General features: G+C 43.0%; 3 protein-coding genes and 1 non-coding gene across 8 annotated transcripts; 2 read left to right on the forward strand and 2 right to left on the reverse strand.

The window, feature by feature from the left end:
* The first annotated feature begins 13923 nt into the window (after positions 1 to 13923).
* On the forward strand, positions 13924 to 165083 carry Plekhm3 (pleckstrin homology domain containing M3). 3 transcript variants are annotated; one of them, XM_013113798.3, is made up of 8 exons: positions 13924 to 14031; positions 34578 to 35421; positions 48553 to 49470; positions 76164 to 76309; positions 86019 to 86212; positions 107787 to 107850; positions 146591 to 146748; positions 163822 to 165083. In XM_013113798.3, the coding sequence occupies exons 2-8, from the start codon at positions 34815 to 34817 to the stop codon at positions 163997 to 163999; spliced, it is 2265 nt and encodes a 754-aa protein (XP_012969252.1). In that variant the 5' UTR covers positions 13924 to 14031; positions 34578 to 34814; the 3' UTR covers positions 164000 to 165083. The 3 variants fall into 3 exon arrangements, with proteins under 3 accessions (XP_012969252.1, XP_005070622.1, XP_040609381.1); XM_005070565.4 differs by having other exon boundaries at positions 13960 to 14111; XM_040753447.1 differs by lacking the exons at positions 146591 to 146748; positions 163822 to 165083 and adding an exon at positions 125535 to 125681 and having other exon boundaries at positions 13960 to 14111.
* LOC121142996 lies at positions 65843 to 65973 on the reverse strand. Its single transcript, XR_005880139.1, has one exon. It is a non-coding gene; the product is annotated as a small nucleolar RNA SNORA54 (small nucleolar RNA).
* A 53576-nt stretch (positions 165084 to 218659) lies between the features above and the next one.
* On the forward strand, positions 218660 to 225725 carry Fzd5 (frizzled class receptor 5). Its single transcript, XM_005070567.4, has 2 exons — positions 218660 to 219291; positions 219575 to 225725. The coding sequence occupies exon 2, from the start codon at positions 219825 to 219827 to the stop codon at positions 221583 to 221585; it is 1761 nt and encodes a 586-aa protein (XP_005070624.1). The 5' UTR covers positions 218660 to 219291; positions 219575 to 219824; the 3' UTR covers positions 221586 to 225725.
* Positions 225726 to 231200: 5475 nt separating this feature from the next.
* On the reverse strand, positions 231201 to 267250 carry Ccnyl1 (cyclin Y like 1). Of its 3 annotated transcripts, none has more exons than XM_040753450.1 (11): positions 267072 to 267250; positions 266342 to 266529; positions 255885 to 255959; positions 254447 to 254481; positions 248299 to 248399; positions 245549 to 245584; positions 244104 to 244155; positions 242313 to 242432; positions 238620 to 238786; positions 235080 to 235242; positions 231201 to 233414 (listed from the first exon to the last, which is right to left on the reverse strand). In XM_040753450.1, exons 1-11 carry the CDS (start codon positions 267119 to 267121, stop codon positions 233298 to 233300), a joined length of 1104 nt encoding a protein of 367 aa, XP_040609384.1. In that variant the 5' UTR covers positions 267122 to 267250; the 3' UTR covers positions 231201 to 233297. The 3 variants fall into 3 exon arrangements, with proteins under 3 accessions (XP_040609384.1, XP_040609383.1, XP_040609385.1); XM_040753449.1 differs by having other exon boundaries at positions 267000 to 267085; XM_040753451.1 differs by lacking the exons at positions 244104 to 244155; positions 248299 to 248399; positions 267072 to 267250 and having other exon boundaries at positions 266342 to 266641.
* Between the last annotated feature and the right edge of the window lie 21108 nt (positions 267251 to 288358).

Below are 288358 nucleotides of genomic sequence, written 5' to 3' on the forward strand. Positions count from 1 at the left end.
TCTTCTTCTTCTTCTTCTTCTTCTTCTTCTTCTTCTTCTTCTTCTTCTTCTTCTTCTTCTTCTTCTTCTTCTTCTTCTTCTTCTTCTTCTTCTTCTTCTTCTTCTTCTTCTTCTTCTTCTTCTTCTTCTTCTTCTTCTTCTTCTTCTTCTTCTTCTTCTTCTTCCTCTTCTTCTTCTTCTTTTGGTTTCTAGATGAAATCAGTTCCCTCTAAATTAGAATTCTGAGCTTGGCTCATGCTCTTGGTAATAATAGGTATTCTAAATCTGTACATCCATGAAACCTCAAATCTGCAACTGATGTCTGATTTTCTTTTTTAGATGGAGTTATGGTATACAAGCATTAAGATTGTCCCCATAAGTATGCCTGGTCACACTGATGTGGGGACACTGAGTGCTCAGTGACTGCAAGCAGCCTGGCTTGATGGTGGTCACTCTAGGGTATCTAGTGGCAAGAGAACACACACCCAGACAAGTTGCTCCTTTGCACCTATTGGGGCTTAGCTGTCTCTCTCCAACCAGTAGAGAAGTCTCTGTTTCCTTTGGGAACCACAGACTATGGTTCTGGATCTCATACATCATCTCTATAAACATGACTAGAGTACAGGAGCACTTCAGCTATCCTATTGGCCAAGGAGGACAGTCTCTTTCCTCATGTGTCTTTAGAAGGCAGGTGGCATCACTGAAGTTCCTGAGTGTGTGTGTGTGTGGGGGGGCATGTGTACATTTGTTTGTATGCAGTCCAGAATTCCAAGTCAGGTATCTTCCTTGGTCTTTCTTTTAAAATATGTTTTTAGGGACAGAGTCTATTCACTGTGGCTGGCCTAGAATCTGCTTTTTAAACCAGGCTGGACTCAAACTCACAGACACCTTCCTATCTCTGCCTTCTAAGAGATGAGATTAGAGATATGTTCTACCATTCCCTGCCCCTTTTTGAGACCGGCCCTGACTCTGTAGCCCTAGCTAACATGAAACTCAGAGACAAACTTGCCTCTGCCTCAAGGATGAGATTAATAGTGTGTGCTACCCGACCTGGTTTGACACCTTATGTTTTGAGATGGAGTTTCTCACTGCACTAGAGCTTATAGATTCAAGCTAGGATGGATGGTCAATGAGCTCTGGAGATCCACCTTCTGTGGCCTGACTCTCAAGCACTTGAATTGCAGATACTTGCCACCGGGCATCTGAACTCAGGTCCTTGTACTTGCACAGTAGAGATGACCAATTAAACCATTTGCCCATCCCATGAAGTGTGTGTTTATTGGGACTGAAGGAATCCGCATTACAAAAGGGGTGAACAAAAGTTCAGCCACCAGGAAGTGTGGAAACACCAGACCTTGAGCAGAGACCCACTTCCCCTTCTGCCTGGGAGTAGGCAGCTGTAAGACAATGTTTACTAAAAACATGTTTACTAAAAACAATACAATGCCTGGGGGCATTAAGTTCCTGGAAAAGGCCTGCCCGCAGAAACCACCCTGACCTCGACCTTGTCCAAAGACTAACCACCTCTTCTGCGACGCCCAGATCAGTTTCTGGGGTCAGAGCAGAACCAGCCAGGGGAGAAGAGAGAGCAGAAGCTTCTCTGGTGGGGGCCTTTCTTGGGAAGTTTTCTTGAACCTTTTTGGAGCCTGCTTAAAGTTTTCTTTACATCGTTGAACGAGTCTCTGTGTTGTCAATCCCCGACACCCTCCGCACGTTCTCGGACACAGGCCGCGCAGCAGACGCGACAAGGAAGAGGAAAAATGTGTTTCTAATTCTAGCTCCCAAACTAGAAAATTCCTTAGTCTCATAGGGTGTACTGAGTCCCTGCATTGAGTGGGAAAATAGGGATGTAAGTGTTCCCATACAAAACAGTCATCAGAGCTTCTCAGATAGTCAGCTTTACTGATAAATTAAAAATGGACTCAAAAACCAGGACAGGGTACTTCAAATCACTGTCTACAACACCACAAACATTTATCTATTTACTTGCTTACTTATTTATTTTAAGACCAGTTCTTGCTATACCAGAATCTTGTAGGCTGGTCTTAAATGAACATGCTATGCAGCCCAGGCTGTTGTTGGACTTGCAGTCAGCCTGTCTCAGCTTCCCAAGCACTGATGTCATAGGTATGAGTCACTCTGCCCAGCTCTTAAGTATTTATTAAACACTTGGGTCATGAATACTGTCTTAGGCATATGATATAATAGTCCATAAGCCAGACCAAATTGCAACTGAGCACATGACACATTGCTCAGGAGATTGGGAGTCCAAGGCCAGCCTTGAATACATAGCAAATCCAAGGCTACCTCAAGACCACAAAGCAGAAATATGGCAAACAAAACAAGATGCAATTATTTATCTGTGAAACCTTGGGTTATTATCATGGTATTTGTAGTCTCATAGGAAGGTACATATTAATGTAAAAGCATTCTGGTAGTTGTAAAGACATAATTACTGTAGGTGCCATGCTTTAACTCAGCCTAGAGAGAGTATTAAAGGACACTCTTGAAGGTCACGACTGAGTGTATGGACCAAAGGACACGTGGATGTTACCAGGGCAGAGTCTACGACTAAAGCTGTGCAAAGGTCCTGTGCCAGAAATGGATGGGTATGTTAACGGCTTTGTACAGGACATCAGTGGATGGAGCAGACAGTTAAAGGGAGCAGGTCTAAGTCGTTTCTAGTGAGGAAGAAAAGAACAGACCTTGTGTGGGTCTCATAACTGGTGCTCAGAAATCGCAGGGACAGTAGGAAGCTTTGAAATGCTTAATAAGGTTTCTACTTGGAATGAACTGCTGTGGTGCCATAGGAGAATGGATAGGGATGGGGCTTGGGGTTTCGGGGTGCACTCTGATGGTACTTTGCTTGCCATTACAGGACTCTTCAGAGGGGAGCTGATGGACGTTTGAGCCAGGACAGGATAGGGGAAAGAAAAGAAGTAATAACTTTGTCCAAACTAAGAAAACATGAGTTCCCTTGGTGTGATGCGATCTTCCGGGAGGGAGGAACACTTGTGGTTTTTGGTTCACAGTCAGCTGGTATAGCACAGGAGTTTGAATAGAGACTAAACGCCTTATTGACTTCCGGCTTCCTACTTCTAAAAGAATGATGGAACAGGCAAGTTTTCTAGACTAGAGTTCTGGAAAATGAGCCGAAGCAGCAAGTGGGACACACTCTGCAGGAGTGCTGTGCTTCCTGATGACCACTGGAGAGCTGTTGTTTCCAGGGATTAATTCCCAAGAACCCAATGACCAAGGACCGAAGAGAGGGGCCCAGGGGAAAATGGCCCTGGAATCAGAGAGAGCAACGAAGACAAACATGTTTTCTAATTCTGAAAACCAGAGTCCTAAGCAAGCAGGGGTCCACACCAAGTTTTTGTGGAAGTCGCTTTGCAGAATGGTAACTTCTGGCTTTGGCCACAGCATCTCTAAAGACAGTCTTTGGGACAAAAGGGCCGAGAAGGGGCTGTTTTAGGACCATTAGCGTTCTCCCTCCCCCACAGTCCCATTAGCGGGCCTTATTAAACCAACTCAGACAAAGCAAAGACGCCCTAGTTAATGGAGGGTCTCCCGTAATTACTCTGCTCAGCCGCTTCTTTTCGAGTCTGAATGGTCTTTAAATAATGTTTCTCTTGCTGTGGTCGTAGACAATGACCTAGCAGTCTGCTTTAAGCGGTGCCAATCCCATTAGCTAAAGAATAGCAGAGCTCTGTGTGTGTCTGCGTGCCAAGGAGGGAGTGTGTGTGTGTGTGTGTGTGTGTGTGTGTGTGTGTGTGTGTGTGTGTGGGTAGGTAGAAAAAATTTTGTCTTCTCTGTCTCTTTCCTCCCTTCTACCATGCAGAAGGGAGGGAAATACTCTCTTGTGTCTCTTGGTCCATGTGTCTATCCTAAAAGCAGCAAAGGCCTCCTTCCTTACTACCCATTTCTCTGTAGGGTATCATTTTAGTTTTTAAGTTTTTCACTTAGTGTACAAAATAATGGGCTTCATTATCACATTTTCTTCCATAGCACTTTGCTTGCAATTGCCTACTCCCCAGCCACCTTCCTACAAGTAGTTCTTCCCAGTTTTGTTTTCCTTTGTGTGTGTGTGTGTGTGTGTGTGTTCATGCACATGTATGTGTGTATTTCTGAGTCTATGTTCCATTTATAAGAGGAAACATGAGATATTTGCCCTTCTGAATTTAGCTCATTTTTACTTGGCAGGATGATTTCCAGTACTGTCTATTTTCTGTAGGATATGATTTTAAACATGCCCCTGCCTCATGAGAGTATTAAGACCCAAACCACTGTGAATATAAAGTCACTCCAATAAATTTCTGCCACTTAGAAGAAATGGACAATGGTGGGAAGCAAATGTCACAGGCAAGAGTCCCAAGATCCTCAAACCTTCCGCTCTCCCCCCGCCCTTTTGATAACTCGAGTACTTGATTGTGTTTAAAGACAAGTTTTACCCTTGGCAGAGAGTATGAGAAGAGGACAGCCACAACCCATCCAGAAAAGTCCTGTGTGAAAGTAAGTTCAGTCATCAGCTTCTCTGTGGTAAAGATGTGTAAAATGACAGAGATGCAGCTGAAAATGTAGCTTATTGGAACCTGATTTTGCCTGCCTTTGTCTAAGAGATATTTTTTTCAGGATGATATAACTAAGCCCATTCTCCCAAAAAATACATCACATGACCACCACACGGGAAGAAAGATACAATGTAGCTAACTGAGTACAAGGGACAGTTTCTGGTTCTTCGTTCCAGAAACACATGATGGCAACAGAATGTTCTACCAGGAAAACTGAGACCTCCACTTTGGGTCTCCAAGCTTTGACTTTAAGCTGCCTTCCTCTTTCCTGACCCCCTGAGGCTGTGCTTGTGGATCTCTCTGTGTGACTTAACTTAAATTTAAGGCCTAGTTTACCAAGGGTATGAATTTACAAAGTTATTTGAGAGGTGTCAGTTTCTGGTCCACAGGTCACTGACACCTGAAAACGTGTGTGATAAGACATCTTCCTGCAGGAAGGGAACTCCAGGTTTGAAGAGCTGGCTTCCTTTGTATCTGTGAGTCCAAATCTGATAAAAAACTGAATAAGGTAAAGCATCACTTAGGTTTTAGAGTGGGGGCCTGGCGGAGGGTTAGGTCACATGAAAAAAAAAGGAGGGGTTTATTTAGAGATAGGATTGGACAATGGTCTTTACAATGACAAAAGAAACTAACCACCTTTAAACATTTTGGAACTAAAATGGAATTTTGGAATCATGATTAAACATGGAAATTCCTCACTAGATCTTACTAAGGGCCACCTGGGAGCTTGGTGTTATAAAGGGGAAAAAGCATCTGCATTCATTGGTTCAGATCATAATTCAGAAGTTGTGAGTCTTACTCTAGTGCATTTTCTAGACCAGATGCACCTACACTGTAACATAATTTCCTTACCTCAGGTCTATTGGTACTAATGATGCTATGTTCCCTTTAAAGGTTTGATCCTGTGTTAATGAGATGCTAATCTGGTAAGGGTGTTTGCCCAGACTGTCTGACAACCTGAGTTCAGGCTCCAGAACCCAAGGAAACAGTATGAGAGAGTTTGCATGATACATTGCGTGTGCGTGCACACACGCCCAGACACACATGAAATTTAAACATTAAAAGTGTTGGTTATTAGTAGAACCTCCAAATGTCCTTGGATCTGAGCACCCAACCCACGGACCTGGAACTATACTTACGGCACCCACTCTGGTTTCCTCTGGTTACATCTTTCCTAGGCCAGGTTACACACACACACACACACACACACACACACACACACACACACACACACACAGAATCCAAGGCCTCATAATTCCCTACCTTAGAGCTTTGTGGGCATGCTCTAAGAGCCTTTTCTTCTAGGACTTATCATCCTGGGGGATTGACCATGATATCAGTGTGCCCCCATATGGTTTGAATGTGTTCCCTGGTAGCTTACTTGTTAGAAACTTATAAAAAGAAGCTTTTTCTTGAGAGAAGCCTTCCCGCCAGCCTGGTTCTAGAGCCGCATCAGTCCCAAATAAACACATAAGAGGCTATATTAATTATGAAGCTGTTGGCCTTGCTTGTTTCTTACTGGCTAGCTCTGACTTAAGTAATTACCCCATAATTGTTAATCTAAGTATGTTTCTTACCGGAGAATAGTTCCGGGCTCCTACCCCCATGGCGTTACATCTTGAATCTCCTGTGTTTCTCTTACCCAGAGTCCTTCTGGTCACCTAGTCCCTCCTATCTTGATTCCCTATTGGCCAGACAGTGCTTTATTGACAAATGCACAGGACCTCCCCAACAGAAACTTAATTCACAAATTTGTATATTAACAACATTGGAAGGAAAGCCTCTCTGGGAAGTAATGAGGGTCAGGTGGGGTCACATGGATGGTTTTATTTTTAAAAAAAAGACTAAAATAGGAAGATTGCTCTGTCTCCCCAAGGCCAGATCTGGATGCCAAGACCTCCAGAACCAGCATCAAAAGAAACATTTAAAAAAAACCTCTAATCTTATCAATTATCTGTTCTCTAGAATTTTGTTACAGCAACAGAAAATGAGTTAGGATAATCTTCTAAGGCTGGTGGAGTGGATGTTGCCAGCAACCTGTTCCTGCGGTCCCAAAGAGGATGTGTGGAGCACTGGGCTGTGGAGGCAGAATTCCATGGACAACAGGACTGGCACAATCTGGGGGCGAATTGGGATGGCTGCGTGCACATTTATTGAAAAATAATGCACCCTTTATACTCTGTAGTTGCACATAGGATTAAATGGGAGAAAGGGGGCATGTGAGTTGGGGGTGTGGCTTGTGATCAGGGACTGACTGACCTTGACAAGTTATTAGGCAGCAGTCATATCTTAATAAAAGGGCCACAAGTTCCTCTTGCCAGAGATAAGAATGTCTCTTTTTAGCAAACAGGAACTTTCTTCAAGCCTCTGAGGAATGGGGACTTCTGTCTAAATAACCTTGGGAAAAGGACTTTCTTGGAGGATCAGACACTCCACTATAGAATACTGTAGTTTCTTGTATGGCTTAGTTTATCTAAATAGCTAAAGCTTAAAAGTGAGCAAAGATGTAACCAGACAAATATTACTGTGACCTGAGCAGACCTTAGAAATTAATAAATCTTTATTATCAAATATACTTTATTTATCAAATATATGTTTCTTATCTAAATTTTCTAGCAGCTTGTATGGGAGTAGGCAGAGTTATCATGATATATGGTTTCATGGTATTGGGGATTTTTTTTCCAAAGAATTATTTTATGTATAGAGGCTGCCATTTTGTTCATTTTTATCCTTCAAAGCCCTCACAAAATTTCCCAAAGGAAAAAGGGAACTCTCATAACACACAGTGAGAATCATTAAAAATGCAAGTAAAAGGCTGTTGGAGGATTGTAATTTGCAAATCAAAATGCTGGAGATTTGCCTAGCAGCAATGGTCACCACATGGTCCACAACAGAATGTGGTTGGGGACATAGTAGATAGGCTAGCACCTGGTAGCTAAGGTGTTGACAAATGTCCTGTTGATGGGCTTAGGCTGGGAAACTGAAGTCACCCATCTGTTTTCTCATATTCTGCCTGCTGTGGAGAACCGGGCTGATGAGCAGTTTTCAATAGTTTCCTGGCAAATTAGTTCTGACCATGTAACAAAGTTTTGTTACTTTCTTGCCACTATAGCATGTTGTGGAATAATGTTTTTGTACACTGTAAAGGTGTGCCTTTGCCAAGGCACTTTATGATTGGTTTAATAAAGAGTTGAATGACCAATGGCTAGGCAGAAAGAGGTTAGGCAGGACTTCCAGGCAGAGAGAGAAGTAGGGGAGATGAATAGAGGTTTGGGAGAGATGCCAGCAGATGGGGAGAGGGAACAGGAGGTTCAAGATGGAAGAGAGGTAAATAGACACCAGGCAGAATGTACATTAATATAAATGGGTTAATTTAAGTTATAAGAGCTAGAAATACAAGCCTAAGCTATAAGCTGAGCTTTCATAGTTAGTGATAAGTCTGTCTCTGTCTATTTTTCTGTGAGCTGGTGGCCCAAAGAAAAATCTATTTATAACAGCAAGGCAAAGCAAAACCTCTTTCTTATAATCCCCATTTAAATTTAAAAGTAACCTTCTGTTGTGTTCAGTTTTAATTACTTATACCAAAGAGATCCATGACACAAAATTGCCTCTGATCTGCAAGCCTCTTGTCCAAGGATGGATAGTTTCTGAAATGTTGGAGGCTGTCATTTATGGGAGATAACAAGTTACATATTTCTTATTCCACTAAAAAAGTTTGTTTGACCTATCTGAACCAGATGTGCCTGATCACATGTTGGCAGGAGATTCACAGGCTGGAAGTATGTCAGGATGTATGCTTGTCCCTGATTGGACCTGATGGAAATGCAACAAATTATGGGTTTTCCTTCTTACACCACTGCAAACTGTGATTCTGGGCCATTTCCTGAGAACCTGGGTATGGACCTGGCCAGAGCCTATCCATATGGACAGCATTTAATTAAAGCTTGCTTCAAATTTGGCTTTAAACTGTGACAGTGGTCTTATTCTTCACTGGTGGCATTACCAGAGGCACTGCTTTTACATTAATGCAATACTGTTTCTATTCAATCTTCAGTGTTTTTCTACCTCAATTCTACTTAGTCTTTAGGGCAGGCTCAAAGACTTGCTTTGAGACGGGGTCTCACGGTAGACCAGGCTGGCCTAGAACTCACTAGGAAGCTGAGGCTAGCACCTGTTCCTTCTCCCACGTGCCATGTGTGACAGTCTTGCCCCTTTAGAGGTTCTGTCTGATTTTTCAGAACTTCTGTAGTTCCTTTTTCATTGCCACTTGCTGAATATTACTGTTGGGGCTGCTGAAGATCTTCTCATAGGTTTGTACTTTAGCTCTACTGAGGGTATCAGAAAGGACTGTTTCCCTAGCAAGCACAATAGACTGTAGTGTGCTCTATAGATGCAGAGAGGCCCCTTTGCTTCTTCTGCTAGGAACACAGTCAGCAGATTTCTGTCAACAGGCAGCCTCTTCAGCTGCAGAGAGTTGTGTTGTCCGAGGCTACGCACCTCCTATCATAGAGGCCCACTTCCAGTGACCAATGGGTGTGGGAGAATAATGTCCTGGCTGTCTTGGGCAGTGCCATGCTGGCACCATCTTCTACTGACTCTCAAGGCCTGACTGTGAAGAACAACTTGATGTCCTGTGATGTGTATCTGGAGGTCGCATTGCTGGTGACATTTCACTAACCAAAAGCATTTTTCCTTATTCAGAGAGTCAGTTTGCCAGTGTACTACTGTCCTTTGCTTACTCAGAATCTTCATCATATGTCTGAAGGACCCTTGGCTAGACAATGCTTTATTAAATAAGGGCTAAAGTAAAAAAAAATATCTCCTTACACATCAGTTGGTATTTCACTTTATTTTAGTTTGCTTTGGGGGGTGGATTCTGGGGATCAAATTCAGGGCCTTACACACGCTAGGCAATCACTCTACCACTGAACAACACCCCAATTCCACTATTTCATCTTAACAATCTTTGTTTTGGGGGTAGAAAGCTGCACAAGAGACAGAATCCAAGGCCTTTTGTGTACTAAGCAAGGGCGCGACCATTGAGCCACATGGCTAGCCTTTAACAAACGTTTATTGGGATAGTTTACTAGATACCACAGCGAATGGTATGGAAAAGAAAAACATAAATATGACAAAGCCTCTGCCCTTTGGGGGACATGGAGGGGATACAGCGAAACTGTCAATTGTACTCCAAACTTGGAATAAATGAATAGTAAACGGGTAGCAATCTAGAATGGATTTTTTTTGTTTTTTTGTTTTTGTTTTTTTTTTTGAGACAGGGTGTCTCTGTATTGTTTTGGAGCTTCTCCTGGAACTCACTCGGTAGACCAGGCTTGGTCTCGAACTCACAGAGATCCACCTGTCTCTGCCTCCCGAGTGTTGGGATTAAAGACGTGCGCCACCAATGCCCGGCGTAGAATGGATTTTTAAAAGTCTATCTGAAGTATGTGAAGAAAAGGTGGTCTGCCAATTACACTCCTAGATGTAAATGAGCAAACAGGATTTAATCAGTGATGTAATCAGAGGGGGGTAGTTCAAACCTAAGGAGATTGTGGGGGCTCAGATAAAGTTATTAGCTCTTTTTCTTAGCTTCCCACTTTCTTCAACCCCGAATTTCCATTGAGCCCTCGATGTTCACCTACTTCCACCCTATCCAACTTTCTCCAGAAAGATGTTCTCTATGTGACAGGAGAGTCAGCCACTGGAAGCCTCCAGACTGCATCTTTCCAGCTTTGTGACCCAAATTTCACAGAGCAAATCTTCAGGAACTGGCTCTGTTTGTGCCACCTGCTATTGTGGTTTGAATGTGAAATGAAACCCCCCACAAGTTCTGTAGCTGAGGGAAGGCTGTGGGTAGAGCCCAGTTTGAGGAAGTTCATCACTGGGGGTGGGTCTTGAGGTTTCTTAGCCTAGTCCTATTTGCTGTCCTCTCTCTGCTTCCTAAATGCGTATGCAATGTGATTGACCATCCACTTTTCCCTGCCAAGCTGGGCTCTAGCCCCTGTGACTGTCCTTCTGTCTTCCCCTGCCATGCTAGTCTCTAGACCCTGTGACTGGCCTTCTCTGTCTTCCTCTACTGTGTTATAGCATGAACTCTAATTGGTCTTAATAATAAAAACTTGGAGTCAGGTATCAGGGGGTGAAAGCTGAAGCATCAGAGAAATAGAATGGCCAGCCACTAGAGTTCTTACCTCTACCAGTGCTCAGACCAAAGGGGCGATCCTGTCCCTATGAATACTCAGACTGCATCTCAGACTGAATCCTCAGACTGCATCCGTCTCTATGGATCCTCAGGCTGCCCTGTTCCTCAGACTACTTAGACTGCATTTCTCTCTCTCGTCTCCTTCTGCCTTACATTCCTCTCTCCACCCAGCCATGTCACTCCTGTCTCCACCTCCCTAGTGCTGGGATTAAAGGCATGTGATCCCAAGTGCTGGGATAAACTTTGTACAAGCTCTGTTTCTCTTTTAGACAGATTCAGTCTTGTGTAACCCAGAGTAGCCCTGAACTCCATCTACCTCTGTCTCTCTAGTGCTTGGATTAAAGGTATGTACCACCACTGCATGACCTCTATGAGAGACTAACTAGTGTGGCTTCTGGGATTAAAGGTGTGTACCACCACTGCCTGGCCTCTATGGCTGACTAGTGTGGTTAGCTTTGCACTCTGATCTTCAGGTAAACTTTATTTGTTAGATCATAAACATAATAACACCATACTGTGCTGGTCTCCAGCCTCTAGCCCCTAAACTATAAGACAAAATAAACCCCCTCTAAGGTTTCTTTTTGTCATGTATTTGCCTTTAGCAAAGTAACTTATACAAATGCCCATCCTCGAATCTACCACCATGACCAAGATGAAGGTATCATAGACAGTTGGATGGGTTTAGCAGTGATTACATACTTACCTTATGACTTAAAGGTAGGTACAGATTTACCAAATAAGTATGAGTGTTGTGGTGGTTTGAATAGGAATGATCGCCATAGACTCATGTGTTTGAATACTTGGTCCACAGGGAGTGGCACTATTAGGAGGTGGCCTTGTTGAAGTAGTTGTGGCTTTGTTGGAGGCAGAGTGTCATTAGGGGGTGGATGTTGAGGTCTCAGAAGCTCAAGTCAATTCTTTGCCTGCTGCCTAAGGATCAAAATGTAGAACCCTCAGCTCCTTTTCCAGCACCACATCTGCCTGCACACCACCATGATGATAATGAACTAAACCTCTGATTTGTAAGCCAGCCCCAATTAAATGCTTCCTTTAATAAGAGTTGCCACTGTCTCTTCACAGTGAAGTGCTAAGTAGAGAAAAACAAAGAGCTATCCCCAACAAATAAATGCCGATGGGGTAGAGAGGGATGCAGTCTGAACTCTTCCTGCTAGAGTAAGGCCACTGCAAGTCCTGAAGTAAGAAAGTAGCTGTGGACAATGCTTGGACGAGATGAACTTTGGCGATTCTTTTCTGTATTAAACTTGCTCTGATTGATCAACAGAGACCTTCCTGGGTGTCAGTGTACAATGTAGGTAGAGAATGATGGTTCTGATGCAAACGATAGACTGATAATGTACCCGTGGAGGTTCATCCTATTGTGATTCAGGATGCTCAGAGTCAGGGACATTGTCCATGCCCATTGACAAGAAGTATGTGAGGCCGGGCGTTGGTGGCGCACGCCTTTAATCCCAGCACTTGGGAGGCAGAGGCAGGTGGATCTCTGTGAGTTCGAGGCCAGCCTGGTCTACAAGAGCTAGTTCCAGGACAGCCTCCAAAGCCACAGAGAAACCCTGTCTCAAAAAACCAAAAAAAAAAAAAAAAAAAGAAGTATGTGAGAACTCTTCCTCAACTCTTCTGTGAGTCTAAAATGTCTCTTAAAATCACAGTCTAAAGCTGGGCGTTGGTGGCACATGCCTTTAATCCCAGCACTCAGGAGGCAAAGGAAGGCAGATCTCTGTGAGTTCAAGGCCAGCCTGGTCTATTGAGCGAGTGCCAGGACAGGCTCCAAAACAATACAGAGAAACCCTGTCTCGAAAAACCAAAAACCAAAAACCAAACCAAACCAACAAAACCCCCACAGTCTATTAAAAAATAGTGAGGGTGATGGTAGCTGGCAGCCTTTTGAATAGCGACATGAATTTAACTATTTTGAATTTAGAGGAACATAATATTCCCAGATGACAACCAGTCAGCAGCTTCTCAGATGAGGTCATCATTGGCACCCTGTCTTAGTGACAGGAAGCAAATTTAGTCGTTTTACAAGCATAGGTTTAAAAAAAGAAGAGTGTTTGAATTTGTTTTCTTCATTGTAAGGTTTTATACTCTGAATTTGCTTTCAATAATTCAAGCACAGAGGATGCTGGAATCTTTTTTTTTTTTAAACTAGGAGAAACATTGTTACTGCTTGTATTGTGCTGCTTCTTTCAGAGCCTTTTAGTCTCCCGGCTACAGACTATATTTTGGACATTAGTCCTAAATTTGAAAATTTTAAATATAATTACCATATAGGAAATATTACGTTTGGGAGATACAGCATACTTTTATTTTTTGTTTTGTTTTGTTCTTTTCTTTTTTATTTTTGAGACGGGGTTTCTCTGTGTACCCCTGACAGTCCTGGAACTCGATCTGTGGACCAGGCTGGCCTCAAATTCACAGAGATCTGCCTGCCTTTGACTCTCAAGTGTTGAGATTAATTAAAGTCGAGAACAACTACTGCCTGGCTTGGTTTTGCTTTTGAGACAGGGTCCATTTTACTTTGTAGCTCTGGTTGACCTGGAACTCCCTGGGTAGACCAGGTGGCCTTTAGCTCACAGAGCTTCACCTGCCTCGGCCTCCTGATTGCCAGTGCTGGGGTTAAAGGCTTGTAGCCGTCTCTTATTAATTTTAAATGAGAAATCGACTAAGACATATGTTGTGATAGACATTGAGACTGGAAACTGAAAGGAAGACAACTGTCCAACTGGGACAGCACAACCTTGCAAAAGTGGCTAGTCACTGTGAGACTTCACGAGAGGTGACACTCCCCCCCCCCCGGAATGCCCTGTCTGCTAAACTGGGAATCCACACCCGGGTTAGAGACCACACCCTCCCAACTCGTGCACCTAACTAGAGATGTAAAGCACTTCTTTTCTACTTTTGGAAAGCATTGAATTTGAGAGATTCCCTTAGCTCTGACAACTGCTGACAGCTGGCCCTGTCCCAGTAGGTTCCAAGTGACAACTTTAAGTGCAAACACCCCTTTCTGCGTTGGGAGGAGCGGGGAGGGGACAGAGCCTTTGATAAAGATTGTGTAGCAAACAATGAGATAAGAAGGTCAGGCCACGCCCGGCCGCCTTGCTCCTCCCGCAAGAGGGGCCGGTCCTCGCGAGCAGGAACCCTGTGTGTCAGGGTCTGGCTGCCGGGCTGCCGCGGGGAAGCATTTGAGAGTGGGACCGCCAGAAGCCGCTTGTAAACAGAGCCGGGCCGGGATGGTCGGCGGCTGGAGCGGAGTGGCTGGCGGTGAGGAGGGCGGGCTGCCTGGGTCGGGGCCCTGCGGGGAGTCGGCGGCAGGCCGCGGGGGTGACCGGACCAAAGCCACGGTGAGCATCCGCCTGGCTGCGGCCTCGGGCGGGCGGGTCGGGAGAGGGACGGGATGACACATCCCGGGAGCATCCCGGGGTCGCAGGGATGCTTCCCACGCACCGCTTTCTGCTGTGTTTCGGGCTGGAGATAGCGCGTCATTTGTGGGTGATGAGTGAGGGGATGACACAATCCGCTGGGTTTTTTTTTTTTTTTTTTGTGAATCACGTAAACGCAGAAATTAGAAACTAGTTGCATAAGGTGATCTGTTTCCTGTGTTTTTTGTTTGTTTGTTTTGTTTTTGTTTTTTTTAAGGAACCTCTCCCCGGTGATCATAGAAACCAATCCCCAGCCGAGCTTTTAGCCCCCAGAGAAACGCGACGATCGTTTTCTGTTGACTCTGCCCATTTTGAATGTATAGTAAATGACGCCACAGGACTGATGACAAATTGGTGTTTACGAAAAGCTTACCAAGCTAAAACAAAAACAAAAAAATAAGGAGTTCTGAGGCCCATCCCTTAAGCTGAAACAATTCTGCTGAGTCTGAATGACAAATAGAGACTGGCCTATATATGTAGTTTGCTTTTTAATTTGACAGGTTAAGCAGACTGACCTATGTTGTTGTAAATGTATTTAGTTCTTGCTTTTTTTTTTTCTTTGATCCACGCAAGTAGAGAGAACTATCTTGGTTTTTCCTTTAAAATATTTTGAATAATCCTAACAAATTGTGATTTGTACTTATACAGCACTATAGAGTAGTACCATTATAAGTGATTTGCTTAAAATAAAATACCAAATATTTTTTGTTTCATTTACTGCAAGAAAATACCTTGGCAAAAAAAAATAGGTCTTTAAAAGGTTAATAAACATGTGTTATCTTGGTAACATAATCTAATTTTTAGCTAGGAATCAAATATTAGGTTAAATTGACAAGAAGTATGTAAGTAAATGTCATACACCAAGAAATAATATCAAGGTCTGATGTGTTTGTCTTTATAGTAAATGCTTTCACAATGCCATGTTCTAGCAAGACCTTTGAAGTCACATTGCCTCAGCTTAAGTTCTTGTTTGGTCATTTTGTCATTGTGTCATCCTTGGAAGTTTACTCAGTTTTGCTGTTTCCTAATCTGTAGAATGGGAATAATAGCCACCTCATCAAGGATTTAATGAGGATTACTCTCTATGTAACCCTGCCTAGCCTGGAAATTCCTGTGTAGACCAGGCTGGCCCCAAACTCACAGAGATCCGCCTGCCTCTCCTGGGATGCACCACCATGTGTGTCATGTAATAGAACATAGTCCGGTAGTAATGTCCTATATGCATAGGTTCTGGGGATTAGCAAAAATGTTGGAAGAGGGACAGTTTGGAACTACAACTGTCCTAGAGTCTTAGGTGTCAATGGATGTACCACCATGCCTGGCAAGTTGATATTTTTAAGTGCCTGGAACAGCCACTAGACTGGGCATTTGATGACTATCAAATATTCCAGTATTGAAAAGCAGATAGGTAATTATCAAGTGCCTGGGGAGGGATGGAAGAGGAAGTTCTTATTGAATGGGTCGAGACATGGAAAGACCTGGGGAGATTGCACTGCACGATAATGATGGACTTAGTACACTTAATAATAGTTACTTTGGTAAATTTTATGTTTTGAGTATTTTACTACAATTAAAATGTTCCAGCACTAGTATTCTTTTTTTTCCCACAAATAAAAATATTTCATTATAGAAAAAGCATCCCATACACAGGATTCTGTACACACTGGTAGGTGAACAAGTGTATCTTCAAATGTAAATACAAAGTAAGAGGCAAAACCTCAAGCATTTTGTCTTTAGGAGAAAATGTAATTTTCCAGAAATGATCCCATCCAGACATAAAAGTGGCTCTGCCTCTTGGGAAGGGGGCAGCATCCTGCTGTGCTCCCTGCACCCACCTCAGAAATTGCAGATGGCAACAAGTGTGCCACTGAAACTTCTAGCATAAAACGAACTGAGCCAGCACCAGTATTCTATATACAGAATTTTTATTACCACACATCAGCCTTTATTGCTGTAAAAGTATAGCTTATGGCATTTCATTTGTTAGGTTCATGCACTGAAGATTTATCATAAATCATACAAATTATAAAAATTGACACCTAAGACAATGGATCAGTTGTAGTTCCAAACTATCCTTCCAACATTTTTGCTCCTCCCCAGAACCTGTGCATATAAGATGTTACTACCTGACTGTGTTATATTACATGACACACGTGAAAGCGGAATGGTGAAATCATCAAGGTGGGTCTAATTACAAGTGCCCATAAAACAGTGTAGAGTTTTCTGTTGCTGGGAAGTCATAGGAAGACACAACATACTGTAGCTGGTTTAGAGATGGATGATACCTGTGAGTGGGAATTCAGGCAGTCTTGAGGAATTTGGAAGGCCTAAAACTACCAAGACCAGCACGAAGCTACAAAAACCTGGATTTTTGTCAACAATCCAGCTAAGTTTAAAACAGAATTTCGAGATAGGAGCCAGCCCAGTTGAGCTGATGAGAAATATTGTTTAAAGCAATCCAGAGTGTGAAGATCTGTTGTGTTATGATAGGAAAGTAATACAGGATCTAGCAGAAAAATGAACATAAGAAACTAACAGACAGACGTAAATGGAGTTTTCCTGTCCCAACTGGTCCCAAATAACTGACATATAGGCTGAATATATGAATATAAATGCTCTGCCAATAGCTCAGGCTTACTACTAACTAGCTCTTACGTTTAAATTAACCCATTTTCGAGTATTCTATGTTTTACCATGTGGCTCTGTCCTCTAGCATCTTGCTTCTTCTTAGTCTCCTAGCAACTCCTGACTCCATCCTTCTTCCCTCTCCCCCGCCCAGCATTTTCAGTTTGACTTTCTGATCTAACCTTATTCTGCCTTATTCAGTCAGCTTTTTTTTTTTATTAACCAGTGCAAGTAATAAGTATGCACAGCATACAAAAGGATTATTTCACAGCAGACTGTTATAATGTGGATTTGGGATGTACCTCAAGGCCTGTGTGCTAAAAACTTAGTCCTTGTAGAGGCATTTAAAAAAGGGGTGGGGTTTACTAGAGGTAGGAAGTCTTTAGGACATTGAGGGAATGCCAGCAAAGGGAGTCGTGGGGCTCTGGATCTTCCCTGTTCTGTCTTTTTGTTCAGTGCTCTGTCATGCACTGTGACCCTGATGTGCTGCCTTGCCACAGTCCCAAATGTAACGAGATCGACGACTCATAACTGAAAACTGTGAGTCAAAATAAACCCTTTGCAAGTTGATTATTGTGGGAATTTAATTTTGGCAGTAGTAAGTTAACATACTATCATGGGAATTAGAATTAAATAGCTAATATGTTAAATTGAACTTTTTCTATTAATCAAAGAAATGAAAATGGAAACAATAATAAGGTAATTACTATAGACTTCCAAAGAGTTTTAATTCTCATGTCAAGTAGTATGTCATGGAGCAGACACTCTCAGATGCCGTGAGAGGCAAACAGTTAGTACAGCCTTTCTGAAAATCACTTTGACTGAATATATAAAAAGCCTCAACAGTGCTCCTCCCCATTGACTTAGAAATTCCTATTTTAGAAGTCCAAAGGAACTTATGAGAGTAGTTAAATTCAACGTGATGCTGAATATGCTTTTATGTAGAAAAGAATTGGCAATGGTACCCAGTAACAGGGAAGTAGTCAAATTATGGTTCCATCAAAAGATATACCATAACACAAATCTTACAAGATATTTATGAAGAATTTTAAGAATGGGATAGGGTTCAGTCCTTGCTAAGTGGGAGAAAAACAATAGAGAACTATACGTACAGTATGTCTCAACTAACATCTCTCTTTTCCTTCCTCTCTCTTTTTCTCTTTTGTTCTTTATTATACAGTGCTTTCTCCCCAGCTAGACAGTGAATAAGAGTTGTTTATTTTGCCTTTATTCTTTTCAAAACACTGACAGTGTACTTGTACTTTTTGATAACCACAAAGATCAATAAATGTTTCAAAGTTGCCTATGTTATGGAGAATACATTTTGAATCTAAACACTGCACAAACAATGTGAACAGTAAAGCTCATAAATAACTTAGAAAAATAGCAGAAAGTTAATTTTCAGAAAACAACGAGGTAGAAAATAGTAATACTGTAAGGATTGCATGGTGTTCCTCAGTAGGGCAATAAATTCAAACTTCTGTGGAAAGAACACTAAATGTGTTACTGCAGTACTAGAAAAGAACGCTTATCAATGAAACTTTGCTAAACACCCCTGCTCCTTTGTTTCTTTTTCTTTCCTTTTATTATTAATTTATTTTTTCTAAGACAGGATCTCATGATATAGCCTAGGTAGGCCTGAAACTTGTGTAGCCCAGGCTAGCTTTGAACTAGCCATCTTGTTCATAGCTAAACCATCCCGAATGTTCCTCATCTGAACTGAGCTAGTTATCCTTTTGCCTTTGCCTCTGGAGTTCTGGGATTATAGGCATGTATTGCCACACCTAGCTAAAAGCCCTTGTTTTCTTTAAAATGAATGGATTTAGGTGTTCGGTTACACCTCCAGTTGATGTATACAACCAGCTAATAAAGGATTGAGGGATATGTAATCATTTGACAGAAAAGAAAGAAGAGCTTGGGGCTGGAGAGATGGCTCAGAGGTTAAGAGCACTGACTGCTCTTCCAGAGGTCCTGAGTTCAATTCCCTGCAACCACATGGTGACTCATAACCATCTGTAATGAGATCTGGTTCCCTCTTCTGGCCTGCAGGCATAATGCAGGCAGAACACAGTATATATAATAAATAAATCTAAAAAAATGTTAAAAAAAAGAAAGAAGGAAGAGCTTGTCATTAGGACCTAGACAACCAAGCTAGATGGAAACCAGTACAACACTCGCTACAAGCATCCAAAGCTTGTATGTATTTGTCAGACAGCAGACATTCTGTGATGAGGTCATGCATTTACATATTTACAAGGCAAACTGAGAAATTGGTAATATTCTACCAGTTTCAGAAGGTCTGATTTGTTATGCAGGCTGGTTTTTAGGGTCCTCCCTCTCTAGACGGTTCCCAGGGACACCAGACTGTAGCTGCTCCTTCTCTTTTCCCAGTGACTGGCCCTCTTCTATTTCACATCACCCTCTCCCACACCCTCAGAGCAGGAACAAAAGTGTCTGTTGCCACTGTACTCCTGTGCTCCTGGCCACTGCCAGCTTCCTTACTGGGGAATGTTTACTCCTTGAAAGAAAAGGTATGGAGGAATACCTGGCAAGGAATTGCTTTCTTCATTTTTCTTTTTCTTTCAGAACTGACTTGGTATGTGTTCCAGCTTCAAGTGCAAACCAAATAATTCAGAGAATTTAGCAATAAGTGTGATGAAAGTCTGCTCCTATCTCATTGGCAACTGTAGCCATAAACAAATGCTAAAAAGCCTTCATAGCTTTTCCTGGAGACTATGCAGTAAAAATATGATTTGGTTGATGAGTGTCACTAATCTTGATGGCAGATGAGTTATGAGCAAAAATCAAAGTGAAAATAGAGAGGCAGCTAATTATTTACTTTTGTTTAGTTGAGGTAGGTTCTCTTTAATGTAGTCCTGGCTTTCCTAGAACTCTTTGTGTAGTACAGGCTGGTCTTGAACTCACAGAGATTTTCCTGTGTCTGCCTCGCATGTTCTGGAATTAAAGATGTGGACCACCTTGGTCTGGTGAGAGGCCATTTCATTAAGATGCCAAGAATACTGTTTATATTACTTTTTTTTGTTTGTTAATTTGAGCTTGCTTTCAAATTGGATTCCCCAGTTATATGCAACATTCATGAGACAGGTAGAGGTTTATTTATATCCAGCTATCTTAAGTTGAGTAACTAGTTTATAATTCAGTACAAAGTAAAGCTGCCGTCTTCTATATTTGTCCAGTTTACTTGTAGGTAATTAGCTAATTGGGAAATTGGTGAACACACACATCACTGTGTGGTCTGTAGGTGTGATAATAACCTCGAACATGACACACACAATCCTTGGCTTCATGAAACTTACAGTTCAATAGGGGAGACAGAGAGGAGAACAGGCCCCGTTAAGGATTATGTGATCTCATAATGGAGACAATCAGTATATTATTGGGGAGTATAGGGGCAGGTCCAGATGGGCCTGGGAAGCCAGGGGAAAGTGATTACTCAGCACAGATGTGAAGGCTGGATGAGCTGCAGACACCCTGGGCTGGGGCACTTGGGGAGGAACAGTGCTGGCACTGAGAGGTTAAGGGTGCTGGTGGCGGGAAGGGGGCTTAAAGCCAGTAAAACAGGGAGATTCCAAATTCTTTGCAACTGGAGACAGAATGGGATTGTGGTAGGAATGTAGAGGGAAATTATGAGCTAAGGGCTGGGAGGAAAGTGACATAGGTTCCCCTGAGTAATAGTTTTGCAGAAGACAACAGGGTTTTGATTTCTGAAAGCCTACTTGGGTGGCAGTGTTGTGAATGAGTTGGGAGACTGCCTGGAAGATGACTTGGTGGTAGAGAGACAGGGCGGTGGGTAGATTTGGCAGCTACCACAGAGGTAGGTAGGTAGTTGGTCATTGGTGAGTCAGCTAGAAATACCAGAGGGGATATTCATCTTTTAGGGGGTATGGTCTTTTCTCTGTAGTGAATGTTCGGAGGAGGCAGGCTGGAGGGTAAGTTGAGTAGTTGGTTGTGCATTGTAGGTATTAGGGCATATATAAGAAGCTGTCTTAAATGCTGCCTAGAATATTCTGTTCTCCATCTTCCTCGTGAATTGTAGCTAAAGTCACAGACAAAGAGTAGATCATTAGGGAGAATAGAAGAGATGCTAGACAAAAGACCGATGGGGTATTTGTCACCTGAGCATAGGGACAGCAGAGTAGGGCATCCATGGGCAAGGAGAAAGGGCAGAGGTGGCTGTGCCAGTGGATTCATGAGGGTAGTGTGCAGTGGGTCTTCATAGGTCACACTGCTGAGTGCTCCATCAGATTCGGTGTATGAAGGCTCCTAGATTTGGCCATCTAGAAACTGCCAGAGACCTTTGCATGTAAAGTTTCGCCTGGAGCAGAACCAGACTGCTTCTTGTGGGAGAGTGAATGGAGTAGTAAAGTGTAGAGCCTGGAAGTATAAAGATCAAAAGTTTTCCAGAAACTTAGATGGTAGAGAAAAGAGGGAATGTATTCTACATGTCAAGAAGCTTAAGACGCCCGAGACCTTGATTATAGTTCTTGTTGAGGAGAACTCTTCTTTGTTTTTGTTTAAAAAGTTTTATATACAATATATTTTTGATCATATTCTTTTCTTTTCTCTAACTCTCCCAGATCTTTCTTATCTCCTTACCACCTAACTTCATGCTTGTTCCCTCTGAAAAAACCCATAAATCAGAAAACAAAAAACCTAATAAGATTAAAATACCCAAACAAAACAAGCAGTGTGCAAATAGCAAACACGGAGTCATTTTGTTAGCCAGCAACTCCAGGTCGTGGGGCCTGCCCTAGAGTGTAGTTGGTATTCCCAGTGACCCTCCATTGGAGAAAACAGATTTCCCTTTCCCAGCAGGCGTCAACTACACATAGCTTCTTGTTTAGGAGTGAGACTTGGTATTCACTTCCTCATCTCTGTGCTGGGATTTTTGCCTGGTTTGAGCCTGTGTAATCTTGTGTACCTGTCACAGTCTCTGAGTCCATATATACATCAGTCCTGTTATGCCTGGAAATACTGTTCCCTTGGGGTCATTCACCACCTCTGGTTCTTAGAGTCTTTCTGCATCCTCTTCCGTAGATCCCTGAGCCTGTGGGGGAGGGATTTGATGAAGACATCTCATCTAGGGATGAGTGCTGCAGAGTCTCTCTTGCTGTTGTCCAGTTATGGTCTCTTCCTACCTACTGCAAGAGCTCCCTGCTGCAGGCTGAGTAATACACTGATCTGAATCTGTAGGGCTCTCCTTTACATCATGCAGGGTGTGCATCACTGAACCCCTCCACTTCAAGGCCCCTGAAAAGCAGGTGCAGAGAAGCCCCTGCTGCCTTTAACTCTGCAGAAGGATTTTCTACCAGAGTGTCCTAAGCAGGTCACCATCACTTCCGTTTCCCCATTAGTGTAAAAAGATCAAAAAATGTGCTAATCTTTTCCTTGGTAGCAGATTCCCAGGGGCATCCTGTACCCTGCTTTGGGGGCTCATAAAGCTTAGCATTCTGGTGTTTGGTTAGCACTCCAAAGCCACCTTTGAAAGTACGACATGGATCTTTATTTGCCCCATATTTTGACAAAGTTGCTGAAGTTCAGGTTCAAGAAGTTTGCCCCAGATCACACTCCAGTAGCAGTGCATAGAAAACTGAGACACAAGTCTTCAACTCTCGATCTTGTAGTCCAATTCGACACCTTTCACTGGAGGGTTACGTGTGGTGTCTGCCTTTCTGTTTTGTTTTTGGTGAGTGGAAGTATTAAACTGGCATATTTTTAGTAGATTTAAAATAAGACAAATGTTATCAGTCAATTTTGTTGTTTGAACTTCATATATCCATAAAGGTAGCTTCAAGTTAGCTTTAAAAAGGAATTGTTTATTTGAACATGCTTTAATGTTAAAATATGCTTGGGTTATCTATAGTAGCATCCAGTCTGAAAATTTCTTTTAATTCTTTTGACAGAAACACTTGTTTGCAAGTTCCTTTAAGCAAACAGTTTTACAACTATTTCTATTTGTTTGCTGAATGAAAATAATTTCTTAGGGAAACAGTAAGAGGTTTGGGCAGTTGGGACTATGTAAACATTTCTAAAAGCATTTGTTTAAGTGAAGTCACAGTTATTGTACCCTTACAGACATTCCCAGTAATGTGTCCAAGGTCATAATGAGAACTGAGACTTAGCTCTTTAGAGAAGTCTAGAAACTTCTCATATACTATTCCTTTGAAGAATTTACAATGACACAGAAAGATTATAGAAGTGATATCTATCTATCTATCTATCTATCTATCTATCTATCTATCTATCTATCTATCTATCTAGTTGGTATCAACTATTTCCCTGGGTAGAAGAATGACAGTTATCAGTTAAGTACCAGGGTCATGGGATTAACAAATAAAACAATACAAAATAAATATTAGTTATAGTTGCTGGTGTTTGACACTGAAATTTGAAGCACCAAGTACATGAAATGTCCGTGTATTATTTTAGGGTCATTAATTGACTTTGAATTGCATATGGGACTATGCATTTAGTGTTGATTTTACTCAGGCTATATTACCCAAAACAATCTGACTTCTTTAAATTTCTGTTTCCTTGTAAAGTGGTAGCAATAATGATATCAGCTCCTAAGTGACTTGCTGGAAGGATTTAATAGCTCAGTATACACAAGTAGTTTATAGTAATGAGAGTAATGCCAGCCCCTTAGTAAGTTTGAAGTAAATATTAGTTGTTTATTATTTGTCATTGATCTTAGGCATTATAAGAACTGTATTTTATCTATCCATCCATCTATCCACCCATCCATTTAGTTTTTCGAGACAGGATTTCTCTGTGTAGCTTTGGAGCCTGTCTTGGAACTCACTCTGTAGACCAGACTGGCCTTGAACTCACAGAGATCTGCCTGCCTCTGCCTCCCGAGTCCTGGGATTAAAGGCGTGTGCCACCAACGCCCGGCCACACAGCTTTATTTATTTATTTATTTATTTATTTATTTATTTATTTTTAATGTTTATTTATTATGTATACGGTTTTCTGCCTCCATGTATCCCTGCAGGCCAGAAGAGGGTGCCAGATCTTATTACAGATGGTTGTGAGCCACCATGTGGTTGCTGGGAATTGAATTTAGGTTCTCTGCAAGAGCAACCAGTGCTCTTAACTGCTGAGCCATCTCTCCAGCCCCACACAGCTTTATTTTTAAGCATTTGTTAAACCCATTATTCCACCCTTGACATAAGTCCATCCATATTGAAAGGGACCTCTGCAAGACATCTGTCTCTCTGTAAAGGGTTCAGTACAATGGTGGGCAGGACTCCCTGATAAAGGGTAGCTATTTAAGTGTTAGCTCTCACAAACTTATTATCTAAATACCAGCTCAGATCATTCAACTATCAGTCAGTCAGATCCCAAGAATTTATACATTGCACAATTGGGATTTTTTGTTTCTTTGTTGGGATCAGGTTTTGTGTATGCAGGCTGGTCTCAGACTTACTATGTATGTTGCAGAGGCTGGCCTTAAACTTCTGACTCTCCTGTATCACTGTGCCCATGCTGCAGAATTGTTTTGGAAAACCTATTTAACATTAATGGTAATGGTCCATAGTGAAAATAATTTAAGGAGCTAGAGAGATGGCTCAGTGGTTAGAAGCAGATACAGCTCCTCTGAGTTGGTCCCATTACCCATGTCAGGCAGCTCAACCTCTGCCACTCTAGCTGCAGGGGATCCTATGACTCTAACCACCACAGGCACCTGCACTCACATATATGTACCCACACAGAAAACAAACAAAAATGATCTTTAAAACATTTAAGGCCAATCAGAGGGATGAAAAGATAGCCTCTACTATTCTTAGTGTTTTAAAACTTTTCCTCTGCCCTGAATGACAGGCGGAGGATTTTCTGGCCTTCACATTGTCCTTATCTTTTCTTATCTTTGAAGTCCAAGAGAGTGTTTTGTCTGCCCTTGCCTGCTGTGTTTGCTTCCTGACTGAAGCGGTTGGAGGCTGATTGGTCATCAAGGTCAGTGTCACACATTGAGTCCTAAAAGGAGAAAGGGGGTTCATGGATGTGGCCTGCCACCATTGAATATGTCTGTCATTTCAGATAGCTGTCTAGGCACCTTTTGCTTAGAGCTGGTCACTGGCCTGGAACCCCTAGGAAACAGTAACAAAGACCCAGCCTCACTTTTTAGCACATTCAAATAAGACAGAAAGAGCAAACAGTTAAGTACTTCTCATGAAGTCCTTTTTAAGCACACCGAAGCTGATAGCTAGGTAACTTTAAAATTCTGCTTTTGTTCATATGTGTGTATTTATGTGTTTGTTTCTTTTGCCTTTGGTTTCTGTTAATCCTGAGTTTTGCCAGAGAAAAATCAATTCCACCATTTTGGCTAAATTAAGCAAGCATTTTATTAAAAATTTAAATACTGACAAGATGGAATTTGGTTAGGACCACTCCTGGAAACTTCAGCAGAGTCACCCCAAGACACGAGTTGTCAGGGCTTATATGGACAAAACTCGTACTTTCCCATGAGGCTTTGCTGTGTTTTTGAAGAACTACAACTCCCAGAATCCCAGGAAGTTACCTGGTCTTTGGGCAGGTGGGGCTTACAGGTTAATTTAGGGTATAATATTTCCTCCTGGGAGGATCCCTGTGTACATATTGTCATTTGACCATGATCTGTTCCTAGTTATTAATGACACTTTCATGTGTTCTCAAACATCCTGTTTAGTTTTGTGTCTGTTTTCCGCAGTTGTTCAACTCTTTGAGTGTAGTTTCTGTGTCTTATGTCTCCACATCTAGAGTAGTGCTTGAGTGCTTGGTCATAGTTTTCGATTCTCTGGGGAAGTACACACATATAATCCGTGCCTCGATTCTTTACTATAAGGTAGCTGGGGGCAGACATAGCTAGGCTGCTCCTTTACAGAGGGTGGCCCACATGCCTTGCATCAGCCTGAATTGCTGCATGCCAGTCAGTTGGGAAGATAGTGCTAGAACAGTAGCTTATGCCTGGGCTCCACAGTTTGTGTTGTGCTCATTGCTTTACTGGTCCCACTGAACAAGCTGGGCAGCTCGGGGCTTGGCTTCAGTCTACTTATTTATGGCTCTACCACTGCGGCACCAGCGAGCTTTAAGGTGATTTGAAAGGTTGCACTTGGGTGGCCCACAGGATTTGGTAATTAGATGGGGATTTCAGAACTTCTTTGTCTTCCCCATGGGACCTTCAGCTGACAATAGATGAGTCATTTTGGTCTCTTTCATCATGGGTGAAACAGTCCCATCCTCCTTCCACCTCTCTCTGTTGAGACCGCTCTAAGTATCTATTAAAGGGTTCAGCAAGCACGTTTTTTATAAACTGTAGTCTAAACTGTGCGTGTGGAAAATGAGTATTTTCAGTAAAACCATGTAATTTTCCCCACAGGTTAACTGAGTTTGTGGCATTATTTGAGAAAAAAGTGAAACTCCAGTTTATATTTGGAAATACCCCAACCCCATTTGCCTCCAGAAAATTCCCAATAGTTATATGAACCAATGATAATCTTTAGGTCCAGGCACTTCCCTAGCCTTTCTGGGCTGTGATGCATATTTGGGGTTCAACACACTCCCTCTTTGTTATGTTTGGTGTTGCCCTTAGTGCCTGTGGTCCGTCCCCGGGTGCACCTGGCTATTATTCCCTGCTGTAGTTAGAGGCTGACTCCAGCAACAAGGACTGGGCTTTTGTGGGGCTGGGGATTAGACCTAGGGCCCGGTGCATGTGAGGCAATTGCTGTCCCACTGAGGTTTGTCACTGGTTCAACGCTCACTGGCTTCCTGCCTCAGCCTCTGTATAGCTAGGTTTACAGTCCTGCACCAGCAGGCTGGGCTAACATGTGGTTCCTGATGGAAGTTGTCACTTCCTACCTCAGTCTCAGGAGAAAGGTGACTGGAGTGATTCATTTGCTTGACCTTTAACCCCTGTTCCCTGCAGGGGAGGCAAGGGGAGATGGGAAGCATCAAGTCGGCAGCATTAGACATTTGCAGAACTGAAATCCGCCTGCCTGTTTTGTTTCTAGGTGTTGGGCATATTAGGATACTGGCAACTTTATGAAAATAGACTTTCCAGTCCAGTGGCTGACTTAGAAGGGTAATAATATTGCTGCCTTTGATAATAGAGCAATCTGAGATTTGAAGTGCTGTGTGCTTATTATATTTAGCTGGATTTCTGGAAAACCATCTTGGGACATCAAATGTCGCAAGAGTTTGCAAGTGGAAAATAATAAACAAGTGCAGAGATGATCTGAAAAGTTTTTTTTTTGAGACAGGGTTTCTCTGTGGTTTTGGAGGCTGACCTGGAATTAGCTCTTGTAGACCAGGCTGGCCTCGAACTCACTGAGATCCACCTGCCTCTGCCTCCCAAGTGCTGGGATTAAAGGCGTGCGCCACCAACTCCCAGCCTGAAAAGTATTTTTGATTGATTTGAAGTATTTCAAAGGGGGACATCTGAGTGCTGGCATTAAAGAGGGCCTGACCTCCAAGTCACTAGAAAATGAGACCATCCAAGTTGCTGAGTGGGTTGCATGCATGTCTACATGTGGGTGGGTCATCACAAAACCTCCCTGTATCCTGCAGTTGTGTTTTTATTTATTTTTATTTTTTTGGTTTTTCGAGACAGGGTTTCTCTGTGGCTTTGGAGGCTGTCCTGGAACTAGCTCTTGTAGACCAGGCTGGCCTCGAACTCACAGAGATCCACCTGCCTCTGCCTCCCGAGTGCTGGGATTAAAGGCGTGCGCCACCAACGCCTGGCGTGTTTTTATTTCTATACAAGGTCTCAGTGAGGTCTTTGGTACCTGAAATTGCCATGTTTTGGTGGTGAGGAAGCTTTCTCTGCTCAGGTAAAATTTAAAAACTTGGATCAACATGAGGTTTTAGAAAGTCAAAGTTTACTAAAGTAAGTTTATATTCAAATATGCTTTTGCCAGAAAAAATATGTATACACTGCTAAGATAAAATTTAAGTGTTTAAAAAATATAGTGTTTTAGAAAGTAAGTAAAATTTTACTAAAGTATGCTTATAAAGAATTCAAATATCTTGGCTGGAGAAGATGGCTCAGAGGTTAAGAGCACTAGCTGTTCTTCCAGAAGTCCTGAGTTCATTCCCAGTAACCACATGGTGGCTCACAACCATCTATAATGGGATCTGGTGCCCTCTATGCAGGCTGAGCACTGTATACATAATAAATAAATCTTTTTTTTTTTTTTTTCGAGACAGGGTTTCTCTGTGGCTTTGGAGGCTGTCCTGGAACTCACTTTGTAGACCAGGCTGGCCTCGAACTCACAGAGATCCGCCTGCCTCTGCCTCCCGAGTCCTGGGATTAAAGGCGTGTGCCACCAACGCCCGGCAATGAATAAATCTTTTAAAAAAAAGAATTCAAATATCCTTTTCCAGAATAGGTATATATATGTGTATATATATATATATATATACACATTCACATATACATATATATGCAAATGTCAGTGTTTTGAAAATGTGCTGTTTGACTGGGCGTGGTGGCACATGCCTTCAATCCCAGAAATGGAGAGGCAGGGCAGATGGATCTTTGTAAGTTTTAGGCCAGCCTGGTCTACAGAGTGAATCCCAGTACAGCCAGGGCTACACAGAGAAACCCTATCTTGAAAAACAAAACAAAAAAGTGCTGTTTGTTTAGTTATTCACTCAACAAATATTTGCTGAGCTCACCAGCTTCTAGATGGAGTTTTAGGTCCAGCGAGCTCTGTAAATGTAGAGCAGTGCAGACTGAGACTCCCAGGTCTAGTAGGTAGCTATGGGCCCCAGGCAGGCACTTGATACTGCTGAGTCTGCGTCCTCACTTGAGAACGAGGATTTTAGTACCCACAGTATACATTGTGAGATTTAGAGAACTAGCATAAAGTAAACTGATACATTCTCCTTCTCTGCAAAGTAGGAGAGGTACCAGAGATACACTGTTGCAGTTTAAAGAAAGATACATTTAGGGATCAAAGGGGGTGTTCAGAACACATGGCAGTGAGTGGCACTTGAAGAGTCCATAGGGATTTAATGGGTAGAAGTGGGCAGAAGGTAGCTTAGTAATGACTACCAGCAAAGTCTTAGAGTTCAAAAAGCATAAGATTTGATCAGTAGTATCTTTGTTCAGAGCAAAAGAGCTGTATACAGAAGGGAAGTGCAAAGTTGGAAAAGCAAATGGAGCCAAGGATACAGAAGGCCTAGACCATCAGGTTAAAGAAGGCCTAGACCATCAGGTTACAGAAGGCCTGGACCATCAGGTTAAAGAAGGCCTAGACCATCAGGTTACAGAAGGCCTGGACCATCAGGTTAAAGAAGGCCTGGACCATCAGGTTAAAGGCTTGGGTCTTTTCAACAGGAGCTTCAGTGAAGGGTTCACTGCTGTTTCCCCATTGTCAATCAGTGCCCAGTCCACAGTGGACACTCGGATAACAGTACAGGTTAACAGTGTAGCTTAGATACATTGAGTATAGTTTTGCCATGAAGTAGGCCAGGTAGAAATTTCCTATACTTAGCTGGAAACATAGGCCCAGAAGTCAGGTCTGAGTTTGAGAATGAAGGCAGAAGTATAAAATTGAAAGCATATTTAAACTGCTTATGTATCTGCAGTCAGTGAAGACGACTCAGGTAGTGCCTGGATTTGGTGAGGAGACCTGTAAGGGAAAGAGGACCGTGTAGCCTGAGACTAAGTGAGTAGACATAAGAGTAGAGTCCCCAAGTGTTAGTGTATTGCTGTGACCAAATACCATTAGGCAACACAGAAAGAAGGAAGGAGGAGGGAGGGAGGAAAGAAGGGAGGGAGGGAAGGAGAGAAGGAAGGGAGGAAGGAAGGATGGACAATTTTGGTTCATTTGAGAGTATAGTCCATCATGGTGTGGGAAAGTCATCTCAGTAAGAGGTGAAAAGTCTGGTCCCATTGCATTCATCCAGGAATAGAGATGAGTTCTGGCATTCCTTTCACCTTCTCTGTTTAATTCTCTCTGGGACCCCTGTGCATAGGATGGTTCAGCTTCCCACCTCTCTGCAAATGATGTCAGATGGAGAAGGAGGTTTGTCTCCTAAATTCAGTTAAGTTGACAATCAAGGTTAACCAAACCAGGGACTGAAGTGACATCTCAGTGAGTAAAGGTGCTTGCTGCCAAACCCTATGACCTGAATGTCACTCCCAGAGCCTGCGTGGTAGAAGAGAACTGACTTAAGTTGTCCTCTGACTTCTACATGTCCTGAAGAGGCCTATGTGGCATTTGTATACATGCATCCACATGTACACACACACACACACACACACACACACACACACACACACACTAGATTTGAAAAGAATTAGTAACACCAGGAAAGTTTGGGCAAAGCTTCCATGAGGGATTGACTAATACCAACAGGGAGGGTGTGGGCTTTGAAAAATAGTAGCAGCTATGTAAGGAGGAGATCACTAATGGCTGTAGAAGTTCCATGGCATGTGGACTTGTGCCAGGTTGTAAGGAATAAATAACAGACCCTTTCCCTTCTCCTCTTCTTCCTCCTCTCCCTTCATCTTCCTTTTTGTGTTCTACTTCACTAATATTTATTGGTATTTATTTCTAGAGAATACATTCAAAGAGACATTAGTACTGAAACTGAATGTACAGTCTTGATTTCTATTGAATATGGGACAAAACCACCCTTTACTACTCATTTTCTTTCACTGAGTTATGATAGTTCATATCTACCAGTATGTCCCAGAATTTCTATGAGCATTTGCTACTATGCAAATACCTGAGTGTTCATCTCACAGCATAGTGGAGTCTGGATACAAATGAGGCCATTTCCTGCTCATTTCAAGCCTGTAAAATGGGGTTCCACATGAGTCCCAAGCTGTGTGTCTCATCTGAAAGTCCCTGAGTGCTGCTGCCGGCACATCTGTGCTCCGTCAGCACATTGACAGTCTGTGCAAGAGAACTGTAAAAAGCATCATACTTTGTGTTGCTGGTCAGGTTTTCTGCTGGCTCTGTTACATTGTGTAACTCAGAAAATTCCCCATGAGCTCCAACTTTAACCAAAGTAGAGAGCATGTGAGAGCCCTGAGTACTGACCATCCATGTGGTCACCTTGGCTCCCATTTTGAAAAAAGATTGACAGAGCAGGTGATCTGAAGTCTCTGGCAGTGACTTTTTCTTCCCAACCCAGTCGTTTCTGAAAATTGTGCGGTCCCAGATACCTCATTACATTCTGACAAGTCACTTGGAGGAAGGTAGTACCTTTGCCAGCCAGCTCAGGTAGCAGGCATCTGTCTTTGTGTAAGCCAGCCTAGTGTTATTACTCATACCTGCTTCCACCTCTGTATCACAGGACTGCAGTATTCAGCCAGTTCATTATTAGTCTTGCCTAGTGAGCATGCAAACAGGAGATTTCCTTGTTAGAAAATAGCAATACACTGATTCTCCATCCTGTTACATCTCAATACATGCCTGGGATTCTTTGGTTTGAGCTTTTGATTGCCACATTGACAAGTGGACCCCGGTTTTTCTTCCTATATTAAATGGAAAAAAATACTTCCTTGTACAGCAAGAATATTCTGTAATTGGGGCTGGAGAGATGCCTCAGTTATTTAGAGTACTTGCTGGTCTTTCAGAGGTCTGGTTCCCAACACCTACATGAGGCTGACAACCATCTTTAACTCCAGCACCCTCTTCTGGCCTCCATAGGTATCAGACATGCATGAGGTGCACATACATACATACATGCAGGCAACACACACACACACACACACACACAGATCTTAAAAATCTAAAAGAAAATCCTATAGAATCACTGGGTTTGAAAGAAAAATAGTATTAAGTAGTTGATTTTGGTTTCTGACTTTGCCTGTGTTGACCTGATGAATCTTTCTAGGGAGGGATGAGGGGCCTCTGCTTGATGGGGTGAGGTCCAGTGGAAGCTCCTTAATTGTATGGCAGTTTGTATTGTTAATGGCATGCTGGAACAGCTACCTAGTGAACAATCTACATGCAAAGCGATTTGATACCAGCGAGTTTATTGGCTCCAGGTAGCTGAGTAAGGCACCCAGAGGTTAAACGGTTTGCCGCAGGCCACCCAGCAAGTGTGTGGTTGAACCAGATTTAGAACAGAGGTCTAATTAGCTTTTGACTTCCAGCTTGGTGCTAAGGATCACCACTCTGTACCCACACACTGGAGTTCACTTGTCAGGGGAAGGAACACTTCATATTTTGACTTGTCTGCATATGGTACTATTATTATTATTATTTATTATTTAATTTGAAACCAAGTGAGGCAACCTGTAAGAGGTATTAATTGTAGACAGTGAAGTATACTCAAAGACAGTAGAGTACAAGGAAAGATAAAATTCCAAAAAAAGTAAGTGTAGAAAAGGGATTCCTCAAAAGATGCTGAAATAGTGATTGTATGGGAAGGTAAAGGTACTTCCGCTGGCCATCAGATTCCTGACTTTACACTGGGATTTGAGAGACTGACTGGTTGGTCACTGGAGCACAAGTAAACCAAGGGTGTGGTGAGAGCCTGGGGCTATATAAAAAGTTCTTTCTAGCTTTGACAGACATAGGGAGGAGTAAAGAAGTAGGTGGTGTAGGTCACACACACACACACACACACACACACACACACAAGCACATATGTACAACCCCACTGGGTTTGAAATGGTAGGTAAGAAAAGGAATACTGGTAATCCTAGGAGATTAATTTACTGATCTATGTGATGATATCTCTTCTATAAAATGGGAATCTTGTACTTTATGTTCACATGAATGTATTCATTTTTCTTATACAAGATGAAATTGGAAAAACATCCTATTTCACACTTCAGAATTACAAAAACGCATTACATAATTCAAGAAGCTGAAGCTTAACTTAAGACTCAGAAAGAATAAATTCAAACCCTGTTTGCAGCTCAAAACATTGGAAACATTGTGTGACTTTTTTTTTTTTAAAGATTTATTTATTACATATACAGTGCTCTGTCAACACGCCAGAAGAGGGCACCAGATTGAATTGTAGATGGTTGTGAGCCACCATGTGGTTGCTGGGAATTGAACTCAGAACCTCTGGGGGAGCAGCCAGTGCTCTTAACCTCTGAGCCATCTCTCCAGCCCCCATTGTGTGACTTTTTAACAAAATAAATATTAAAACACACAAAGAGTCAAGTTCATAGTCACCACCTCTGTATAAGGGAAGAAGCTGACCACATTCCCATGATCTGCATATGTCATTGACATATCTAAAGGGATAGGGTCCCCTTGGTGGAGTGCTTGCCTGGCATGCTTGAATACCCGTGCTTGATCCCCAGCGTTACTTACAATCAAGTGTGGTAGGGAACATCTAAAACCCCAGAGCTTGGAAGCTGGAGGCTGGGGAATCAGGAGTCAGGGTCATGTGCAGTTTTGTAGTAGATTTGAGGAGCTTGGTAAATAAATAGACAAATACAAGTTTGTGTATACTGGTCTAATTTACATATATTAAATAGTATAGTTTGGTGCTGTTGGTTTAAATATACTTGTTTACTGGCTAAGAGCTAAAAATGAATTGATTAACCATAGTTTTTGAAAAAAAATCACGTCTCTCGACCTTTTCAGCAATGTATAATGGTATGAATTGATAGTTTTACCTATTTATAAGTAGTAAAGAGATGTTGCCTATTTTTATTTGTTCTTTTACTAACGACATATAGGTATATATATATATGTGGCTCCTGGGCTCTTGAAATGCAGCCAGTATGACTGAGGAACTTAGATTTACTGAATCAAATAGCTATATATGATCTCTGTCTACTGTATTGGATTATATCATAATCAAGGTCTATTCTAATTATACCCAACCATTGAGGTCTAGCACACCTCATGTAGTACTCTTTCTGCTCAGGTTGAGCTATGAGGTTTGGAACCTCAGGCCCAGAGAGAAGAGATGATGAACTTTAGAGCCTGCCACTTGGGCCATAATTTTGCCATAGGCTTTTTGCCCCACTTCCAACTCTGTCATGGGCTCATAGACCCTTGATCTTTAATCTCAGGCCAGACCTGTACTCTGAGGCCAGTTTGGAAGCCAGGGAGTTAGGCACTTGAAGTTTTTTTCCAGGAAAACAGGAGAAGTCTGAGGGTCAGAGTCATCATTAGACTTTATAACCTTAGGAAGCACAAGCATAGTGATTTGAACATTCAGGTTTAGTCAAAGAACAGCCTCCTTATCCACTTCTCCCTGTACCTTCTCACCCAACAGACCATGAGAGATTTTCAGTGTTGTGCAAGCATTCATGACTTTTGGACTGATTGTGGTAGCCCAGCCTCAGAATCCCTCCCGTCTTTTGCTTACTACTTTCAGTCAACAGATCAGAGATTATATTTGCTCTCAAAGGCCTCTCTGTGTGAAGAAAAGCAGTTGACCTTGTTTCCCATTATCAAGGAGTTCCACACTGCTCTATTAAGTCCTCATACAAAGTAGAGAGTCATGTGTATTCTTTTTTTTTTTTTTTTGGTTTTTCGAGACAGGGTTTCTCTGTGGCTTTGGAGGCTGTCCTGGAACTCGCTTGGTAGTTCAGGCTGGTCTCGAACTTACAGAGATCCGCCTGCCTCTGCCTCCCGAGTGCTGGGATTAAAGGCGTGTGCCACCAACGCCTGGCAAGTCATGTGTATTCTTGACAATAGAAAGTTTGTTGTCATACCCCTGTGTGCTGCCATGGAAGAGGTATAAAAATGGGAAAGTGATCGGACAGACTTTTGTACTCCAGAATGCAGTAAACTGTGTGCCAATGTTATCTTGATTGTTTTCTTCCAGAAACTCAAGGATTGGTGCTGCTTTGCTTTGACAAATACTGCCCTGCTGTCTTCACAGACATCTCTAAGAGTAAGCTTACGTATGACTGTGCATGGCCGTCTCTAGGCAGCCGGATGAAGGTTACTGCCACTTGTTCCCACAGCCGCTTTGCTGGACCACTGTACTCTGTTGGCTGAATGTTCGTGACACCCTTTCCTAAGGCAGTTTACGAGGCTTAGACCTGTTGGACCCCGAGTCATGGAAGCTTTGGAAGTAGATGACATCAGCCCTGCCTTAGAGGTGACTGAGGACTTCTTTAGTACTTTTGATAGTAAGCTGGAAAAGGTCGTGCAGCAAGCAGAGGTTTATGGAATTCAGGAAGTCCCTGAACTGGTGGGGCATGAGGTATTCAGTAACATAACAGACAATGGTGCTTTGAGAAATGTTGCCACCCTGGGCAAGGGGACCATGATTTGGGACCACTGTAAGAGCAGGCTCCTAGAAACCAAAGCTCAAAATGTCTTCCCTGCCAAAGAACAGCTTATGGTCCAGAGAGGGACAGCCCCAGATAACCTTTCCTGGATGGAGCAGAAAGAAGCGTCAACCTTCAACCTTTTCAACATCTGTCAGCGTCGGAGGGACAGACCTCGTTCTGTGAATGATTTATTGGACGAGACCACGACTTTCAAGCCAGGACATGCTCGATCAAGGTCCGATGTTACCCATGTAGACTGGCGGGTAGTCCTCGGCACCATGCCTTTGCAGCAGCAGCAACAGCAGCTGTCCCTTCAAGGCCCTCACTTTGGCAGGCCATCTTTTCTGTTGCCTACGCCCAGTAAGGGTGAAGACGCTCAAGGAAATACAGGTATGCTTTATATTCAATTTGCTGAACAGCTGTTCATTTCTCCTTTGTCTCTCTTATATCTGCCGACTCTCCAGAAGCCACACCTGGCTTCTCTCTCAAGACTTTGTTCTTTGTTTCCAATCAGCTATCTTTATCTTCAGAAGAGATAGTTAGTGAAATTATGGCTCTCTTTCTAATCTTCTGTGTTAGAATATTACACCAGATGCAGTACTTTCCTCTGAACAATGTGTGGTACTGCACACTCATATCAGATGTCTACTGGGTCACATACTGGACTCTATAAACCTTACTCCTTGGTGGGCTTAAGATGTGTGGAGATCCTGGGCAGTGGTGACATGTGCCTTTAATCCCAGCACCTGGGAGGAAGAGGCAGGTGGATCTCTGAGTTTGAGGCCAGCACAGTCCACAAAGCGAGTTCTAGGGCAGGCTCCAAAGCTACACAGAGAAACCCTGTCTTGAAAAAAAAATATGTGGAAACACTGTCCTACAAAATTTCTCATCCAGCTGAAGGGGTCAGGCACGAGTGACATTTCAGGAAGTTACTCAGAATGGGAGACAGAGACGACTGACTGAAGTGATTGCTTTACTCCACGTACAAGTGAGTGGCAGCGGCTCTAGGACAGAAGAAGCAGAAAACACAGTGAGCTGGGCTGCTCCGAGAGCGCTCATAGGGGACACGGAATGAAGGGCATGGAAATTCAGAAACGTTTATGGAAGATGCTAGTCAGAATCACAGTGTGGACAAAGTGAGAAAGGGCAGGTGTGGCTCAATTATAGAACCCTTGCCTAACATGAGAAAGGCCACGGGTTCAGTACCCAGCCCCAGAGGTGGTGGGGGTGGGGGTGGGGAGGAGGTGGGAATGCAGTGGAGAATAAGCAGACCTTTGTGTGCAGAGGAGGAAGGGCCAGTGACAGTTGGAAAGATGGCTAGAGTCTCGTGGTATAGGGCCTTTCATTTTCCTCCAGCGTGGACACAGATGAGTGTGTCTATGTGTATCCGACTATGTGCTCTCCTGTGTGGCATAAAAAGCCATCTTTCCATTTACCACAGCATTTTCCTTCAAGATTAAAAAAAGAAAAACTTTATGACTACCAATTTTTATTACTGATGATTCTCTATTTACTCTACTCAACTATTAAATTTAAATGCTTCTCCTCAACTCACTGGTGTGTGTGTGTGTGTGTGTGTGTGTGTGTGTTCATGCTCTTCAGTACTCTGAACTGAACCTGGGACCTTGAATATTTAGGCAAGTGCTATGCTACTAGTTTCCTCCCCACTCCTCCAGCCCCTGGTTGGTTTTCTGTGTGTATGTGCATGTATTTGTATAATTGTTTTTGTTGTTGCTTGTTTTGTTTCTTAGAAGTTCTAAGCATTGAATCTTGGCTTGCTAGGTAACATTCTACCATGGAGCTACCTCACAGCCTTTATTATCTTCTATGGCCAACTGCTAATTAAAAAGAAATAAATTTTATGTGCATGAGTGTTTTGCCTGCATGTATGTATGAGCGATGTATGAGTGCAGTGCCCCTACTGGTCACCGAGGTGGATCCCCAGGAGTATAGACAGTTGTGAGTCACCATGTGGGTGCTGGGAATAAAACCCAGGTCGTCTGTAAGAGCAACAATGCTCTTAACCACTGAGGAATCTCTCCAGTCCCATTACTACTATTTTTAAGTTAGCTTCAATGTGTCAATTGATACATTGAGCAGTTTAAGAAGTAAGGTTAATTTGTAAGTGTGATCCGAGACAAGATATCATTTGGAATATAGATAAGGTGATGCAAGGTTTCTGTCCATGACATGCCACATTTCCACATTCAATACCAAGTCACCCTTTAAGACTCTTTCCTTCCCTGTCAGATTCACAACTTACCATTTCTTATCTTTCCTTCCAGAGCAGTGGTTCTCAGCCTTTCTAATGCTCGACTCTTTAATACGGCTCCTCATGTTGTGGTGACCCTCCACACATAAAATTATTTCGCTGCTACTTCATAACTGTAATTTTGCTACTGTTATGACTTGTGTAAATAGCTGAAATGCAACCCCCAATGGAGTCATGACCCACAGGTTGAGAACCACTGTTCCAGATTCATAATCTTCCAAGAACAGCTAGCAGAGTTACAAGTATAGGACCCGAAGGAAAGGGACATTGTAAAGTGAGGAATGTGGTGACTGTTTTAGAGAATAAAGAGACAACCCATTGCTGGACCCCTGTGCCTAGAGGACCCGATAGCTTTGCATTTGATCTGTTACTCCTATGAAATAGGTAAACTCTTCAACAAGCAAATAACCTCAGTAGATTGTTAGAATTCACATGGCATTTTGTCATTAAGTCACCTTAACCATTTGTAGGTCTTCAGCAGGTCCCAGATGAAGAGGTTATCACATTTCCAACTTTATTTTTCCAGTTTGTTTTGATTGTAAATCCAAGAATTGGGCATCATTGGTATCTTTAATGCCCTGGTCTTTCCCCTTTAAGTATCTGACAAATGTGATCATTACTTTTTTTGATTTTGCTTATTTTTTTTTTCAAGGCAGGGTTTCTTTGTGTAACCCTGGCTATCCTGGAACTCTCTCTATAGACCAGACTAGCTTGAACTTAGAGAGAGCGGCCTAAGTGCCGAGTTTAGAGGTTGTGATTGTTATTCTTTTGTTCTTGAGTTTTAAAATTCCAAATACTAATTTATAGTGAAATATAGGTAATGATTTCTGAAAAGGAAATTATAACACAGGGACTTTGCAGGTTTAGAATAACACATCTTTTTTTGTTGTTGTTGTTGTTTTTTTTTTTTTTTTTTTGAGACAGGGTTTCTCTGTGGCTTTGGAGGCTGTCCTGGAACTCACTCTGTAGTCCAGGCTGGTCTTGAACTTACAGAGATCCACCTGCCTCTGCCTCCCGAGTGCTGGGATTAAAGGCGTGCGCCACCAATGCCCGGCTTAGAATAGCGCATCTTAACCAGTGCTTGGTCATTACAATAAGAATAGACAGACTTGAGCAAAAGGCATGGCAGGTGTGTGGAACATTATTTTAAGATATGTTACATTTGTTTATGCTGTGGAACATTTGTTTAATGCCTCAAAGATGTGTTGCATTTGTTTAACTCTGTGAAGATGTGTTACTTTGGCTGTCTAAAACACCTTTTGGTCTAATAAAGAGCTGAAGGGGTGATAGCTGGGCAGAGAAACGATAGGCAGGACTGGCAGGCAGAGGGAATAAATAGGAGAAATCAAAGAGCAAGCAGCAAGAAAAGAAGGAGAGAGGACACCAGGGGTCAGCCACCCAGCCACATAGCCAGCCAGAGTAAGAGTGAAAGTAAGATAAAGGAAGTAGGTGAAGGAAAAAGCTCAGAGGCAAAAGACAGGTGGGTTAATTTAAGAAAAGCTGGCTAGATATAAGCCAGACTAAGTCGGGCATTTATAAGTAATAATAAGTCTCCATATGATTTATTTGGGAGCTGGGTGGCGGGTCCTCAAAGGAGCCAAAGAGTAAATACAACAACAGGCAGGCTTCTTACATCTTTTCTTTCTGATAAGCTCTGCAGAACAGACAACATGTGTCATGTTTTATTGCCTACCAGGTAAAGAGCAGGGGCCAGCAGGGGCCTCCAGTACTTGGGCTGGGAGAAAAAAGCATTCTGGATTGTGGCTGATCACCCATTTTGAGGCGTACACAGTTCTCATCTAGGTGTCTGCAGAGAACTGATGTGAACTGACCCTGTGGATTTGGAGGCACTGAAATCAGCCAGTCTCCTGGGGTCAAGGCTGTCCCACAGGGTGAGTTCTCAGTGACAGAGCCATCAGGGCACAGCAGACACTGGGAAGGCAGTAAGGTATGAGCTGACATTTGGGGTCTTGTGACATTATTTGTCTGTCTTATTTTAGAAGCTTGTGAATGCATTCTTGAGACTGCATTGCTTCAGACATAGGTAGACCAGGGCTGACTCTTTCAAAAGGAATGTTGACTGAACTAGTGGAGAAAGGATGCTTCAGGGGATCCAGCCATGGGATATGGCTCGAATCCAGTCTCATTATTACAGTGTGCAATATGTGAAAATGACTGGCTAATAAATGTCAGGGGGTTAGGTCATAAAATGATAAAAAGGAACAGACCTAAGACAAAGTGGCAGCAGTTATTATAAAGGATTTCAAAGTATGTGTTGGAGCCAACGCTTCCTTAGGCCCTTAACATCCTAGGCATCTTAACATCCTAGTGTCCACTGAACCCAGAAGCTGTACCATTCTGAGGGCTTTGACTCCATCATAAGAATGTCTGATTTCCAGCCCTAGCAGTAACCTTAGTTGTATAAAGACATGCTCTTAAGGAATATAGATGAGTGTCCGTCCTTAATGTTCCTCCACTCTGTGTCACTGTCTTGTTATTCACTGAGGAACAGAATACTCACAGGCATGAAGGAATTCCTCAGAGGATAAAGAAGGTAGAGTCCTGCCGTCACACGATGAAGTCCAAATACACACACACCTTAAGGTAAAAAGTTCAATGAGCATGTGACTGTTAGGTCTGTTGTTGTATTTTCAAGACAGGGTTTTTCTCTGTAGCCCAGGATGGCCTCAAACTCAGAGATCCATTTGCCTTTGCCTCCTAAGTGCTGAGTTTACAGGCATGGTCCACCACCTCCTGGCTAGGAATGTTTTTATATATGAATAATAGGTTGTATGCACACACATGCACACCTATTAAGTGAAGACACGTGGTAGATGAAGATAAGACTGTCTAGAAAGAATATTCAGCTAAGACTCAGGAGTCTTACCCCAACTCTACCCCTGACTCACCATGTAAAAAACCTCTTATTGTCTCTTTATAAACCTACTGAGAGATTAAATTATCTCTGAAGTCCTTCCCAGCCCTAAAACTGCATCATTCTAGGATGTTTGAACGGATTCTGACTCGTGGTCGTGTGGGAGCTAATTGCTATATTGAGATCAATAATTAAAGATGATTTTCTGAAACAAAAGTTTGGTTAGACATTTTTGACAAGTGAGAGATTTCTATGTGACTTGCAAGTCTACTGCTGCACGAACTGCAGTGGTAGCTTTTTAAATGAAAAAAAAAATTAAAGGAATCTTTTGTATTCGCTATAGAGCCCTGAAACTCAACAAACTGCCAGAATGGAACTCACTTTTCCTCCCCATGTTCACATTTTCATCTGCTTCGCGAGGGCAGTGGTCAGCCGAGCTTTTGTTTCGGTAGGTGCCGCTCTGGTGACCCGGCCCGCTCCTGGGCTTGTGTTTTCTTGTTCTGAGTACTTGAGGAGAAGGTGTCAAGCAGAGATGTTCTTTCTGCCCAGACAGACCGCTGCAGTCTAGTCCTTCATCCCGAGCTTTGTGCCCCGGCTTCAGTCCTCTTCCCCATCTTTCACAAAGAAAGAGACAGATTTGGGACTTGGACTAAAATGACTGCTTTTTCAATTATGCTGTTTCTCAAAAGCCCCGGAGCCAGGAGAGATGGAAATATTCATGCAGGCTTAGAATAAGTGAGGTCACCAAGACACAGTCTCTTGCTGAATTTGTGATTCACCCTCCAACAGATTAGTCAGTACAAAGAAGTTGCTAAAATAGGTCACAGGAAGTTGATGTGTATGGTCATCCAGTTTCTACTGGTTAATGATCCCATGTTGGCCACCGCAGCCATAGGAGACCCAGTGTGCTTCCCGACAGCCTGTGTTCTAATTGCTAACACTGCTGCTGTAAGGGACCCGGGAAAGTGGAGTGTTTGATGGCCTTTGTGGGTGTTCTTTAATGCATTCTATTTTCTTTTGACTGGAAAAACTGTGGTTGTTAATTGTTCAAACTGCTGCAGTTGTCTTTCTAAAACACAGATCTTTTGTAATACTATGTTCATAGAAATGAAATATACAGGGCTGGAGAGATGATGGTTCAGAGGTTAAGAGTACTAGCTGCTTTTGCAGAGGAGCTGGGTTTGATTCCCAGCACCCATACAGTGGTTCATAACTGCCTGTAGCTCCTGTTCACAGAGATCTGATGCCCTCCCTGACCTCCAGACACACACATGGTGAACAGACATACATGGAGGCAAAAGATTCATACAATAAAACTATAAAATTGAACAAAAAGAAAGGGACAAACAAACCATGCATGGCTCACCATTACTTGTGAAGTCGTGTGAATTTTAATGAAGCATTCCAGTATCTCTCCAGCCTTATGCTGTCCTCTGCTCTGCCTTTTTGCCAGTTTTGAATGGACCATGTGCTTTCTGGATCCTCTTTTGCCCCAGCTGTGTCTTCACATCAGGAGGTTCTCCTTGTCCTTTTTGCTTTCCATAAATCCTCCATTATCTGTCAAGGACTAATTCAAATGCCACATTGTCCCTCAGACCATGCCAGCCTTTTTTCTTCTTCAGCATCCCATTTTTTCTTCAAAGCACATTTTATTCTGTGGTGTATTATAGTTAGTCGCTTCCTCATCAGTCTCCTACCTTAGAAGCCCTTTAAAGATGTGACCATATTGTAGAAAACTTACTGGGCCAAGTATGAGCATGCAGAGAGTTGAAATCTGTGTGTGTGTGTGTGTGTGTGTGTGTGTGTGTGTGTGTGTGTGTGCGCACGCGTGTGCCTGTGCCTGTGCCTGTGTGAGGCCAGAGAACCCCATCAAATATCTGTCTCTATTACTGTCAATCTTACTTTCTGAGATAGGGTTTCTTACTTAACCTGACTCTTGCTGATTGTGCTAGACCATTTAATGAGTTAATTTTGTATCCAGCCCCCAGCTAAGAAGTATTTATTCATTATCTTAAATATTTACAATACGTTAATATAATAGGTAATATTGACCTAATTCTCCAAATGAGCAGATGGAAACTTAGATAGATGACCTGACTCACAGCCATGTGGGTGAGACTGGGATCTAACACTGAATTAGTATATCTGACCCATGCGTAGAACCTATGCAGGTGACCTGCCTTTCTTCTAGGTTTATGAGGAAGAACAAATAAGATATCCTCTCTTTGCCCATAAGGAAATTTCTCCAGGGTAACTGTAAAAAGAATATTTGATGCTGGTATGAAATAATCTTTTCTGACAGTATGTTCATTAAGCTGAGTCTGTGGGATAGTGTCTCTGTATTGTGCCATCCAGAACTGTACTGGCACCATGGAGCATACTCAGAATGGTTCTCATAGTATCCCAGCTTCACAGGCCTCATAGACTTCATGGACTTCATGGGCAGTGCCTGATTAATGTGATCTTGTTAGTTTCACTTCTCTCCTGTGCCTGAAATGAGGAGAAACAAAGGCTTAAATTAATCCAAAGTGTTTTCCCTAGCTTCTGCCTTGAACACATTGAAAGCCCTAACATGAAGCAAACTAGCTGGCAAAGTACTGCAAAGAAGAGGGTATTGTTAGTGATCTAGGATGCCAGAGAAGTCTTCAGTGAGGAAGGAGTATTTCAACTGAGGTTGAGGGCTGTCTGCAAACCCAAGGTGGTGAGAACACCCCACATAGAGTGGGGTGGCAGGGGAATGACCTGCAGCCGGAGAGTAGGGGGCTCAGGTTATGGAGGGTATTCAGACCAGACACACTGACTTAATGTGGAATGTTTCAGATGTCTTTCAGAGCCCTCGAGAGTATCCTGAGAGTCAAGATTAAGATGCTTTACAGGCGAGTTGGCAGGGATGAAGGCTGGGAGTAGGATAGCCACCTTTCTAGTAACCATTTGTGTCTGTGGAAGAGCCCCAGTTAGAATAGCCATTGGCTTTCATTTGCCTGTTCCGCCCTGGGAAGGAGGGGTGGCCTCTTGGCAAGTATCGAGAGGAACTAGTGACAGCCTCTCTCATAAGAAGCACCAGTACTTCTCATTGCTGCTGATCCACCACCCGTCTTCCATGGGTACCTCAGAAGGGAGGGCTGTGGCTATTGAGGACCACTGTGACGCAACCCTATAACCCCAGGGTTGTGTTTGCTACAAATGTAAGTTGCATTCTCTAACCAGCTGATTTTTTTTCCTCTGGGGAAGGAGGAAGGGAGGGAGGAAGGGAGGGAGGGAGGGAGGGAGGAAGGGAGGGAGGGAGGGGAGAGAACCAGTTAGGCAGCTCTGCTAGTCTTTATCCAGTGACTTAAATGAAAAGAAAGTGGGCCGAGTGAGGATAGATGGAGTAAAAACCAGTACGGAAAGACGGGACCACCATTAGGAATGCCATGTCCTGCCTTCTGTCTTCTCTCAATAACCAACTCTGTTTTCTTCAGTGTCTATTGCCGACACTACCTCCTCGCCAAGATGTACCAGAACTTCTTAGATGCCCATCTCTTCTGAGGTTCTGAACCTTAGCTGTATTTGTTGAAAGGCTTTCAGTACTTCGTGCTTCATAGTGTGGACACTTCGAGACCCATTTTATTTCCTTCCTGTGGGAGATTCTAGCCAAGTCTCCTGTTGATACATTGCACAGATATTGGTAGAGACAGCCACCCGTGTACAGGAGAAAGAGATAAAGACGTCTGCCCTTGGAGGAGTGAGCTCTTTGCAGAAAATACAGCAAAGTGGTGCGGTAGAGGAGGACAGAGGATGTCCCTTGCATTTGAGTGATAAAGGATAGTCTCACTGGGGAGGTGGAAATGGAATAGGCAGGTAAATACATAAGGCATTGGAACTAGAGTTACAAATTCCAGGAAATATTGCAACTTCAGAGGCCTTTTGGCTTATATAAGAGACATAGGGAGGATTGTGGATAGAGTACGAGAAAGGGTGAGAGATATTAAAGAGAAGTATCATATGTTAAATAGTACCCCGCAGAATATGGATTATTGATGTGGGATTGTGAAAATAATATAATAAAATTTGAATATTCTGATTTTTTAGATTAGAGATACATCCTGAAGCATTTATAGTGAAATGATATAATGCTTATAATTTGCTTACAAACATTCTAGGAGCTAAAAATGAAGAGTTGGAGAGAGTTACAGGTGATAAAGCATGTAGAAACTTGATCGGTGTGTGTTTGTGTCTGTGTGTGTAGTGTATGCATATGTATGCATCTGTGTTTGTGGATACACTTTGTGTGTGGTGTATGAATATGTGTGCATCTGTGCTTGTAGATGCACTTTTCTCTGTGTGTGTGTGTGTGGTGTATATATGTATACATATGTGCATGTGTGTATGCATATATACACATGCATATACATGTTTGTGTGAATGCACTCGTGTATGTGTGTATGTGTGGTGTATGCATATGTACATATGTGCATGTGTGTATGCATATGTACATATGCATATACATGTTTGTGTGAATGCACTCTCGTGTGTGTGTGTGTGTGTATGTGTGTGTGTGTGTGAGTGTGTGTAGATCAGAGATGAACAACATCACATGCTTCCCTCTGTCTCCCTCCACCTTGTATTTTGAGACAGGCTTCTCACTGAATCTAGAGTTCACAGTTTTGGCTAGATTGGCTAGTGTGCAAGTCCTTATCCCCTAAGTACAGGAATTACTGATCTGCACCCCTACCTGACTGTTTACATGAGTGCTTGGGATCCAAACTCAAGTCCTCATTTGCACTTTACCTATTGAGTCATCAACCCATGCCAATGCGTTTTGAAACTAAATAGTGGTCACTTCCTCTGTCTTCGAGGGTGTTTGAAATTTTCCATAATGGAGTATACTGAAGGTCAAGCTTGGGAGCTTGGACTAAGTAAGTATGGCATTTAGGATGTGTGAAGGGTTTTGGCCTGACAAGAGAGACCCAGGAAAATTAGCTTGGGATACTGTGGGATAGCCAGGAAGGAGGAGGCAACTTGGATCCTGATGAAGGTGACGCCATGAAAAAGAAACTTTTTGGGGAACTGATGAGGAAGTAATGACAAAAGAGGAACTCTGGTGGGCGGGGCGTACAGAAGTTAATCAGGCTGCCTGCTGGGAACATTTTCCCTTCCCCTTTAGTCAGTAGCAAACCTGCATCTCTGGGGATGACCAGGAGGGGGGAAAGGATCTTCCCCAAGGAGGAACTGAAGCTGCATGCTGGGCAGCAGGGAGTGGAGGTGAGATGGCCGGCTGCCGGGGTTGTTATGAAGAATTTCTGGGTAGTAGTTTCATTGTGAAAGTTCCAGGTCATGGTGATTTATTTAGAGCAGGTTTCGCATTTTTTGTTTGGTTTGGTTTTTGCTCTAGAAATGGTGTAAATCTTATTAGTGATCCTATCTGAATCACTTATAGTCATTAAGATTGAAATTCCCTTGTGAAATTGAGCACTTTAAAATGTATATGTAGGCCGGGCGTTGGTGGCGCACACCTTTAATCCCAGCACTCGGGAGGCAGAGGCAGGCGGATCTCTGTGAGTTCGAGGCCAACCTGGTCTACAGAGCAAGTTCCAGGACAGCCTCCAAAAGCCACAGAGAAACCCTGTCTCGAAAAACCAAAAAAAAAAAAAAAAAAAAAAAAGTATATGTAAACTAAATGAGTTAAAATAAAAAGATCTGGGTGAAACTACAACTGAGGCTATATGTGTTTGTGTGTGTATATATACATATATATATGTATATATATCTTCTGATTTGTCAGTAGTAAAAAAGAATTAAAAATATACTCCAGATCCAATATAAGATAATAGTTGCCAGAAATTAAAGAGACAGGGTAATTCCCCAGGCCCCTATAATTAAAGATGTTAATCCTAGAAGCACAAAATCTAAGACAGGACTAGGTGCCAGCTTCTTGGCCCCTCTCCTATCCTCATGACTTTTGTTTGTTTGTTTGGAGTAAGGGCTTTTCACTGTAGCCCAGGCTGGCCTCACACTCAGGTGGTCTTCCTGACCAAGCTTCCTGAGTGTTGAAGCCTAGAGAACAAAGATAGAAGGTCTTATTGGGTGGGAACCAGTGTTGGAGCACAGGTTAGCTTTAGTACCCTGGAGATTTCCTAGTGAGACCTCTTGTCCATTCATTCTACCTAACCTGTCATCTCCATTTGAGCTTTACCTCAGACAGGAGTGAGAACTCTGGTTTGCTTTGCTGCTGCGCCAAGCACAGTTATAGGCAAGCTGGGAATTCATTCCCAGTAGCTGCAGTAAAAAGCTCTCAGGCAAGTAAGGAGAGGAGGTGGCAATCTCTGTCTAAAAGCAAGAGAGGCGGTTTGTTTTACTCAAGGACTCAGAGCTGAGCCACCAGGTCACCTGAGAAAGAAGAGTGGGGCGCACAGCCTAGGTCTGATTATGCAGCAGGCAGCCTGATGGAGATGAGAGGGGAGAGGTGGCAGCGGTGCCTCCGACAGCCCTGCCTCGCTCCTGATTGTCAGGAGAGAAAGATGCCCAGAGAGTAGGCATCCATTATCTCTTCCCACAAAGGGATTAGTGTGGGTTGTGAGAAATTAACGGCTTTTTAGTTACCACAGAAATAGTAATGAATTAGCATTAGGACCAGAGATGTAAGGCAGCTAAAATAGGCCTTTCTCCACCTCTTTTCTCTCCTGTCTTCTGTTGGCTTGCTATTTTAAAATGAGAGCTAGCTAGCCCACTGTCCCCACCCCCTTTCCCCTTTCTTTACCCTGAGCAGAAATCATCCGTCCCCTTTGCTAGTGGAGTCCATCTTCAGGGAGTGACTCAGTCTGTAGCTGTCTGTAGAATGTGTCAGCAGAGGGATTGAGAAACGATTTAGATTTTAAATGTTCTACCAGGTCACTTCTTTGTGACCATTCCCATGCATAGACATACTTTCATGGCAGGCCAAGGTCTCAGGAGACTAGGTGTGGTAGTCCCACCTGTTGTAAGTACCCAGGAAGCTGTGGCAGAAGGATCTAGAGTTTGAGGCCAGTCTTGGCTACAAAAATGAGAGCCTGTCTCAAGAAACAAGGTCTCAGGAGTCTCTCTACTGACAGTGCCTTTTATCCAAGTATACTGCCATGGTGTTCAGTATCAGTTATCATGGGTTAAAGATGCTGTGACTAGATAAACATGTGTAAGTGTGGGAAGGGAGAAAGGTCAGGAAAGGAATTACACCTACATTTGTCAGATGCTGTGTTAGAAGCTTTATTTCTGATTTAACAAGTACTTTTCTTTTGTTTTTCAGTTTTTATTTATTTGAGACAAATACTTGCTTTGTAGTACAGGCTGGTATGGCAGTCAGTGTGTAGCAGGCTAGTGTTAGACTCAAGATTTCTGTGATCCTCCTGTCTCAGTTTTCCTAGTGCTAAGATACAAATATATATATATATATATATATATATATATATATATATATATATATATATGTTTATATCTGTACCCACCTAACAAATGTTATACTTACTAAGGACCCACTGTTGTATCGATAAGGCATTGTCCTGTGTGCCGTGCTATAGAAAGGAAAAGAGAGCATACTCCATTAGTGAAGACAGACATTAAAAAACAAATAAAATATTTGTTTGTTTGGACATTAAATAACTTATGATAATATAATCTGATTGTAGCCTGTGGTAGAGGAATAATGTAGTAGGGCTGCCTGATGCTGACCCAGGGACATGTCTCTACCGAGGAGATGGGGGAAGGCAAGAGAAGCCAGGAGAAAGTTAAGTATGTGGTCACAGCCGTAGGATGCAATCTTGTAAGCCAAGGGCACAGCATAGCACAGTCAGACTCAGAGAAAACTCACACCTGAGGTGAGAGACCCAGGGTTGAGATGGTGCTGCCTAGAAGGGCTGGGTTCTGCCTTGAGGGATGGTGGGCTTGCCTGACAAAACAATTTATAAGCGCATAGTTAACACTCTGTGTTTCTGTTCTCCCCTTCTGGCTTCACCAGTCCAGGAAAAGACAAAAGTCTGAGCAGGGAATTAGCTTGTGTGACAGGAGTACTCTCTTGTATGTTGGAACTGCATAATTTACCTAGAAAAGGAGGAGCCTGGCGACTGTGACTGTGTGTACAGGGCATACCTGTTCTGTTCACAGCTTTCCCAGCATTTCTGGGTTGCACACAGGCCTCTGTGTCACATTGACGTTCTATACTCTGTATGTACTCATGCACACCTTTATCACCTCAGGGTGGGAAATTTCCCCAGAGACATCTTGCCAGTTATGTACCACCCTGGAATTTTACTATTCTGCTTTGTTTAATCCGAATTAGAAAGATGCCAGCTGCCAGTGTGGTTGGTTTCATGTACCTGCCTTCTCATAATGATTACTTTGGCTTTTCTTTTCTTCTTTCTAGAACACAAGCAGACGTTCCCAAACATACTGAAGAAGGGTTACCTGGAGATCAGGAAAAACCACGACAGTTACTGGCAAAGCTGTTATGCCGAGCTCTCACCCTACAACCTACACTTCTACAGCCTCGACAGTAGTGGGAATCAAAGCCTGTATGCCACGTACCAGCTTTCACAGTTCCAGAGCATATCTGTTCTAGGCAATCTTGAGGCCAGGATGGTAGACACTGTTCTCTATGACAATTCTCAGCTGCAACTAAAGGCAGAGTCCCCGTGGGAGGCATTGGACTGGGGGCAGAAGCTCTGGGAAGTTGTACATGCTACAGTGCCCAATTACATAGGCCGGCAGGAGGAGCCAGCAAACTCACCAGGACTTGGTACACAGAACCACTGTTTACAGAAGAAATCCAGTGGGCTGCTGTCCTCCCCTGTTCTGGATAGCCCCAAACAGTACCAAAACATCCTCAAATCAGGGACACTGTACAGACTGACCGTCCAAAACAACTGGAAGGCATTTACATTTGTGCTGAGCAAGGCCTATCTTATGGCCTTTCACCCTGGCAAGCTGGACGAAGATCCCCTGTTGAGCTACAATGTGGACGTGTGTCTGGCTGTGCAGATAGACAACCTGGATGGTTGTGACTCTTGCTTTCAAGTCATTTTTCCCCAAGATGTCCTCCGCCTCCGGGCTGAGACCCGACAGAGGGCTCAGGAATGGATGGAGGCTCTGAAGACAGCAGCCAATGCAGCGAGGAGTTCCGAACAAAACCTGCAAGTCACACTGAGGAACAAACCCAAGGACCAGGTCGGTGGCCATGAGCTACGGAAGAACAAACGCCAGTCCGTGACCACCAGCTTCTTGAGCATCCTGACAACGCTGTCTTTGGAGCGAGGACTTACCGCTCAGAGTTTCAAATGTGCAGGTATGGAGTGCGTGTACAGCCTTGGCTTATTTGTGAACTTTTTCAGAATCCTGCAATGGGAATTCAGTTAAAAACCTTCTCATGTGACAGTTAAAGATGTTTGTTAAAATCATTGCTTATAAAAAGTATCTCTCCTCCAACAAGTATACTTCACTAACACTTGCTGAGTTCCAGTTCAGCTAGGACTACAGAATGAGACGCTGTCTAATTAAAAAAAATAAAAAATTTAAAAAATTCTAAGCAACCCACAGGAGGCTAAGTTGGGATTGCCATGGGTTGAAAGCTGGTGTGGTCTATATTTCAAGTGTCAGGTCTGTCAGAACTATAGTGTTACAGTACCAGATCTTGTCTCAAAAATAGCTCAAACCAAACCAAACCAAATCTATCCATTCTAATACTCATTGGAAAGCAAACAGAAGCCATGATGTATCTCAGCGAATCCAAATGACTTGGCCAAAGCTTGACCAGACTGGAATTTAGGCTTCCTGAGTCAGCCGTCATCCTGCTTCCTCTACCTTCTTGAATACAGATCACTGTGATTGTCTAGGTCACAGATTGTTTCATGACAGAATTTTTTTTTTTTTTTTCGAGACAGGGTTTCTCTGTGGCTTTGGAGGCTGTCCTGGAACTAGCTCTTGTAGACCAGGCTGGCCTCGAACTCACAGAGATCCGCCTGCCTCTGCCTCCCAAGTGCTGGGATTAAAGGCATGTGCCACCAACGCCCGGCTTCATGACAGAATTTTAAGTTCTAGTAACTACTGGCACTCCTTAGGCAAGGCAAATGTTTCTACCTGGTGGCTGAGAGTGACCATGACTTTGTCAGCTCCTGTTTAGGGTAGAATCTATAGAAAGTCATCATTGAAGGCAGTGTGGAGATGGCTGAGAGGTAAACAAGTATTCAGCAGGTGACTCCTGAGGCATGAGGGGAAGCCCTAGTTCCTGGAGCCACTGTGTGAGGGTGACACAGAGGGGCCTCAGGCCCAGTGTTCTCTTCTGTCCATCTACTGTAAGCTAAATTAAAATTGCCCCCCTTTCACTAAACTCCCAAGTTTGTGACTGTAATTTACCGTAAAGACAGACTGATCAAGAAGTTTTAAAGTCAAGCTTTTTAGACTTAAGTATGCTGTTTAAAAACGAACAAGAAGCTCGAGCAGGGTTTATATTCTCTTCTAGCTCCTGCATTGAAAACAGCAAATGGTGGTGGACAGAATGAAACCCCACACTTTAAATTCAGTGTAGGCACAATGGCCACCTTTCTATTGGAAAATAGCCAACTTTAAGGAGGGTCTTGATGACTGTGCAGTAGGAACTTGAAGGTGGGGTTGGCAGAAGGAGAAACACTGAGCCAGAAATACTAGGAAACCCAGATATGGCAATGCATACTCATATTTCCAGCACTTGGAAGGCTGAAGCAGGAGAACTGCTAGTCTGGGATATACAGTGAAAACCTGTCTCAGAAAAGAAAACCGCATTGGGAGAAGCACTGAGCCAGTGCAGAAGCCCCAGGTGGTAGCGCGCGTGCGCGCACGTGTGTGTGTGTGTGTGTGTGTGTGTGTGTGTGTGTGTGTGTGTGTACGTATATACGTGTATATATACATATGACAGAGCAGAGAGACTTTGTGCTGAATCAGCCAGCTACTTTTGAAAGTGGTTTTGAAATAAAAAAGACAATAATTTTAGTATATTTAGCCTTATTTTTATTTATTTTAGAAATTGTTAGTGTTTCAGGGCCTCATTGGTGCATACATTATTATATTTCAGAATTCAGACATACAACAATACTAATTGCTTACAAGATAAGCATCCTGAGCTCTTAATATACTTGTGTGACTGTGTGACATTGGATTGCCGGTAGGGTCAGTAATCTCTTTTATTGAAAGATGAGAGAATAGCCTAATCTTGTTCCTAAGGTTGTCCCCAGAGCATCTGCTTTAAGAAACTGTGCAGTAAGAGAATGAGGAGGGTTGTCATTTAGTTAGCACTTCCTAATGGAGTGTGCATTTCCCATGTTTTGCATTGAGGAAAGGGGATGTTTGAGAACAAACTCATCTGGAAATTGGAGACTTTAAAAACAGGAGAAGGCAAAGAGAGGAGAAGCAGAAATAGGGAAGCTAAGTAGAAGAGGGAAAGCATTATATAATGGGCAAGAATAGTACTCTCTGGCAGCGTCCCTGTGATAGAATGCCTCCCTTGGCTGTCTAAATTTGGTGTTCGATAGATTAATCTGGCTTGCTGGAAGATAGGCGAGTAGTGGAGGAGGGAAGCCATGGGATAAGAAGTCTAACGTTCATCGCTCTGCTCAGCTGGTAGCACATGCTTTGGCTTGGCACTCCAGCGGGATGCGGGTGCGTTTCTAGTTTAGGGTGGAAAGAATGCTAATTTACATATGTAATGTATAATATAGCAGATTCCAAAGTAAGATCAAGTCTGTTTCATTCCCCCTTTTCAGTGTTCAGCCCCTTCATGATCTGTGTGCTTTACAGGCCTTTGCATTTCCAGTGGGAGGACTATTGGTTTCCTGCCTCAGGTTGAGAATTACTCTGTGTGTCCTGTAGGGGGCAGAGTCTCAAAAGAAAAACTAAAAACAAACTTGATAAACAAACGTGAAATTTTTTTAAAGGACTGGGAGACAGTTTGTTTTATCATAGATTGTTATAGCAGATGGACCTTTGAGGATCTGTGTTTCTTACAAGCACTGTTAATTTAAACTACTTGCTCTGCTTTTTGTAACTCTGTCATTCTCCTTATGACTACAGTCCCTGAAAAGGCAGCTGCACAGCGTGTCTGCCTTCCCGACTGTCAATCGGCCCAGCACATTGGGCTTTATGTATTTCTAAGAAGCAAATTCACACAATTTCATGACTTTAGAGTACCTCTTTAGATTGTTGAGTTTTTAATGTCTGCCTAGTCCTTCCCCCTAGAAATATTTTGGATGCGTGTTGCACTGAGTAGGCTCTTTATTCTGATGTCATTTGATTACTATTCAGAGGAGTCACAAATACTGGCATTTACATATATAAAATAGGACAGTTGGCCCTATTTCACTAAATTCTCTAAGTAAAGAATTCTCTAGATCCCTTAACATTTTTAAAGAGTCCCTATGAAGAAAATAGACCATCCCAGGATGCCTGAGGTTAAAGTTTTGAAGCTATATGCGGGTCTCTGAGTGCATATTTCTTGGCTTGTGTGTAGACTTGGGATAGTTGCATTTTGTTATGTGTGATAGCCAAATGGCTTCCTTCCCAGTTCCATGCTGCTTAGCAAGCTCTTGCTATAGAAACCTGACCGTGTTCATGCCTGTCTCTCGGGGAACCCTGAGCTTGCCAGTTCCACTTCCTGACATCTGAAAACCCACTCACATGCTCATTCGATCATTTAGCGCTTGCCTAGTACTTGGGTGTGCCTGGGGTCCGGGTTTCAGAAATGTGGATGCAGAAATCACATTGGTAACTGCCAAATAGCAGCCATGACAAGATCCACAGGTCTTTGGAGGTGGTGCCCGGTAGGTCTGTATGAAACTGCTGTTCCTCGTTTCTGGCCTATAAATAAGGCACTCAATAAGATTGAATCTCAGAGAAAGTTCCTGTGCTGGACTTGGTGGGGTGGGGGGCGAGTGTGTGTGTGTGTGTGTGTGTGTGTGTGTGTGTGTGTGTGCGCGTGCTTTAATATGGCCTTTATGGGAGGCATCTGTAATTGAAAATGAGGTGTGCTTCTGTGAAATTATGGACTGGAATTCAAAATTGTAGTTGACAATGAGGAATCTGTGATGCTAAAATATTAATGCTTAAAAGATGATTGTGCAGTTTACTGAAGTATTTATGAAGTGCATACCTATGAGAGGTCCTAAATTGGGTTATTCATAACTGCTTTATAAAGTAGACTATGAGACAACATGCCTGTTTTCTTTAGGGGTTTGACATGTGCATCTGCTTATTTGTACTCAGCAGATACACAGTAATTTTCCAGCAGTCAAGAGATCTAGCAATTGAGTACAAGCATTTGAAAAGCCTGGAACGTTAGAGGTGTGACAGAGATGCCACACTCACCTTCAGAAGTGTTCCTTGTGCGAGTTTTGTAATGTGGAATCTGGAGGTGGTTTGGCTGCCCACTCAGGGCCGTGCTCACGAGTGGAACTGAAGTGGGCTGTGGGACTGGGAGGAGAGTGGGCCTAGGCCTCCACCGTTTTCCCGCTGTTGTTTTTATGGTTTGCTCCCTGGCTGCTGTTTAACCTCTGGGGACTACTGTTGGTGATTGTGCATCTCTGGCATTAAGAGCTGTTGCTTTCCTTTTTCTTCCTCTCCAGCCCTGGGGGGGGGGGGGACTTACGGGGAAGGGGGGTTGCTGTGAATTCTTCGGCCATTTAGTGCAAATTCCTGTAATTACCGGCATTGTGTCTCCTCTGAATGGCACATAATACAGCAGAAGCCATTCCTAATTGAGACCTTACAGGAGGTACAAATCCCCTCTTTGTTCAGCCTGACAAATTAGTGCCAGAAAGTGGCAGGGTCCGAGTGGGAATCAAAGGCAAGAAACACAAAGATGGAACTTAAGGCTGCAGTAATAACCCTCTCTGTCCTGAAGGGAAAAAGTAATGACCAATGAAAAAATGAGGGGTTGTTTTTAGTTGTTGTTGTTGTTGTTATAAATTCCCTTGACATGACAGCGCCTCAGGGCTGCTCTATTTATTTAGTAAAAGTGATTAAATAGTAATACTACAGGACAGCCCATTGTTTCCCTGGGCGCCCCCATCTCACAGACCCCTGTTGCCTTGGCTAATTGATTGACAATGAACCTCTGGAAAAGAAGTCTGTTGTTAGGACCTGGGATGTGGGAGCATCCCTGCACCCTGGTGTGTCTCCTGCGTGTGTGTTTCATTTTGTGAACCTTTGCCTCACCTTACTTACCCCTTCTCTCTCCCTCACCTTACTTTCCTGCTCCCTCTTTCTCTCTGACACCAAGAAACAGATAGCGGAGAGTGTAGTGCAGCCTTTGGAGAGATTGATCTTTGGGGTCAGCTCTGCAGCCTTGCTTCGGGGAAGGCAGAAAACAGTAGTCTGAGATGAGGACTGGGAAGAAGGATTGCTGGCACTTTATGTCAGAAAAAAGGTGGTTTTTAACATGTGGGGATGGCTGTCTGGAACTAGTCTTTAAGATTTTCTTTTCCTTCTGAAATTCCTTGCTCAATTCCTTGAAGGAAAAAAAAAATCCTCATAACAATAGCATTTACATGTTGGGGGAGGGGGAAGTTTGGAGCCAGAAACAAAACCTCCTCCCCTCCCCCCAGTGGCCCTCAGTTCCTGAGAAACCAGATTTGATTACTTGAGGATCAAATCTGGCTGTTGGTGGTGAAACTCAGTACCTCAAGGATGCTGTAAGCGGTGGGAAGATGACCAAAGGCCTCTGGGCAGATAATTAATAGCCCCTGGTTATATATGCTCAACTAGCTAAACTGAAGATAAATCCCTAATTTAACTCTGTTACAGCTGTAAAAACAAATCATTTCAAGCCCCCAGGAAAGCAAAATATATTAAACAAACAGTATCGACCTCACTAATACCACATGGCATTTCATGTGATAAATGAAGGCATATTTCTGGCAAGTGCCTGTTTTATGGCATCCTTTAGACATAAAGGATACCTGTACCCTAGCAATACAAGCATCCCTGGTAGAAAGTATAGAGAGGTTAATTATTCATTCGGCAGCTACCAGTTCGGAAGTAAGCAACATTTGTGTGTTGGGCCTCGTTAGTTACTTATTGGCCTTGAAGAAAATCCTGCAAAGTGGCAAAGGAGAAAATGGATCTGGCAACTTATTGTGTGTGACTATTTACAGGAAGATCTCTTGGTTCCCAGGAGCCAAGAGGAGCAGTGTGTACAAAAGTGTTAGGGGAGATTGTTTTTTGTCCCTTGTAAAAATTGGAAGGTAATTTGGTGTACCAAAGTGACAGGTCTTCTAAGGAAATGAACTTAGAAACCAAAAGAAAGAGAGTTTCCTTCGTGTTTCCAGTTCTGCTCACATACTGCTTCAGGTTTGCCTCCCTACTGGTAGGAATAGTACTAAGGCGAAGATTTCTTTGACTAGCATATAGGCAGGTGGAGAATTAGGGGACGAACAACAAGGGGAAGATGTAGACATGTCTTCAAGGCATAGAATCAGCTTGCATAAATAAGAAGCACTTAGTCTATTGCTGCCTTGCTGTTTTGTCTAAGTCATCTTGTCACTGTTTTCGGTTGTAGTTTCTTACTGAAAGGAGAGATCATCAGGGGTGTGTGTGTGTGTGTGTGTGTGTGTGTATGTGTGTGTGTGTGTGTGTGACGCAGGAGTGTGCACCAAATGGCTAAATTTTATTTCTCTAACCCTGAATATGACCACAAAGGTTGCTGGTAGTAAAAATCATCAAATAATTTAATTTGAATGCTCATGTCAATAAATATTTAGAAAGGTGAAAACTTATTTGTTTGTTAAATTTATCAAATATTTTTCAATCACCTTATATGTATCACACATAGTCTCCCAGGATCCTTGGGATATGTAAACAGGAGTGAGGCACAGGCTGTGCCCTCCAAAGCCTTGCAGAAAGTTCCTTCCCTCAAAAAGCTGGAAAAGGTATTCCAGGGAAGGCGAGAAAGAGAGGGGCTCGGGGTCACTGATGTGAGGCCATTGCTCCCACTCTTGTTTATACAAGAGAATCCCCGTGGGGCTTGAAAGCTGAGGACTTAAAGTGGCTTCCACATTCTTCCTCATTCTAGACTTTGGTTTTTTTTTTGTTGTTGTTTTGTTTTGTTTTTTTGATAGGGTTTCTCTGTGTAACAACCCTGGCTGTCCTGGAACTTGCTTTGTAGACCAGGCTGGCCTCAGAGATCCACCTGCCTCTGCCTCCCAAGTGCTGAAATTAAAGGTGTTTTCTTCCTGTCCATGTCCCTCCCCCCCCAGACTTTGCTTTTTTTTTTTTTTTTTTTTTTTTTTGGTTTTTCAAGACAGGGTTTCTCTGTATTGTTTTGGAGACTGTCCTGGAACTCACTCTGTAGACCAGGCTGGCCTCGAACTCACAGAGATCCACCTGCCTCTGCCTCCCAAGTGCTGGGATTAAAGGCGTGGGCCACCAATGCCCGGCCAGACTTTGCTTTTAACCTCCTTGGCCTTCCCACATCTAGCAGAGATGATATTGTCTGCCCCTCCTTGGCTTTTACCTCATCCAGCAGAGATAACATGAAGTAGATGCGTGTAAGGCACAAGAGAAGAGTACTAGGTATGGCCTGTGACCCTGAGGACTTTGTTGTTGGCTGAGGATGCACACAGGAAAATGAGCCAAGATTCTAGGTCATCGAAGTGCCCTGCTTTAGAAAAACATCTCATATAATCCCCAAGACAGTGAAACTTGGGTTATCAGAGGTCACAGTTGTGTTGTTTTATGAATGACTAACAGTTTCACCCAGGCATTGCTGATGGGTAGGTACATGTCAGTCTAAAAGGCTGTCTGTCTGTCAGTGAAGTGCAGAGCTTAGTAAGACAAAGACTGGAGCCCTGCCTGCGTATCCAGTTCTTCTGCTTGGAAATCCTGTTACCGTGGATACATGGCTTCATTTCTCTGCACCTTCATTTTCCCCATCTCAAATGTGAGAACAATCACATTCACCTTATTATATGACCTCAAGGGCTTAGGACAGGGTTTGGCACAAAGTAAGGCTAGCTATTATTAATATTTGCTTACCTTTGACAGCAATTGCCTGGATAAAGATTACATAAGTGTACACACCAAAGTTCCAGCTATTACAAAACCAAGTTGGACCACTAAGATGTAGAAAGATAGAACTGAGCAAGTCAAGCTAGAAGAATGACTGAAAACCAATGAGGTGAGGATTAGAGTGGGGGGTACTTAGTCTTGTATTCATATTCAGAAGAGTGACCGCAAAGATGGAGGGCAGAGGAAGCTTGACCAACAGCGGTCCACACAGGCATACAAATGTGGCATCTGGAAGCCAGCATTGGGTCTGCTTTGGCTCCATCAAAAGTGTTTTCAAACAGGTCCCCAAAGAAGAGAGCTATAGCTGCTGAGACCACCCAGCTGTTCAAGGCACCTGTTGCCTCACCTGTCCACCTGAGCTGGATGTCGTGAGGCGTATGGTGAAAGGAAGGAGAGAACAGATTTCTGACCTCCACGTGTTCATCATAGCTCACAGCCCTCCCCTAAAGTCCTCCCACACATGAGGACACATACAAAAAAAACTTGTTTTTTATTTTCAGGATTTTATTTCTCTGTGTAATAGTCCTGGCTGTCCTGGAGCTTGCTCTGTAATTCAGGTTGGCCTCACAGAGATCCGTCTGCCTCTGCCTCCTGAGTGCTGGGATTAAAGGAGCATTTTTTCCATGGTGTACACGGGACTAGAAGAGGGAGGACATAACGAGAGTGTCACATATTTGAAAGCTGCCACATGCGCACTTATGTAACAGAACTACCTTAAGTGGCTTGGGAGAAAATGAGCAGAGCCCTGCCCAATGGAACTAGAAAACCACAAATTTCAGATGTCAAGATACTCCGATTGAAGTCTGGAGAGATGGCTCAGAGGGTAAGAACATTGACTGCTCTTCCACAGGATTTGGATTAAATTCCCAGCACCCACATAGCAAGCAACTCATAGTAGTCTGTAATTCCACATATGAACTCTGTGGGTACCAGGCACACAAGTGGTATGCAGACGTACATGCACCAAAACACCATTAACATGAAATAAAATTAAAATATTTTTTAAAAAAGATACTTAGATTGTCTGAAAGTATTCTCATCTGCAAGGCAGAGAGACAAATTCAAGTCTCCTGCAAGTGCTTATTGAACCCCTACTAACTTCTGAGCACTGTACTCGGTGTACAGAGAACAAGACAGCCCTATTCTGTGTAACTAAAACACAGTTAATTTGAGGTCTTTAGTTCTCTTTCCACCTACCTGGAATGTTCTTGTTCTATACAGTCCCTCTTTTCTCTCATCCTGTAAATTTTTGAATGTCTCTGGTTTAAAGAAAATGAGATTAACGTCTTCCGATTAAATCTCCTTCAATAATTCCGTTTTCCCTTTGGCAAAGAGAACCTGTGCCAGTAGGAATATCAATTGACTGAAAAGACAGACGATGGGAATCCTTTTCCTAGCTCTGATGTCTATCATTGTATAAATTACTCTACCTTCTATACTTTTTAGAGTCTAAGTTTTTAGGTCTGGAAAAAAATCTTAAATAAAAGTATATGGGTAACAAGAATCAGGACACACACTGACATAGTAATGTGAGTCTGTGAAGAACAATGTTATGTAATTTGTATTTTAAACTTTCATATCCTGAAATTCAAAGAGATTTGATCACTTTATGTAAGTAGGCCGTTTGATTTTATAGGCTATAAATTTGCTTTTTTGATTTATTCCTAGTATTTTCATCGTAGATGTCACATGTATCTCTTTGATATGTTTCAGAAGAAAAGGATCATTTTGAATTTCAGAAGACAGGGATCTTTTGATAGACCTTCCTGAACTTCATAGGCATCACTGTGCTTTTTTTTTAAGCCGTTCATTTCTCCGAGTCTTTGTTGCTATACTTTGGTCTGGAAAGTTCTTGTCCCTTTTTGTAGCTTCTTTTTTGGCTAACATTGTTCTCATCACGTGTTCATTTCTGGTTAAACTTCTGAAGGAAGTGTTATTGCACAATTGGACTCCACATTGAGTTAGAAGTTTCTATTTACTGATCTTTCCCTGGGAGAGAAATTGGTGTGAGTGTGGTTTTAGGATAGATTGGATAGGTCAAGATCCTTCTTAATTCCTACCTAAGATCTTTAAACTTCTCAGGGACCCCTAGGAGTAATAATATTTACTTAAGAGGCTTTCTAAAACCTGTCTAAGGCAGAAATACGCTTATGTGAAAATTTGTCATCTTCTTTATGTTTTGAACTTACGATCTTTTTATGTAGCCCAGGCTAACCTTGAACTTGTGATCCTCCTTCCTTGGGCCTCCCAAGTACCCAAGGATTACCCCCAAACTTGATGTTTTATATATCTATAGATAAGGTAAACTAATATAGCAATACCATTTTTTTCTTGTATCATTTTTAAAAGCTAATTATTCACTTATTTGAGAAATATGGACTATATACAGTCCTACAAATTGTTATAGGGGGAACATAAAAATTAATTTATATAGGAAATAAGGCTTTATGCTTATGTCTTTCCACATTGATAAATGCTAACACTGAAAATGTTTTTTTTTTTTAAGATTTATTTATTATGTATACAGTATTCTGGCATTCATATTTACACACCAGAAGAGGGCACCAGATCTCATTATGAATGGTTGTGAGCCACCATGTGTTTACTGGGAATTGAACTCAGGACCTCTGGAAGAGCAGACAGTGCTCTTAACCACTGAGCCATCTCTCCAGCCCGAAAATGTTCTAATTAAATTAAATCAATAAGAAACCCAAAGAACACCAAGTTCCTCCTCTTGTTTTAGATGAAAACTTGGGCATGTTTACAAAACAATGAACCCCTAAGGTAGTGGCAGCTGTGGGAGTCTATTGGTTATGGTCATGGATGTAATTCTAGATTGTATATTCTGTTGAAACCCTCTATATCTTTAATGTTGACTTTCTCAAGTCCTTCTTGACTGTCTCTACCTCTTCTCCTTCCTCATTCTAATGTTCCAGGTAGAGTTCTCACAAGCCTACCTTGTCTGCTCATGTGAACCTCTGCCATGGGCCTGTGAATTTGTGTTTCACTTTTTGGAAGGGAAGACCTCAATGCCCCAAGGTGTCTATCAAAGATCTACCTACCCAAGATCTATCAAAGGATGCCTTAGTACCCACATTAGAATCATGTGTGTGATGTGGGAAGGAATGGCTGGACCCAGCCTGTTGAAGTCAGAACCCCTGAGGCTTTTTAAAGGAATTTCCAAATTAACTGAGAAAGTTAGAGAAAATGCTGGCCTAGCTATATAATGTTCTTAATAGAGAAATCAAACCATCTTTTAGTTTTTCCTATGTTAAATGAGCATATTGCTTTAAAGCGTTTCTTCTATATATGCTAAGCATTTCAACCATGAAGGTAATAATTTTCTTCTAGGTTTTTATGTTGTCCTTATACAACAGGGTTCTGGTAGTGAAAAGTTTAAAGGAAGTAAGGAGATAGGTAGTTCTAACACTTTGCCTACATTCTGGCATTGTTTTGTCTGACAAGCATAGTTAAATTTTCAGACAGCCTTTTTCTCCCTTCAGTTATTTGCTACCAACTATAACATCTATCATATAGGTGGCCACATGAGCTCCCGACTGGCCTTGTATTCTAACTTTCCCATGTGATGTATCAATTGCAATGAGTATGAGCTTGGAAAAGTTTGGATTGGCACTGGTGGTCTTATTTACAACTTGCAATTTCTTCCCAGCTATTTTGGCTTGAGTTTCAGCATCCCTATAGGATCTTGGCCTACTCCCTAGGTTTCAACCCTTGCCCTTTTGCGCGTTGCCCCAGTTCTAGCACTGGATTTACTCTTCCTCAGAATTTGTACTCTCTCTCAAATTTTCAAATGTCCAGTTGCTCCTCTCTGAAAGATTGCTACCCCCAGCACCACCCTGACTCATATTTCCCGTCAGTATTTAGATGTCACTTCCAAGACTTTTGGCAACCCCCCAAACTGACTGCTTAGGATTTATTAAATTCCCTCACAGTAATGGAAGCTTAGTGCCTCTTGCTCTCCTGCTATCACAGTTGAGATCGTAAGATTTTTGTGTGTATTCTTTTGCTTAGTGTGTGTCTCCCCTGTGTGGCTGCAGATGCTGCTCTGGCGGTTGCTGTATTCATCCTGTTCATTGCCATCTGTCAAGCTCTGCATCTGGTACCCATAGTTACATACCAAATAGTTGTGAGACTCTGTCCTGACCATCCTTCTGCACTCCCATCATTGGCTTTACTGCTCTCACATCTTTTCTAGGGATCTCAGGTAGGAGTCATCTGCATAGCAAATTGATATGCTCACTGAGAGGAAAAGTGTGGGCTCAGGACCCCCAAGACCAAACTCTCAGCACAAAGGAGATTTATTTGCCCCAGAAGAGCAGAGGGCAGGAAAAAGTAACAAAGATGGGAGAAGGGGAAGGGAACAAGGGAAAGGGGGCAGAGGTATTTGTTGGAGGGGAGGGCAATGGTCTGCCTCTGGATAGAGAGGAAATAGACATGTCACAGAGGAAAATGGCAGTTTATAAAGATACAAGGACAAACCCTGTGCTAGGATGAGGTGTTTAATTTTAATTGGGCATGTTAATTAGGGAGCCAAAGGGGACTTTTGATTGCTGGACTTCAGTACTTTGATTGCTGGACCTTGGCAGCCACTGTCAGGAGGAGGAAGTAGCTAAATAAGGGAATAGACCTTGATGGCTAGCTTTTGGAATGTAATCTAATGGTTTTTAGCAAGACAGAAGGTATATGGGGGAGAAGGACCAGGCCTGCCAGACCCATCCTTGCCATACCAAGCTGTCCAGAAAACCTTCATTCACTACTAAACTGTCTTAAGTTGTTTAAAATTAGTATTAATAGATGTTGAGTGTAAAGCTTACTCATATCAAACTGGTGATGATGCCGTATCTTGCAGTTTCTAGACACTTCTGGGTTTTTGCTACATGACATCTCAGAGCCTTTTGCTATACTAATATACGGGATAAGCATGCAACATTTGCACATGTCCTTAGCCTGTCTTAGTGGACTAGGAATCTTAGACTTGGGTTGCGTTTGAGAATTTCTGGGAACTGCATCATCAGAGTTTATTTGACACATTTGTACATATTCTGTTTCAACCCAGTTGTTTACTGCAGCTCAAGCATGACACTCGGTTCTTTGTAAGACTACTCCATGTCACATGCCAGCTAGTTTTCCAGGGCTACGAGGCCACATTCACTCTGACTGACTGTAAATGCTCAGGGGTTCCCATGGCCCACTCAGGTCGGATAATTTGCTAAAACAACTCATGAAACTCAGAAAAGAGCTACACTAACTATTTCTATCTAAGGAAAGAGATTTTGGGGGGTATTTTCCTGGGTGCTCCTGGGACCAAAAGGCTTCAGTGGCAGGCCAGAACCTATCAGCTCTAGACCATGGGCCTCCTGCAACCCTCCAGAGCACCAACTACTCTAAAGCAGTCACTACTCTCAAGTTTTACCTTAGAATATAGTGCTTACTTTTTAAATATATACAAAATAACAAGCTCAGCTGGGCGATGGTGGCGCATGCCTTTAATCCCAGCACTCCGGAGGCAGAGGCAGGTGGATCTCTGTGAGTTCGAGGACAGCCTCCAAAACAATACAGAGAAACCCTGTCTTGAAAAAACAAAAACAAAACAAAAAAACAAAAAACAAAATAACAAGCTCAGTGTTCTCTATTACTTTTAGTTGAGGAAAAATATCTAGTTTGCTGTGTATATATCACTTCTAGATAGGAACTAGGATTCCAAGGGCATAGATGTGGGCTTGAAGCAATTCCCACCAAGATTAGAAATCACATACACCAAAGCTCATTGAGGCTCCCTCATTAGAAATTGTATGGGGGCTGAATCAGAGGCCTTGCTGAAAATGACTGTCCTTCAAATCACCAGGCCTGTGCCTCTGACTAAAATGACTGTCCTTCAAATCACCAGGCCTGTGCCTCTGACTAAAATGACTGTCCTTCAAATCACCAGGCCTGTGCCTCTGACTCAGAGGAACAGACTTAGCTTGAAAGTCTTGATCTCGGTCTTCATTTTCATCAATAAAGAGGTTCTTCTCAAGCCCCAGACTCTTAGAGACCACACAGAGGAGTACGCACACCTGATATGGTGGCTGGCGGGATGGGCATTCAGACTCAGTGGGTAAGTAATAAATTAGGAGCACAAAGGCATGGTCTCCTGCTGGTAATCCTGCCACTGACTTACAACCTCAAGCCAGCCTTTCCAGTCTTATGAGTCAGCACCTTCAATGCTCTGTCCTGGGGGAAGGGTTAATTGCTTTGTCTGTATACAATTCATATACTGAAGAATTCTAGCCCAGCCAGAGTTACATATATTAATTCAGCAATATTGTAGATCACTGTATTTTTGCCCAGAAAATATGAGGAGGTTCCCCAGTGATGTTTTAGATTGGCCTAACAATGGATGGGCCACCTTTGGGAAAGTAATGTTTCTCATCCATTGTTAGGATGAGGGATTTTAGCTTGAATAAAAGGTGCCTGATAATGCCAAAGGTTTCTTGGCATCCCCTGAAGCCTGGCTCTACCAGTAATCTTACCAACATACGTGTGCCAGTTGCCCTGCCCTTTCGTCCACTACCTGTAGATGCTGTCTGAGCTATCATTCTTAAGGAGTTTTGCAAGGCTAATAAGTAATATCTCTTCTTTTTCCTTTCAGATACCATAAAGATGAGATCAAATTATTGTATTGTCCAGAGATCACATTTCTTATTCTGTAAAGGACCCCTAAATTAGATCCACTTATGCATCTGGCCACAACTGGAATCCCTGAGGCAATACCCTCTTACTGCAATAGGCAGAAAATCTGTTCTCTGAGGTCAGGCTGAGCATGCCAGTTTCCTTCTTTAAAACTCACTTGTTAGGAAGATGGCTCAGAGGGAATGGCATTTGTCACACAAGTCTGGTGATCTCAGTTTGATCCCCAGAACCCATCTAAAGGTGGAAGGAGAGAACCAGTTCCCCAAAGTTGTCTTTTGTACACCTCCATCACACAATAACATAAAAATTTTAAAACTAAACTCACTAGTTAGATACCTCATTTCTCCATCTGTGAAGCGGTCTGATAAGAGAGAATCAGGTACTATTATGCTAAGAAATTCCTTTCAGATGGCAAGGTGAGGATCAGAAAATAGGAATTTCTACTGGTAGGCAGTTCTTAATTTGGCCTACTTTGTCTAAGTAAAAGGATGCAAACAGACTGCCTTCAAATACCAAACATTTAGTTAAAAGATTAGCTTTGGGCATGGTCACAGGTATGTTTTAAGATAATCAGAAAAACACAGAAGCCATAAAACAAAGGAATAAAGGAAAGAAGTAAGGCAGGGCAGTGTCTGACTCTCATAGGGCAAATGGAATTTAGTGTGGGATGGAAATGAAATCCAAGCATGGATTTATAGGAACCTGATGAAAGTCATCTTTTTCCATTTTGAGACTGTCCCTACTACTCCTTGGGTCCACTCTCATGACTTTAATTTTATCAAATTGTTGTCATTACTGAAATAGCCCAAGTAGGCATTACTCTAAGAGATGCTGTCAGGAAAGAAGAAGGAAGATTGTGTTTTAAAGATACCGTAAAGTTCAAAGAGACGAGACCTCGTGCAACATAAGGAGAGAGAAGCATGTGTTAAGAACAGGGAGTGATGTGAGGGGAAGTCAGAGGCGACCATGGTGCAGTGCTGTGTGTGATTAAGCTACAGGCTGAGGCTAATGCAAGTAGAGACTTATATATCCAATCTGGGAGAAAAGATAGGGCCCAGAAACAGAGTAAGGAGAGACCCTTTGTTTCTCAGATGGACCAAAAAGATACTATCAACTTCTAAGCTACTGAGAGGTTGTTGACCTTTGAGACCAATCAGAGTAGAGATGGAACTAGAGAGTCACACAGAGAACTAGTGGTGATTTCACAGGATGTTAAATGCCAGCCGAAGGTGCTGTAGATAGGACATTGGATGCTTTGCAAGACAAAGTGCTTGGAGCAGGGCTGGGACTGAGGTAAGGTGAGCCAGGCACTTGTTTTAGCACAGGATCTTTTAGGAGACCTGAGTAAGATAGAAAATACTTTAATAATATTCTCAAAATGAAACATAATGCCAAATGATCTGAGTTTAGAGACAGTGTCAGCATTACTGTTATTCTTGCCTCAGACTCAGCTCTATTTCAGAGTAACATTCCGGTAAGATAGTGTATCTAATACACACCTTTCCCCAGCTCTAAATAGCCCATCCTAGCATTTTTGCCTTTTTATATGAGGAGGCTGACCTATTCTGATCGCAGGACTTCAGGCACAGTGTTCAGACACAACCAATCGATGGAAGGAGGTGAGCTGAAAGAGGGTTAGTCCCTGTGGCCAGTAGCCTTCAAGTAAGAGTTCTTAGTGGGTGACTGAGTCATCAAAAGAATTCCTTTATGGAGGGGAAAAAAAAAACCTGAAGTTACAAGCGGGCTCTGTAGAAGACAGTGCAGCATGGACAAGACCTCCTTTCCATGGCACTTCTTTTACCAAGCAGCTTGAATAATTTACAGCTGTTGCTGGCACGGACAGTGATTAAGTTGGGTCAGTATAGAAATCTCTGATGTTATTACTCTCCTGTCTTTGCACTGGCACAGGTTTTCTTTTGTTTGTTTGTTGCATGTGTTGTCTCCAAGACCTGAAACTGAAAGCCACCAGCCAGCCAGTCAATCAGTCATATGTCACTGGAAATCCTGTTGTACTAAAATGGAACCCACCAAGTACAACAAGGCTGACAGGTTGCGAACAGTGCTCAGTGTAGGTTTTAACCGTGATGTGTCTGTCATTTGGGTCCAGGAATGCTTTGTTGTGGAGGCCTATCCTGAGCAGCATCCTTTGCTCCCTAAACTGCCTGTTGTTCTGACTCTAGGGGCTTCTACAGCGGTTGTGGGCATTTTGACAGACCCTTGGCCGTACTTTCACATCAGGCTGTAATCCCTCCTATTTCTGTTCCCAAGCCAAGACCCAGTCAAGTCAGAATCCAGTCATTCTCTCCCCTTCCGCTTTCCTCTTAGCAGCGAATCCTCTCAAAGCTCAGACTGCCACCCTGCTTGAGACAACTCTAGTTCCTCTGCCCTATTAGATTGCCGAGTCTCGAGCACATCCTTTTGCTCCAAGCTCTTGTCCAAGCCACTTTTACACCTTACTGTGTCCCTCAGATAACTGGAATACAGGGATTTCCAAACATGCTCTGGTTTTTCTGACTTAAATCTTTACTGACATGACTTTTTCTAAAGTCTTTTTTTCTCCTCAAAAATCCAACTAACAAGTAAATGAGAAGGTCAAGTCATTGGCATTCAAAGGAAAACAAGAATGGAAAAATTACTAATTTGCACTGATTTAAATATACAAGAAGCTGAGATTATAACATTTCATTATGAAACTTTTTATCTTACACTAATATAAACACTGCTATTGAAGTGTCTTGGAAGAAAAATTAAAAGTAACTTTACAACTCAAATCATGTCTTTTAGAAGTGAAAATCTCCTGTAGATCATTCTATTTGCAACTCAAGGTGGATATTTAGTAGATGAAAAGCAGTCAGTATCTCTAGAATGGTACACATTATTTGCTTATTCGCTTTAGCAAAAATCAAGATTTATTGCCTTTCAAGATAAATTTTGACTAAATATTGACTTTAGGTTCTCAATCATTATTTACCTGAAAGACCAATAAATCTTGACACTTCTCATGAGTCAGAATCGACCTAGTATGTATTAATTTATTTCATATAATTCAATTTTAATTAGATTAAAATTTTTATATGTTAGTGTTATTGCATGTATGTTTGTGCAGCACATGTGTTCCTGGTGTCTTTTGTGGTTAGAAGAGGCATCAGCGCCCTATAACTGGAGTTATGAATGGTTGTGAATCATCATCATGGGTGCTAGAATCAAACCCAAGCCCCCTCCCTGCAAGAGCAACAAGTGCTCTTAACTACTGAGCTATCTTTTCAGCCCATGATTTGTAGCCTTAATAACAACATTCCACAAGACTGGTGAAATACTGTAGCATTTAATGAGCTTATATTTCAGTCAGCAGATGCTCCATTCATTTCCTAGTTAAATACAGTACCTTTAGTACTATTAATGCAACCAGCATAATGCTGTCTTAGATTTTAAAATATTCAGTATAAATAACTCCCACACACAACTAGAAAGCCCAAACCAAACAAAAGCCTCACCGACAGTTTACAGTACATTTGAAATTTTTAATCCTATTCAGGTTAGAAAGGATTGCCTTTCTTTGGTTGCCTTGAATTCTGCAAGTAGAATCAAGTAATACTCAATGATGATTGGTAGGTAGCCTCTGTCTTGACATTGCTATCTGCTGGTTCCAGTCCTCTCATCTGTCATTGTTCTGTCTCTGGATACAACGGGCACCAAACTCTCACTGCATTAAGGCACAGTGCTAGTCCTTCAGAGGCACATTGGCCACATTGCTGTATTGAAAGGACCTTGGTTCAGTACACTCATTTTTCCCCAGGAGAGTTACTCACTTCTGTTATATTTTTAAGGACATAGCCGTGCTAGCAGCAGCTGCAGTCAACTCTGCAAGTGCCAACTCAGGTTAACCTAAGTGTTTCAACTGTGGTAGGGGCAGTTTCCTTCTAGCCTAATTTATGATTCTCAACATGTGTCAGCACTCAGGCTGCATAGCAGAACTTTATGAGCCAAGTTCTGGCCAACAGGTAGTGACGTTTTCACATGAGTAATCTCTCAGCACTGTAAAATTTGTAGATGTACATAAAATGAAACTCACCAGGAGAAAATGATTTTGTAATAAACAGGTGACTTCAGGATAGGTTTGGAAACAACTAGTATAATTCAGGATTATAGTTAAGCATGTAGAGCCCCTTCCAGGTTTAAAGGTCATTTTTTTCTTTTTAAAATGTTTTTTCAATTATTATTGACAATTTCATATGTACATACAAGGTATCTTGATTATAGCCACCCACACTCTCCTTTTCCTTCCTCCCTGGGCTCTGTCCCAACATAGCCCCCTCCTCCCTTTATATTCTCTCTTCCCCCCTCCCTCCCTCTCTTCTCCCCTCCCTCACTTTTGTACCTCTCCGAGTCTGGTTCATTAATGCTGCCTGTGCATGGGTACAGGGTCACGTACTAGAGCCAGACCCATGAAGAAAATTGACCCCCTTTTCCCCAAGCAACCATCAGCTGCCGAAACATGTGTCAGTAATGGTTAGGGCTTTGTGAGTTCCCCCCAACCCATACTGGAGCATTGACTGACTTGATGCTGTGCAGGTCTTATTTATGTAAAGCCAGCTGTTTGAGTGCGATGGCCATATCATGTCCAGAAGACAGCGTTCACAGCACTCCTCCCTAGCCTCTGGCTTTGTGTGCTTTCCATCCCATTTTCCATAACGTTTCCTGTACCTTGGGGGTGAGGAGTTTGATATAGATGTCCCATTTAGGGCTGAACACTCAGTAGCACTTATCATTAGCTTTTTGACCAGTTTATGAGTCTTTGCACTAACTGTTGTCCATTGCAAAAAGAAGTTTCCCTGACCAAGGTTGACAGCAACACTAGTTTGTGGGTAGAAACACAAAACTTTAGAAGGCAGATTGACAACATGAGCTATTAGCAAAAACAAAAATAGTAAGTTTCCCAGTAAGGTCTATGGCCTCCCTAACCATAGATTTTTTGGGACAGGTATTTGGTGCCAGCATGAATTCCCTCCTGTGGTCTGAGTCTGAAATCCAATCAGAAAGTAGTAGTTGCCATTGTCATAATAGCCACTATGGCACCAGTGTGTGTATCTTGCCTTCCAGGTCAGTATTGTCGCCTGCAGCATCCAGCACCGGTAAGACCATGATATTCCCCAGCGCCCCCTCCCCTCCCCCTGTAGTCCGCATAGTACATTGCGACACTGTGAAAGCTAGCCAGAAGGAAGGAATTTCCTAGTCTGCTCCAGGTTGATTTTTCTATGTCTAGCAACCAAAGTACATGGTATCTTTAGCTATAGGATCTTACCATCTAGTTAATTATAGTGAGCAACCAAGGGCATTGGCTGTAGCCTATGTTGTCTTGGAGGTATCTGGGACTTTTGGTTAATAACCTGAAATGAGATATCCATGTCAGGCACTGAGATTTTTGTTTAATAGCCCCCCTTTATTTTTCTGGGAGCAACCTGCTATGAAGTTTTTATTCCCTGGGAAGAGAATTTACTATCAAAGTATTTAAAATCTTAGAGAGAATGTAATTTTGAACTTCTGCAGTCTAAAATGGGTATGTAATTTTAACAAAATCTCTGCCAACCCATACCATTTCTTTGTATTAGTAACTGTAGTGGCACAAGATTGAGTTCTTCTCTTCTTCCTCAGTTTTGAGATGTCCATAAATACTGTTTGTCTTACAACAGACAAAACGTACATACTCAATGATATATGCTATAGTCTTCATCTGAATATTCAGTGTCGTAAGTTCTTTTATGAGTAAGTAGATCCCTTCTGTTTTGTGGGTTACTGTCATGTTCCAAAGACCCAGAGGTAATTTGGATGTTTGAGATAGGAAAGGAGTTGGGTCAATGATTTGTAAGTGTTTTCAGATTCCTTTATTTTCTGCACCTTTCCATTTTGCAAGTAGAATTCCATAGTCTCATTTCTACCATGCTAATTGAAGTGTGGTGTAGCCACTCTTATATCTAAGCTCTGTCTCTTCTGCTGTGCAGGGTACAAGGCTAAGTCCCATGTTTGTTTTGCCTCAACTTCATTAAATACCAACCCTATATTGAAAAGATAGCTTGTGCCTTATATTGGACAGTCCTTCACTTAAACACTGACTATATTTGGGCTAATCCCAGGCCAGAGATAAGTAGAACATTTGGCTTATGCCAAAACTTGACATTTGTTTTTTAAAGTGTGTATTCAATACTAACTCCTTTTTGTTGTTGGGTCTTACTATGTAGCTCTGGCTATTCTAGAACTCACTATATACACCAGGCTGGCCTTGAACGCAGAGAGATCTGCTTGCCTTTGTCTGCCAAGTGCTGAAATTAAAGGTGGCAGTGCATGCTTTTAATCCCAGCACTCGGGAGGCAGAGGCAGGTGGATCTCTGTGAATTCGAGACCAAGCCTGGTCTACCGAACGAGTTCCAGAACAGGCTCCAAAACAATACAGAGAAACCCTGTCTCAAAAAAAAAAAAAAAAAAAAAAAAAAACAACCAACCAACAAACAAACAAAAAAACTAGTAGGTGGCTATAGACAATAAGCTAGGAAAACTAAACTGTTTATGATCTTACTCCCAGTTCTTGATTTTTTTTTCAGACTTGGGTGGCATGGGAGCTCAAACCTAGGGCCTTCACACATTCTAATCAAATGTTCAACCACAGAACCATACCACTGGTCTTCACCACCCCTAATTCTTGCAAAATACCAAGTCATTGGGCCTCTGATTACTTTGGAAAAAATACAGTCTCAAGACTCTAAATCTGTTTAAAGTCCAGGCCTTAAAGTAGCATAGAGCAGCATTTACAGAATGCTTGTTTGTGGCAACCCACTGCTCTCTGCCAGGACACTGGAAGGAAGCAAGAAAGGAGGGAGGGAGGGAGGGAAGAAAGGAAGGAAGGAAAGAAGGAAGGAAGGAAGGGAGGGAGGAAGGAAGGACTGGGAGATCCCACTCCTCAGCTTCGCTGTGGACACTTCATTTTGTCTGGTGCCTATGGCAAAAGAGGCTGTGAAACGCATCAGATTTCCCTTCTGCTTTTCCCTTTGCCTTCCCACCCCTTTTAAAGACTGGGTCTTCCTATGTACACCCACATTTGCTTTGAAGTCGTGATCCTCTCGGTTCATCCACTAGAGTTTTGGGGTTATAGACAACATGATGTCTTAGCTAGGCTTTATTTTTTTTTTTATGTTTTTACAGAGCAAATGAAAATGTGTTCCCTCAAATTCTTTGTCTCACACCTTCCCTCCTGTTTTTAGAAGATAGGATCTCTAAAAGATAGCCTAGGTTAACCTTGAACTCCTGATCCTCCTGTCTCTACTTCCCGAGTACTGGAATCACAATGTATACCACCACCATCTAACTTTTTCTCTTCCCTGTTTTATAAAAGCACTTTCTTCTCTTCTTCCATAGTTTTGTTTTGTTTATTTATTTTATTTATTTTTTATTTTTTAGAGCATCTCTCCCTGCCAAATACAAAGCAAAATACTGCTTGACCTCATGGAGGTTTCTGAAAGCTCAAGTGATGAAAAGCAGCTTGGAGTAGGTAGCACTTCCACAGTGAGATAGACTTCCCTAGGGATGGATGCATCCTCAGCTCTTGCCTTTCCCTGCTGGGCCTCTGGATTCCCTGGTTTGGGATAGGCAGCAGAAGTTGGCAGCTAGTAAGCAAGAAGAAGGCTGTTGGCCCCTACTCAAGACCGCAGCCTCAATGCCACCACACTGCCACCGCCAAACTAACTAGGTACATTGGTGAGAAGAAAACTCGCGCTTTGTGAAGAATTATGCCCGAATGTCTGTCCCAAGCCTTCGAGTCTTTTGGATTCCTAGTGAAAGGCCGCTTGGGAAATAGACTGTATGCCACAAACAGGGTTCTGGTTAAATGGTGACATTTGTTTGCAAAAGTGTATCAGAGGGGAAGCTAAGCTCTTCAGAGCTTGTGTTCATTAAAGCCGTGAAGTGGGGTGGGAGGCAATAAAAAAGGCCAGTGAGTTCTCTTGTGAGATAGTTTTTTGTTCTTATGAATTGAATACTCTGAAAAGTTTCACAAAGAACCTAGGAGAATGCATTTGCTTTCATCTAACATGTAGAGTGTCTCCTTCCACAAATGCCCTTGAATTTAGAAATGTTGTTGAAAACCTGTTTGAAAGTACATAAAAATATATGTAAATAAGCCCTAATTAGTTATTTCAATTAATTATTGTCTGTCTACTTTGCAACTCTATTTTCCCCCATAATGTTGCTTTTCAGAGCCCACTTTTGGCACTCTTGAAAAAAAGTTTCTTAACAGTCATTTTTAAGAAAGCACACTTTCCCCTGTTGAAAACCTCACAATGATAAATTAAAATCCCAGATTGTGCCTCTTCATGGAAAATTGCTTCAGACACTTTCAGTCCGTGACCTGCAGTATGATAGTAAAGGCAATCTCGCTGTCAATCAGCAGAGCTGGGCTTCCTTCTTAGAGACAGATGATATGTGCTGTTTGGAAGATAGTGAGTCTGTATCAGGTCCGTAGCCTCCTGTCTTCCTCCCAGCCTCAAAGACAAGGACGTTGGATTGGGCCTAAAAAGCTTTAGTTCTTCCTCAGCTGAATAGGAGGCTTCCCAGCAGGAATGAAGATGGTCCGCGTGTAGCTGCTGGTGGAGCTCTTGCAGAGCTGTGTAGATGCTCAGTTCCATCTGCAGTGTGGGCACTAAACACTTCTAGACGGAGCTCAGTGCTTTTCCATAGCTGATGTCTAGACAGTGACTGAGTAATCTACATGTCTTCTGCACTGTCATTTAGAGCTTGGAGGAGGTTGGTCTCAGAGAAAACAGGGAATCAGTCCTAGCCTTTACACATCAGAGTCCCTGGTGAGGGATAGGGGAAGATGATCATGAGAAATATGGATTTCTGGTTGCTACCCCAATTCTACAGAACCAGCATCGTCTTGGGAAACGCTCTGCATTTGTCACAAACATTGTTAGAAAATTTGGATGCTTACTGCATTTGACCATCCACCAGTCTCAGCTGTCCAGTTTATCTTATTATGAAGAAGCAGGCCTAGGGAGTTGGTTGGGTCAGGTTCACAGTGTACACTGGACAAGAGTGGCCCAGGCTTCTGGTTCTGGATTAGCACTTCTCTGTACTTCACATGTTAGAGTAGTCCTAGGCATACAGACAGGTTCAAAATGACTTAACTGAGTGGACACCATGATTCCACATAAAGCAGTAAAGACACTCAAGGACCAGAGGTAGCAGTCTGCACAGCGTTACCCATGTCTAAACTAAAACCCCAAAGAGCCTTAGCTGTGTTCTCCCATCTCTCCTCTTATAAGCCCAGAAACCTGTGCAAAGTTCTGAGCATGTTTAGTTTGTCTCCGTGGTACATGTAGTTGAACACCCACTTGAGATCTGTGTGCCCAGTTGAAATAATAATTTTTTTTCTCTGTATAATCCTGACTGTTCTGGAAGTTTCTCTGTAAACCAGGCTGGCCTCAAACTCAAAGAGATCCACCTGCCTCTGCCTCCCAAGTGCTGGGATTAAAGGTGTGTTCATGCCACCACCACCCAGTGAAATAATAAACATTTTTAGGTTATATGTTTTCTATGTGTATTTGTATTTTTTAAATGTTGCCTATATTTGTTATAGAACATTAGAGTAAAGTCATTAAAATTACAGACTGGTAAGCCCATTAGTACCCATAGTATCCAGGAGATGCCTACTGATATAAATTCCAACAATTGAAAAACTAAACTGACCTAGTTCATTTTTTCAGTGTTTTTTGGTGGCAGTCTTTTATATGCATGTGCGCATGTGCCAGAGGGTACCTAGTTTAACATTTGTTGATTGTCTACTATGTGTTAAAGTCTGTGTTACGTGCTGAGGATAAAAAGTATATCTGAGAAGTTTACTGTTTGTTTGGTTGGAGAAACGACATTTCAAGAAGGCATGCAGTCAAGTGCAGCAAACAGCATTCCAGCATTAACCACCCAGAGTTGTGACAGCATCTCGTCTTTGGTCAAACAGAGGCTCATGTGGTCCTCATCTTTTGCACATTGTTTCTCATTCCTGAGCTAGCCTCAAGAATAGGCTCATAATGATTTTGTTGCTACTCAGTAGTTAAGAAAGAATAATAATGTTAAGAACCATGGGAAGATCTAGTTATTAGAATGTACCACTAGCATATGCAGTCCCCTCTGTTTTTAAATACAAGAGGATCTAATTCTCCCTGCAGAGGATATACTGTGAAATGGCATGGTTACTAATGCTATTTTATTTGTGATGGAAACTTCGTTAGATTTTGTGTTATTTCCTTTCTTTCTTTCTTCTTTTCTTTCTTTTTTTTGGGGGTGAGGGGGAGGGTTGAGACAGGGTTTCTCTGTGGCTTTGGGGGCTGTCCTGGAACTAGCTCTTGTAGACCAGGCTGGTGTACAAGATAACAGTGTGTTTTTTAATGCTGATGTGAACTCCCCAGGAGAAAGGAGAAAGGCTGGAATAATGAAGAGATGGAGAATGGCATCCTGCAGACAGCAGGGGAGTTGGCCAGGGGCTGAACCATGGAATGAGAGAAAAGGAGCCTGGCATGTATTGGAAGCTCATGGGAGTCTTTTCATTTACAGAGATCCACCTGCCTCTGCCTCTCCAGATTAAAGGCTTGTGCCACCACTGCCTGACTAAGGTCTTGTGGTATTTTCAGAGTTTATATGCGTCTTTTTGTAGGTACCCAGTTTGTATTAAATAAGCATTTGTTTTTGTTTTTTGTTTTTGAGCTCCCATATGTATGAATAGAACATAGTTCCTCCTATGGAAACATGGTCTCTTTGGGGTCAGGGCCATGATTATTGCCAGGTTCCTTGACAGTCCCTAGACAGTGTTCACAGAGTCATGAAACTCCTGGGATAGGACAAGGGCATGAAAAATTACCGACCAGCAGTTAGTGGTCTTGATAGCATGCAAGATTTGTTGTGGTTCCAAGCACTCAAGGCATTGGGTAGAAACTGATGTGTTTGCTGTGCTGAGTGTGTTTACCTGGAGATGATGTGGAGAGTTCTTGGGCTGGAATAAAGACGTTGTGTATCCAAAGGAGAGACATAGGAAGGAAAGCTGCAGAGGTGAGATGGGACCAGCCAATGCCAGATTCTTTTGTTTGTTTGTTTTTGTTTCTCTGTGGCTTTGGATGCTGTCCTGGAACTAGCTCTTGTAGACCAGGCTGGTCTCGAACTCACAGAGATCCACCTGCCTCTGCCTCCCGAGTGCTGGGATTAAAGGTGTGCACCACCACTGCCGGGCAAATGCCAGATTCTTTACATTGAGTTTTTTTCAAGTGAAGAAATGCTGTGCGTCTGATTTGGGGATCATTTCATCACCAGACCAGCTTACAGCCAAATTCAAACTCTACCTTTTATTTGTCGTGTAATCACACATAGCACATTTGACATTGCAAAATCCTTCCTTTCTTCCCCTCTCCATCTCCACAACTTTCTTCCTTTTATTGGTTTATGTTTTGGCTTAGTTTTGATTTTCTTTTTGTGGACAAGTCATGTCACCCAGGCTAGTCTCAAACTTGATATATAGCAAAAATGACCTTTAATTTCTGATCCCTTCCCTTTGTCTTTGAAATGCCTCCAGATGCAAGTGCCACCATATCACAGTTGTATGCAGTGCTGGGGGTTGAACTCAGACCTTCTTTTGCTAGACAAGTACTCCAGTAACTGAGCTAGATTGATAGCTCTTGGTTTTGTTTCTCTGAGACAGGGGCTCACTAAGTTGCCCAGGGTACTTGGGACTCAGGGACTTACTGTGTAACCTAGACTGTCCTTGAATCCAAGATCCTTGCTTCAAGTTCTGCAGATACAGGGGTGGACCACCATGCTGCCTTCATTTTTTCATTAGTAAAATAGGGTCTCTTTTCTCACAGATGTTGTGTAAGCCAAACAGTCCCGTGTTAGAAGCTCTAGCCAAGTATGTGATATAAATTATTCTGAGAAGGAAAGTGGGGAAAGAAAGACAGTGTAGAGAAACTGATCTCTGTAGCTATGTGCAGAAGAAGTAGAATCAGGGAAGGCCAGAGACAAGGGTCTAGTGAGGACAGTGTCTGCCCTCAGGAGGAGGGAGTCTGGACTCTTAGGCTGGGAAGGAGAGCACACATAGGTCCATGTGTTGTCTGCAGCTTCTCTTCAGCTACAGACTTCATCTAACCCAAGGGCTGTTCTGTGCAGCCTTTTTCTATGGTGTTCAAAGTCCAGCAGCAATCATAGTCTATCTTTTGCCTTGAACAGGATGCCAACGGTCTATCGGTCTTTCTAATGGCAAGGCCAAGGTGTGCAATTACAGTGGGTGGTACTACTGCAGCAGCTGCCACGTGGACGACAGCTTTCTCATCCCAGCACGAGTAGTTCACAACTGGGACACTTCAAAATATAAGGTAGGTGCCAACCTCGGGTACACGTGATGGTGGCAATTCAGGCGTTCATATATGTGAGGTGAACGATAAAGATAACTATAAACCTACTGAGGCAAGCTTGATTGGGTAGTCTCATTAAAAAACAAACAAACAAAAAAAACAGCAACAACAACAAAAAAACCTGGGTCTCACTTTGTAATTCAGCCTGACCCCAAACTAACAATCCCCGTCTCCAGCTGCCAAGAGTGGACTGACAGACGACACATTCCCATCATGTCCTATTGTACCACCAGATTTTATTTAATACTTCTCACACATGGCTCACTATTTCAAAGCTTTTGATTGTGATTCTTATTAATTTCCTAATTTTAAAATTTATTTAAATCTTTTGATCTATCTTTTTGTCTATACATTTTTACCTATAGGCCTTGGTAATGAACTATGGGTGCTAAGAGAATTCTATTTGATGGGAGGCCTCTCTTATGATTTTTATTAGGAGAAATAGAGACTTTCCATGAGCATGCCTATGGTCTCTGGAGAAGGCTTATGTGACCCAAAGTGTTTCTTGTGATGAAATAGCACTCTGATCCAGGTGAAGGCCAGTCTTCAAGCATGTTCAGCCCCTGGAACTGGAATCCTAGGAGAAGCCATGAGGACTTCTGGGTAACATCCTACAGAAGGAACAGTGTGGTTCATCATCTTCAGACCTTAATGAGAACCCCTGTTTATTAAAGAATGGGAGCTAATGAGAAGTTCTGGGATATGCTAAGAGCTTTGCACAGTAATGACTAGCAGACAAGAAAGACAACCAGGGAGTATGAATAGCACATATATGTAGCTATTAAAGTGCGAGTCAACAGGGGAAGAGGAAGACTCAAGACATGTTGGGTCATCCCAACATAAGAATGTAGGGAGAAGAGGGACACCAAAGAGCGTCTGGGGACCAGGAATGAGCGAGTGAGCAGTGAGGTAGAAGGAGCCCAGGCTGCCTGACAAGCCATGTGAAGAAAGTGCTGCCAGATGAACTGTGACAGATGCTGATAGGTCAAATAAGATGAGCCCCAGAACTGACCATTGGCTCCAGTCATGTGGACGTAATTAGTGACCCTAATGAGAGCAGTCTGAATGGAGAGGCAGGCACATAGAATGGGAAGAAAGAAAGAAGTGACAAGAATAGGAGAAGTTTTACTCAAAAGGGAAGAGACAGGTAGGGGAGTGGGGTCAAGCTAGGTTTGACTTTTGTTTAAATAGAAAAATAGATAACAGTGTGTTTTTTAATGCTGATGTGAACTCCCCAGGAGACAGGAGAAAGGCTGGAATAATGAAGTTGAGAGAGATGGAGAATGGCATCCTGCAGACAGCAGGGGAGTTGGCCAGGGGCTGAGCCATGGAATGAGAGAAAAGGAGCCTGGCATGTATTGGAAGCTCATGGGAGCCTTTTCATTTACCAGTAATTTAGATCAGATTTTTTTGGTTTCTATATCTGTGATCTTACAGGGGTTAAGATCCTATCTGGAAACTCCTGCTAATAGGGAAAAGTGGATTATTAGGAAATAATACCATTTATCCACCTGAGGGCTTCTCTGTAGTCATATAGTCTTCACTGTCCTCTTACAGAGGGTGCATTCCTCTGCCCCTGCTGTCAACCTTAGCTCTTCCTTTGCTTATTGTGGTCTTACCAACTCTGGTGGGTTGGTGTTAGTTAGACATCAGTCCAAAGCATATTTTAGCCCCTTCTTGTGTGTTTGGTTAGTGGGAGACAGACTCTTGAGCTTCCCCAAGTCTCAGTTTTCTTATATGTTAGATGAGCCCAGCCTGCCTGGGTTCAAATCTCGGCTTTGTTACCTGCTGATGTGTGGCCTGGGTCTGTTATTTAGACTCTGAGTGTTTTATAGTTTTCTTGTTTATGAGGTGAGGATAGTATTACTTCTAAGGAGTTACCACTGGTTGAATGGCTAAAATACGTAACGCAAGCAGAACGGTGCCCATCACACAGTGCATGCCAAATAAGCATCACAAGCATCAATGCTTTTGGTAACTCACACACTTACAGTTGAGAATTGTATGGAGTAGGTTATTAAAAGAAAAACACAAAAAGGTTGGTGGTTTGAGCTTTCTCAGCAGTTCTATGCTCTGAATTGAGGACTAGATAGATGACTCAGTGGTTAAAAGAGCATGTATTACTCTTGCAGAGGACCTGAGTTCAGTTCCCAGCACCTAAGTCAGACAATTTACAGCTGCCTGCAACTCTAGCTCCAGGGGATATGACACCCTTTTCTGGACTCCTTGGGCACCCACATTCATATATGTACATTCTTACACACACACACACACACACACACACACACACACACACACACACACACACGCACACACACACACACACACACACAAAACATAATTAATTTTTTTAACTTTAAAAAGAAAAGCACCAGAAATGGTGTGATAAGGGCTAGAGAAATGGCTTAGCCTTTAAAGATTAGGCTTATAACCAAAAGTATAAGGAATGGTGTGACAAGTACTTACTGAGTGGAAGTCATTATTCTCATCACCACCACGTTTATATAATTAATTGCTGGGTGTGTGTTTTCTCTGTGAAGGTGAGCTCAGGAGGTGTGGCTTACCACAGCCCATGTCACACAGTTGGTAAGCAGGAGTGACTGCTGAGTGGCTGAGCGTGAAACCCATCCCATGAGCACCTCAAACTCAACATACTCACCAAGTGCATGCTACCTGCACTTACAGATGCAAATACTCAGAGTCATATGAAAGTTCCCACGCTCTCCACCGCCAGACATAGGCAACGTCGTAGATTATTCCTTCCACCACACATGTCCTGGCCGCACAGGAACCAAGACTTCATTGTAACACGAGGTCACGTTCTCAGTCCCAGTACACTCAGGCCTCAGCGGCGGTCACGCAGCAGGAGTCAGTAGCCTTCTTTAATGGTGCTTCTTGCCTTCCAGCTCACTTCTCTTGGTCCCGATGTCACCTCAGATGAATTTCTTCCTCAGTCCTTATCTTAGTTTCTTCATCTTACCATAGAGGTAATAATAGTACCTGTGCCATAAGGATCCCATTTTCTTAACCTAGCATAGCATCAGTGCATGGTAAGTGCCCACTGCAGAATAGATACAGTTCCTTCTGTGATCTCTAGGTCCTGCCCACCTCTCTGGCTCCTTCATCCACATCCATCCCCACTAGTCTCTTCATTAAAATCACATCTACCCTTCTAATCCCTATCCTGCCAGTCTCTTTCACACCTCTTGGCTTTCGCTTGTTCTTACCTAGGCCCAGCAAATCCTAAAATCTGATCTGAGCCTTATTTCCTCCCCTAATTCCTTCCTTCCTTTTCTAGACAGTTATCATGGTCTCCCTGTGCATCTTGTACTTGACACTTCCAATACAGACTATAAATATACTCATGTGTGTATGAGATGAAAGCATATCTAGGGAGGCAGACTGGTTGGATTCACTTTATTAATGTGACATCTAACACCAAGCAAGTGGGTGTGTGAGGCAGTCCCAGCTCCATGGTCTGGTGAACTGGGGCTGGTGACACTTGCCAGCAGGATGGGATGCTCATCAGTCATGGAGAAAAAGCAAAGAGGAGGCACTGCCAGCAAGTGGCCAAGGCAGGCCTGGCTATTCAGAGAGCTTTGAAGATACAGAAACCACCATTCTAACTGGTATTGAGCCCTGCAATCTTCCCGTAAGATGGGCCATGCTGTGGTGGCCCTTCAACTAACTAGACCTGAGTTGAGGGAATAGATAGCTCACTGAAGATGTTTCCTAGGTACACTCACTTCATTCACGCACATGAGGAGTCAGACCTCTGCCTCCCACATTCTCAGTGGACCAGGGACAGTTTTCCGGCAGGAACACGGCCAGCTGATTTTATCTGGATCATCTGTCCCTGGCACTGAGGAACTATATTCCATTTAGTCCAGCATCTGTCTGTCTTTGCTCAGATACCAGGAATTAACTTAATGCTCCTAATTGTAAGGATCAATTTAGACCTATCAGTTTCTAAATCCAGACATCATTCTGTTAGATCTGCCTACCGCCTTTAATAGCAAGTACGTGACTGCTTGACTACCCATTGAAAAAAATGGGTTTGCAGAACAGAATGAAATTGTCATCTTAAGCATTTCCTGGCTGCCCTCTGGAGTATTAATAATCCTAATTACTTCCAAAAGCAAGATTGCATCCATTTCTGGTGCCTCTGCTACCGACTCAACTGGGCTCTGTGACTGAGAGGGAGTTAAACCCTGTCCTTAAATTCTGTAGCCATTTTCTCATGGAATTCTCTTCGGAGGAACCTCCCTGCCCCCTATTCAAACTGATCAGACACCACCAAAGCACTCAACTTTCTTACCATTTCCCCATAGCTGTGCTTTTAAAAAAATGTTTTGTGTGTCCTAGCCTGAATATTCACATTCCATTTAGCTAGGGGTTTTCCACGTTACACAAGCCTATCTCTCCATCTTGAGAGGCATTCAAGACAAGCTCTATTGGCTCTAGCTGCCTTTCCCACTTTATTCATTATTGACTCAAAATGTGTTATGAACTTAGAAATAAAACCAAACTGTTAAAACTGTGTCTGAATTAAGAGTGTGTAGCTCAAAGGGAATGTAATCCCTGCCCTCCATGAATGCTTTTATTTCAGTGGAGGGGGCAAAACATTAAATACATAAATACAAAAATGACTTTGGAAATGAAATACTTCTGCATGTTTGTCATTGTTTTAGAGTCAAGCTCAAATGTAAGCCTACATGCCAGTGCTGCCTAATTGCATTCTAGTCTGTCTCTGTTTTCAGCCTACCTATCTTCTGACAGGAAAGATGGATGGAGGAGAGACAGGGAGCACTGATTTTAAAGTACAGCGAGCAAATAAGTTAGGACAGAGTCCTTAAGAACTGAAGGAGCTGTGGCTGCAGACTCCTGAGCCCGCACAGAGCAAGGTGTCCAGAGTTCTAAGTCCTGGCTCCACTCTGCCATTTCATGACCATAAAGAAGTCATTTGGAGTCTCTGGACTTGATTAATCACAGAAAATGGGTTAATCCACCATTTTTCAAAGTAGATTCTGTGGAACACTTACAAGTTCAGCACTTGCTACCACCAGGCAATCCTGGTGAGGATCAAAAAGAGCCAATGGGTTTAGAGCTTGGTAGGAGGGGAAGTGAAGTTGGAGAAGACGCTCTGCTTCCGGTGGAGGAGTGGGGCATAGATAGATCATCCTTTCTCACGTCCTTCTGCCATCTGTGTGGCTGGAACCGCACACAACTGCCCTGTCTAGATGCAAATAGATTTGAGAAGTAGATAGGTTAAGCAGGTGATCCCCTTCCTCCTCTTCTTCCTCCCCTTCATCTTCCTTCTCCCTCTCTTCCTCCTGTCCTTCCTCCTCCTCCCTGTCATCACTACTGAGCTACATCCTAACCCAATCCAAGCAGTTTTTCTTTACTACCAAGTGTCTCAGCGTTTGAATATGAGACCGTGTTTCACTATGAATCAAGACAAGAAAATGCTATGCAGCATATTTATTTTCCTAACACTTGAACTTGTGGGACTAGTAATCCTGGGAGTACAGATTGAGAGAGTGACTAGATTGTCATTGCCTTTCCTTACTGTGCTGAGGTCGTGTCCTCCTGTGTTTTCTTCAGTCTTTTCCTCCTTTAATAGAAACGGGGCCCTCGCCACCACCGCATCATTTTCAGAGCGTGTCTGTGGTTGACCATTTATCCCCTTTACCCACTACTTCTTTACCCGGGGCTGGTCTGTGTGTGAACATGCCAGAATGTGCATGCTTCCAGAAACCTCTCCCAGGATTGTGCAAACCTAAACAAGATCCAATAATTCTGCAATTAATAGGTAGTTACCATTGTGACAAAACATGTGCTGTGTTCAAATCTGCAATGATTACCCTTAGTGTTCAGATCACATGTGCTCATTTGTAAATGCATGTGTGTGATCGCAGATTTGGTCATCACTAGTTTGTAATTAATTTCAGTGTGATTGTGCCATCTTTTCTAACTCTCCTTATTGTGAGGTGGAGGGGACATGTTTCTACTTGGACTCCTTCCCTCATAAGTCATTCAGACTGCAGGGCTGTGAAGACAGAATCAGCTCACACACTGAAACACAAGCACAGTTACGACATTGAGTTCCTATGGCATAAACCATTCTGTTTGTTCACTACAAGAGTAATAAAGCCAGGCATAGTGGTGCATATCTGTAATCCCCATGCTTTAGGCCAGTCTAAGCTAGCACATAGTACAGTCCCCAGAACCAACATTGAAAGAAGAGAATCCAGTCCTGAAAGTTGTCTTCTGACCTTCACAGGCAAAATATGGCATGAAAATTGCCAACCTAGCAATTGTCTGAATTTGCACACATTTGCACAATAATAGTAAATAAAAATAAGAATAACATTTTGGCATTTTTCCTTTCACAATTTGGTTTGCCTCAAGGACACTAAGTAGCTCAGCTATTTATTGGGACATGCTTGATGTTAACATGTGATTCATGTCATGTTTAGACTAACAAGAAAGAAACTTTCACCTAGGAATACCGTTGGTTTCTTCTCCTAGGTTTACAAGAGTGTAGTTTCTTCCTTAGGCTAGTAGTCATTTAAAAGTTTTTCTTCTTGGAAAATGCTTTGTTTTTGTTTGTTTGTTTGTTTGTTTTCCTTCGAGACAGGGTTTCTCTATATTGCTTTGGAGCCTGTCCTGGAACTCCCTCTGTAGACCAGGCTGTTCTCAAACTCACAGAGATCTGCCTGCCTCTGCCTCCCGAGTGTTGGGATTAGGAAAATGCTTTGTAATGATAGTGGAGCTTTGAGTGTTAAATCATCTTGCCAATTGAGGGAGGAAAACTTTGAGAAGGAGATAAAGCTCTGTTTTGCAAAACTAGCATTTATTCCATGCCAGATTGCAAACTTTTATAAAAACTACCTCACCAGTCTTTGTGAATGGAGTGGAATCAACAGAATCTGGGCTCTGAAGACCTAGACCATGAGCTCAGCCTTGTTGCCAAAAATGGCTGCAGCAGCAGGGATGAGCTTGCACACCCTGGCAGCCGCGTCAGTGGTGCGCTTCACTTCGCCGGAGAAGGGCTAGTGAGTAAACTGGGAAGGCAGAGCCTTGGACGTCCCTGAAGCCAGCTCTGTCTCTCTTTCGTCATTTCAGTTTGTGAGCACTGCTGTCAGTAGCTGCTGTCCTGTTAGTCCCCTGCTTTCGCTGCCGCTGTAAAAGGTTCTTTCCTCCTTTGCTTTTGGGCTTGAGCAGCACCTGAAGAGAGAAGCCTTTTAAGGCCTGGGAGACTGGCCAGTGCCCTTTGTCCTTCTGTTCACCTACTAAAAGGTAGCATTGTTAACCTAATTCAGCGGGGCCCTGGCTCAGTATAAACACTGTTCTGTACACCCGGGAAGACTAATTGAATTGTACAATACATCATTTTTCAGCAACAGTTTCAAGTGGATTGTACTTCGCTTCCCTGAACACCATCAGGCTTTTTTCCTCATCGAAGATATTTAAGTGCAGGAGATATTTAAACACAGTAAATACAACGTGTAATTCAGAAACAACTCAATTTTGTCTTTCTGCGTGGAGCCGCAGCTGGGAGTTGCCTGAGGACAGGGCCATGACTGCTTTGTTCTTCACTGAAGGCCTGGCCCACTATGCTGTCTGCCTTCTGCTCGTATCTTTGCCTCACAGATGAGAGACTAGAGGCTACTGCACTCTGGTACCTTGTTGTTTCTGACCTGATAAAGCAGTTAAAGGTCCAGGCTAATTCTGGGGGCTGTTTGGTAACCTGGATTTTTAGTCTATTAAGTTCCTTTAACTTTGTTACCCTCTGCAGGATATCATAGGGTCAGACTGCACAAAAGATATCCCAGAAATAATGACTTATAAACACACACACACAATTTAAGAAATGGTGCACTTTTTTTGTTTGTTTGTTTTTGGTTTTTTTTGAGGCAGGGTTTCTCTGTGGTTTTGGAAGCTGTCCTGGAGTTAGCTTTTGTAGACCAGGCTGGTCTTGAACTCACAGAGATCCGCCTGCCTCTGCCTCCCAAGTGCTTGCTGGGATTAAAAGTGTGTTCCACCACCACCTGGCAAAATGGTACTACTTTTATAGCCCTGCCAGAAATGAAAACTTCAATGTGAACTTTCCACTTTAAGAAGGTGGTAATGCTGAACCTTGTGTTTGTGTTTAAGAAGCATGCTTTTATTAGTGCATAATAGCCTCACATCTAGTAATCACGCTTCCACATTATACACTGGGGGACCTGGTGATTTTGTCAGCCTGTTGTCCCCTCCTCATACTTCCCTGTTCACTTTGTCCATCAAATGAATTTCCACCTGTAATCCCAGAGCTAGATCCAGCGTAGCTTGCTTCATCGGGCCTACCTAGCTCTCAATTCCCCTTTAAGGTGATTCTTCTCCTTTAAGCTACCTCTGTGGCTCTAGTGACCACAGGCTCATGTGTTTTGTTGTGAGTGTTTATCTTTTGTCCTAGTAGCCCCTTGAGGGTAGGGCTTGAATTCTTTTTCTTCATTAGCAAGCTTTTGCTGTGGAATGTAAGGCACAGTGGATTTTCAGTTTTCTTTTTAATGAACAAAGTCGTTTATTTTAGTGCTTCTGGAGAGGGTTAGTGGGAACTTCTGGAAGGTTTACTTTCCATAAATAGAGGCTCAGCCAACTCTGTATGCCATTAGGCAGTATCAGCAAATGGGCATAGAGAGAGTCCAGTTACACCTATGTAATGGTTTGCTGCACAATGTACGTTTCTTTCTCATTCTCTGGCCCATTGTTTTTCCAATGCACCATTTACTTCTACTTAGAGCAATGCTGTTTAACAATAACTCAAAGATTAAGGAGTTGCCTCGATATATTGACAACAGTCAGCCTATATTCACAGGCTTTCTATTAAGGGCTGCTCCTTTTTTAGCCATTTCTATTTAGTCAGTTTACTTTCCACATAGTTTTTCTCCCTCCCTCCTTCGTTTTTTCCTTTTATTTATTTGTTTTAATATTCCTATTAATTAATATTTCACAATTTGTGCAGCTTTTCGGTTTAAAAAACTTTTTTTCTTTTTTGTTTTTTTGCTTTTTTCGAGACAGGGTTTCTCTATATGTTTTTGGAGGCTGTCCTGGAACTCGCTCTGTAGACCAGGCTGGCCTCGAACTCACAGAGGTCCGCCTGCCTCTGCCTCCTGAGTGCTGGGATTAAAGGTGGGCCCCACCAACGCCCAGCTAAAAAAACTTTTTTTATATATATTATGGAATATATGTGTAGTTTTTAAAGACTATGAGTTCTTTTCCCACATTACTTGAAGTAAGTACAGATTCACAGGAAATTGAACATACAGACAGGAAGCATTTAAGTACCTTTCACCTGGTTTCCTCCTGTGGTCCCATCTTAGGTCACCACAGTAGGATGTATAAAACCAAACAAAGCAGAACCATGACATTGGTGAAATGGATCTGTGTAGTTCTGTGCCATGACAGGTATGGGCTCATAATAAATCCTTCCAAATTTGCCAGTTGAGCTCTGGAAGGGGAAAGAGAAACTACAGTGTGTTTAGTTCCTTTGTGGGTGGGACTTCACTTAGCAGGGTACAGAAATACTACTACTCTGTCACCAAGGTGTGGTTCCCAGGCAGAGAAGACAGGTTTGGAAAGCTGGGTGATTCACCAGCACTGATGGCCAAAGCTTGTTTTGCAGGTGTCCAAGCAGGCCAAGGAGTTTCTGGAGTATGTGTATGAAGAGCCCCTGATCGACATCCAGCAGGAGAACCCCATGCTGTACCTCCACGCAGAGCCACTGGCCACTGTTGTGCGGCTTCGACAACAGTTGAAATCACTCCGAGCCTATTTGTTCAGCTGCCGGGCGGCAGTGGCAGAGGATCTGCGCCGCAGGTAAGTCATCAATGCCATTTTACTCCAGTTTGTTTTTGCTGTCTGCCCAGGGTGGTGGTCAGACACCGTGAGCACCTTTCCCAGGCTGTGCGTCCACCACCTCCTGCCCCTGGCTCATTTCACTCTCTCCTTTGACTACCTAGTCTATTGAGTCAAGCGCAAATGAACATTACTCAGGCTAACTCAAGGCTTTGAGCCCATGAATGAGTGTTCAGAGCAGTAAGGCCTTCCTGTCGGGTCGCTAAGGTCAGGTCTTACTCTAGGGACTTTCCATGGGTCATAGAGGCAGATCTTGGAGAATTTCTAGGCTCTACTTACTGCTTACCATCTGTTAGCACAAGCAGATTTGAAATATTTCACAGCTAAAAGCATTTTAATAGGAAACATGTAAAATAATTAAGAAATGTGGTTATTCCAATCTTTTTTTCTGTACAAAACCAAATATACAAACTTTGTAGCTACTGCCGGCAGGAAAGCTCGGCATTAAAATGCACATCCTAGGCTTCTGCCCTTCACCTCGAACTTGGCACAGGCCGCTCTTCTTTCTGTAACTAAGTCAGTTCATGGTTCGTAGAACAAAAAGGCCAAGCCAAACTCACATCCTTAAAATGAAGTTAAAATATGCTTGATCTCATAAAATTCCTTCTTTTACAGTTGTGTTTTATGAGCAGTTAAATTCTCACCCTTGGCATATATGAACCAGTTTATACTTGAAATAATTGTTGATGGCATGTATAAGTCCCTAAAATACCTTTTGATTTTTTTTTTATTTTAATAGAAATGACAAGCCTCATACATTAGTCATAGTAAATGTTTTTGGAAGTCAACCTACATGCATAAGAGCCTTTGGATAGAATCAAAATGAGTTTGCAATTTGAGATTCAATTAGATCCAAAGAAACTGCCATGACCCCAGGCATCTGAAGAAGACATTTCAGAAAGAACTAAATGTAGGTAGTTAAAGGGACATGCTCTCTTGCTGGGCTCTGATGAAGTAATAACGCAAAGGCAGCCACGATGGAGTGAGACACTCCTCGTTCAGTTACATAGTTCTTTTCCAGAGAGTAATAGAGACATTTTCATATAATCTGGCAGATCTTAATTTTAAAAGCTCAGAGCTCTTTTCGGGGGCTGGAGAGATGACTCAGTCAAAATCACTTGCTTGTATTCCAGAGGGTTTGACTCCCAGCAGCCTGCCAATATGGTAGCTGACAACTGCCAGTGACCCCAGTTCTGGGGGTCCTACACCCTCTTCTGGTGGGCAGTGCATACACCCACAGTCATGAAATAAAAATAAATACACCTAAAAAAATCTCAGGACTTTCTTTGGAAGATGGTAGGATTCTGTGTCTTCAATTCACTTAGCAACTGAATTAGAATTAATATATATATTTTTAATTTTTAGCTCTTAAAATATTCTTATTTTCTACTTCAGTACTTTTTGGCTTTGCTCAGAGCTTATGTTTCTTGCGCCTATGCTTGTGGATGATATGAACATATGCACATGGGAGTCCTACTAGAGACGTTTCTAGCATAATGTTTAGCTTTGGTTAAAGTACTCCAAATAAGGCATGCATTTGCGAATTAAATAGAAGGCCTCTTCTCTTACGGATGACTGACAGCCTCCACTCCAGCAGTCCAATGGTTTGCCACAGGGAGCTATGCCTTATAGCCAGACCACCAAGAGAAAAGTGGGGGTTTAGGACAGAGGCCTTGAGAGGCTGTTCCCAAAACCATGAGAATGAAGACAGCAGTCCTCCTTTCCTTTCCTTCATTTCTTTCTCTGGGCTTGCTCATGGCCATCACATAAAGCAACGTGTGTGGTTTTGAGTGGCTGGAGGACAGGCAGGGGAGGAAGAGAAGCACCCATGGGCATTAAGTGTCACTTGAGGCCACTCAACAGCGAGTGAGACCAGTCACCTACTAAGCGTGAGGCAGATGTCATCCAGTTAGTTTCTCCTTTCTTCTCTGTTGGTCTCTTATCATGATGTCTAACCAACCTGACCACCCAGACCTAGAGTTTGAATGAATAAGCTAGAGAAATAACTGATCAAATCAGATAAAATATTTAGTCAGGCATCTCTCTTGGAAAGGCCAGGCTACTCTAGGGCATATAGTACAGTTTACTTAAATAAGTCTTTTTTCTTCCCTTCCTACTTAAATCTATTTTGAAGCCTTTTCTTGATAAACTTCAATTTTGCCACATTAAAAAATGTCTACTTCAGTTTCTGAGATAACTATTAAATCTTTCCTTTCCCAGAATGATTACAATACCTTTATAACTAGCTAATATCATTTTCCCTCTCCAGTCAAACCTTTATATTAGATGCATTATTAAAGTTCACATATAGGCTTCAAAGTCTGCCCAAATGTAGCCAAGTATATTGTTCTACTTTCTCTCATACGCTGTCCTTCAAACAAAGACTATTGTTCCACTGAATACAGTCGCAGTTATGAGAATGAAACATGTTTGCATTACTGAAGTGTTTACAACAATGCTGGCACATAGTTGGCACTCAGTATATAGTAGTATTGTTATTACTAGTGCTTCATATCAGATTGTTCTTACATCTGACTTCAATGTTACACTTAAAAGCCACTCCTGATGTCCTCTCTGCTAGGACTAATGCAGTTCTGTGGCTGTGTGAGGAGAGAAGCACACAGGGAAGGGGCTAGAAAGCTCCCTGGTGTCTGAGTGTGGCAGACTCACCCTGAGTGCAAGCAATGCGATACTGTTTCCTAGAGACCCTTACAGGAAGTTCGTTCTTTTTTCAGTTTTCATTTTTTAGTTTTCCTATACTTAGGTACTATTAAGATGAAGTTGGGAATAATGCATACCTGAATCCCAGGATTTAGGTATGTAGAGGTAAGAGGATCAGGAGTTTAAGGTTATCTTTGACCATATAGTATATTCAAGGCTGATTTGGGCTACAAGAGATCCTGTCACAATAAAATAAAGTGCAGTAAAATACATTTGGTGACTGGATGTGGTGGCACACACTGTATTCCCTGTGAGGCTAAGGCAGGCGGCGTGCAGAGTCAAAGCCATTCTGTGCTACACAGAGAGGATGAGTTCAGCCAGGCTATATTGCAAGACCCTGTCTAAACAAACAAGCAAACAGAAAAGGAAGGGTGGCCAAGTGGGTAAAGGCATTTGCTTCCAAGTCTGGTAACCTGAGTTCAATCCCCAGAACCCCCATGGTAAAGGAAAGATCCAACACCTACAAACTTGTCCTTAGGCATGCACATGCATCCTGTAGCATGAACATGTGTGTGCACAAACACACATACACACAAAGTAAATACAAATGGAAAGGAAGAAAAGATCAGCATATTAGTGATAATAGTACTCTTATAGCTTTCTTTTTATAAGGGGAAGTATGTGGACAGGGTAGATCTTTTTATATCAAATCTTTTGACCTCTTTTGAAATATGACTGTTTGATGCAGTAATCTCTCAGACTTTCTGTGACAGGACTTCCTACAGCAACCAGTTTATAATTTCCCCTCTGCTGTCTTCTTTGTCTGTAAACATAGCTGTAAACATGAAAGGGGATTATTACCTACTTAATAAGCTAAGTTTCCCATTTGCAGAGCCACTCTACACCTGTTCTTTGATTTCTATAGAAATGAAATTTTTAAGAACAAAATGAGCCAACAGCACCTTCTGAGATGCCAGGTTCATTCACAGCATACATTTTAGGGCCCCTGTTTGAGCAGAGGACAGAGCATCTCAGAGCAGGGAAAGGAAGACGAGCCAGTTAGGGGAGAATGAATATTCTCACATGCATAAAGAGGGTAATAGAGGGAGGTGCTGATGGGTAACAGGGAAACAACAACAAAAATTTCAGAGAATGTGGCTCCTAACTAGTTATAAAAGGCATTTTCTTCCTGCCTGGTTTTACTTCAGAATGAGAGTGGTCATTAATCACCAGCAAGTAGGCCCAACATGCCGAAGACCTGTCAGCACCGTATAAACAGAGTAAAACAAACTGTTAATATTGCTGTCGCGAGAAAACTGGAAACAGACTGATTAATCGTATTGGCGCTTGACCGCCAGGGAGCCAACTTGGGTCTCTGCCTTATTAGGGAAGTCACAGTTTGCTTTTAGTCCCTTGTTATTATGACTGTACGGTTTTCGTCCTCACTGTTTTTGTTATTGTTGTTAAATGGATGTCTCGGTCTCAAATCTCTGCTGCAAATCTTGACTGGCAGCACTGATTAGTTTAGAAAGAGTCAGTGTCTTCTATGAAGCCTCAAATGTTTACGGCGCTGACAGTTCTGTTTCTGATGACTCCCAGATGGTGACCCTGCTGAATTAGCTCAAGGCCTTGTTAGCTTTTTGTTGTTAGAAGAGTTATTTATCGTGTCCACACATGAAGGTGTGTGAAGAACTATGGGAAATTTCGGCAGTGTCAGGAAGCATGGGATCAGTAGCCATTAAGGGACGTGTTCTGGAGGGACACAAGGAAGAACTGCCTATATATTCAATTCAACTCAGGGCTAGAAGGATATGTCTAAATCAGAGGTACGAAACAAGAGGTACCTCAAGGCCAACAGACCTATTTTCTATTTTGTTTGACCTTACAGGAGTCTTACAGGAATGGCTTCCACTAAGCTCTAAAATGACATGTTAAAAAGTAGGAGTTACCCATATAATGCTTGCACTGTGTGTGTGTGTGTGGTGTGTGTGTGTGTGTGTGTGTGTTGAACTTGTTAATATGCTTCTGTACTCCAGGAATTCCTAGGGCAGATGGGAGGCAAAAGAATGAGAAGCCTTAGAGCTCACAGGCTAGCCAGCCTGGCATATGGCAGAGGAGAACAACAAAAACGGAGGCCTTGTCTCAAAAAAAAAAAAAAAAAAAAGCAGAGGGTGTGGGTGTGGTGAGGACTGACACCTAAGATTGTCCCATGACCTTTACATGTGCTTCATGGTGCACACTTATATCCGTACTCACACACATTAATTCATTGTATTGGCATTTGACCGCCAGGAAGCTAATTTCATCTCTGCCTTATTAGGAAAGTCACTTATGCACACATATCATACACAGTCACACCACATACCCAGAATAAAGAAAAAGCAAGAATTTCAACACGACACAACACACACACACACACACACACACACACACACACACACACAGCTTCCCGCTTCTCTTTGCTTTGAAATTCGGAAGCTCTCATTGCGCAGGGCTTCCCTCATTTTTATGTAGCAGGAATCTGCTTTACTGTAGTTCTGCTACTCCTATTGTCCCTTCAAGCCCAGCATCTCCTGGAAGACATAATAATGCCTGTCCTGTTTCTTAGTCCCAGCCTGTCTCATTCATTCCCAGTAGCTCCTGGGTTTGCAGGCATTTGAGATTTTTAGCCCTGGATTCATAAGCTTAAATGATAAGAACAATGTGTCTTGGAGACTGGAGCCCAACAAAGAGCCTGGGTCTTTCTGTGTAAAGAGTACATCATCAGGAGGAGTCCCCAGATGTGGACTCTGGCCCTGCAGTGGTGGCACAGAACCCTGCAGAGAACACATCCTAATTGGTCTAGCGCATTTAACTAATACCTTCCCCTTCAGTTTTCTTCACCTGGATAATTGAAAACAAAGCAGAGCAGCCTTCTCTCCCACCACCGCCTAAGCTGCTACCTCAGGTGTTCCTTCGATTGTTAAAGCTTGTAGGAAATCTCCGTTTTTCCCTTTGCCTGCTTTCTTACTTGACCCTGGTGGGGACTGCATTCTTTGAAGACATTGTGGCTTCTGCACATTCCTGTTTCAATGGCCTTCTGACCATGTGGCTACTTTCTCCTGGGTCTCTCGTCTCCATGCCCTTCTTTGTTCTCCAACTGTTCTGAGTTTCCATTCTCTGCATCTTTGCTGCCTCCATGCCTCCCTCCAGCTCTCTAGCAGGAGGAGTGAGAGACAAAGCCTCCACCGCCTTTCTTCATGTTCCTAATTCCCAACTGGAGTTTGTCTGGCAGCTCCATGCATGTCGGAAGGTGGCCTTTCCTCAGGACCCTTCATGGTCAGCTGCAGGAGGGAGTCATGTCCCATCTGCAAATAAATCTACAGTGACTGGGAAGAGATCGTCACCAGCTTGTGCCTCTAGCTGCCTATTGGCTGTTTCCACTCATGTGTCTGCCGAAGTCATTGAAGCCTGAGAAGCATACATCTTTGTAGCCTAGGCTGTTTCAATTAATTTCACACCATTTTCTTACTTTGCACTGTTTTAAGGTTCACTAAGAGCTAGTCATATGCTTCTTTCTGTTCCTGTGGTCCCCCTTGTCTGGCCTCTCATCCCTATTTCTCTAGTTTGCTAATTGGCAACCCTGTCTCTGCTGGATCCCCTGGCTAGTCTAGGCAGCAGCCATCCAGCCATAGAACCAACTGTGTTGTTCAGCTTCCTGCAAGATATGACAGCATTCCTGGTTGGTCATCGATCCCTGCCCGCAACTGCATTTATGGTTTCATCTCCACATGGCCCTTGGCAGATCCTCGACGCCCTACCCAGCCAAAGTAAAATACTCATTCCCTTGACCCACCACTTGCCTCTCCCACCTACAGGCCACTCTCGCTGCAGGCCAACTCAGATGCCGCCACTTCCTGTGACTGTCCAGTGGTCTCTTCCAACAGTGATCCTCCAAACCTCTCAGTTGATGCTTAAGTGCCTGGTATTTTACATCTCTTCAGGGCCATATCCCAAAAGGCTCTGAGAGGACAAGGTTGTTCTGCTCCTTCTTAGGGCTAAAATAGAAGCCTGCGTCAGTTAGCTGTATACCAAGAGCTTACTAGTCACTAAAATGCCATTTAACATTTTTCAGAATTACTTACAGTTATTAGGATTTGTAGCAACAAGAGGGACTTCCCCAAGAATCTGTAATTTTCTTTATAGCAGTCCTTTTAGGCACATAGGACCAAGGATGCTTAGAAAAGAAGGAAAGGACTGCAACTGAGAGCTCTGCCTTGCCCACAGAGAAAGGCTGATGAGCTGCAGAGTCCAGTTAGAGCTGGTTTTCTTGTGCTTAGATCACTATACCTCCCCAGTAAATGTTGGTGACATCCGAGGTCTCCATACTCTTTAAAATCATGCTTTAGACAAGGTCTTCCTGTGAGACTTGCTCTCACTATGTAGAACAAACTGACCTGGAACTTTCAGTGACCCACCTGTCACTGCCTCACAGATATGCATCACCGATCCTGGCTCATGCTGAGAGGACCATCTTTCATTCCTCCTGAAGACTCGACTGAGACCTTTAGGACCATGAAGAAAGGCAGGGCAGTGGATACACAGTGGGGAGCTAAGATGGCTGACTGGTATGTGTCTGGGCTCAACAGCAGGCTCTGTCATCCATGGGGAGCCAGGAAGGACAACTGGCTTAGTGCCAGCAAGTGCATTTTGCATAGGTCACCATTTGCCAGACCTTTCCATTTCCCAGACCTGGAAACTTAAAAAAACAAAAAAAAAAAACAAAGCAGTATCTGCAGGGTTGCTCTGTGTATGTCTCTAGCCAAAACAGATACTAAAAACAAACAAAACATTATTATTTCTCACTATCATTTCATATAAGAACATATAGTAACACTAAAAAAAACCAAAGGCAAACAGCCTCAGAAATCAAATAACTTTACAAAAGAAAATGAATTTTAAAAACTTTCTAGCTACCCACCCCACCCCATTTTACCTTAGGCCACATCACCAAGACTGACACCATCTGCTTAATAGGCTTGCCTGCCTACCTGCCTCCTTCCCTCCCTCCCTCCCTCCACTTGTTTTTCCAAGACAGGTCTTCTCTGTGTAGCTTTAGAGCCTATCCTGGAACTCACTCTGTAGACCAGGCTGGTCTCGAACTCACAGAGATCTGCCTGCCTCTGTCTCCCAAGAGCTGGGAATAAAGGCGCGCACCATCAACACCCGGCCTGGACAAGCTTTTCTTAAATCCCATGTTTCTCTTCTGATGACTTGAATCATTCGGTTCTGCTCAGGTAGTTCTCATTCTCTGTCATTAAAAGTGTGAGTTGGCCTTATGTGGCTGGTAAATCTAAACTCTTTCTTCTCAATGCTGGTCCAGGGCAATCACTACTTTCAAGCCTGGGTTCCTGGTGATCAGAGCAGGGTCACGTTAGTGTTGGGAAAGGAAAATGTGGGCCTGTTGTTTGTCAATTAATTTCGTCTTTGGCTGGTTGCTCTGAAGAAGACCCTGACTTGACTTTCTCCTTCCTCCTAAGTCTCTTTTTTCTCATTTCATGTTTTTTTTAATGGTGTTTATATCTAGTATGAGTTCCCACCAACATGTTAGATTCACTAAGCAATGGGCGCTTTCTGTTGTGCAGATTGCCATTTTTATTAACATTATCCTGCCAAGTTCGTGTTGGGTCCCCCTCTACCCAGTTACACGGGTTTTCTAGTGAGCACCCTAGAAGTGTGAGGCTAAGTCCAGCAGATGAAATGGTGTTTGCACAGTTAATATTATCAAGTTTACTATGTCCAAACCAGGCTCAAAATTCTTGTCCCACTTCCCATGGCAAACCACTTTTCCCTATGTCACTTAAGGACACCATCCATTTTTCCAGGTCAAACTCCTTCTTCTTGGCAAACCCCAATAGCTTCAGCTTCAAACTGTGTCTTCTCTTTTCCATATTCAGTGCTGTCACCTGGTCCCAGGCACCATTGTGCTGTCCTGGATTACTGCAGTCACTGCCCCCCTTGCTTCAGTGTATTCTTAAGATTCTAGCTGCAGCTAATGTGCAGATTGGATGATGTCACTTCTGGCCCAACTAATCTAATAGCTTTACCCTTCACTCCAAGTGAAGGCCAAAACTGTGCAGAGTCATGTCCCCATGCATCCTCTGTCTCACCTCCCACCACTTCCTGCCTCTGCTCCAGTCAAGCTGGCCTTTCTGTTGCTCCTGCTAAGGAGCTCCTACCCGTGTTTCTGTATCACTGCTTGCTCACTTCTTCTAGGACTTTATGTACCATCACTTTATTTTTTATTTTATTTTATTTTTTTGGTTTTTACGAGACAGGGCTTCCCTGTATTGTTTTGGAGGCTGCTGGTCCAGCCTGGCCTCGAACTCACAGAGATCCGCCTGCCTCTGCCTCCCGAGTGCTGGGATTAAAGGCGTGTGTCACCACCGCCCGGCGTACCATCACTTTAAAGAAGCATCTTTGACTGTATTTTGAATTCCCACCAGTGTGCAACCTAACATCCCTGCCCCCATCCCTCCTGGCGTCTTCCATTGCCTATTCACAACTGGCATGGCATGGTATTTTGTCTGTCAACCTGTCTTAATGAACAAAAAATAGTTCTTTGTTCAACATATGCTTATACTCTTTCCCCAAGAGGTAAGCTATACCAGGTCATGGCTTTTGGTCTGTATTGCTCACTGCTGTATCCCCAAGGCCCGGAACAGCACCTGATATGGAATGGAGACTAATAAATGTTTGTTGAATAAGTTCACTAAGTAGATAAAATTCTGTTACCAAGATTCTGGCATCTTTATGTGGTCAAACTGGGTTTTGCTTATTGTCATAGATATAATTCATTATAGAAAACAAAAAAATAAAGCAACCACTGCTCTTCACTTCTGAGCATTGTTTTCTAGAATTTTTCTCTATAAATGCTTCTTTCCCATTAAAATGGCTTCATTGTATACTATTTTCATGTAATCATGTCACTTAGTTGCACACTTTTGAGACAGAGTCTCAATCTGTACTCAGGTTAGCCTTAAAGTCATGACAATCCTCCTGTTTCAGCCTCGTAAATTCTGGGATTACAGGTCTGAGGCAATATGCCTGACAAAACATCCTTAATTTCAGTAAAGGTTTAAAAAATCATGAATTACTTTTTGTTGTGATCTTAAGCATAAAAGAATTATTATTGAGCAGTACGCTCAACAAGAGTCCCAGCAAATAGTGAGATAGTAAAGTATCTGCAGGGGCTGGGGAGATGGCTTACAGGGCAAAGTGTTTGTCATGCACCATGGGAACCTGAGTTTGAATCCCCAGTGCTCATGTAAAAGCTGGGCATGATAGTACATGTCTGTAACCCTAGTGCTGCTGGGGTGGAGATAGGAAGATCCCTAAGGCTCACTGGTCAGCCAACTTAGCAGAAAGGGTGACATCACATCCAGGTTCAGTGAGAAACCTTGTCTCAAACTAAGATAGAGAGCAACAGAGGACAATAGCCAGTGCCAACCTCTGGTGCCTGATCTCTCTCTCTCTCTCTCTCTCTCTCTCTCTCTCTCTCTCTCTCTCTCTCTCTCTCTCTCTCTCTCTCTCTCTCTCTCTCTCTCTCTCTCTCTCTCCCCCTCTCTCTCTCTCCTCTCTCCTCTCTCTGTCTCTCTCTCTCTCACACACAATGGGGAATTAGAGAAAAATATGCTTACTTTATTATGAGCACACAGATCTTAAAATCTACCGATTATGTTTTGTGTCTCTTTGATTTTAGGAATATTTTGTTACAAAAATGTAAGATCTAAGTGTGCAAAATATGGTTAATTCTGAGCTTTAGAAGAATAAGCCCATTCAGCAACAGTACTATCATAAGTGTGTATGAAATGCCTTGTAGGATCTGGGAACCAGGGCTCCAACTTCATCATCAGGCCTGTACACTAGCACCTCCACCGGCTAGGCCATTTTACTGGCCTAGTATGCTCCCTAAAATAATATCACTAAAGACCAGTACTTTATTAATACTTCAAGCAAATTAATAGTACTTCTTTATGCTTGGTAAATGAACATGACTTTTTTTTTTATTCTCTAGAATTGGCCAGGCTTTTATGGCTAGTTTTAGCTTAGTTAATTTAAACTGTCATTAGCTAAAGTTGGGTTACAGTCTTAACAGACCAGCTGCATGAATCTACCAGAGCTCAGAATCCATAAAATATAGATGCCATTTTGAAAATGTTTGAAAGCAACTAACCGTAGTTTGCATCGTAATTGATTTTTCTTTTCCAACTCTAGAAATGTTGTCTGCAAGCCTTCCTGCTCTCTTGTGCTACCTCCCTTCTTTGTCTTTCTCCAGAGGTCTCAATCAGCCAAAAATATATATTCGATATTTTATATGTAAACATACATATCAATATCATAAATCTAAAATGGAACTACAGACTGCCTGCAGGACAGGGCCAAGCTACAGTAAACAGATTAATAAACTTTGAGGAGGGTGTGCTGGGAAGGTGTATATTAAATATACTAAACTGTATACATACATAGCTCTTTACTGGAAAATTCTTCAAAAAATATGGAGTAGTTTTGTCTTATTCCAAATTAAATGATATATATATATATAATTACCTAAAATCGTTTTCTGGGATACTATAAGAAAAATATGATATTCTTGTTCCTATTAAAACTACTTTAAGAATTTGAGCTAGGATATATAAAAGTGATGTGATCTGTCACTTTTACACCTAAGCCCCAGAATAATCACAGCCCAAATTACTTCCAAGCATTGCTACTCCAGTCCTTAGATTGTTGCTAAGTAGCTTACATATACTTTCTGAATGACCAGGTAAAAGAAACCCTTATTTCTTGTAACTATCTACTCAGATATAATACCGTGTGCAATCTTGCCACTTTTTCCACCAATGAGATTAGCAAAATGAGGTATCTAGAGAAATGATTGAAGCTTATTTCTTCAATGTGGGTTCTCATCGAAATACCTGCCTTTGATTTCAAATTGTTTTTCCATTAGCTCGGAGCATGACTGGACACATGAGTCCTCTCCACATCCAGCCTAATGTAACTATTTCAAGAGAGTTTGCAGCTCATATCTCGAACACCAAATTGCTTCATCCTGGGATGCCTCACAGTGCTTTTTACAGATTCCGATGTGGGTATATGTGCCCTCTAAAGCAAAGGCAAAATGGCTCTTGCAACTCAATACAAATTACCTGCCCTGGATCACATATTCTTGAAAAACAGAGTAGTAATATGTGAATAAATGGTTTTCTTTGTAAATTATCTCTTATTCATCTCTATTCTTCTTTGAGACCCTTATTATTCGGAATCAAATTCTGGAGGTTTGCATTTGGTATTATCTTCTTGATTGTGTATGTGAATATGCATGCTGTGAGTTTTTTCTTTAAAGACTGTTTGATTTGAGATATTTCCATTACAACACCCCCTTCACTTTAGTCGTGTGCGCATGCATGTAGAGATCAGAAGACAGCCTAGGGTCAGGAGCCATGTACCTTGTTATTTGAGACACAATGTGTTATTGGCCTGGGGCTCACTAATTTGGCTAGGCTGGTTGGCCAGAGAACCCCACCCCTCCCCCACCAGACTGGAAGTACTTGCAACCACATCTGGCTTTTTAAAAAAAAAATGTATCTTAATTCTTTTGGCAGTTTCATGCATGTGTATACTGGATTTAAGTCATTTTTACCCTATGACCTTCTTTGATTGAAAGCTCCCTTCTTCCCCAGCAGCTTCTCCTCCACTTTCATGTCTGTGTGTGACGCCCTGAGTTTAGTCAGGGTTGCTTGAAGGAGCATGGGCAGGAGGTTATTTAGTGGAGCATGACAACTTATGGGTGGCTATGCTACTAAAGAAAGGGACACCCCTCCCCAGCTACTATTGACCATCTACTCCTGCAGGGCCTAGAGAGATGGCTTAGAACTAAGAGCCTGTAGTGCTCCTCTGTAGGACCTCAGATTAACAATGGCATGGGATGGCTCACAATTGCCTGTAACTGTAACTCCGGCTCCAGGAGGGTTCAACTTCTTTGGCCTCTTTTCTGTGGGCACCCACACTCATGTACACACACCTACACGTAATTAAAAATAATCTTAAAAACTTTAAAAATAAAAGAAAAAGAACACTCAAAATCCAATAAAAAAAACAAAAGGACCCCTTTGGAAGGGATGACCCCATTTCCTACTTTGATGAAATGCTGAGTGTAGCCACCACATGATGTCCAGAAGATATCTTTTTGCAACTCACTTCCCTGTCCTCCACTTCTTCTATTCTTTTTATCCCCACTTCTAAGATTTCCTAAGCCTTGGAGAGGGTGATGCAGATGTCACACTTAGGGCTGAGGACTTCACCATCCCTTATTCCCAGCACTTTGACTAGTACCAGTTTCTGTGTCAACCACTTCCCATGCAATAAGAAACTTCTCTGACAAAGGCTGAGTCGCATTAGTCTATGGAAATAACCATGAGGATTTAGAAGGCAGCTTGATCACATGTTTGTTTAGCAAAACAACAGTAGTGAGTTTCCCCCAGGGCCTATGGTCTTCCCTGGTTTACTCAGCTTATATAGAGTTCCATCCTGTGGATCAGGCCTCGAAGCCAATCAGGAATAGGTTGGTTACCCATAATGCTTAGTAGCATTTTATGTTTTTATGTATGTTCTGGGGATTGAACTCAAGTTTCTTCTGCTTAGACAGCAGGAACCTTGCCAACTAAACCCTCTTTCCACCCCTAGTCTTGAGTTTTTAAGTGCCTCTGAGAACTGAGCTTCCTGGACATATCATATATATTAATAATTCTATCAGACTCTGTGAAGAGCCCAGTTCCCTGGGTCCCTTTACTGTTGTGAGTATTGGGGCTGGTGGGAGTCGAAGTCCTCGGAAATTAGTCCAGTTAAATGAGTCTTAATATCATAGAACAAAATAAAATGAGGTTCCCCCTAGCTTTTTTTGTTAAAGACGATTGTCCTTGAATTCATAGGCAATTATCTCTGAATGTTTAACCCCGAGTGTCAGCTAATACAAGGGCTCTAAATCATACATGACCTTTCCCTTTTAGTTTTCATCTTTCTCTCACTTTTCTCATTAGAGCAAGCTATAAACGAAGTCTACGTTGCCTTCCCAGTGTGTCAGGAAATTCCCAAGATGATAAAATAGAACTGTTGGTACTGACCTGGATGTGCTAGCCGGTGGCTGTGGTCCTTTAACAGGCTTCTTCAGTATTTGTTCAAGAGAACTAGATATGCTACTGTCGGTGATGTGATTCCCTCTGATGGATGAAATAGATGTGGAGTTGACTCTCCTTATCTCTTTAGTCTTTGGCTTGAGCATCCGGACTAGCTAGATGAATTTGCATCGCTGTGAGCAGGGCCATGCATGTGGTTGCCTGCTGTAGAAATGCTTCTGGGCCTGATGATTAATACTGTTATAGTGCAGAGAAGTCACTTAATGCATGGAAAGTCCAAATGTAGCTGCCTCATCTGAAAACAACTGCTAAGTCAGATAATCTTCACTTAGTCTGTAGCTTTCAGTTCCTAATATGATGAAGTCTGGAGGTTACATCAGCAAAATTAGTAAATAATACCTTTTACATAAAATTTTGGAAAAATTGGAAGCATTCCAATTGAGAAATAGTGTACGTGTGCATGTGTGTGTACGCACACAAGCCTGTGTATACTATGTTTTGGAAAGAACTTCCTGTTGTCTCCACATCCCCTTTCCTGTAGGTCTCTTTTGGGCCAGACTCTGTTACTTGCAGCAATTTCTGTGTTCCTGCTGCTGTGTTAACTTCTTTATTTTAGCATATAAGTATGCCCAACTCTCTCCCATTCTTTTCTCAATCCTATATCCTTCTTTAGCAATGGCCCACTTTCTCCCCTTCCATTTTAAGCTAAGTTCTAAGAGTCTCCTGCCATCCTTATCCCTCTGCAGTCTTCTGCCTTCCTCCTCCCCACAATCACTCATTGTCTGAGGTCACTGATGAATTCCTGTTTGCAGGGTGCACAGTTGTTGACCTCCTCACCAGCTCTTGTGCTGTGGATTCCATCTTGCTCCTTGAGAGGCTGCCTCCATTGGCCTCCCTGTCAAAGTACTCCTTCCCAGGCTTCTGCAAAAATCCTTTCTGGCACAGTTTCTCAGGGGTCTTTTCTGTTTCCCAGCTGTGCCGTCCTGGACTCCCTTTTAATCCTATCTCCTGAAACCCACAGTCTGAGACAGGAATCTTCTGTACACGCTTGGAGGCTCCATTTGGCCATACCCACAGCTCCTATCTCCTCAGCAAAAGCACTTCTCTCCTTCCTCCCTCAGCAAAACAGCTTCCAGTTACACATTTGACTTAGTGGGGAAACTGAGTAATGCAGGCTTCTGTGTGATTCACCTTGACCTGAAGATTGAGGTGAAGATCTTTCTGGTAGAAGGTCCCTCTTTCTAACCCTTACATTCTTCTTAGACCTCTTTATTTCTATTCTAGTCTTTTAAACAAAAAGATTGCTCCCTTCAATCCTTTTCTGCTCACTGTGATCCTTTAAAGTCCCAGCCCTCACCATGTCATTGTCTTTCTTAGGGCATTTCTGTGGCACCCTACTTCTTAAGTAGATTCAGCTTGACAATCAAGGCACACACATCCTGATGGCTGGCTACATCCAAACTCTCTAAGCTCACACTCTGTGGTGTACACTCCCAGACAGAGAAACAGCAAAAGCTCCCTGCCCTGGAGAAGCTGGCTAGGGCACTGTGCATGTTTCAACCTTTGAGAGCCTCCTGCCGCTTCTCCTTCCGCCTGGAATGCCGTCATTCCACCCATTTCCACTTCTTCCCATTAACCTCTGACTTCCCATTCTTGGAGGCCTTTCCTGCCCAGGGGTCCTGCCAGGATCCTCACCCTGCATGTATATCCGTATGTTACTACTATGTCTTTCCAAATCTTCAGGGGCAGGAACACTGACTGCAACATACCGTGAGCCCAACAACTGCTTAATGCAATGAAGTATGTGCTGATTTTAGGTTCTTAACTACAGTGACAAGTTGCAAAGGTATCTGTTAAATTCATAGGACATAAAATAATCAGAAGTATTTTCTGATGAATGAATGCAAGAAATCATCCATGCTTTATTGAATCTATTAGTAGTAAAATCAATGCTAGCATAAGTATTTTTAAGGGACACCAGATTTGCTTTTCAGACATCAGTGGCTCTACCAGCATAGTCCCTTAAGTGATGGCATCCCCTGAGGTACCTTTCGCTGGACAGAGCTATCTCAGGCATCTTACTGCTGCCAGAGCAGGCCCTGCACATCGAGGTCCTCTGTAACCCATCTCCTTCCTATTCAGACTTTAAGGAGGAATGACCTCAGGCACCCCCGCAAGTTCAGTCCATTTTCTCAAGAGCCTATCTCTGATGGGTCAACTGGTGTGATCCAAGCCACAGTAGAACAGCCCTGGCTGCCTGTCCTGATCTTGGTGTTTGTGTCCTTACACTGTGTTTCCTCTGTGGTCAGTATGCCCAAAGGAAACCATTTCAGAGAATGTATTCCCACTTCAGTTTGCTTCCAGGGAGAGGATTAGCAAGCCCTATCTGTCCTGTTGCCCTGTTGCCATGCCTCTTCTAGGTACAAGAGCACAGCCCAGTCTCTAAATGTCTGTAGGAAAATCTCTTCTCTTTCATTTACATTAAAAAGCATCTCTACAGGAGATGCATTTTAATAGGTCCCACTTGCCCCTCTTGGGAAATTTATTTTCCCACTTGGCGTCAGTATGTTTATGTCACAACTTCCTTCCTCTTGGAGAGAAAGGCTGATTGACGTTATCGCTCTTAAAAGTCTGTATTTTAACAGCCACCACTAAATCTTTTGGACATACATGTTCTCCAGATACAGTAGGCTCAGTCCCTTTAGCTTTTCCACATATATTGCATTTTCCAGTTTTTATGGCTGTCTAGATTGACCTCATATAAATTATGGTGTTCAGCACTGGAGCGTGATGCAGGGAGACAGTAGATGACATGCTTCTGGAGGAACAGAGTCTCTTTTCTAGGGAGGGGGAAAGTAAATCATGCAAAATTCATTGACATAGTTAGCAACACTAAGTAGACACAGAACTACCTTTAGCTGTGCACTAATGCTGAAGAAGTAGTGGAGGTGACAGACGCCAGAGCTGCTGAGATGCTGTGAAAAGAATAGCAGGGCTCAGGAGGAAGACACTGGAAATGCCCTTCATTGCTCATCAGTTGTGTTCATTAAAGCAGCAAACTCAGCACTTACATAAAACCTGCCTTCTCGCAGGTAAAGCACAAGCCTAAGGACTCTGGCTGCCTAGTGGAATTCAAGGGCATGCCAGGATGATTTAGTTTATGAATAATTATTGCATCCTACTAATTCTAACCATATACATCATAGGATTTTAGACCAGAAAGAGTTTTAAGTATCAAAACATAACAGGTTGCAGCTGCTGTAGATTATGTCAGTCAGCTTCCTTCAGTCCTAAACTGACTGAAGCTTCTCTACAATAATGCAAGAGGTCAGATGGAATGGCGAGACCACTGTCTAGCACACCACACACTGTGTCACTGTTCTGGCACTGCTGCCTCTTTGCTTTTATTTAAGAGACTTCATTATCAAGCATTTACCTTTCAAAATGATGGTTCCTTCCTTCCATCTACTCCCACCATCCTCTTTCTTCCCTATTAGAATATGATATTGCATGTCGCTACCCATAAAATCCCACTAAAAACCATGTCCTAGATTTTTCTTTTCTGCATGTGTTTGGGTCTCAAGTGGCCTGCAAATACTTAAGAATGTCCAACAACAAGACCCCAATCCATAAATACAGTGTTATATTCTGGAAAGGATCCTAGAATGAATGAGAAGCACAAGTGAAATAATTGGAATTTGAATAAATACTGTAACTTCCATAGTCATTAATTGCTTGGTTTTGACCACTATCCTATGGGTATGTGAGCTGTAAATATTTGGGGAGGCTGGATCAATGCTACAAGGATATGAGCTTTTTTTTCCTTTATCCTTTTGGTTTTTATAGACATGGTTTCTCTGTGTAGCCCTGGCTGTCCTGGAACTCAGAGATCTGCCTGCTTCTAGGTGCCACCACCACCCTGTAAGGCTATGAGCATTTTACAAACAACAAGGAAACATAGACACCAACTTATGTATGAATGTCCTTTTCAAAACATCAATTTTCCTGCATGAGAAAAATTGTAGACCACCAAAGTATACATTTTGATAGCTCTAGACATTGTAACATAAAGAATTAGCCCTTATCTATTTTCATCTCCCTTTCCCTTCGGTTTCTGTTCCATCTATTCCATCAATCCTCACAGCTCCAGCAATCTCCACTCTGTGCTGATGTAAGACGTCCCTTACCCCTGTCTGTCTCTGGGTGTTGAGCACATAGAGGTATAACATGGTTATCCTCCCTCTTGATAGCCTAATCCCATGCTTGCCAGTGGCATCACCATCCAGTCCCCTACACCAGACTTCAGAGTCATCTTCGACTCCTTCCTCACTTTCACTTATTTTAAACGTCAGAATTTAGAAAAAGACCCTTATATGTGTACACCTGCCCCTTTCTTTATCCCATTGTCATTATCCTAGAAAGAGCTAGTATCCTGTCAGGAATACCTGCCCTGGCTGAATTTAGGAGGTTTACAAGTGGAGAACAGCCTAATGAAGCAAAACTAGACCAGACTAGAAGATGCCCTACCTGTCTGTCTGTCTGTCTGTATGTATGTATGAGACTTGAGATTGGGTCCCCAGCACCCATGTAAAAAGTTGGTAGAAGCCAGGCATACTTGTGATCTCTGCCCTGGGGAGGCAGAGACTGGAGTATCTCTGAGGTGTACTGGCCAGCCAGCTCAACCAAGTTGGTAAGCCCAAGGCCAGTGAGAGACCCTGCCTAAAAAATTAGGGGAGAGCAATCAATTTCTGGCCTCCACATGCACATGCGTGCACATGCTTGCACGTGCCCGTGCATGTGTGCACAAAGATCAGTGATTATTTTGCTGCTGCCCTAAAAAGATAATACACAATTATACCAAAGAACACAAATACAATAGCTAAATTAGATGGTCAACTCGAATCCACTTCACTCCTTCCTGTGCCCAACTCCAAGAATCTGGAAAGAGCACAGTCCTTTGTCCTTATAGATTCTTGATCTTGAATCCCAGCTTCATGATCCTGAGCACATTAGTGTTTACCTCTGAGCCCATTTCTTGTTCTGTAAAATGGATACTTAATGCTCAGAATAGCTGTCAGGGCAGGGTGAACTTACGTGTGCTGAGCTAAAAGTGGGCTCCTCTTACTGTTTGTTATTGGTGCTTTACACTGAGGAATGGTCCCCTGCTCACCTCTGTCCTGTGTGTGTTAATGAAGTGGATGTTGGCTGTATGTACCCCTTGATCCCTGAAACTATGGCCCTTCTCTAGTGAGGAATGGTCCCCTGCTCACCTCTGTCCTGTGTGTGTTAATGAAGTGGATGTTGGCTGTATGTATCCCTTGATCCCTGAAACTATGGCCCACTTTGTAAAACGGGCCTTTCTCTAGGAAAGCTGCTGCACCATGGCAGCACTTTCCCTGTCTACTGCCAGCTGCACAGGGCCTGTGCTCTGCTTCCTGCCACAGAGCAGCCCTGGACCATTGGACATGAAGGGAGCCTGGCCTCAGAGCCCAAGTTCTATTTCCCTTGTCACTTGGTCTATGGATGGAGCTGTGTTTTGAAGAAGAACTCTTCCATTCCTACTCTACTTTCCTACAGTTCCAACCTAGAATGTAGCTATTTGGTCCTCTGTGAGCCAAGTTTTTGTCCAGCTGATTCATTACCCAGTTTTTCAATATTGTACAGTGCCAGATAGATAGATAGATAGATAGATAGATAGATAGATAGATAGATAGATAGATAGATAGATAGCATGTGCTTGATCAGCATTAGATGGACAGAGAACTAAGTATGTTCATCTCTAGAGTTTGGCAACTAACCTGTCCTTAACTGGAAGACTCAATAATGAATTTCCCAGCAAGTTATATATTAGGCCAGGGCTTCTAAACCTTGGCTGTGCTAGTAATAGAATTTTTGCTTTGCAATCACTTCTGTTCTCTCCCCATGTATGTGTTTCTTCACTTCCTAAAACTGCCCAGTGATTCTGATGGGTAGCTAAAGTTGGAATTTGCATTCTAAAAGGCTATGTCCTATGCTTCAGTTCTAACATTTTCTGTTTCCAGGCTGTTGTCTAATTACCAGTTCGATTATATCCTGTAGCCTTACTTGGCTCCTTGCTTCTTGAACTCAGATACAGAGACCTGCTGGTGCTTGGCATCTAATGGGTAGTCATACATGTTAGTTGAATAAATTGGTGGTTTAATTTTGAATACAAGATAGGGCTGGAAGAAGAGTGCAGTCACTAAAGGCTAAGGCTCACAAGCAAACCACAAGAATATTGTATAGCACCAAGTAAGACAGAGAGAAAATGGTAGCAATTGTGAGTTTGAGTTTGGATTTTATTTGTATGTATAGCTTACTTTTTATTGTTTCTTTTGTTTTTTTTTTTCTTTTGAGTCAGGGTCTCACTATAGAGTCCAGGTTGACATCCAACTTAAGATTCCCTTTCCTTAACCTCCAAATACTGAGATTATAGGTGTGTGTGTGTGTGTGCGCGTGTGTGTGTGTGCGTGTGTGTGTGTGTGTGTGTGTGTGTGTGTGTGTGTGTGTGTTGTTTCTAATTACTTTGCTCCCTTTCCTGGGGCTGCTTATATACAATTATTGTTTCTTATTCACTCACTGCCGTCTATCTAGATCCTAGAAATTGACAACAGCTAATGAAATTTATTGTAGAGTCTCGGTTTACAGTTTTATGCTGTTGTTACTATCTGTGTCCAAAATCTAAGGGTAATTTCAATATGCCCTTTAGAGAATATATCATTAATGTGGCATCAGTAGGACTGTCTCCCTGCCCAAGGGGTTTAAAGAGAAACACACAGGTTGCCACTCTAATATTTAACTCCAAAATTTGTTAGATTAGATATACAGTTGTATTGACTACTTTTCTATTGCTGTAACAATAAGGCAACCTAAAAAGAAAGCATTTAATTGGCCCTGCATTTTCAGAGGGTTGGGGTCCATGATGGCAAAGCAGAGGCATGACAGCAGGGACAGCTGAGAGCTCACATCTTGATCCATAAGCAAAATATCAAGAGAGAGGCATGATTCTTTTAAAACTTCAAAATCCACCCCTAATGACAATACCTCCTTTAACAAGACTATACCCACTAATCCTTCCCAAACAGTTCTACCAAAAGGTGACCAATCTCCAAACATGTGAGCCTATTGGTGCCATTTTTATCCAAACATTATTGTAACAGCTACAAAGATGTTAGAGATTGCAAATTCAGTTGTCCTTGTTACAGCATAGTGGCTGGCTAGCATAGAAGCTGGGTTTGAGATGTATGTAAAACACACAATTTGTTAAGAGTCATAACTACTACAGGAAACCAGACGTAGGTCCAGGCATAGTGGTGCACTCCTGTAATCCCAGCATCTGCCAAGGCTAAAGTAGGAGGATTTTAAGTTCAAGGCCACAGTGGGCTACATATCAAAAACTTATCTCCAAAAACAAAAAGATCAAAAACAAAACAAAAAAATCGTCTGTGTCCTAGAACACTACATAATAGTATAGCATTTCAGATAAAATCATAAATGAAAATTCATATTTTCATAGTATTTATTTAAAAAGAAATATATCCAAGTGTTAAAGGGATTGGGAACGTAAACAGAGGTGACAGAAAAGGACTGAGGGCAGAGGAAAAGGATTCTGAGTGAGGTTTAGCGTGGAAAAGTGTGTCTTGTAGGACCATTAGTCACTTGTGTATCTGCTTTGTCTCCAGAATTTTCCCCAGAGAATACCTCCTGCAACAGATCCACCTGTACTCTCTTGCTGACCTGCAGCAGGTAAGTGCGCAGAGGCCTTTTCATTATTGTTTTCTGTCAGAAGTCACTTTGTAGATTATGACTTTAGCTTGGAATTAATGTGTCATTGTGGTAGTTTCTTCACATTCAATTAAACTTCTTCATGATAGGAGGGAGATTTAGTATAAAAAGGTACTAGGAGACGAGGACAAACACCGACAAGAATGGAGTCACTGGAGCTCTCATGCACCGCTTGTGGGGTATTGGGACAGCCATTTGGAGAGCAGGTTAGCAGCTCTCAGAAGGTTTGAGTTACCATATAATCCAGAGATTCCACTCCCAAGTATATGCCCAAGACAATGAAAAACGTATGTCCTTATGAAAACTTGTACAGGAATTCAGGGTAGGGTGATATGCCCTCACAGTTCCAGCTATGTAGGAGACTGAGGCAGCACAGCTCCATAGCAAACATAACAAAACCCTGTCCCAAAAACAAACGAAGCAAAACCTTTGCAAGAATGCCCAGTGCAACATGATTCACAATTAAAAATTTAAAAAGTGGGGAACAGGTTGGGTGATAGTGGCACACACCTTTATTGCCTGCACTCAGAAGGCAGATTCAGGTGGATCTCTGTGAGTTCAAGACCAGCCTGATCTAGAGAGCAAGTTTACAGGACAGGATCCAAAGCTACAGAGAAACTCTTTTTCGGGGGGGGGGGGGATTGGGGAACAACCCAGATGTTCATCAACTGATCTGATAGGTGTTGTTTATCGTTATTATATAACATTAATGAGCCAAAATGAGTGAAATCGTGATACACACTACAACATGGATGAGCCTTTGAAACATCATGCTAAGAATCCAGAGAGGGAAAAATATGTATCATTGTAACATTGGCATGTCCACAATGAGCAAATTCATAGTGACAGGAAGCAGATTAGTGGGGAAAGAATGGAGGTGAGGATAGACTGCCAATAGATGTGGATTTCTTCCAGGACTGAACTAGACAGTGATGAGGCCTTGTGACTATACCAAAGATAAATGGATTGTTTTTTAATCATGAATCTAATGTGATATGAATTTTTGAACTGTAAATTATGTGAAGAATAAAAAGATATGGAAAGGGCAGTGAGTGAATGCACAAAGCCTTCAGATGTGCTGAAATCTAACAGCTGAGTGACTTTTAAAGTTTAATAAAGCATAACAGAGCACAGAAGAGAGTCAAAACCAGCCTTTACGATTTTGTTAGTGTGTGTACTTTTAATGATTGACCAGGTTAGATCCAGGAAGAAACCAAGGTTTTGTGTGCTCAGCCCTAAGTTCTGAGTATGCTTAGCTTTGGTTAATCATTTAAATCAACACCCCCTCCCTAAGAAGCTGCTAGACACTGAATGGAAGCATTGCTTTACTCTCTAAACAAATACGGAATCTGGAAGAGTCAATCAAAAAATAATTGTGAAAACTTTCAGGAATCTGAAACAACTTTGAGTCTGTCCTTGTTTCCCTCTGGTTATTTTACCCAAAAGAAATGAGCGCAGCTTAAAAACTCACCCATGTCCTTCAGTCATTTTTCAGACTTTATGTTACTTTTCAAGGTTTCTGGTTTATGTCTTTTTTGAGTTTAAAATTAAGGCTTTTTTGTTCCTTTTCATTTGGAGATAAGACAGCTATTTTAAATGGAAGAAATAACGTAGCATTTAGTTGGGCAGACCTGAGAGAAGTCTTGTGTGAGTCTCTACTTCTTGTCAAATTTAGACCTACTTGCTCCTTCAGTCCTGTGCACCTTTCCCATAGGCAAGTACCCACAGAATTGCTGGCCAGGGCCTGGAGGGGTGTGCTCCAACTACAGTCACATAGTGATATTCTAGGGGCAACTGATTGAATTTTCTGATACATATTTATTTATCTTAGCAGTCTGTGTGGTCATGGTAGCTGAGGACCCAGACACTGTCATTGAGAAGTGTGTTTAAAGGCACCAGACATTCTTTTAAAGGAAGTATAAAACAGAGCGTCTCCCCCTTTAAGGAGGCCCTTCAAACTGAGCTATGGTGTCAGAGGAGAGAGAATTGGCAGTAATTCCATATTCATTTTAGGGTGTCAGTGTCGTGTATCCATTTGGACTAATAACGCCTGCTTCTTATAGCTTCCCAATACCCTGCTGTCTCCTCACACGGCCCTGTCTTTTTCCTTCTTATGATAATCAAACCATACAAGCCAAGCAGCTTACTTAAGTCAGTGACAGCGGTGTTCTTGGTGGGCCAGGCCATTAGCCCCCAGAGCCCCATAAGTAGCTTAATCAGTTTTCAGCTGGGCAGTGGAGTGATAGAAGCAATCCCAGCTTATCAAACTCACCGTGGGCGGGGTGGGGGGATGGGAGCTCAATGCATCCATTTATGTAGCAGCTCACTCTACCCTGGTTCTTTGTGCCTGGCTTTAAGAGCCCCAAACTTACCATTTTAGAGGAAGTTTAATTCAATTACTGCTTCTGCCTGAGGTGGACTAAATAGCATTTGGTTTTTGATCTGTCTGTATCTTGGCTGTCAGCCCTGCTCATCTCCCTTTGGTTTCTGGGCAAATAACAAGTATGTTTTCTAGGGTTGAACTGTTCTCAGATATAGGGAAAGGAAAGGACCTGTAGCAAGAAAAAAATAATACTAGCGTCTTTTGTTAAAGAGTGTATCAGGATAGCAGGACTCCTTTCTGTCTGGCCAGCCATAGGCTTCCATGGAGCTGAGACTTCCCTGTCTCTCCTTTCCAGTCTTTTGTACCCTTCAAGACTGCTGAAGTCAGCAGTTTTCTCCCGTGTGATTCCATTCCTTACTCATAAGGGCTTCTATAAAAGCAAACTATCCCTTCCTTCCTTCCTTCCTTTCCATCCTTCCTCACTCTTTTCTTTTTTTGATTTTTTGAGACAAGGCTTCTCTGTGTAACAGCTTTGGCTGTCCTGGAACTTGCTTCATAGACCAGTCTGGCCTTGAACTCACGGAGATCCTCTTATCTCTGCCTCCCAAGTGCTGGGATTAAAGGCATGCGCTGCCACCTCCCAGCTCATGTTACATTTTTATAACACCTCTCAAAGTTTTAGCAAATGTACCCAATCAACAATGGCTGGAGATTTTTAGCTACCTAATAGATCTTTTGTTGCAGTCAATAAATTATTTTTTAATTTTCTGCACCCTTGGGATATATCCATTCTTACTATGGTATACTTGACTATGTGGGAATAAATTGCAAGCACTGACAATTGCTTTCCTGTTGTGCTGAGAGCTAACCACCTGCAGCTATTGGCCATGTGTGTGCTGGTACTAAGTCCTCAATGGCCCATGTTTCTCCAGTACTAAACTGCTCTCTGAATATCACATGCATGGAAGGTAGCAGTTGAACAGCACATTATGTGACTAGCTAGTTGGCAGCATTTTCTGGAGCATAAAATAGAGCCAAGGATCACTCTGACCTAGTTAATGGCAGGGCCAAGGAAGTAGCATATTAGGGAAGGCAAAGGTTCTTCAATTCCTGAGAGATATAGGACACACCAGCTTGATACACTCATTTCTTAAAACTGGATTCCAGATGAATTCTGTTCAGCGAAAAGGGGATTTGAAAATGGTATTCAGGCTGAAGTGGTGTTGGACGCCTTTAATTCCAGCATTCAGGAAGCAGAGGCAGGTGGGTTATTCAAGCCCAGCCTGGTCTACAGTGTGAGTTCCAGGACAGCCTGGGCTACAGAATGAGACAATGGCTCTAAGAAGGAAAGAAAGTTTAGTTTTTTAAAGACATTTTTATTCCTGTGTATCTGTGTTTGCCTGTGTGTGTGCATGTGTGTGTGTATCCACAGAAGCCAGAGAAGAGCATCACATCCCCTGAGGCTGAGGTCATAGGCAGTCATGAGCCATCCAGCATCAGTGCTGGGAGCAACTCATGTCCTCCGTAGCAAGAGTTCTTAGCTGTTGAGCATCTTTCCAGCCCCTATTATTGATTTTTTTTTTTGTGGGGAGTTTGTTTTGTTTGGGGTGTTTTTTTGTTGTTAATTTCTTACAAAAAGAATTATAGAGACTTTCCTTTAGTAAAAATGCATACTGTTCTTCAGACTCTCAAAGCAGTTTCTAAAAGGCTAAGCAAGCAACTACTAAGCATTTGTGAACACATGGACATGTAAAAGTGAAAATTTTTTGGTTTTGTTTCATTTTTCGAGACGGGGTTTCTCTGTGTAGCCGTCCTGGCCATTGGGCTCGATATATTACTTTTAATGAAGAAAAGAGATGGAAAAGTTGAGGATTTTAAGTAGTGGAGTGAGTGGGAGGGATGCCAACGAGGAGAGCTTGAAGACCTGGAGAGCCATGAAAATGTTGAGCTGTAACCAAATGGTGGCAACTGTTTGTCTGATGTTGAAGCAATGAGCATTCGGCTGAGCAACTGATGTCTCACAAAACAATGTGCATACTCGACAAATCTGTGGTTGGATAGACACATGGAAGAAGGAGGGTGTGTGTGTGTGTGTGTGTGTGTGTGTGTGTGTGTGTTATCCTGAACTCACTAACTTCTCCCCTAAAATAAAAACAAATGAATTAGCATTATAGTCTTGAAATAAAACAAAGGTAGAAAGGTTCATCTGTGAAACAACAAATAAATGACCTCTGATTTTTTATTTGATTTTGTGTGTGTGTGTGCGCACACCCATGCACATGTATGCATAAAGCAGAGGAGTATGCCATGTATTGTCTTAGTTAGGGTTTTATTGCTGTGAAGAAACACCATGACCAAAGCAACTCTTATAAAGAAAAACATTTAATTGGGGCAGGCTTGCAGTTCAAAGGGTTAGTCTATTGTCAGCATGGCAGCACACAGACAGACATAGTGCTGGAGAGGAGCTGAGAGGCCCACACTGGATCTTTAGGCAGCAGGAAGAGACTGAGACACACTAAGTTTGGTTTGAGCTTCTGAGACTGCAAAGCTCACCCCTGGTGACACACTTCCTCCAATAATATCACACCTACTCCAACAAGGCCATGCCTCCTAATAGTACCACTTCCTATGGGCCAAGCATTCCAACACATGAGTCTTATGGGGGCCATTCCTATTTAGACCTCCACAGGTGTCTTCCTCTATCCATTTCCATCTTATTTTTTGATTCAGAATTTCTCACTAAACCTGAAGCTAGCCATTCAGGCTTGGCTGGCTAACCAGCAAGCTACTGGGAGCCAGGACTTGCTTTTACATAAGTGCATGGGATTTGAACCCAGGCCCACTTGCTTTCACAGCAAGTTCTCTTACTCACTGAGCCATCTCTCCAGTCCCCTGATCTCTAGTTCAGATTGTCAAAATAATTGTGAGTTGTTTAATGTTGCCCAGTTTTTGTTTTTGAGACAGGGTCTTGCTACGCCTCCCAGGCTGACTTCAATTTCAGTCCTCCTACATCAGCCTCCAGAGTGCTGGGATTGCAGGAATGCACTACCAAGCCCAGCTAATGTTGCCGTCTTTCTGAATACTCACTAAATGTCCCTGGATGGCTAACTTCTCAGCAAAAGTTTTAGCTAGTCCCCCTATTCATAGAGCTTTTGTCATCAGTGTGACATAAATGTCTGTCAGAAGTGTTTCGCATGGGAACAATGTGTCTGTGGCCCACTTCAGAGGCTTCCTGGCGTTGTAGCTAGTGAGTAAGTTCACAAAAAGGCCATGCCCAAGGCAGTTCAAGGCCAGTCTTTGAAGACATGTTTTGCTGAATTCTTCAAGGATGCTGGTGAATCACTTTGTATGCCCTGCCCCCACCAAGCAAACAGAATCACAGAGTGTTGTTCTCTGTGGGCACTCTTCACAGAGTCAGTAGACAAAGGCAAGGCCTAAGTGGGCACTCAGGGCAGCTGCCCTTCTGCCAAAGCACTAACAGGTGATGACCTTTATTCACATGTGGGTTGATGTCATTGAGTCCACAGCCAGCAGGAACACAGCGCCTCAGTGCCCACAACCAAGTCACCAATCCCCAAGCCTCAGGAGGCTAAGGAACTTGTATTCATAGCCTCAGCAGCCCCGACCCCTGCACCATTGTCCACCCAGGCATTATTGGGCAGAATAACTAATTAGGAGCATTCGGATTTAACAAGCAGAGACACAAAGAGTGACAGCTCGTCTAGTCTGCTATAGCTACTACGCCTTCAGAAACCCCTGGACACACTCTGGGATGAGGCAGGAACAAGCTGCCAGTAAGACATCACTAAATCTGTTAGCTGCTCTAGCCAGGGCTGTTCTATACAATTTATGAACTAGGAAAAAAGACCACAGGTATTTGGGAAAGTGCTTTTTAAGCAAATGAAGTTTTATAAAGTGAATATGCATACTTTCCTCAAAGGTTTTTTCCCCCCTAGGTGGTGGGAAGTGGTTGAATGTTAATCTTTGAAGGCCTGATTAGTAACAGTCTCAAAGGAGCCCGTGTTTCTTGAGTAGGTGCTGAGCAGTTCATACCTCTTGCTCAGACTCTAGGCTGTTACTGATCTTGTGTTGAGGGGCGAGGGGCAGAGTGATAAGTACCACCAAGTACAAGTACTAGATCCAGAACAGAAGTCTTTGGTCTTGGGCATCTGTGCCTCCCACTGACCATAATGACTGGGATTTTGGATTTAGGTTTGGTTTAGTTTAGTTTAGTTGTTGATTTATTTTTTATGACTTGTTGATGGAGATAGTTAGCTGAGGAGGATAAACAGATAAAGAACAAGGTGATGGTGAAGATAGTGCTTTATGCTAGCTGGGTAATCTTAGCTCAATGCCCATCTATAGTGTGGTTCACAGATGCTTTACAGGCTGTGGGAAGAGATGGCCAGGGACTGTAGCAGAAAAATGTTGACATCCAAGTACAGAGTTAATGGAAGGCTTTCAAAACCAGGTCAGAATGGTGACTTTTTTATGAATATTGGATAGAAAGTCCCATTGTCCAGGTGAAAAAGATCTCAGTTGAGGTTCCAGAAGCTACCCATAAACCCCTCAGGTACAACACTGTATAATAGCTGAGGATGCAGCCACAGAATTGGAAGGTGGCCAGTTAGTGTTGAAGTCACCTTCCTGGGGTCCAAGTCACTTGGTTCCTAATTATGCTTTGGATTTCAATCATCTGTGTGTTGGTGGTGATTTTTGCATTGCTTCCCATTTATATAAAATCAGTCATAATATGGCCTCATTAAGGAGTTGTTTCTAAAGAACACTTACTGCCAGTGGCAGGCACCTCACACAGAAGTGCTACCTGTCACTAGGAACATGGCCAGAGAGGCTGCAAAGTCTGCCATGCTATATTTGGTTAGTAGGGCATATTTCTATTCAGCATCTATTGCTATACAACAGATTACCCCAAAGCATATAATTTAACACAAGAGTGAATAATAATTGTGTCTCATGATTGTTATAGGTCAGGAATTCCTGAGCAGTTCAGCTGAGCTGAGGCTGCAAGGAGTATGCTGGGTGGGGCCTGTGGTCACCAGCTGAAGCAGTGTCAGCTACTCCCACAGCTGGCAGATGGGGGCCTGTTAGTGGGAGGCCTCTTGTCTTAGCCCACATGGGCCACACTATGGGATATCCGCCCAAGGAGTCCTCATGGTGTGTATAGCTGGCTTGAAAATGGTTTGAGAGAATAAGAGGTAAATGATGCTATTCTTTCCGTGATGTTATTCTTGCAAGTCTAGTTGTTGTCATTTCCCCCATATGCTGATCCTCCAGACGAATTGCTGTAGCTGCTTCAGTGGCACAGCTTGTTAGCAAGTGCAGAAAGAAGAAGAAAAGACTCCTTTTCCCCTTCACTTTTTTCACTTTTGTTCTTGTGTGTATGTTCATGTGCATGTGTGTGTCTGTTGGTGTATCATTTCTTAGGTACTCTCTACCTTCTGCCTTTGGTGTTTTGTGTGTTTCCTTTTCTTTTTTTTTTTTTTGGTCTCTCACTGGTGGCCTGGAGTTCACCATGTAGGCTAGGCTGGCTTGTCGGCAAGCCCAGGAATCTTTAGGAATCTGCCTCACTGCTCTCCCAGAGCTTGTGCTATAAGTGCATGTCCCCACATCCAGCTTTTTTATGAGGGCTCTGGGGATGGAGCAATCTCCCCAACCCTCACTTTTCACATTTTAAAGAATGTGTAAATATAGCTGGGCATGGTGGCACACACCCTTAATCTCAGGAGTCAAAGGTGGGTGGACCTCTGTGAGTCTGAGACTAGACTGGTCTACAGAGCGATTTTCAGGATAGGCAGGGCTGCATAGAGAGACCCTGCCTCAAAACAACACAAAGAGTATAAACATATTATAAAACCACCCTACCCTATAATAATACCACCTCACACCTGCACGTTTATATTTTATCCCTTAAACAACTATGTGTGGCTACCTTTAATTTGAAATGTATTTATTTCCTTACATAGCCCATATGCCACGGTGTGTGTGGAGGTCAAGGGGTAACCTGTGGAAGTTAGCCTTCTCTTTTCACCATGTGGGCTCTAGGGTCAAAATGAGATCACCAGGCTTCAGGAAAGTCCCTAAGCACTGAGCCATCTTGCCAGTTCTGGCCTTTTTTAAAATGATTTATTTTTACTTTTTAAAATCTATGTGTTTGTTGGAGTGTATGCCATATAGGTAGGTATCTGTCGGTAGGCCAAAAGAGTTGGGTAGGTTTTTCTTCTTTTGAGTCAATGTGTTGGACGATTGTCTCAATAAAACATTCATGAATGAGTTCGATGGTGGAGCTCTTCTCAGAACTGAAGGGTTCCAGTGTGCCCAGAATTGTAAAGAATGGAGTTTGTGATTTTCACTTTCTACTTGTGCACCAGAAGCATGAGGCCAGTTCTCTGTTGCCAGACCCCTAGCTGGCTATTTTCTCCATATCCATTCATTCCTAAGCATTCAGAAACTATAGGAGTCCTGGAACTGAGAGGTTCATTTCTCAGGAAAGGACTAGTGTTGCTTCCTGACATGGATATACTCCTGATCTCTTAGAGGTACCTGCGATTCTGCACTACTTGGTGATGTCAGTAGGATTTCACCCCTTCGTGCCAGATGCCAACTCCTTCCACGTTTCCAGCTGGTCTGCAGGGCCACCAGAAGGATAGTAAGAAGACATTCTTCAGTCAGGTGCTGAAGGCCTAAGGAGGTCTGGCACTTTCCAAAGTTCACATACTTGTAGCGCCCTGAGGTGGAACCAGGAAGTACAGCAGCCCTATAGGACAGCTTAGCCCCTGTCCTAGCTGACACCACTGTCTGTCTGTGATCCCGGCTTATAATTCCGTCTGTACTCACAGCTTGCTGTTTTATTTAGGCAGTATCTCCTCTGTCTCCTGAGAAAAAGTTAGAAGGTTGATGGGGCCAGCATTTCACATTGCAGTTTGGTTTGTAACTTCTCATTAAATCTCAGTAAAGCATGAGTGCATTTGCTTCTGGGATGTTAGTTAATATCAGGAATCAATTGTGACAGCAGGGTACCACAAGAGAAGGTATAGGTGGCAGCAATGGTACTTCAGAAACTGTCCAAACATTCTTAAGCCAGGACCTCAGCTGGTGAAATGGGTTTCTTGTCATAGAATTCTGTATTCCAGAGAGTTAGTCATTCATATACTCACACACATAAGAAGAAAGTGGCAAGCAATTTATATTTACCAGGAACTCTTAACAAATGCCAGCAAAGGGGTGGGAAGCTCCCCCAGCCCCCACTGCCACAAACTACCCGTGTGCTAACATGACAGCAGTTAGGAGTGGCAGCCTCGCCCGTCTGTTGGACATTGTAAAGGAGAGAAATACAGATTCAGAGCAGAGCTACACTGGCTGGCATTGCTGTGGAGACCAGGCAAGTGGAATGTGGTTGCAGTGACCAGAAGTGAAACTTCAGGTTGGGACAGTGAACTTGAGAACATCTCCCTCTGAGGGGACCTCTGTTACTCATAGCCCCAGAGTCACCAACTCTGTCCATTTTCTGAGAGAAGCCGGAAATCCGTATTTTATGTGAAATTTCTCAATATTTAAACACTCTGTAGGCCAAACAAAACACAGCCACCGATTTTGACCTCCGCTTTATAATAGAGAATGCCTGCTTTTGTTCCTGCAAACTAATGAATGCTCAATTAAGAGAAGGAATTTGGAGGTTAGTGTTAGATTGTGCTCTTCAATGGGCTGCAGACTCTATCCCAAACCCTTGAGATACTAATTGACAGGCTTGTCCAGGCTGACAGCCAGGCTCTGAAAGTGGACACACACAAGGAAATAGGAAAGCTATTCCAGGTCACTTTGCAAGGTCACAGCAGCAATGCAAACATTAGGAAGGCCGAAAACACAGGTCAGGTGGCAGCAAGAAAGCCCCACAGTCCTGATAGCTGTAGTTTATAAATCACTTTGGAAAGGCATCATCAGCCTCCCTCTCCCTGGCATTGCTTTGTGAAGTGGAAAATTGAATAGAAATCAAACTGCAGATGGCTGTCAGGAGCTTTTAGGAGACCAGCACGCTAGTGTGAGGCCAACACGGGATGAAGTTTCTGCCCAGAGCAAAGGTCTCCAGAAGGGTAATGATACACACTGGTGGGCATCTCAGAGGGGCTGAGTACACAGTGCTTCCACCCTGGGGTTTTGGAGTTCACCTGCCCATGTTCAAATGCCAGTTTACCCAGGTGTACCTTGGTCAAATGGCCTTGGTCAGGTAACTGCCTTTGTGCGGAAGGAATTTTATCTCTGAAGTAGGAATATTATTACTCGCCCTAAAAGGGTGTTGGGAGGCTCAGTGTTAGTACAATAAAACTCTTACAAGTCTGTCTAACACTCAAGGCCCTGGAAGATGTGCACTTGAGCTGTGGTGTATATAATGGCATCGGTGTGCTGGGAGAGCCCAGCCTCTTCTCAGTGGCTCTCTGGAACTTCCTTCAGTGTCCATAGACTCTGGCTTGCAGCCATCACTGCAGAAGTAGTGCTGCTGCGTTGTACTTTTGCCCATCTGCATCTGCAGGGGGATATCAGGTGTGGTCTCAACTGCCTCACGATCACCACATGGAGTGGCACATTGATAGAAAACCCTGGCACCCACCGCCCCCCTGCTTTTAGCATGGCCCTCGACCACACTTCCCTGTGGTTCCCAAGGGAAGGAACATGGAGAGTGCCCGCCCTTCAAGGTGTGGTACACTTCCTTTGCCCTTCACCACGGTGACTGCTGTTACAGGAAGGCCTGCAGAGCTTGTGCCCAGGTGAGTTTGTGTTTGCTAAGAAAGGAGAGCGTCCTCCACACCCACTCCTCTGAAGAAGAACACCCTTTGGTAGGTCACATACAGGTATCCTTTCCATCTTCACAAAAAGCAGCCTTCTTTGGAATTATAGAGGACACATTTTTGTACTTAAGGAAAACCACTGAGACCAGACTGTTTCCACTGCTGTAAGAGAAGCTCCCCAGCCTGAGAGGCTGGCAGAGACAAAAAGCAGCCCTGTTTCTTCCCACCTGCAATCCTAGTTTTACTAGCTTGTAAAGTGCACACAGAATTTGTGGTACATTCTTCCCTTGCAGTAGGGGAGCAGCCCTGCTGTGAATGTAATTGGCTTTCTAGCGTCCTTTAACACCGAGGTGGAAGGGAGCTGGCCTGAAGGCCTTCATGCTTAGAGTTTCTCCATGCTGAATTGTGTTTAAATCCCATACATCTCCCTGAATGCATGGTTCCATTAAGTCTTAGTTAGAAGTAGAAACAAGGCTCACCTCTGCATGTACCCCCTTCCCTGCCTTTTCTTGTCACTTTGTAAAAGCTGAGACTCCCACCACCACCCCCCCCCCATGGATTTTTAACTTAACCTACTGGTAGGGATTATTTTGACCCCTGTTAACCCCTGTTAAAGGTATATGGCATCTTTATGTGACAACTTAATTCAGTACATCCCATTTGGGTCACCTTCTCCCTTTTCCAGCTTCAGTTTTGCACAGAATCTCTTCTCGAGCTAAGGACCACAAGACACTTGTCTTTGGACAGAACTTGTCGTTCTTATTTTACCTCCTGGTTCCTGAGTGTCCTCATTTACAAAGCCAAAGGTTGAGTTATGCAATCTTTGGAGCCTCTTCCGGCTCTCGGGGGCCTGGTTTTAAGCTCCTGGAGAAGTTCTTGAAGTGAGGAAGCCATTCCACATGTATCTGTTCTCCAGGGCTTTGAAGACAGATTGCACAAAACAGCCAGCTACAGCAAAGATCCAAAGGAGCCAGACCCCTGAATGTCAGGAAACACCATCTACTCTAAGGAATAAGTGGCAAAATTTTCCTGTGCCAGAAATCAACTGTTTTAGTTTTTTGTACTAAGTAGCAGTTGAAGTATTTTCACAAATACAATCTGAAGGACATCACAAAAACACATTCAATAGATAATCTTGCATCCTGTAGCTATCAATCAGGCTCTGAGAAATGCATTGTTAAGCAGTCCATTGTTGTGAACATCATAGAGGGCACCAGAATAACCTGTTTGGTACAGGTCAACCAGCATATAACTTTGCAGCACCATCAAAAGATACCGAGGGTGACATAGCACAGCATACTCCTGAAGGAAACCTTTTCTTCCCCCCAAGTAAAAACACTATATTCTAATTACTAAAAATAATAGAGGAATGTATAAATCATTAACAACGTTCACTATCAATATCATCTATTATGGACTGAATGAAAGTATGTATACTATCCTGTCCTCTATTGCATAATATTGGAGATATCTGTGTAGCTGTGGTGATGTGTTCTGAGAAATGTACAATTTTTCTCATAAAAATGTAGAGTCCTTCTACAAACTAAGATGGCTGGCCCATCACTGGAAGCTAGGATCTTATAGAACTGCCATCATACATTCTGTGCATCAGTGATTGAAATGTTTAAATGACACAAGACTGTGACAACTTTAGATGTTCCTTAAACATAAGTCCTCATCTTTATACCTCAAAATCCAATGGCAATCAAATAATGTCTGACACACAAACAGGCCGTTCAAATCATATTCTATCTGTGGGCTTCCTCTTGAGCCGGCACTAATACAGTTAACGAGTGAACTAGGAGCGGGTGTTTGCCTTGGGGTTAAAAGCAGGGAACCAGAGGCCATTTGCAGCTCTGGTGTGTAAGAGATGGGCTGCTTAGGAACTTGTACTACAAGGGACATTAAAGCAATGGAGTAAGATTAAAAGCTGGAGGAGAGCAAGAAGGCTGAGGGAGGATTCCTGGCTGCAACAGAGGTCTGGAGGACAGGGAGAAAGTAGGTCAGGCAGAAGAGCTACTACAACTACTGAGCTTATCCTCCCCTGCCTGCTGCCTTGAGGGACAGACGGTCAGTGCTCACACGGCCAAAGGGGAGGAGCCAAAGACACCAGGATCCTCAGCTTTCTCATTCCATCCCTGAGTTGCTAAGATACAGTCCCACTGAAGACTAGGGGCCTGTTCACTTTACTTTCCTTCCATAGTTGGTCACAGGGAACAGAAAGAGACAGCCCCAAACTCCATGACCTAAGTAAGAGGACAGTAACAGTTTATCCTTTACCAAGTCACGTAATATCTCTGGTGCTTAAAATCTTTGTGTGTAAAACGAGAAGGTTGTACTAAATAATTAGATTAATAGCAGCTCCTCTTTATTATATGATCTCCAAATGCCGTTTACTTTTATGTTAGAGGACTGACTTTAGGCCAGTCCCTGTTCTAAATCTCCATGGATTATCTCATTGAATCCTCAGAACAGCCCACTGAGGCAGGTACTATTATTATCCATGTTTTACCAATGAGAAGAACTTACTCAGAGCCATACTGCTAGCATGGAGGAACTGCACTTCAAGCCCAAGTTCTCCTGCTCTAGCTAACATGTTTCAAACATTTCAAAACATAAAGAATGGCTGCTGTCGGCATCAGATTACCCTAGCAGTTGAGAGATTCCCTGATTGGAGAGATGAGAACCACCATATTGGATTGTTTACTTCTAGCACCAAACCTTTCTCTCTGTCAGAGCAAACTGCTACCAAGATCCTCTTGCCAGTGAAGCAAAGGCCTCCACTAGGCTGGACCTCCCTAAGCCTTTCCCAGGATGGGGATGGGAACAACAGGTCCACGGGAGACAGAACTAGGCTCACACACCTGTGCGGGCCACAGAGTGCCAACCCCTGCCCTGTGTTCTGGGAGACATTGTGATCTTATTGATCAGGATCACTTTCCTGCTCCACCAATATGAAAACAGGTCAGTTGTAAATGGTACTGTTGTAGTTAGACATCTTCATTCTGTCTGTGCCAGCAGCCTGTAGCCATCAAAAACAGCAAGGTTCCAGAAGAAAGCACAGGAATCACCTACAGAATATGCTATGCTTTACAAGGAAAGCAGCTTCAAGTTTTTATCTTTCAAAAGTTCGGGGTTGGCACATTCAGTATTTACACCTTGTGTCAGGGTTCCTCACCCCTACCCCCTATATGTACATTTATAACTGTGACTTCTCTTTAGTTCCTTTCCCTTCAATTGGTGGGAGTCATTGGCATATGTCTGGGGTTCTGCTAGTGCCCCCCCCCCCAGAATGTGGTTAGAAAACCCAGTTCTTCTAGAATTGCCATCACCCTACAAGTTCCCTGCTGGAAGGACGGGAAGCAGAATCTCTGATGCAGTTGACATTTTAGGTGTGTATGTAATTTACCAAATTGTTGGCCACTTGGCTCTGAGTTGGTGGTCACGAGGAATTAACAGCCCTCCCCTGCTATCCCCAAAATATGAAGAGGGAAGGGTGTTACTTGGCATTGGCCCAGAGGCCTGCTGGCACACAGAGTCAAACAGCAGCACAATGGTACATTTGGCCACAAAAGGCTTTGGAATGGCAAAAAGAGCCAAAATAGTTGTGGCATAAGTTGGCTAGCATATTAAGTAAATCTGAGTTTAATTTAACATAGAGATAACAACTCTTTTTTTTTTTTAAATCCAAACTGGCTGTTGCTTTCTCTGTCTCCCTGAGATGAGAGATACAGCCAGAAGTTAGTTCATGTTCTTTCAAAGTAAGACACACAGTGGTCTTTACAAAGGCTTTCACATCTGCCTGGGCAAGATGGAATAAGGATAAAAAGACATAGGGGTAGCTGGGAGAGCTGAAAATGGATCTTGAGGTTTGAATTCCTTCTGTGAGTTTGCTTAAGCCACACTGCCTGAGCTTAGCCTGGAGAGGCAGGCAGTCTGTCTCCTTGGGATAAGGAAGGATTTGGAACTCAGTGAATGTGAGGTCTTGGCCCCCACCGTGTTTTCTGGTTTGTTTTGTTAGTAGAAGCAAGTTATTCTAGTTTCTTGCTTCTGGCTTTTCCCCCCAGCACACTTTAAGCAATGAGTCTCCACCCCGTTGATGGCACTGGGGTGGATGGAATGGGATAATGAAAGGGTGGACAGAGAAGTTGATTCAGCTTCCTAGGATGAGGGAGGCAAAGAGATTTCAGACCTCAGAGCTAGCTTCTCAGTCCATCAAGGGTGGGGAGGGATGGGGACCACGGGGGTGAAGTCATCTCAGTCTAGGAGAGAAGCTGAAGTCACCAAGCAGTGTTAGCTGGGAAAACCTGCTTTTATCACTAGGGAATGGTGCTAGCTGTATAGAAGGGAATCAGGGCAGAACAACCAACCAAAAGTAATTAGGGCGTGTAAAATAGTTAAAATTGTACATTTTGTGTTATATATATTACCATTCAGTAAGGAAAAAAAAAGCCTTCCTTTAAAAAAAAGTAATGTGAGCATCCAGGACTCCTTGACTATGGACTCTATTTTAAAACCTTGAGTATTTATTAAGTGCTTCTTACTATGATGTGGTGACTTCAAATTATGTGTCAAACAAGACACACGTTCTAGGCAAGCAAGTACTAGACAAGTCCACCGAGTTTTGAGAAAAGATGCCTAGGTGTAGGAAGGCACACCAGCCCCTCACACACAGCAGGGTCTGTGCTTCACGGGTCGGGAACATAGAGGGATACAAATTGGTGGTTCTTTTTGTGTGTGGGGGTGGAGGCATGGTCTCACTGTATAACTTTTGCTATCCTGGAACTTACTATGTAGACCAGGTTGACCTGGAACTCACAGAGATCCACCTGCCTCTGCCTTATTGGTGCTGAGGCTAAAGACATGCGCTACCACTCCCAGCCTTAACTTGGCTCTTGCGAAAGCTCTGTTAGGTTTTTCCATAAGGAAATGTCACCTTAGTTATCCAGTTCTTTAAAACGATCTCTGCATGAAAGGTCAACCTAGAGTGCAAGCCTTTGTGTTGCCAATCCTGGTTCTGCTTCTGTGAATAGTGCCTGGGCAAGAGGAAATGCCCAAGAAATAGAGTAGAATGAGTCACCTTAAGGAAGAAGGCAGAGATAGGAATGAACTCCGAAGGGGCCTTCTGTTCCTTCCCGCCATGCTATTGAGAGTTTGTGAGTGGAATGCTAGCATCTGTCTGTTTTCTTGTTAGTACCACTTGGTCCTGAGTTCAAATAAATAGTTGGCTTTCAGGCAAACCTTCAGATAACCCTGGTATGTGTGTGTGTTTGCTCCAGCACCACCTCTGAGAGGCACTTTAGCAAGGTTGCTGAGGCCATAGCGTCTGAAGCCAGGCAGTCTAAGCTGAATGTCACCTTTGCTCCTCAGCTACCCTGTAAGCCTTAGCAAGTTACTTAAACTTGTCACAGCTCAGTTCTCATGCCTAAAGTCCTACCTCACCATGTTGTGAGGTTAAGTGAGGTACACACGTATGTGGTATGAGTGAAATGTTTAGCCATACAGAGAATGTTCCTAGTGCTGTTAGCTGAGAGGTGGAAACAGGTCACTTAGCCAGTAGCACTGTGATGAGCCTTTATCATGGCCATCTGACCACCACTTCTTTTGTTTACGTCTCTTGTTTTGACTACCAGTTAAGTATTTGTATACAATAAGAATATAGGAACAGACACTAGGAACTGCCTGAAACATTACACTGAAGATTTCTAGGTGCATGGTTTTATATTTACTCTATATCCCTTTTCTAGCGTGACTCCAGTCTTTTCTAGGTTATACCCATCCACATCTCTGACATGGATAATAATTTACTCCACATGACTGATAAGGAACCCAATAGGATAAGTATTGAATTTTTATTGATGCATGTTAGTAAATAATTAATGTCATAGAAATGTTTTTCCGGTGATCTAACAGAAAGGACTGAGACTGACATTAGGGAAATTTAGTGAAGCAGCAGTTGTTGTCTGTGGTACAGTGACCCTTTAGAAGCACTGATATGAAGCAGAGTGGAGATGGCCCAACAGAAAAAAGCAAGGAGATGAAACAGAACTAAAGACCCGACAGTATGAGCTGGACATGATAGCACACTCTTGTAATCTCAGTTCTCAGGGAGCTAAGGCAAAATCAAGTGTTTGGAGATAGCTTGGGAGACAAAAATTCTAGAGCAGCTTGAATTAAAAATCAAGACCTTACCTTGGTCAAGTGCCTGTCGATACTTTCGTAGTGTGCTTAATTCCGGGTTTGACCCCTAGCGCCAGAAAAAGAAAGTAGATGGTCAGTGATGGCATTGCTAACAGCATTGTGCCCTTAAATGAGGGTTTTTTCTGTTCTCAGAAGTCAGTGTGTTTCTTAGTAGACAGTTACTCTATATGTTAGTGTACACAAGTACACATATGCAAATGTATAGTTTGCATTATCAAGTATAAATAAATAATCTCCTTTCCAAACTTTGGAAATTCTTGATAACTCATTTTACTTACTTCAGATGCATTCTCACTTGATTGTATCTACTTATTTTCTAGGCTGCTCTATTGTTCTGAAACACATTGAGATTTGTGAACACTACGCCAACCTGCAGTTCTTGTTTGAGACAAAGCTGCTGTCTAACTCACTGCTGTGAGTTGTCCTGTAAAGAAGAAAAAGTAACGGCCTAGGAATGGGCAAGGGTGGGGGTGGCGGGGGAAGACGAGAGGGCAACTTGGCCCCAGATGGCTTTGGAGCCTTAGCGAAGGGAGAACTGACTGCCCCAGACGTGTTATTTTTCCTGTGGCTTCCACCCCCACCTCTTCCAGCCTGTGCTTTGAGTACAGTTGAATTTTCACCACAGAACTTGGCTTTGCTTCCTAAGGGACTTCCCCCCCCCATCTTTCCATAAATTATAGGTTTGTACATGAGAGCAGAACAGATGATTCCCATTATCTTTTGGGTTGGGTTCATGTGTGCATGTGTGTTTGAGAAGCCTCCCACTGTCCACTCTTAAATGTGTATCCCAATTCAAAACTGGATCGGTCTTGTTACCATGAGAGCCTGTGCACCAATGCATTGGGCCTTCCCTTCTCAACAGGATGATTTGAACTTGACTTATGTCGACTGCAATAAATAGGAAGCTAGAATTCCACTCTACTCTCATCCCAACTCCAGATACAAAAATGGCACACTATATTGAAGCCTCTTTTTGAGTGTATGTATGTGCTAATTTGTCATTTGACATTTCTGAAATACATTTCACTTTCATAAATAACCAACTCAGATCACTATAAAATGATCAGACAAATCTGAAGAATTAATTAACCCCAGAATATAGAAACCATTTCTAAGTAGTTATACAACTTATTAAAAGCTAGAGCCACTATGTAGTAGTTACTTTTTTGTTGTCCAAAAGTGACTTATAGAAAAGAGGAGTTGGTTTTTTGGCTTACAGTTCCCTAGACAGTCTGTAATGGTGAGGCAGGGCAAGTAGGCACAGGGAACTGAGAGATCACATCTTTATCCACACCGAGGAAGCAGAGAGATTGAACTAGAAATGAAGCCATAAACTCTCAGCCCTCCCCCAGTAACATACTTCCTTCAGCAAGGCTCCGTCTCCTTAAGGTTCTGAACGGTATCTTCACCCAGAGAACAAATGTTCCAGTGCTTAAGCCTGTAGAGGTATTCCTTATTCTCAAAGCCACACTGCTGATGGCTAGGCATAGAGAACTGCTTCCTTTGGCTTAGGTATCCAGTCTAGGTGCAACACAGTGACAGGTCGAGGGAAAAGAGTGAACTCCTTTATGATGGAACTTACTCTTCCCTTTTGGAATCTTAAAGTGTTCATTTAGGAGAAGCCTCTTAAAGAAATAGGTCCTCAGCGAAAAGCACAAAGGAGATGAAAAAAAAAATGTGGCCTATACCAGAGAGCAGAATATAATTTTACTTCAAGTTCTTGAACATTTTGTTGTTCACAGGCATACTGGGATTAGAGTGGGGGGATTATTTCTAAAAGTATCTGTGACAAGATACAAGGAAGAAGAAAAGCAGGATCTGCCAGGCAACCTTTAAGGAAGAAGAGTTAATGTTGGGTGTACAGTTCAGTAAGAATGAGAGGGGCTTGAAGAAGAGCAAGCAAGAACAGTCATGTCACCTCCGCCCAGAAGCCCAGCATGGACCCACAGAAGCGACTCCACAATAGTGGGTCATGAAGGAAGAGCTGAGATGGCCCATGTAAGTGGAGACACTGGACAAAAAGATGGCCAAGGGTGAGCATAGGAGGGAGGGGTGCTTCCAAGAAGCATGTGGAGAGATGGAGAGACTGGTAAGGAAGACAGTGTTATAATCCAGGACCTTCTGAATGAGACTGCCATCAATGTAGCCCCAAAAATGCTCTAGAAAGAACTATAAAGTCCCACTATAACCTTGTCTTGAAGTTTAATGAGCCAAATATGTATTTGCCTGCTGTCTCCTGCCCTAACCTTGACCAAGTCCTACTGAATTAATACCCTCTTTTTCTACTGGCCTGCCTTGGCAACTCTTTTGTTCTCGCTGTACTAAAAATAGTTCCAGGGACAAAGGGGATGAGATACATGAAAGGCAACAGCTTAGGATATGTTAATATATGTCTTTCTTGTTCAGGACCAACTAATCCATCTTAGGAGCCCCCTAGAACTAGTGCTTTTTGATGTTGGCATTTTATTCAATGATTTATTGATGGCTAACCCCCTTACTGTATTTCATAATATGAATTCAAACTTAGCACGTGTAGCCACTCTGAGGATTAAATCCTATGTTAATTCTCTTGTTTAGTCTAAATAGACAAGATATTGATTGCATAATTAAAAAGTTAATATACTTGAACAGCCTTGTTTACCCACGTAGTAAGTTAAAACTTAAAAGCAAAAGGGACAGTAAGTTGCTTTAAATGTGTGTGTAATGTGTTGCTCATTTTGATTTGAGCAAAATGGTGATTACTGTCCTAGAGCTATATGCTCTTTCTAGAAATGTTCTCTACAACTGTTTGCCTGAAGGAGGCTAACATAGGCCTACATCAAACCTTGACATGGTGTTTCCAAAATGTGAGATAATAAGCATAATAGCTGGCATTTTTTAGACCTTAATTTGTGCCAGCGACTATTGTAAAAGCTTTTCAGACATCCACTGGGTCCTCACGGGATCCTCACAACCACCTGTGAAGTTATTCTTGATGTTATTCTTGTTCCACAGATGAAAACCCCAGCAGGGAGGGTTGTTCTAGATCACCAGTTAGTAATGAAAGTTCAGAATCTAGCTAGGTTCAGGGAGGCTGTTTTCAACAGCACCCTTAGTTACTAAGTAAGGATGTTCAAGCTTCATGGACTGTTGACCAAGATAATGTGAGTGGTTATAACGATTTCAGGTGCAGCTTAAAATATTTTATGGGAAGAAAGGTGTTCCTTTCATTTCTCTCCATTCTTCAGGCTAAATCAAAGTTTCATCTGGTGCTGCTAGGATTTGAACCTTTGATATTTGCTGGTCTGCTTTTCAGCAGAGTTGGCATCAGCAGGGCGTTGAATAAATAACATGTATGGAATGTGGCTGTGACATTGTGACTGTTTTCATATGACTGAAGTTTGAGAAACACAGTCATTATCCGACTTTGAAACTCACCCTAATGTAATGGTTCTGACTTCCAATGGCTTAACCTGTAAGTTATTTTCTTTCCTTCTCCTTGTTGGAATCCCCATGTGCTTCTATCAAAGACTTTCCCCCAGGCTGGAGAGATAGCTCAGTTGATAAAATGCTTGTGTTGCAAACATGAGAGCTTGGGTTCGATCTCAAACCCATGTTAAAAAAAAAATTCAGGCATGATTGCAGACATTTTTAATTCCAGTGCCAGGGAGGAGAAGCAGGATTTTGGGGGTGTCATGGCCAACCAGTTTAACTGAATCAGGAAGCCTGGAGATCTTGTCAAAAAAAAAAAAAGCAGTTTGTGGCTCCTGAAAAGTGATAGCCAAGATCACACAGAAGTGCAAACACATTTATTCATACCTGCACACGTGCATCTGCATACATACATGCTTACACAGAGACTCTCAGTGCCCCTCCGAAAGCGTGGTGTTGTCACCAGGTCTTAGTAACATCGGGCCCATAAAGAGATGCATTTAAAGTACTTTTTTCCCTCTGAAATTATTTCATTCCTACTTTTTTTTTTTCGGTTTTAAAAGTCTGCTTTTGTAAAGTGGCAGTGTTAGTGAATGATAGATTTTTGTTTTGTCTTGTTTTTAGTATCTTTTATGTGGCAAAATAAAAACTTGGAAATCAGTTTTTAAGGGAGAAGGTCTGGAGAACACGAACACAAAGCGTGAGGGTGTCTCCTGTCTCTCTGTGTTCCCAGTGTCCCCCTTCCCAGTTGTTTCAGGAAGGGTGATAGGGATTCATGCCAAACCTTCCTCCTAAAGTGCATTCGAGCACTTTCTTCAGGGAATTTAGTAAAGAGCCCCTGCTTGTGACACTCTTTCCTGTCTGTTGCTGACATTTATAGTTTTGCTATCAAAAATAGCTATCATGTCCCTCAGTGTCTATGGATGATTGACAGCCACTGTGTCAGCTGCCTCATTCTCAGGCTGTTTCCTTGACTGATGTTTTGTTCAGCACATACACTTCACATGCCTACCACCAAAACTCTCAGTACTTACTATATAAAGAGATGTCTGGAAACTTTTACTATGGTACTGTTACTAACCTACTTATTCTCAAACAGAATTGGTTCTCATCCACCCCTAAACTAGGATGGCTGTGGGAGCCTGCACTTGCTGACTTCTTAGCTCCAGATTCTTTGGTGATAAATTAGTTTTCCAGTTCATGTGTGGACCACCCTCCAATCCAGCTCTTATGGTTGGATCCTGAGATGGGGGAAAAAAACACACACACACACACACACACACACACACACACACACACACACACACACACACACACACACACAATACCACTACTAGCCTCTGATGTTGTGATAATCAGTCTTCCATAGTCAGAATAGATACAAGGTCACAGGCAAAGCTCTCCAGTGTTCTTTCCATTTTGACTTGTGCCAGCCATGGCTTTGGAAAGCATAGTTATAAAACAAGACTTGGACTCCACATTCACCTCTCAATCACTTTCCTAAGGAAAAAGAAGACATCACCTTCTGCCTGGCACAAGCTGGATACCGAAGCCTGTGATGGTAAAGTCCCAGATGTTGACATTCTTGAGTTTAGAGTGCATGCATCATTATCACTAGGTGTGCCAAGCTGGTGTAACAGGTAGCAAGATGTGGACTTGGATCTGCCTTTTAGGCTAAAAATCTAACAGTGAAAAGTAATTTTTGTGAATTGATTAAAGCCGCATGACTAGCCAGTTCCCAATGTGAGAGTCCAGGCCTTCTTTAATGTTTCAGAGAATAAAAAAAGAAAGAAAACAAGAGTGCGTTTCTGACCATGTGGGAGAGCCAGGGTTCTGTCACTAAGTAATAAAGAGGAAGCTCAAGTAGCCTTGCATAAGTGGGAATTTGTGGTTTCTAAGGTTGTCCATTCCCCCAATGACTAAAATATGGTATTGGCATTTGGCTGTTTCCTATGTTTTGCTCTCCTTAAGTTTCTTTTTAAAGGGGTTTGAGTTTAAAGGCACAACCACTGAAAAATGCAATTTAATCATAGAACTGTGAAAGGCTAAGCCAGAGTTAACCCCAGGATGCTCTGGGCTGTTTTGTTAAATCAGAGCATGGAATCAGCCTTAATCCCAGGGCATACTAGCAAGTAAGAACGAAGCAGGGAGTGGGGACAGGGGTTCGGCTGGGATGCTAGTGCCACACAAAAGCTCTCTTTCCATTGGGAGGCAAACCAGCCCCAGGGTTTACACCGGGAGAGAAGAGGAGAAAGGAAAGGGAGAGTCAGTGAAGGGGACCAAGAGAAGACTCCTTGGTGGCGGTACTGTCACCCACACTGTAGCGTCACAGAACAGCTCCCCAGGGCCTCCTTAGTCCTGGTTCACTTAATGAAAAGTTGTGATTTTACCTGACAGGAAAGGTATACAATGGCAGGGAATTCGGAATTGTGATCATTTGCTAAAGAGAAAGGAATCTTTAGGCAGCAGAGCAGGGAGGCTCACAACCCAACCATTTCCATACCTGAGTTCTCATCTATAAGATGGAATGCTGATGTGATAATGATGTTGTGGGGACACGGGATCATCTGCCTGGCAGGGTCAACTGCCCCTCTACTCCTTTCAGTTTTAGTGGCTCAACACCACAGTCAGCAAGCACACGCATACCAGCTGCTTCTCTTCTGAGTGTGTATAGAGCGTGGTGCATTCCTGAAAGTATGTCAGTTTTTACCCTGATTTTTAAATTTAATTAAATTATCTTCAGAAACACTGATTTGGAATGCTTGTGTAAGATTCTGTTGCTGCTGGCTTAATTTTCTCTCTCTCTCTCTCTCTCTCTCTCTCTCTCTCTCTCTCTCTCTCTCTCTCTCTCTCTTTCTCTGCTATTAAAGATTTCCAGTTCTTTCTTATTATGAAGCATATACTATGATATACATCCCTGCGCAAGAACATTTATTTTCTAATAATAATAAATTAACTACTGTAGAGACATGAAGTTTCAAAAAAACTGACATATAATATATAAACCCTTCATATCACTAGAGCATTAACTTTTGTCATTTTTAAAAACATAAAGAGAATGGAGAAAATGTATAGCTCAATTAAAAAAACATAAATCTGGGCATTTCATGGGGAGAACGGCTCTCTTGTTTGATTTTGCCGATTTTCTGTCACATATAAGACTAAAATTCCTATTTTTGTTTTGTTTTGTTTGTTTTGTTTTTGTTTTTCGAGACAGGGTTTCTCTGTATTGTTTTGGAGGTTGTTCTGGAACTCGCTCTGTAGACCAGGCTGGCCTCGAGATCCGCCTGCCTCTGCCTCTGCCTCCCAAGTGCTGGGATTAAAGGCGTGAGCCATCAATGCCTGGCTTAAAATGCCTATTTTTAATATATTTTTTAAATGATAGCTTGTTCCTATTTGGGGGCAGGCTGTATATTTTCAATTAGATTACAGATGAATGTGATCACATATATGATATTTTCTCTGTTTTTGTTGTTTGACCTTAGATTTTTTTAAAAATGTAGTATTTTTAGATAAACAAGCACTTTATCATTTACATGTTCAGATCTATCCATTTTTCTCCTTGTATAATTCCCTCTGTGGCTTTAAAACCTATAGAGTCCTTTCCCTTTCTCAGAGAAGTATCGTCTCTGTGTCCTTGTTTGTCTGATAGGCAGTTAATGGGGAGCTAGGCCTGTAGCTCAGGGCTGGAGTACTTGTCTGGCATGTGCAGGACTCTGCTCCATCTCCAACACCACAAACATTTAAAACATTTGTTCAGTACAATTAGTAGTTAGTACATATTTGGAAATCATTTACATCTTTCTTTTTCCCCACAAATGGATAACCATCTTTCCTGTGTTGACTCTTGGTGATTGTACCATGTTCCTCAGAATCTCTTGTGAGTATTTGAGCAATCACTTGTGTTCCTTAATAACAATTTCAAATGCCAGCATCACTCATTTATATTTTGCATTCCTGCAGCACATATATATCCTCATATTCCTGTCTTCAAAATGATTCCACTTATGCCTGACCATTCACTTTTTAAGTTTTCATTTTAGTGTTTGTTTTTGTTTTTCTGTAGTGGTATGTTATTTTTGATTTATTAAAGCCTGCCTGAGGATTCAGAAAACAAAGTCAACTACAAGCTACAAATGTCATGCACACACCTTTAATCCCAGCATTCCTGGTCTGGTAGCTCCGCCTATACTTCAAGCTTGAGCCGGCAATCAATCAGCGTTTATTCATCAACCAATAACAGAAACATATATTCACAGCATACAGAAGGACATCCCCATCATTTTTGGAGACAGGGTTTCTCTGTGTAGCTTTGGAGCCTGCCCTGGAACTTGCTCTAGGCTGGCCTCGAACTCACTGAGATCCGTCTGCCTCTGCCTCCCGAGTGCCACAACTAAAGAAAGGCATGCACCACTGCCACCCGACTGACCTTTCCCTCTTTGAGATAACTTTGGAGATCATTGCATCAATGCTATTTGCTCTTTAAATTATTTTTAATGATTGCACTTTTTTAGGTTGAATTTTTTAACTTAAGCAGTTAAAGTCTTTATGTGGGACTTGAGAAAGTATGTATATAGTTTAAATTTTATATGACTCTTAACTTAAATAATTAACTTACTTTATTATCTTCAGTAAGATTGAATGATAACAACCAAATCCTACCAAAGTTATCTGAGGAGGCGCCTGTAGAGTCAGGCTCGCTGTGGAATTGAGAAACCTGGAGGCTGCTCATGAGTAGATTCAACTTTGTCCAGAAGGAGCTGAACGGGTTCCATGTGTTAAAATGTTTGGTTTTTAACACTGCATCGTCAACAAGAATGCCAACTATTCCAGTGTTAAAATGTTTTTCCAGATCAATTCAAGAGTTGCACATGTTGGCCTTTCTGGCTACCCACAAAATGTACCGCTGTCCTGCTGAACCGAGAGCTACCTAGCACATCTCCCAGGAATGGTGAATCACACTCCCCTGGAAGTCCGCCTCAGCTGCTTATGCTGCTTCACTGGCAGCAGCTCCTCCGTCTGCCCTCCACAGTCATGCCCTTAAACCAGAACCCCCTCTGGTCAGAGACTTGCAATCTGTTTGGACAGGGTTGTAATTTAAATGATTGGATCTGAGGCCTGCCCTCGGAATGTTTCAGAAACATTTAGTTTTAGCCTTTTTAATGCAAAGGTTGGTGTGCTTGGAAAGGCCTAAAATGGAAATGAGGCAGAAGCCATTCATTCCTCCTCTACTCCAGGCCATCTGTTTTAGAACTGTGGGTAGCACCCGAGCAAAAGGAGACAGACTAGGGACCAAAGTCAAGCATGCTGTATTGATGGCACTTGAGCCAGATATGAGGGGCTGTGTCCTAAGGGAGTGGTGGTAAGAAAGGAAACAACCAAACATTAAGACCAGCATGAGTCACACTAAAGGTCCATAATCTCTCCAGTCTTAGTTCACTTGTCTTTAAAACTAACACTGATGTTAGAAAGCTGCAGTAAAAACGGAAATAAATATATGAAAGCATCTGGAATTTACATGTGATAATAGCAATGCATGGTAGTTACAATGGTCAGAGCTTCTTCAGGGATACAAAGCAGGCTGGGGAAGAAGGGAAGATGGGCATGTGTGAGCTAACAAGTGTAAGAAGTATGGAGAAATGGCTGGACTTAGCATGAAGAGCCATGCTAAAGAGGTTAGACCTCAGTCTGATGGGGCTGGAGACTTCTGGGAGTTTTCTATAAACACATACCAGCTCCAGAAAGACATAGTGGTCAGGGCTTGCACTTCGGAGTAGAGCCTCCTCCACCTCCAGGATTGGTGACCTTGGATATAAGATGCAACTCCACAGTTTTATCTCCTTCAAATTGATGACTGAAACACTGACCTTTGGAGATGTTTGTAAATAGCTGTAATTATTCATTTACTGCTCACCATTGGCCTGCCAATGTTCTAGGTGTTTCACGTGTGTTATCTTAAGGGGGAAATGAGTTAAAAGCTTCAGGCAGTGACTAGTAGATGTTAAAGAGTTGCTTGCTCTGAGGTAGTGACTGTCACAAATTCCATCATTATTTGTGTTATCTGGTTGAGTCAGCATTTTATTAGATCCTTCTGGTGATAAGCATAGAAGTTAGGGTGATTCGGATGAAAATCAAGAAAGCAAGTAGTAACGTTTAACCTGCATGTTTTAAAATTCACTTAAGATTTGTACATCCAGGTGAGGGAGTAACTTGTCTAGTGTTCATGAGCCCCAGGATCAGTCCCCAGTACTGTAATATATCTATTTGTGTACTCTATGGTTTTAGAAAGAGAGAACTCTTCCCCTACTTTACCCTAACTGGTGTACAATTGCTTGAAATTTCACTTAAGCTCTCATTGCTACAGAAAATGGACTGGAAAACTAAGTGGCATCCTTTTTTTTTTTTTTTTTTTTTTGCTTACCCACTGATGGAGGCAGGGCCAGGAGCTGAAATCTCCACAGACATTCATCCCGAAATCTCTCCTGGTGCATTTCCCCTTTGTCAGTACTGTGAGAAGTAGCTAACAACCTAAATGAGCATCATCACTCACTTTTGGTTTAGTGCTTAAGGGTGCTTAAGGTAGATACTTGGAATGATTTAGAGCACATGAGGGATTAGACCAGATAGACATCTACCTTCAACCTGCTAGGAAATAGCCTGAGTCCTGACTTCCTTTTCTAGGACTCTTTCCTTTTAGATTTCACTGAACCTCTGAACATGTCTCACGTGGGCATGATATTCAATATGCCTTTCTCTTTGAACCTAATCTTATCTTTGCCCTCCTGTTGTAAAATCATAGTTTCCATTTCTTTCTTGAGGCCAAGGCTAGGGTGGGTCACTTGATACAATTTTTCTTGGATTGACATTGAACTAAGGGTAAAATAGTTGAGTTGGAAAAATACTTCCTCTGTATAACCCCCAGAGTAGTATGAAATTGCGACCTTGGAATAGATGGGAAATTAATTTTAAAATCTCCTAACAATCCTGTTTCTCTGCCCTTTAAAGTTCTTCATTATTCAAACAAACAAGAATAACAAAACCAATAAAACCATCATGCAAAACCACTACAGTTTTCCTAGCCAACCATGTTATCAAAGCTGACAAAGGTACAAGCAGAAAACAAAGCCAGGGAGAGCCAGTTAGAGAGGTTACACTGACAGGGGTGGAAGCCAACTTCAGCTGCCACTAGCTAGAGCAGAGTACCAGAAAATGTTCATTGGATTCTTAGAGAACACAGTATGCATCCTAACTTATTACTTACTAACTCCCAGTCTGGTATTGAGAGAGATAAGATTAAATGTGCAGAATTAAGTGATAATTATGTAAACAAAAACCAACCTTAAATTACCTGGCATTAGATATGGCTGTTGACTCTGGGCCTATCTTATAAATCATTCTAATTGAGTGGGTAGTGTTACCTTCCAAACCTGAAAAACTCCTAAGTAGAGAACATTCTGAGGAGGCAGCCAGGTCTCCTTGGATACAATGTGGTCAAGACAGGTTCACTGATAGGAAATTATGTGAAAGTAGCTGTTATTAGGAGCAAATATAAACACAGGCTAGGCAGAGCCAAAACCGAAGAAAGTTTTCTACATTTGAATAGTAATTACAAATATACATATACAGGTGAGGCAGCGGGCACATGAGCGTCTGTGAACATTTGGGCAAATATTCAGTACTAATACAGGTTTGTCTCATTCTCCTAACTGACTGCATGCTGACTCAGATCCTTAGGTAATTTAACCTGCACCCATTGGTTGTCATTGTTGTAAGAATATTCACTGGTGTGAACACTCCACATTTTCTAAAACACTTGAGATAACTTCATGCTGTTGTCTTAATTTTTTCAAATTTTTAAAACAATTTCCCTGTAAGATGGAGCATCTTTTTTATATTGTTACTGTTACTTATAGAACTTGTAAATTACCTGTTAAACTTGGCCTTGGTCTTTTTCCTTCTATTTTAAAAAAGAAATTTACATATTGTGGAAATTGGCACTCTTTCCATATAAATAGAAAATGTTTTCCTCATTTTATAAATACTATATATTGTTTTTTATGTATTCAGATTCATCACTCTTGTAGCTTCTCGAGGTAAAAAGTACTTATCCTACATGAAAGTTTCTTGAATACATTTGTATAGTTTTTTGATTTTGGTTTTTTGTTTGTTTGTTTCGAGACAGGGTTTCTCTGTATTGCTTTGGAGGTTGTCCTGGAACTTGCTCTGTAGACCAGGCTACGTTTGTATAGTGTTACAATACTTTTATGGCTTTCTTTTTATATATAAATCTTCTGTTTATCAGGAATTACCGTTTTTTATGAGTTTAAGTAATTCAGCTTTATTTTTGCTGCTGCAGCATTATTTGTTGATTAATTTACCTGTTCCTACTTCATTATGCACTGAATCCCCATGTATCTGGACCCTACCTGGGTCTACAGAGGCTTGGGAACAGACACCATCAGCTAGCCAGACAGGACTGGAAAAACAGGATGTGTGGGAATCCTCAGTTTGGTGATTGGTGTTTACTGCCTGTTGACACCTTGAGGCGAGGACTTAAAAACTACCAACAGCCTCAGACAATGACTTGAACACCAATAAGAGCACTAGTTCAGTTTATGTGCCAGGCTTGTTTTTCTTCATCAGTGACCTAGAGATTTATTAGATCAAGCCTTCTAGCCAGGAACTCACTTTAATTTCTCATTTAATCTCAGGCATTGCTGGTTCCATAAAAAGCTGCTGAGTAATAATAATGTTAAGTGCTTACATTGTACTTTTCATCCCCAAAGTGCTATCTAAACATTGACTAATTAAATGCACTGATGAAAGGCTGTGCGGAGGAAAGCCCCGTATCTAGTTGCACACCTGTGAGGGACCATTCCTGAAAGGCTCTGTTTCTTTCTCCCTCTGAATGGCACTCAGCAAGCAGGAGAATCAAAAGCTGCTCACATTATTTCGCTTCTGCTGCAAACGTCCTAGGGTATCTTCTAATTAGCCTGGTTAAACCCACCTTTTATCTGTCTCCCCAGATATTCCCTTTCTACATTCCTGGGGCTATTCAACAAGCCTCTTTTGATGTTTGCCCCCATGGTTAATCACAAAATCATAGACGCTTCAAACTTAGGGGGATCCCTGTTGATCATTTAGTTTTGAATGATTTAGCACAGTCACTCTGTTTGTACATGAGGGAACTGAGGCATGGAAAAGTACATGACCTAGGAAAGTCTTAGCTTACTGGGGACATCCCTGGGAACAGAAAAGCCAAGACTGTTAACTTCCACTTTGAATCAGCATCAGCTCTCTCCCTCCCTCCCTCTCTCCCCCCCCCCTCTCTCCCTCCCTCTCCCTCTCTCTCTCTGTCTGCCATCCTGGTGTACAAAGCGAGTTCCAGGACAGCCTCCAAAACAATACTGAGAAACCCTGTCTCAAAAAAACAAAAACAAAAAAAGATTGCTTTTGGTTTTCTTCTATTTCTCTCTCCCTTTCAGTGGGGTCTATTAAAAGGTCTCATATTGTCCTCTACTCAAGTCCCCTTTGGAAACTCATTTCTCTAATTTCCCCCATATTCATGCATATAGAGAGTTTCTTTGCCTTGCCTTCAGCTGTATTTGTCTCTCCCAAGAGTTCAACCAATAAGACTACAATGTATAAAATAATCTCTGTATTGAAAAAAATGTGACCCTTGAAAAGAATTTTTGTGTTATTGTTCCCATAGCCAAAAGTAAATCTATTACAGATCAAACCTATTAGCACAGCCCAGAAGGCATAGTGGCACACACCTTTAATCACGGCAAAGGCAAGCAGCTTTCCATGAGTTCAAGGCCATCCTAGTTTATATAGTAAGTTCCAGACCAGTGGGCTAGAGTTAATAATGATGATGATCATGACAATAATAATAATAATAAATAAATAAATATGAAGTGAGTACAAACCTGGGCCTCCTGGACTACATGTCCTACTTTTACATGGAAGCAAGTAGGCACACAGTGACCTCAGATCTCCTGGACTGATCCAAACCTGGCCTAGTCTCTGATCCTAGATACCTTCAGGAAGGACCCTTCCTAATTGTGAAGTGTTCTTATGAGAGGAATCCAGGGGCTGGAGAGATGGCCCAGCAGTTAAGAGCATTGGCTGCCCTTCCAGAGGATCCTGGCTCAATTCCCAGCACCCACATAGCAGCTCACAACTGTCTGTAACTCCAAGATCTAACACCCTCACACAGCCATGCATGCAGGCAAAACACCAGTGCACATAAAATTAAAATAAACAATTTTTAAAGTAAGAGAGGAAGTCAGAACTGCCACTAGCCAGCTGGACGATGGCTTCTCTTCCTTGAGTCATAATTTCTCAACTATTATATAAGAAAGGTAAATTTAAACTATTGATTGGGTCCTTTTCTCACTATTTAATAAGGCAGTAATGCTGGGACAAAATGAATGGTAGATGATTAAATTAGATTTATCTCAGGAATATAAGTATTTCAACAGCAAGCAGATTCTACTGGTCATCCTTGAGAATTTTCTAGAACTGTCTCAATTTTAAATATTTTAAACTATTTCACTACATATAATATAGCAATTGCACAGCCTTCTGGGTGCTTAGATATTGAAGCCACATAGTTAGTTGTCCTTACTTTGCAAGTGCTTCATTCATGGGTGTGTGGCTTGACATGATGCAGAGAACTGGATGAAACAGACCCTGTCCCATTATTACTGTGTTTTTTTTAAAATAAATTTTCATTCTGGGTTTATCTTGACCATTCTAAACAATGTAAAGAAATTGAATCAAATTTTCTTTGTCTCTTATTAAGACTCCAGCAGGAAGCAAGTATAACATGAGGGAGTGGGTATGGACACTCACAAATCTACCCAATGACACTAACCCACATTGAATTACCACATAGCTTCCAAAGTCTTAATAAAAACTGTGACCCTGAGGAGAGGATCAGTTAAGAACTCTCTGGTGATCTCATAATTACCCCCCACCACAAAGACTGATAAGCCAAAAACTCAGTCCTGTTGAGGGTGGGGTAATTAAAGAAAAGGAGGGAACCACAAAGATGGATTGTAGAAGAACTGAGGTTTTTGCCCGACTTCCTGAAATAGGAATCCCTATACACTTTTGGTGGTGTGCTTCTCTGCTCTGAGGATTTGTGAGTAGAATTTAGAATGAGAATACAAATATTCTCATTGTGCGTTGGGGTTTTCAAAGGTTGAGCAGGATCTGCACGATGTTTTGTGTTTGTTTTGTTTTGAGACAGTTTCACTCTGTAGTTTAGGCTGGCCTCTGGCATTCTAGCCTCTCCCTCAGCCTCCAGTGCTGGAACTATAGATGTTTCCACTAACTTAGATATGGGTCGCTAGGCATCTCTCTGCCTGCCTATGAATGCTGATAAATGGCACACATTTACGAAATACAACCTTTTGTGCTCATCTAGCCAAGAAAATGCAAATTGAATTATAGTGGAAGTTGTGTTACAGTACATGACTGTTTAGAGTTTCATGTCTTTGAGCTTTCCTGCTTCTGGTGGCTTTGTTCAACATGAATTGGATCTTCCGATTAGGCTTGTAGAGCAGAAATCTTTTTTGTCAAGGGCAGTAGACCTCTTTATCCCAGAATTCCCCATAGTGTCCAGAATCTAGATGTTGCATAATAACCAAGGAAAGCTTGTTTTGAAATGGAGGTAACTTGACAAATCAGAGGGAAAGCATTAGTGGATGCATAAAGTAAATCTGGAAGAGCCTTTTTCCTGTGTGAATTCTCTTGTCATTCTCTTTTTCTGCTCCATCCCCCATCCCTGTAGATCATGACCTCTGTGACGGTGGCCCGAAGGTGAAGGCAAACAACATAAAAGAGTGGTGTATGCCCTTCTCCCAATCCCGCAGGTCGCTATTGGCTGCAGACCTTGAACATGACACTGCAATTTCCTGGTGCCACACATGAGTAATAAGCAGCTGTTTCTGAAACTGTGGTCTGGAGAAGGCAGCACTAGGTTATTTTTTAACTTAATTGTAATTTTTGATTGGTCTGCAAGAAAGTAAATCAAATAAAGGCTGTTGTCTTAGTCTGCAGAAAGCCATGGGCCTCAAATTCCAACGCTGACCATCTTGACCAGAATAGAAAAGGGGAAATGTGTGTATCCCCAAGCTGGAAGTTCAACCAGACAGTTTTTATGGGCTGTTTTTGCACCAAGAGAATAAGCATACTTGGTATATTTCTCAGATGACTGAACCATGTCAAGTGACATTTGACAGTCTCAAGTTCCAAGAATACTTGAAATGATTTAAATGAATTTTTAAAAGGAAAATCTAGTTGTCAGCTTGATATTACATTTTGTTCCTGCCCAACAGTGGAATAAAATGATAACATTTTAAATCACAGCTGGAGTTATATGTTTGAACACCCACTCAGTACTGCAGCTCTGAAATAGTTGTCTATGTGCACTCCCCAAGTAAATAAGTCACTACAGGAAATTAAGTCCAATGGAAAACAGAAGTGCACTCTCACTGCAGTGTGGGCATCTGTCTTTCCTCAAGGAGCAGTTGGGTATGTGGAGAAAGTGGTGAGGTTGAGGACAGAGGGTAAAGAGACGGGAGAGAGCTACACATGTTCCCTGCTAATTGCTTTGTCATGCTCTTACTCACGTAGACACGCAGGGGGCAGAAACTAGATGGAAAGGTACCCAAGCCTCGTTCTGCACGTCCACTTTCCTTCTAACAGAGCTGGTGGCCATCCCCTTACAACAGCACCTGATGAAGTGTCTTTCCGACTTCTCATAGGTTGTCATACAGTTAGATTGATCTGTGGCTAACCTGTTTGCAAATCTGAAAGGAGTAAGAGATGATTCCCAGATGTTGCTAAGATGTGGTTTTAGTGGGAGATTTAAATTGAGTTTGTCTCTCCAAGTCTTTTGCCTCGGCTGGAGCAAAATGTTCACTTGAGCTGTGTTCTCTTGTGGACCTGAGCAGTATCAGGCCCTGATTGAGTCTGCTCTACTTTTCCTTCCTCTGGATCATGTGCAGACAGAAGGACAATCGGGTGCCTTTCGAAAACTGACATGTGAACATCATGCCTTTCTTTCTTACCCCTGCTGCAGATCTAAAGTATTTGGAAGAAAAATGAGTCTGAATTATTGATGATTTTTATTTAGATTAAGAGAAGGTAGCCTCGGCTGTCACTTACTGACCAACTGCCATCAGACACATGTTCCCCATTTTGCCACAGTATTAAACCCAATCCTTTCTCCAACACTCTATATGTAAATACTAGCTGGTTCTAGTGGAGGAAGCCAGAGCTCAGGGAGGCTTAGGAACTTGCCAGAGTCTCCCAGCTGGAAGGGAGACTGCTACCATTTGTGCTCAGATCAGCCTCACAGCATGCCACTGCTTCCGGAACCAGAGACAAAGAAGTGCGGTTGGTGAGCTTCTTTGGAGACTCTAATGAATCTAACTACTTGGCACTGGAATAATACACCTAAGCTGTTGGGAAGCAAACCTGTGCCATGGCTATCTGTTTTCTGTTTTTAACTCTCTTTGGCCAATTTTATTAAGGATGTACTTTTGAACTCACACCTGTAACTGTAGTACTACAGAGACCACGACGGGAGGACTATGAGTTTGAGACCAACCTAGTCTACAAGGGAAGACCCTATCTCAACAACAAAAACAATACATTCGTGCTTCACTTTTTGGCCAGTGCACCTTCTCCCATTTAACTGTGCCTTGGCCATTGTCTTTCTCAGGTGGAGTGGGGGTCCCCATGGCTTTGTTCTGGTCTTCATTCCCAGCTGGAAGCTTTAGGAGTAGATGACACTTTGGTCTCATTTAAGGCCACCATTTTCCTAGTGCTTTAGGAATAGGGTCTTAACCTTAAGTCACACCAAGTTGACTAGGATGAGGATTCAAAGGTGTAAGGCTCTTAGGTGGTAGAGGGAAGGCAGGGCACTTGGGTGTTTTTTGAGAAGTTATCCACATATAGGTATGTCATGAATTTTAAAAGGAACCTTAAAGAATAGCACACATGGAGCCCACTTTTCACAGTGATGCAACCTCTCGACCAGAGGCCTAACAGCCATTCCTCTTTCCCCCTGCCATTGCATTCAAGGACAATAGGTCCTTGTTCCTGGAAGTGTGCAAGTATATAGAGTTTTCCCTTTCCATAATATTAATGGAATGTTTATAAATTCTAAAATTAACTTGAAAATATTACCTCACTCTTCTGGAAAAAAATCTTTAAGCAACCTCAGCTGTTTGGAACATAGCCACAAACCTGAGATGACAATGAAAAGAACAATGACTCGAGTAGAAAACAGTAAAACAGACTCCTGAGTAACTGAGCTGTCCCTTAGCCAATGCTGTCTCGGTGCGCCTGCTTCACCCTCACAGCACAGCGACTGAAAATGCTGTGGCATCTAGACAACCCCCCCCCCAAGGAAAAGGGCAGGGCAGCACCCTTGCGCAGTCAGGGAGTGGGTATTTCAGATGAGGGTGGGCTCACTTCTTGCTTCGGAGCAGTCTGCTCTCCTGAGCAGTCCCAAGTGGAGGTACCAGGTTGTAGGTGAGAGTGGTCACATTTGTATGTTCAGTATATAAATGTTCAACCCACATGAAGCAAGACAGTTGTGTAAACAGTAGTGAAGGAATAAACAGCCTTGAGTTTCATATTGCATCACATGGTGTGAAAGTAAAGAGGTCTGTGACAGTTGTAGCTAAAAATGGTTTGGGGGACCAGGTGGTGGTGGTGCACGCCTTTAATCCCAACACTTGGGAAGCAGAGACAGGTGGATCTCTGAGTTCGAGGCCAGCTGGTTCAAGTCAGAACAGATCAGAGTCGCAAAGCCTATGTGAAATCTGAATGAGTGGTAAGAAGAGAGGCAGCCCCCTCATAGAGGAAATGACCTGAAGGACAGACAAGACTGCTCACAACTGCAGATGCCCAAGCTTGAGCACTGGAACTGGGCTGGTCTGCAGGCGCCTGTTTTGGAGACCTTGCAAAGCAAGTGAGACATAAAGTCTAGTTTTGCACACTTCTCTTGTATCCAGCATCAGGGACATAGTAATTTAGTAAGATTCTATTAAGTCAGGGAAGCGCTTCTGTTAATGATAAAATGAGAAGTCACTGAAGACTTGGGAGAAAAGCTGGTATGTGATGAAGTGTCTTGGACAACTGCCTGGTGCCTGTTCTTGGCAGATTAAAGAAGGAAGACTGGCTTTGGGATTAAACTCAGGTTATCCTGTTAATCTAGAGAGGGTGGTAAGTCTGGAACCAGTGAAATTAGGTTAAAGGGACTCAGCATGAACCTCAAAAGCACTATGCTGTGTAAGAGAACACACACACACACACACATTGTATGTGGTTCTATTTCAATGAAATAGCTTTATAGTGACAAAAAGTAAGTTAGTGGTTCCTAGAACTTAGGAGAATAGAGTAAGAGGACAGTGGAGACTTAACTACTACATATGGGAGCTGGAGGGAGGGTTGGTTGTAGTGACATGCACCACTCGATAAATAAACCAAGGTTTAAATTTAAATAACTGAATTTCATGGTGTGTGAATTTATTTCAATAAATCTGGTTTGTTTGTTTTTTTTTCATAAAAATCGGATAGGGAATCAATAAAACATGATGAACGGCTCAGGGTATCTGTGTTTGATAGAAATGAATCATTCACTGTCAACTGTGGAATTTCCAGCTTGGCTGTCAGTGAAATAGCAAGAATTGCAACTAACACTATTACTACTTGAAATTTGTGCTTTCGGAATACCCCAAAGAATCATATAGATATGATTATCATCAGTGAAAATTCAGTACCACAATTCTTTGTCACTGGATACCTGAAAGCAAAATGGAGTAGCTTTTTCAGAGGATAAGCTGATTATTAGTAGTAATAATAAGTGAAACATTAATAAAATAGAGTTGTGTATCAGGTGCTGTGATAGGAGACTAGATATTAGAAAATAATTTTCAAAAGGCCATTAGCTTCCCCAGGTAGGAATATACATCAATGGCCATATCAAATTGGTAAAATATTTCAGGAACCTTCAGAATCTTCACACTCTTGTCCTGATGAGTTCTAGATGGAAAAAAAAAAACACTTAGGTCAAGATGCTCAGTCTCTATCAGATCCTGGATGAGGCCCCATGTCTCCCTCGGGTTGCTCATCACCGGCACTCACCTGGTTTTCAAGCCACCCTAAATCCTCAGGCCTCTGTTTCAATGAGTTATCAATCATGATTACTTAAGGAAGAGAAAAGGAAACTAAAGTCAGCAGAAGGATTGTCACCACAGTGTAGAATCAGTGTTGTGACACGTGGGAAAGTGTTTGGTGGTTGGACATTTCCTAGAGAGTGCATATCATGTATTGGTGTTAGGCACATGCCTTACAGGGGATATTGGAGTTAACGATTGCCAAGAGAACAGAACTGAAAAAGGTCTAGTGTACCTACAGCCTTGCGGAGGGAAGAGAGGTGAAGAGTGGGAAGACATGCTGGCCTAGCTCAGAAAACAACCATCAAAATCTCTACCCTCTCTATTAGGAAAAGACCCACCCCTAAAAAGCAATAAACTTGATTGATTTTATATTCCCTTTTTATTTCAGTGCAAAACAATATACATTTAATACTGTAAAAAAGGCAAAGTCACACAATATACAAAGTGGTCACCCAGCATCTCTGCCTTGTCCCCCGCCCCTGAGTTAACCCTTGCTGTAACTGTTAACATCGTGATATTGTTCCCAATGCTTAAAATCCTCCTCCATTTCCAGCTCCAGTATAGCCTCATTTTTCTATTAAAAAAAAAAAGAGAGAGAGAGAGACTTTCCTTGAAGTCTTTCATTTTGAATTCCCAGTCATTATACTTACCTGGGTCATTATACACACCTGCGTTTCATTTTGAATTCCCAGTCATTATACTTACCTATTTTTCTGCGTGTGATTACTGTGTCTCCCTTAGGTGTTAGTTGGAGATAAAGTTGTCATTCTAACTAGGTGCTTATTTGGGGGAAAAAATGTATCCAGGTAGCTATTCCTAGTTATTTCTGGCTGTCTCTAAGTTGATTTCATCTTTTTTCCTGATACCAAAATCAGCATATAAACAGTTGTTAATGGTACAGAAATAACGGGCAGACTTTTGCCTTACTTGTATGTGAGGTGTTGGAATCGTTGGGATCCATGAATATTAATTAGTTAAGTGCAGAGTGGTATGACTGCCATGGGCTCCAAACTAATGGATGTGTGCAGGCCAGCAGGTAAAATGACAGTGGGGAGGGGACAACAGGCACATATATGGCTCATGGTGGGATCCGCTGCCTGTGGACAGCCCATGCCTTGCCAGGAGCATGCAGTGAGGGTTATCGTCATGCTGGAATCCAGGCTAGTACTGCAGGGTCATTTCAAGAGTAGAAAAATTATCTTGTGTTGTCACTGTTGTTCTTAATGTGAAAACCCCATTTTTAAAAGTTGCTCATTAAAGAAAAAAAAAAACACGAAGAAATTTAAAATTCCAAACTGAAAATGACCCTCAAACGGTTACACCTCTTTAAATTATTACATTTGCCGGCCGCTATATTTGCTGTGTATTCATGGGGGAAAGAGTGGAAATGAAGTCACATTCATTCACCAGAGGAAAGCTGTGCTCTGACTTAATCACACAGGCACCGAGCCCGTCCTTTCCCTGCACGGCTTACAAACCTCCTACTCTGAGCTCGGTCTCCTCACGTGGGGCTCACCCTGCCCCACACCACACCGCAGAAGCAGGAACACAAAAGGAGTTTGGGAATCTTCATTTCCAACCTGCAGTGAATACACCAGTTCCTTTGGAGCAAAGTCTTGTGCCTTTTCTCCCGTGAGCTGCTGGAAAATTATAATGAGAGGTTTTCCTGTTGCATATAGGAAAGGTACCCCTTCCCTTGCTGCATCTGCAAGACTTGTGTGCTCAATACTGTACCTCCCTGTCCTTTTCTCTTTCCACAGGTGATAGAGGGAAAGCTGGCTCCATTCTTGGGCAAGGTCATTAAATTCGCCACCTCGCACGTCTATAGCTGCAGTCTTTGTAGCCAGAAAGGGTTCATCTGCGAAATCTGTAACAATGGCGAGATCCTCTACCCTTTTGAGGACATTTCAACAAGCAGGTATGGAATATCTCATCCTACGGAAAAGTATCTGAGTACCGCGTGCGCTTTTGTCAGGACAACCTCGGATTGAGCTTGTGTCTCCCTCACACCCACATGCCGTCCAATCCCTGTTTCTCCCCACTGTGTCCAGTTTACTTTCGTTTATTTCCAGTCCTTACTCTCCATCTTTGGGCAGAAGAAGGTAACAGATCTGCGAAGAAACGCTGCCTCACTCTGTCTAGCTCATTAGGTAATGAACTGTGTGTTCTGTCTTCTCCAACTTTCCAGAGCCCAATGATCAGAGATGGGAAATAACAGAGAGACTGTCTCCAAAAACAAACAAAACACCCAGAAGCAGCAACAACAAAAAGAAATGGGAAAGGGCCTCCTCAAAGGCAGGCCAAGCCTAGACTGACTGCTAGAATTACAACTCCAGGCCCTCCAGACACAGCAGAGATGAAAATTTTTAGTCTGAAGAGAGAGAAGTCATGGGGCTTAGTTTTCTAGTAAAGTCATGTTTGGGCATCGGCACATCCTGGCCGATGGATGGCTTTCCCACTAACTTAAATCAGTCTTCACTATGGCTTCTCTATACTCACAAAATAATACATAGCCCTTTTCCTTTCATCCCAGGAACATAATAGAAATACTCTCTGTGTGTGCATTGGCTTCTTTGGCCACGAATTATTATCATAGTCTAACAAAAAACATTGAGGCTGAGTGGTGGTGGTCCTCATACTCGCACATCAGGTATTACTCACTGAGCCATGATCCACCCCCAACCCCAAGACAGGGTTTCTCTAACAGCCCTGGCTCTCCTGGAACTTGCTTTGTACACCATGCTGGCCAGTGTTTGTTACATGTACATAATCAAAAAAAGCACTGTGAACACAGTATATTCTATTTGCCAAGATCAGTGTGCTAGAGTCCAGTCCACACAAAGTTCCCTAGAAACCATGGAAAGGTTCCTAACCCTGGAGAGGCAGGGTTAGGTAGGTCTCTGAGTTCAAGACCAGCCTGGTGTACAGAACTAGTTCCAGGAGAGCCAGGGCTACACGGAGAAACCCTGTCTGGGGTTGCAGGGGCATGGGATCAAGGCTGGCCAGATGGCTCAGTGAGTAAATGCCTGATGTGCAAGTATGAGGACTTGAGTGTTAAGCCAAGAACACATCTAAAAGCTGAATGTGACACACGTGTCTGGAGCCTCAGTGCCCCTCCAATGACGTGGAATATGGAGTTAGGTGAATACCTAGAATCCCACTGCAGCAAACAGCCAATAAACAATCCTGTCTGAAACTAGATAAAGTGTGAGGACCGACCCCTGAGGTCGTTCTTTGACTTCCAAGTATACACCATAGCACACACACAGATGCACACAGCACATTCCTCGCTTGATATTGAAACTACTCTCCCTCTCAAGAAACAATTTCTCGAGTGTGTTACCACTATCTAATGGGCCAGCTGCTAGAGACAACAGTGGAAATACATGATCCTACCTCACAGTAGTATACAGCTTAGGGACAGAAGAGCCATGCGACAGTTCTGTTAAAGCTAAGTGGCCCTGGACCTCATGTGCATGAGGGTGTCCATGGCAGGGGAGAAAGAACCTTTCCATGGTTTCTAGAGAATTGTGTGCTGACTCTAGCACACTGATCTTGGCAAGTAGAATATACTGTGTTCTCATTGCTTTTTCAATTATGACCATATACCAAACACTGGTCAACTTGGACTTTCTTTTCCTTAACTGATTATTGAAGAGGATGCTTCCTGACTGTAATTTAAAAACATGTCCCTAGTTTCAATATGTGGGACTCCTTCACTGGCACATATAGAGAACATACTAGAATTATGGGAACTGGCATTAACTAGCACCAGCGCTAGCCTGTCATCTAAGTGCTATCTCTGTTTTAAACTTTTTAATTAGACTTCACTTACTTATTTTGTGTATGTGTATGTATGTGTGGGCACTCCGTGTGGAAGTCAAAGGACAGCTTGTGAATGTTCTCTTTCCATGACATGGGTTCTAAGGATCAAACTCAAACTCAAAGCATCAGATCTGGTAGCAAGTGTCTTAATGCGCTAAGCCATGTCCTGGCCACCTCTGCCTTAATGGTAAGGAAACCCACATTCAGGGAAAACTATTTACTTGCTCCAGCAGATAAGGTGAAACACTTAACTCTATCTGACTCAGCACCCATCCTTTTCATCATATACCACTGCTTCATCTTTAGCTGTAGTCTTCAAAGAAGTCTGCAGGATATACCCTGAAAGCAATTGGAAAGCTATCTAGATCTGCCTCCCTGAAGGTACACTTCTCAATTGTCCCTTTATTTGCTCCTGTGGGAGTGCAGACACCTGAGGCAGTAAGCCATGGTCAGATTGGGATGGAGCAGATACACATTTCTGTTGTTAAGTGGAAGAATGGCTATTGTGATGGGGCTGGGGAGAGGTTAATACCCTGCATCACTGGGCAGTGAAGTTGTCTGTGGAAGCTGAGGGGACTTACCTTAACTCCAAATTGTTGTGCTCCTGAAGCTTCTCAGACACGAATGAAACACCTACATCTCCTTAACTAAGAAGCCCTTAATGTCCAGACTGCAGGATTTAAATACAATAGGAAGACCATTCTGTAACTAAGCTTAATCCAGCATTTACCCCTGAAAGGATACAGGGGAAGCATGGCTTCAGGAGGAACAAACATTCCCTTAAAACAATGGCAAAATCCCACATCCTAGAGAAAAAGAAACAACACGCTCCTGAGAAAATAAGAAATAAGAGCTAACTAACATTTAAGAATTACAAGTCCCAAGATTAGGGTGATACTGCACGAAGACTTAAGGAGAAACAATTGTGTATGCAAGCAAAGAAATCACGTAAGTCACAAAGTAACTACCCAGTACTTAGATTCTTCTTTTAAATCTTTAAATTATCTCCTGTGCAGCTTTCTTTCAGTCATCTTCACACTTCACTAATCATCTCTTGATAGTAAGGACCCCGTCCTAATGCTGCTGAGGGGTCGGTCATTCTGAATACTTCTGTGAAGATGCCATTCCTAAACAATTCATTTTAAAACACTCTGTGAGCATCTTGAAAGAGCCCTGTGAGCTCAGCCAGCCACCCCAAGTGCCATCCTTTCTGCCCTAGTCCATTTGACTTGGCTAATTTTTATCTTTTCAGACGAGAGGAGAGTTGTCCCCAGTGGTATTCAGATATAGAAAACACTGCACTCCAAGGCTTTTTTACCACTATACCCTGTGAGCTACATCCAGATGTGAGTAAGGAGATTATGCACAACACAACATTGAGTTTGGTGTCCTGGTAGTGTATGCATCCCATAAGTATTTATTGCTTTGTTGACTCATGAGTGATGGCAATGCTTTTTAAATGAACTAGCTAGTTAAGGGAGTTTCAAGCCTTCCAAATGTATGGTGGCATTACAAAAGTATGACGCAGACCCAGCTCTATATACAAGGTTGGAGTCGCTGACCTGCCGTTTAAGGGACTTCTTTGGCAGAAAGATTGGTGTGCCCAGCTTGCCCTTGAAAAAGCATCAGATAATATTCTTCCTGTGTGTTCCCAGGGCACCTGCAGTTCAGGCACAGGTCTTCTGAAAGAGTTTGTTCTTTTAAGTTTTGAATGTGAGTGTTTAAAATCGCAGACTGAGCTGGCCCTAGTGGCGCACACCTTTAGTCCCAGCACTAGAAAGGCAGAGGTACATGGTCTCCAAGTTTGAAGCCAGTCTCATGCCAGTCAGAGCTTCCTGGTGAGCCCCTGTCTCATAAAAATAAGAACAAACAGTAACAACACCAGTTGAAAGGAACAGTTCAGACTGAACATTTGCAGTTTCTCCTGTGTACAAGTGGCTGATTTCTCTTCCGAGAAGTAAGCATGGCTCCCAGGACCTTGCACTTACTAACGCGATGCTCGCCAGTTGTGCCAGCGCGCTCTCTCACCACATCCCAGCTCCACACGGGAGGCCTTCCCCACATCATCTTGAGAATGAACACTGGCCTCATGGAAATGCCCGTACCAAGTGAGGCTCCAAACAACTCAATTCTGTGCAGAGAACTGTTTTGTCAGGCTAGTTCATGTAAGGAAGGTAAATGCAAAGGGAAATTTGTTTTTGAAAACCTCCCAAGGATCTTAGAAAATGAAGCCTGTTTTACCTACTGGCAGAACTCCAAAATCATCTGATTTGTGCAAAAGAACATGAGTTTTCTTAGTGCACTTGACCTGTTGAAAATGGCTTTGTCATTTTACTGCCATCCCCAGCACCCTGTCTGCCCCTGAGAACCTGAGCTTGTTGGGGCGTAGATACTGCTTTTTACACCGGCACTCTCTGGCCCGCTTCATACCTCAGGTACACATGGAGCTCTACATACGTAACTACAGTGGAGCCTTATCAAAGGGTTTATTTTCAAAGAACTGAAGCTGTGTTACTACCTAACGTGCTGAATTCCTTCCTCTTGTGAAGAGGCTAGGTACATAATTTTCTTAGCCAACAAGAGTAGTGACATTAAGATCTCTATTTTCAGGACAGGTGTGGTGGCACATGCCTTTAATCCCAGCAGTGACAAATGGATCCTTGTGAGTTTGAGGCCAGCCTGGTCTACAAGCCAGGTTCCAGGCCAGCCAAGAATACATAGTGAGAGCCTGATCAGGTGATGAAAGAGCTGTTTCTTTCCTGTTGGTCTGTTTGCATTTTACTTGCCCACCAAGTAATGGAGAGGAAATGTCAGCTGAAGTTGTCAGTACCTTACAAAGTCCTCCATATTCTATTCGTTGTTTTCTTGTTTTGCTCTTGAGGAGAATTTCATGTTATATATTTGGTCTGCAATTGTGTGTGTGTGTGTGTGTGTGTGTGTGTGTGTGAGAGAGAGAGAGAGAGAGAGAGAGACAGAGAGAGAAAGAGAGAGAGAGAGACAGAGACAGAGAGAGAGACACAGAGAGACAGAGAGAGAGAGAGACAGAGACAGAGACACAGACAGAGACACACAGAGAGAGACAGAGAGACAGAGGTGCAGGTGGACTAAGCTTGAGAGGGTAAAGAAGTGCTACCCAGAAGTTCCAGCACAGCTTCCTATTTATTTAGCCTTCATTTCAGCAAGCCCTTGCTCAAACAGACTGAATTCCTGGCTTATGGCCTCATGTGGACTTAAATACACACACATTACATACTCTTTTCTCACTAATCAACCTGACACATTCCTTTGTTGGTAAATGGTTCCAAAGCAAACACTGTCAGTGCACCTAATTACCAGGTTTGTGGTCTCTCCTTGGCAGTCCTGTTACATCCTGTTCAACAACAGAGGGTAACTGGCTCGGCCAGGCTTAGGGAGGGAAGAACTATACCCTCAATGTCTACAGTCTTTTTTAATGATATTTCCTTTCTGTGGCTTTTCTTGGGAAGCAGCCCACTGGAGAGGTGCAGCAGGAAGGTGTAGGATCTTAGAAAGAGCCAAAGGGAACCTGGGATCTTCCTCCTGGGTACCATTCTAGTAAACCACCTGCTGCTGCCTGCAGCTGCTTCCTGACTGGGCTCTCTGCTGGTGGCTCTCTGATAACACTCCCATCATGATTTAGAATCGTCCATGTCTACCGTTGGAAGGGTCTACAGAGAGACCCTGTAGCTATCTGAAGAGGAGAAAAACAGTCCAGAAAGCAAATGAATGGCAGGATCATGGTAATGAGGGACCAAGATGTGATGCTACTCTTCTTTGGTCTCATAACTGGCTACCCTTCTTCTATGTATTAATGTGTTTGCTATGCCAGTAAGGTTTTCCTTGACCTAAAGAAAAAGAAAGAAACTTTTCAGCTCAGTGCTTGGTGGTTTGGTGGCAGGGTCAGGGAGTCTTCTGTTTTCTTTTGCTTTAAAAAAATCTTTATTCAAAGAATAACTTAATACCTAACATTGCACCTTGGCTGGGGGGGGGCTCCATATGTACATGTCAAAAGACTTCAGAATGTCTGCTAACACAGGCAAGACTTTCATGAAATGCTTGGGGCTGACCCACCCTGTATGTCATTAGTCTCTTGATAAATGCAGTCCGTTTATAACCACAGTCCTTGCTGGTGAGGCCACCTTTGCATTTGGTATTTCAATAGATTGCGATCAAGACATGTTCCTTAAGAATTTTCTAGTTAGGTATCTAGGTAACATTGCCTTGTCTGTACACATGCCAGACAACCTAATTGTTATTTTTTGTTTTTTGTTTTTTTGGTTTTGTTTTTTGTTTTTTGTTTTACGAGACAGGGTTTCTCTGTATTGTTTTGGAGGCTGTCGGTCTAGCCTGGCCTCGAACTCACAGAGATCCGCCTGCCTCTGCCTCCCGAGTGCTGGGATTAAAGGCATGCGCCACCACCACCCAGCCCCTAATTGTTGTTTAGAGAGGAAAATATCTATCATTGTTTAAAATCATAAATGTTACTTCTAACTATAAAATGAATTGATGTTCACTCTAGTAGATTTGAGAAGTACACAAAATATAAAAAAATTCCCCATAACTTATTATTTTTCTGTGCATACATTATTTACATATTTATATATGAGTATAAAAAATGGAGTCATGTTAAAAATGCAATCTTATAACTTCCATTTATCACATCATCTCTGACCCCCAAAATAATCAAATTCAACCGATAAGTATTTTTACTTATGAAGGATAAACTTTAATTGCCTTAAAATATTAAATCGGAATATATTATGTGTGAAAAAAACATTTTTTCAGTTAAAAGTATTAGGATTCAATTAATTAGTAGAAACTGGCTAACTAGTTCCTGGAAAGATCCACGGGAAATGGATGAACAAGCTTAGACTTCACTGACCCTGCCACGAAGTTGCTACATACCCCACCCTCTGACCTGCAAGGCCGATGGCGCCAACATGTATTAACAAAAGGTATGAGCACTTTTTTTCTAGCCCTGAGTTTTAGCATTTTTCAAGCAACAAAAGTTTCAAGCAAGTTGAGTTGTTATGATACTCTACCCAAGGTGCTTAAGATATAAATTCAAGGGGAGAGAGGTAACTCTGTGGTAGGATGTGTGTCTAGCAGGCACGAGGCCCTGGGTTCAATCTCCAGCACCACCAAAAAAAAAATGCAAACACAGCTGTGATTGTACCTACCATTTTGTAAGATCCATAAGGAAAAACAAAACAAACAAACAAAACAAAACCAGCTGCAGAGATGGCTGGCTTAGTAGTTAAGAGCATTGGCTGCTCTTCCAGAGGACCCAGGTTCCCCACATGGCAGCTAACAACTGTCTGTAACTACAAGTCTGACACCCTCACACAGACATACATCCCTGGAAAACGCCAAAGTAAATAAAACAAAAAGAAATAAAAAAAATTTTTTTTAAAAAAACCTTTCTGTTTTGTTCACTGCCCCATCTAGAGAAACTACTCTGAGTAATTCATGAATGAGTAAGTGAATGAATCAGGGGTTTACTTTGTTTTAACTTAGTCACACTCCAATGAACTGATTTTAAAGTTTTAAACGACAAACCTTTAAAATTAGGTTTTAAACCATTTTTAGGAAGTTTTTATTTAAATAGACATTACCAAAATATGTGATTTTTTTGTTTGTTTTTGAGTATTGGCTAACATCCTGTCATATGTCAGGGACAGATGTGTTTTACTGGGGGCAGTGAGGCCTCTGATATCAGAAAGAGAAGATGTTAAATGTCTAAGCTTGACTAAACTACTCAGATAATTGGGTTGCTGCTTAGTGTATACGTTTTCTTCCCCCCCAGAACTGTAAATAAGTAACCTGGATACACATGGGAAGATTGGAGGTGTTTACCCTTTCCTACAAAAAATGTTGACTCTGTAGACTGAGCAGTGTATTCTGAAATTAACTATTTTGTGCTTTTAAATTACAGAAGGTGCAAAAGTATCTTAGTTTTGTCTTGTGTATTTGTGCGTTGTGATTATTTTCTATACAATGAATTTTGAGAATGCACATGGCAGTGTTATTAAAGGCTGTCATTTAAGAATTATTTTTATTTTAATGTCATCTCTAACACACTGTCATATTACCATATCTTTATTAAGTACCTTCAAGACTCTGAGCATTGAACCACTCAACAAGCAGGAAACACCTGTATTCTTATAACCATCACTGGTAACTGTCTGTCCCATCCCTGATGCTCTCAAAGTACTTAAAGTACACAGAAACACTCAGTAGATACTATACATACCCATGCTGCATGACTGTTGCTGTTTGGGCCAAAGCATACCAGAGCACAGAGCTCAACCGAGCCAGGGAGAACTCAGCAGTCACCTGCCAAGGACACTCACTCCCAACAGGTTCAAAGTTCCATTCCTGCACTACACTTTACACTTAAGACTCACGGAGCCTTGGCCTACTGAGTCTCCGTGGCCATTTCTGCCTTAACCTGTTGCCCGTGTACTAGTCCTGAAATTTGGAAGAATGACAAACCCATCTCGTGGAATGAGAGACTGCCACCCTGAACTGGTCTCACTTTTGGTGTGACTCCTCAACCAATGGGAAGAATCAGAGCCTTTTGATGAGAAAACAAGAAAAAACAGCAATGTATTTTTTAAAACTTCATCTGAAAACCAGAAATATATGGATTATCTTACAATAATCTTAAATAATGAACTTGAAGCCTGTTCAGATTCAGCCTTGGAAACACAGAAAGCCACTGAACTTGAATAGATGTAATGTGTACTGGAAGGTCCAGTGTGGGAAGAGGATAAAGCCAGAGTGGTTTTAGGTGGTATCTTAAGTGCCAAAACAGGGTTTTGGAATCACAGATGATGTGAATATCCAACAAGGAGGTGGTATTCTCCTCCACTTTCCAAGCATAATTTAAGGAAGGCTGTTAGGAGAAAGGCCTGTGCAAGTTAAGGAATCCTTCACACCTGGGAAATACTGAAGTCCACTCCCAGGCCACTAAAAAAGTTTTCCCCTCCCAGGCATGCAGGTCTTGCTCAGGCCACCATCTGAGACCATCAAGAAAAACCCCAAACTGAAGAGTTCCCAGGGATTCCTTTGCCTAGTATCACTAGCCTAGGAAAACTATGATGCCATTTTGTGAAAAGAATGGGCTCAGTGGCAGGAAATAAATAAGGAAATAATAATCCCAGCACTGGGGAGGCAGAGGCAGGTGGATCTCTGTGAGTCTGAGTCCAGCCTGGTCTACAAGAGCTAGTTCCAGGACAGCCTCCAAAGCCACAGAGAAACCCTGTCTCAACCTCTCCCTCCCATAGATAGACAGACAGACAGATAGATAGACAGAGAAAAATATGAAGCAATAACTGCCTGTTTCTTCTAAATTCACATCAGAAACCAAGATTGTATTTCCAAATAACTTACACTGCTCATAAACTAGGCTTCTTTTGGGGACTTACTGTGCATTTTCTAATATACTCATGCCTGACTTTCTCTTATTTTGGCTCTACTAAGTGATGAACTCAGCCATGCTAAGTGAATCCCAGTCAGAGTCCTAGGTGAATTATTTCCTTTTAAAGGCATCTTTCATAAATAGTTAAATTCTTATTTTAAATGAAAAGGGTAGCCAGTGAGTCAACAGCGGGAAGCAGAGATCGTTGGCTGCCACTATTGGCTGACACTGTTCTGCTGCTCAGCTAGGTCTGTGTCTGAACCAGGCCTTTCCAAGCATCCTTAACCTCCAAGCATTTTTGAATCACTTGGGAATCTCTACAGAGAACCACTGCTCTTGTGTCTAGTCCCCAGTTGCTTCAACTGTAGTAGGTTCCAGTCTGGCCAAGGAGGTAGAAATGTGTAAATCCTCCTGAAGTGCCTTCACTTTCTCTAGCAGCAAATATATTTTCCTAAAGTAATCCCAAGAAAAGATAAGCATTTTTTTTCTTGAGAATTGTAGTGACTGCCAGGTAAACCTTAAGATGCAGATTTAATGTCAGAAATATTAATTTCTCATTTCCCCCAGATGCTCTTAGGTTATCTCAAATTCGTTGTGCTTTTAAGCACACCCTGAGTGTGGGCTGACTCCTCTCCCAGCCGGCCACAGATTAGCAGGAAGGGCTTATTAAGCATTTACACAAAGGATGGTGAGTTAATGTCCCCAGGAGGGTAGCAAAATTAACAAATGAATTAATTAACCCTTGTTTGCATTCTATTTTGAATCCAGATTGTAAGTAAAGCTTTTGTAATAGGTATTAGCCAAGCTTAGCTGACAGACTCAAAAGTCCAGGACTGAAGAAAGCCAATGCTTTGTGGGTTGCAATCAGGGAAAGCTCTTCCTTAATTAACTCAGGCTTAAAAGACAAATAAAAACATCATTACAGGACGTGCCAGTTGTCTTTCCAAGAGTTGAGGTGTGTGTTGAATAACCCGAAGACTATGTGACTACTAACTGGAGGAGAGCCAGAATTCAAATCACAAGACCAAAATCAAGTCCAAAGCTTGGGGCCACAAAAGCCACCAGTTAGTGTTTTGTATTTTATCTACTAACTAACAGACAGACGTAATAAACACAGGAAAACAAATAATGCCTAACTCAAAGCACAATTATTTACATATTACAAACAGCTAATGTATGTGTATACTCAAACACACACACAACCACCACCACCACACCAAACTATAGACAAAGGACCAAGTAGAAGGTGCCTATTTTAAATCTCAAAAGGGAGGGTTGGAGGGTAGGTGGGAATCAAAATGTGTTGTAGTCAAATATAATGCTCTCTGCAGTGTACTAGTACACATTATGTACTCTCTGCAAGAACCTTGCTCCACTAACCAGCGTGTCCACATCTCTTGTTCTCTTCCTCATGGTCCTGCTGACAACATAGAGGGCCACTTGGACTGCCAGATTTCTGGTCAGCCTAGAGTAGTGTCATCTGGAGACAGTCCATGCCTACGCCACTGATTTGATGTTTGTCAGAACCCACTCATAATCAGTTTCTTCCTAAAATCGCTTGTCAATTGCTCATTATTTTAGTCTCTCTACTTCCCCCAAAGAGTGGCCCTACTAAGGCTTCTTATTTGTTACATTGTATTTTATTCATTTTGCCATAGGACCTTTAATAACAGATTTTGTGTATTTTTTAAAGATTTATTTATTTATTACATATACAGTTTGTCTATATGCCAGAAGAGTGCACGCACCAGATTGAATTGTAGATGGTTGTGAGCCACCATGTGGTTGCTGGGAATAGAACTCAGGACCTCTGGAAGAGCAGTCAGTGCTCTTAACCTCTGAGCCATCTCTCCAGCCCAGATTTTGTGTATTTTAACTGAGCAACATACATGTGTATAGATGCATAAAAGTGTGTACATATACAAATACATAGGCCTACTCATGACAAAGGCCAATTTCCTATTTAAGGAAATTATAGGGTTTTTGTTTTTTATTTTTTGTTTTTTGCATGTATATACTCAGTGACAAAAGAAAACGCAAGCCAAAACATTAAAATAAGCAGGCTTCAATAGCTATTTCACTCAGCTAAAAGATTTAAGTAATCTTTTTGCTTTACTGGAAAGGCCAGTGACAGCTTGAGGCTGTATAGGGCACCTTACCATATCCAAAACCACATTTGTATGCTCATAGTGTATGCTTATTTCACCCTGTTCCTTGTGGGCTCTGCAAAGTGGAACTCAACCAAGGCTCTACACTACTTGTCAGAGAGCCAACAAACTGAAGCCTGAATTTGAATCCAAATGAAATATCGGAGGTCATTGCCTGAGCCAAAAATAAAAATACAGCAGGAGACCCCAAGAGGAGTGAGCAGAAGCACTGCAATGACCTCCGTGGGGACAGTGTCCTTTAGCAGTTTCCTGTGACCTCCCTGTGTGCAGCTTGAGTCTGGAGTGGGGCAAACGAAGCCATCAGGCCTGTCTCTAATTGGTCTCACATCATCAGCATTCCAGCACAGGAAGCTGTCTGCAGCCAGGAATTCTTGCTTCTTTGCCATAAGATTTGAGAAGCAAACCCTTCCCCTTGCATGGATGTAGCTCAGCTAGTTTGTAGCAGGTTCTGGTTCTTGGAGTTAATAACCATAGTAAAATGTGTCTGTTCTCTCTGTATCAGTAGACGATTAGATTTCTAGACTGCGAATGTCTCCCTTACTTGCTACAGGCTAATGAGATAATTTTTAGGTCAAAACTGTTCATAAAATGGTTAGTTTTATTCCAATGAACACTTTCTAGGGAGCAAAATATAATTTATATTGTCCCCAAATAGTGGGCAACCCTACCCTTCACCCAAAGAAGGGTGCACATAGATACTTGATAATGTTCTCTAGAACTTCCACAGAAGCAGATCTCCAGGTGTCTTCCTACTCCAATCAACTGTGCTGTGTCCAGAGCTGGGCCCACCCTGCCCTGCACAGGTCACCACGTTGCAGTTCTGAAGCTATGCTAACTCACACAACTTATCCTATAGATTAACTAATACAAATAAGTGAAACTAAAAACAATATAACCCACCCCTTACTGTCCATCTCATTTGGCTTTTCAGTTTGAGACTTTCTGGAGAGGAAGTAGCCAGTGCTCATTGGCACTCTGTCCTCCACAGACCTTGAAGCAGAGTGTGGGGAGAGGGGAGTACTGGTGCCCAGAATAGTTTCTGCTACCCACCCCCCCAAGTCTACAGGAGAGGGGAGTACTGGTGCCCAGAATAGTTTCTGCTACCCACCCCCCAAGGCTACAGGTAGAAGACACTTTAGACATCATCTAACTGAAGTTCCCTAGAGAATAAGGCTCAAAGGCAAAGCATCTGGCCCAGTGTCCTGTGACATGAGCGCCAAGCTGAAGCGAACAATCAGGCCTCCTACTCTCTAGCGTCCTCACCTCTGCAGCCAGAAGCCAACTTCACAGGTCACAAAAGCAATCTAGTTTATAAAGTACATGCAAAAAAGAAAAAAAAAACTTTGATTTGCCAGACGGTCTGGGTAAAGAATGATGGCATAGAAAGGCCACAGAGAAATTGCTCAGAAAATCTAATCCAAAAACAACCTAATAAATGCAAATGAGAGCCAGCCAACCAGGGTTAAAGTTGAAAAGCCACTGTGAGATGGTGAAAAGTTGAGTTACTGAATGATGCCCAGTGTTCTATTCTGGATGCTGATATTAAGCTTGACTTGACTTTACTTTTGGAAATAGAGTCTCAATCTTACACCCTTCCTGCCTCAGCCTTCCTGAGGTTGTACCACATCTGGTCCTTGACCTTTCTCTCTCCCAGTGCTGAAAATCATGCTGTCTACCATTGACCTACACCCAAACCCCTATAGATGAAGTTTTAAATAACTTCAGAAGCAACAGGACAATTAATACTTGCTTGTTGAGGTATGTTTATCACATGCTGTGTTGGAAATGAATTGTTTTGTGAATGACATGGGTAAGAGCACTGAGCTGGACCTTGTTGGTTGGCAAGAGTGTACGCCAGCAAGAAAGAAGACGGGATGCTGTTTAACCCACTGGGCATTCCTCTGTGATTTTTGTTTCAAGGTGATTAGGTCAGTGGTTTTCAACAGGTATTATTTTGACCCCCACAGATGTTTGTGAGCATCTGGAGATATTGCTCATTGCCACAGCTCAGTGGTTGTGGGAGGATGCTCTGAGACCCAGGATGCTACTAAGCATCGTACAATGACAGGACAGCCCCTTGCACTGAAGAAAATCCCACTCAGTATGTCAGTGGCGCTGAGATTGAGAGTCCTGGATTGATGAAGTAATGGATGCACATATGAAAAAGAAATGGAAAAATCCACCGTATGCCTTTGGTCAGTAGCAAACACCTCTGCCTGCAGTTGCATTCTGTAAGACACTTTGTTTTTGGTAGCTTACTGTGACAACCAGAGAGCTGTTCCTTAATGAGGGGACTGGACTGGCTGGCCTGTAAGCTGCAGGGAGTCTCTGCCTCCCCAGGGATTACAGGCTTGTGCTGCCATGTGGGGACTAGAAATCAACTATGGTCCTTGGCACACAGGGAGGGGCTGCACACACTTTACCCAGTGAGCCATCCTCACAGCTCCCGGGTCACATTTAAAACAGTCAAGGAGCATTAGCACCTAGGAGCCAACCATCTTTCCAAGTGCAGCCTCCCTTTAACAGAGTGGGTCCCCACGGGAGAACAGAGCCGTCTGCCACACTTGTGGGAGCTTCACTTCCCCTGCACATCAGCTTCTTATTGCAGGAACAGGTTCCTCTGTCTCTTCTTTTCTACCATTTTGTTGTTGTTTGTTTGTTTGTTTGAGATAGGGTCTTACTGTGTAACTCTAGCTGGCCTGGAATTCCCTATATAAACCAAGTTGACCTCGAACTCAGAGATCCACTTGCCTCTGCTTCCCAAGTGTTGGGATCGAAGGCATGTGCCACCATGCCTGGTCTACCATTATTCTCTAGAGTGAAACAAGCAGGGAGCATGGTAGGTGGGAATTGTCTGAATTTGGGAATGTCATTGATCCATGTATCCGTACCACAGTTGAAAAATGCCTCCAGGGTTACAAATTGTTAGAAAATAAGACTTGGTTCTGTTTTGAACTCATTAATTTCTTTATCTCATACTTTTTTCAGTTATTGACCTTTGGCTAGGCTAAGCAGGTGCACTGGCCCCCACCACTCTGTGGGTGTTTTTTGCACCAGAGATGTCTGATAAGACTCAATCTCTCCCCTCACTGCAGGCCTGGTATCAGCAGAGATAAGGGAGTGGCGTTGAGTGGGGTGTTTCCTCCTTATCAGTCACTGCCTTGGGGCCACGCCCCTAGGTGTATAAATCCATGACCAGCTCTGGAGGAAATTCATTTGATAAAGCTGCCATTAGTGTCATTTAGCGATAGGAACTTACAGAGGTGTGACCTGGTGGGGACAAAGCCACTGCCACTAGGACATAGCTAGCCCAGACAGAGTCACTAGGAGACCTGGCTCTGACCTTCATCCTGACTGACAGAAGCAGAGGGGTAGGGAAAGGGAGAGCATAGAGGTGACCCAACTGTGTCCAGCATGGCCAGCATCCAGGAGGCGAGCATCAGCGTCACCTGTTAGGGGCCGTGTCACTTCAGTTTGCAGGGTCCTTCCGCCTGTATTTGCCCATTTTGTCTCTCAGCAACCCAGTGATTAGGAAGAAGTCATGGTCAGAAAGAGGAAACCGACTTAAGAAAAGAGTAGCAATCCACCTAGGAGAGCCCAGCTACAGGGACATCAGTGACTTGACACCAGCATCCGGCCTCAAAGCTCCGCTTCCCCTGCTGGTTGTGCACATACCTGCTCAGACAGCCAGCAGTGTGGCCAGCAGTGGGAACACTGGCTGGTGCCAGTAACTCTGGGTTCTATTGACATCTCTATCTCTGTGGTGACCACTAGCCCATTGGGAAGCTTAGTTTTCTGCTCTGTGGAATGAGGGGCTTGATGCAGATTCACACAGAGGAGCCAGGCTGCAGAGAGACCTCACAGAATGCCCGAGGGACACAGCTTATCCTGTACCAGGAACTGCTGGACACTTTTACCCATGATCTCATTCAAGGCCTGCAGCATCCTGATGTGATGGCTGCTCGTGTTATCTCCACTAAACTAATGAGGACACTGACGCTCACCAGGTGAGGTCACTCGCTCCAGGGCATCGTGTAGTCTGCACGGAGAGCATGCCAGATACCACAGGCTGGGTGGCTCAGAGGTGTGCTGCTCACAGCTCTGGGAGCTGAAAGATGCAGAGCAGGGTGCCAGCAGGGCTGCTTTTGATGATGGTTTTCATTCTGGCTCACTGATGGCTTCAAATAGCGCACAGGGAAGAGAGACACTAAGATATTGAGAAGTTCTGCTTCTTGTGTTAAATTAGACCAGAGACACACCCTAACCTTAATTAGTTCCCTAACACTACCCAAATACAGTCATCAATAGGAGTCACCTTGTGGCTTGAACTTCTTTATGGGAACTCCAAGGGGGACACAACTCTGGGATAGAGAAGCAATTTGCAGTTCCTTATCTGTTATCTTAATAGTCACTGTCCCCACAGACGGGAGAGCTGAGCTGGGAGCAGGTACTGCTGGGGGCAGGAAGCCTCTGTTGGCCAGCTTTTCACTGGACCCCTTCCCAACAACTTCCAAGTCACTGCCCCTTCCACAAGGTGTGGCTGCCCAGTGGGCAGAGTCCTGCTTGGTGGTGCTAGAGGTGAACCCTGGCACATCAGGGAATGGTGTCCTGAGACAGCCCATACCCAACACAGCCCCAGCGCGAGCCCTGAGGACAGCTCCATGTGACACAGGTCCGTGGATGGATAAGATCCTGTAGGCAACTCCCTGGGCTCCCAGGGCAAGGGAGTCTCCTTTCAGAGCTCATGTGTGGCAGGATAGAGCTCCGTGCACATGAGCAGGTCATTGGCTAGGGCAGCCAAGGTCATTAGTCATTGCTGAGAACTCCACAGTGAAAACAAGCTGCAGAGTCAGACTCCTGTGCAGACTCCAGCAGGCCAGACAAGCAGCTAGTCATCCGCCGGGAATGTCTCCTCTCCATAAACTGCCAGACTGCCCTGGTGGTGAGAATGCCCTCTTCCCCACTCTTCCCCACTCTTCCTCGTTCACACTTAGGTCACACAGGTAGGCTTGGAGACGTGGGAGGCTTCTCCTAATTTCAAAAGTGCACAGGGCAGTAGGCCCCAGGCACCATTCCGAGAATGGAAATGTGCCGTTTTACCTTCCCAAACATAGAGGCAGGGAGTTACGAGGGCTAAAGTAGAAAGCTGTGCCCTGGTGTACAGAGCAGGCCTGCTGAGGGTTCCTGCTGCCCAGGCAGTAGGCCATATTTTCTGTCATTCGCCCTAGCATTTCTCCTCGTCTTTCTTTGTGGAGAGGAAACTGGCTTACAGAGCCCCGACTGCTGCCCATTGTCACTGTTACCAGAGTCACTGGGTCAGTGTTGACTCGCCTCCACGCAAACCTCATGAAGTTGGCTCTGATCACAGAAGTGTGTCACTAGCGAAACTTAACACTGAGCCCTTTGGAAACAGACACAGCCCGTGTCTCTCAGTTCTGCCTCTTCCCAGTGACAGAGACGGCCAGAGGAACACACAGTGTCCCAGGCTTCACCAAGGCTCCATAAGGCTCTTGGGCTCCGCTGTCTTGCTAATCTTCTCCATGCTTGGTCCTTGCAGGTGTGAAAGCTGTGGAGCTGTCTTTCATTCAGAATGCAAAGAAAAGTCCGTCCCCTGCCCACGGTGCGTCCGCCGGGAGCTGCAGAAGAAGCAGAAATCCTTCTGGCGGCAGCTGAATGTGGACGAAAGCCTAGAGGGGGCGTGCACCATGTTTGAGCTGTCCTACCAGAACACCTGACTGCAGGCCAGGCTGTACCCACTCACAACCACCCGAGGGGCCACTCGGGCCCATGCAGATGAGGCTGTTTCTTCTCCAGCTAGATGTAGATATATAAGTTATTTATTTATATCATGCACACCTATACGTCCTGTACGTATGCTTTGTATAACACATTGTCCAAGAGGTCCACAGTGATCCTGTGGCTGAACTCCTACCAGAAAGCTGAGTTACACTTAGCCCTGAAATTCAGCTGCTTGCTCCCAGCAACTGCGGTTTACACACTTTGCTCTGTAGTTGAGACCTCTGTACTCACACTGGCTCTAAGGACCGGTCTACTGCACAGGCATCAGAGGAAGCATCTCCCACTGCAAAGCTTTGGGTTATTATTGAGTTTTAACTTTTGCTGGGGAAACTGAGACAGAGACCATTGTCATTTGCTTCACAAGGAAATCTCCAAAACACAAGAATGCTTCTAGATCTTTCAGGCAGAGATGAGAAGAGTGAAGCAGAACCATGCAGCAGAGGCCCAGCGGGACCCTCCTCCCAGCAGAAAGCATGAGGAACAGAGCTACCCTGGATTTGAAGTTAGTCACCGAATGTGAATCCAGAAGGATCTCAGTAGTCATGTCATCCATCTGTTTGCTGGTCCGAAGCCCAGCAGCTGCCAAATGATACCTGCCAGAGTGCACGTGGGTGTCCTAAGAACAGATTTCCAATCATGGATCGGAGGACGTTTGTTAGTTTTTCATAGTGCTGGCCAGGAGGAAATGTCCCAGGATTGTCCTCAAGCATATCAGTGCATAGACTGCTAGGTAGCTTATGCCACACACATCTTGGGGACACATTGTTTCCTTTCCTGGAGTCCTCCATAGGCAATGCCCACCTGTCATCTCGAATGTTTTATTTCTCATTGTCCTTCACAGTACTTTTGACCCTTAATCAGTCCATGTAACTATTTTTGCCTTTATACTCTGGGCGTTTTGTTTGTTTAAGATGGGGGCATATTTTAACACAGGATCTTGCTATATATCCCTGGCTGGCTTCAAACTTGTGACCCTGCTGCCTCATCTTCCAAATGCTGGGATTACAGGTATATACCACCATACCTACCCTGACTTTACTTGTTTTTAATTATTTAAAAAATTATTTAAAATTAAAAATTATACAATTATTAAAGAGTAACATTTTGAAAAATACCAACCTAAATTATTAAGAAAATACCAAACATAGAGTTCATGAATTTAATATTATTGGAATAAGTAGATACATATGTATATATATTATTGCCACCTTACAGTAATACAAAAAGTAAATAATGTAGGAGAGAGAAATGAATCACTTTGCTATTTGGAGGGTAGTGTCCTCCCGCTACAGTCCCCTTGTAAGAGCCTGTGTAGTTGTCACTGTAACCAAGATGGCTGGTAGGATGGCATTAGGAACCTGATGGCCAGCATTCCTGCTGCCTTAACACAAGGAAGTAATTTGTCTGTCTGTCTTTCACACTGAGCCGATGTTGTCCATGCTTTCTTTCATCCTTTCTGGTTTTCACTGCTCTTCGATCTGATGGGAACACTGACTCACAATGTGCTTGTCTGTTTCATCTCCATGCTGCTCTGCAGGCACCAGCTCTTGACGCTCTGTCCACTAGGAGACAATCCGCTGACGTGTGCAGCTAGGGGTGAGCATTTCACATCCCCGCCCACACCATTTCCTTCTGCCCCTGACCACACAGGTCAGCGCTACACATGCATCTATTTCCTGGCTACCTGGAAGCTACAACCAAGGTATGAAACTTGGTAAAAGAAAAATAAAGGCCAGGGTCCCCCATTTCCAGACACCTCGTGGTGCTTTTTTTAAACTCTTGGAAAAGTTTGACACCCCCTCAGATGGAGTGGTAGAATGTTGCACACAAAAGACAAGGGTGGGAAGTCTCCAACACTTGGCAAATAGGCAAACAAATGTGAGTGTCTCCCTTCCTCCTCCCCTTCGTGAAATACAGTATTTATATTTTCCAGCCTCGGAGAAGAGAGCAGAACACGATCTTTCAAGGGAGAATTATAGACCTGCTTATTATGAAACAGATGTGCTCCCGTGGCACAGTGCCTTCTCTCTCCACCCCCAAATCCCTGTCACTGCAGCTTAGTCTTTGGCTTTGCTGTAATTAATGTATCTGTGATTCGGACTGTCAAGGAGGCTATTCCCAGCATACTGAACATGGAGACCTGAAGAACAGAGCCCTGCCTCCATACACACACACACACACACACACACACACACACACACACACACACACACAATGTACAGACTGTCCTACCCCAACTCACGGGTACCCAAGGTCAGACCTGCTGAAAGTCAAGGATGAAATCTGACTCCCAGCTCAAGACACCTGAGTTGTCACTACTGTCCCCTTAGAGAGCCCTGCTGTGTGTGAACAGACCTTGGGAGCACCTAAGAACTTTCCCTGGGCATTCCTTTTTGCTTCCTTTTTAAAGGTGAAAAAGATAAACGCATTGCCATCAGTGATCTAAACCTGGGGTCATGTCCACGCTGCTTATCTTCTCTCTGTTGTACATCCCTGACAGCCTGGTCCATGCCAGCCCTGGGCTCACAACAACCATCTCTGCCACTAACACCAAAATCTGATAGGACACAGTAGAGTCAGCTTAGGAGTTGCATCTACCATGAAAATTCAAAATTGTTAGTCTCAGTCCAGAATGCCACAGAGTGCATGAAGGCCCATACTGTTTTCAGGTCTAACAAATGACTTGGTGCAGTCTTAGGTCATTGTTCTACTGCTTAGAAACCACTGAAACAAAAGCAAGCCTGTGGATTTCCACCTCCTTTTTTCATCTCAGTAAATATCATACACGTAAAGCATACTGGAAAACGGCCCATTAATCTCTTGGAGCTGGTAGCGCAGTCCAGGGAACTGCTTTTCACTAAACAGCCCATTCCCTGGTGTAGCACAAGAATTCCCTCCTGCTCATGCCAGAAACTCATGTGTGACACCATCCAGCCTGGGGGAAGTGTTGGCACCCAACCCCACCGTCAAGTAGCCAGTTCCTAAAATAGACCCGTGTTTGCACTGCAGCAGGAAGGCCACAGAGTGCTCGAGAGGCAGTCAGTCCACAGCGATGGGATCGACCTCTTTCCAGGGCTGCCTGTTCCCAGAGTTGAAAGCAGTTTTATGAAAATCATAGAAACTCTGCTTTCCCCTTAACTTTATGTGCCACATAAGGGTCAGTTTTTGGGCGGCTTCACATTTGATGAGCTGAGAGGTATCCACGTCTTAATTCTTCTATAATGGGTCTCTACCAAAACAGAGACTACAGCTATAGCGTCTTGGGATTTGCAGGTTCTGGTATAGTCATGAGATAGCCCAGTGTTGTAATTCCCCTCAGTTGCCTCCAAACAAAGGTGTCTCTTGTCACTCTGTCACTGTGGCTAAGTTGCAGTGCAATCTCTGCTTGTTATGTGAGCACACTGAACGTGAGCACCCCTGGGTTTCTTTCTGCACCTCCTTAAGGAGGCTTGGCTTCCAGCCCTGCGAGTTTATTCTCTGTCCGTGGGCCAAAAAACACCAGACATGAACTACCTGTCAGAGCAGGACCACGGTGGTGGGACACACACTCAGCACCAGCTACAAAGACAGCCGCCACCCAGGAAGAGGAGACACCTTCTGCTGCTGGTTCAGGGGACAGCCCTGCCACTCTTGCCCTGCAGGTTAGGCTTCTCCGTCACCTTCCAGGCTTCACTGAAATGACTAGATTCAGAACTAATCTTTGACCCTTTGTTGGAAGACTGCCTGGTTACAACACAGACTTTATTTTGTTTTGTTTTATTGTTTTTCTCGTGGTAAATGGAGATGTGTGCAGCTTTATTTGGGGGATTTTCCATACTGCTTTTCCTCTTCTGAAATAATGTGGAGAAATCAGGAATCTGAAGGACAGGAAAAGAATCTGGCACCTTGCTCCTTGGCATGGCTGGAGCCACTGCCTTTGTCCTCACCCTCTCCTTGGTGCCAGCTTGTTGGTGGCGGTGTTAGGAGGCTGGTCCCTGCTCTTCCCCTTTCCACCTGCCTGACCCCAGGTTACTGGGATCTACGGGAAGAACCCCCTCAGCTAACCTAACCCACGCTGATCTCTGTCACAGTTAAGTCTGAGACCCAGCAGTCTCTCTCTGTACACAGTTCTGTCCTTTCTTTGGATTCAAAACTCTCTGGCTCAAGAATTTCCTTCTGGTATGTTTTAGTGGGTACGGGGCTGAGATTAAAAACTCCACTGGAAAACTCAGTAAAAAAAAAAAATCAAAGGGAAAGCTGGGATATCTCCCAGCCTGACCACACCCATCAGAGGTTTTACTTAAAATGGGTTCCTGGTGACCATAGCGAGTAGCACTGGCTTCATAAAGTCGACTCTGGTGTGATGGGAGCACTGGCAGGTGGGACACCAGCCACCCTCTCTGAGAGAAGAGACCCTGACTGCTCATCTTTCTAGAAAGCCCCTTAGCGAAGCCAGTTGTTTCCCAGGCCAGATGAACAAGCCACCTCTGGCAGCTTTTCCATAGCTGGGTCCCTCTAGCTAGCCATGGAAGCTGCAGACCAGCCCTGTCCTGGCCTACGGCTCTTCCTTCTCACTGTCTTTTTCCCTGTAGGAGTGCCTTAGAGTCTAGTGTAGTCCGACCCACTTGAAGCCTACAGGGCCCTTCAGCTAACCACGGATCCCTTCCTGCTGGCTACTCTCAGCACACAGTGCGTCTGGGGCCTGTATAGTCCATGATGCACATCGGACCTTCCAGCTTTGCCTAACCTGGTGCCTTAACTTCACAAGTGAAGGGATTCACATTGCAAACACATTATTTGAGTGAAACATCGGTTTCTTCAGTGCCATTGGCACTCTTACCAGGAAATGCAAAAGGCATAATCATATAATGTTTTGACCGTATTTTATATTTCTTAGTCACTCTGTTTGCTTGCTTTCATTAACCAATCTCAGGGGAATGTCATGTCACCAAGGTCAATGAGGGAAGAAACTAGCTACCCAGAATTGAATATGTAATTTAGTCTTTATTAAGTTCAAAACTGACACCAACACAAAGATCCTCCTCCCTTTAAAGATTTTCTTTCTTTTTTTTTGCCACCTGTGTTCCATGTGGGAAGTCTCTGGGATGCATGTTGATGACGGTGTCCCTGTATTCAGCCTGGGCAGTCCACTGAGCCACCAAAGCGGGCTTTGCTGCTGGGGCGAGTGTTCTGCCTTTGGTTGCCTGTCAGACTCTTACTGTAAACAGTTACTCGCTGTCTCTAGGGAATGGTAGGAGGAGAACGCCATGGCTGCAGGTGAAGAGCAGGAGTGCGGTGACGTAGAATGCTCTGTACAGCGTGTTCTTGGGCTCCTGGGTCAGATCCACATCAGTTCCCATTCCTTCTGCTCACGACATGCAGAATCAGTTAGGATTCTGCATTGGAGCTGTTCCATCACTCCTAGTTATTTGTAATACCTAATGCGCTAATTCATGTGTTGTTTGTTCTCTGGATTTTATCGCCTTTTGTTTTGGGTTAATTTATCCATATTTTTTGTTTACATCGTTTTTTTAAGATAGTAACTAATAATATAAAATTGAAGTCATGCTGCTGACAGATCTCATTTTTTACAGTTATCTGTAACATAATTTAAGTGCACCCATTCCAAATTGTATAAAGTTCTCTCTCAATAAACAATAATGAAAGTACTTTCTCTGATGTTAGATTTATTAAAATACTGGAGATTTTTTTCAGAAAAGGAGGACATGAGTCCTTTGCATTAATGCAAAATCAAGATTTGAGGTCTATTTAAAGTAAACTACTCAATTTGGAGGAGGAAGATAAAGCTTTTGATTTTATGGTGTGTGTGTGTGAGTGTTGTGTTTGTGTGTTGGTGTACTGCATTTGTGCTTGGTGCCCGAGGAGTTAAAGGAGGGCATTGGATCTCCTAGAACTGGATTTACAGATGGTTGTGAGCCACTGTGTGGTTGCTGGGATCCGAACCTGGGCCCTCTAGGAAAGCATCAAGGGCCACCCACTATTGTTTTAAAATAGCTCTTACATCTAAATATATAACTCTAGTATTCTCAGTTTTTTCTGTGTTTACAGAAAATATTGTTCAAATTTGTTTTCTGTCGATGTGCTAAATACCACGACAGAAGGAGGAAGGGCCTTACAGGCCAATCTGATCTAGACATAATCTAGGCAGTCCCTCAGTTGAGACTCCTACCCCAGGTGACTTTTGGCTGTGTCAAGTTGACAATAAAAACTAGACAGGACAGTGGTATAATGTGAGAGATGTACTATCCTGTTCTGGGCTTTCTTTGCTAAATCAAAGCAGTTCTGAGACAAATGTCCCGAGGTAATGTTCTGAATGTCCCTCCCCAGGCTCTCCTGTTAGTTCTCAAGTCCCTTCCCTGACTTACTCCATATAAGAAGGACAAGGGCCAAGCCAAAGGCTGTGACTGTAAACCATGCTCAATGAGTTAGGAAAATAAAATAAAGATCTTGGCAGGGTGACCTGTGCCTTTAATTCTAGAACTCAGGAGTTAGAGTCAGGCTACTCTCTGTGAGTTCCAGTCCAGTTCCAGGATAGCCAGGGCTACACAGATAGACCCTGTCTCAAAAAGAGAAATAGAAAATAAAGAGCAGGTGTCTTTGCTCTCAAGTATCCTCTGAGAGTTGAGAATTTATTAAAAATAGGCAACTTTCCTTTTGCCAAAAAGGCCCGAGATTGCACCAACTGCTTGGAGCCTTTGCAAAGCACCACTGAGACCTACTTTCTCAAAGAAGACTTTCCCAAAGAAGGACATTGAAAAGAGGCTAGCAAAGGCATTTCTGGCTAAACATTTGCCAAGGGTGAACCCTGAGCCTTACTCCCTAGACACACCCAATCTAGGCCCTGCCCTGCCTGTCCACACAGGAAACCAGCCCAGCCCATACTCTGCTCTAGGAGTAACTGGACTTCATCCTCACACCAGACCTGCCACAATCCATAACAGAAAGAAACGAGTTAATGTTTCACTTCGTGAAGCTAGACACATAATGAAGTCAGAGCCCATATTTAACTGATCACAGTTGAAGGACCCTGTGCCTGAGGAACCGCAGAATGCTTGGGCTCTTTTCAGAGGAAGGGTACCCATGACATCAGAGGCTAGAAGACAATCAACATCTTGTCTATCTCCTCCACACTCAAAAGCATGATTTGGTTCTCCCCTGTGTTCTTTTGGTTTTTGTTTGTTTGTTTGTTTCAAGACAGGATTTCTCTGTATAACAGCCCTGGCTGTCCTCGAACTCACTTTGTAGACCAGGCTGGCTACTAATTCACAGAGATCTGCTTGGCTCTGCCTCCTGAGGGCTGAGATTAAAGGTGTACGCCACCATGCCCAACTTTCTCTTGTGATCTTATTCTGTCTTTTAATGTAGACTCAAAAGATGGCTTCAGTCAGTGATTCCCACTTTGAAACACAAATAAGAGCAGAAGGCCAAGTCAAATCACAGAGTTGAGTCCAAATCTTCTGTGGATGGGACCTGAGGAGCAGTATTTTAAAAGTGCTTGAGGGTGGGCTAGGGATGTAGCTCGGTAGTGGAGTACTCAGCTAGCATGTATAGAGCCCTGGATTTGATCCCCAATACCACACAACAAGTAAAGAAAGATCTCTTTAGTGGGTCTCATGTATTCTGAAAATCATGAACCACTAGTGTAGTCAGGCCTAGTGACAGGCCTGTGATTCCAGCTTCTTAGGAAGCTGATGGAGGAGGATTCCAAATTCAAGGGCTGCTTGAGCTACAGAGTTAGTTCAAGGCCAGCAGGGACAACTTAATGAGATGCTGTCTCAAAATAAAAATTTAAATAAGGGACTGGGGGCCTAGCTCCGTGGCAAAGCATTGCCTACCCAGTATATGCAAGACCTCTATGTTTAACCCCAATATGGGGAGGGAGGGGAAACTAGTCTAAATGTAGACATTACCTTGAAATAAATATTGGTATAATGGTGATCTACAGTGGGACTGTCGCATGCGTGTGAAAGGACACATTGCTGCCTTTCTCCTCCCAACAGAACTTTGGAACTCGATGCTTACCAGCAGCAATCATTTCATAAAAGTTTTTAAAAAATCACCTTTATACCCCCATTATTTCCTTCCAGAGTGTGGTTAGCTTCTACTTGTCAAGTATATGTCATCTGCAGAGGTCATGAACAGCTATGTCATGGCTGGAGGTGCTAAGCCAGCCACAATGGCAGCTTTGTAGACTCACCTTTCACTGAGATGCACATATATGGGGTCTACTCTTAGTTCAGTCCTGACCATAAACATCATTCGTGGGGATGGTGGTGTTTGAAATGGAAAATTATCAGGGATTTTTTTGTATTTTTCTTTCTTTTTCCTTTATTTGTTTTTTGTTTTCTCAGGTATGGTTCAAGAAATTCAGGAGACCTTAACCTGGGTCCAGATTCTGCTTGATTCTGAGAGGCAACTAGTCTTCCAAAAACAACAAAGCATTCCAGTCCAGACTCCTGTTGGATTTTTTCAAAAGCCAACTACAGATGCATAGAAAATGGAAAAGGAAGCCAAGCAGTGGTGGTGCACACCTTTAATCCCAGCATTCGGGAGGCAGAGGCTGTCAGATCTCTGTGAGTTCAAGGCCAGCCTGGTCTATCGAGTGAGTTCCAGGACAGGCTCCAAAGCTACACAGGGAAATCCTGTCTCAAAAAAAGAAAATAAATAAAAAATAAAGAAAATGAAAAGGAGCTATAACCATCTCTCCACTTTGTGAAGTCAGGCATTTATCTAATGATAACATTGAAGAAACACTCAGAGTCAGCTGATAGAGGAGTTCAGAGTCTCTTACCCAAGATATGATCTTGATGCTCTCAGAGAAACCAACAGTAACCCCAGCTTGCTTCTTTTTTTGTTTGTTTGTTTGTTTGTTTTTCTTGTTTTGGGTTTTTGTTTGTATGTTTGTTTGTTTTGAGGATAGGGTTTCTCTGTGGTTTTGGAGGCTGTCCTGGAACTAACCCTTGTAGACCAGGCTGGCCTCGAACTCACAGAGATCCGCCTGCCTCTGCCTCCCGAGTGCTGGGATTAAAGGCGTGCGCCACCAATGCCCGGCTCCCAGCTTGCTTCTAACTCACTGGGAAACAAATGCCAAGGGCAATAAAGGAACCAGAAATGAAGCTGGGCCTACCAAGTCCTTTCCTGTGGTCTCCCAAAGCAGCATCATTATAAACCATATTCCTGGTTATGAAAAAAGAAGTTAATTTCTTTTCATCATTGCATTAAATTCTGATAAGGATAGAGGACTCCTTCAAGGCATGACAGCACAGGTATCTAGTGCATGATTCCCAGGACGCATGAGAAAGACACTCCCTCATTTGCATTCGTTCCCTCATAGCCTGGCCAGAAAAGTCCAGCTAGGAAAACAAATGATTCTCATAGTTGAGCATATAGAAGTTCTAATTTATGTGCACTGACATCAGATTTACCTGGGCAAAAGAGAAATTCATTACTCCCCCACCTTTATTCTGTATCTCTCCATTAAGAGCTATTGGCTTTAAACAAATCAGCCAGAGTTCATGAGTTCATACACTATTTCAGATCCTGCCATGCAACCCCAGGCAGCTGTTATGTTGGTCCGGAGAAAATTCCTCCAGCCTTTGTCCAGACTCTCCCAATATGGTCTGTTGTTCAGTGACTGAAGAGCTATTAGCACAGTAATTTTTCCAAATGAACATTGAGCTAAATTATCTCAAAGGTATAAAGGAACATCTCTCGGTGTGTTATGGAAAATTGCCTCCCAAATTACAAGACTATACAAAGTACATATTAATTCTGGGCCCAAGGACATCCAAATTGCCTTAGATTTGTGCTGCATTGTGGTAACATGCTCTTACTAATGTCATTCTCGGAGAATATCACAAGGTACATGCTGTTATGAAAATAAACCAGAATTTCTCTCCATTAGGATCACTCAACACACACCCAGGCCTGGCTAGAGGCATTGTGCTCTGAAATTCAAGTCTTTTGAAGAGGAAATAAATTCTAATTGCAGAGGCAGAGAGTAAATTTGAATTCTAAACTGGGTCGACCTCCCCAAATGGCTTTCTCTGTGTTACCCATGAGTGAAGGAGGCACCTAGGAAGCAGATGATGGCAGTCCCGATGCCCAGGGGAGATGCCCGGCCTTAGACGTCTCAGAAGTGATTCTTACATTAGCACATTCAAGACCACAAGTTAAGAGGGAAAGAGGTTGGAAGACGGTGCCTGTGTGTACAGTGATCGTGTGTCAGTATTGAAACAAGGGCGGAGCCCTGGAAAAGAGCCTTTCCCAAATCACCCCCAAACTTCTTCCTCTGGGCACTCAGTGAGGTCACAAACTAGTCATCAAGGGTGTGTTCAGTGGTGATTTTAATTCTTAAAAAATTTCCCAGCACAGGGGATCAATCCTAGGGATCTACTCATACCAGACAAGAGCTCTACAGCTGAACTAGCTTCTAACTCTTCCCTCCCCTTAAAAAAAAACAACAACAAATATTCCAGAGAAAATCCCAGACATGACATTTTATCCCCACATGCCTTAGTATACATCAAAGATGTCATTGTCACATAGGTATTCCGCACTTTGCAAAATTGACATTATTTCCTAGTTTACTATGTCAGTTTCAAATAAAGTTTCACTAAATGTCTCAAAAACATACTTTCTGGTTTGTATGAATAGCTAGTCTTTTCTCTTTTTTTTCAAGACAGGGTTTCCTCTGTGTAACAACCTAGCTGTTCTGGAATTCATTTTGTAGACAGGCTGGCCTTAAACTCACAGAGATCCACCTGCCTCTGCCTCCCAAGTGCTGGATTAAAGGCCTATGCCACCAACCCCTGGCTTAAATTGCTAGTCTTTTGAACAAGAAAAATTCTGGGACTGGAGAGATGGCTCAATAGGTAAGAACACTTGCTGTGCATCTGAATTCAGATCACCAATGCCCAGGTGAAAACTCCAGGCATGAAAAAATAATAAATATTTTTTTAAAAAATCCAGGCATGGCCATATGCTCCTATAACTCCAGTGCTGGCAGAGATGGGAGACGCACCGAGGCTTGCCAGTCACCATACTAGCAGGGAAAGACAAAAAAAAAAAAAAAAGCAAGCTCTGGGTTGAGTGAGAGAACCTGCCTCAAGGGGATAAGGTAGAAAGGTGTAGAGAAAAACACCCAATATCCTCCTCTGGCCTCCAAGAACATGCATGGGTACCCAGCCTGCACACACACATATGCACATACATGCACGCACCACACATATACACACAAACAAAAAGAAGAAGGAAGAGAAAGAAAAGGAACACTTCTGACTCCTCTAGGATGGAAGGCCCTAGCCCCACCCCCATTTCCTACCCATTCCAGGTAAAGTCCTAATTGTCAAGGTTCCCGCCCTTCGGGGATGGGACCTCGGCCCCTAGCTTGGTCTGTAGGAGTTTGAATATTGCAGGAAGTATGGCAGACATGCTGGGTGAAGAGGTGGTCCATGAGTTACTTCTCATTGGAACAACACTGATTCATTTTCATTCCTTTGAGTCTATCAGCCATGCTGCACATGGCTTCTCCCGTTAAGTTATGCAGAGCTCACTTCTGATCCACTGTCTTCCCCCATTCCCCCATGCTCTTCCTTCTGTTTCCCTCCTTTCTTTTTTTTTTTTTTTTTTTAGGTTTTACGAGACAGGGTTTCTCTGTATTGTTTTGGAGGCTGTGGTTCCAGCCTGGCCTCGAACTCACAGAGATCCGCCTGCCTCTGCCTCCCGAGTGCTGGGATTAAAGGCTTGCGCCACCACCGCCCGGCCTGTTTCTCTTTCTCCATGCATTTGTTGTCTCGCTGGGCCCACACACCCAACAACCCCGGTAGTGTGAGCCTTGCCGGGGCGCCACTCCCAGTAGGTTTTCAGAAAGCTATACTGGGGCAGGAAGAAACTTCCCTTACCTAAGAACCCGCCTCTTAGCTGCCTGGAGAAATGAAGCTGTGGTAAAAATAACTGGACTCACTGACACAGCCCAGCCTGTCCAAGAATTGGGGTGGCATCTTACAGAGCTGAGCGGGAGAAGAACTCAGCGCTCAAAAGTCCCTGTCCCTTACCTAGTATTGTGTCCACACCCCAGGCATTAGCTCTGGGAGTCCTTGTGGGCAGGTTTCTTCACCCCTGATACGCCACTAGGCTGTTTCTCACCAAGACATAGGATATAAATGTTCTTACTGCTCACCTACTGGGCAAGGATTTCAGTTTAAAATACCAGAAAAAAAAGGTTTGAAGACAGATTCTCATATAACCTCAAACTTCCTTTGGATCCAAGGATGACCGCCTTAAACTTCTGATCCTTCTGCCATCACCTCCCAAGTCAGGGACCACAGACATGAGCCATCATGCCTGGTTTATTTGGTGCCAGGAAATGAACCCCGGCGTTGTGCATGCTATGGTAGCGCTCTAGCGACTAAGGTACATCCCAGCCACTACGACGTGTTAGAAATTATTAAAATAAGATTTAAAACCACAGAACTCCATCCAGGAAGGTTTCCCCGTGGAGCAGAAGCTGCAATGATTTCCAGACTACAGCATTGTTTGCCCTGTGAGTAGACACATAACTGATTTTTTTCATCAGATATAAATGGAGCTTTGATTAAGATTTTCTTTACAATAGACAGGAGCCTATGATTATCTATCATTATGGTCAAAATGTTTTAACTTTAATTTGCTTTTAATAAAACTCCTTATCTCAGGTCACAAAAAGACAGAGGTAATAGAAGGGTTGGAATTCCTTGCTGTGCTGAGAAGCTTGCACGGTGGGTATTCTCAGAGGTCCTCAGACCAGGAGCATGAGTCAGCTGGGAATGGTTGGAAACTGTATTCTCAGGCCTCCTATGGACTCACTCTCTCCAGGTGTGAGCCCCGAGATCTGTGTGTTAATGCCCGCCCACCCAACGATCAACCTGACTGTGATACCGAGCCCCACTATAATGCTAAGTGTTGACTGTCACTTTGATTGGATTGGGAAATGTCTACAAGACCAGTAAAGGATACTTCTGAATGTGTCTGTGATGGGGATTCCAGAGACTAGTGATCACCGGAGGTGCACTGTGGCCTCATCCCATAGACTGAGGGCCTAGACAAAGCATCAGTGGAATCAGGAGGAAGCCTGCTAGCATGGACACTCCTTGCCACTTCTCGTCACTCAAGTGCCTGGGCCCCTCCCTCAACTCTCAGGGAGCTTCCTGTGTGCCAAATACTCCGTTAGACGCTGAGGATGCAGCAATAACAGAGGTACGGGCTGTCCACTAGAGTACAGAATAGACCAGAGAGAGCCAGCCCATCCTCAAGCAGGGCGCCCGCTGTCTCCTTGCTGTGAGGACAGCATCCTTAGAGAGTTGAAAGGGCGAGCTCAGAGTCCAGCTGTTATCCTGGCTTCTGTGCTTTCGTACTGGGTGACTTGGCAAGGTCTTTAACCCCGGGGTGATCAGGAAACGTCATCTCCCCCAGATACCTTTTTCTGTAAGCATAGCTGGGGTTGTGGAGCTGTCTTGAGATGGACACGAGATGACACACCTGAGGTGCACTTAGTGCTGGTGACGCACAGGAAAGGAACAGCGGCTGACTGCAGGCTGCAGAGAGAAAGTAAGAGTGTGTTTCCCTCTTTCCCAATCAGGAAAACCTTTTGGGGGCGGGGCACATTGAAAGCTGGCATGGGAAGGCAGCTCACTGTGTGGAAAGTGAGGTTCTTGAGTCCCCCAAAATTCACTGAGCTGTCATCTATCTGCAGTCTACCAACTCCTCTTTTTTGTTGTTTTATTTTTTGGGACAGGTTTTTTGTTGTTGTTGCTGTTGTTATGTTTTGTTTTTTGAGAAAGGGTTTCCCTGTGTAACAGCCCTAGCTGTCCTGAAACTAGCCCTGTAGACCAAACTGGCCTTGAACTCAGAGATCTGCCTGCCTCTGCGTTCTCAGTGCTGGGATCAAAGGCGTGCACCACCACCACCCAACAGGGTTTCTCTGTGTAGCCTTGGCTGCCTGGGAATCACTCTGTAGACCAGGCTGGCCTCAAACTCAGACATTCGCCTGCCTCTGTCTCCTGACTGCTAGGATTAAAGGTGCCAGCCTACATAATCCCTCTTTAAGAATATTCTAGCAGCCAGCAGACCTTCCATACTGCCAGGCTTCCTGGAGTGGGATATGCTCTAAGGTTCTCAACCTGCAGGTTGTGACCCCTTTGGAGGTTGAATGACCCTTTCACAGGGTTGCCTAAGACCACTGGGAAACATAGATATTTACATAACAGTTATTAACAGTAGCAAAGTTACAGTTAAGTAGCAAGGAAAGTAACTCTGTGGTTGGGGGTGACCACAAGAACTGTATTAAAGGATCAGGAAAGTTGAGAACCATGGCTCTAAGGAAATGACTAAACTCCTCCCTTCGCTGGCTGCCCACCCCTTCTGAATGTGCTCGGATAGGGACTTCGCTGCTTACACGCTGGCAAGCAACCAGAGAGCTCAGACCAGCACTATTCAAGGTCCCTTCTGCCGGGGCTGAAGGTAGTGGTCTCCCATGTCTCCCTTTTCCCCCTCTCACTCCACTGCCCAGCACCCAAAGTTAACTGCAGCAAAGCTTCTCCGCCAACTGTTTAATAATTCCTTTCTCCTTGGTTCTGATTATTAATTTAGAAAGTCCAGCGCAAACCAGAGTACCGTGCCCCTCTGCTCCACCATTCCTGTCTCTACTAAGTACCCTCCTCCTCTCCTTTTATTTCTATGGTTCCCTGATTGGAAAAGAGCAGGGGCCCCCTTCTTCCTTCCAAACTCCACAATTGTCACCGCCAATTAGTGCATTGTTAGGACACACAATGGCGTTACTGTAGCCAGTGGAATGGGAAGCCTTTGTGCTTCTCCAATGGGCCGTGGGGGCAGTCAAGTTTCATTTAGAGACTTAAAACACAGCTCCAGAAGAAAAACAAATGCTATCAGAAAAGAAAAAAAAGGGGGGGGCATGAAAATAAATCAAAAAATAAAAAAAAGACGAAGAAGAGGAAGGCAAAGATGAAGGAAGTGATGATGAGCAAACCCTGAAAGAGAGAAAAAACAGCCCACCAATCAGGAATTAGGCCGAACTCCTGAAAAGCCCCAAGAGGTTGCTACATGCCGAAGTTCCCCTCAGAACACAAAAACGGCTCCGGCTTAACAGTAATTAGTGGTGTGATTGTGCTCGGAACACTGGGTGTCTTTAGAAGGTTTTTCCAGCTCCCCCTGCCCCCCTCCACCCTGTCCTTACCAATAAAGGGGATGGGGGGAGAGCCGTCGAGCTGGGGTAGGGAAGTGGCCTGCAAACCACGTGGTCCAGCAGTCCCGGGGAGGGTGAACTGTTCTTCCTCTTTGGCAGGTAAATTGGATTTTATTCTCTAAAGCTTGAAAATAATTATAGGGGTGTTTTTTGTTTTTTGTTTTTTTCTTTAAGAATGTGCCATATGGAGGCATTTTCCAGTCTGTTCTATTTCAAGTACCTTTTGAGCAGCCCGGCCATTTTTGCAGTCCAGAAGATGTTTCTGACTCCCAGGCCTTCCACTCAGAGCCCACAGGTCTTGGGCTCTTTCTGTTAGCCAAGCCTCTGAGTCAGGATAGCGTTTCCTGTCAGAAGACCGGTACCCCAAAGAAGTGAGCACAAGTCTCAGTCTGAGATGGTGGTCCCTTCAGGGCAAAGGTCTAAATGCCTCTTATGTTGATGACATCGTCCAGTATCCCTCCCCTTCCTCTCAACACGCCCCTAAAACAACTGGTCGCACCCACTGCGTATTAGAATTCACGGTACAAGGTAAGGGCTCCCTGATGTAAAGCTGGTCACACCTGATTCGTTCTACACAGTTGTCCATCTGCCTATCAAACCCCCTGATTTCTAGACCAAACAAGAGTAATTATGTGCTGGGGGGGGCAGGAGAGAATGTGATTGTTTTGTTTTTGTTTTCATTTTGAAATAGTCAATCTCTAACTTCTGACTTATTTCACTCTTTTGTGTCACTCTTTAATTTCCTTTCAAGCAGACTTTTGTTGTTGTTGTTGGAAACAAGGCCTGTGTATCACAGGCTGGCCTCGAACTCACTATGTAGCTGAGCATGATCTTGAACATCTGATTCTCCTGCTTCCATCTTCTGGGATTACAGGCTGTGCCAACACACTAGTTTTCTTCAGGTACATTAAATATGCCTCCTTCCCTCCTTTCCTCTCTTGGGATCAATCCAGATTCATTTGGAAAACAAACAAGCAAGCTAACAGACTCATCTGCTCCATACCAGCCTTGAAAAAGAAATTTGCATCTTAGAAACAAGACTGTTGAGATTTACTTGCTGATACTGTTGCACCTCATTTTTATTTTTCCATCCATTAATGTAGAGGAGATGTAGCCAAGGGCTGTTCCCCAGCATTTACTGGAGCTGGGAGAAATGCAGGGACCATCCTAGCATCTGGAGATCAGAATTCTAATCCACATACAAGAATAATCAAGAGTGGGCAGGCAGCGGTGTGACTGTGCTCACGTGTGAGGGGCGGGTCCCTGTGCTCAGCTTCACACATTTCCAAGAAGCTTGGAGGACAGTGCTGGGAAGAGTTCTTAGTCCAGATATCAGAGGTTGCCTCTGAAGTTGCCCTCAGTGATGGTGGCTTGCTTACACCCTCCTTCCTGTGTGTAGCACCCTGAGCCTTTCCCAACAGCCTGGTTACCAACATCCATGGCTGCCACCAGTCTCCAAAGGAACACATCCTTAGTCAGGGATCGAGAGTGGAACCCTCTGATAATGGCCATGAAATGCCACCTACATACACATCAGGAATTGGGAACCTGAAGGGATTGTGAACTAAGGATTCTGTAGCCCCTTTCACATGTGGTATTCCCAGACTTAACCCCAAAGGGTTTCTCAGGCTGCTCTAGATTGGGTTAGGGGAAATGTCTGCCCCTGTGGGAGACGGAGCTCGGATGACTACTGAAAAGGCTCTCGCAGAGGCAGGTGAAACATCCTCCACTCGGCTTTCACCCAACCTCAGCCTTTTGTTTGGGGTGCGGTAACAAGAATCCAGACTCCAGGACAGTGGTTCTCAACCTCCCTATGTTGCCACCCTTTAATACAGCTCCTCATGTTGTGGTGACCCCAACCATGAAGTTATTTTATTACTACTTCATTACTGTAATTTTGCTTCTCTTATAAATAGCAATATAAATATATAACATGCAGAATATGATATGCAACTCCAAGGGGGTTATGACCCACAGATTGAGAACCACTGTTCTAGAACCTACAGAGCAGGAGATACAAGAGTTTGCCGAGAAAGACAGCCTTGCTAGGGACACACCACCTGGAAGTATCCCTTGTAGAGTTCACCATCCACAGAACTTCAGCTCCCTCTACTCTTGTTCTCATGTCCCCTTTCCAGACCCTGTGTGTGTGTGTGTGTGTGTGTGTGTGTGTGTGTGTGTGTGTGTGTGTGTAAGCCAGAGGTTGACATTGGTTATATTCTTCAATCACTCTTTAGTTTTTTTATTTTTTGAAACTTAAATATAATTACCTTCATTTCCCCTTTCCCTTTCCTTCCTCCAGTGTTAAGAGAAGCTTTCCTTGAGAGAAGCCTTTCTGCCCGCCTGGTTTCAGAGCCGCTTTCCCGCCAGCCTGGTTCTAGAGCCGTATCAGTCCCAAGTAAACACACAGGAGGCTATATGAATTATGAAGCTGTTGGCCTTGCTTGTTTCTAACTGGCTAGCTCTGACTTAAGTAATTACCCCATAATTGTTAATCTAAGTATGCTTCTTACCGGAGAGGTTCCAGGCTTCCTACCCCAATGGCGGTTACATCTCGAACTCTCCTGTGTTTCTCCTACCCAGAGTTCTCCTGGACTCCTAGTCCCTCCTATCTAGGTTTTCTATTGGCCAGACAGTACTTTATTGACAAATGCACAGGCAAATAACAGGACTTCCCCAACACTCCAGTCCTTCCAATGCACCACATTTTCTTTTACAAATTCACATCCTCTATTTAATTGTTGTTACATCTATATATGTGTATGCATATTCCTAGATACATAAGCACAATTTGTTCCATTGATGAGTGTGCATTGCATATCCAGCTTGTCTTTTACTGTGGATGCTGGGGGTTGATCTTCTGTTCTTAAGTTTACACAGCAAACATTTAACAGACTGACCCATCTCCCAACACCAGGTCATTCTTCATCTGCCTTCCTTTAGTACTGCCCTAAACATGGTCTTTAGAATATGCAATCCCATCTTCCATCTCCAGTTTGAAAATCTCATGCTCCAATCACCTTCAAGACATAATTCAAATCCAAAACATGGTTGAAACCGCCCCGGATGGTTAGGTCTAATTTTCTCTTTAACTGCATCTCCTGCCAGCAGAATGGCTTGTTCTTTGGGCCTGAAACCAGTGTACCCACTGAATCTAATGCCCACCTGCTGTCATCTTGAAAGTATTAACACTTTTTTAAAATAAAAAATCCCCACACTTTCACTTCACAAGGGGTCTGTGGATGGTTTGAATGTGTCTCCAACAACCCCGATGCAGCAATGTAGCAGGGTGAGATGTTGACAGATTAAGCCACAAGGACTCTGCCTTCATGGAGAGATTCAGACTGACATGAAAGGCTTGAGTCTTGGAATGAAATCCTCTCATACTCACTCACAGGTGTACACTGTCTTTCCATTCTGTCCTCCGGAGTGAGGAAGTCTTCATAATGGACTTCCTGGAGACACAACAGTGAGAGAGGAGTGATTTTTCCTTGTAAATTCCTCCTGTGTAGTATTCTATAGCAACACAGACTAAGACATCTCCCAAAGGCAGTGTCCTGTCCTGTCCCTCTCCCTTCTCCCACTTCATGCTCCAGCACCCTGCAGCTCCCCAAAGTCCTTTGTGGTTTCTGCTATTTAGAACATAAGCCTGTCCCCTTGTCTGTTTGCTGACTACCAGTGTCCCTTCAAGCATATATATGTCCATGAATATATATGCTGGCTCCCCATATATAAATATATATAATAAGTGTATAATATTTATTTGAGAACCTTCTTTGGTTCGTGTCTTCATTAGGGTTTCGTTGCTATAAAGAGACACCATGACCACAGCAACTCCTATAAAGAAAACATTTAATGGGGTGGCTCACTTACAGTTTCAGAGGTTCAGTCCATTATCATCATGACAAGGAACATGGCGGCGCGCAGGCAGATATGGTGCTAGAGCTGAGAGTCCTACATCTTGCAGACAATAGAAAGTCCACTGACTGTCACACTACGGGAAGCTTGAGCAAAAGCCCGCTCTCACAGTGACACACTTCTTTCAACAAGGCCACACCTCCTAATAGTCCCACTCCCTTTGGGGGGCATTTTCTTTCAAACCACCACTCTCCAAATAATTTATTGCCCCTCAGCAAAGATCCACCTTTTAGCTTATTTTAGCTTATTTATTTCCCGCCTCAACTCAGAGATCATGAACTACAGGGGGACAGAAATTGTGTCTTGTTCTGTGCTGAGGTTTCTTAGGGGTTTTTGTAGTAACATTAAACCAAGTGGTATGTTTAAGAAAGGTTTGTTGAAAGTGTCATTAGTCTCTCACTCCAATGGCTGTATGTACAGATTTATTGTGACTATATTTCTACTTTAGTCTGTTCAGGGTGGCGCCATGGTGCCACTCACCACGGTCTAGGACCAGTTGAAGAGCCACCACTGAGAGGTTTGTCTTATGATGCTTTCTTTTTCTTATTTATTTATATACTTATGACGCTTTCTAATTGAACATCTTGGAATGAGGGAACTGTCTTACATGTCCTAGCATGGTCACTGGTCACATGTGTTGCTGAACACTTCAAACACAGCTAGTGCAACCGATGAACTAAATGTTTGTTTTGACCTCATTCTAATTATAAGCCATGTACTGCTTAATGATGGAGACATGTTCTGAGACAGGCTAGTTAGGCAATTTCATCCCTGTGTGAAACCATGGCATACACTTATGCAGGCTGAGACAACCATGATGTCATTAGGTGATATAATCTCATACATGCGGTCCCTGCTGATTCAAACATCATGGCGTGGCACACAGTTTTAAATGAAAACATCCCGAGTGATAGCAGCTCCTACACTGGACAATGCGGTCTTCTATGATGCTGTAGGCCAAGGAGCAAATCAGCTCATGGACCATGCTGCTTGCAAAAGACTTTTTTGCTGAGAGGGGCTGGAGGCAGGGAGGGGAAAGGAAAGGCAATGTAATCCTATTTTAATTAAAACTGTTTTAAAAATAGAATTTTGAAAACATCATCATCAACCAAAAATACTGTAAATGAAAAAAGGCAAGTGTTTTGCAAGCCAGAAGCCTTCCAGCAGCTTCCAAGGAGACATCGGTGAAAAACAAAATCATTGTTTCCCTCTTCCAGGATTACCCCCAGCTGTGAACACACCGCCCTTACCTGTGAAATGAGAAAGCCTAAAGCCTTCTACACCCTAGGAAGAAAACTCCTGTTGGATCAAATATTTTTGTAATGGTTACTGTTTGGTTTGGATGTGCAATGTCCCCAGAGGCTTTTATTAGCTTGGTCCCCAGCTAATAGGGCTGTTTGGGGGTGCTGTGAGAACATTGGAAGTGGGGGCCTTTGCTGAAGTGGTTGACTTATGGTTATAGGGCTGCCCTGGCTCCAGCCTGAGATTCCTCTGCTTTCTGGTCCTTCAAGACGTGAGAAAGCTGCCTCATGGTCCCACTGTCACAGACAGGAGTTACTGCTACTTCTGTGACCGCCTCCATGTCTCCTTTGCTATTAAACTTCAAGCCACAAATAAGTCCCTCCCCAAAGTTGCTCCTGCCAGGTTCTTGGTCATACCAAGGCATGGTAGTAAGGGCAATAAGAACAGTAACCTAATTCCCTTTCCTCCAGCGCTTTCAAAGGCTTCCAGCTAAGGTTAATTATGGTTCATCACAGGTCTTGTGCACCAGGATCAATGTTCTGGACCCAGCACCAGTCGGGGCCAGCAAATGCTGAGTAGTTAAAACAGTAAACAGAGAAAGAGGGAAGATTCCATCTTCAAGCTGTACCATTTCTTTCCTCTAGGACATCGATAACTGATATTTACAAAAGCAGAACATTTGAGGACAAGTTCAGAGTTGAGAGCGGGTGGGCAGCTGATATCACTACAAACTTAGAGACTTACACGTGGAAGGCTCAGAATGGGGGCCTTCCTCCGCCCCCTTGCCTTGAAAATGAGCCACAGAGTGGCAGGAAGGAGAAAGTCTCCACAGGATTTGAACTGCACGTCCATATGCTATTTTAAATTGTGGCCATCAGAAGGATGGATTTCTTTCAGGTCTCCAAAAAGATGTGGCTCCTTCTCGCTTTCAGCTGCCACCCTGGGTGCTGAAGTCAGCTCTAGCTGCAGTGCAGACTCGTTGGCATTGTCTGAAAAACTAGATGCATGGCAGTGGTAACACTGCGTGGCGAGAATTCAAACAGCCTGCACATTTAGGCATCCCTTAGACTTATTAAACATATCCCATCAGGTAAGCATCAAACAAAGCTTCCCCCATCCCCTGGCCAGGCCAGGAAAGCAGAGGTACTACGGTCTGTGCCAAATCACTAACTAGAGACAGGCATTTTCAGAATTCCAGGGATGAAGCAGCCAGAAGGATGGGCGCTCTCCCTGTGGGCCCGCCTGGGTCACCAAATGAATTCCCAGCCCCCGAAGAAATAAAAGCCTGGCCGCCTACTCCTCCCCTCCACTTTACAAAAAAGCCACTTACGATGTTTGCTCAAATCAAGACCCTTCTTTGGAGGTGGACCAGAGGATTATTATTTCTAATGGTCTGGAAACAGGTTCTCAACTGCTAACCCTCCCAGCCTCTGGGGACGTGGGACAAGTGAGCCTAGTGCACTGACTGGAGGCAGTCTCAAGCACCAGAACTCAGAGATTTGAGGCTTCCTGGAAGAATGGAGTTCAGTGGCATCCTGCCTGGGTCGATGCTAACCCCTAGGCTGAACACTCAGCGTCTACTTTCCCAAGGAGTCCGTGGCTCCTTCCTGGTGGCCTCAGATTCCTGGAAGGCCCAAAGAATTCATAAGTACATCAGACATTGTCCACAAAGTAAGTGACAGGTAAGAAGTGTGAAGTCCTTCCTGTCTGTCACTCTGCACTGTAAAGCCTCCACTCGGTGTGAGCATGGGAAAGTGATGTTCCTGTGACTCGTTTTCCTCATCTGTACAGAGCACATGACAAGTGTCCACCTTGGAGACTTCTAGCACCAATGTGAGATGGTGTCTGCAGAACACATCCGTACACACTAAGCGGTTGCTGTCGTTATTTTAATCATACTTTAATTCAGATACTGTAGTTAATAAAGTTTGACTCTACTTGTAGGGATTTTGCTTGAGAGTACCTTTTCCTTCTATGTATCTTCTCATCCTGGAGATATCAAAAGTATAAGAAATGACAGTTTGTATTCACTCTCAGAAGAGACACTCATTCTTAAGGTACCAGTGATCTCATCCGCACGGGATTGGCGCTGCCTCCCCATCCTATGGGCAGGCTCAGGCCAGGGGATGAAACAGTCACAGACCAAGTTCATAAAAGGCAGCTGGAGACTAAACAATGTCCTGAGATACTAAGCAAAGAGAGAGGCAGGGATGCAGAGCCAGGTAAGCAGAGGACAGTGGCTTCTTTAAAAATAAGCCACTTAGAAAAACTATTATATCACTTCAACATTCTTTTATGCACTAGTGATATTCACAGAATCTTATGAACGTTATAACATGGAAAAACAATAATACTTAACAAAAGAACAGAAAGTTGTAGAAACTTTCGCGTGGCAGTTTTTAATGATTGCTTGCTATAGCAGTATATGCTGTCACTAAGTGGGTTACAGGGCATTCCAGGATATTCTAATGTAGAAGGGTGCATATGCGCTGTCTGCAAATGACCCCTAGGAGATTGTTGCATGAAATAAATCAGTTAAGTCGGACATGAACTTTGGACATAGAAATTAATGATACATTTTGCTTACTATTTTTTCAAACACTTGACTACTGAACTATATCTGCAGTTCTCATTACCTTTTCATTTGGGGACAGGATGTTATTGAGTGGCCTTGAACTCACTATATAACCCATGATGGCTTTGAACCAACTCTTCTCCCTAAGATTCCCAAGTGGCTGGGAATATGGTCATCTGACACTAGGGCCAGTTACTTCTCTACTTCAGTATAGTTTTTCTATAATTATATGCTACCTTTGTTTTCTTCTTTCACATTTATGATTAATTTACATTGTTGACATGTAAAATGTACACTGTTTGATCAGTTCCAATAAGAGTGTTCATGTGGTTCACACTACTATCAAGACAGTAAACATTTTCAAAAGTACCCTCACGCCTCCTCCCAGTTAGCCTCCTCCTCATTCTATATCTATAGCTTAAGCAACAGATATGCTTGTCTTTGGATCCATTCATTATCCTGTCTGGAGATTTACCCATATTATTATCTGTATCAGTGAGTAAGATTCCATTACATGAGCCAGGCAGTCAGGAGACAGAAGCAGGTGGATTTCTGAGAGTCCAGGCCAGCCTGGTCTACAGAATGAGTTCCAGGACAGCCAGGGATACACAGAGAAACTGTCTAAAAAATAAATCCATTACGTGGATTCACCAATTGTGTGATGCCCATTGGCTTGTTTTTAGGCTTTGATTATTATGAATAAAGATGTAGAAAGTATCCAAATCTTTTTGAGATCTCATGCTTGCTCTCTCTTTGATAACATCTATGAGTGGAACTGCTGGGTTGAAGCATTAAATAGTTAGTGCCCTTACTGTCCCTCCAGATCCTGATCCACTGCCAGAATGGAGAGAAGGCAACAAGTGAGCAGGAGGTGGCATTTTGAAACATAAGATATCAGGGACCATGATTGGAAAGATCTCACCCCAGCCCAGGGTCTCCTAAACAGCTTTGAATACATCAACCACTAACCAAAGAATTACTGTTAAAGGGATGGAGAGAAAGCTGACATTTTCAAGTAGATGCACCAAGAATGAGGAAAGTCAGGGAGCTGGTCCAGTGCACAAACACAAGGACCATCCTTTGGATTCTCAGCACCCACATTAAAAGCCAGATACACCCATAATGACAGCACTGGGGAAACAGAGACAGCAGGACCTCTGGTACTGGCCAGCAAGTTCCAGGTTCAGTGAGAGACTCTGTTCAAAAAATAAGGTAGAGAGCAACTGAAGAAGACACTTGACATTGACCTCTGATCTCCAAGTGCACCAGCACACACACACTCACTCACACACACACACACACACACACACACACACACACACACACACACACACACACAGGCAGGGGGATGAGGTGTACCACTGACAAATGTCTGTCTTGCCCTGAATTTGACTTGGGGAAACATGGCAGAGCATCCCCATTGCTGGGTGTAAGGAAGAAAAGGACAAGGTTCAGCATGGCTTTATGGACACGGTTCAGGAAGGAAGAGTAGATGCGTCATCCGGACCTAGAATGGTCTCTCTGTTTAGGTTTGAGCTCACGCTTTTATGGGGCTGAACTTCCAGTGCTTTTGTATCTAATTCAGAGGCAGGATATCACAGCCCACATTTCACAAGCTGCGGCATCTTTAGTACTCACCTGGAATGAACCTGGGTGCGCGTGGATGTGGGACAGTGTGGGAGGTCCAAGGTGGGGCAGGGATGGCTTTCAGCACTTGTATAGGGGAGGTTTGTGGGTGGGGCCTCACCCCTGAGCCCTGGTCACCATGTGCATAGGTCCATAAATCCTCCCGTAGTTAGGAGAGCTTGGCTGTTGTTTTGTGTCTCTTCAAGTGCCCTATAAATATTCAGGGTCCAGTGAACACTGAGTGAAGGAAGGAGCCATCCTTCTATGGGGATGAGGAGCTAGGGAGAGAGGAGGCAGAGGCCTCGTTTTTTTTTTTTTTTTTCAGATAGTACAGGAAGGCTGCATTACTCAAATGACCGAATGATGGAGTCATTATTTCCGGAGACTTACATTACCCTGCTGCCAATTCTAATAAAAGCCTCCAAATCCTAAACCCCTCCTGTGGAACCTCTCCTTTGTTTATAGGCAGGAATACTTTCCCTCTGGCAAGAGTTTAGACATTGTTTGAGGCAGCAAATACATGACTTGAAGTAGAATTTCAGAGAGAAGGGAGAACGAGAGGGGAAATGTGAACCTCATTCATTCACCCCTCAGAGCCAAAGGAGCGTCTGTGTTCTGACGACAATAATGTTGCCAGGATCTATTAGCTTTATATTTCCTCAAAATAACAGTATTGTGTTGTTGTTGTTCCTCACAACATCGTGATCTTGGAAGGCCTGTGTGGCAGCCGAGGGACGTGCGGGAGCAGGCGGGAGAAGGGACTTGACAAGAAAGTAAAGGCTTACACTTGCACAGAGCTGGCTGTGTGTGTGTGTGTGTGTGTGTGTGTGTGTGTGTGTATCTGTGTGTGTGTGTGTGTGTGATGCAATAAGAAGCTCAGTGATTCAACTAAGCTGACTTGCCAGTGAGCTATAGGATCAGCCTGTCTCTGCCCCTCAATGCTGGAGTAACAGAAATGTGTAGTCATGCCTGGCTTTTACATGAGTTCTGGGGATTTGAACTCAGGTCCTTTTGCTTTCACAGCAAGTATTCCTACCTACTAGCTGCCTCTCTAGCCCTGCCGTCCAGTTCCTTGTAAATGCTGAAAAATGTCTTGGGCAATTGTACCAAAGGAACAAAAGCCACTTTATTTTATCTTTTTTTTTTAATAAAAATGAAACAAGCATCAACCTGAAGAGGAAATTTGGGTTCTAGTCTTTGCCTGTCATTAACCAGAGTAGAAGGGGCAAACTAGCTCTCATCCATGCATTTCGGGGGGTTTCCATTTAGCAATGTATTTTTCTGTTGCCTTTGTTGAGAACCAGTAATGAGGTACTACTCTGAGGAGATGTGGAGAAAGGCAGCATAAGGACCTCTGCAATCAGCCATTCCCTGTCTCTTCCCATCTTCCTTCTCAAGATAGATCCTTGCTTCTAGCTACCTAGTCGGGCGGAGTAACAAGTGTGCTCATGTACATGCACAGTAATTTCTTCCTGGCCTCAGGTATTTCCTTGGGAGCAGTGTGTTCCCATCCCTGAAGGGTCAAATGCTTCCTGCTCAGCACAGACCTCAGGATGGACAGGGTGTGGACACTAAGTGATGTAGGCCCCGGGGCGAAACGCGGACGTCACACACCTGTGGGCATGTAGGGAACTGGAAGAATTACCTAATCACATTTTTCCATGTAAAATGGGACCCGAGCTTCCTTGGAGGATTCTTGTAAGGACTAACTTATACAGTCTATGTTTAGAAAAGGGTACCACAAAACAGGTGTTCAAATGACTATCTGAGTTGGGAAACATATAGAATGATTAAAATGACTCTTTCAAGGAGCTATAAAAATAATTTGTTCAGAGAAGTATTCAGCATCGGTAGAAAAAGATCAATGACCTTGGGGACTGTGTGCATTTGCCCGACATAGTGTGCTTGTCATACAGTTGATACTTGATAAATTATCATCTGATGAGTCATTCCATACGGAAGTAATTTATACCATCTGGAAGTTGCTGACTGGCAAATGTTACAATCCCATCCTTTCATTTAATTAACAATAGGTGCTGGGCATTCTGTCTTCCCTGGAGGCCCACCCAGGTTTTAGGATTGTTTGAAGGGGTATAGGGCATGAGTGAACAGTAGTATGGGTAAACTGGGAAGGAAGAGGGAAACTGGAACATGGGAGGCAAGCCAGGCGCTCTCACTTCGGTTCTGGTCCCGACACCGGCATGGATATAACCATGGGTTCTAGGAGTCAATCTCAAAAACTGGAGGGAGGGAGATGATCTCAAAGTAAATACAGGGTTTTGTAGCTGGATTTCTCACCCATGTGCCTGGCCATTGGAGAGTGGACCCTCTGCTGCTCACCTGACGGGATGCCTATAGAAAGGAGTCTTCCATCTTTCCAGAGGGGATGTGTGGTCAGTTGACAGACAGTGACATGACCAGGGCTCCCAATGTTCTGGGAGTCCACAGAGGCATTCCAAATGCCCCAGGAAAGGGAAAAGTCTTTAAACACTCCTTCTCCTGGTTAGCCAGAAACTGCCTCACTCAACAGGAAGACTAAGGCTCACTTTGGCCTTCACATTTAGGAAGCGATTTCCCTGCAAAACACAGGATACCACAGCCTGAGACTCAAGGCCTAAGAGTTTCCTTGAAAGAGTGGGAGTTGGGATGAACTCAGAGGACTGTCATAAACACCAAAGGCGCACCATTCGCCACATAACCTAAGCTTTAATCTCTGTCTCCTTATTGCCCCATATTATATACTAATTTCTCTTTCTCCACACCTACTATGTTGGACAAGCTTTATTTATCTGTCACTTAACAGCTACCTACTGAATGCCAACATTTTGGAGGTACAAAGAAAATCAAGACAGAATTCCAGCTCTTTACCTTGACAACAGTAATTTAAAAGCTAAATATCAGTTAACTATTCTTTCTGGGGGCTGGTGATGCAGCTCAGCTGGTAGAGTGTGTGCTTGCCTAGCACACATGGGCCCTCGGATTCAATCCCAGCAGTGCACAAATAGGCATGGTGGTACATGCCTGTAACCCCAGACTCAGAAGCAGAGAAGGGAGAGTCAGAAGTTTAAGGTCATTCTTTTTTTTTTTTTTTTTTTTTTTTTTTTGGTTTTTCGAGACAGGGTTTCTCTGTATTGTTTTGGAGGCTCTCCTGGAACTTGCTCTGTAGACCAGGCTGGCCTCGAACTCACAGAGACCTGCCTGCCTCTGCCTCCCGAGTCCTGGGATCTAAGGCATGCGCCACCACCTCCCGGCTTAAGGTCATTCTTACCCACATAGAGGGTAAAGGCCAATCTGGGTTAGAAGCCATGCCTCCCCTACACCAAAAGGGGGTGAGGTAGGGAGATAGCACAGTCAGTAAAGTGTCTAAGTTCAGATCCCCAACATACATGTAAAAGTCAGGCAAAGGCGTGGGTGTCTGCAAACCCTGGTGCTGAGGGACAGACATATGTGGGCACGTAAAAGTTTGGTAGAAGCCGATCTAGCCAAGCAGTATGCTCTAGGTTCAATGAGAGACCCTTTCTCAAAAAAAAAAATAAGGAAGAAAACAATCAACACTGACCTCTGGTGTGAGTACGTGCATGCATACATGCACACACACACACACACACACACACACAATTTATTTTAATTGGAGATATTGCTCAGTGATAGAATATTTGCACAGCATACTCAAGGCCCCAGTGAAAAGATAAATCTTAAGATATACTCCCAAGAAATTCACTATACTATTTTAAGTAACAATCCAAAACAAGAACAATAGAGATGTTCACTGATGGAGAGCTAACGATCAAGAACCAGTGATTATGATAAATCTAAGTCATAAAACGCTAGAGCTGACAGATGACTCAGTTATTAAGAACTTACATGGCTCTTCCAGAGAACCCAAGTTCAATTCCTACCACCCACATCAGGCTGCTCCTAACTGCCAATAACTCCAGCTTCAGGGATCCAACACCTCTGGCCTCCACAGGCACGCACACACCTATATCCACACACATACACATAATTAGTGATTACAAAAGTAAGTCTTTAAATGATAAAATATTACTACAACTCTGGAACACCCCTTTCCAGAAGGATTATACTGTATTGGAAGGTAGAAAAAGATTTCCAATAAAGACTATTCAATAAAAATATACATATATGTGACAATGTTTATTTTAAATGAATATCTATAATCATTATCTATATACAAAATCAGTCTAGATTCCACATCTGAACTATCCAGCAAACAGCTACTGAATGCTTGCTGTGTGGCTAGTCTAACTTGAAATCTGCTGTATGAATAAAATAAACAGTAGGTTTTGAAGAGCCATATAAATAAATAATGTAAAATACTTATATATTTTGATTATATGTTGAAAAATAGTTTGTATATATGTAGTTAAATAAAATGTCTTAAATTTGCTGGGCGGTGGTGACACACACCTTTAATCCCAGCACTCGGGAGGCAGAGGCAGGCGGATCTCTGTGAGTTTGAGGCCAACCAGGTCTTCAATGGGAGTTCCAGGACAGTCTCCAAACCTACAGAGAAACTCTCTCTCAAAAAACAAAGAAACAAAAAACAAATCTTAAAGTTGAGCTTCCCTTTAAACTGCTTTTTAAATTATGACAACAGGAAAATGTAAAATGATGCATGTGACTCACCAGTGTTTCTATGGGACAGTATAATATAAATGTAAAATGATGTATGTGACTCATGAGTGTTTCTATGGGACAGTGTGATATAAAGGAGGGCTGGCAGAGTCTAATTGGGCTCTGTTCTAATTCTGCACATGAAGTGTTATTGGAATGCCGACCGGTGCTCCCATCCGTGTTGTTAGTGGTGTTGGCAAAGTCTCTTTTAACCAAACTGAATCATCTTCTGGGAGTTCTCGGCACCACTGGGGTGACCTTGGGCTTTTCTCCCTGTCCTTAGAGATTCTATTTTGAGCAAGAATCACACTCAGTCAGTTTAGTGAAAATCCCTACCTCAAATGTCAAATCACACCATGGCCAGCAAAAATGCTCTCATCTTAGTGTCTTGCTTTTCTACTGCTGTGATAAAACACTGTGACTAACACTTAAGGTTTCTGAGGGTAGAGTCCATGATGGTTGAGCAACAGCATGACTGTAGGAACAGCTGAGAGTTCACATCTTGGTCAGCAAGTTAGAGGTAGAGGAGGAATCCCTGGGAAATAGCCTGCAACCCCATGGCACACCTATGTTAACAAGGCCACACCTTCTAATCCTTCCCAAACAGTTCCACCAACAGGGGATCAAGTATTCAGACATCTATCTGATCCTATAGGGCAGGAACATTCTCATTCAAGCCGCCACAGTCAGTCTATATGAACTCCCCTTCTCCTGAAGCTTTTTCTTAGTAACTTCCCCACCACTGGGCTCCACTCTGTTCCTTGGTTGTAATCTACATTTGTCCTAAGTGGTGGAAATTGAATTGTTCCTCTTCCCGGGGCAGCAACCCCACACTGGTGGTGATGGTCTCCTTTTGAGGAAGTCTCTCTTTTCATCTCCACCATGTGTGGCAAGCAAAAATCCTTTTTTGTTTGTTTGTTTTTTGTTTTTTGCGAGACAGGGTTTCTCTGTATTGTTTTGGAGGCTGTCGGTCCAACCTGGCCTCGAACTCACAGAGATCCGCCTGCCTCTGCCTCCCGAGTGCTGGGATTAAAGGCGTGCACCGCCGCTGCCACCACCACCTGGCAGCAAACATCCTCTTTAACTCTGCTTTCTTTCATAAGGCCAACGCTGAGTGGCTGTTGCCACAGATGTTGTGCAAACCCCCAAAGCATTTACTATTTAGTTGTTTACATGAGAGGGATCTCAATACTACTTCAATCACAATTCTAGAAATAAATCTGTAAAATCTACTGTCTACCATGACTACCTTTAGTATTTGAGATTAAGGCCAATTCTTAGATTATTGTGGTTATTTTTGTCAGTAGGGAAAAATGATTTAAAGAACTTTTAAAACATGGCCTTAAGAGGAACACACACTAGTTAACAAGGGTAACAGGAGTGGGAGGACACGAGTAAATTACTGTAGAGATGGGGAGACTGGGTGATGTGTGGTGGCCAGACCTGCAATCTAGCAAGGTAAAGAGTATTGTGAGTTCAAGACCAGCCTGGGCTACTTATCAAGATCAAGCCTCAAAAACAGAAAGAGAAAGGAAGAAAAAAGATAGTCAGACATGGTGTCTCGTGCCTGTAATCTCAACACTCAGAAGACTGAAACATACATTTCTACAAGTTCAAGGCTGCCTGACCTGAAAGTAAAACTTTATCTTAAAACAAGCAAACAGAGATTGGAGAGAGGGCTCAGCAGTTAAGAGTAGGCACTGTTCTTACAGAAGACCAAGGTCTAGCTCCGGCACACACACTAGGTGGCTTACAGCTGCCTATAACTTCAGTTTCAGTGGGGATCTGATGCTTCTGGTTTCCACATACCTACACACAAATACAACATACATAATTAAAAATAAAATAAATCTAACACAAACAAATAAAAAAAAAGAGTTGAGGAAAAGCACAAAGCCACTTTAGACATCTGTAATGTCAAGTGGACAATAATAATAGTCTGTCGGTATTAGAAGCATGTAGGTATTCACTGCTGTGGCAGTTCAAATGAGAATGGTTCCCCATAGGCTCACACATTTGCATGTTCAGTCACCAGGAATTGGAACCATTTGAGAAGGATTAGAAGAATTAGCAGACATAGCCATTTGGAGGAAGTGTGTCACTGGGGGTGGGATTTGTGGGATTTCAAAAGTCCACACCAGGCCCAGTGTCTCTCTCTCTTCTTACTGCCCACAGATCAAGATGTAAAGCTTTTGGATACTGTTCCAGCACCATGCCTGTCTATTCCCATCATGATGATCATGGACTAACACTCAAAAAAAAACTGCAAGCAAGCCCCTAGTTAAGTGTTTTCTTTTAAAGAGCTGCTTTGGTCATGATGTTTCTTCAAAGCAATAGAACAGTAACTAAGACAACCATCGTGTACAAAGTATCCCTTTGTATCAGGATTCCTACAAATACCAGAAGGCAAGGATATTCAAGTCCCTTGTAGAAAATGCTATTTGCATTTGTATATAACCTGTGTGTAACCCCCTATGTATTTTAAAGTGCCTCTTAAAAAAGGTAATCCTCTCTAGGTGATTTACAATACTGGACATGATGGCAGCTTTATCTAAATGCTTGTTATGTGGTATTATTTGCCCTCATTTGGTTGATGGCTGCAGAACCTGCAGGTTTGGAGGGCCTGGTTGTGATGCTCTGGAATTAATTTAACTCACTAAAGCATTCTCATTTGACAATGAGGAAATTGAAGCCTGGAGACATTGAGTAAGTTGCAGAACTGAACAAGTCCAAGATCTCAGCCTCACTGGACTTTGAGGGACCACGGTGCCCAGAAAACCATGATTACCTCTGTTATCTGGAGTTTCCTCTACTGTAACTCCTGCTGTCTTCCTGTAACCATCTCAAGATTGGCCTTTTGGGTGGGAAGATCAACTAGAGTTACGACTGAGTACCAGGAAAATAACTTTGCTGTCAGCAAGTAGTTTTCTGTCATAATTTCTTGTTGGGCACAACAGCCAGTGAAGTGTAGCTGTGAGGTAAACTAGAAGACAAGGGTTCATTAATGTTGTTTTATTATTAGGTGGGGTCTGTAAGAGATTGAACCCAGGGCCTTATACATGTTAAGTAGATGCTACCACTGAGCTACCCCAGTCTACCAGTCCTTAGTCATTGATAGTCTAGGGACAGAGAACCAGGGTATAAGTTAATGTGTCTTTGACAGTCAACAGCATTGTACAACTATAAAACCCCAAGACAATAAATGTCACAGTAATTACAGCTTACCAGGGGAGAGTAAGCAGAGTTGTAGAATGTCAAAATCATGTCCAGGCAGGGTCAGTTGGGGAATAATAGCTTGGTGTCTGTCTTTCCCTCTCTCCTTTTGTAGGACTGTCCTGGTTTTAGTCTCTTTTCCTCGTCCCTGGATGGACAATCTACTTGGTGTATGTAGATCAGCCAAGCTGTGTTCCCCAGCATACTGCTTTGTGCACACTGCCTCTGGGCCAAACGTTTGAACAAAATTCCAGATCGCTATCTCGGCATCCAAGGTCTTCTGGTGTTGCCTCATCAACCATTCTCATCTTATCACTGAGTCACTCTCTAAGCCGGTCTCGGTGTCTCCAATCAAAGAGGTCCTCCTAGCCCCCGGCCTGTCTTGCTTCTTGCAGGCTCAGTCTCTGCTAAGAGAGTCTCCTGTTTGGCGGCCTTTACCTGGCTTCCATTGTTGTTCTGCTTTACCTAATTCCTTTCCAACACTGGTGAAATCATCTGAAAGACCTTTGATCCTCCTAAGCCCAGACTTCATCACCCTGCCTGCAATTGCATCTCCTGCTCGTCTCTCTGACCATAGGATAGCTTCAATTGTTAGCTGCTATAGGTAGATAGTGTATGCCCCCTCTAGAATATAATAGTCAGGAGAGGGACACTTTCTTACATAGTTTTATATTTTCAATAACACAAACATGAGCACTTCCCATATAGTGCCCAAAATTTGGGCAAGATTGACCAAGAGGAAACCTGCTACCTTTGATCTAAGCCATGGTGACCATCTATTTCTGTACTCCAAGATACCTTATCTGCCCTCTGCTATGAATACTTGTCGCAACATTATTTGTTAGCAGAGTGTCTTAGAAATGCTGCATGAACACACAAAGGTCTACTCCACCCCTCCTTTCCTGGAATGTGCTGTCTCTTGTGTATTTGTTCCCTGTGGTGGCCATTTAAGTTATTGCCCTTCTTTTTATAACATTTGAACGGGGATTTCAGGTAGCCTAAGTGGGCATCCGATGAGCTCTATAGGTAAAGATGACCTTGAGCTTTTAAAAAACTTTTACTACATTATGATTTTTTAAAAAAAATGTTCATTCCAAAGCACAAATATGGAGGTCAGAGGACAGCCTGCAGAAGCGAGTCATTTCCTTTCACCATGCACACTCCAGGGATTGAACTTGGGGCAGCAGGCTTGGCAGCAGGCGTCTTTACCCATTGAAACATCTCACTGGCCCAAATTTGAACTTGTGACTCCCTTACTTCCACTTCCCAAGTGCTGAGATGATAGGTGTGTGCTAGCCTATCTATCTGTTATAGCCGTTTTTTTACTAGAAAGATAGTGTCCCAGAATAGCCTTCTTCTCCTGTGGATATCTCTTCAAGTTAAGTTCTTAAGACCTGTGGTAATTTGAGTAAGAATGGCCCCCATAGGCTCATATAATAGAATGCTTGGTCATGAGGGAGTGGCACTACTTGAGAAGGATTAGGAGGTGTGGCCTTGTTGGAGGAAGTATGTCATTGGAGGTGGCTTTGAGGTTTCGAAAGCTTAAGCCAGGCTGAGTATGAGTCTCTCTCTTGGCCTACAGATCAGTATTTAGGCCTTAGCTGATTCTTCAGCAACATGCTCCCTGTAGTCATGCTCCCTGCCATGATAACCAAGTGGACTAAATTTCTGAAAGTATAAGCAAGCTCCCAATTAAGTGCTTTCCTTTATAAGAGTTGCCTTGGTCATGGTGTCTCTTCACAGCAATAGACCAGTGACTGAAACAAGACCAAACTATTAGAAAAAAGATAGTCGTTTGTACTTTCATCTGTGTATTCTAATTGTCTGCCTTGGGGAGGTAGCGTAACAACACTCTTACTCGTAAATGGTCAAGGATAGGCAATTATGCATCATGTCTTCAGTGTGTCTGGTTGATTGAAACAGGCACATTTGTCTCTTATTTTTAAAAATGTATTTAGGATTTATGTCTATTCAATTAAAAATCTACATTAATAGCCCTAAAGCTGAGAACTTGATCTTTCCATTTCCTATAGCTTCATCATGAATCACTGATCCAAAGTCAAGTACATCTAAAACTGTGTGTAAACATGCCTTTGTAAGTTAAATCAAGCCACTAACAGGAAGAATTGGTGTTATCCAGTAGAGACAAAACTGATTTGAGTGGTAGGAAGCCAAATTATTTTCTCTTTCTCTTGCCAGATATATTGATACGACAGGTGTGCCATTTAGTCTCAGTAAGCTACAATTGTCCTCTCTATAAGAGATATGATGCTCTATATTTTGACATGTGTGACAATGGATGGACACCTAGCCTCAGTTGGTAGCCAGCTCAGGAGCCATGTTTCATCCATTGCTTCATCACCAGCATCCAGAGGGTCCCTAGAGGGTAGCGAACATTTCTAAACCCTGTCCAGCTTTCTGTATCTCAGAGAAGAGCTGCCAGGAAGCTGCCTTATCTGAGCAAATTTGAAAGCCGCTCTCCTCCCTGTTCACTCGTATCCACCCTGAGAGGATGATAGCATTTTTTGTTGTTGTCTTTTTTTTTTAGCTTAAATCGTGTGGAATCCGTTTTTTATTTAAATTAAAAGCAATCTTATTTTCCATACTAATTCCAGTTCCCTCTCCCTCCCACCCTCCCATGCCCTCACCAACCCCCCCATTCTACCCCCTTCCATTCACCAGGGAGGGTGAGGCCTTCCATAGGGGATCATCAAAGTCTGTCACATCATTTGGAGCAGAGCCTAGTCCCGTCCCTGTGTATCTAGACTGAGAAAGTTTCCTTCATGGGGAAATGGGCTCCCAAAGTTCATGCACTAGGGATAATTACCGTTTTAATGTCAGAGGTCCCATAGATTGCCCAGGCCTCCCAACTGACACCACGTTCAGGGGGTCCTGGTTTGATCTTATGCTGGTCTGCAGCTGTCAGTCTGGAGTTCATAAGCTCCCATTTGCTCAGGTCAGCTGTTTCTGTGGGTTCCCCAGCATGGTCTTGACCCCTTTGCTCATCACTCCTCCCTCTCTACAACTGGATTCCAGGAGTTTGGCTCAGTGTTTAGCTGTGGATCTCTGCTTCTGCTTCCATCAGCTACTGAGTGAAGGAAGGCTCTAGGAAAGCATTTAAGGTAGTCATCAATCTCATTATAGAGGAAGGGCATTTAAGGCAGTCTCTCCATTATTGCTTAGATTCTTAGTTGGTCTCATCCTTGTGGATCCATGGACATTTCCCTAGTGTCAAATTTCTCTTTAAACCTATAATGTCTCCCTCTATTAAGGTGTCTCTTTTCTTTCTCTATTTTTTCTCTCACTTTGATCTCCCCCTCCCCTTTTTTCTACTCCCTACCCCTACCCCGTGCTCTCAGTTTCTCAGGAGATCTTGTCCCTTTCCCCTTCTTGTATGTCTCTCTTAGGGTCCTCCTTGCTTCCTAGCTTCTCTGGGGTTGTGAATAGAAGTCTGGTTATCCTTTGCTCTATGTCTAATATCCACTTATGAGTGAGTACATACATGCTTGCTTTTTGTATCTGGGTTACCTTGCTCAGGATGGTTTCCTCTAGTTCCATCTGTTTGCCTGTGAATTTCAAGATTTCATTGTTTTTTGTTTTGTTTTGTTTTTCCCCCACTGAGTGTACTCCATTGTGTAAATGACCACGTATTCTTTATCCATTCTTCAGTTGAGGGGCATTTAGGTTGCTTCCAGATTCTGGCTATCACAAATAATGCTGCTATGAACATAGTTGGACAGATGTCCTTGTAGTACGAATGTGCATCCTTTGGGTATATGCCTAAGAGTGGAAATGTTGGATCTTGAGGTAGACTGATTCCCACTTTTCTGAGAAACTGCCAGATTGATTTCCAAACTGGCTGTACAAGTTTGTACTCCCAGTAGCAATGGAGGAGTGTTCCCCTTTCTCCACATCCTCTCCAGCATAAACTGTTGTTGGTGTTTCTGATTTTAGCCATTTTGACATGTGTAAGATGGTGTCTCAGAGTTGTTTTGATTTGCATTTTCCTGATGGCTAAGGATATTGAGCAATTTCTTAAGTGCCTTTTAGCCATTTTAGGATGAGGATAGCATTTTTAATCTCTGGTGGTGGGAGATATTATTTTGTATCTGGGCTTAAAGCCTACTTCTCAGGGTTAATAAATCTTCAAAAATCATTCAACTCACAACTTTATCCACCTATGCCATTTATTTGGATGCAACTTCATTTTATTGGTTGATTGATTGATTGACTGATTGAGAAAAAGTTCTCACTATACAGCCCTGGCAGGACTGGAATGCTTATGTTGAACAGACTGGTCTGACTCAGAGATCCACTTGTCTCTGTCTCCAGAGAGTTGGGATTAAAAGCATGTGCGCCATCTGAAGCTAGATGTAGCATTTTATACCCAGGTAAAATAACCCTCCAAGCTCTTGCCTACATTCCCCACCCATTTCTCAACTTTTGCAGTGAGGTTCTAAGACTCATATTGACTTCCTGACATCTCATGTTCAGAGTCTGCAAGCCAGTTCTGTAGTTCTGTGGTAACAGACAAGGAAGGTAAAAGATCTAAGTTTCTAGATCTAAGTTTCCTTGGGGTTCCCATTCAGGAACTATTTGGCCCGTTCTCCAAGTGTTCTCAGTGGACATTTGCAAAGTGTTCTTTTTTTTCTAGTTACTCAAACAATCACCATCATAGCCTCAGAAGATATGATGCTCTCACTATTGCTGGGCAGCAGACAGTCTCAAAACTCAAGTGTTTAAAACCACCAACCCCTTCCTCCTCAGCTGCTGCATTGGCAAGTCACACAAAGGCTGGCCAAACAGACCTGCTGATCTTGGCTGGTTCTCCTCGTGTCTCTTTGGGTCAGCTCTGCTCTAGGCTGGAAGGGGCTTTGCCAATTTCCTTGGGGCAGCTTTGCCACACACATCTCTAATCCCCTCCTGGAACTGTGGCTTCTCCTGGGTGTATTCTTCTCACAGAAAAAGAAGAGAGGCATGGAAGCAATCATAGCATGTTCTCAAGCCTGTCCATGTATGTGTCTGCTATTGGCCAAAGAGGTGTTACCATGAGAACCAATGGGTGAGGGGTATTCTCATCCCTTGTTGAAAGTGACACTGTGGGGCTGGAGAGATGGCTCAAATGGTTGAGAGCACTGGCTGCTCTTCCATGGGGTCCAGGTTCAATTCCCAGCAGTTCACAACTGCCTGTAACTCCAGTTCCAGGGGTCTGACAACCTCACAGACAGACATGAAGGAAAACAAAACAAACAAACAAAAAAAGTGACACCTACACCGCTTATGGGCCTACTGACACACAGAGGGACAAAGAACGCAGGCACTAAGGAACACTACTGCAGCCTCCAGACAGCAAGCCTTCTTGGATTCAGCTAATTTTTGCTCCCTTGTCTTAAAAGACAGACTCACCAATGCCTGGTGTTCTCTCAGTGCAGTTTGCTAGGCATACTGTACAAGCCAGACCAGGCAGAGAAGGGGCTAGCGTCCAGTGACTCCAGCACAAATGCTACACGGTTTTCCTGCCTCCTCGGGTAAACAGAGAAGGTTGACAAGCCAGCACTGGCTCGCGCCTCCCGGCTTTGGCTCTCTCCAGTTGCCCCCACCCTAACAGCTTCTTAGAATGAGATCCACAGCTCCAGCGAGAGAAGAGTAATTGAGGGTGTAATTTATACTGCAAAAATTGCTCTGGGGGAAAAAAAGAGAGAAGAAACTAGAGAGCAATAGACCAGGTACTCCAGCTCAGAGGCAGCATAGAACCAAAAAGACTTAGGCAGACCCAGCAGAGCAGGGGGAGGGGACCTGGCCAACTGAAGAGTGGATAAATACCACAGGTGAGAGAGAGCTAAACCAGAAGAAATCCTCTCACATAGCTTAAGGGAGGGTAAAGTCATAGCATGTGAGAGTCCCTCGGTCCAATCTCCAGCACTGTAGAATGAATAACTAAATCAAAGGCATACATACAAAATCTCACAGGAAATGTGGCAAAGCCACAGCTTGACATTTTCGGAAGTGCTCAAGACAGAAGACTTTGGCATATGACATCAAGGTTTCAATGAAAACTTTGCAGAGAGATTTCTTTCACACGCCCTGCCACTTCTGCTGCCAGAACAAATATGCTGGGTGGCTGATCGCACACGACATGAAATCCAAACACACCAAACAAACTCAGGAAGCTGGAGAGAAGCATTTCAGAGGCACCTCTGTGACTCTCCGCTTTCTGCCTGCGCTAGCTTCGGAGCTAAGGAGAAGCCTGCTCCTATGGTGATATGAAAACAACAGAACTCACTTCTTAATATGCTGCGAATGTTAAATGATGACAATGCAAACCAACGAAGGTTGTGAACCCTGTGTGAGCCGGAGGGTGAAAAGAAGAGGGGAGGGACCCTGGTTGCCCAGTGATGACTATCCCATTGGGAAGAGGGGTATGATGGGAAGTTCCTCTCACTCGGTTCTTCCCATTGTCTTCTTTGTGCTGCTTCTTTATGTGTAAAATAATGCGGTAAAATCCAAAGTCCATTCCAGCATCCAGAGGTGATCCTGTGGTTTTTCTGGACATAGTATCCCAGCCCATTACCCTGGACTCTGGAGGAATGAAATCCGCATGGCATTTATCTTTGTCCAACTATGTAAAGCAGAGGCAAGTTGGCACTGGCACTTAAAACCACAATGGAGTTACAGCAGACCGGATCCCTGCAAGTTAAGCATTGCCAGCTACTCAGACGTGCCCTCCAGCAAGTTACTTAATCTCTTTATGCCTGGGTTTCCTCATCTGTAAAATGGGGAAAATGGGAAAGGCTGTTATTATTGGGTGTTGTGAGGATCAGGTGAGATAATGCACGGAGGATTTAGTGAGTGGCTTGGTGCCTAAAAGGCTCTCCATCAGTGCGTTGTTATCTGCAAGCTTCATTTCGGCGATGCTTGGATGGCAGGTTGTTATTTTTTTGTTTTTGTTATTTTTTTTTCATTAAGAGGTGAATACTGGGAAAAGAAAAGCTGTTTGTAAAGGAAAGATCATGTTTAAAACAACCACCTTTTCCATCCTGTTGACTTGCTGATGGGAAGTAAGATTCTTGCTATACTTAAGCTCCAACCCTGGGTGCTGCTTCCCCTCTTACAGGCTTAAGTATAGCTTGGGTTTCTCCTTACTTGCTTTGGTTGACTTCTGTTTGTGCATTTGGCTGAGTTCACCTACTTATCCTTACCAGGAACCAGCACAATGATGGCTCTCAGTTTTAGATGTACGTTAGAACTGGAGGACTCATCTAGATACGGCGCATCCCCATAACCCCAGCACTCCAGAGGTTGAGGGAGGAGGATTGCAAATTTGAGACCAGCTTGAGCTACATAGTGAGTTCCAGGCCAGCTTATTTAAAGGTGAGTCCTTGCCTCAGCAAAACAGAATTGAGGTGACTTAAAAAAATCTTAATGCCCACACACCAGTGTTATCAGAAGTCTGTGTGTGTGTGTGTGTGTGTGTGTATGTGTGTAACGCATATATAGATACATCCAAGTAACTGAGACAAGAGTGATTCCTGCTTTCATGGTTGCTGGTGAAATCCTAATGGTTGAGCTGGGTGGTGTTACACAGCTGCCTTGTGTCTGTAAAACTTCATCCAGATGCATACTTAGGGTATGTGCACGTTCCTACATGTATAATATACTTCCATAAAAAAAATCAGACATAAATCCTTTGGTTGAAGTTGCAAGGAAGACCAATTAAATCAAAATCTTTAGGGTGGGAACCTGGCTGGCAACAACATTTCTGTGAAACTACTCAGATAACCACACACACACACACACACACACACACACACACACACACACACACACACACACACACGTGCAGCTGACAGGCCCGGAGGGTCAGGCTTCAGCATTGGAGCTGAGATCTGTACTCATAGAGGGCAGCCAGGAGTAAGAACATGGGCTTGGGATTTCTTTATCAGGTCTAAGGTCCAAAGGTGAATGGGAAGCAAGTACAGGAATCTGGGTTCAGGATCTGGTACAGTCACTCACAGTTGACCGTTCAGGAGACCTCACAGAAGTTCTTACTGTCACCCAGGATTCACACTGATGTGGGCAGAGGTGGTTCTTCCACATATCAAAGATCCATCATGCATAAAGTTGCCAATTTAAAAGGAGCCTCAAAGGTAGCAAGCACAGGGCCTGGGAGGGTCTGTCTGCACCAGGTCCTCTGTGTAGATGCTATGGCTTTCCGTTAGGTATTATTATGGAGTTCCTGAACAGGTAAACTTGTGGGTCTCTGATTCTTGTGCCTTCTCCGGTGCTCTTTTCCTTCTGTTTGCTTTGTCCAACTCTGATCTGTTAGCTTTGTTTTTACGATATTACTATATTATATTCCCTTAGCAGCCTGTTTGTTTCCTCATGAGAGACAGAAAGGGAGCAAATCTGGATAGGAGGGGATGTGGTGAGGAACTAGGAGAGACAGAGGAAGGGAAACGTGCAGTTAGGATATATTATATGAGGAAAAAATCTATCTTCACTTAAAAAAGCAAAACAAAACCAAAGGAGTCTCACAGAAGTCGGATCTGAGGGCAGGGTACAGTGGTGCAGGCCTTAAATTCCAGCACTTGGTAGTAGAGACAAGTGTGTCCCTGTGACTCCCAGGCCAGTTCAGTTCACAACCATCTGTGACTTCAGTTCTAAGGGAGTTAACACCCTGTCCTGGCCTCCATGGGCACCAGGAATGCGCATGGTACACAGACATACATGTGGGAAAAATACTCAGGCACACAATATAAGATTACATTTTAAAACTGAAGAGACAATCAACTGTAAAAGGATTCTCACAGACTGCACACCTGATAAAGGACTCATATGCAGATACACAAAGAATTCCAACAGTGCAACAGAGAAGACAGCAAATAAACACATGAAAATTCACTCTATAGTACCTGTCAGTGGGAAATTGCAAACCAAAACAATGGGATACCATTACACACACTTAGGCCAGCTAAAATCCCAAACACTGACAACCCCAATTGCTGCTAAAGACAAGTTGTGCAGGAATTGTCACTCACTGCTGGCAGCAACACATACTGGTACAGACACTTCGGAAGGTGCTTAAGCAATTTAAGAAAGTAACCACACTCATTTAATGTGTGACCCAATGGTCACTGAATGGAGAACGTATCCACACAGAAACACTTGCATGCATGTTCCCAGCAGCTTTACTCCTAGCAGCCAAAGTTAGAAGCAACCAAGAAATATCCTTCAGTAAGTGACTAGATGAGCAAACTGTGGTTTGTCCATTCACAGCAATATGATTCAGTGGTAAAAATATGAGCCATACATAAGGCCCTAGAAGATATGGAGGAATATATATGTTGTCAAGTGAAAGGAGTAAATGGGAAAAGGGAATGTGTAGTGTAATTCTGACTACATGATGCTGAGGAGCAGTCTTTGGACACTGTAAATACATATCACTCTCATTGGTTAGTAAAGAGCTGATTGGCCTGTAGCTGGGCAGGAAGAGATTGGGCAGGAGAGCCAGAGTAGGAGGATACTGGGAAGAAGAAGGGAGGAGTCTCAAGAATCACCAGTCAGATGTAGAGGAAGCAGGATGTGTACAAGTGAGGTAACAAGCCATGAGTCATGTGGCAGCAAGTACAGGACTAGAAATGGGTTCATTTAAAATGTAAGAGCTAGTCAGAAAGAGCCTAAACTATTGGCTGAGCATTTATAACTAATGGTAAGTCTCTGTGTTGTTACTTGGGAGCCAGGGATCCTGATGAAAAACTCTGCCTACAAAATGACTTTGACTATGTGAAAAGGTAAAACTATAAAAGTAGTATGGTGACTGGTGGTTATTAGGGTCTTGGTGCATGTAAGGGGTTAATAAATGCAGCACAGGTGGCCTTTTTAAAGCAGACTTAAACTATTCAAAATGGTACTATAATGATGAGTATGTGATATTACACATTGTCAAAACCTTTAGAACTGTAAGACACAGAGAGAGAACACTAATAGTAACTATGGATCTTACTTTTGTAATGGAATGCCAGCACTGGTTTGTTAATTGTAGCTAAAGTACCATGCTAATTAATATAGGGTGTTAAGGAAATGGCAGAGGCAAGAGGAGATGCAGAATAGCCTGTCCTGAGTGCTTCTTTTTGCTAAATATAAGACTGCTTTATTCAAGAGAGACAAAAAGTACACTCTACTGTTGACATGTTACCTCTATCAATTATCTTTACCAGTTAGTCGAGTAGGAAAGTATCATTGAGAGCCTTTGGGTAACAAGAAATAGTACCCCGTAGTCAGTTATGGGCTAAAAGCGTGAAGGCAGCCAGCCTTCGAAGCTGCCCCTTAGCTAGAATGTGGCTAGCAAGGTAGAGGAGGCACGATGCGGTTAATACACGGATGACGGCTTCCTGAGAAACCAGACACATTTAGTTCTTATTTTTCCCACAGAAGCTAAGCAATCAAATAATTCACCCTACATCCTCGGCGTCTGCTTCCATTCATCTTATGAGTAGGTTTCTGGGTAGCCTTTGTGGTGTCATGTGTTACCATTGATGGTTCGCCAACCCAGCAGTGAAAAACCACTGTCCCTCGTACACAACAGACCTTGACTCTGGGGTCAGAGATGAGAAGCATGGCTTCTGCTTGAGCCTGGCAAGTGAAAATCATGCAAAAGCAAAATGAATAGCAGAGGATGGGTGTTAGGGCCCAGGAAGGTCTAAGAATCACATTGTATCTATGTCTGGTGGTGCAGGTCTGTAGCTCCGGCTCCTCTGGCTGAGGCAGGAGGATTACAACTTCAAGGCCTGCTTGGGCAATGTAGACTGTGCCTCAAGGACTAAAACAGAGAAAAACAGGACTAGGGATGCAGCTCAATGGCCCACAGCTTGCCTAGCATGCATGAGGCCCCCAGTTCAGTACCCAGCACCAGGAAAACCGACGGAGAGAGCCAGAAAAGAAGCAGAGAATTGCACTGCGCTGGCCAAGACGACTCCAGGCCAAGCAAGGCAGAATGTTACTCCTTAGTCCTGATATGCCCAGCTTTTCTTCTGTGTGGAGAAAAGGGTGAGAGCGAGTTTGGATTACCAGAGACTTGTGTGGTGAGTGCCTGTGCATTCCCTCAGGGATGACATTCCTTTTCCCTCTATGAGGTGACTGTGCTTCTTGTCACTTGGTATGAAGTGGTCCCAGCCGATTCCCAACAATGAAGCAGCGGTGAGACTGACCATTGAAATTAACAGGCCCCCTGAGGCAGGAGCAAAGGGAACTCTAACTGCCAGAGTGTCCCTTCCTAGTCCCAAAAGAGTCCATTGTTTGGTAAGAGGAAGCCTAGTTGGGATTCTGTTCTGGAAACAGAAAATGGTTGTTCCTCATGGCTGCCCTCTTCAGCTACCTCCTGCTTCTTCCCAGGATTTCAGATGGAGGCTGTCTCTAAGGGACTGACACCTGGGATTCACAGGATGGTAGAGTCTAAAGGGCCCGCAGGATACTCTGGGTCCCTCCCTTGCCTAACTGACAAAAGTGAGCCCCAGAGAGGCTGACTGCTCTGCTCAAGGGCACACAGCTGGCTCACGGGCTGAGACGTGAGGCCAGGTTGCCCCTGCTTGGCTTACCCCAAGGGTCTTCCCACTGTGTGGTGCTGCAGCACCAGCCCTACAACAAGACCCCCGTCACCTCTTGCAGAATTTGGCACCCATTCTCTTTTAAAGCTTAGAACTAAAACTGGGACTAATTAGAACCAAGTGTTTCCCCACCTTGAAGTCACCATCTGAAATCCACCGTTCCATGTCCCAGCGCGCCCGAGGCCTTCTGGGTGACAGGCTCAAAGGAAGATTATTGTCTCAACTCAGTCCTCTGTGTCTAGGTCCCCACAAAATGGAAATGGCTTTACTTGGGGAAGAACAAGAGGACAAGATGAGATGAAAAGGAAGCACGTTCAAAATGGATAAAAGGAAAACCTTTCTCCCCCCACTGCACACAATTGACCCGGGGAACCCACTGCCGCGGGATATTAAGATCAATGGCGGAGATTTGTGTTTTAAAAGATTAGACATTTCACATGCATATCATCAACAGGGATATTCAACAGGATGAAAGCGCCAGGGATGAAAGTTCTGGAGCCTCAGTGCCTCAGTTGGTCACCAACTGGGACAGGTAAAAAGAAAAAATAAAAGTCTCTGGTCCATCTGAGACTTCACAGGAAGGCAGATTTGGGGTATTCCAATTACCTCCACCGTGTGACAAAGCACTCCGGGCCAGTGTCGTAAGACAACAAGCGTTAATTACGCCCCGGACACAGCAACTCAGGGATTTGAAGAGGGGATAGCCATGACTCTCAGCACTGCTCAACAGTATTTGAAGCCTCTACTGGGAAAGTTTAAGGGCTGGGGTGATTTGAAATGGGCACTGAGAGCGCCTTTGCCCATGTTACCAACACCTGGCCCGTGATGACAAGAGGTGCCTCACTCAACTGCAGCACCTACATTGGCTTCTTGAGGGAGCAGGAGGAAGAAAGCTGCTAGTAGGAGCATTCTCCCTCATTCCTTCCCTCCCATCTTAAGAAGACTGTTCTACGAGAACCAGGGAGAAACCGCACAGTTATTATGAAACAAGAACCAGGGAGAAGCCGCGCAGTTATTATGAACTGCCTGTGGGAATCCTACTGCATCATTCTAATGGCGGAAAGCGTCACACACGCATACACACCAGAACTGTGGCCGAGGATGACAGCATTACATTGTAGAAGAGCAGAGGAGAAGGGACAGTGGTTGTTTTGTTTTTTTCACTATCTTTGGAAAATATAGAAAATATAATCTGCTAAGGAAGGATCTGGGAATGTGAGATCCCTAAGAACACACAATTCAGTGGAGAAAATGGAAAGATTTATCACTTTACTGTGAAACAAGTCACAAGATGGTTATGTGATCCATCCCCTCTACATACTGCCAGAACTGAGGAGCCAGGTTTTTTGTTTCTTGGTTTTGTTTTTCTACTGCTGGGACAAAGAGATTGAGAAGAAAGACTTATTTGCCATACCGTTTCAGAGATTGCAGTCCATGGTCAGTTGGCTGCTCTGTTTCTGGGGCGTGGCAGGCAGAGCATCACTGTGCAAGGGTGTGACCAAGCGGAGCCGCTCAGCTCAGGACAGCTAGAAGGCAGAGGGCGAGGCACAGAGACGATGGCAGGGAGGGGAGAGAGAGAGGGAATGAGAGGGAATGGTCCGGCTAACAGGTTTTCTCCTTCTGCTCGATTCCTTCTGGACTCCCAGTCTGTGTTCTGACTCATTCACTGTCCGTCTTCTCCTTTAGCAAATCCTTTCTGGAGATGCCCTTGTGGGAAGGCGAGACCTATGCTTCACTTATCTTCTGGGTGTGTCTCAATCCAGCCAAGAGTAACCATCATACACAGGATCCTTCTTCCTCCCCACTCTTTTTAGAGGAGTCATTATATCCATCCATCTATTCTGTTTTCCAACTGGTCTGGAACCTGCATTCACCAGCCTAGGTCCAGGGCCTGATGAATACCAAGGATATAACATGTGCTCAGCAAATATTAGTTGGCAGATTTAAGGAATAAAGCGCTCTTTACAGAGTAGCCGTGGAAGGACTGAGGCCCCACAGGTATCGACAACTCTCCTTGACAGAGTGAAGTTTAAGTGGGTGGTGAAGGCTTTGGAAGGGTGGATAACAGTTTTTCTGACTGAAAAGAGAAAGAAAATGAATTCCTGCTGCTAAGTCTCCTCCAAAGACTTCTATTAGGCAAGGATAAGCGGGCATAGTCTCATCCCGAGCGTGCAGGCTGTGTGGAGCAGCCGGGATGCTCTTGGTTACAAGTGACTGGAAATGCGGCTTTACAGGGTTGAAAATGAAGGGATTGATTATCACATCCCACAAGAAGTCCTGAGACAGGCAGCCTGAAGCCATCCTTCCTCAGTGTGTCAGCTTAGCTTTGTGTGTGTGTACGCAGGTGTGCGTAGAGACCAGAGGTTGGCACTGGATGTTCTCTGTGGATTTCCTCTTCTGTTGTCTAACTTACGTATTGAGACAGGATCTCTCTTTGAACTGGGAGCTCTCCAATTAGTTAGACTGGCTAGCTCACAAGCAGTTGGACCCGCCAGCCTCCACCTGCCAGACTTGAATTCTAGGCATACAATGCTATACATAACTTTCCACGTGGGTTCTAGGGATCTGAACTCAGGTCCTCATGATTGTGTAGCAAGTGCTTTTCTCACTGGGCCATCTCTTTGTCGGCCTAGTTCTTGAGTGCCTATGGGATATACCTGCAGGATGCACACACCTGCATTGCGCGTATCTCACGTAGACAAATCACTGTCCACAGGAGAGACAACGGTTTCTTCTGAGTTAAACCTTTATCACGAGCCCCTTCATGACTTACTTCCCATTCGTCCTCTCTTCTTGGCCAAGATTGCCGCTCATGTGCACGTGTAATTCTAATCCTCATAAGAAGGAAAGCAATGTGGTCATGAGTTATAACCCACGGCTTGAATCAGATCTCCTTTCTTCTCTCAAGTACATGGTATGAAGGGAGTCAAGGAGGGGTATAAAAAAATGAAAAACCAACCAGGGTTCTATGTGGAAGGAGAAAGGAGAGACAAGCTGCAATAGTGTTTGCAACAGTAAGCCTGGAGAAGTGGAAGGTTCTGCTGTGTTTTCCCTCTCCCAAGTTCATGTGGAAATCACTCTACTATTAATAAGTGGGATGTGTAAGAGGTGCTGAGGCCAAAGAACCTCCCCGGTGATGAACAATGTGGAGCACTTGCCTAATGTGCATGAGGCTTTGGACTCCATCCCCAGGAGGAAAAAAGCGACCCAGTCTCAGATATACTTTCAAGGCTATGGAAATTGAAGACAGGCCTAAGTTGTTTCCTGGGTAAAATGTCGCCTAATGCTTTTGCTTTCTTATGCACTTTCTGTTTCTCTCCTTTGTTATTCTACCTCACTAGCCACTCATTAAAACAAGCAGAGTTTCAGTGGAGAAGTGTTATGTACAGAGTGTACATATGGACGTAGTTCATAAAAAAACCTTTTGACTAGACCTGAGGGCACCTCGGGTGGACAGCTATTCCATGATGACCTGGTAGCTTGTAGCCACTTACCACTTGAGACAGGTTCTTTCTGGTTCTATGTCCTTCACCTGGCCTGATTCTTCTTCCTAGGGCATTCTTACTCCATAGCAGACATTGAGGAATGACTCTTTTGACCTTCATCCCATCCCTCTAGAAATCTAGTTGAAGAGACTGGAAACAATCAAAGAAGAGACTTCTAGATTCACTTGCAGCTAGGGTATAGTTCTGAAATGCACTGCCACCCAAATGTCTTCAGTGAGATGTGACAAGCAGAGCAGAAGCCTTCTACTGTTGTTGCAGGCAAGTGAGGTTAGGGAGTCAACAATAAGAGGCAGCTCATGGTGCTGGACTTGGCATCTCTTCCCAACGGCCAGTCATCAGCTCTGAGAGTGTGGGAGGCAGCCACAGAAGTAACAGTGCGATGTCTGGATCATGGCTATTGTGGTCAGCCCCTGAACTCAGTATACCCGGGGCGGCCATCTGATTTCCACCTTTCCCGTTCTTTCCACGGTTGCATAAGTCCATGTTTGAGTCTTAGTACTAAATCCTTCTCAGCTAAAAATACTCAGAGTGGTTTCTATGCCCTGTACTAAACCCTGATGAGTTACTCAACTCATATTCAGTCTTTCAGTTAAGTCTGGGTCTTTCCCTGAGGGCTCAGTTTGGCTGAGTGCTCCCTGTAAACTCCCACAATGCCCTGCTTTGTCAGACCATCTCCTTCTATGTTCTTGAAAAGTGATGGATTCACAGCAGGTGGGGAATCATTGCTCTTGGCTTTGTGTTTTGGGGTGCAAGGTTGGGAACCCAGGGCCTTGTATCAGCATCAGGGTTAGTGTCAAGACTTAGGTTCTGATCGCTGGTAAGTGGGCAGAAAGAATGTAAGAGTCAGAGAATGGGGAAACATGGAGCAGAAAGATGTTTTCTGGTCATCTGCACACCTGAACTCACTGCATCTGAGGCTAGCTACACAAGGCATGTACAAGATTAGGCCCAGCAGCATTTCATCATGGAGGGGAGGAGGCTGACGGAGAGGGCAATGGGCTGTGAAACAGCTATAGTTTATAAATGTATGAAACGGTCAATTCAAAAAAATTAAAGAACCAAGTTTTGAAACCCAGTATAAGGAATACTCTACCTCATGCCTAGTCTGCTAAACCCAGGCACTAAGTTGCATTTACCTTTTAAACTGGGTTCCAGATGAGCCGGGGGTCCTCAGCTCTCCCTTCTTTTCACCTCCACGCAGAAGAAAACACAGCAGAACGGAAGGGGATTCCCGAACCAATAATCGTGAGATTTCCACCTCATGATTCTGTGACCCCTGTGCAGGGCCAGTCACGGCTAGGCTCGGCTAGGCTCACAGCTTACAGCCAAGCTTGCAATTGAAGGGCATATAAGCTTTGAAGTCAGAAACTCCAAATGGGAAGATATGCAGCCCCTCTGTGGGTTACATAGCTCATCGGAACCACAATTTCTTCATCAATAAAATGGGGATAATAATATCTAATCTTCCAGGATTCTTGGGGAAAAAGAAATTCTGCATGTAAAATGATAGCATGATATGGATATGGGAGGCACTCAATTGGTGTTATTGGAGTTGTCACTGGTCCTGCATTGTTCTATTGAGTTTTGTGTTTCCCTTAGCCTGTGCAGACTCACATGCAAGTAGCCTTGTTCTGACAGTTCCATTTTACACACTGATGTAAGGAATACCTTTTTGCAGAAGGCCCACGGGGTTCAAGTTTGTAGCTGCACTGAGGAAGAAGCAAAACTATTTCTTTTCCTAGTGGTTCTTAGCCCTAGATAAAAATGAGAATCACCCAGAGAATCGAAAATCAACCGGCAACAAAAGAAACCCGAAAACACTATCTACGGCCCTCAAGCAGAAATCCCGGCTCCATAGGGCCCAAGGTTGAGGGGGTTCTTAAAGGTCCCTGGGTGATTGTAACACGCAGCTGAGAGCTGTTGATCAATGTGGGAAAGATTACCTCTCCACAACCTTGGGAAGAAAAAGAAAGCTGCTTTTACCCTTTTATAATCTTCACTGTGGTGTGGGAGGGGAGAAGACGGAAGATTAGAGTGGGATTTCTCGACTTGTATGAGCAGAAGACATTTTCATTACTAAGCTAGGAACATGGCTCACGTGTTTCGTCTGGTTGGTCTCAGGGTTTCTCATCGGAAAGCAGCTGATGCTACGGGAAGAGGATTGAACAAAGATGCTGCAGACATGTGAGGAGCTTGTCTGGAAATACCCATGAGTGTCAAGTTGGCTGTGGATGGCTCGCTTGTGCCAGGACCTGTGTACACAGGTGACTGAGGATGCCAGCTGTATGCCCTTTGGTCGGGACAAGTGGCGAGCCCTGCTTTGGCATTCGATTTAGTACTAAGTGCCAAAGATAACTGGTGACAGCTGGAGTGTGTTCGGGGTAAAAGTGTAAACACCCCAGAAACCTGGGGAGACAGGAATGTGGAACGAACCTTAGAAAAAGCTAGTAACAGTCACAAAAGTATGTAGACTCTATGGGGACTAAACATGATTCCCATCCCTTCACCCTACAAATTTGATTAATTTCTGATGCCAATTCTATCAGATAGTTAAGGGTTTCAAACTCTTCCCTACAGACATGAAGGAGGATCTGGAGTTGGCCAGTGAGTTGCCCAAGAGTGCAAGGTGAGCTAGGGCAAAGCCAAAAATTTGAACTCACTCTGCATTGGACAAAGTGGGGTCAAGCTCATAAAGTAAGTTCACCTCAGCTGCCACTCTCTGCGAAGCTGTAGAATGGACTGTTGGAAGTATGTAAAGTTAGCACAGCATTCCCGCCTGGGTTTTCAATAGATTGAATAGTGTGCAGAGAGCCTGGCATAGGTCTTACAGACCTCAACCCTTAAGAGATGTAAGCAGGAAGATCCTCCAGAGTTCAATGTTAGACTGTCTCAAAAACAAACAAGCAAATAACCAGGAAGTAAATAAATAGTACACAAAGGCTACCTGCTAACTCATTTCTAGAGAATTCGAGAAGAATGCATTTGGAAAAAACATAGACTATGATTCAAAATGTATAACTTTTCCCTATGACAAAATATAAAACTAATACTGTTTTTGCTGTTGTTGTTTTGGTTTGGTTTTTTGAGACAGAGTTTCTCTGTGTAGCAGTCCTGGAAGTCCTGGAACTTGCTTTGTAGATCACTCTGGCCTTGAACTCAGAGATCTGCCTGCCTCTGCTTCTTGAGTGTGAAGATTTTAAAAAAATAATTTATTTACTTTTATTTTATGTGCACTGGTGTTTTGCCTGCATATATATCTGTGTGAGGGTGTGACATCTTGGAGCTACAACAGTTATTAGCTGCTTTGTGGGTGCTGGGAGTTGAACTCAGGTCCTCTAGGAGAGTGGTCAGTGCTCCTAACCGGTGAGCCATCTCTCCAGGTCACCACACCTGGCAAACTAAATATTTTTTTAAACTTATAGAATGCCATACATTTTAAAATGAGATAAGTAGTGTTATCCCCCAAAATTTCAACAATTAAACATAACTTGAACAATAATTTAAGTTGAATTTCATGTATTTGACTCTGTAGAAATATGTTTAATATGGCAGTTATCAGAAATGTAATGTTTGTTTAAGTGGCTTTATAGAGGGACAGTTGGTAGAGCCCCAAGTGCTTAAAAATTTTATCTTTGGAGGACTTCAGAGCTAGAGGCAGGTGGCCCTCTGTGATTTTGAGGTCAGCCTGGTCTACAACCCAAGTTCCAGATCAGCAAGGGATACACAATTGGACTCTGTTTCAAAAAACATAAGAATAAAAACAAAATCTAAAAAACAACAACATTGTATGTTTGGACTGATAAGATGGCTCAGTCGGCAGAAGAGCTTGTGTGCAAACCTGAATTTGATTGAGAACCCATGGTACCATGGCATAATTGCACCAGGACATACACCTACAGTATTAATAATAAGATTAAATTGAAAATATTTGTATGGGCTGGTAGAGTATCAGTGATAGATAACTTTCTTAGGATGTGCAATACTGTGTTCAATGCCCAGTGCCAACATACACTCAACTGGATCTTTTTGAAAATATGTGTTCTAGTTCATCGTATAATAAATGGAAACTCAGAAGAAAATTTTCTATTTTAAAAATAATTTTAAAAATTAAGTTTTAAACAATGCATTTATTGTCTATGTACGTTCATGTGTGTGGGTTTATACTCCTGTATGCCTGAACATTTGGAGGCCAGAGGCCCATGCTGAGTTTTCCTCTACTGTTCTCCACCTTACTTTTGAGACTGGATCTCTTACTGAAGCTGGAGCTCACCTATATGACTAGACTGGTAGGTCAAGAAGTCTCTGGAATCCTTAGTTAGCACCAGGATTATACGAATTCTCCACACCCAGCTTTTAGTGTATGTTGGAGATCTGAACTCAAGTCATATGCTTGCAGGGAAGATACTTTATGCCTGAGAAATCTCTCTAGCCCCTAAAGTAACTCATTAATTTGATAAATACAAATTGTATATATTTATGACTAAAACATGCTGTTTGGATATATAGCTTCTGGGATGGTTAAATCAAGTAATTTTAACATATGTAATATATGCTTACTTCTTTTTTTTAAAGGCAAGGTTTCATGCATCCCAGGAAGGCCTGTAACTTGATAGCAGGCAAAGATGGGTGACCTTGAACATTTGGTCTTCCTGACTCCTCTTCTGAGTGCTGGGATTATAGGCATGAGCAGTAGTTTTAGATGGTATTGGGGATTGAACCTATGTCTTAGTGTTTGCTAGGCAACCAACTGAGCTACATTTCTAGCCCACATGCTTACCCTGTGTGTGTGTGTGTGTGTGTGTGTGAGAGAGAGAGAGAGAGAGAGAGAGAGAGATCCCCCCCATGCCACCACATAACAGATGAATAATGGGGACTGTTCTCCCATTTGCCTCAGGTGTTGATGGGGGACAAGAAACAATGTTCTTAGCTGCTGAGCCGTTGCTCTAGCCCCAGCCAGCACATTTTAAAATAATATACTTTAAAGTAATATATGAGGAAAGGCAAAATTAAAATAATACAAAAAGATATACACTTTTTGGTTTTGTTTTGGGACAGAAAGCCAGTGTAGCCCAGGTTGTCCTCAAATTCAGAATCCTCCAGCCGTTTTACCTCTAGAGTGTTGGATTTAAAGTTCTGAGCCACACCCAGCCAATGTTTCCTTCCATTGCCACAGCTATTACTTGGGATCTTCAAGCAAAAGTCAGATTTTTATTGTTGGTTAAGAATCGAGGTTGCCAGAGCAGTGGATGATAGCGTTCTAGTTAACCAAGTGTAAGAACACGAGTATTCTGGCTAAATTCCAGTGTGAGTGGTTTACATTCTCCAGCTTCAAAATAATTTTTATTATTAGCCAACACTTGTCCATCCCAGCAACATACACAACACAAAAGGGTAGAGGCCTCCCTTGGCATGTTGGCAGGCTGTCATACTTTCCACTCAGGGTTCCCTTTTCTGACGGCTGTGGCATAGTTTTTCACCCTCCACTAATTCCAAGCCTAGGATGTTTGTAGACCTTGAGTGCCAAGCAGTTACTAAGAACAAAAGGGGTTAAATATGAGCACCTATAGAATTCTGGGGGAGCAGAGCAATTCACATTTTAAACATTTATTGATAGCCGTGATGTCCGTGAAGTTTATTCTTTTTTAAACTCTGAATGAAATTAAAACAGTTTCATTTGCGTCTGTTGATAAACAGAAGGTGGGTTTTCTGCCTATACAAACGGCACAGAAAATTACAATAAAACCCAACAGATCTCAGCCCCTGAGGCCAGTCCCAAGTCTTTCAAGTATCCCTGGGCCTTCTCCCTATTTCAACTTTTTTTTTTCCCAACGGAAGAAAGGGATGAAGGAGCAGTATACAATTGAAAGCCTCTTCTTAAGCGTGTGAGTGAATTTCAAGTATGCTAAACACCTCAGTCTCCCAACCTAATTAGAACACGCAGAAAAGCGTCATTTGTGGGACACTTAAAACTTGCAGCATACTAACCCATCAGGAGAGCGCCCCTGTGTGTCCCTGAGTTGACTACGCGCAGCAGGTCTTCCCGAGGTCCCAGCTGCACCCCTTCTCAGGGTGTCCCAACCTTGCCAGAGTGCACAGCAGCTAGCCCCGGGTGACCCAGCACCCCAAGCCATACGTTGTCCTAGCTCAAGATTTTCTCTGCGGGCGATTTAGTACCTACCAGGGATTATAAACCTCGGCTGCTAAGGACTAGTATTTCTAGTGACTTCCAAAACGGAAAGAAATTCACTCTCTTGTCACTACAGTAAGATTTTGTTGCATATCTGAAAGCGCAAAGCCTGGGCAATATCAATATTTCCAGGGGAGAGAGTGGTGGTGGTTAAGATTGTGAACGTCCAGCTTCTGGTTTCAGATTCCAGGTTAGCCATTAGAACGCCTACTACGTACCAGGAGTTGGCACAGGGAGGAGCACAAGTTTGTCAAAGTCTCTGCCGTCTTGCTAGCTCGACTGTGTTCGTCAAGTTCTGAGGCGTTCCGGTCTTAGAATCCTACGGACTCCAGACCGCGTACCAAGGTGTAAACGATTAACAAACACGCGGTAGCTCATTAGGTACTGGCGCGTTTGTGATCCAGCACAATCAGAAGGGGGGGGCAGGTGAAATTGACCTCTCAGTTCTGCTTGTTTAAAAGTGCCGGACCTCGACGAAGACGCTTAGCTGGAGAGAGGCCCTGGAAGCAGGCGTTCACAAGCCAGAGTCTTCCAGGAAAGTGAGCCCGATACTGGCGGGTAGCCACCGAGAACTCCACAAGGACTTAGGACCAGGTTTCCCGCCCGGGTTCTCTAGGCGGCTTTATTAGCATTGACCACGCCCTCATCACTCTCCCGACCCACTATTGGCTGACGCTCTTCCGCTGCCCGCTCCGGGCGGGGCCTCGGGGCGCTCCGGGAGAGGCCCGGGCGGCCGGGCGGTGGGCGGGGACGTGCGGTGCGCACGGTGGGGCGGCCCAGCTCGGGGCAGGGCGGGAGGGGGCGGGCCCGGGGCGGGGCCTCCCGGCGGGCATTAGAGGCAGGTGACCCGGGCGGGGCGGGAGAGGGCAGTCAGCCTGTGCCCGTGGCTCCGCCGCTGCCGTCGCGCACCGCTCGGAGCTCACTGGAGGTGGGCGAGAAAGAGTGCGAGAGCGCGGGGGAGGAGCCGAGCGGGGCGCGTCCTGAGAGCGCCGCCACCGCCCCCCCGGAGTCCGCTGGAGCGCGGAGCCCCCTGCAGGGGAGGCGGCGAGCGGCTGGCGGGACGCGGCGGCGGGCGCGGACCATGCAGTCCCGGCCCGGCCAGTGCCGGCTGCTCGCTGTGCTGTGAGGTGGCCGGGTCCCCTCCAGCCGCCGCACCCCTCCGTCTTCCAGCCAAGTGCTGCCCGGCGCCCTTGCCCTTCGTCTGGGCTTCGGGTCACCGGTGGAAGGCACGGCCTGCCCCTGCCCTGCTCTGCCCGAATCATGCAGGGGGCCCCGAAGGAAGAGAAGGCGACTGACCGGCCCGCGCCAACCGTGGTCGTGGGGCATCCTGCTCTCTGAAACGCCCCCCACCTGCTGCCATGTGTCGCCGCCACAGGTACCTAGCTTGTCGTTAAACTTTTCCAGCTCTGGCCGGATTCGGAGTCTCGGGACGGAGGAGCCCGACTGGCTGCAGACATCTGCCGCCCAGCAGGACCCTCAGAGGTGAGAGCCCGCGTCTTCCCCTAATCCCAGTTCTCCCGGTTCCTCTGTCCCTTTCTCGGGGACTGGGCTCTCTGGCCCCAGGCACAGCCTGCAGGGCCGGGCCAGGAAAGCAAGGCGAGCGCGGGGAGTGGGGTGCGGGGAGTCTGAAGTTTGGTTCCTGAAGGTGGAGGGGAGGAAAGGAGTTAATGTAGAGACTGGAGACCGCGTACGGAGACCGAGTGGTTGGCGCTCCTCTAAGAGGAGTGGTTGCGATTTTTCTTCTCCCCCTGCTTTCTCTTTTAAGAGTTGTGTCCTTGGAATCGGAGCCCTAATCGTCTCTCTAGCCCTATCTGGCGTGGAGCGCTGCCGGCGGAGGCAGCGCCTTCCCCAGGCAGTTTATCTTTGGACGGATTTCTTTAAGAGAAAAAGAAACCAACAGGTTGCCAGCCCGGGCGTCACACTCAAGATTCCGGAGAGGGGGAAGCCGGGGCCGCGGATTCGTCGGTCAGCGCCGACCCTTGCGGGCAGCGGGAGGCAAGGGGAAGAAGGGGGCGATGGCTCGGCCCGACCCGTCCGCTCCGCCCTCACTGCTGCTGCTGCTACTCGCGCAGCTGGTGGGCCGGGCAGCGGCCGCCTCCAAGGCCCCGGTGTGCCAGGAAATCACAGTGCCCATGTGCCGAGGCATCGGCTACAACCTGACGCACATGCCCAACCAGTTTAACCACGACACGCAGGACGAGGCAGGCTTGGAGGTGCACCAATTCTGGCCGCTGGTGGAGATCCACTGCTCACCGGACCTGCGCTTCTTCCTGTGCTCTATGTACACACCCATCTGCTTGCCCGACTACCACAAGCCGCTGCCACCGTGCCGCTCCGTGTGCGAGCGCGCCAAGGCCGGCTGCTCGCCTCTCATGCGCCAGTACGGCTTCGCCTGGCCGGAGCGAATGAGCTGCGACCGCCTCCCTGTGCTGGGCGGTGACGCCGAGGTTCTGTGCATGGATTATAACCGAAGCGAAGCCACCACCGCGTCCCCCAAGTCCTTCCCGGCCAAGCCCACCCTCCCAGGCCCTCCAGGGGCGCCATCTTCCGGGGGCGAGTGCCCCTCCGGAGGTCAATCTGTGTGCACGTGCCGCGAGCCCTTCGTGCCTATCCTGAAGGAGTCACACCCTCTCTACAACAAGGTGCGCACCGGCCAGGTGCCCAACTGTGCAGTGCCCTGCTACCAGCCGTCCTTCAGCCCCGATGAGCGCACGTTCGCCACCTTCTGGATTGGCCTGTGGTCTGTGCTCTGCTTCATCTCCACGTCCACCACCGTTGCCACCTTCCTCATCGACATGGAGCGATTCCGCTACCCCGAGCGCCCCATCATCTTCTTGTCTGCGTGCTACCTGTGTGTGTCGTTGGGATTCCTGGTGCGCCTGGTCGTGGGCCATGCCAGCGTCGCCTGCAGCCGCGAGCACAGCCACATCCACTATGAGACTACTGGCCCTGCGCTGTGCACGGTCGTCTTCCTTCTAGTCTACTTCTTTGGCATGGCCAGCTCCATCTGGTGGGTCATCCTGTCGCTCACCTGGTTCTTGGCGGCTGGCATGAAGTGGGGCAACGAAGCCATCGCAGGCTATGCCCAGTACTTCCATCTTGCTGCCTGGCTCATCCCCAGCGTCAAGTCCATTACAGCGCTGGCACTAAGTTCTGTGGACGGGGACCCTGTGGCCGGCATCTGCTATGTGGGCAACCAAAACCTGAACTCGCTGCGTGGCTTCGTCTTGGGCCCACTGGTGCTCTACCTGCTGGTGGGCACGCTCTTCCTTCTGGCGGGCTTCGTGTCGCTCTTCCGCATCCGGAGTGTCATTAAGCAGGGTGGCACTAAGACAGACAAGCTGGAGAAGCTCATGATCCGCATCGGCATCTTCACTCTGCTCTACACGGTGCCCGCCAGCATTGTGGTGGCCTGCTACCTGTATGAGCAGCACTACCGAGAGAGCTGGGAGGCGGCCCTCACCTGCGCGTGTCCGGGACCTGACGCTGGCCAGCCGCGCGCCAAGCCCGAGTACTGGGTGCTCATGCTCAAATACTTCATGTGCCTGGTGGTGGGCATCACGTCGGGAGTCTGGATCTGGTCCGGCAAGACCCTGGAGTCTTGGCGGCGCTTCACTAGTCGCTGCTGCTGCAGCTCAGGGCGGGGCCACAAGAGCGGTGGCGCTATGGCCTCAGGGGACTATGTGGAGGCCAGCGCCGCGCTCACCGGCAGGACCGGGCCGCCCGGCCCCGCCGCCGCCGCATACCACAAGCAAGTATCCCTGTCCCATGTCTAGGAGGCCAGGAGGCCGAGGCCCAGGGACAGTGCCGGAATTGAAGGAGGGGGTTGTTTTGCTTGGTAACTTTGTGAAGGTCACTTCCGTTTACCTTCTTGGTGCTGATGCCCCCTCCCTGCGCGGCTTGGAGAGCGAAAGAGGCCGGTTTCAAGAGAGTACCTGTCCCCAGTTTCTACCGGAGGGGGGGCTCGACTCACGTGCAGTGTATTCTAGTTTGTACTTCTTACTGCCTTTAGAGGAACCCTGTTTTTAATTTATATGTATTTTAATTTTTAACATTGTTGCATTTTGGCAACAATTTACCTTTGTTTTGGGGGCTTCACAATCCTCAAGCAGGCATTGTAATGAGATTACCCTCGGTTCAGGTTTGATTGGACTGTGTGGTTTAAATTGGGAAAATATATTTCCTATACGTGTCTTTTTTTTTTTTTTTTGTGAACAGTGAAAGGCTGCTGTGACTGGGAAGGTGTGGAGTGTCTTTTATTTTTTTTAAGGTTAGTTTTTTTCCTTACACTGCTAAAAACGTCCAGGACACTTAGAGGCCAGAGGCCATCGGCCAGTTCTGTGTGTAGTCCCCTCAAGACCTCCCCGGGAATGCTGAATGATGTGGCTAGGACTATCCCCAAGTAACAAGGTTAGGGAGCTAAAGATTTTTGTGAGCCTCCTTAACCTGGCTCAGCAAGCGCTGCCCTCTTCAGCCTGACCGGAGCCATTCTCATTCCTAAGAGTCGGCTCCGTGTCTTGAATGTGTTAGAGGTGGTATTCTAGAGCTGGACGTACACATTGGCTGTGGTGAGTGAGAGCCTGAGGGATGGCGATTGGTTGAATGTGAGTTCTGAAGCGGCAAGGTGACTGGCGAGGGGGTGAACTTTGTGCCGAAGAGGGAGTGGGTGGTTCTTAATGAGCTCCAGTGATCACTTATTATCTTTAAAGAAACTTGTGCTACAAATTTCAGTCAAAGTAAAGCCACTCGCTTCTTCTGGAAGTACTTAGGAATCCTTGCTAAAGGGGGCTCTCTTTTAGATTAAAGGACAAAAAACGGATGTGCTTCCAGTAATTAAAGTAAGTTCCCATTGCTGCTTATCTGCTCCTCCCCCCTTTATCATGCTAAACACTCTTTCTCGCTTTTCTTATTCCTCCTCCTGGAGAGCGGTGATTAGAAGCCACACCCACCCTCCAAAGAGGTGCAGCAGCCCGGGAAGGGAGGCTAGTTACCTGAGAACAAACATTGACTTGGAGGAAGGAAAACAAGTGTCCCTGAACTCGGAGCTAGTTTAAAGCCAGATGACCCCAAAGCAGCAACACTGTCCCCTCGTAGTCTCTGGAAAACACACAAGATCCATAACTTAAGCTTTGTAATATGGGGCAGTTGTAATGCCTCTGCGGGAGGGACCATCCCCCCACCCCTGCTTTCTTTTCCTTTTCTGAGAAAGCCAGCATTGGAAAAGTCTGTTTGCTTTCCTAATCTGTTTAACCATTCATTCACTAAGAGTGTGAGGCCAATTAAAGAAGTGACAGTGCATCATCAGCCCGCAAGTGCCGGTGGCCAAGACGGAATTTAGGGAGCTAAAATGGCCAAGCAATTAAAACCAGCTGGAATCTAGGCATCCCGGTTTTCATTTGCAGCTAATGGGGGGGGGGGAGGAGCTAAGCCTGCATCAGCTTTACCTCCCAGGTACTGAGTGGAGAAATGCATAGTTCCCACTGGGAATTTAAATGCTTAAGGTCCGACTCTTAAGGTTACTGGGAAGCTGTTCACATTTGTAAAATGTGATGCTTGAGCCAAAATGAAAACTTAAGTGGCTTCTGCAAAACCTCGTACACCTAGCTATAAAGCTCTGTGAATGTCTTATTCTGTTTATTCAGAAACCCCTTCCGGGAAACTCAATAGGCTCCCTGTCTCAACACCACTTCTGCTGTTTTTCAAATGAGGCCCTTTTCTTATCACCTTGACCTCTTGGCTTGTTTAGCGTGTCTTCCCAGAATCTGCTGCCCGAGCCAACTGTGCCTAGTTTGGGTTGTTCTGTCTTCATGAAAAAGAAAATTGTGGAGGAATCTAGAAAAGTCATACAGTGTTTCTAAAAGTTGAGGGATGAAGTGGATGAAAGTGATTTAATTCATTTAAAAAAAGGATTGTTATTTCATCTTAGCAACATACCAAAGCGGTGGGGGGGGGACGACGACAATTAATTCCCTTTGAAAAATAAGAAAGTTGAAACCGATGTGATACTAAGGGATGGGCTACGTAGGTTTGGAAGAAGCCTCAGAAGTCTCTTTTGTTTCTGTCCTCATCTTTCCTCTTTTCTTCTCTCCTACCCTAAGGAGACAAAGAGAGCCCACCTGCTTCCCTGAAGCCTTACTGACGGCGGCTCTAGTCTGCCCTAGGGGAGGGGAGAGGGAAGCTGTGTGTTCGGATGGCCACCTCCTGTTCCCACCACACATTTTCCTCTACTTTGCATTTCTGTTGTGATAACAATAAGTGAAATGACATGAAGAGCTTTGGGGCAGTCCGGCAACCTCTCTGCCAGCTTTGTGTAGCGGGGAGGAGTTGCGCTGGTTTCAGCTCCAGTGTGCACGGTCGAGCTGCCTCACTCACCTCTTTGAGCACTATGATGCTGCACAGGTTACAGGGTGAGGATTTAGGTAGTCTGCAGGGAGAGATGGGACCTCAGTGACACCAGTGGCCAAATGTTAGGGAGGTGTTTTTCATTTTTATTTAATTTTATATCATTTCCCTCCTCCCGTTTTGAAGTTGTCTAAATTGGATGGAAATCATTTTTCTTGGTGCCTTAATTGGTTTATTCTTGCAACCCTTTTGTCATAGTTTGATGTGACCGTTGCCAGTGACCAGGGCCTGTGTGTATGCCTTGTGTGTAATTGTGCGCATGTACAAGCTTAAATAATGTGCCGATGGCACTTGTTCTAAGTTGGTATTCATTAGGCTGTTCCCTCCTGGGCCAGGGCAGCACTAATCTTGACACCGGCTGCCAGGAGACAACATCATGGATCATACACTGAACCTTAATAACAGCATCCGTGACCTGCACTGGCGAGTGTAGAATGGGAACCCCAGAGCTAGAAAGCACAGTTGTGTGTTTTAATGAACTACTGGTCCTGCTAAGGACGCTTCTTTTCGCTTTTGTGCTCTACAGAAAGACCAAGGGGGGTAGGAGGGACAAAGCTTTGAATAAGTGCTTTCTAACACCGAATGTAGCAAACAGGACTGAGCACATCACAAATCTAGGCAGGTGTGAGGTGTGATGGCTAAGAATTGCCTGCTGCCTCTGTGTCCTTTCTTGTCTCCGAAGTCCAATCAAGTGATCCTGGGAAAGAAACAGCTTGGTGACTAACCTGATTCAAACCCTCAGAATCTTCTGTAGCCTGTAGCTGGATGACAATTGCTGGATTTTTTTCTTCATCCAGGATAATGTCTGTCTGTGGTACATCATTTTAAGACAATACTAATTCATGTTATAAACTATGTATAGTATGTATGTTTTGTGGATGTGTATATACGTAATATATATTATATATACATATATATATATATGAGAGAGATTTAGTGACTTTTGATACGGGTTGGTGCAGGTGAATTCATTACTGAGCCAAATGAGGCACATACCGAGTCAGTAGTTGGAGTCCAGGGCATTCAGTGCTGTGTATGGTCTGCATACATGTATAGTGCCTATCCCATGCAGTAAGAACCATCGTTGTCATGCCAAATCCAGCACTCACACGTCAGAGCCAGCAATATTTTATTTGTAGACAATCAGCTTGAATCTATAGATTATGACTGGCAATGATTATAATTCTGAATCCATAACACTAGCAAAAGGTAACCCTGAGTATCTTGAAGAGAGGTTTTTTTTTTTTTTTTTTTTTTTGTCTTGTGCCTGGAAGTCAGTACAACAGCAATTGTATGTGGTTATGTTAGTCTCAAGATCCTTAACTTGTTGACCTTATGATTTTGGAAATTTTTTGTATTATATTTGTGGGAAGGTAAAATAATGGTTTAAGATTTTTATCAAATATGGAGATTAGTTATTTATGAAAAACAAAGAAATGTCTATTTTTGTTTCTTTGTTCCCAGTTCATGTAGATAACTTTTTAAAATGCATTAAAGCAATGGTGAAGAAAATACAATAATGCTGTACTGTCTTTTTCCCCTTTATGGAGAAATGCCTTGGTTTCCAAGAGTATCTGAGATGCAGAGTCTAACTTGGTCACCAGATGTCTCAGATAGCCTTAAAGTATACACAACTGAATTTTCATCAGATAATCAAATTCCAGTCAGAAGAGGAATACATTTCCCTCACCTGTGCTTCCTGCGTTTCTCCTGCTTATACTGCAGTTTGCTTCATTATTCATTTGAAGAAATGAAGGGTGCTTCGTGAAAGATCAGAGGCATGGTCTGACTGTTCTGTTTGACAGACGTGTGTGCATTGCACCTGTTTGATAAGCTGCATGCTGTGTGTGTCTGGATGAGGGGCAGGTGTTGAACTCAAATAACTTCAGGTTGGCAGCCAAGAAGTAGGACCACAGTTCACTGAGAATGACACCCAGTTCCCTTCCCCATCCCCAGGTAATTTGACTGGGTGTCAGAATGCTTATTGGTGGACTGTCTTGGCAAAATTCAATGAGTCTATAAAGTAACTGTACCTCATATTCCCCAGCGGTGCTCTCAGGCATTGTGGGGAAATGTGAAGGAAACATGGACTTAAGGCTTTAAATGTATAGGGCAGAAATATAATAATGGCTACTTAATCCAATGTCAGTTTGTATACAATGGACTTCAGTATATGGCAGGGAGGGGGAGCCAGTCTGAGAAACAGAGAACAACATCCCGCCGAAGGGCAACTACAGTTCACATGGACAGGACTCTAGCATGTCTCCTCCTTGGCTTCTCTTGGCTCACTGTCACCCAGTGGAGAAAGGGGGGATGAGAATCCGAAACTAGAGCAAGGGCAGGGAGCATTTACACAGTTGGAGAAAAGGTGCCCTCCCAATCATTGGCAATATCACCATTCCTTTTTTTTCTTAATGACTCAATTTACAGAGTTCTTTAGTTTGTCAATATGGAAGCTTAGAGGGAGAATGATTGTGTGTGTTTGGATAAAGGATACAGATTGATTGTTAGTTCAAATCCCAGCTCTACTACTTACAAGCCCCGATCCAGGACACTTTTATTCCAGATTTCTCATTTGTGAAGAGAGAATAATAGCACTTATGTTTGGGGGTCCAGAAGCTTTAGAAGGTTAAATCAGGCAAGGTAAGTAATGCTAGGAGTCCGCAGCTGTTCCTGGTGTGGAACGGAGGGGGCAGCTTTCACAGGGCGTCAGTGGTGGCTCTGAGAAATGCACTCCAGTTTCAGCCCCAGGGTTGGAGATTTAGTTAGCCCTGGGACCTCAGGTGGGTTTTGCTTTTATAAAGATACTTAAAGCCAGGTGTTGGTGGTGCACGCCTTTAATCCCAGCACTCTGAAGGCAGAGGTAGGCGTATCGCTGTGAGTTTGAGGCCGGACTGGACCGACAGCCTCCAAAACAATACAGAGAAACCCTGTCTTGTAAAACCAAAACCAAAACCAAAAAAAAAAAAAAAAAATTAAATCCGGGAGTAATTATGTAAATCTAAAATTACTCATTTAAAAATTGCATGGATAATTAAGAGTCCTTGTTTGCTTCTTCCTCACTTCCCCTAATGCTAATAACCTTTTTTGTGTTTTGTTTTGAGACAGGGTCTCTATGTAGTGACAGCTGTCCTGGAACTCTAGACCATAGGCTAGCCTCAAACTCAGAGATCTACCTGCCTCTACCTCAATTGCTGGGGTCAAACATGTTAATGTCTTAACCATGGTACATGTTACAAAAAGTCAATGCTGGCCCTTGTCTGTGAACTCTAGACAATCAGACTTCACACTAGTGTTCTGGGATCCAGCGTTCATGATACCATATTACCTTTCGACAAGGACTTTGAGCTGATGAGAGGTAGCTGCTATTGAGAAATCAAATATGTAAGTGACTGCCTTAGTTATGGAAGTGCACTGCTGAGTTGGCAGCAGCTGCTCTGGGGCATGGACGGGCTGGTCCAGATGAGCTAAGGAGTAGTTAACCTACAAACCATAGAAAGCCTGCATTTCCTTGAACCTGGCGCCAATCGAGGGCTTTTATGGTCACCAGCATGAAGCGTGCCATGTTGGACATTTGCCAAGAAGATTACAGGTGACAAAGCTGGAATGGAGTACAGCAACAGGCTCTCAGGGACTTGAGCCAGGTAAGGAGTGGGTGTGGTGGGGAGGATGGGGGTACAATGAATCTCAGCCTTTGGGGGGATTAGTTCTACTAGAGAATAACCAGAGACTTCAGGTGGTTTGTAGGGTAAGGGAATGGAACAGCAGGGTTTTTAAAGCCATCATACTCAAATACAGTATTTGCTGTATCTTCCTGTGGCTCTTTGGTTCTGGGACTACCACTGAATTTCTTTGGTCACAATGAAGCTGCCCAGTTTTTTGTTGTTTTGTTTTTTAAGATTTATTTATCCTGTGCAGTGTTCTGCCTGCATGTACGCTTGTCTACCAGAAGAAGGCACCAGATGTGGTTACACATGGTTGTGAGCCTCCATGTGGTTGCTGGAAATTGAACTCAGAACCTCTGGAAGAACAGCCAGTGCTCCTTAACCTCTGAGCCATCTCTCCAGCCTCCGAAACTGCCTAGTTTTTTACAGCAGTTATGAGGCTAGGCTTCTTTTTGTTGTTGTTTTAACAGCTTTTAAAGACTATCTGAACTTTTCCCTTTTAAAAGAATGTTAACTTTTCACTGGAGTCATGATTCCTCTTCTATACAACTTTATATCCCTTCCTGCACCCTAAAGACCTCAAACCACAAGGTGGGATTGCTAAAGTTTTTTTCACAGAAAGTAAAATGTTCTCTTTCTGGCAAACCCACTTAAAACAGCTAAGTGAAAAGAGCCCAAGAGCCCAAGGTTGCTCTGAAGTAGTAGGGGGAAGTGCCCTGTTTTATCCTTTGTGGCATTTGCTGGCACGGTATCAGGCCTCCAGATAGGTTAAGTGGCTGGCAGACTGGAGGTAACCTTATGCTGGACTCGTTGACCCATACTAGGCGCACAGTTTGCATAGAAAGTAGCACTTCACCTTGGGGTATTTCTCCGCTGAGTGCTTTCTTTCCAAATAGTACTATCTTAAGAATGCAGCTTCTGGGTGAAGGACCAGGCAGGCAAACCAGTCATTTTAAACATGGCTGGAGTGAAGAATGAGTTGTGAAAGGTTTTAGCTAGCCTGCATAGCTTAGCTTATAAAAACAGTCTAACCTGATACCTGGTTGTTAACACCGACTGACGTCTTTGCATCAGGGAATGTTGCATTTAGGGACATAAGAAACTAAACCAAGCTGAGCTGTCATAAAACCAAAGTTCTGTGTTGTTGAATTTAAAAAGCAGGAAGTGTGGAAGGATGGGCTGGGTTGAAATCTGATACAAAGAAATCTAACCATAAACGGAGCGAATTACTAAGCAGCAGCACTTTTCAACCTGCAAGAATGGGAGTTTTACTGGGGTCAAACACGCATTTCAGATCTATCTTTTCTGCATAATGCAATTACCACACACCAGTCAAATCTCTGTCAGTGTGGCACAGGACTTTAATCTCAGCACTCTGGAAGCAGAGGCAGGAGGATCTCTGAGTTCAAGACCAGCCTGGTCTACAGAGCAAGTGCCAAGCCAGTGAGGCCTGCATAGCGAGACCCTGTCTCAAACATTCACAGCCTGTTATTTGGTAGGCAGTCTTACAGTAGTGACAGAAGGAAATTTTCACTTTAAAACATGTTTCTCGACGGGCAGTGGTGGTGCACACCTTTAATACCAGCACTTGGGAAGCACAGGCAGGAGGGTCTCTATGAGTTCAAGACCAGCCTGATCTACAAGCGCTAGTTCCAGGACAGGCTCTAAAGCTACAGAGAAACCCTCTCTCAAAAAACCAAAACCAAACAAATCTGTTTCTCAAAAGAAAAAAGTTAGTATTGAAGATGTTTTATTTGTTTGCTTTTGCTATTTCATTTGCATTTGTGGGCTATTAATCAAGTAAACTGCACCTTTCCTAAAAAGTAAACACTTATTCTAAAAATGTAGAGGTTAAAAACAAAAACTAAAAGACCACCACCACCACCGCCATCTTCTAAAACACAAAAGCAAAATGGATGAGTCCAGACTGATGTTCCTTTCATTATCTTTTCAGAGTACAGAGCCCTGAGGAGATGCTAGTTAGCACCTTACTGGTGATTTGGTTTTCATGCCCAGTTTGTCATGACCCTACCCAACTTTCAGTGGCATTTACATATTCAGTTGATGCAATTTCCCACTTACCGACAGGACTCAGGTTCTAGTGTCAAGGTCAAAGAGAGAAAAACAATTCTCAGTGATACTCATGGTGCTAAATTACCAAAAGTGGCAGCTTCATGTCACAGTCTTTCCCAGATCATCGTTTAATATTTGTCCACTCATGCAGTCAGCATTTCTACATATAAGATGCAAATATTTTTAAAAATATTAACTTGTGTACATGTGCTTGAGCCTGAGGTCAGGAGTGTGTCAGCTCTGGTGCTGGAGTTACAGTCAGTCATATAGGTGTTGGGAATCAAAGTCAGGTTCTCTACAAGAGCAATACAGGCATTTAACCATTGAGGCACCTCTCTAGCTGCAATATACAAATTCTTATGTGTGTTTGGTTTTTCAAGACAGGGTTTCTCTGGGTAACTGCACTGGCTATCATGGAGCTTGCTCTGGAGACCAGGCTGGTCTTGAACTCACAGGAGATACACCTGCCTCTGCCTCCTGAGTGGTGGATTAAAGGTGTGCAGCACCACCCCGTGGCTTATGTGATTTATGACAGGTTTTCCCTTCCTAGATTGTCAGTTCAGTTATCCTATGTCAAGAACAAAGGGATCCATCACTCTAGGATCTGACTTCAAATACTGAAAAAGTAAAATAAATGTGCAGCACGAGCAGAATTTAGTAACAATTCTTAGTCAGGACCCTCACTGAGGATCACAACAGGCCGGGCTGTTCAATATTTCCAGACCTGCCAAGTATACATAGTTTTGTTTTGAGATAGTCCCTATCTCAAAACAAAAACAAAACCCTTAGGTTATTGGGTTTATTCCCACCTGAAATGCAAACTTGAAGCACCAAGTTAAGCTTCATGCATCGGGTTTCAAGCAACCCCAATTCAAATTCCCATACTTCTGTTGTATTCCCTGTGGAACACGTTCTAACTTGATACTGGTCTAGCTACTCCTTTCTCTGGTGTATACCTACAATCTCATCTACTGTGATCCTTCCTGGTTCACCATGATAAACCAACTACTCAAATGTGCCGTCTACTGCACTATGTCACTAAATACTGGAGCTAGACACACCCCAGGTATAACACATTATCTTCAGGCAGAAAACAGTCTGAGCAGTCAATCACGATTCCTGAACTAGACCATGAATCAAAGCAGCTTCCTCAGCTGGAAAATGTAAGTTTTAGGACCAAGGTAAACACAAGAGTTCTAGAGAAATATAATGCCCTATGGACAGATAAGTGGTACAAACACACTAACCATGTTTTAATTAAAATAGAATTTATTAGCTTTTCTTTTAATATAAACATGAGAAAGAAAAACCACATTTAGTTGTAGCATTCTTTTCAAAATAAAACTGCAATCAATACTTGAATCTCTAAGCTCTGAACTCCATAAACAATTGTTTTTGAGGTGGTAGATTGTAATATTTCCTACATCCTTAACATTTATGTCTGTCCTTTAAAAATGATGACCCGACAGCACTTGAGAGCGTGTGAAGGAAGCATTGCAAGAGGAAGTATTCTTGGCCCACAATGGTCTTGTTTAGGTTACAAGTGAGAAGAAATAGAATGTACATAGTTGAAAACACAAACCTTCTATTTCAAATTTAGGTGCTGCTGTCATCATTTTCCTAATCATTTCCTCCCCGCCTTTTAAGGCCTGTGCTTAGGGCTCCTGGGTGCAGTTGAGAAGACACCTGCACTCAAGCAATTATGTGGGATAGATTTTTTTTTTAGGACTCCTAGGTACAGTTTAGAAGACTCGTGCACCCAGGCAAACATGCAGGAGAATTTTTTAAAATTGCTCATTTCACCTGCTGTTTGAAGAGCTGATTCTTTTTCATGTACTATATATAACAGTGCTCTTCATAACTATATATTAACATGCTCTTCATAACCTCCCTTAACTGAATGTAAAGACACTTAGGTGATCAAAGCAGTTAGAGCGCAGCCTGGCAAAGAACGACTTGGGAAAAGAAGTGCTTCCATGGAAATACATGGCAGCTCCCAGATCTCAGTGCAGGTTTCAATACCTGTAGAGTTAGTTATAAATGCTACAAACTAGTGAAACATTATTTAAAAGTTTTACTTTACCTTTTCAACTTAATCTCTCCAAATTTGGAATATCAAGCATTTAGCTTTAATTTTTTGGTTCATAGTTTGGAATCTTCAAGAGAAAAAATTAGAAGCTTAATTATTTTAAATTAGTAAATTAAAACTTTCAAATGATGCTTTTGTGAAAGTTTGTGGCTTTTATACTTCTGTTGCAGTGTCCCCAGAGTGCCCAGGCACATTAAGTGTAAAGCAACACTAATTTTGGGGACACCTTGTATTTTTGCTATTTGCTCATGATCACTGGACCACTATGTTTGGCATTATGAAAATATCTTTTAATACACTTGTTTAACAATGAGAAAAATCTGAAAATGAGAAGCACCATTAATAGTTCACAGGAAATGCAGCAAGGACCCAACAGAAGGAGTCAACAACTGATACTTTCTCTTAATGGCTCCAAACATACCAAAATGCTAGCAAGCAGTGCTTGCAAAGAATATGAATGGCGAGTGTTACCCAGCAGCTTTTTGGTAATTTAAACTGATTGCCAATAATGACTAGCAGCTTTGATGACACAGTAGGAGAATGTTTAATACCTAATGATGCTACAATCTGCTCCTAGGTGGTTTCATGAGTGTTAAGTATCCCATGCTTGGGGCTGAGGAGTGTAGCTCAGTGGTTAAATGCTCACCAAGCACATGCTAAGTCCTCAGTTTGATTCCCAGCACCACAAAAATGGGAAGGAGTCTCATGTTTTAATGGTAATACTGAATCAATTCTAAAAGCATATGCAGCAGTTGGGGGAGGGGCAAGAAAAACAAAAGCTATATGGTTAGTGTCTTTAAAGTCTAAAGTCTGAGCCAAGCATGGCGATCCCAGCACTTGGGAGTAGAGGCAGGAAGATTAGGAGTTCAAGGCTAGCCTGTCACATAATGGGTTTGAGGCCAGCCCAGGCTACATAAGACCCTGTCTCAAATGAAAGTCTAAAAATTGAAACAATTTAAAAACCTCACATATTTCACAGCCATTGGCCTACATGGTAAGCAATATCTGTGTGTGGTCAGAGCTTTTGCTTTGGAGTGGTTTTCATAACTGTTACATTACAAAGGACAGAGAGTGGTTGCTTTGACAAGGTCCCATTCTTTCCTATGGAGTCAGCAGTCACTGTCCAGAGTCTCTTGAATTTGAGGTCTTTCCATTCAGTGGAGTCCAACCTCTGCTGGTCTCTGACCAGGAGAGGTGCTATTTCTCCAGTCTTTGTCAATGAGGAGTCCCTGATGTTCTCACTCCTCAATGTCTCTCTCTTAAGAGAGGATGGCATTAGAGCGCTGAATACCAATGAAGTTATCAGCGCTTAAAGATCTTCTCATAGCAGCTCTACATAAGTCTTTGTATTTGTCTTCACACAACCTTGAAATGGCCTAGGAAAGGCAATCAAACAGAATATAGAAGTTTAAAAAAGAATGCAACCTTAAGGAAAAAAAACAAAGCAACAGAAACTACCTCTAAACAAATACAGCCACTTGGGTTACCTGAGGATGAAGATCTACAGTGCTACGTATTGGGGGAACTACTTCCTGCTGCTTTTGCTAATCTTTTCAGGGTCATGACTTAACGCCTGGAAAGGGGGTAATTAAGTTACTTAAAAACTGGGATCCTCAGACTGGAGAGATGGCTCTGCAGGTGAAGTGCCGGCTATGCACGCATGAGAGCTTGAGTGTGGATTCCCTGACCTGTGCCAGGCGTGGTGGCACATCCCTGTAATCCCAGGGCTATGGAGTGGTGAAAGGAGGACCCCAGAGCCTCAATGAGCCATCTAGGAACCCGTGAGCTCCACTAGGCACCCAATTTCACAATGTAAGTGGAGAGTGATTGAGGAAAACATCTATGTCAGCCCGTGGCCACCATACACCTGCACACACCACACACACAAAATTGAGTTCTCAAAGGTGTAGATGCTATGACAGGCTTTTTACATCAATATCATGCTACTTGTGTAATTGTTCCCTAAGCATGAGCATACACCTATGCTAAAACAATTAGTGTTTACTCAGCTGTTAAAATTATATCCAATTTCCAGTGGTCTAACAAGGTTGGCAAGTACTATACTTAATAGCAGGAGTCTAATGACTATCTTACTAGCACACTAAGAGTAGAACAACAGCCAGGCGTTGGTGGCGCACGCCTTTAATCCCAGCACTCGGGAGGCAGAGGCAGGCGGATCTCTGTGAGTTCGAGGCCAGCCTGGTCTACAAAGTGAGTTCCAGGACAGCCTCCAAAGCCACAGAAAAACCCTGTCTCAAAAAAAAAAAAAAAAAAAAAGAGTAGAACAACATTCTAAGTTATGAAAGTACCTTAAGGAAGTTCCATCCTAAAGAATGTGAATCATTGTGACCCATTTACTAAACATTTTAAACCATAACTATGACTTCACCTATGTAAGTTCCCACTTTCATTTTTAAAAAACACTTTTATTTAAGTATGTGTGTGGTATGAGGCTACCCATGGATGTCGGAAGGTGCCTGATCCCCTAGAGCTGGAGCAGACAGTTAAGAGACACCAGGCATGATCACTGGTATTTGAACACAGATCCACTTTCAAACCTCTGAGCCATCTTCCCGGCCACCATCACTACTTTTATGAAAACCCTATTTTGTTCCTATATCCAGTATGAAAAATATATTTACATTCTGCATCCTAAACAAAGGTCTCTCAGCTTGGCCACTAATGCTGTCTAGTAAACTCATGGTGTCTGACAATTTGCCAACCAAGTGAAATGCAGCAGAGTTGTAATATGTAGGTAGGAATAATTAAGAATATAATTTCAGGAAGTTATCTATATATGATTATGTGGGAATACAGAGCTTCAATAGGGAAATCTATTAAAAAGACTGAATTATGATCACTGGAGGCAATATCTACCTCTCTATATAATGCAGATACTTGTAGAAACCATAAAAGGCCCAGTAAATATGATGCCAGAGATAATAACCTCTTCAATGTGCTAATTTACAAGCTTTCCATTGTCTTCACAGATGTGGGCCGGGTGGCTCGCAGCAAATCCCACTTAGTGAATACAGCCTTACCTCTAGGTTCTGTGCTCTTTCTTTGCTGAGAGGAGCAAACAGAAAATTCAGGTTGTTGTCATCGGCTAAGGAGCGAAGGTCAAAGTAGTATTTGGCATAAACACTGGCAGGAACATTAATATTGAACTGGAGTAGCTCCAAGAAATGCCTTTCCATCTCATTCCTGGGGAGGAGGAACCCAGCAAAACCCACACAGGATAATTTTAGTCAACTGGGTTATCTTCAAAATCATCATTCGAGAGCTTCTAGAATAGCTCTAAATTCTGTTTTGGAACACATGAAGGCTACCCAGCTAGATTAATATACTAATGCTCAAACAAGGTACAGCTATTCGTGGTCCTTTCTGCATCCCAGCACTCTGAGTTTGGGGAGGGAGGGGAAAGGTTACAGCCCTCCCTCTCATGCACTCGTGCTGCTGACTTGCAGGCTCATTCTTCAGAGTTCCATTAGTGCAGCTGGACTATCCATACTCCACGCTCACTCACAAGCCCGCTCTAGCGAGCAGATGAAAGGAATGATGTATGCTGTTTATTAGCTCTGAAGAACTTGCAGACATTTTCCCTGGGCTGATAACAGGAAGGGGCTTATTGAAGTAGAGAAGCGCCAACAAAAGGAGTGGGCACATCACCACGGCAACAAATGGATCCATCGAGAGCCACGCTATTATCTCTGAGGGGGAAACACTCTTGAGGCAACAAGGATTCATCTCAAATAAATAAATAAATAAGCCACATTGGACGGGAAAGGAAATCCCTTCCCCCTGCCCCAGCACATGAGGCTATGTCAAAGGGCACAATGCAAGTTTCTGCTCACCTTAATATTACACTAAGGTGACAAACTGTCACTATGACAGTCAAGAGACTCATTTAAAACTTTGGAAAGCAGAGAGATCAAAGACAGATGTCTTGGCTTCACTAAACCCACTTCAGTACACTATGTCTGGTAGAGCACTGTACACACCAAACCTGGTTCCTGTGCTGGGAATAAAACCCCAAGACAATGAGCACGTGCTGCCCTAGCTAGGACACAATCTGCACAGAGGGAAACGTGGATGGGAGCAGCTCTGTACTGTATGACCATACTGACCTTACTGAAGGTTTAAAAAACACAAAGTTAGAGTAAACCTGACCATTCATAGTTCCTGCAGAAATTATGGAAAAATTATAAATACTTAAGGAAGCAAGCACAACAGAGGCTTGTCTTAGAACATACTTACTTGGTTTCTTGGTTCTAAATTTTTAATACTTTCTTCACAGCCTCAAAAAGTGTCTGACATTCTATACAAAAAGTAGGTAAAATATGGTTTGCTAAAATTAAAGCTAAACAGCCTACGTCCAAAATTAATTTCCTGTTCATATGGCAATAAGCCTATAGAAATGTAAATCAGATAATGTTTTGATAATCAGGTAATCAAGACTTAATTTGCTACAGGAACAAACGTACTTCAATATCCCTTTTATATTTTCTCCACTAATACATTTTAACTGTGTTGAAATACAGTCCTTCATGGGATTAACATGTCTATTAATAGAGGCTTAATCACTAAAGAAAAGCATTATGCCAACAGAATATACAGCTTGTTTTTTTTTTTTCTTTTTTCACATGGCTGAATGCACACCATTTACCGGCACAGCACATTTTCTGAGCAGCAGCTGCCTAGTTTTAACTTGTTCTTTTGAACAGAAATATATCCTAACAAGACACATACATAGGGGAAAGTTTTAAGGAAAACTGATTTTTAACTTTTAATTTAGACTAAAAAAAAAATAAGGGCACTACAAATAGCCAACAACAGGGAAAGGAGACAAATGCATATTAGTCTCGTCATGCTCTTTAATTATCAAAGATCATAAACAAAAGGTGACTGTTAGGAGCATGGTTCCTGTGTCTCTCTGCTCACAACAAAATTACCAGAGCCTCAGCTTCTGCCACCACTGCCCTTACAGTGAGTGGGTCCACATCCAGGAAACCCAGTGTTTTCTGAATCTTTTCTAATCTTAAGACTACAATTAGAGTCCCTGGCAGCTGAGTTTAAATTTTAAGTTTAAGGATGAGTACACATTTTACTTTTTTCCCAGGGGCCACTTAAGATGATTGACAAGGTGATCAAAGTCACTCTGGCCTTGGTAACTTCCAAAAGTATGTCCATTTATTTCAGATTTTGTTGTCACATCCTTTGCTAAGATGGCTACCAGTGCCACAATGAAAGTGACCATTTTCACCAAACACTCCAGTTGGTGCCAACAGTGGTCCCTTAGTTACTTCAGTTATAAAAGTTTGGTAATTCTGCATGACAGTCCTCACTACAGGAACAGGTAACTTCTATTACTCTCATCATATCTTAATCTTCCTATGATGTTCAATATAATCAAAGAGCTTCTTCATCACTGACATGTCACTTAAGTGCTCCCCACAAAGACATTTTCACTGTCGAGTGGGCATTTCAGGGTTTGCAGGAGACCTCTCTGGTCCTCATCTTGCTTGCAGACTTCACAGCTTTGCCTTTATAGCGTGAGTACTGGTATGCCCCAGGACCATGCTAGTGGCCATCACTAAGGCTATGCTCTCAGAGATTTCGGATGCTGTGGCTGGACAAGGGCTGGTGACGGCCCTGGGCCATTTCTAGCACTGCCTGCTTGAGAGCATCCTAAAGCTCCCTAGCCCATCAGACCAATTTATAAAACAAACACTACATGCAGAGGGGGCAGAAGCATCTCCTGAAACTCTGGCTTTTGTACCTTGTTTGTTAATAGATGCTCAGAGTTAGATAAGAAAAAAAACAGTGTGAGTCTAGGACCAGCAGAAGTAAATAGGCAATGACAGACTCAGGCTAACCCTGTACAAGTCCAGAGGCTCTAAGACATGAACACTGGCAGACACATTTCAAAAGCCAGGCACATGCCCCTTAAAAGGGGAGTAAAACTAGTGAATTATAAAAAAGCAATAAAATATATACTGTGCTATGCTGTCCTTGTAAAGGTCAACAAAACCATAAGAAAAATACCTCTCAATTTATCAAACACATTATTATAAATACTACATCAATACCTATCAATTAATGCTAGAAGATATAAACTACTATATAGCTGGATAGAAAGAATGTAGTTTTATGTCTTTCAGTAGCTGTTCAACAGCCTTTTAAACAGTCTTTAACTTTTATGTAAGATTTTGAGAGCAAACTAAAGAGTTGTCGGAGGAGACATACTGTAAGGAATGCTGATCCTATGTTATGTGTAGTCCGTGGAAGCCTGTGGCTATAAAGAATGTGAATCCGTAAATCCCATCTGAGATTGAAAATGAGGTTTCTAAGTATTCTGATACTTAAAGGGCTGTGCAATAAATTCCTAGAATGATTGTGATTAATAGGGCTTGATTTATACTTTACCTTCTATGAGGCTGTGGTGGGCTGAAGTATTTAATAGTGGGACTTCAAGGGGGTTTAGCGGGGTGATGCCTGTAGGTGGTCAGCAGCCTCCTAAGTTGTGGGTAGGCACTAGACTAAAAATGGTTAGTAAGTTCACCAAAACCTTCCAAACTCACATGTCCTCAACTGTAATGTCCTTGAGGATCTGGCAGTAGTCCACATTCCACACAGCTTGATCATCCCAAACCTTGGAGGCAAGAAGAATGGCTCCCAAAACAATTCTTTTCCAGTTAGTGGGACAAATGTCGATCTCAGCATAAGTTAAAAGTCTCTCCAAGTAAACCTGCAAAAGTAGAGCACTGGTCTTTGATTCGGTTCAGTGTAAGTGCTCAGTTTATGAATGATGGGCCTCTGTGTTTGAGTAGGCAGTACTGCAGAGACCTCAGCAAGAGGTCAGACTTCTCTGCTGCCTGCCTTGTCCAGACATCAGAGCAAGGACTGTCACTTAGTAACAGGCATCCTGAAGAATGGTACAACCTTCAAACTTGCAAAGCAGCAGACAGGCCCAGTGCAGACTCAGGCTGTTCAGTAAATCTCAGGTCTCTCCCATGTGACTTTACAGACATGCCAGACATCTAAGTCTTAGTGAGTACATCTAAGTCTTTTCCAGGTCCACAGTGACTCTTGTGTGGAACGAGGGCAAGAGAGCCTCCCAGTGGCTACTGGGCAGACAGCACCACAGGCACAGTGCCTTTATAAAGAACCACCTGCACCCAAGGGTGGCCCATTACACCTCCTTTTCCCCTCTCTACTATCACTTCCAAGAAGACATCTTCTCTTTTACACAATTTGTCAATTCTCTTGGCTTTAAGGTGGTAGCAGAGCTGCCAGTCTATCCTGGGACTCTTAAACTGGGCAAGTTTGTGAGCCATTCTCATGAATGATCTTAAATATAGAAAATGCCTTTGCTGTAAGCAACTGGGTGAGGTTGGTTGAGTGAAGATTGTGGAGAAAGCTCTCACAAAGGTATCAGTTGTTCCTTGGTATCCAAGGGAAATTGGTTTTAGGACCAAAGGTGCTTAAGACCCATACATATAAATATGTTACATAGTAGTGTTTCTATAAAACACTTCCTTCCTTACTTTGTGAGACAGGCTATCACATGTAGCCCGGACTGGCCCTGACCTTGTGATCCACCTGCTTCAGTCTCCCAAGTGCTCCAATTACATACGCGAGCCACCATGCTTAGCCCCATATGCTTTAAATCGCTTCTACATTAGTGACAATACCAAAAACAATGTAATGCTAATGCCAATAGTACTGTTGGGAGAATGACAGGAGCAGCTCCCACCAATGTTTGTCATCTGCAGCTGGTAGAGAGCCGGTGCTGAGCTCTGGTGTGGAAGGTCCCCAAAGTGGTATGAAGTGCTTTATGTCCAGAGGAAAAGGGAACAAACTGACTTTTAAGAGTCAGTCACTTTTTTGTTTTTTGGAGACAGGATTTCTCTGTAGCTTGCTCAGTAACCCAGGCTGGCCTCCAACTCACAAAGACCTACCTGCCTCTGCCTCCAAGCACTGGGATTAAAGGTATACACCACCACTGGCCGAGTCAGCCACTTTTTAAAGGTCATCAGACTAATGACTCAGATTTGGGAATGTTGTCCACCAAATATTACACGTTCTTGGTGAGATTATCCTCCCATCCCCACACTCAGCACTCCCAAGTATCCGAGGATTGAGTCTCTCAGAGTGGCCCCTGCTCTTCTTCACAGAGATAGTCAGGGAGCAGTGGAGCACTGCACACCTTGGCTGCCCTTCAACAGGGACGTTAGGTGCTGTCACTCAGGCTAACACTTGTCCTCCTGTGTCAGTGGGAGACAAGATACTCTTTTCCTCCACCAGAGACTTCATTCAATATAAATGTTTAGACTGCTCTGATGTCACGTCCCACAACCCCAAGTGCTGCTTCTCAAGACATGCGCAGATTATGTACATGCCAGCTCACCTCCAGCCCATTTCCTAGTGCACACTTGCGTGTGCCTCTGCTGCTATCACTATTCTGAAACAGCTCATGCCAAGCTCATCAGTGCCTTCACTTACAAACAAGTATGCTTTTATTCCAACTCTCCAATGCCTAGTTATAGAAGCCCAAACTCTATGTTATCCTATTCCAAACCTGTTCTTGCTATCTTCATTGGTAATATGACAACATTTTATCCTGGTCCATTTTTCACTGCTTGCCTATATGGCATCCTAACACTCTGCTGGCTTCTATTCTGACCTCCAATTACAATCCACCTCTCCAAAAACAGTTAGGAAAGCCTCCTAAATTAAGACCATTTTCCCCTTGTCAAGACTTACCTAAAGTTACTAGTTAACCCGGAACCCATTCCCTGTGAGACTGTGCCTGGCATCTCCTCTCCCTTAACTCCCCCTATTCCTCACTCCCTCCACATGACCATCCTGCTTTCCTTGAGCTCATGGAATGTTATAGCATCGTAGTTTTGGCACTGTTCCCACTGCCTATAATACATAAGCTCCTTGGTTGTCTCTATGCAGTTAGTCCATTGTTCAAATGCCCCTTCTCTAAGGAGGTCTTCTGTTTGTCCTATCTAAAACAGAAAGGTCTCCAGTCACTGACGGGTCCTTTGCTCAATTTTGATGCCATATAACAACTGCCTGAAATAAACACCTGCAAAAGAATGCCTGTGATCTTCCTCATTAGAATATGCTTTCTTCTCTGTCCCAGTGCTACAAAAATCGTGTAGAGCAGCTGTCCAGGGTGCATCTTGTAGCCTCTTACAGTATTTCCCATTGTAGGAACATTCATCTTGACTCTATTACTCATTCCTGGATTTCCTCCTGGTGTGCTCAGCCTCCTCCTCTATGCAATCATCTCCCAAATACTGATGGTAGGTCTGTGAGGGCTGCCCATTTTTATTGCAAATGCTCTCTGCATTTCAACAAATACTTTTAATTCTTTACCCCTGAATCAAATTCATTCTGAAGTCCTGTATATTCAAAGAACCAGACAGTACCACTTTGTTTTTCCAGGAATGGTAGTTCCCTTGTTTACAAGGACCCACCCCCTCTTCCAACCCAGTCTCCATTCTGCATTCTCTACAACCATGGCAGAAGTGTCCATTGGGGACTCTACTCATGCACACATACATGTCTCCTCCTTAGAGTTTAAGTGAATGCTAAAGGAGTAAGTACTAATCTAAGGTCTCTTTCCTCAAGGCCATATAGTTGACTTTTCACTTTGCATTTGCTGCTGGGGTAGTAAAATCCTAACCACTTGAACAGCATCCATTACTCAAAATGATGGTCTTACTACAAGCCCTGAATGGCTGACATAAAGAGAATGACATATCTATAGTTCACAAAGCCTTTCTAAGATCTACTGGTACTACAATCCTGTGCAACTTCATAGGCAGACACAAATGATCATCAGAGTTGGATTAGCACCCATCACCCAAGAACAGAGAACTAACTGGTCAATGAGCAATCATAACACACACCAGAAACACCTGGGGACACAGTCTGATATGTGCCTTAAACTATACTGAACTGGTTTCTGTGAACCACTGGTGTCCATTAATGCATCCCACTCCAGCCCCATTGACATGTCCTGTGTATGTGTAGTGAGATATGATGGGGACTCTCTCTTACTGCCTTTAATGGCAATTGTTTTGTGATAATAAAAGCAATGGCAACAACATCTTAAACTATGACTGTTAAATTCAAATATGTGTTTTTGCATTCCTTGCGAAGGTTCCTTTTATTAAAGTTCCCAGGATAACTTCAGGGATTAAACGTATCTGGGTACAGACTTTCTAATAAAGCTTGATAAGAAAGGAACAGCTTACCAACGTTACTATTGCACATTCCGCTGTCAGTTGTGCAGCACTAAAAAGTGTGCGAACAAATCTGTAAATAAATTTGTGTTCAGGGTCATGCTTAAAGTACTCCTCTGGAACTTTCTCTCTCTGAAAGAAAAAAAAATAAATATTAACTGAGGGAAATTTTAAGTATTTTTTAAAGATCTATCTGCCTGTCTATTTATTACATATACAGTGTTCTGACTACATACCAGAAGAGGGCAGCAGATTGAATTGTAGATGGTTGTGAGCCACCATGTGGTTGCTGGGAATTGAACTGAGGACCTCTGGAAGAGCAGCCAGTGCTCTTAACCTCTGAGCCATCTCTCCAGCCCCGAGGGAAATTTTACGTATTCTTAAGATAGCAGCCTCCACATTGTGCCTACAGGTTCCTCAAAATAATTTCAATTGGGTACTATAGCTGCTTTTAAGCATTTATTATATAAATATATATATGGGCATGCACAGCCATGGGGCACACATGAGATCAGAGGACAACTTTAGGAATTGTCTTTTTCCTCCACCATACTGGTGGTCAGAAATAGATTCTCAGGCTTAGCAGTAAGTGTTTTTACCTGCTGAGCCATCTTGTTGGCCTGGGTGATATGATTCAATTTTTATTTCATTTTTTTTGTTTGTACATTTGTTTTGAGGCAGGGTTCACTTTGTAGTCCTAGATGTCTTGGAACTCACTATGAAGATCACGATGGCCTCAAATTTACAGAGATCTACCTGCTTCTTCCTCCTGAGTTCAGGGACTGAAAGTATGTGTCATCATGCTTGGTGACTTTCAGTTTTTTTCAGCTTCTTAATACAGAATATCATTTTAACATTTCAGGCAATAACAGACCAAATATCTAATATCAGTTCCACAAAATATCAAAAAGTAATACTGTAGCCATCTTAGATGAAAATACTCTATGATATTGGCAGAATACTGAAATTACTTACATAGTAGAAGATAGACCCACTGTTAAGTAATATATGGCTGTACTATAATTATCCACACCCACCCATCATTTATTAAAGAGATACAGCATATGTTCAGGAATTTATAGCCTTCCATTTTCCTCCAAAGACTTTCCCAGTTCTTTTTATGCTGAAATCTTACTAATCGTAACATGTCACAGGGGTCATACTTGTCCATAATAAATTTTGAAAAAAAATGTTTCTTTTTTTCCTATAACCATAGGCTCTTAACACTGAATTGTCCACATAACAGTATGCCTCTTTAAGTAACGAGAATGGCCAACATGATGCAGAGGAAGTAACTTTTTAAGTTTTTATAGGTTCTTTGGTTGATTTTTTTTTCTTTTGACTGCTTGTTTTTTATTGTTTTTCAAGTCAGAGTTTTGCTGCACAGACTATTCTCCAAATCTCTCTATCCTGCTTCAGCCTTCAAGGTACAGGGATTACAGGTATATTCAAACCACACTGGGCTTATGCCATTTTAACTGATTTAAAGTTTCCTAATTTTCTTGAGAGATTTTACATATTTGTTGGATTTATTTATAAATGTTTATACTATTTGATGTTACTGAAGATGATATGCTGGAAAGCTGGATGTTCTAGTATTTATACAATCGATTGATTTACTTCCCTTAGCTCACTACTTGACATAGCAGCAAGCCTGTTGTTACTCTATCAAGCATAGCCATGAACAATGCTCCTTAAAGCTAGGAGCAACTTTCTCAATCAATGGCAAAACAAACAAACATGAAATAAACACAGCATAGGAAAGAAAAATACAACTTAAAAGCAAAGCAAACAGGCACTTACTGTGAGTGGATGTGATCGCTCATCAAAAATGTCCAGGGATCTATTTGCATCTCTATAAGTTTAACAGGTAATAACAGGCTGTGTTAGAATCTTAGTTAACACTGTGGTATAGGGGAGACTGAAAGGGAAGTCCAACCTTTAACAATGCAAACCATTTCTAAGTCCTCCTGGATTCGTTGTCAAGCCTCTTTCTATTCAGTACTGCAGCGTCTCCACCAGTTAGTGGTGCCAGAGAAACAGGGGTACCCCTCAACAGGCAGTAATAACCAAATCAGTCAACAACTTAGAACTTGGATGAAGATGAACGAAATTTAAATTTCACCTCTCTTTAGTTCACTGTATCATGTTTTTTTTTTTTAAGCCATGCACTTGCTTATTAACCAAGTTTCTGCAACGCTCTCCTCCTTACCGTCTCTGTTGCCATTGAACTTTTGTTTTTCAAACCTGCTACTGAGCTTTCATGCCTTCGATGAAGCAGGACAACTAAAGTCACTAAATCCTGATCCTTCTTTTTAATATTATTAATGAGGAAATGGAAAGTTCACAGGCAGCATTTGTGATTTACCTATGAACTCAACCAGCTTCTTAATACAGAATATCATTTTAACGTGTAATTACAAGTACTCTCAAATGAGTTTTTAACATTATAAAGAAAGGTAAATCATTATTTTCCAAAGGACAGGCTATATCATGTAACAATGTACTAGTTAAAGATTACCTTACTAAAGAAGATGTAGCTCAATGAGTATAATGTAAAAGTTCACTGAGAAATAGAAAATTCTATTACAATGAAGCATCTTTATGGAGCTTTAGTGTGGTACTAAAGAGTAACAAAAAATCTGAAAGCTTTAAAAATAACTTCCATTCAAATGTATGAGTGAGGACTGGCTTCTAGCTTCTTTAAAACAGATTGAAAGTGAAGACAGAAACAGGAAAATATACTTGTCTTTCTACAAGTTATACATTAAAGAGATTTGTAAATTGCAAATGAGATGTTCTCACAATTTTTTGGTGCAGAAAAGTTGTTTTTTCAAAAAAATTATGTTAACGAGAGGATTCTTTGCTGTGATTTTTGATTGTCACAATGGGAGCAGACAATTGTAACATTATTAAACATCCTGCAATGCATGCAGACACAACAAGAAATTAGTTAAAAAATTAGTAGAATTAGGCTTGAAAAATCATGTGCTGATTACATACATGTATGTTTATAATTTTAATATATATAAACCAGCAAATTATCAATATAATAGTCATACTTTTTAGAACCTCCAACAACTAGAGAGCCTTTAAAGGGTTTTAAGAACAAGAAACTCTAATAAAAGATTCATTTCAATATCGTAATAAAAGCATTTCACCATCTGATGTCTATAGTTACATCTTAATACTACATTTGGTATTATGCGAGGTAATTAGATTAGCAAGACATGTTTTAAGAAGCTCACCTGTTCTTTATGTGGTAATATATTGCTAAGGTCACACTGTGGAAGGAAAAAAAGTATTTGAAGCAATTCATTTTATCATTTTTAAGCAAGGTTGACCTTCCCAGAAGCCCTGAAATCTTAGAGTAGTACCATAAAGGACACTTATAGCACTCTGAACTCTTAACACAACTGGACAACACGCTGTTAGAAGGCATGCTTCTGTTCATCATGATCATGTGCAAATCCTTCACATCATTCCTGTCGTTTGCCTTTCTCCCTACAGAACCTTTGTCCTGCACAAGTTGTAGTAGTTATACGAATACATTTAGGTTTAAAACAGTAGGGATTTCTAGTTAGGCCTCAGATTGCAGATGACTTATAGTTCACTATCCATTTAGCCACCATGGATCATTAGTTTCCTATGGGTAAGCAATGAAAAGTTCTGCATACTGAATAAAAGCATTTAAAATCACTTCTGTGTGATTCTTAGTAGAAAACGTGAATGAGTGCCTGCAAATCTGCTGATAGGACTAGCTACCCTGAACTAAGTAGTGCTGACAATACAGGAGTATTAATGGCAGCTATTTCCAAATTAGTTTAAGTGAAATATTAATAGTAGATACAATCCTTTAGACACTATATTATTCCTAAGTTTGCCATAGATGATGTAAATAAACTAGGGAACAAAGTGTTCTCTTTGACATCTGCCCTTACCATCTAAAACAAACTCAAAATATTTGAGGGAAGGCAAATCTGAATTTTAGAAGTAGTTGTATATATTTTAAATTTGAAATTTTGGATTTTGTAACATTATTGGCATCAAAGATGGATACTTCTATAGTGCTTCAGTTTACACTCATACTGATTTTACAATCACGCACACAAAAATTGGTTCTGAAAAGGACCACTAAGATTTACATGTCAGTTTATACAACAACCACATTTACAGAAAAGGGAGGGAACCAATGCTTAGAACTGATGCATCTAAGGTTCCACCACGTAGGCAGGTGCAGTTCTGTATTCTCATTAAGCAGTGGCTCCCACACTATTTGAGCAGTTGGCACTGGGCAAGACTTGGGTTCAAGATTATTTCTGAAGTTCCCAGGGTGGTTCCAGTGTGCTGCAAAGTTTGGGAAGGGGCTGTGGTTAAGATCAAAGGACTTGCTTGGACACTGTCATTAATGCCTTATATGCATCACCTTTCTTAAAGACCCTGATAGTGTCTATGAACTAAAAGAAAGGCAAAAATGAGAAAAATGCATGTGCTCAGACATGTATTTTTCTTTCCTTAGAGAAAAGGTCTTGAGTAGCCAAGGTTAGCCCTTAACTTGCTATGTAGCAGAGAACTCCTGGATTCTGCCACCTCAGCCTCCCAATTGCTGGGATTATAGATATGAGCTGCCATGTTCACTTTTAGGCATGTACACTGGAAAAAGTTGTGTGAATCAAAATGGTTTTTTAATTTCCTTGAAAGTCATGCATTATTGCCTATGATAAACATTTTTAAAAATCTTTCCTGAGAGCAAATTTGTTCTAATTTTCTTGGTAAATGTTTATTTCACCAAGTAAATGTATTGATTTTTAAACCTTAAAGAAGGCAAATAAAGCTATCCTTTCAAAAGCCTAAAAATTAGATTACAATGGGTTGGGGAGGGGCATGAAACCTATTTGTTTGGCCAAGGTTTACTCTTTGAAAATGTGTATATATATTATATATAGAAACATCAGAATCATTTGAATTCAAAATGATCTGAGGTCTCTAATGAAACTTCAATGATCTTTTTGCTTACAGACTGAGGCCTTTCTAAATATCAACACTCAGTGATTATTTAACAGACGACAAACTCAGGACTTTGAGAACCTGGCCTCACTTTTTTCTAAAACACAATTTAATCTCAACTGCTGTTTTAAGTATGAAAGGAAAGATACATTATGATGAATAAGAACTTTCAGTTTTAAATGAAGAAGTTACTGATAATTGGACAAAAAAATTAAAAAGCTGGTACATTAGACAGTTTATAAGCTGTGGTCTACAGAGTTCCAGGACAGCCTCCAAAGCAATACAGAGAAACCCTGTCTCGAAAAACAAAAAAGCAAAAACAAAACAAAACAAAAAAAGTGTATAAGCTGATTATTATTTTAGACTAAGGAGTAAAATTAGGAATAAAGGCATTAACACTCCAAACAAGCATTTCCAAAACTATGTTAAAAAAAATAAAAACAAACCCAAGGAACACTTATTCCCTGGACAACTCCAAAGTAGTGGGGAAGCTCTGCACTTTTTTTGATCATTGTTACAGACCTGAACTCATCCTGGGGTATTTCAAAAGTTATTTCCAACAATAACCTATGTATGTATAAGGTTGCTCATGGACTATGGTGCCAGTAGAGGACAAACTGTTCATTCAAAGAGTAGTTTACAAAGCAGTAAGCATTGTTTTAGGCCTGTAACTAGTGACAAACTAACTAATCTGGAAACATTGGTTATGTTCAGCAGTACTTTCACAGTAAAAATGCCCCCAATAGAGGCATACTTTTCCTAAGATTTCCTATTTGCTAACTGTCTGTCTTTTCCACCATACAGTTTAAGATAAAATGGAAACTGAAAATTTACATTTAGTCTCTTAAATATTATCAGTATCTAATTGACCCCAATTTCTTGAACTGGGTGCTTAGCAGGAAAATCAAATGACTGAAATTACCAAAAATGGCTGGGATGCTTTTAGCAAAGGGGTCTGTCGCTCAGCGCTCGGCAGCCTAGTTGTACTCACCATTTTATTGTGGTTCTAAGGTTAGGCTGGCTGACTGTGCTGTCATCTAGAAATATTGTTGAGCATGAGCTATACTTTTTAGTAAGCTGCCCTGGAGATACCTGAAGGGGAAGGGAAATAGAAGAGAATGTCACAGTAAGTTAAATCTATAAAAATGTGTTCTTTTTCCTTGGTTAAAATGTCAAATGATAAAGCATTAAGGTTTTTTTTTTTTAACAGTATATGAACTGCCTGAGTGTAACAACATGTGTAGCTCTGCAGGGAACCCACTGGAGGCTTTTAATGTCCACAGATCATGTTTGAGGAATGGGTTATAAAATGCAGCTCTTGGTACAGTACCTATAAATCAAACCTGGCAAGAATCTATTATCAATTTCCTTTATAAACACTATAAAAAGTTTTAAGTAAGGTTTCAGTAATTTCTCTTAAACAAAGGCAGCTTTCAACTTCTAGGTACAGTGCCTAAATTACTGGCACAAGAGCATCTTACTATAGTAAATTCAAGGCGAATACTAAGTATCTCAGTGGCTGAAAGTATTCTGAAGTCAGAGTTGGTATCCCTGGCTGTTCCCTTGCCAACAGGCCAGGGGCCATAAATGTCTCTGGGCCCATTCCCTTAAACATTAACATTTCCTCACATCTGAAAACACAAGGTAAAATCAACTTGGAGACATTAGCTCTTATTTCATGTGTAAGTACAGTGCTACTATGTTCCTTAAATGAAAACCACAAGTAGTAGTGTTTTTTCTCATTATTTAGCACACATCACGATACCTTCCTGCTGCTGTCTGCCATGGATGCCCTTTTCTCCATCTTTGTCCCTGAACCCCATCTATCTTCCAGCACATCTCTACCAACAACACACCACAGAATGTTTCTCTTTGGGTATCTTAAACTGCTTGCAGGGTTATCCCCCTCATACAAATCTGAGCTTCTCCAAAGAAGAACTCTCAATGCTTCTACCACCAAATGCTAAGCACACAATCTTAACAGTTTATGGAGTTCAAATAATTTGAGGAATTGTAAGGCTGGAGATATAGCTCACTGGTAGAGCATTTGACTAGTATGCTTGAGGCCCTGGGTTCAACCCTAGAGCTGAAAAATTATCTATAAATTGAGAGATAAATCTAATTACAGATATAAACTAGTGAAGAACTATCTACAGTGTCACTGGAAAGAAGACAACTAACTTTTTGAGCCCTCTTAACTATCTTTAAAACACTTTAGAAGTATCCATTCATTTGCAAAAAAATGCAATAAAACAGCAAATCAGACAATGAAACAGCCTACAGTATGCTAAGACCCATATGGTCCATGGTCAAATAGTGTCACTGAATAAATATCAACAGCAACGTTCTTTAAAACAAAATACCAAAAACTTAGCATTCTTTAAAAAAACAAAAAAGAAAACACTAATTCAGATGCGCCTTCCTTTCTCCCTATAATCAATGATTCCTATCATACCATCACTGTTTGCCCATCAGTACTTTCTCATAAACACATGAAAAATGGGGTAGACGGAAGACATAGTTGAAAGGGCACAGCATGTGAAAGCTGCTAGCAGCTCACAGTCAGAAATACCCACATGGTAGATAAAATAGGTTATTTGTTTCACTATAAAGTCACTTGCTCCCTATCAAAATGCCCCAGGTGTTACGTGAAAAGTACTATTAGAAAGATTTTTTTTCAAGCTAGAAGTGTTTCAATTATATCTAAGGCTGTGATGTTTCTTAAGCTATTCAGCTATTATGTGCACCTTTAATTACCTTTGTGTTTAAAGTGTATACTTTTATAAGCTCCAAAGATAAATACAACATGAAAAACAAAGCTGATTTTCATTGAAATGCTTTTATTCCAGTGGAAGATACCTTTTAGGGTCACTATTATAGGTTGAGAATCTCAAATCAAAATTCCTTGGAACAGAAAATATTGTAGGTGTGTTGGCCAGTGTTGTGAACTTGATACAAGCTAGAGTCATTTTGGAAGAGGAAATCTCAGTTGAAAAATACCCCCATTAATCTGGCCTGTAGGCAAATGTGTGGTGCATTTTCTTGATTGATGATTGATGAGGGAGGAGGGTCTGGCTGTGAGTGATGCCACTCTGGGTTGATGGTCCTAAGTGCTATAAGAAAGCAGGATGAGCAAGCCATGGAGAGCTAGTCAGTAAGCAGCACCCTCCATGGCCTCCTGAAGTAGTTTCTGCCCTAACTTCCCTCCATTATCATAACTGTGATGTAAAAGTGTAAGCAAAATAAACCCTTTCTTCCTGAGTTGCTTTTAGTCATGGTATTTTATCACAGCAATAGAAACCCTAACTCAGACAGTGGGTTTTGGAATATTCATATATATGTTTCCTGGGGATGGGACCTAAGTCTCAGCACAGACACTTCTGTCTGTGTTCCTCACTCACGCAAACATTCTAAAGGTAATTTTGCCAGTTTTTGCTGTTCGTCTGCTACTTCATCACATAGGATCAGATGTGAAATTTTCCACCTGGAGTATTTCAGAGTTCAGATTCTTGAACATTATGGATTTCAAATTAAGAAAGTGAAACTTGTATTAAGGAGTAACAGGGCATATACATGGTAACAGAATCAATTTTGACAAAAAAAAAAAGACAGGAATAAAAATAAGTAGAAATAAAATATAACCCTTCTGGTGACACTTCCTATTTCCCTCCATATACATGGTTTCTGATCATGCATGCATACTGGTTTGTCTTTGGAAATACTAAAGCATTTAATTAGATACAGTCTTCTAGCCCCCTAGGTGCTCATTTAGCAAATCAGCAACTTACTGGCTAGCAACACCAAACACTTCCCCCATCAGTTCAGACTCTATAAACCTCAACTCAGAAAAGCAGTCACTTCTACCCAACACTGCCGCCCTCTTCAGGCCACACTTCCAGTTTCAAGGGAAAAACCTTAATACAAAACCTTGCCACTAACCAATACAAAGCAGGGCCTATAGCACTCATGTCCAGCTATTCAAACTTTTCCGTCTGGGAACTAGACAGTGGCAGAATTAAATCTCTGAGCAATGCCTGCAACAGAGCTGCCAAAGGGAACTTTTTCCTGATGTTGCCTGTAAACTTAATAATTGCCAGTTACAGTTACCACCTTACCATAAACTATACTAAGAAAGCAAGGCCTACAAAATGTTTTTTTAAAAAAGGCAGCAAAAACACTACTTAAAGGTGGTTCCTAAAATAGAGACAATAACATGTATCGTTGCTCAGTCTGTACATGTATGCACATGTACATGCTTGGTGCATGCAGGGGTCAGAAGAGGGCCTCAGATCCCCTGAAACTGAAGTTGTAAATGGTTGTGAGCCACCATGTTAGTGCTGGAAACCAAAAGGGTCCTCTGAAAGAGCAGGAAGCACTCTTAACCACTCAACCATCTTTCCAGTTTCTACGTATGGATTCTAAATTCATTGAAACATAATGGACTGACTACAACTTATTTCTTTATGGCATTTCATTTGAATTAAAGGAACAAAACAGTTTCTATCAAGATGCAGGAAACAGGATTGACAGGATTTTTTAATATTTTTAAAAGAGAAATTAAACTGGGTATGGTGGTGTATGCCTACGATCCCAACACTCCAGAGACAGGGACAGGCAGATCAGGGGTTATGGACAGCCATTAGAGCCTGTCTCAAAACATCAAAAAGAGATGGCGTGGCAGCACAATGCTGGTGCCTGTGGAGACTTAATGGACAGGAGTTATGAGCAGACTCAAAACTAGACACATAGCACCCAGGGGGTAATATAAAAACATGAAACAGAAGCCAGAGTCAGCTAGGTCTGTGGGCAAAGCCTGTCGTACATATACTTACCCTTTAGAGCTACTAATGCTGACAGTTTAAAGAGACCAATCCTGGGGGATGCAAGGGCAGAGGGGTGCACTGAAAAGCAGAACTGCCTCGCCTCGCCAGCTTTTAGAAAGCAGGAAACTTGTAATCGCAGGCAGAAATTTGAGAGAGCACTCTCTGAAGAAACAAAACTTGTCCTGTAGATCAGGAGCCCAGAAAAAGAAACTGAGGCCCTCTAAGTTAGCTTGGCCTCTGAATCCTTGCAATGCAACGCTTCAGTTAAAAATATGTTACTTCTAGTCACAGAAAGCCAAGAGCTACACAGCTGAGGGGAGCCTCCAGCAAGACAGGTTAAGACAGCAGGAAAAGGCATTGTGAATGCTAAAAATTCAGAAGAAAACTCAAGAAGGGTTAAAACATAGAGCACATGAATCTCCAAGAACAAAAAAACAAACTAGAAAGGGAAGAGGAGATTGAAATTAGACAGTCACACTGAAATCCTGCTCTAGAAGCCCAACGTTTCGATAACAAAATACAAGCAAAAGGTAGAGAAAATACCAAAGAAACACACACACACACACACACACACACACACACACACACACACACACACACACACTCCTTAGAAGAAATTGTTTGCAGATCTACTGGTAGAATTAAAAGGTCCATAACAAATCATAACATTTCAGAGTCCTGGAGAGTAAGTATTTAAAGCCTTTAGAGAAGGGGAATGTCTATGTATCACACAACAGCAACAAAATTTTTTAAACCTTTTATTAACTCTTTGTGAATTTCACACCATATACCCTAAACCCACCCATTTCACTGTCCCTCCATATATGCCCACATCCTTGCAACCCCCTCACCTCCAAAAGAAAAGAGAAAGAAAAGGAAAGAAAAGGAAAGATGTTTGGGAAAAAGAGTATATTGTGTGAAACATGTTACACATCACAAGTTTCCAAGGCAACAGATTTTAAATGGTAGCAGTATACTTTGGGGATACAGTCCAGGACGCCTGCCTAGCATGTGTGAAGAGCTGAGTTCCATCATCAGGACCATAAAAAAATAAAATAATAAATAACAGACACACTATGTACTGAAACTGTAACAGAAAAGTATCCTAAGGATTGTGGAAATTAGTTTCAACCTAGAAGTCTATTTATTGGAGGAATTTTCCAGGCCAGATTACTACAAATACTATGTGTCTCTTCCCAAGAAAAGGTGTTCCAGTGCAGTATAAGAAGACAAAGGAAACAGTATCTAGGACATTGAGGAACCAATACAAGAAAGCAATCACGTGAGAAACCAGTAACTTCAAAGCCATATACTAGAGAGCAGGCCTAAGCAAAACCCAGACTCATTGGAGTAGGATGGCAAAGGCTGTGAACGGGTGCCTACAGAACACCAGATACATGTATTTTAATTGAAGCAAAGTATTTTTGATAGGCATGTAACAAATGTGACAACCTTTGGGGTTAAAAGGGATGGCTTTTAAGAAATAGGCAAGCACACTGCATTTGGCTGTGAACTGATACGGGCTAGGAAAAGGGATTCACCTATTGGGCCTGAAGAACCCAGATCCAACCACTAAAGAGAAAGAGTTAAGGTGTGGGAGGAGGCAGCAGTCAGTACCATGTGACCCAGCAATTAACAATGTGCACAGTCACAGTGAAAACACTGACTTAGGATTTTACAAGAAATAAGATGTGTGCTAAGGAAATGGAAGAGGGAAATAAAGGTCACAATGGAAAACAACTTTTACTATTATGATGGGAAATCAGCAGATAGTACCAACATCAATGGTTTGTTACTTCAATTACAAATTAGACTAAAGGGCTAGAGAGATGACTTGGCACTTCAGTGCTCTTAACTGCTCTTGCAGAGAACCCAAGTCCAATTCCCAGCGCCCACAACTGGTGGCTCACAACCAGCTATGCCTCCAGGTCCAGGAGATCTGATGCCCTCTTTTGGCCTCTGAAGGCACCTGTACTCATAAAGTATACATAACCTCTTGTAGGCACAAATATATACATATAATAATAAGCAAATCTTAAAAAGAAATCAGTAAAAAGGAGAAAAAATTCGGGTATGTTTCTGTACTATACCATGCTATGTAACTAACTATAAGTAAAAATGTCAGAATACCGTTTTTAAAAAATAGTATTAAGTCAGACTTCCCTAACTTTATTATCTGAGAAAAGAACTTTTAGAAAATGTTTAGAAGCAGCCTACAATAACAGCACTGCATTCTCACTGTATTTTCTAGAAGTCACTGTAGATATACTTTAATTCAAACTACTAATTTCTTAAGTTTTCAGCTATTTTACTTACATGGTTTAAATGGTTGCTCTTCCTCTTTTCACGCACTAAGAATAAAAAAAATGAACTGATCAATTCTGATACAATGCCATACAAAAATAAAAGTAGTTGCTACATACCATCTGATGGATTACCAACATGCAAAGTAAGATAAAATTCAGTTCTACTTTAAAAAATAGTTTCTAACAAAATAAATGTCAAAACAAAAGCCATAAAGTAAATCTAAAAATGAAATTTTACTTTTTTACCAAACAGATAATGTAGTAGGCACAAACAAAAATTTCCTATGTAAAAGAAATGACCAAGAAAATTAAGGCAAGTGAAAGAGTCAGCTATTTTTATCATATTATGTCATACATGTAAACACTAAGCCTAACTTAACGAGCATTCCAAATGCGTATGCTGACTTAACTGAACACAACACTAACAGAATACAAATTCCAGAGACTTGCCACACTGTTTCCCTCTCCTCTGATCACTAGACAGCACTCTAGACACATTTCCTTCCCACTATAATGGGTAAGATCAAGGGTTTTGTCTGTTTTTTTTTGTTTTTAGGGTTTCTCTGTGTTGTTCTGGAACTTGCTCTGTAGACCAGGCTGGCCTCACACTCACAGATATCTGCCTGTCTCTGCCTCTGAGTACAGCAGTACTAATCAGATCAACAGCACAACACAGGCAAAAAAGACACAAACCATGAAAATGCAGGCTAGAAGCACCACCACTCCCCCTTTTAAACTGGATTGCATTATTGCATTATTCCCAGTGTTATTGTAGACTCATCACTTCTTATATTCACAACATAATCAATAGTTACTTAACTTTTTTAGAAAAAAAATGTGAGCGAAGTTAACCAAACATTATAGAAAATAGTACAGAAAAATCCCACTGTTCACTCTCAACTAAAACAAGCGGGACAGAAAATTCACACACTAGCAAACTTAGGAAACATTAGGACATGTTTGCTCTGAGTTTTGTTGCAACAAAATGAAGAGGTTTTATATATGGTGAAGATTTTGAGTCATAGAAATCTGGGCATGACACTGGCTTACTGGGTGGGTGGTACTATATGAAATAAGGTCAAAATGACCATATATAACACACTTGTTTTGGTGTTTCACTTAAGAATCTAACAGAACCTTAAATTCTATCATCTGCCTTTAAAAAAACACACTACTGGGTTAAGAAGAGAAGCAAAGAGGTAGGCAGCTGTGAATCTATACCACTTTTAAATCCTGTATCTGCATTGACAACAAGGTGGGGATGTGTCTACAAAACCCACAGGCTCTCCCTAAAAGAGTTATATTAAAGCAAAGCATATCATCACATATCAAAAATAAGTACATGAAAAGTTTAAGTCAGTATAAAAATCCCATGAAATATTTTCAATAATGTACATACTGAATATAAACAGCTCTCAGGGTTTCGTAGGTGGGAAAAAGCATCTTACCATCTGTCTGAGATTTGCTGAGGAAAATTGTGCTTGCCCTGGGATGGTCAGAAGGATTTGATTCCAAAGCTAAGTCTACAGAAGGAAAGAGAAAGATATGATTATTTGCTTAATAAATATAGTTAATTTTGAAAATCATGATTAACACTTCTAACTTTTAGGAGAAGGGTTTTCAGACATGAACATGAGGAAAATAAAGGCAACATAAAAAGTTCTACTGGAAAACTGCAGAATCTCTCCATTAATGTGGAATCTAACAGCTATGGCTTAGACTCTTCAAATGTATACCTAAGTAATCTTATGAAACTTTAATAGAATCATATAGTGCCCTTCCCTATGTATCTAACATATGTGCTGATATTACTAACTGTTTCCAAACTAGCCTTATGGCACTGTGAGATACAGATCAATATATCAAATAAGGGACAACAAAGACAACTGGTTTCAATAAACATTCTTTAACCACTTGGCTAGTTATAACTTCTTTAGACAAGAGAATTTGTTTAGTTAGCTGTTTATGTGGGAGCAACCCATCATGCAGATTTAGGGCTGCATAAAATTCAATGGCCTAATCCACACAACTTCGACGAATACAAACTGATTTTTAGCTTTCAGCCTCCATTTCCGAGGTTGAACTCACTCACTTTTTACTGCTGCAGTCTACCTTGGGAGCAAGATGGCATAATCTGTTTAACCAAGGACACAGGACAGACTTTCTTTTTGTTTTTTCAAGACAGGGTTTCTCTGTGTACCCTGGATGTCCTGGAACACACACTGTATGCTAGTCTGTCCTTGAATTCACAGAGATCCACCTGCCTCTGCCTTCCAAGTGCTGGATCAAAGGTGTGTACTACCATTGTCCAGCACAAAAACTAAACTAACCACAGTGAAGACTTTGCCATCACATGGGATAAGGAACATTGTAATGAGAAAGGGAAAAATTATGACAGCCCTAAGCAATGCTCATCTCAAGCCATGTAACCAATCTTGCCAATCCAGGAAGAGAAAAGTATGGCAACACTTCCCAAGCCTTGCCAGCCAGCATTCTGTTCTTTGAAAAAAAGGTTCAGTGGTAGTAGATCACAGTGTACCTATTACATCCTTGACTTTTACAATACACACTTGACATATTCTCCTCTACTGGGCTGCAGAATTGGCTCGGCAGTTAGCATATTGTTCTCTGGAGGACCCAAGTTCTGTGTCTAGCACTCACATGGGGTGGCTCACAACTACCTATCACTCCAGCTCTAAGGGACCCAATGCTCTCTTCTGGTCTCTTTTGGCACCTGCACTTGTTCATACACACGAATAACAAAACTCTAAAAACTCCTACTCAACCAGCACTACTGCCTAACCAGCATTTCACGAACACACACACACACTTATACATTACTTAAGAGTCCCCTTTCCTTCCTCCAAGCAACAAGCGCAGAATTTTGCACGAGCATAATTCAGGACTTTCCAGTGCAACAGGAATTTGGATCACTTTATTTTATTTTTAAGCTACTTATTTAGAGATAGTATCTCACTATGTAGTTTAGGCTGTCCTTGAACTCTTTCTTGGATCCTTCTGCCTTACCCTCAAGAGGGCTACGATTATAGGTGTGCACCAGTTGAAGAAAACTATTTTTTTTTTTTTTGGTTTTTTTCGAGACAGGGTTTCTCTGTATTGTTTTGGAGCCTGTCCTGGAACTCACTTTGTAGACCAGGCTGGTCTCGAACTCACAGAGATCCACCTGCCTCTGTCTTCCGAGTGCTGGGATTAAAGGCGTGCGCCACCAACGCCCGACGAAGAAAACTATTCTTAAAGATACCCCCACACAACTTTTTTTTAAAGGCTTTCCAACATCTTTAAGTGTGTGATAAAGTTAGCTATGTGGAAAACAAAGCCATGTGTGCATGAAGTGACAGGTAGAGATCTTCTAAACTGTTTTTAATCTTAAACTGGTTTCTAAAGAGACAGAGGACTAATTCCTTCTAAAAAGCAAACATATTGCGATTTGAATTAAAATGTATTTTGTGGATCACACTATTAAAAATGGTTTATAGAAAAAGGTAAGATCTCCTGAGTAAATTGGAAGTGTGGGGGGCAGAGGGGAGAGGGGAGGAGAGAATGGGAGTGGGGAAAAATGTATAGCTCAATAAAAATGAGTTTATAGAAACAGCCATATTATGTAGTAGTCCCCGTGTCACAATAAAGTTTAGATGGAGCTGAAGTTATATATAGCTGTCAGTAGTCTCCCTATGTTCTATCCCCAGACCTGGGGAAACAAAAAACCCAAGGAATTTCACAAGTACAAGAAAATTAGCTATTAAAATCAAAGAGGACTAAGTTTAAAACATGTATTCCAAGTTGAGGGCCTGGAAAGATGGCTCAGCAGTTAAGAGCATTTGTTCTTGTAAAAGAGCTAGGTTTGGTTTTCAGCACTCAGGTTGGTTGGTTCTCAATGACCTGAAACAACAACTTTGGGAGTTGTTTTCTGGCCTCCCAGGATACACATATGTGCACACACTCAGAGACATACACTCAGGTACACATACAATCACATAAACTTTAAAAAAAAAAAAAAAGGCTAAATCAAGATATACTATTATGGCCCAAAAAGCAGAATCCAAGAAGTTTGTGATAAAATCAATGACAACATGTCTTGGAGAGGTTTTGGAGTAGGAACATGTCCCAGGGATGGCCAATCACAACTCTCAAGACTTCTCAAAAGCCTGAGGAGAAAGGCATACGTGCTTTAGGAACATTAGCTAGTTATGAGATGCAGTGGTTCATGGGAGGAAAGTCTTTTCAGCAGAGACAAACAGAGGAGAGCAAGGCCAAAATGCATTCTGAGATCACATAATTCACAGGTCAAGCCAAACCTAGGTTACCTCCCTCCAAACTCCTCGTGTACACACTGATTTTGAGATAGACTTCCACTGATGCATTAATTGTAAACAATATAGCTAATGAGTAGATCAGATTAAAAATGAGATAGGTAAAAGTCTTCCTCAGCAACAGAAATTAGAAAGAGCTAAAATAATGCTTCATTAAAAAACTACCAATAGATATAATCACAATAAGCTTCCAGTTATGTTTCTTACCTATTTCTTTATAAAGTTAGTTAAAAAACAGTGTAACTCAGTGCTTAGATTCCTGTCCGTAAGGCCCTGGACACTGAACTGCAAGGAAACAAAACTTCTTATCAGTTCCAAACAAAACAAAATCTCTTTTCAGCTTACAACTGGTGTTTTATTAAAGAAAATCATCCCTACCCTTACCATATTTATTGTTGAATAATGTATAATGATACAGCAATGTTATTCCCATTCTAGCTTAGCCAATCCAATACTGGGGATCTAGAAACAAAATTCCGTCTTTATGAGTACACAGTATTTCTTTTTAGTACACTTTATTTTAAAATAATGCTTTTTATTACTTTAAGGAAGATCTTCAAGCCAGGCATTGGTGGCACACGCCTTTAATCCCAGCACTGGGGAGGCAGAGGCAGGCAGATGTCTGTGAGTTCAAGGCCCACCCTGGTCTACAGAGTAAATGCCAGGACAGGACACAGAGAAACTCTATCTTGAAAAACCAAAAAGAAAAAAAAGGAGGAGGAGGAGGAGGAGGAGGAGGAGGAGGAGGAGGAGAAGGAGGAGGAGAAGGAGGAGGAGAAGGAGGAGGAGAAGGAGGAGGAGGAGGAGGAGGAGGAGGAGGAGGAGGAGGAGGAGGAGGAGGAGGAGGAGGAGAAGAAGAAGAAGAAGAAGAAGAAGAAGAAGAAGAAGAAGAAGAAGAAGAAGAAGAAGAAGAAGAAGAAGAAGAAGAAGAAGAAGATCATCTTCCAATGTGGGATCACAGCTGGGTAATTTTCATGAATTGATACACAACACTACACAGTTTTGTAAAGAAGTATAGGCATATCAAGGTACAACACTACCAATTATGTCAGTTCTCACTTCTATCTCAGCTTTGGATACTTAAAAAGATTCCTGATGTTTGTGAATGAGGGGTATTACTGTGACTCTAATTTGCATATATTTGATTGCAGGCTGGCCACTCTCCCATAGTTAATTATATTTCCACTCTGATGAGTTTTTTAATCATTTATATAAAGCCTATTGGAATTATACACATCAGGGCTTCAATGCCAATCTGCAGTGTTTTGTGACAATATAAACGTTATTTATGTAGCTATCAAAGTTTGCCATGTAGTGTGCATTTTCCACTTATTATAAATACCACATGTTGCTATTTTATATAGAATGGAAACTTGAGCCAGTAGACAGTGACCCTATATACAAACTGTATTATTTCTGTAGTCCCTATTAACTCTATTTCCTAGCGCCTATGGTGATGCTATAAGTCATACTAGTCTATTCACTCTTACAGAGGCAAGATAACCAACTATGAACCAAAGCATTAGGATCCACAAACACATTCTGCACACACATATGGGTTTAGGAAAAAGAGAACACACCAATTACCATGTATCTTCTATGCAAGTTTCTTTAGAAACCTGTAAGAGGAGCTGGTGGGTAGTTCAGGTGGTAAAAGTACTTAATGCCCAAGGATGAGGACCTGAGTTTAGATTGCCAGCCCCCATGTAAACAAACAGCCGCATGTAACACTGCGTCTGTGATAGAGAGGTAGAGACAGGCAGATCCTGGACTCACCAGAGAATCAGCCTAGACTGTCTTAAATAGGTGGAGCATAAATGAGGAAGAGCACCCTTTCCCTGATTGTACTACCCTTATGAATATGTACATACACACACAAAGACATATCTTTCACAAAGAAACCTCTAAGGATGTTTTCAACTATGACAAATATGTCAAGACAAGGATTATAATTAAGATTATAAGATCCACCATTTTGAATTGTCAATTAAGCTGCAATTTAATTTGAAAGCAAAGATAGACAAATAAACTGCTTTTCCTCCAGACCAAGGTTCTGTAAGTTACATGATCCATCTAAATTATATGTTAAAAATACTAAAAACACTCAACTTAGAATAACTAAATACATTGCTTACAGCTAAAATGTTAACATTACACAATCACAATCACAAAATTTTCTTTATCAAAATATTAAAGAAGGCAACCAAGAAATTGGCAGACAGAAATAGCCCATCTTAGGTGGAGAGAGTTGATTCCAACATAGTAATTCCAATATATCACAATTAAATAGAGTATGTCAGCAGTTCCTAGGTACTTGTCTAAAGCCCTAGTCCACTTACTGACATGCTCCATCACCCCTTGATGTACACTGTACTAGTTTTATGGCTTTGAACACAGACATTCCAAGACTCACAACCACACTGGCAGATCAATCTATCACTGAGCTCACATTTTGCATCATTAAGTAATTGTTACTTGATAGTCTCAAGCAAGCTTACCTCAGCTGAGGGTCCTCACTACTGCCCCGCTTTTCTAGCCTCCAATGATTGAATCCATTCCTGCATCTGCCCCTCCACCAGTTCTCAGTCTTCCCCTATTTTAATTCTCATTCTTTAATGGCTGTGATCATTCAGACATTGAAACTTTCTTCCTCAGTCTAGTTCTTGAGATCATTTTATTCCATTAAACTTTAAAGATCATTTCTATGTTACACATTTACTATCTCCACTTCACTGTATACTCCTCAGTGTTACTGCTGGAACACCAAAGCTGAATAGCCTAAAAAGAAAACAGAAGGAAGACAGACGGCATCCAAAGAAGCCCATTCAGAGTCATATTCCGTAAGTTCTAGGCTGATACGTTCCACAACTGGCATTTACATTCCTGATCAACCATATTTTAGTTTCTAAAATTTTAGAAAACAATATATATTTCCTGATAGCTGTCTTCTCATAATGTAAACCCGCTACAATTCCTGTACTAACTCAAAACAGAGTGAATAAAATGAAATATACAAGACATATATATTACAATGTTTTCACACCTGCAAAAGCAAACAAGTAAATATTGCCATTTCGTTGGAAAATCTGCATCAAAGTAATTCCTAGGCAAATATGTATGTGCTACAGCCAACACTAGATAAAAGGGTATATACATAATCACACAAGATCAAGAATTCCAGTGTTTTTTAAAAATAAACAAATACGTATTTTCTTTGCCGTATTCCACACCTCAATTCCCTAACCCTTTCATGAAATGTACTCTGAAAATGGCTTTAACCAGAGATATGGCTTATTTTATGGTTCCATATGTCCATACTTACTTTTATAGGTATAACTGCATAGCCATGTGGACATGCCAGTTTATCTTATATGTCCCTTACTGCACGAGTTGCTGTCAATACCACCCTAATGAAAATAATACAGCAAGAACTTTGAAAATATGGTGTCTCACATGATGGTATGCACATCTTTGGTATAGATTCCTTAAAATAGAGTTTCTAGATTAAATAAACTTGCAATGTTGTTAAGAGTTTGCTAAATTCCCCTTCACCATGTCAAATCATTTTGCATTTCCACCAGCAATATATAAATATAACTTCCCTTATAGCCTCATCGACATACTGTCGAGGTTTTGAATCCCTAGGCAATTACTGTTATGTTCAAGTCACCATTGGGTTTCCCTAAATTACTGCCCAGCCTCCCAGCTGGTCTCTTGCTTATATCATAGTGCATTCTCACAAAGCCACTTCTTTGGTCTTTTTCACAAGTAACTTGTTCTGCTGTGTACAAGTCTCCAGTGGCTTCCTACTACAACCGAAGTTCACATTGCTGTTAAGGCCAACTTAGCATATAAAGGCCCAATCCACCATCTTTCTTTAGGCACCCCTTTCTCTCTGCAGTAGCATACTTGTGTCCCTTCCTTTCCGTTATCTGCAGACACCAAGTTTGGTTCCGTATGAAAAGCTCTCAAGGGAGCTCTCTACAAGGCAGCCTTCCCTCACCCCCTACTGCTTCCTTCCCTTCTAGGAAAGTTCACATATTACTTAAAGACAGTGGTTATCTCTCATCACCCCAGTGTAAAAGTGTGCCTTTCCCAATCATCCCTCTATATGACTTTCTTCCCAGCAGCTCATTTCATTCTTGATGACTCACACTTTGTCTATTCTTACCTGTCTCTGGAACAGAAGGAGCAGGGTTAGGAGGGGACTACCTTTTTTTCATCACTGTATCTGGAATACTGCCTAGCTAGTCAAAGGTTCAATACAGTTCAGGGTACTCAAACCAGTCAGACATCTTTCAGCTTTCTCTTATTTCTAGGCTTCATCGAATCCCTTTTCTTGATTTGCTATCTGAGATCAGCATTACTAACAGACATCCTAGAGCAGTAGCTATTCAAAAGACATGAGATAGTTTACTAAGAATCAGAAAATCTAAATCACTAGTAAAATTTGTAAAAAGCCAGTGTTACCATCAATTGGCATAAGAATTAAATGCGTTAAACACTAATGACACATCTTAAGGAGCTGAATTGTAACACTAAATATGCCATCTGAATTCTATCCAGAGGTAGAATGCACCAATCATCAAAGTCTATTTTTATCTTATGAGTATATGTATAGTTTGACTATGAAAGATGACTAACCACACAAGACAGTCGTATCAGATACTACAGCTATTCAGTGGTACACTAAGCAGTTAAAAAAAGCATTCCACAGAGCAATGTGCACTGGCATAAGAAGAAATCCTGGAGCACCCTCTGGAGAATAAGCATTGTTCCAGGGACAGGAAGCAGCACACAATCTCATTTTTATAAAATGACATGTTATATTTACAGCCATAAGAGAGGTTCAAGATGATGCAACACCAAAATATTAGTAAAAATGGCTTATGTGTATTCTATTGCTCTTACCAACACATTAAAAAATGGCTACTAGCTACTAGAAAAGGGAAAGATTCGGAGGTTCTCCCACATCACACTGCCAATTCTTTCCCTACTCTCCCCCTTCCAAGGAACAGGGAGGAGGGGTGTTAGTGATGGATGCTACCATCAATCATATCACACATGGCTTTGGGGCCAATGGATAGGAATACTAACTATGTACTTTGGAAGTCCTGGAAGTGACTTTGAATGGTCTAAAATATCTCAAAAGAGAATAAAGCAGAACATCATCTATTCATGATTTTATCTAAGAAATCAAAACAACTCAGTTCTTCTCTATAAAAAGGCTATTTTTAACGCTATGTCTCAGTTTCCAAGAAAACTGATATAGAATTTTCAGAAATAAGGAAATTAAAAGCAAACTTTCAATGTGTGTGTGTGTGTGTGTGTACATATATATATATATGTATGGTTTTAGTCAAATGCTGAAATTTCTTATCACTTTACTGAATGCCAAAGAATTTAACTTTACAAAGATTTAGCAGCACCAAGGATCAAGCCTAGGGGTCTGCACGTGTTGGGCGAGTAAATATTATACCCTTAAACTAGTCCTCAAGACCTAAAGATGCAATTTAGAGGAAACACCGAAATTTTAACGGGAATACTTTAATAAACTCAAATTCTCTGCTCACAAAGCCATTTTCCCCCCAACATTTATGGCTTAGCATCCCCAGTTAAACAGTTCTATGCTTACACAACTCTAGCTTAATAATCTGTCAACATTCTCAGCTTCAACTCCTGGTTCCCAAAAAAGCCAAGTTTACATGACCTGTAAACTTAGGTCACATTCTTACCTCTCTCTTTACTCATTTTCAGTGAAAGAATACATAGGAGATAGATATGAGATCAAAAGCAAATGATACCTTTGCATCGGTTACTTGAAATGTAACTAAGACAGGGAAGGATGAAGAACCAAGAGCTGGACTGTACAGATTAAAATAGAGTATACATTCTGAAGAGTCCAACCCAGAACATCCACCACCTCCACATCAGTCTTTTAAAACAGTTCTGTGCAGAAGCACTTCAGTCATGTCTTAACGTTGCATCCTCATCAGCAAAAGTGAGAATGCAAACAGGCTTCCTTTGTATTTGGAAGGCACAAGTGAGCACACATGAAACTGTCCTAATCCCTCTCACCCAACACGACCCACATACTAATCGGTTTGTAAACCTAGAGGCTTACCTTAAAACATTGAAACAGAACAGTATTTATAAATACACTTACACACTGGTGTGTAAACTACCCACTGTTTAAAGATACAATTACTTTGCATTTTTTTAGAATATTTATTACAAAAAGTTACAAGTCTATCGATCATGGGCCTTAAGTTACTCTAACACGAAGACACCAACGGTCAAGCTAAAGTATAAGTAGAAGGTTATGAGACATTCCTCTAAAGAAAGGGAATCATTGTAGCAATTATGTAAAACAAAAAGGCCAATGGGGCTTAAACACCTGATGATACTTTGTCTTACAAGTCTGTAGCCTTCAAGAACCACCCTGTTACCCAGAATTCTCTCTAGACTTACCGGGAGAATTCTAATTATAAAGTCTCAAGCACTTTCTCTTCTCCTTCCTACCCACCCACCCAGCCCACCTCCAGTAATTCAGTGTGCTGAACTTGTACTTCAACATGCTCAGCACTGAATAAAATTTTCCAGGCAGGAGGTAGGGAGGGAAAAGGAGTCATGGAAATAAACGCTACAGGTACCTGCAGGGTCTTCATCATCCTAACTCGCAAACCTTTACATTACTAATTAAGGCTAAATTTTAGCTTTTGACTTCCTTGAAACCCCTGGCCAACAATCTCTCCCCCACGCCTCTTCCTTCGGAAAAGGTGAATGGAGTTTTTAAAGTGGCAATGTATTTATCAAAATGAGAACTTTGAAGTAAGCAGAAGTCCGAAGATAAACTCCTTGTGGGGGAGGGGAAATGGAACTTTAACGTAGCCCTGGAAGAAACACTGACATCTTTCACAGAAGTCCCATTTCCCAATTTCCTTTATTTCTGTGTTCCAATTACAACTGGAAGGAATAAAGCAGCTTATATTGAAGGTACTTTTAAAATCCTATTTATTACCATACACATTTCTGTGGCAACCTCTACTTGAACGTAAATAAATCCTCAAATAGGCTGAGTCTGGATTGCTCTAATATCAGTTACCTAACTGGTTCGGGGGAAGAGGAAACACTTTAAGTTCTTACCTTAGATACCATCTGGCTAAATAAGGACAGGGAGATGGGATGACTATTTCGAGATTAGGGTCCTGAGAGTTTTATGAAGAAAAGGAGCACTTATACACAGACACATGAAGTCTTGATAACGACCCACTAGACGGTACCCAGCATTACAAAGACGAGGCGGTGCGGGCAGCAGAGTCCCAGGTCGGGATGAGAGAATGGGAAGAGGGAACAAGAACTGGGCGTAGGGGTGGGAGAAAAACTGGCCAGACGTGGTCGAGAAAGAATAAGGGGTGGAGACGCGAGCCACAGCCTTCATTCCCGGTGCCCAGGCCCGCGCCAGCCTACTCCGGGCAGGAAGGAACCCGAGGCGGTGGCCACCTCCCGAGCCCCTGGGAGGTGCTGGAGGCCAGAGGTGCGCCGCGGCCCGGACGCGCACGCAGCCTCCTCACCTTCGGGCATCTCTCTGTCGCTGATGTGCTGCAAGTGGTGACCCTCGCCGGCTCCGAAATCCAACTCGGCGGGCTCCACGGCCGCAGCGGGCGCCGGCGCTACCGCCACCGCGTCCCCAGCCGCCGCCTCGTAGATCTCGGACTCGTAGTCGGGCTCCGCCGGCCCCGTGCGCCGGCCCAGCTTGGGGCTGGCATTGGGGGACACGCAACAGGTCAGCGTGTTCCCCATGGGGCGCGTCCGCTCCGCTGGGCCGCCGCCTGCGCCTCCGCCTCCGCTCGCCCCGGACTCCGCTCCCGCCCCCTCCCCCAACAATGGCGCGGTCGGCGCCGGCAGCCCCGGGCAGAGCGGGGCTGCGCCCGCCCGCACTCGCCGCGGCGCCCGCTGCGCGCCCGCCCGCCCCGCCGCCCGGCCCGGGGCAGGGCTCCGGCCTCGGCCGCACCCCCGCCGGCTCGCCGCCGCCGCCTCCCCACAGCGGACTAGTCTACGAGGGCGGCGACCAGCCCGGCTTATTTAAAAGGGGTGGGGACCCGACAAGCGCTGGGAGACGCAGCCACTGCGGGCCGAGAGCGCGGCCGGAGCTCCTCCTCCTTCCGTCGCCGCCTCCAGACTGAAGGCCGCTAGTCGGCTCCTGCCAACCGGAACGCGCCCCGCGGTCACCTGGTGACGGGCAGCCAATCAGACCCGGACTTCCCTCCACGCGCCCGCCTACGGCCTAGGCACATGACTCACAAAGCCCCGCCCCGTCCCTCAAGCCGCGCGGCGCGGACTCGGGTTTCCATTCATCCTGGGCAGCTGCGAGCCGGGTCCAGGGAGTGAGCTGGGGCAGTTCGCAATGAGGTCGCGCTTCGAAGCGGGTTCCGAAGGCCTGGCTTGGTAGAGAGCTGGTTCTGTCAGCAGCTGGGCTTCTCCATGTCTGACAGCTTCTCCTTCTTACCCAAGTAAATTGCACCGGACTTGACCGGTTGTATACTGCTAAATGCTCCCGTCTTCCCAGTGTTACGTTTTTTTGCTTGCAACTTAACCATAGCAACCCCGGGGCTCTTGTCTCACTCTCAATAAAGAGTTGTGACTGTGCCTTGCATGAGGCCCGAGAACATGTCACCCTTCAACTTCCTTGTACGTAAAATAAGAACCAAATTCGTCCTTCCAAACTCAGAAAAGTTGGGAGCCAACAGCTCGCATTTCGCCTGTTTTCTCCCATCTCAGGACAGGCGTTTCCAGATTTCCCTTCTTTAACTATCAATGCAGGGAGCAGTTTTCTCCTACAAAACTGAGAAGCATACGGTGGGGGTACCTACAGTCCTAATTGATGGAAATGGTAGAGAACAATTAACATTTAGCAAGCGCCATGTACTGGTCACCATGCCAACCAACGTAGTTCCCTAATTCTAAATCTAAGGCAATCCAATGTTATTACACTTTCCAGATTTTACTGGGTGTGTGGGGAAGTGTGAGATAGAGAAATTAAGTAACTTACCCAGGGTTACATAACTGCTCTGGCAGGAGCCAGAATAGTCTGGATTCTGGGTAATCTAGATCCCTACACACACATTACTGTGATTATGTCAAAGTACGAGCAGAAGGAAGTCACACTTGGGAAAAGTGACAGAGACTTGGTGCTTGCTGGTGTTTAGTTCACGTGGGTTTTTAAATGCCTTTTCTAATTGAACCTTCGAGTTCATTCTCTGTTCTGAAGTGTGTATCCAGGAGACCTTTCTCCCAGTGCATTCAGGCAAACGAAGCAAAAATCTGGGGAATATAGCTGTCTGAGTTCACACTGCTGAGCTTGGGGTACAAACATGTCTATCTGACCCCAAAGCCAGTGGGGTCGAGAGTTTAAATTTTACACTGGAAATAACTGTCAAACTCTCACAAGGAATTGGAAAGTCACTATATATTTGTGACTAGGTCACTCTGGACAATAAGAAGGAAGGGAGTTAATGCTTGGTGAAGTCATTCTCACAGGAGAGAAAGACAGTTCCAACAAAGTGCAGGGTGACTGAGTGGAGACGAACTTATACTCATTTATGAGGGGAAATAGGAAGTGCTTAGCTATTGGATATGGAGGGAGAGCAAAAGTAGAAAGCAAAAAAGATGTCTAAGGTTCTGATTTAGGGGACTCAGTAGATTTTGATGTCTCCCTCCTAGACAAAGGAGGAGAATACAACTAGAGATGAAAATAGTTTTGAAATTGTTAAGTGTTGTATGGAAATGAATCTCTCAGAAAGTTGGATGTGAATCTCTATAAATTAACTCTATCTTGTGATATCCCAATTTAAACTCTTTCAAAAATAGCACTTGTACTAAAACAAGAGTAATTGGGGACATTTTCCTAGAGTTTACATTCTAAGAATGCTGCTTCCATTTACTGGTTACTTCTGTGGAGCAACATGGAATCTATGGTTTTAGTAAACAAGATAAAACTGTCTAATGAAACAACAGTGGAAATTGTATTAAAATCAGAGACTATAGGAGGTAATTGAAGTCATGGGTGCAGAAGTGGTTATCTTATGATGTATAGTAAAAGGGAGGTCTCATGGAAGGGTAGACAGGAAACTTGGAGAATAGGAGATTTAGGTGGTATTAAGGGAAGGCTGCAGAGATGAATCGTAGCTGATTATGTGGGTGTCAATAAATAGGAACCCATCCTGTAATAGCTTAAAGGACAGAGCAGAATTGGCTATGGCAGCTGGGTGGTGGGGGTGGGGGAGTGGGTAGGGGGATTGTATGACAAGTTAGATGGTAAGAAGTAGGGAAAGAAATAGATGAGAAAGTGTATCAGTTGCTTTTCTTGTCACTGTCACAAAACACCTGACAGAAGCGATTTAAGATTTATTTTGGCTCACAGTTTAGAGAGCACAGGCTATCAATGTGGGGAAGCCTCGGTGGCAGGAGCTCACAGTTTAGAGAGCACAGCCTGTCAATGTGGGGAAGGCGCGGTGGCAGGAGCTCAGGGCTTGCCACTTCTCACATTCTCGTGCATCAGGAGGCAGAGCGTTCCAGGAAACCAGAGCGGATATCACTCTCCAGGTCTTCCCCACACAGCACCGCCAGTTGGGGACCAAGTGTTCAAACACAGGAGCTTACAAGGAACATTTCACATCGAAAGCACAACAGAGAATGAGGCTAAGAGAGGATCATGAGCTCAAGGGTAGCCTGGGTTTTATATATATGTATTATAAAGACCTTATCTGAACAAGATGAGGGAGGGATGATAGAGGAAAAGAAGGCAGAGATGTATGACTAAAGAAATTTTCTCACTGGTCAGTGGTGGCACGCCCCTTTAATCCCAGCACTATGAGTTTAAGGCCAGCCTAGTCTACAGAGCTAGTTCCAGGATAGCCAAGACTACAGAAAGAAAACTTGTCTCGAAAAACAAATAACAAAAAACCCTCTCTTTTAAGATGGAAGAAAAAGAAAAATGAATACCTTTAATACTGAAGAATAAGAGCCTATGAGAACAACAAATTTCCTAACTCAGAACAAGGGGAAATTAGTAAAACAGTGTCTCTGGGAAGGTGGAAATGTCTGCGATGCAGATCTGGGCTGGGTAAGCTTTGAGAATCAGAAGCCAGAGGGAGAAAAGACCTATGTATAGGAAGCATTTCTGGGGGAGAAGTTTGAGGAAAGTTCACTTTGCCATTCCTGTTTTCCTAATAACGGTGGAAACAGGGAAATGTGTGTAGAAGTCTACAGCTTCCAGAAATCATGTTATACTTAGTGAAAATCAAATACCATCTGCATGGTCTAGTTTTATGTCAGCTTGACACAAGCTAAAGTCATCCGAGAGGAGGGAACCTCAGTTGAGAAAATGCCTCCATAAGATCAGGTTGTGAGCAGGCCTGCAAGGCATTCTCTTAATTAGTGGTGGGGAAGGGCACAGCCCATTGTGGGGGGCACCATCCCTGGGTTGATAGTCCCTGATTCTATAGCAAAGCAGGCTGAGCAAGTCAGAATGAGCAGGCCAGTAAGCAGCACTCCTCCATGGCCTCTGTATCAGCCCCTGTCTCCAGGTTCCTGCCCTTTTTGACTTCCTGTCCTGACTTCCTTTAGTGATGAACAGTGATGTGGAAGAGTAAGCCAAATAACCCTTTCCTCCCCAAGTTGTTTTTAGTCATGGTGTTTCAGCACAGCAATAGTAGCCCTAAGACACCATTGCCCCTTAATATTGGTAAAGAATTGCCTTCAGGATCCTCTGCATACCACAGTTAAAGGAAGCTGAAGTCCTTGCATGAAATAGGACAGTATTTACATATAACTTACCTTTGTACTTTCTCCCATGTATTTCAAATCACCCGAGTTACCCATAACACCTAATACAATGTCAGTGCCATATAGACAAGTGCAATATGGTAATATTTATAGATTAATGACAAGAAAAAAGTATGGGCTTGGTAGAGATGCCAGTTATTTAAAATACTTCCAGTTCACGGCATATTGAACCCATGGAGGCAGAAGCCACAGATACAGAGGACTAATGCTGCTTTCCTCAAATGTGGGTAAATTGAAGAGATATTTGAGCAAAATTCATGGAGCTCAACTCTAAATAGGTATATCACAAAAGTGGAAGGTGGCATTATTTACTCTTTCCAAGCAGTTAAAAGAAATAGCAACAACTTTAGATGAAGAGTAAGCAGAAATTAAGGAAATGCATGTATTTGTAAAAAGTACGGGCATTTGCAAACCCTGTAGCCACATATAAGACCACAAAAGGACCCAAGGGAGTATTAGCCTTTAAGCAGAAAGAAGAGGCTACTTCAAAAGGCAAGGGAGCAGAGGGGATTAATTTTTAATTTAATTCTGTTTAAAACATTTAGTTAAGTATTGATGACAAAAAAACCTGAACAGTGCATTAAAACATGGCAAACCACAGTGGACTGTGAGTAGTCAATGAAGCTTTGCTTCTATAACCAATGTCTAATTAAATCCTTAAGACCTAATGACAGTTATATGGTGATAATACTGTCTGGAATGCTAGAAATATCGCTGCATACCATTTTAGATATTTTCTGTTGACTTGAGGTGATCTCTAAGATCAAGTTACAAGACAGTGCTTGCACATAACAACAGACATACACAAATAGATTTACAGGGCCTTGAAAATTAAATAACTAAAAACACAAGCAAAAATATTATGAGCCATTGCTTTGAAAAATATTTAAATTTCAAGGAATAGTAGAAAACATCAAGTTTTTAAAAATCCTCCATGTTTCTGGGAGGGTGATATATAAATGAACAAAATAGTAATTCTGTGGTAATTAGTAAGTGAAAGTTTGAGTCTGTAAGAGAAACTGAGGTTTTGTTTGTACGAGTCTGTAGTAAATTCACTGGCCCATCTTCACTTCACAGCTTGTGTCAAGCTGACATAAAACTAGCCCATACAATTGTGTTAATTGAGGAGACAGTCTCTAGCAGTTGTATCTTTATTCCACATAACATAAAGAAAGGAAGAAGACAGGAGATTTTTCAGAACATCCATGTAGCATAGTGTTTATATACCATTGGTTAAATCTTTCTTCCTTTTAAGGTGTTCATGTCAAGTATTTTGTCACAGCAATGAAAACTATGACATACTATTCAGAGTAGGATTCTGTGGGCAAGTGATATGTGTAAATTTTTTTTCTAAATAGAGAATCTACAGTTACCATTCATATTCTCAAAGCCTGTAAACAAAAATGTTAAAGAATTATCACACATGGCATGATGTGGAACACCTTGACGTCTCTTGTTCATAAATTCACATATTCATAATCTAGTTCTTCAGTAATTTGATGTACTGGTAGGCACATCTTTTTTATTTATTTATTTATTTATTTATCTATCTATCTATCTATCTATCTATCTATCTATCTATCTATCTATTTATGTTTTTTTCGAGACAGGGTTTCTCTGTATTGTTTTGGAGCCTGTCCTGGAACTCTCTCGGTAGACCAGGCTGGTCTCGAACTCACAGAGATCTGCCTGCCTCTGCCTCCCGAGTGCTGGGATTAAAGGCATGCGCCACCAATGCCCAGCTGGTAGGCACATTTTAATAAACTGTCTCTGCATTCCTCAACCGCCCTCCCATCTTCTTTCCTTTCACAGTACATGGGTTGAGAATGCTAATTTATTTGAAACAGTGCTCTAAAAAAGTGTCAGTTTATCCCGTCAGGACAGATGTGCATTAGATAGGTGACATCTGGCCCCAAATGCCCTCTGTGATAGAGTTCCTAATATCAGGCATTTGATGTGGACAGCTCTAGGAAAAGCTTGCATTTGAAGAGAGACCGAGCATTTCCTTTTGCTTTCCTAGGTCTCTACGTTTCTCCATCTCATATGATCTGTGTGCTTCTGGTGGTGTTTTATCTCTGGAACAGGGGCTGCACCTCAGTCTACTGATATATATATATATATATATATATATATATATATATTTTTTTTTTTTTTTTTTTTTTTTTGGTTTTTACGAGACAGGGTTTCTCTGTATTGTTTTGGAGGCTGTTGGTCCAGCCTGGCCTCGAACTCGCAGAGATCCGCCTGCCTCTGCCTCCTGAGTGCTGGGATTAAAGGCGTGCGCCACCACCGCCCGGCAGTCTACTGATATTTTAACTACCTTCTATGGTCCTCCTTCTCAAAGGCAGCGCCATGCCACTCAGGCCACTGCCTGGCAGAACTTCCGGTCCTGCTGGCACTGTCCCTGCTGCTGATGCTAAATGTAGTTTTTAACTAAGTATCGTTCTATTTACCAATAAACACTGGTGAAAACCTGCTAGCTCAGAGGGACTGAGAAGCAACCTTTTTGGCCAGAGATCCAGCATGAGAACATCTCTCTACTTGTCTCAAACCAAAAACTACTGTGAATTTTTAAGTCCAGCCTTCCTCCTTCCTGTGTGTCTCTCTATCCATATTCCTGGCTCCTCTGTACTTCCTATGGCTGATTCCTGTCAACTAGTCACAGCTCTGCTCCCTGATCCAAGGTTGATTTTGTTAACACAGTCACAGGGTTTCACAATGCAATCAAATATCCTGCAACATTCTGGTTTCCATTTTTTAGATGCTGTAGAAATCTAAAATATTTCTCAGCCTATTAGTAGCTCCTCTTAGATTTGTAGGGACAGAAGAGTAGTGTTCAGGGTTTTCTAAATCAGATACCTACTCTCCTCCTTGCTCCAAGGTCTTTCATAATATGTGATCTGCACCCAGGGAGTTTGATGGGAGAGTTCACCCTCTATACTTAACCAGACAATAAACTCACTTGGAAATCTATTTTGAAACAAGGCATTTACAACTATTCCAATTGTTGTTAGAACAGTTATTTCCTTTCAATATCTCCCCCGCCCCTCCATTTATCTGTTTCACTGTTTATTTCTCTCCTGTGTTATCTTAGGACTCTAAGATATGTCATCCCTGCCTTTGTATTTATATTTTCATTTTTTTATGTGCATTGGCATCATGTCTGTAGAGTACAGTGCTCTTGAGGGCCACAGAAAGGCACTGGATTCCCTGGGACTGGAGTTACAGATACTTGTGAGCTGCCTCTTGGATGTTGGTATCTAACGTGGGTCCTCTGGAAGAGCAGCCAGTGCTCTTAACTGCTGAGCCATCTCTCCATCCCTACTTTTATTTTTTTAATTATGTGTATGTATGTGTTTGTGTGGTGTATGTACACACAAGTACCGGTGTCATGAAAGGCCAGAAGAGGGTATCAGGTCACTGGAACTGGAATTACAGGTAATTGTACGTTGCTTGATATAAGTATTGGGAACTGAACTTGGGTCTTCTACTAGAACAGTGTGTGTTCTTAAGTGCTGAGTCATCTCTACAGCCTCTGAACTTCTCTATTAAAGGGAATCTTTGGCTAAGTAAAACAAATTTCTCTTAACATTAGACACATTTTATAGCAATGATTTGACATGTTCCCTCCAGGTTCTTCCAGAAGCCGTTTTGACAGCAGTCTCTTCAAATAAGCTGACATTAGAAAGACAATGCTGGAGGGAGAGAGGAGTTTCGTTAAGCTTGACAGCACTGAACAGTTTGAAGAGATCTTTTTAGCCAAGTTTGTCTTCTTAGAAACCCAGCTGACTTAGGGCAGGGTCTTTTTCTTGTAATGGCTCTCTTGCCCTGTTGTCAAAATAAATTTTATCATCACGGCTCTAAGCCTTCCCTGAAGTACTTCTAGAATCACGCTATCAGAAGACATTTGCACAGCTATCTGGATGGATGCAGGGGTCAGAGAACTTATCTTGGCAGGTACTTGCTGTGGAAAGCAATTTTTTTTTTAAAGAAAAGAAATCCCAAACCCCAACAACCTCGGTTGGCTTAGACTCCTCTGTGGAATGAGTCTGCCTGTTTTAATTGGCGTTCCAAGGATGAGAGATCAAACTTGAGGTATAGACTATGACCTCAAATTTAGTAACATGGAATCTGCTGTGTGGAAGGACAACATTCTCCTCTGACCTGTGTCTTCCAATGTCCTTCCTACTGATGGCATAGATTACTCCCATGAAAAAATATCCCGATTATTCAAGAAATGCTCTGTGTGGGAGTAGAGAAAGACTGAAACCATTGGCGCACTAAAAACTCGACTATCCAATCCAGTTCTGTCCCGGTCTTTGCAGCTAAAATCAAGAATCCAGGATAGTTGCTCATGTTGACCATCTGGTCAACTTATATTCATTCTCTGGGGTTTATCTGGAGCAGAGTTTGTTCTACAGTGTTTCATTCTCTCAAGACAGATTCTGTCTCTTGCTTGTAAGGAGTTGTTCTGAAAAGTCAAACCGTAGAGCAATGTGCTTTCACATTGTATGGTAATTGCTTTCATGTCTGACAGCCCTGTAGCAACCAAATTCTGAGAACAGAAGTTTTCTGTTCATTTTGCATATCCTTAGCACTAAGTAGATACCTAGCTTAATACATTTTTTGAGTGAGTACATAAATGAATGAAAAAGCTGAATAGCATGTACCAACATCAAAAGTTGAAAATGATTTAAAACTTTATTTTTTCCCAATATCCTCTTTCATGCCCCTGTTTCTAACTTCTATTCTGTAGCACCTCTTTAAAACAACCATCATTTTATAATAATCTCATAACTTGTGGTCAGGAAATGAATCAAGGCATACGTCACTGCTTAGGAAACGGAGGATACAGCTGGAGTAGACCAATTTAGCAATGGAAATGACCAAGTTGGCTTGCCAGCATATCAGTTCCAAATGGAGCTTCATGTGGCAAGAGATGCAGCATGAATCATAAAAATTCAGAGCCAGATATTGGGGGTTAAAGCTGAAGATCAGAGAAGCAAATCCACTAGCTCTTACCTCTACCTCAGGCTGAAAGGGCGATCCTGTCTCCATGAATCCTCAGATTAAATCCGACTGCATCTGTCTCCACCAAACCTCAGACGTCACCGCTCCAGTCTCCTCCCACCTCATATTCCTCTCTAGTGCTGGGATTAAAGGCGTGTCATTCCAAGTGCTGGGCTCAAAGATGTGAGCTCTGTTTCTCCTTTAGACCAATTCACTCTCATGTAGCCCAGAGTGGCCTTGAACTCACAGAGATCCATCTGCCTCTGTCTCCCAAGTGCTAGGATTAAAGATGTGTACCACCACTGCCTGTCCTCTGTGGCTAACTAGTGTGCACTGCAGGGATTACGTGTATGCCACCACTGCCTTACCTCTAAGACCAGCTAGTGTGGCTAGCTTTGTACTCTAATCTTCAGCCAAACTTTATTTGTTAGATCATAAACAAAATATTGCCACAGCTTAGATCCTCCATTCTTCTCCATGCCTTGACTCTGAGGCTGGAATATTCATGATGGTTTCTTTGTTGCATGTCAGGTACCTGGTTTACAAAGTTTGGGGTATCTGGAACTGACTAGATACATCATGGTTTTCTCAAGAGCAACCAGATTTCTTACAACACAGTTGTATAATGCCAGTGTATTTCATGCTTTCAGTAAAGATATCAGTCTAAAATTACAGAAGAAGATGGGGAGATGTGGCCAGTCTCATTCCTTTATGGGGAAAAATCCTTCAAAGCCAGCCCTTGGACTGTTGTTCTTATCTTTCACTACTTTATAATGCATAAGCTAAAGCTATTGGAACCAGATCTTAATGCAATATCCACAGAAACCCTGACCCTGTGGCCTGTAGGGTTTTGTTTGTTTGTTTTGAGAGACGGTTTTAGTGTATAGCCAAACTCTGCTCAGTCTTCCTAGTGCTAGGATTACATATATGTGCCACCAATCCCAGCAGCCTTTGGGTTTTCAGTAGGTAGAAAGAACATGGGTTTACAGGTGCCTTCAGAAATATTGGTGATCAGTTAATTCCATTTTATAATGTCTCCTTCACATCGAATTAAACTGAAAGCAGTAATAGAGGGAAAAACCTTCAGACTTAGACATTAAGAACCTTACATTTCTCTGGTAGTTCTTTCTATAGAGCAACCTATGGTTTGAGCAAATGAGTACTCCTACAGAGAAATAAGTCATTAAAGAGGACAGCGTCCTTAATGATCACAGCTGCTTTTAACTAGCAACTGCCATGTGGACATTTACCCAGCACAAACTAGTACCCATGAAAGTTACCTGCAATGGTGATAGGTCAGATTCTCAGGCAAGCATCCCGTGGGCCAGCCACAGTAGAAAGGCAGTAGAATGACGGTTTCATTCACTGGTTCCTGTTTTTGCAGCAAGATATGCAAGGTCTCTGTGCTCTCCAGAAGTGTCAGGAAACGCCTGCAACATCTGTCAACCCTGTTCAGTGTTCCTTTGAGTCAGAAATCATGCTTTGTTGACATTTCATTTCTATAAAAGAAATGGAAAAATTTGACCCTCAGAGTCCTCAATAAGATGAGAACCATGAGGAGTAAGCATTGATGTTGGGTGTGTTACACAGAGAAAGGAGTAAACATGCTTAGAAAAAATACACACTTTAACTGGTTTAGTAATAGGGGCTTGGCCAAAGCTAAACAGAAAGTAAGGTGCTAGTTCTGAGGCTCAACATGAATTAATTGTAATTAAGAAGTAATTTGTAATGAGTTGGGTGAGTTTTGGGTCCTCATACTGTGAGCTGGAACCATTAATGAAGCCTGAAGCAAAGGATATACCAGCAATACTCACCTTTATTCAAGTTTTTGTTATCTTGCTCATTATAGTTTCTCACATTTTTAAAAAAGATGATGAGGTACACAAAATGAATAGACATTTCTGTGAGAGAAAGATTGTGGGGGGAGGGGAGGGTCAACAGGAGTGGTAGGTAGGTGCAAAGAATGTATAGCTGTGACACTAAAAAAATAAAGTTGACTTAAACTGCTATCCAAGTTACTAAGTGTTTAAAGTACTGCTTAAGTTTGATGCTCTGGCCAATGTTCTCCTTTCATTTCCTTCCAGGCTGCTACCAAAACTGTGTGAGAGATGTTGGGCATTGTCTGGTCTACTCATGAAAGAAAATGAAGGGATAAGCATACCCTAGGATGTGTTTCTGACCATTGTCCTGATATTTCTAAACCATTGATCCATACACACAAGTTCAGTGTAGGCTAGAGAACAGCACTTCCCATTTTCCTGAGGATCCTGTCATCCCCCACTGCTGAGGAAGAATTAGGATTCAGGACAAGTATTGACAATCACATCTGACACTACAAAGCTCGACTGTGCCACTGGACTTCAAGAAATCACCCACATGCTGTCTCCTCACCATTCTCCACTGAAAATGAAAATGAAAATGTATGACAGCCAATTAAAAGTGATGACAAGAAGTCTTATTAAATATTAATAGCATTTGCTATATTTAGTTTCTTACAGAAGTAAATGTACATATATATGTACATATATATATCAGCTGTAAAGAAGTTAAAAAGTCACCTAAAGATAAAAATAAAACCCCATCCTAACAGCCCCCTACTACTAGCATTTTATGCATGCTTCTCTAAGCTTTAGTCAAATGTTTCAGTGGTTTAACACTGAAACTGTGCTACCTATATTGTTTCCCTGTCTTGTGTTCTTGACAATATAAACATTTTCCTCTGGTGTGTGTGTGTGTGTGTGTGTGTGTGTGTGTGTGTAAGTGTGTGTGTGTGATTTGTAATGACTTCACAATATGCTTTCATCTACCCATGAATATTCATCAAGGGCCTGCTGGTCTCCAGGTGATAAGCTCAGAACTGTGAGATACTTCAGTTAGCAAAATACAGAATTTGGCCTTCTGGGATTGATATTTAAGTAGAGGGAAACCTTAAAAACTGCTAAATAAATGAGCAAATGCATATCACTTAATGGGACAGTGTTTCATAAGGAATGCCAATGTGTCTTCTCTCTTCAAGTATGCGACTAAATTGTGTCCCTTGCCTTCAAAATATATATGCTGAAGTCCTGACCCTTGGTACCTCAGAATATGACTCTATTTGGGGATAAAGTATTTTGTTTGTTTTCTAACTTTTATGGGTTTTTTGTGGGGAGGGGTTTGTTTTGTTATGAGACAGGGTTTCTCTGTGTCGTCCTGTTGGCCTGGAACTTGTCATCCTCCTGCCTCAGCACTAGCGTTACTGGCGTAAGGCAGTCTGCCCAGCTTGGGAATAAGGTCCTTATGGATATTATGGTTGAAATAAGATCAGTGAGTCGCCGGGCGGTGATGGTGCACGCCTTTAATCCCAGTACTCGGGAGGCAGAGGCAGGTGGATCTCTGTGAGTTCGAGGCCGGGCTAGACTGATAGCCTCCAAAACAAACAGAGAAACCCTGTCTCGTAAAAACCAAAAAAAAAAAAAAAAAAAGATCAGTGAGTCAAGCCCTGATTCCCTAGTAAAGGAATGGTGTCCTATAAGAAGAGCAAGTTTGCCTACTAACACATATCAAGAAGCCCTTGTAAAGACAGCAAAAAGATGGCATCTAGAAGCCCAGGGCAGGGACTTGGTACTGACCTTTCCTCCACAACTTTCAGCAGAAATGAGTCCTACCCACACCTCACTCTTGGGCCTGCAGCCTCCATAATTGTTCAAGCCTCTGTTGTTGATCAAACAGAATGACAAGGCGTAAATAAAGTGAGAGACTTCTGTCCTCACCAATGACTAGGGAACATACCATTGAAAGAAAAGCAGAGCTTGGTACTTTGCCTCGGGGCAGAGCAAGGACCGATGCCTGGGAGGATGTTAAGAGGTGGGATTGGACGAGGCAGCTGGTTCTGGTAGGAGCTTCAGTCCTAGTTTTCAAGGACTTCAGAATATATGTTTGGAAAATGGGAGAAGTTGCTAGAGAGCCGATGGCATGGCCCTGATGAGTCAGTTGTGTTGGAGCCCAGACTAATGTACCAAAAGTTTGTAAACTTGTTAATCAAATAAAATATCTATGAGTGCTAATGAGAATCATGGAGGAAAGGGCTTCTGGAACTAGGGTTCTAAATTCCCCATACTATCACCTTCCTTCTGGGCTTCGTCTCCAGTCAAAGAAACCAACAAGCTGTCATTTTAAGCAGCCTCAGGCCCTTCTGTGAGTTCTCTACGGAGATCACCCGTGGAGCTTCTCTTTACCTCATTTTAAGTAGATTTCATGTACACATCCCCAACCCCTTTCCTTATACCCTTCTCCTCGGGCCAAGCTTGCTCCAGGCTCCCAGTCTTCAGGCCTTTCTAGCTTGCTGGAAGAATTGCCAAGTGATAAGTTTCCATTGGGCATCGCTGCTCACTCCTCCCCACACCCACCTCCTGCCTTAACCTTTGGAAATGCCGAGAGACAGGGCTCCCCTGAAATCTGCACACCCAAGCAGGGAAGTGGACAGTCTCTCATCAGTCAAGAACAAAATCACAAGGGCTCCATCTGGCTTGGAAACTGCCATTAATGAGGCGTGGACCCAGCTTTGACTAATGTGTTCCTCTTTTGCTAGTCTCTAGCCACCTCTTAAGCTACTGGAGGGCTCTTCGCTTTCTTTTTTCTGTTGTTTTTGCTATTTGGTTATTGGGAGTGGGCAGGCATGTGTGCTAAAGCACGTTTGTGGAGATCAGAAGGTACCTAGTGGGAGCTGGTTCTTTCCTTCTAGCATGTGGTTTAAGGGGCTCAGGAAACTTTAACCCTCTGAGCCACCTCTCTATTACCTGAGCAGTGATTTCTTTCTCTTTCTCTCTTTCTTCCCCCCCCCCCTTTTTTTTTTTTTTTTTGTTGTTGTTTTTCGAGACAGGGTTTCTCTGTGTAACAGCCCTGGCTACCCTGGAACTCACTTTGTAGGCCAGGCTGACCTTGAAATCACAGTGGTTCACTTGCTTCCCTGTCCCCCCCCGAAAGATTTCCTACAGAACAGTCCCTCACCAGTGACTTCCTTTAGTGGCATAAGTACCCATTTGTGTTCCCTTCTGCTAAATCCTTTGTCTTCCCTAGACCCCCCTCAAGAACTCTACCCTGATTTCGGCTTTACTCCATGAAAACAATTGATCAAACTCAAGGTTTGTGGCTTGGAAAGAGAAAAAGAGCGCCAGCTCAGCCCAGGCTTCTTGGGCTGATACACAGCCTTGGCCCCAATACCTCTGTGTATAAACTGGAGCAAGTGGCCTAATGTAAGAGTCCTGGTGATGGTCATCAACTTGACGGGATCCAGGATGACTGAAGAGACTGACCTCTAAGGGAGGCTTGAGGGATTACTTACATAGGTCAGCTGAGTCGGTAGAGTTATCTTGAATGTGGGTGGTACCATTCCATGAGCACAGCATTAATCACCCTCTACTTTCTGACTTTGGACATGAGACCAGCAGCCTCCCGCTCCTGCAAGCTCACTTTCCCACCATGAATTCTATACCCTGGAGCTGTAAATCACAATAAAACTTTGCTGCCTTCAGTTGTTTTTGCCCAGTGTGTCATAGCAATGAGACAAGTAAATAAAACCAACCAGGATCACAGGCCTGGGGTTCACTGTCACAGAGGGCTCCGTACACGAGGGCCATTCTTAGAGAGGGTCACAGACAGCAGCTGTCATCGTGAACTCTATGCATCATTACTAGGCCTCATCTGCTGGGGCCCATGCGTCAGTTTTGTTTTTTTAACTATACCCTGTAATAAGTTGTCTTAGTCGCCTGGGACATGCTTACACGGGGCTGAATGTGTGTTGGAATTGTTGTTAAATACATTTTAAATAGACCACAAGTTTTACAGCCCTGTTTTGGCTTTTTCTTCACCTGCTCTGGGTTTTTTTATTGGTATAGAAACGGCAATGCCTCTCCTGACCTTCGAAAGGCCCAATGCAAACATGAAGCGGAGGCAAGTCTGTTCATTCAGCACTGAGGGCCTCATCATGTTACTTCTTAGAAAAAGAAAACACTGTCCTGAAGGACACAGAGCCATGGATGTTCTTGCCAGATCAAGCAGTCTCCAAAATTCTACACTTTTAGTTTAAGTGAGCCAGCAGGGAATTTTCTAGACTAGAAAATTTGAGTGAAAGCAAAACAAGCTTGAAAATGTAAACCGTTATCTCCCAGGTTGGGTATAATATTCAGCTATGTCCCAGGGGCTGCAGTAAAGAAAGTAAAGGATTTTTTTCTTACCCCCTGGAGTCACCTCAAAATCAGACAGCTAGAAGGTACGTACAGGTTACATGCAGCTTGCTGATTATCAGAACACATTCTCATGACTAGGCCTGTAGTTTAACCTCTGCAATAGCTAACCAAACACTGACACCCCACATATTCAGCATGGAAACGAAAACATTTGTAGAATGTTTCCTCCTCCCCACAGTCTAAATAGCATCACGTGTCTGTAGTAACAGTGTCATCGGGAGCCTGGAGGACCTTGGCACGCTTGCCCGGGTCACTAAATTCCCAGTGATACTAAATATACTCATGTCAACAGCACTCAGTTTAGTTGTATACCGGGCACCTGACCCACGCCACTGTGAAGGAGACAAAGCATCTTTCGCTGTCTCACATGCAAAACAGTGAGAACTCAGATACTCTGTATTTCAAAGAGATGGGAAGTTGTACAGTAAGACATTTCTGAAAGGCAAATCAGTTTTGTATTTTTTAAAAATTGTGCTATTATAATCCCTTTCAGTCAGGTTTTTGTCAGTCAGGTGTGAAAAATCCCTGTTTTAGCCAACTCTTGGTACTATCTAATTATTAAAACTAAGTCATTGTTATGAGAAATGCAGAACTCTGTCATACACTGTAGAACTATCTGGCACAGTTGGGTTCACGTTTTCTTTCTGGGGTAGTGCTGTAGGTCAAGCCCAGAGCCTCTTATGTGCAAAGTACATACTCTGCCAGGGTGCTATTTGCCCAACCCCTACCCAGCTTAATATTCCCTGGCAGTCATAATAAGAACAGTTACTAAAGTATTATCTAACAATGAGTACCTGAATATTTTTAAGTATATTTTTATGAGAATTTCATACAAGCATATATTTTCATCATATTCATCTACAACTCCTCTCCCTAAAAGCTCCAAGATCCACTCCTAACTTCCCCAACATCCACCCCCTCCTCTCCAACCCTTCAAACTTTGTGTCCCCTGACCCGACTTTTTAAATAACTCTCCAAGTCCAGTTTGTGCTGCCCATATATTCATGGGTGTGGGGCCTCCCACTGGAGTGTGATTCATTTATCAAGGACCACACCCTTAAAGAAAACCATCTCTCCCTTCCCTAGAAGCTATTGGCTGCCAGTAGCTCCGCAGTTAGAGGTGGGGGGCTCATGTGCCCCTCCCTGCTGTGTGTTAGAATGTTGATACAGGTCTTGTGCAGGTACACAGTGTTGCTTGTGAGTTCAGTGGTCCTGTTGTATCCAGAAGATACTGTTTCACTCTGATTCTTTTGAACCTCTGGTTCCTATAACCTTTCTGTCCTCTTTTCTACAGTGGTGCCTGAGCCTTGGTGGGTGATGGTGATAGAGATGTCCCATTTATGACTGAGCATCTATTGACGGTTAACTGTACTTTGACCAGTTGTGAGTTTCTGCATTAATCTTCATCCACTGTGCAAAGGGACGCATCTGATGAAATCTGACAGCAGCGCCAATCAGTGGGGAGAGAGAGGAGAATTTAGAGGCCAGTTTGATGCTCTGTCTACTTGGCGACACAATAGCAGTAAGTTCACCTTTGGTGCCATGATCTCCCCAACCAGAGATCTGGGCAAGAGTTACAGTACCAGGCATGCATTTCCTCCTGTGGAGCGGGCCTGAAGTTCAATCAGAAAGTTGTTGGTTACCACCATGTCTTAGGGTTTTCATTGCTGTAAAGGGACACCATGACCATGGCAACTCTTAGAAGGAAAACGTTTAATTGGAGTAGCTCATTTACAGTTTCAGAGGTTCAGTCCATTGTCATCATGACAGGAAGCATGGCGGCGTGGAGGCAGACGTGATGCTGGAGCTGAGAGCGCTTTGACCGGAAGGCAGTAGGAAGTCAACTGACAGTTACACTCAGGGAAGCCTGATCAAAAGAGACCTCAAAGCCCACCCCCACAGTAACGTACATCCTTCAATAGGGCCACATCTCCTAACAGTGCCACTCCCTTTGTGGGCCATTTTCTTCCAAACCACCACACACCATAACATTCATGCCACTATTTCACACATGGGCATATCTTGCCATGGAGATCCTTATTATAGCTCTTGGGCTTCAGAGTTGGGTAAGACTTCTTCCTCTCCACAGGAGCTTGCATAGCACCTTCCAGAACTATGAAAACTAGCCTAAATCGGGCGTTCATGGCACATACCTTTAATCCCAACACTCGGGAGGCAGAGTTCGAGGCCATCCTGGTCTACAGAGCGAGCTCCAGGACAGCCTCCAAAACAATACAGAGAAACCCTGTCTCGAAAAACCAAAAAGGAAAAAAAAGAAAAAAGAAAAAAACTAGCCTAGTCAAGAGAAGGCTTGCTGGTCAGTATCAATTTGATTTCTCCATGTCTCATGACCAAAGTGTGTAGTGTCTTCAGCAATAGGTTCTTTTTTTTGGGGGGGGGTTACAAGTCAGGGTTTCTCTGTATTGTTTTGGAGACTATCAGTCCAGCCCGGCCTCGAACTCACAGAGATCCGCCTGCCTCTGCCTCCCAGCAATAGGTTCTTACCATCAAGTTCTGCTGGGCATCTAAGAGCATAGGCAATAACTTGAGTACTTTTATGACCACCTTGTGTAAGCTTCCCAACAGATTTATGAGAGGTAAAATGGGTAATTCACGATTAGCCATCATGATGTTAAGATTTTCACTGAGAACTATATGTTTGAAGTTCTTTGTCTATAAATTCTTTCCCTTCTCATAATTCCTCCACAAAGCAATGCTCTCATTAGTCTCACTTTAGGGATAAAGAAACCAAGAACCAGGGTTGAAATGGTCTGTATGAGGTCACACAGCTGTAAGGGCTAGTTAGTATTTATAAACCTGGGCACTTTTGCTCCCAGCTTAGTGTTGGTAAATAGCTTCTCTACACTTCCTATTCTCTTTTTTGATTGTTTTTGTTTTGCTTGGTTTTCTGAGACAGGGTTTCTTTGTGTGGCTTTGGAGCCTGTCCTGGAACTCACTTTGTAGATCAGCCTGCCTCTGCCAAGTGCTGGGACTAAAGGTGTGTGCTACCACCGGCTGGCCACTTCCTTTTCTTCATTTGAGATTTTGTTGTGCTTCAGGCACTATATCAGATGATCTTCACTCATTGTTCACGTCATTTTTTCAGAGGAGGGAAAAACTTACTGGTTTAACGTAGAAGTGTCCCATAGCACAAATTAAATAAATATGTCTCAACACCTGCATTTGCATAGATTCCTAAACCCATACTCTTTCCATCTGAGTCATTGTTCACGAAGTTTCTGTAGCATCTAAAGGTGCAGAAAGACTCCATGGGACAAGAACACATGCTAGAAAAGTCCAATGAAAATGAAGCACCCACACGCACCGTCTGCCATGCAGTAGGTCTAGAATTGGGCATGCTCTCCCACCACCTCTGACAGCTTCCATGGGATTGGCCTCAGAAAGAAAGATAAGGAAGGCAGGAGAAGCAGCTAGCATTAAGAAACCAGTCCTGGCGGCAAGTATCATTCTTGGTTGTGGCAAATCTGACTTTCCACAGGCTTTCCCAGGCTGGAAGACAAGAGGTTAGGAGCTGTCTCTGTGGTTTCTTGTATTCTCTGCTGGTTTGTTTAGGCCAATAGTTTGAAAGCTCAAGTGACAGGCAAACTGAAAGCTCAAGAAAAGCTACATGCAAAGTGAAAACCAGTTTGTGGTTTTTCCTGTTTTCCCTTGAGTTTCCTCTTCCTCGCTATTGATATATTTAGGTTTTAAGTTGGAATGATTTCTGGTTTTCTCAGATTGCTTGTTTGTCTCATGTTCATTGCTTTACTGCTGACAATAAACTTTTACAACTTTGGAGATGGCACCAGCCTGGCCCGGTGTTGTATATGAATGTTTCCCCTCCAAAGCAGTGTTTCATTTTTCCTGAACTGTCCACACGATTACCACTTTTGTTTCTTTAGAAAGGACTTCCTTCATACAATAAGCTATTGTCGTTTGTGTTTTCTGAAGTCATTGCTGTCTTTTGCGATGTTGAATTGAAATGCTTAGTTCACAATCAGGACTCTATGTGAATGGCACCCCCTAGGATTATTCAGGGTACAAACACACACAACAGATAGAGCCTTGACTTGACACAGCTCAGAGTTACCCAAGGGAGTCTCAACTGAGAGCAGCTATTGCCTCTATGAGATTGGCTTGTGGCTTTGTGTGTGGCGAATTTTCTTGACTGTGGGTTGATGTGAGAGGGTCCAGCTCACTGTGGGTGGTGTGACTCCTGGGCAGGTGGTCCTAGGTCATATAAAAAAAGCTGGCTGAGAATGAGACAGAGTGAGCAAGCTAGGAAGAGCATTTCGACACAGGTCCTACCTCTGCTCCTGCTTGAGTTCCTGCCTTTATGTCTCCCAGTGATGGGTTAAAACTAGGAAATATAATCCAAACAAAGCCTTCCCTCCTCACACTGTTTTTGGTCCAAGTGTTTGTTGTAGCAGCAAAGATCAGGTTTCAACAGTGGCCCTGTAGGTAGAGTTCTGCACCAGAATGAGAGCTAAAACCCTGAATTTAATAGGGAGACAACTGATTTCTCATTCTTCCTTGCTTTACTTATGTCTCTTTCTTTGTTTCTAAATTTTAGTACATTAAGGTATTTTACCAGATTTTGAAGAACCTGAACAGACAAGCAATATGATTTATCTATGTGCACAAGACAAAATGAGGAGCCAGTGTTAACCTTGACACAGGTGCAACATAACTGAGCTTCTTCAGAGTTAAAGTTCCCCTTTTCAGAGGGAATTCTTGCTCAAGGGTGTATTTGGTTTATTTGACTACAGGGTAGCTGTTTTCCTACTTGAAAATGAAATAAAGAGCTGGTGTTTGTGAAGATGCTGTCTTAGCTGTGTATTCATTGGTTTGTTGAGCATTTTGGTAATTCAGTGCAGCTTTCAAAGGTAGGCGCAAGGTTTCCTCAAATCCAGAATTAGTATTGGAAACTAATCTAGGATGGTGGTCATTTGTCTCTTTACTGGCTTATGTTCTGTCCATCAAATGCAGTAAACCCACATTCTATCAACTCTGCACCTGACTAGTAAACAGGCTTCATGAAAATTTTAAGTAGCCAGCAAACCTTCAAATTGCTGTTTTTGCAGCTCTCTTTGATGTCTGTCTCTGTGGTTTCCACCTATTGTTGGTTATAACCTGGAATTTTGACTCAAATAAAATCTTTGAGGGTATGTTATCACAGCAAAGGAACACAAAGTAAGACACTCAGGTACCGGGGATTTGTGCCACATGTAAACTATAGGAATGAATGGGCAATACCATAGGGTAGCAGGGGGGAAAAAACCCAAAAAAAACAAAAAACCAAATTGCTGTTTTTGTTGTCATGGTTCCTTCAAGGACAACATAAATAATAGTGGAATTCTCTGATGCTTGTTCTTTTAATTTTTTCCTTTACACAAACACTCAAAACACATGTGTGGCATGCATGTACACACACACTCCAGATTTTCTATAGTTTATGTTATGACTTTGATATTAGAGAGAAAAAGCAAAACTACAAGCATCTGGAGGAAAGTTACCTTACATACAATGCATGCTCAGTAAATTTAACTGAATGTAAATGAAATACAATTGGATACTAGAAGCCTTATTTCTTGACTTTAAAATGTCATATATACAGCCTAAGGACACAGAGAAAGAGCACAATTCCTTGTTGCTGAGCTATTAGCCATGAAAAATATAGGAGCAATCTGATACACAGTAATGAGAATCATTAAATGATTATACCCATGAGGAAATATTGCACAACCATTGAGCCATATTTAGCTTGCTTTTATGTGTGTGCATTCATGTAGGGAGTGCACATGTTTGTGTGGGTGTGCATGTGTATGACATGCATGTGGAGGCTGGAGGGAAGCCTCTGGTGTTGGTCCCTCAGGTGATTTTCACCTGAGACAGGGTCTGCTGTTGGCCTGGAATTTAGCTTTTCTATCACTGTGCTAAAAGATCATGACCAAGGAAACTCACTGAAGGAAGGGTTTATTTAAGACTTTGTAGTCAGTTTCTTTCCTGCCTGGTCCCGCCGCCCTTCAGCCCCAAATAAACACACAGAGACTTATATTAAGTATAAGCTGTTTGGCTGATGGCTCAGGATTCTTATTGCCTAGCTCTCTCTTAATTATTAACCCATTTCTATTAAAGTATGTATTGCAATGAGGCTGTAGCTCACCCATAATGCTCCTGCATGTTACTCCTTTTGACTGCTCCATGGTGTCTCTCTCGTGACCTCTCTCTGCATCCTCTTGCCATAATTCTCTTTGTCTCCTAATCCAGCCTATACTGCTTGCTTGGCTACTGGACAATCAGTGATTTATTCATCAACCAATAAGAGAAACATATATACAGAAGGACATCCCCCATCAAGACTTATAGTTCCAGAGGGTTAGAGATTATCACCATCAGGGTGAAGAACATGGCAGCAGGCATGGCACTGGAGCAGCAGCTAAGAGCTCACACCCTGATCCACACAAAGGAGCAGAAAGAGTACACTGGGGATGACAAGCCTCAAGC

This window comes from Mesocricetus auratus, unplaced genomic scaffold (genome assembly GCF_017639785.1).
Source record: "Mesocricetus auratus isolate SY011 unplaced genomic scaffold, BCM_Maur_2.0 Super-Scaffold_100010, whole genome shotgun sequence".
Lineage (NCBI taxonomy): Eukaryota > Metazoa > Chordata > Mammalia > Rodentia > Cricetidae > Mesocricetus > Mesocricetus auratus.

Excerpts from the sequence above, each read along its gene's own strand:
- Fzd5 (XM_005070567.4), top strand. The coding sequence starts at position 219,825 with ATGGCTCGGCCCGACCCGTCCGCTCCGCCCTCACTGCTGCTGCTGCTA.
- Plekhm3 (XM_013113798.3), top strand. The coding sequence starts at position 34,815 with ATGGAAGCTTTGGAAGTAGATGACATCAGCCCTGCCTTAGAGGTGACT. Across the intron at positions 35,422-48,552 it reads AGACGCTCAAGGAAATACAG|AACACAAGCAGACGTTCCCA; the intron begins GTATGCTTTATA and ends TCTTCTTTCTAG. Across the intron at positions 76,310-86,018 it reads GGGACACTTCAAAATATAAG|GTGTCCAAGCAGGCCAAGGA; the intron begins GTAGGTGCCAAC and ends CTTGTTTTGCAG.
- Ccnyl1 (XM_040753449.1), bottom strand. The coding sequence starts at position 267,064 with ATGTGCCTAGGCCGTAGGCGGGCGCGTGGAGGGAAGTCCGGGTCTGAT. Across the intron at positions 255,960-266,341 it reads CGACAGAGAGATGCCCGAAG|ACTTAGCTTTGGAATCAAAT; the intron begins GTGAGGAGGCTG and ends TTCCTTCTGTAG. Across the intron at positions 233,415-235,079 it reads AAAGAGCACAGAACCTAGAG|GCCATTTCAAGGTTGTGTGA; the intron begins GTAAGGCTGTAT and ends TGCCTTTCCTAG.